We start from the raw sequence: 288,358 nt of genomic DNA, 5'->3' as shown, positions 1-288,358 counted from the left end.
AATATAGCACGCCATAATAGCAAGTGCCGTATTTTCGTCAATGCACGCCCACCTTTCGGGGCATCGTAGACCCCGTCCCCCTTTTCTGTGCACCAATGTTCACCCCTAGATCGATGAACTGATTAATAAAGACCAATTTGGTTGATTTTCAAGAAATAAAATCCTGATTTCGATTAGCGGCGAATTTATTACCAGACCAAACCGGAATTGTTGGAATACACGTACATAATATAGCACGCCATAATAGCAAGTGCCGTATTTTCGTCAATGCACCCCCACCTTTCGGGGCATCGTAGACCCCGTTCCCTTTTTCTGTGCACCAATTAATGTTCACCCCTAGATCGATGAAGTGATTAATAAAGATCAATTTGGTTGATTTTCAAGACGTAAAATTGTGATTTCGATTAGCGGCGAATTTATTACCAGACCAAAGTGGAATTGTTGGAATACACGTATATAATACATATATAGCACGCGCTATATTTTCGTCCTTGCACCCCCTACCTTTCGGGGCATCGTAGACCCCGTCCCCCTTTTCTGTGCACCAATGTTCACCCCTAGATCGATGAAGTGATTAATAAAGATCAATTTGGTTGATTTTCAAGACATAAAATGGTGATTTCGATTAGCGGCGAATTTATTACCAGACCAAAGTGGAATTGTTGGAATATACACGTACATAATATATATAGCACGCCATAATAGCAGGCGCCGTATTTTCGTCAATGCACCCCCACCTTTCGGGGCATCGTAGACCCCGTCCCCCTTTTCTGTGCACCAATGTTCACCCCTAGATCGATGAAGTGATTGATAAAGATCAATTTGGTTGATTTTCAAGACGTAAAATTGTGATTTCGATTAGCGGCGAATTTATTACCAGACCAAAGTGGAATTGTTGGAATACACGTATATAATACATATATAGCACGCGCTATATTTTCGTCCTTGCACCCCCTACCTTTCGGGGCATCGTAGACCCCGTCCCCCTTTTCTGTGCACCAATGTTCACCCCTAGATCGATGAAGTGATTAATAAAGATCAATTTGGTTGATTTTCAAGACATAAAATGGTGATTTCGATTAGCGGCGAATTTATTACCAGACCAAAGTGGAATTGTTGGAATATACACGTACATAATATATATAGCACGCCATAATAGCAGGCGCCGTATTTTCGTCAATGCACCCCCACCTTTCGGGGCATCGTAGACCCCGTCCCCTTTTTCTGTGCACCAATGTTCACCCCTAGATCGATGAAGTGATTGATAAAGATCAATTTGGTTGATTTTCAAGACGTAAAATTGTGATTTCGATTAGCGGCGAATTTATTACCAGACCAAAGTGGAATTGTTGGAATACACGTATATAATACATATATAGCACGCGCTATATTTTCGTCCTTGCACCCCCTACCTTTCGGGGCATCGTAGACCCCGTCCCCCTTTTCTGTGCACCAATGTTCACCCCTAGATCGATGAAGTGATTAATAAAGATCAATTTGGTTGATTTTCAAGACATAAAATGGTGATTTCGATTAGCGGCGAATTTATTACCAGACCAAAGTGGAATTGTTGGAATATACACGTACATAATATATATAGCACGCCATAATAGCAGGCGCCGTATTTTCGTCAATGCACCCCCACCTTTCGGGGCATCGTAGACCCCGTCCCCTTTTTCTGTGCACCAATGTTCACCCCTAGATCGATGAAGTGATTGATAAAGATCAATTTGGTTGATTTTCAAGACGTAAAATTGTGATTTCGATTAGCGGCGAATTTATTACCAGACCAAAGTGGAATTGTTGGAATACACGTATATAATACATATATAGCACGCGCTATATTTTCGTCCTTGCACCCCCTACCTTTCGGGGCATCGTAGACCCCGTCCCCCTTTTCTGTGCACCAATGTTCACCCCTAGATCGATGAAGTGATTAATAAAGATCAATTTGGTTGATTTTCAAGACATAAAATGGTGATTTCGATTAGCGGCGAATTTATTACCAGACCAAAGTGGAATTGTTGGAATATACACGTACATAATATATATAGCACGCCATAATAGCAGGCGCCGTATTTTCGTCAATGCACCCCCACCTTTCGGGGCATCGTAGACCCCGTCCCCTTTTTCTGTGCACCAATGTTCACCCCTAGATCGATGAAGTGATTGATAAAGATCAATTTGGTTGATTTTCAAGACGTAAAATTGTGATTTCGATTAGCGGCGAATTTATTACCAGACCAAAGTGGAATTGTTGGAATACACGTATATAATACATATATAGCACGCGCTATATTTTCGTCCTTAATTGCACCCCCTACCTTTCGGGGCATCGTAGACCCCGTCCCCCTTTTCTGTGCACCAATGTTCACCCCTAGATCGATGAAGTGATTAATAAAGATCAATTTGGTTGATTTTCAAGACATAAAATGGTGATTTCGATTAGCGGCGAATTTATTACCAGACCAAAGTGGAATTGTTGGAATATACACGTACATAATATATATAGCACGCCATAATAGCAGGCGCCGTATTTTCGTCAATGCACCCCCACCTTTCGGGGCATCGTAGACCCCGTCCCCTTTTTCTGTGCACCAATGTTCACCCCTAGATCGATGAAGTGATTGATAAAGATCAATTTGGTTGATTTTCAAGACGTAAAATTGTGATTTCGATTAGCGGCGAATTTATTACCAGACCAAAGTGGAATTGTTGGAATACACGTATATAATACATATATAGCACGCGCTATATTTTCGTCCTTGCACCCCCTACCTTTCGGGGCATCGTAGACCCCGTCCCCCTTTTCTGTGCACCAATGTTCACCCCTAGATCGATGAAGTGATTAATAAAGATCAATTTGGTTGATTTTCAAGACATAAAATGGTGATTTCGATTAGCGGCGAATTTATTACCAGACCAAAGTGGAATTGTTGGAATATACACGTACATAATATATATAGCACGCCATAATAGCAGGCGCCGTATTTTCGTCAATGCACCCCCACCTTTCGGGGCATCGTAGACCCCGTCCCCTTTTTCTGTGCACCAATGTTCACCCCTAGATCGATGAAGTGATTGATAAAGATCAATTTGGTTGATTTTCAAGACGTAAAATTGTGATTTCGATTAGCGGCGAATTTATTACCAGACCAAAGTGGAATTGTTGGAATACACGTATATAATACATATATAGCACGCGCTATATTTTCGTCCTTGCACCCCCTACCTTTCGGGGCATCGTAGACCCCGTCCCCCTTTTCTGTGCACCAATGTTCACCCCTAGATCGATGAAGTGATTAATAAAGATCAATTTGGTTGATTTTCAAGACATAAAATGGTGATTTCGATTAGCGGCGAATTTATTACCAGACCAAAGTGGAATTGTTGGAATATACACGTACATAATATATATAGCACGCCATAATAGCAGGCGCCGTATTTTCGTCAATGCACCCCCACCTTTCGGGGCATCGTAGACCCCGTCCCCTTTTTCTGTGCACCAATGTTCACCCCTAGATCGATGAAGTGATTGATAAAGATCAATTTGGTTGATTTTCAAGACGTAAAATTGTGATTTCGATTAGCGGCGAATTTATTACCAGACCAAAGTGGAATTGTTGGAATACACGTATATAATACATATATAGCACGCGCTATATTTTCGTCCTTGCACCCCCTACCTTTCGGGGCATCGTAGACCCCGTCCCCCTTTTCTGTGCACCAATGTTCACCCCTAGATCGATGAAGTGATTAATAAAGATCAATTTGGTTGATTTTCAAGACATAAAATGGTGATTTCGATTAGCGGCGAATTTATTACCAGACCAAAGTGGAATTGTTGGAATATACACGTACATAATATATATAGCACGCCATAATAGCAGGCGCCGTATTTTCGTCAATGCACCCCCACCTTTCGGGGCATCGTAGACCCCGTCCCCTTTTTCTGTGCACCAATGTTCACCCCTAGATCGATGAAGTGATTGATAAAGATCAATTTGGTTGATTTTCAAGACGTAAAATTGTGATTTCGATTAGCGGCGAATTTATTACCAGACCAAAGTGGAATTGTTGGAATACACGTATATAATACATATATAGCACGCGCTATATTTTCGTCCTTGCACCCCCTACCTTTCGGGGCATCGTAGACCCCGTCCCCCTTTTCTGTGCACCAATGTTCACCCCTAGATCGATGAAGTGATTAATAAAGATCAATTTGGTTGATTTTCAAGACATAAAATGGTGATTTCGATTAGCGGCGAATTTATTACCAGACCAAAGTGGAATTGTTGGAATATACACGTACATAATATATATAGCACGCCATAATAGCAGGCGCCGTATTTTCGTCAATGCACCCCCACCTTTCGGGGCATCGTAGACCCCGTCCCCTTTTTCTGTGCACCAATGTTCACCCCTAGATCGATGAAGTGATTGATAAAGATCAATTTGGTTGATTTTCAAGACGTAAAATTGTGATTTCGATTAGCGGCGAATTTATTACCAGACCAAAGTGGAATTGTTGGAATACACGTATATAATACATATATAGCACGCGCTATATTTTCGTCCTTGCACCCCCTACCTTTCGGGGCATCGTAGACCCCGTCCCCCTTTTCTGTGCACCAATGTTCACCCCTAGATCGATGAAGTGATTAATAAAGATCAATTTGGTTGATTTTCAAGACATAAAATGGTGATTTCGATTAGCGGCGAATTTATTACCAGACCAAAGTGGAATTGTTGGAATATACACGTACATAATATATATAGCACGCCATAATAGCAGGCGCCGTATTTTCGTCAATGCACCCCCACCTTTCGGGGCATCGTAGACCCCGTCCCCTTTTTCTGTGCACCAATGTTCACCCCTAGATCGATGAAGTGATTGATAAAGATCAATTTGGTTGATTTTCAAGACGTAAAATTGTGATTTCGATTAGCGGCGAATTTATTACCAGACCAAAGTGGAATTGTTGGAATACACGTATATAATACATATATAGCACGCGCTATATTTTCGTCCTTAATTGCACCCCCTACCTTTCGGGGCATCGTAGACCCCGTCCCCCTTTTCTGTGCACCAATGTTCACCCCTAGATCGATGAAGTGATTAATAAAGATCAATTTGGTTGATTTTCAAGACATAAAATGGTGATTTCGATTAGCGGCGAATTTATTACCAGACCAAAGTGGAATTGTTGGAATATACACGTACATAATATATATAGCACGCCATAATAGCAGGCGCCGTATTTTCGTCAATGCACCCCCACCTTTCGGGGCATCGTAGACCCCGTCCCCTTTTTCTGTGCACCAATGTTCACCCCTAGATCGATGAAGTGATTGATAAAGATCAATTTGGTTGATTTTCAAGACGTAAAATTGTGATTTCGATTAGCGGCGAATTTATTACCAGACCAAAGTGGAATTGTTGGAATACACGTATATAATACATATATAGCACGCGCTATATTTTCGTCCTTGCACCCCCTACCTTTCGGGGCATCGTAGACCCCGTCCCCCTTTTCTGTGCACCAATGTTCACCCCTAGATCGATGAAGTGATTAATAAAGATCAATTTGGTTGATTTTCAAGACATAAAATGGTGATTTCGATTAGCGGCGAATTTATTACCAGACCAAAGTGGAATTGTTGGAATATACACGTACATAATATATATAGCACGCCATAATAGCAGGCGCCGTATTTTCGTCAATGCACCCCCACCTTTCGGGGCATCGTAGACCCCGTCCCCTTTTTCTGTGCACCAATGTTCACCCCTAGATCGATGAAGTGATTGATAAAGATCAATTTGGTTGATTTTCAAGACGTAAAATTGTGATTTCGATTAGCGGCGAATTTATTACCAGACCAAAGTGGAATTGTTGGAATACACGTATATAATACATATATAGCACGCGCTATATTTTCGTCCTTGCACCCCCTACCTTTCGGGGCATCGTAGACCCCGTCCCCCTTTTCTGTGCACCAATGTTCACCCCTAGATCGATGAAGTGATTAATAAAGATCAATTTGGTTGATTTTCAAGACATAAAATGGTGATTTCGATTAGCGGCGAATTTATTACCAGACCAAAGTGGAATTGTTGGAATATACACGTACATAATATATATAGCACGCCATAATAGCAGGCGCCGTATTTTCGTCAATGCACCCCCACCTTTCGGGGCATCGTAGACCCCGTCCCCTTTTTCTGTGCACCAATGTTCACCCCTAGATCGATGAAGTGATTGATAAAGATCAATTTGGTTGATTTTCAAGACGTAAAATTGTGATTTCGATTAGCGGCGAATTTATTACCAGACCAAAGTGGAATTGTTGGAATACACGTATATAATACATATATAGCACGCGCTATATTTTCGTCCTTGCACCCCCTACCTTTCGGGGCATCGTAGACCCCGTCCCCCTTTTCTGTGCACCAATGTTCACCCCTAGATCGATGAAGTGATTAATAAAGATCAATTTGGTTGATTTTCAAGACATAAAATGGTGATTTCGATTAGCGGCGAATTTATTACCAGACCAAAGTGGAATTGTTGGAATATACACGTACATAATATATATAGCACGCCATAATAGCAGGCGCCGTATTTTCGTCAATGCACCCCCACCTTTCGGGGCATCGTAGACCCCGTCCCCTTTTTCTGTGCACCAATGTTCACCCCTAGATCGATGAAGTGATTGATAAAGATCAATTTGGTTGATTTTCAAGACGTAAAATTGTGATTTCGATTAGCGGCGAATTTATTACCAGACCAAAGTGGAATTGTTGGAATACACGTATATAATACATATATAGCACGCGCTATATTTTCGTCCTTGCACCCCCTACCTTTCGGGGCATCGTAGACCCCGTCCCCCTTTTCTGTGCACCAATGTTCACCCCTAGATCGATGAAGTGATTAATAAAGATCAATTTGGTTGATTTTCAAGACATAAAATGGTGATTTCGATTAGCGGCGAATTTATTACCAGACCAAAGTGGAATTGTTGGAATATACACGTACATAATATATATAGCACGCCATAATAGCAGGCGCCGTATTTTCGTCAATGCACCCCCACCTTTCGGGGCATCGTAGACCCCGTCCCCTTTTTCTGTGCACCAATGTTCACCCCTAGATCGATGAAGTGATTGATAAAGATCAATTTGGTTGATTTTCAAGACGTAAAATTGTGATTTCGATTAGCGGCGAATTTATTACCAGACCAAAGTGGAATTGTTGGAATACACGTATATAATACATATATAGCACGCGCTATATTTTCGTCCTTGCACCCCCTACCTTTCGGGGCATCGTAGACCCCGTCCCCCTTTTCTGTGCACCAATGTTCACCCCTAGATCGATGAAGTGATTAATAAAGATCAATTTGGTTGATTTTCAAGACATAAAATGGTGATTTCGATTAGCGGCGAATTTATTACCAGACCAAAGTGGAATTGTTGGAATTCAACTATCAAATTCGTCAATTGAAACGGTAAAATAGCCCTAATTCTTCCGCCACAGTAAAAAAAATAGTTCCAAAGTCATTGATATATCTTCCCAATTCGGGCAAAGGAAGTTCAGTAGTTACCATTTTTAGAATCAGTGTTAGATTTTTAATCATATTCATGCACTTTTCAAGTTTTGTTAACCATCAATATCATATTATAGAAAAATCGAATGGGTTGGGTCGAATGAATATCTTTTGCATTCTTGCTGTAATTAGTATAATGGCATCCGTAGTGCGCTTAACATCGTTCCGATGTATGAATCGCTAAATAAATTGCATTATTGAATTTTAATTATTGTTACTATTATTATCATTCTTATAGATTTTCCTCCAATTTCGTCAATATATCAACCGACTTAATGATGTAATAATGCACTTCAACTAATTTAAGTGACCTATGAGATTAGCATTTCAATAGCCAAATTCAATTCCATTTTCTTGGCACGCGATTTTATGGTTATCTCGTTTAAACATGTATAAAGAATTAATGATCAAATTGAAATAGCTGAAGAAATGTTTTCAAATTAGCACCTGTACCCTCCTTGCAAACGTGTATGAATTTTTTTTTTTTAATCAAAAGATATGGACAATGTTTCGTGTTTTTTTTTTGTTACTTCTTTTGAATAGTTATGGAAATGGGTTTCACTTTGATATTGATCAATGTTTATACACGTATATAATACATAGCACGCGGCTATATTTACGTCAATGCACCCCCATCTTTCGGGGCATCGTAGACCCCGTCCCCCTTTTCTGTGCACCAATGTTCACCCCTAGATCGATGAAAAGATTAATGAAGATCAAATCAAATGATTTTCAAGACATGAAAAGGTGATTTCGATTAGCGGCGAATTTATTACCAGCGGCCGCCACCAAAGTAAAATAGTTGGAATCAGTGCCGAACTATGGGAGGGGGCGGGGTTTGCATGTGCCCCCCATCGGCTGCCCCCCCCCCAAAAAAAAAAAAAGGAAAAAAGGAAGAGGAACTCAGTTGGAAATAAGAAATCCTTGTTCATTATAAGGTTAAATTATATCATAATTATGGTATATTACATAAGAAACATTTTTTCATAACTTTATGTCTTTATTGTTCCTGGTGCTCCCATCGTCTGTTTAACGAGATATATAATCTTGTTGCACTTAAACCTTCCGTGTTCAAGTCAATATACACGGGCAATATACACCAAATATATTTCCTCGCACTTCGAGTTATTATTGTTTTATGTAGTGACATATGACTCTTTTTCATGACTATACTTAAAGTGATTGTCTCATTATAAGTTCTTCATATAAAACATTTCCTGTCCGTGCTTACGTTCGCATTAGTGGATTAGTGAAATATGTCTGCTCTTCATGAATTCCGCGAATCAGTCCGACCTTAAAATGTCCCTTTTTCTGATCTGAATATCAAACATTTTTAGCTCCCGCTTCGTGCTTGCATTCTTTGGTTAGTGAAACACGTATGATCTTCGTGAATTCCTGCAAACAAGCCTTAAATCCTCCCCGGGACGTCTGAATTTCCTAAATTTTCAGCTCGCGCTTCGCGCTCGCAATATTTGATTAGTTATATGCGTTTGTCATGATTACAATGACTACAAGTGCTTCTGTTTTGGATGTAATTTTAACAAAATCAGCAAGCACTTGGCACTCGCATTAGATGACTATGGTAAGACATGCATACCCTTAATGAATTACTAAAATGTCGTTTTAATTTGAAATATCTCTGTTTGGGGTTAATACAAAACTTTCAGCTCGCATTGATTTGTTTCATAGGGAGACAGGTACGTATCATGATTACAAAAATTGGCTTGTTATGTCCCTTTTTAGGTATGAATATAAAAAAAAATCAGCTCGCGCTTGGATTATTTGATCAGTGAGATATATATCCGTTTAATGGCACCTCTATTAGGTCAGTATATCTGGCAACTGAGCGCGCTTTGCGCGCTCACTATGTGACTCGAAATTTTTACGGGTGCCCCCCCCCCCCTAGTGCCGTGACCCACGGTGCGCCACTGACATATACATAGCACGTGCTATGTAGTTAGATGCAATCCCTACTTTTGGGGGCATCTTATAGACCCTGTCCCCCTTTCCTGTGCACCAATGTTCATCCCTAGATCGATAAAGAGATAAATGAAGATCAATTTACTTTAAGACGTTAAAAGTTGATTTCTATCAGCGGCGAATTTATTACCAGCCCCCACCAAAGTAAAATAGTTTCATGGCATTTATATACATAGAGCACGTGCTATATACGTCGATGCACCGATGAATCAATGTTCACCACTAGATCGATGAAGAAATTAATAAAGATCAATTTGCTTGATTTAGCGGCGAATTTATTACGAGCCCCCACCAAAGTAAAATACTTGGAATACATATAACATATAGCACGTGTAATATTATGTCGATGCAACGCATTATTTATCAACATCTTCTTCTTTTTCTTTTTTTTTTTTATAATTGTCATTATAAGAAACATGGTATTGACCACAGTCGATTCTATAGTTACGAAATTTAAACAAAACGGAGTTCGTCCGATAAACGTTTGTCAGATGGATGATCAATTGATCAGTAAAATGGTAAACATTGATCAATATCAAAGTGAAACCCATTTCCATAACTATTCAAAAGAAGTAAAAAATAAAAAACACGAAACATTGTCCATATCTTTTGATTAAAAAAAAAAATTCATACACGTTTGCAAGGAGGGTACAAGTGCTAATTTGAAAACATTTCTTCAGCTATTTCAATTTGATCATTAATTCTTTAAACATGTTTAAACGAGATAACCATAAAATCGCGTGCCAAGAAAATGGAATTGAATTTGGCTATTGAAATGCTAATCTCATAGGTCACTCAAAATAGTTGAAGTGCATTATTACATCATTAAGTCGGTTGATATATTGACGAAATTGGAGGGAAATCTATAAGAATGATAATAAAAGTAACAATAATTAAAATTCAGTAATCCAATTTATATAGCGATTCATACATCGGAACGATTATAAGCGCACTACGGATGCCATTAGACTAATTACAGCAAGAATACAAAAGATATTCGTTCGACCCAACCCATTCGATTTTTCTATAATATGATATTGATGATTAACAAAAGTGCATGAATATCAATAAAAATCTAACACTGATTCTAAAAATAGTAACTACTGAACTTCCTTTGCCCAAATTGGGAAGATATATCAATGACTTTGGAACTATTTTTTTACTGTGGCGGAAAAATTAGGGCTATTTTACTGTTTCAATTGACGAATTTAATAGTTGTATTCCAACAACTCCGGTTTGGTCTGGTAATAAATTCGCCGCTAATCGAAATCAGGATTTTATTTCTTGAAAATCAACCAAATTGATCTTTATTAATCAGTTCATCGATCTAGGGGTGAACATTGGTGCACAGAAAAGGGGGACGGGGTCTACGATGCCCCGAAAGGTGGGGGTGCATTGACGAAAATACGGCATTTGCTATTATGGCGTGCTATATTATGTACGTGTATTCAAACGATTCCGCTTTGGTCTGGAAATAAATTCGCCGCTATTCGAAATCAGGATTTTATTTCTTGAAAATCAACCAAATTGATCTTTATTAATCAGTTCATCGATCTAGGGGTGAACATTGGTGCACAGAAAAGGGGGACGGGGTCTACGATGCCCCGAAAGGTGGGGGTGCATTGACGAAAATACGGCACTTGCTATTATGGCGTGCTATATTATGTACGTGTATTCCAACAATTCCGCTTTGGTCTGGTAATAAATTCGCCGCTAATCGAAATCACGATTTTATTTCTTGAAAATCAACCAAATTGATCTTTATTAATCACTTCATCGATCTAGGGGTGAACATTGGTGCACAGAAAAGGGGGACGGGGTCTACGATGCCCCGAAAGGTGGGGGTGCATTGACGAAAATACGGCACTTGCTATTATGGCGTGCTATATTATGTACGTGTATTCAAACAATTCCGGTTTGGTCTGGTAATAAATTCGCCGCTAATCGAAATCACGATTTTATTTCTTGAAAATCAACCAAATTGATCTTTATTAATCACTTCATCGATCTAGGGGTGAACATTGGTGCACAGAAAAGGGGGACGGGGTCTACGATGCCCCGAAAGGTGGGGGTGCATTGACGAAAATACGGCACTTGCTATTATGGCGTGCTATATTATGTACGTGTATTCAAACAATTCCGGTTTGGTCTGGTAATAAATTCGCCGCTAATCGAAATCACGATTTTATTTCTTGAAAATCAACCAAATTGATCTTTATTAATCACTTCATCGATCTAGGGGTGAACATTGGTGCACAGAAAAGGGGGACGGGGTCTACGATGCCCCGAAAGGTGGGGGTGCATTGACGAAAATACGGCACTTGCTATTATGGCGTGCTATATTATGTACGTGTATTCCAACAATTCCGCTTTGGTCTGGTAATAAATTCGCCGCTAATCGAAATCACGATTTTATTTCTTGAAAATCAACCAAATTGATCTTTATTAATCACTTCATCGATCTAGGGGTGAACATTGGTGCACAGAAAAAGAGGACGGGGTCTACGATGCCCCGAAAGGTGGGGGTGCATTGACGAAAATACGGCGCTTGCTATTATGGCGTGCTATATTATGTACGTGTATTCCAACAATTCCGGTTTGGTCTGGTAATAAATTCGCCGCTAATCGAAATCAGGATTTTATTTCTTGAAAATCAACCAAATTGATCTTTATTAATCACTTCATCGATCTAGGGGTGAACATTGGTGCACAGAAAAGGGGGACGGGGTCTACGATGCCCCGAAAGGTGGGGGTGCATTGACGAAAATACGGCACTTGCTATTATGGCGTGCTATATTATGTACGTGTATTCAAACAATTCCGCTTTGGTCTGGTAATAAATTCGCCGCTAATCGAAATCAGGATTTTTTTTCTTGAAAATCAACCAAATTGATCTTTATTAATCACTTCATCGATCTAGGGGTGAACATTGGTGCACAGAAAAGGGGGACGGGGTCTACGATGCCCCGAAAGGTGGGGGTGCATTGACGAAAATACGGCACTTGCTATTATGGCGTGCTATATTATGTACGTGTATTCAAACAATTCCGGTTTGGTCTGGTAATAAATTCGCCGCTAATCGAAATCAGGATTTTATTTCTTGAAAATCAACCAAATTGATCTTTATTAATCACTTCATCGATCTAGGGGTGAACATTGGTGCACAGAAAAGGGGGACGGGGTCTACGATGCCCCGAAAGGTGGGGGTGCATTGACGAAAATACGGCACTTGCTATTATGCCGTGCTATATTATGTACGTGTATTCCAACAATTCCGCTTTGGTCTGGTAATAAATTCGCCGCTAATCGAAATCACGATTTTATTTCTTGAAAATCAACCAAATTGATCTTTATTAATCACTTCATCGATCTAGGGGTGAACATTGGTGCGCAGAAAAAGAGGACGGGGTCTACGATGCCCCGAAAGGTGGGGGTGCATTGACGAAAATACGGCGCTTGCTATTATGGCGTGCTATATTATGTACGTGTATTCCAACAATTCCGGTTTGGTCTGGTAATAAATTCGCCGCTAATCGAAATCAGGATTTTATTTCTTGAAAATCAACCAAATTGATCTTTATTAATCACTTCATCGATCTAGGGGTGAACATTGGTGCACAGAAAAGGGGGACGGGGTCTACGATGCCCCGAAAGGTGGGGGTGCATTGACGAAAATACGGCACTTGCTATTATGGCGTGCTATATTATGTACGTGTATTCAAACAATTCCGCTTTGGTCTGGTAATAAATTCGCCGCTAATCGAAATCACGATTTTATTTCTTGAAAATCAACCAAATTGATTTTTATTAATCACTTCATCGATCTAGGGGTGAACATTGGTGCACAGAAAAAGAGGACGGGGTCTACGATGCCCCGAAAGGTGGGGGTGCATTGACGAAAATACGGCGCTTGCTATTATGGCGTGCTATATTATGTACGTGTATTCCAACAATTCCGGTTTGGTCTGGTAATAAATTCGCCGCTAATCGAAATCAGGATTTTATTTCTTGAAAATCAACCAAATTGATCTTTATTAATCACTTCATCGATCTAGGGGTGAACATTGGTGCACAGAAAAGGGGGACGGGGTCTACGATGCCCCGAAAGGTGGGGGTGCATTGACGAAAATACGGCACTTGCTATTATGGCGTGCTATATTATGTACGTGTATTCAAACAATTCCGCTTTGGTCTGGTAATAAATTCGCCGCTAATCGAAATCAGGATTTTATTTCTTGAAAATCAACCAAATTGATCTTTATTAATCACTTCATCGATCTAGGGGTGAACATTGGTGCACAGAAAAGGGGGACGGGGTCTACGATGCCCCGAAAGGTGGGGGTGCATTGACGAAAATACGGCACTTGCTATTATGGCGTGCTATATTATGTACGTGTATTCAAACAATTCCGCTTTGGTCTGGTAATAAATTCGCCGCTAATCTAAATCAGGATTTTATTTCTTGAAAATCAACCAAATTGATCTTTATTAATCACTTCATCGATCTAGGGGTGAACATTGGTGCACAGAAAAGAGGGACGGGGTCTACGATGCCCCGAAAGGTGGGGGTGCATTGACGAAAATACGGCACTTGCTATTATGGCGTGCTATATTATGTACGTGTATTCAAACAATTCCGCTTTGGTCTGGTAATAAATTCGCCGCTAATCGAAATCAGGATTTTTTTTCTTGAAAATCAACCAAATTGATCTTTATTAATCAATTCATCGATCTAGGGGTGAACATTGGTGCACAGAAAAGGGGGACGGGGTCTACGATGCCCCGAAAGGTGGGGGTGCATTGACGAAAATACGGCACTTGCTATTATGGCGTGCTATATTATGTACGTGTATTCAAACAATTCCGCTTTGGTCTGGTAATAAATTCGCCGCTATTCGAAATCAGGATTTTATTTCTTGAAAATCAACCAAATTGATCTTTATTAATCAGTTCATCGATCTAGGGGTGAACATTGGTGCACAGAAAAGGGGGACGGGGTCTACGATGCCCCGAAAGGTGGGGGTGCATTGACGAAAATACGGCACTTGCTATTATGGCGTGCTATATTATGTACGTGTATTCCAACAATTCCGCTTTGGTCTGGTAATAAATTCGCCGCTAATCGAAATCAGGATTTTATTTCTTGAAAATCAACCAAATTGATCTTTATTAATCACTTCATCGATCTAGGGGTGAACATTGGTGCACAGAAAAGGGGGACGGGGTCTACGATGCCCCGAAAGGTGGGGGTGCATTGACGAAAATACGGCACTTGCTATTATGGCGTGCTATATTATGTACGTGTATTCAAACAATTCCGCTTTGGTCTGGTAATAAATTCGCCGCTAATCGAAATCAGGATTTTATTTCTTGAAAATCAACCAAATTGATCTTTATTAATCACTACATCGATCTAGGGGTGAACATTGGTGCACAGAAAAGGGGGACGGGGTCTACGATGCCCCGAAAGGTGGGGGTGCATTGACGAAAATACGGCACTTGCTATTATGGCGTGCTATATTATGTACGTGTATTCCAACAATTCCGCTTTGGTCTGGTAATAAATTCGCCGCTAATCGAAATCACGATTTTATTTCTTGAAAATCAACCAAATTGATCTTTATTAATCAGTTCATCGATCTAGGGGTGAACATTGGTGCACAGAAAAGGGGGACGGGGTCTACGATGCCCCGAAAGGTGGGGGTGCATTGACGAAAATACGGCGCTTGCTATTATGGCGTGCTATATTATGTACGTGTATTCCAACAATTCCGGTTTGGTCTGGTAATAAATTCGCCGCTAATCGAAATCACGATTTTATTTCTTGAAAATCAACCAAATTGATCTTTATTAATCACTTCATCGATCTAGGGGTGAACATTGGTGCACAGAAAAAGAGGACGGGGTCTACGATGCCCCGAAAGGTGGGGGTGCATTGACGAAAATACGGCGCTTGCTATTATGGCGTGCTATATTATGTACGTGTATTCCAACAATTCCGGTTTGGTCTGGTAATAAATTCGCCGCTAATCGAAATCAGGATTTTATTTCTTGAAAATCAACCAAATTGATCTTTATTAATCACTTCATCGATCTAGGGGTGAACATTGGTGCACAGAAAAGGGGGACGGGGTCTACGATGCCCCGAAAGGTGGGGGTGCATTGACGAAAATACGGCACTTGCTATTATGGCGTGCTATATTATGTACGTGTATTCCAACAATTCCGCTTTGGTCTGGTAATAAATTCGCCGCTAATCGAAATCACGATTTTATTTCTTGAAAATCAACCAAATTGATCTTTATTAATCAGTTCATCGATCTAGGGGTGAACATTGGTGCACAGAAAAGGGGGACGGGGTCTACGATGCCCCGAAAGGTGGGGGTGCATTGACGAAAATACGGCATTTGCTATTATGGCGTGCTATATTATGTACGTGTATTCAAACGATTCCGCTTTGGTCTGGAAATAAATTCGCCGCTATTCGAAATCAGGATTTTATTTCTTGAAAATCAACCAAATTGATCTTTATTAATCAGTTCATCGATCTAGGGGTGAACATTGGTGCACAGAAAAGGGGGACGGGGTCTACGATGCCCCGAAAGGTGGGGGTGCATTGACGAAAATACGGCACTTGCTATTATGGCGTGCTATATTATGTACGTGTATTCCAACAATTCCGCTTTGGTCTGGTAATAAATTCGCCGCTAATCGAAATCACGATTTTATTTCTTGAAAATCAACCAAATTGATCTTTATTAATCACTTCATCGATCTAGGGGTGAACATTGGTGCACAGAAAAGGGGGACGGGGTCTACGATGCCCCGAAAGGTGGGGGTGCATTGACGAAAATACGGCACTTGCTATTATGGCGTGCTATATTATGTACGTGTATTCCAACAATTCCGCTTTGGTCTGGTAATAAATTCGCCGCTAATCGAAATCACGATTTTATTTCTTGAAAATCAACCAAATTGATCTTTATTAATCACTTCATCGATCTAGGGGTGAACATTGGTGCACAGAAAAGGGGGACGGGGTCTACGATGCCCCGAAAGGTGGGGGTGCATTGACGAAAATACGGCACTTGCTATTATGGCGTGCTATATTATGTACGTGTATTCAAACAATTCCGGTTTGGTCTGGTAATAAATTCGCCGCTAATCGAAATCAGGATTTTATTTCTTGAAAATCAACCAAATTGATCTTTATTAATCACTTCATCGATCTAGGGGTGAACATTGGTGCACAGAAAAGGGGGACGGGGTCTACGATGCCCCGAAAGGTGGGGGTGCATTGACGAAAATACGGCACTTGCTATTATGGCGTGCTATATTATGTACGTGTATTCAAACAATTCCGCTTTGGTCTGGTAATAAATTCGCCGCTAATCGAAATCAGGATTTTTTTTCTTGAAAATCAACCAAATTGATCTTTATTAATCACTTCATCGATCTAGGGGTGAACATTGGTGCACAGAAAAGGGGGACGGGGTCTACGATGCCCCGAAAGGTGGGGGTGCATTGACGAAAATACGGCACTTGCTATTATGGCGTGCTATATTATGTACGTGTATTCCAACAATTCCGCTTTGGTCTGGTAATAAATTCGCCGCTAATCGAAATCAGGATTTTATTTCTTGAAAATCAACCAAATTGATCTTTATTAATCACTTCATCGATCTAGGGGTGAACATTGGTGCACAGAAAAAGAGGACGGGGTCTACGATGCCCCGAAAGGTGGGGGTGCATTGACGAAAATACGGCGCTTGCTATTATGGCGTGCTATATTATGTACGTGTATTCAAACAATTCCGCTTTGGTCTGGTAATAAATTCGCCGCTATTCGAAATCAGGATTTTATTTCTTGAAAATCAACCAAATTGATCTTTATTAATCAGTTCATCGATCTAGGGGTGAACATTGGTGCACAGAAAAGGGGGACGGGGTCTACGATGCCCCGAAAGGTGGGGGTGCATTGACGAAAATACGGCACTTGCTATTATGGCGTGCTATATTATGTACGTGTATTCAAACAATTCCGCTTTGGTCTGGTAATAAATTCGCCGCTATTCGAAATCAGGATTTTATTTCTTGAAAATCAACCAAATTGATCTTTATTAATCAGTTCATCGATCTAGGGGTGAACATTGGTGCACAGAAAAGGGGGACGGGGTCTACGATGCCCCGAAAGGTGGGGGTGCATTGACGAAAATACGGCACTTGCTATTATGGCGTGCTATATTATGTACGTGTATTCCAACAATTCCGCTTTGGTCTGGTAATAAATTCGCCGCTAATCGAAATCACGATTTTATTTCTTGAAAATCAACCAAATTGATCTTTATTAATCACTTCATCGATCTAGGGGTGAACATTGGTGCACAGAAAAAGAGGACGGGGTCTACGATGCCCCGAAAGGTGGGGGTGCATTGACGAAAATACGGCGCTTGCTATTATGGCGTGCTATATTATGTACGTGTATTCCAACAATTCCGGTTTGGTCTGGTAATAAATTCGCCGCTAATCGAAATCAGGATTTTATTTCTTGAAAATCAACCAAATTGATCTTTATTAATCACTCCATCGATCTAGGGGTGAACATTGGTGCACAGAAAAGGGGGACGGGGTCTACGATGCCCCGAAAGGTGGGGGTGCATTGACGAAAATACGGCACTTGCTATTATGGCGTGCTATATTATGTACGTGTATTCCAACAATTCCGCTTTGGTCTGGTAATAAATTCGCCGCTAATCGAAATCAGGATTTTATTTCTTGAAAATCAACCAAATTGATCTTTATTAATCACTACATCGATCTAGGGGTGAACATTGGTGCACAGAAAAGGGGGACGGGGTCTACGATGCCCCGAAAGGTGGGGGTGCATTGACGAAAATACGGCACTTGCTATTATGGCGTGCTATATTATGTACGTGTATTCCAACAATTCCGCTTTGGTCTGGTAATAAATTCGCCGCTAATCGAAATCACGATTTTATTTCTTGAAAATCAACCAAATTGATCTTTATTAATCAGTTCATCGATCTAGGGGTGAACATTGGTGCACAGAAAAAGAGGACGGGGTCTACGATGCCCCGAAAGGTGGGGGTGCATTGACGAAAATACGGCGCTTGCTATTATGGCGTGCTATATTATGTACGTGTATTCCAACAATTCCGGTTTGGTCTGGTAATAAATTCGCCGCTAATCGAAATCACGATTTTATTTCTTGAAAATCAACCAAATTGATCTTTATTAATCACTTCATCGATCTAGGGGTGAACATTGGTGCACAGAAAAAGAGGACGGGGTCTACGATGCCCCGAAAGGTGGGGGTGCATTGACGAAAATACGGCGCTTGCTATTATGGCGTGCTATATTATGTACGTGTATTCCAACAATTCCGGTTTGGTCTGGTAATAAATTCGCCGCTAATCGAAATCAGGATTTTATTTCTTGAAAATCAACCAAATTGATCTTTATTAATCACTTCATCGATCTAGGGGTGAACATTGGTGCACAGAAAAGCGGGACGGGGTCTACGATGCACCGAAAGGTGGGGGTGCATTGACGAAAATACGGCACTTGCTATTATGGCGTGCTATATTATGTACGTGTATTCCAACAATTCCGCTTTGGTCTGGTAATAAATTCGCCGCTAATCGAAATCACGATTTTATTTCTTGAAAATCAACCAAATTGATCTTTATTAATCACTTCATCGATCTAGGGGTGAACATTGGTGCACAGAAAAGGGGGACGGGGTCTACGATGCCCCGAAAGGTGGGGGTGCATTGACGAAAATACGGCACTTGCTATTATGGCGTGCTATATTATGTACGTGTATTCAAACAATTCCGGTTTGGTCTGGTAATAAATTCGCCGCTAATCGAAATCACGATTTTATTTCTTGAAAATCAACCAAATTGATCTTTATTAATCACTTCATCGATCTAGGGGTGAACATTGGTGCACAGAAAAGGGGGACGGGGTCTACGATGCCCCGAAAGGTGGGGGTGCATTGACGAAAATACGGCACTTGCTATTATGGCGTGCTATATTATGTACGTGTATTCAAACAATTCCGCTTTGGTCTGGTAATAAATTCGCCGCTAATCGAAATCAGGATTTTATTTCTTGAAAATCAACCAAATTGATCTTTATTAATCACTTCATCGATCTAGGGGTGAACATTGGTGCACAGAAAAGGGGGACGGGGTCTACGATGCCCCGAAAGGTGGGGGTGCATTGACGAAAATACGGCACTTGCTATTATGGCGTGCTATATTATGTACGTGTATTCAAACAATTCCGCTTTGGTCTGGTAATAAATTCGCCGCTAATCGAAATCACGATTTTATTTCTTGAAAATCAACCAAATTGATTTTTATTAATCACTTCATCGATCTAGGGGTGAACATTGGTGCACAGAAAAAGAGGACGGGGTCTACGATGCCCCGAAAGGTGGGGGTGCATTGACGAAAATACGGCGCTTGCTATTATGGCGTGCTATATTATGTACGTGTATTCCAACAATTCCGGTTTGGTCTGGTAATAAATTCGCCGCTAATCGAAATCAGGATTTTATTTCTTGAAAATCAACCAAATTGATCTTTATTAATCACTTCATCGATCTAGGGGTGAACATTGGTGCACAGAAAAGGGGGACGGGGTCTACGATGCCCCGAAAGATGGGGGTGCATTGACGAAAATACGGCACTTGCTATTATGGCGTGCTATATTATGTACGTGTATTCCAACAATTCCGCTTTGGTCTGGTAATAAATTCGCCGCTAATCGAAATCACGATTTTATTTCTTGAAAATCAACCAAATTGATCTTTATTAATCACTTCATCGATCTAGGGGTGAACATTGGTGCACAGAAAAAGAGGACGGGGTCTACGATGCCCCGAAAGGTGGGGGTGCATTGACGAAAATACGGCGCTTGCTATTATGGCGTGCTATATTATGTACGTGTATTCCAACAATTCCGGTTTGGTCTGGTAATAAATTCGCCGCTAATCGAAATCAGGATTTTATTTCTTGAAAATCAACCAAATTGATCTTTATTAATCACTTCATCGATCTAGGGGTGAACATTGGTGCACAGAAAAGGGGGACGGGGTCTACGATGCCCCGAAAGGTGGGGGTGCATTGACGAAAATACGGCACTTGCTATTATGGCGTGCTATATTATGTACGTGTATTCAAACAATTCCGCTTTGGTCTGGTAATAAATTCGCCGCTAATCGAAATCAGGATTTTTTTTCTTGAAAATCAACCAAATTGATCTTTATTAATCACTTCATCGATCTAGGGGTGAACATTGGTGCACAGAAAAGGGGGACGGGGTCTACGATGCCCCGAAAGGTGGGGGTGCATTGACGAAAATACGGCACTTGCTATTATGGCGTGCTATATTATGTACGTGTATTCCAACAATTCCGGTTTGGTCTGGTAATAAATTCGCCGCTAATCGAAATCAGGATTTTATTTCTTGAAAATCAACCAAATTGATCTTTATTAATCACTTCATCGATCTAGGGGTGAACATTGGTGCACAGAAAAGGGGGACGGGGTCTACGATGCCCCGAAAGATGGGGGTGCATTGACGAAAATACGGCACTTGCTATTATGGCGTGCTATATTATGTACGTGTATTCCAACAATTCCGCTTTGGTCTGGTAATAAATTCGCCGCTAATCGAAATCACGATTTTATTTCTTGAAAATCAACCAAATTGATCTTTATTAATCACTTCATCGATCTAGGGGTGAACATTGGTGCACAGAAAAAGAGGACGGGGTCTACGATGCCCCGAAAGGTGGGGGTGCATTGACGAAAATACGGCGCTTGCTATTATGGCGTGCTATATTATGTACGTGTATTCCAACAATTCCGGTTTGGTCTGGTAATAAATTCGCCGCTAATCGAAATCAGGATTTTATTTCTTGAAAATCAACCAAATTGATCTTTATTAATCACTTCATCGATCTAGGGGTGAACATTGGTGCACAGAAAAGGGGGACGGGGTCTACGATGCCCCGAAAGGTGGGGGTGCATTGACGAAAATACGGCACTTGCTATTATGGCGTGCTATATTATGTACGTGTATTCAAACAATTCCGCTTTGGTCTGGTAATAAATTCGCCGCTAATCGAAATCACGATTTTATTTCTTGAAAATCAACCAAATTGATTTTTATTAATCACTTCATCGATCTAGGGGTGAACATTGGTGCACAGAAAAAGAGGACGGGGTCTACGATGCCCCGAAAGGTGGGGGTGCATTGACGAAAATACGGCGCTTGCTATTATGGCGTGCTATATTATGTACGTGTATTCCAACAATTCCGGTTTGGTCTGGTAATAAATTCGCCGCTAATCGAAATCAGGATTTTATTTCTTGAAAATCAACCAAATTGATCTTTATTAATCACTCCATCGATCTAGGGGTGAACATTGGTGCACAGAAAAGGGGGACGGGGTCTACGATGCCCCGAAAGGTGGGGGTGCATTGACGAAAATACGGCACTTGCTATTATGGCGTGCTATATTATGTACGTGTATTCAAACAATTCCGCTTTGGTCTGGTAATAAATTCGCCGCTAATCGAAATCAGGATTTTATTTCTTGAAAATCAACCAAATTGATCTTTATTAATCACTTCATCGATCTAGGGGTGAACATTGGTGCACAGAAAAGGGGGACGGGGTCTACGATGCCCCGAAAGGTGGGGGTGCATTGACGAAAATACGGCACTTGCTATTATGGCGTGCTATATTATGTACGTGTATTCAAACAATTCCGGTTTGGTCTGGTAATAAATTCGCCGCTAATCGAAATCACGATTTTATTTCTTGAAAATCAACCAAATTGATCTTTATTAATCACTTCATCGATCTAGGGGTGAACATTGGTGCACAGAAAAGGGGGACGGGGTCTACGATGCCCCGAAAGGTGGGGGTGCATTGACGAAAATACGGCACTTGCTATTATGGCGTGCTATATTATGTACGTGTATTCCAACAATTCCGCTTTGGTCTGGTAATAAATTCGCCGCTAATCGAAATCAGGATTTTTTTTCTTGAAAATCAACCAAATTGATCTTTATTAATCACTTCATCGATCTAGGGGTGAACATTGGTGCACAGAAAAGGGGGACGGGGTCTACGATGCCCCGAAAGGTGGGGGTGCATTGACGAAAATACGGCACTTGCTATTATGGCGTGCTATATTATGTACGTGTATTCAAACAATTCCGCTTTGGTCTGGTAATAAATTCGCCGCTATTCGAAATCAGGATTTTATTTCTTGAAAATCAACCAAATTGATCTTTATTAATCAGTTCATCGATCTAGGGGTGAACATTGGTGCACAGAAAAGGGGGACGGGGTCTACGATGCCCCGAAAGGTGGGGGTGCATTGACGAAAATACGGCACTTGCTATTATGGCGTGCTATATTATGTACGTGTATTCCAACAATTCCGCTTTGGTCTGGTAATAAATTCGCCGCTAATCGAAATCACGATTTTATTTCTTGAAAATCAACCAAATTGATCTTTATTAATCACTTCATCGATCTAGGGGTGAACATTGGTGCACAGAAAAAGAGGACGGGGTCTACGATGCCCCGAAAGGTGGGGGTGCATTGACGAAAATACGGCGCTTGCTATTATGGCGTGCTATATTATGTACGTGTATTCCAACAATTCCGGTTTGGTCTGGTAATAAATTCGCCGCTAATCGAAATCAGGATTTTATTTCTTGAAAATCAACCAAATTGATCTTTATTAATCACTCCATCGATCTAGGGGTGAACATTGGTGCACAGAAAAGGGGGACGGGGTCTACGATGCCCCGAAAGGTGGGGGTGCATTGACGAAAATACGGCACTTGCTATTATGGCGTGCTATATTATGTACGTGTATTCAAACAATTCCGCTTTGGTCTGGTAATAAATTCGCCGCTATTCGAAATCAGGATTTTATTTCTTGAAAATCAACCAAATTGATCTTTATTAATCAGTTCATCGATCTAGGGGTGAACATTGGTGCACAGAAAAGGGGGACGGGGTCTACGATGCCCCGAAAGGTGGGGGTGCATTGACGAAAATACGGCACTTGCTATTATGGCGTGCTATATTATGTACGTGTATTCCAACAATTCCGCTTTGGTCTGGTAATAAATTCGCCGCTAATCGAAATCACGATTTTATTTCTTGAAAATCAACCAAATTGATCTTTATTAATCACTTCATCGATCTAGGGGTGAACATTGGTGCACAGAAAAAGAGGACGGGGTCTACGATGCCCCGAAAGGTGGGGGTGCATTGACGAAAATACGGCGCTTGCTATTATGGCGTGCTATATTATGTACGTGTATTCCAACAATTCCGGTTTGGTCTGGTAATAAATTCGCCGCTAATCGAAATCAGGATTTTATTTCTTGAAAATCAACCAAATTGATCTTTATTAATCACTCCATCGATCTAGGGGTGAACATTGGTGCACAGAAAAGGGGGACGGGGTCTACGATGCCCCGAAAGGTGGGGGTGCATTGACGAAAATACGGCACTTGCTATTATGGCGTGCTATATTATGTACGTGTATTCCAACAATTCCGCTTTGGTCTGGTAATAAATTCGCCGCTAATCGAAATCAGGATTTTATTTCTTGAAAATCAACCAAATTGATCTTTATTAATCACTACATCGATCTAGGGGTGAACATTGGTGCACAGAAAAGGGGGACGGGGTCTACGATGCCCCGAAAGGTGGGGGTGCATTGACGAAAATACGGCACTTGCTATTATGGCGTGCTATATTATGTACGTGTATTCCAACAATTCCGCTTTGGTCTGGTAATAAATTCGCCGCTAATCGAAATCACGATTTTATTTCTTGAAAATCAACCAAATTGATCTTTATTAATCAGTTCATCGATCTAGGGGTGAACATTGGTGCACAGAAAAAGAGGACGGGGTCTACGATGCCCCGAAAGGTGGGGGTGCATTGACGAAAATACGGCGCTTGCTATTATGGCGTGCTATATTATGTACGTGTATTCCAACAATTCCGGTTTGGTCTGGTAATAAATTCGCCGCTAATCGAAATCACGATTTTATTTCTTGAAAATCAACCAAATTGATCTTTATTAATCACTTCATCGATCTAGGGGTGAACATTGGTGCACAGAAAAAGAGGACGGGGTCTACGATGCCCCGAAAGGTGGGGGTGCATTGACGAAAATACGGCGCTTGCTATTATGGCGTGCTATATTATGTACGTGTATTCCAACAATTCCGGTTTGGTCTGGTAATAAATTCGCCGCTAATCGAAATCAGGATTTTATTTCTTGAAAATCAACCAAATTGATCTTTATTAATCACTTCATCGATCTAGGGGTGAACATTGGTGCACAGAAAAGCGGGACGGGGTCTACGATGCACCGAAAGGTGGGGGTGCATTGACGAAAATACGGCACTTGCTATTATGGCGTGCTATATTATGTACGTGTATTCCAACAATTCCGCTTTGGTCTGGTAATAAATTCGCCGCTAATCGAAATCACGATTTTATTTCTTGAAAATCAACCAAATTGATCTTTATTAATCACTTCATCGATCTAGGGGTGAACATTGGTGCACAGAAAAGGGGGACGGGGTCTACGATGCCCCGAAAGGTGGGGGTGCATTGACGAAAATACGGCACTTGCTATTATGGCGTGCTATATTATGTACGTGTATTCAAACAATTCCGGTTTGGTCTGGTAATAAATTCGCCGCTAATCGAAATCACGATTTTATTTCTTGAAAATCAACCAAATTGATCTTTATTAATCACTTCATCGATCTAGGGGTGAACATTGGTGCACAGAAAAGGGGGACGGGGTCTACGATGCCCCGAAAGGTGGGGGTGCATTGACGAAAATACGGCACTTGCTATTATGGCGTGCTATATTATGTACGTGTATTCAAACAATTCCGCTTTGGTCTGGTAATAAATTCGCCGCTAATCGAAATCAGGATTTTATTTCTTGAAAATCAACCAAATTGATCTTTATTAATCACTTCATCGATCTAGGGGTGAACATTGGTGCACAGAAAAGGGGGACGGGGTCTACGATGCCCCGAAAGGTGGGGGTGCATTGACGAAAATACGGCACTTGCTATTATGGCGTGCTATATTATGTACGTGTATTCAAACAATTCCGCTTTGGTCTGGTAATAAATTCGCCGCTAATCGAAATCAGGATTTTTTTTCTTGAAAATCAACCAAATTGATCTTTATTAATCACTTCATCGATCTAGGGGTGAACATTGGTGCACAGAAAAGGGGGACGGGGTCTACGATGCCCCGAAAGGTGGGGGTGCATTGACGAAAATACGGCACTTGCTATTATGGCGTGCTATATTATGTACGTGTATTCAAACAATTCCGGTTTGGTCTGGTAATAAATTCGCCGCTAATCGAAATCAGGATTTTATTTCTTGAAAATCAACCAAATTGATCTTTATTAATCACTTCATCGATCTAGGGGTGAACATTGGTGCACAGAAAAGGGGGACGGGGTCTACGATGCCCCGAAAGATGGGGGTGCATTGACGAAAATACGGCACTTGCTATTATGGCGTGCTATATTATGTACGTGTATTCCAACAATTCCGCTTTGGTCTGGTAATAAATTCGCCGCTAATCGAAATCACGATTTTATTTCTTGAAAATCAACCAAATTGATCTTTATTAATCACTTCATCGATCTAGGGGTGAACATTGGTGCACAGAAAAAGAGGACGGGGTCTACGATGCCCCGAAAGGTGGGGGTGCATTGACGAAAATACGGCGCTTGCTATTATGGCGTGCTATATTATGTACGTGTATTCCAACAATTCCGGTTTGGTCTGGTAATAAATTCGCCGCTAATCGAAATCAGGATTTTATTTCTTGAAAATCAACCAAATTGATCTTTATTAATCACTTCATCGATCTAGGGGTGAACATTGGTGCACAGAAAAGGGGGACGGGGTCTACGATGCCCCGAAAGGTGGGGGTGCATTGACGAAAATACGGCACTTGCTATTATGGCGTGCTATATTATGTACGTGTATTCAAACAATTCCGCTTTGGTCTGGTAATAAATTCGCCGCTAATCGAAATCACGATTTTATTTCTTGAAAATCAACCAAATTGATTTTTATTAATCACTTCATCGATCTAGGGGTGAACATTGGTGCACAGAAAAAGAGGACGGGGTCTACGATGCCCCGAAAGGTGGGGGTGCATTGACGAAAATACGGCGCTTGCTATTATGGCGTGCTATATTATGTACGTGTATTCCAACAATTCCGGTTTGGTCTGGTAATAAATTCGCCGCTAATCGAAATCAGGATTTTATTTCTTGAAAATCAACCAAATTGATCTTTATTAATCACTCCATCGATCTAGGGGTGAACATTGGTGCACAGAAAAGGGGGACGGGGTCTACGATGCCCCGAAAGGTGGGGGTGCATTGACGAAAATACGGCACTTGCTATTATGGCGTGCTATATTATGTACGTGTATTCAAACAATTCCGCTTTGGTCTGGTAATAAATTCGCCGCTAATCGAAATCAGGATTTTATTTCTTGAAAATCAACCAAATTGATCTTTATTAATCACTTCATCGATCTAGGGGTGAACATTGGTGCACAGAAAAGGGGGACGGGGTCTACGATGCCCCGAAAGGTGGGGGTGCATTGACGAAAATACGGCACTTGCTATTATGGCGTGCTATATTATGTACGTGTATTCAAACAATTCCGGTTTGGTCTGGTAATAAATTCGCCGCTAATCGAAATCACGATTTTATTTCTTGAAAATCAACCAAATTGATCTTTATTAATCACTTCATCGATCTAGGGGTGAACATTGGTGCACAGAAAAGGGGGACGGGGTCTACGATGCCCCGAAAGGTGGGGGTGCATTGACGAAAATACGGCACTTGCTATTATGGCGTGCTATATTATGTACGTGTATTCCAACAATTCCGCTTTGGTCTGGTAATAAATTCGCCGCTAATCGAAATCAGGATTTTTTTTCTTGAAAATCAACCAAATTGATCTTTATTAATCACTTCATCGATCTAGGGGTGAACATTGGTGCACAGAAAAGGGGGACGGGGTCTACGATGCCCCGAAAGGTGGGGGTGCATTGACGAAAATACGGCACTTGCTATTATGGCGTGCTATATTATGTACGTGTATTCAAACAATTCCGCTTTGGTCTGGTAATAAATTCGCCGCTATTCGAAATCAGGATTTTATTTCTTGAAAATCAACCAAATTGATCTTTATTAATCAGTTCATCGATCTAGGGGTGAACATTGGTGCACAGAAAAGGGGGACGGGGTCTACGATGCCCCGAAAGGTGGGGGTGCATTGACGAAAATACGGCACTTGCTATTATGGCGTGCTATATTATGTACGTGTATTCCAACAATTCCGCTTTGGTCTGGTAATAAATTCGCCGCTAATCGAAATCACGATTTTATTTCTTGAAAATCAACCAAATTGATCTTTATTAATCACTTCATCGATCTAGGGGTGAACATTGGTGCACAGAAAAAGAGGACGGGGTCTACGATGCCCCGAAAGGTGGGGGTGCATTGACGAAAATACGGCGCTTGCTATTATGGCGTGCTATATTATGTACGTGTATTCCAACAATTCCGGTTTGGTCTGGTAATAAATTCGCCGCTAATCGAAATCAGGATTTTATTTCTTGAAAATCAACCAAATTGATCTTTATTAATCACTCCATCGATCTAGGGGTGAACATTGGTGCACAGAAAAGGGGGACGGGGTCTACGATGCCCCGAAAGGTGGGGGTGCATTGACGAAAATACGGCACTTGCTATTATGGCGTGCTATATTATGTACGTGTATTCCAACAATTCCGCTTTGGTCTGGTAATAAATTCGCCGCTAATCGAAATCAGGATTTTATTTCTTGAAAATCAACCAAATTGATCTTTATTAATCACTACATCGATCTAGGGGTGAACATTGGTGCACAGAAAAGGGGGACGGGGTCTACGATGCCCCGAAAGGTGGGGGTGCATTGACGAAAATACGGCACTTGCTATTATGGCGTGCTATATTATGTACGTGTATTCCAACAATTCCGCTTTGGTCTGGTAATAAATTCGCCGCTAATCGAAATCACGATTTTATTTCTTGAAAATCAACCAAATTGATCTTTATTAATCAGTTCATCGATCTAGGGGTGAACATTGGTGCACAGAAAAAGAGGACGGGGTCTACGATGCCCCGAAAGGTGGGGGTGCATTGACGAAAATACGGCGCTTGCTATTATGGCGTGCTATATTATGTACGTGTATTCCAACAATTCCGGTTTGGTCTGGTAATAAATTCGCCGCTAATCGAAATCACGATTTTATTTCTTGAAAATCAACCAAATTGATCTTTATTAATCACTTCATCGATCTAGGGGTGAACATTGGTGCACAGAAAAAGAGGACGGGGTCTACGATGCCCCGAAAGGTGGGGGTGCATTGACGAAAATACGGCGCTTGCTATTATGGCGTGCTATATTATGTACGTGTATTCCAACAATTCCGGTTTGGTCTGGTAATAAATTCGCCGCTAATCGAAATCAGGATTTTATTTCTTGAAAATCAACCAAATTGATCTTTATTAATCACTTCATCGATCTAGGGGTGAACATTGGTGCACAGAAAAGCGGGACGGGGTCTACGATGCACCGAAAGGTGGGGGTGCATTGACGAAAATACGGCACTTGCTATTATGGCGTGCTATATTATGTACGTGTATTCCAACAATTCCGCTTTGGTCTGGTAATAAATTCGCCGCTAATCGAAATCACGATTTTATTTCTTGAAAATCAACCAAATTGATCTTTATTAATCACTTCATCGATCTAGGGGTGAACATTGGTGCACAGAAAAGGGGGACGGGGTCTACGATGCCCCGAAAGGTGGGGGTGCATTGACGAAAATACGGCACTTGCTATTATGGCGTGCTATATTATGTACGTGTATTCAAACAATTCCGGTTTGGTCTGGTAATAAATTCGCCGCTAATCGAAATCACGATTTTATTTCTTGAAAATCAACCAAATTGATCTTTATTAATCACTTCATCGATCTAGGGGTGAACATTGGTGCACAGAAAAGGGGGACGGGGTCTACGATGCCCCGAAAGGTGGGGGTGCATTGACGAAAATACGGCACTTGCTATTATGGCGTGCTATATTATGTACGTGTATTCAAACAATTCCGCTTTGGTCTGGTAATAAATTCGCCGCTAATCGAAATCAGGATTTTATTTCTTGAAAATCAACCAAATTGATCTTTATTAATCACTTCATCGATCTAGGGGTGAACATTGGTGCACAGAAAAGGGGGACGGGGTCTACGATGCCCCGAAAGGTGGGGGTGCATTGACGAAAATACGGCACTTGCTATTATGGCGTGCTATATTATGTACGTGTATTCAAACAATTCCGCTTTGGTCTGGTAATAAATTCGCCGCTATTCGAAATCAGGATTTTATTTCTTGAAAATCAACCAAATTGATCTTTATTAATCACTTCATCGATCTAGGGGTGAACATTGGTGCACAGAAAAGGGGGACGGGGTCTACGATGCCCCGAAAGGTGGGGGTGCATTGACGAAAATACGGCACTTGCTATTATGGCGTGCTATATTATGTACGTGTATTCCAACAATTCCGCTTTGGTCTGGTAATAAATTCGCCGCTAATCGAAATCAGGATTTTATTTCTTGAAAATCAACCAAATTGATCTTTATTAATCACTTCATCGATCTAGGGGTGAACATTGGTGCACAGAAAAAGAGGACGGGGTCTACGATGCCCCGAAAGGTGGGGGTGCATTGACGAAAATACGGCGCTTGCTATTATGGCGTGCTATATTATGTACGTGTATTCCAACAATTCCGGTTTGGTCTGGTAATAAATTCGCCGCTAATCGAAATCAGGATTTTATTTCTTGAAAATCAACCAAATTGATCTTTATTAATCACTTCATCGATCTAGGGGTGAACATTGGTGCACAGAAAAGGGGGACGGGGTCTACGATGCCCCGAAAGGTGGGGGTGCATTGACGAAAATACGGCACTTGCTATTATGGCGTGCTATATTATGTACGTGTATTCAAACAATTCCGCTTTGGTCTGGTAATAAATTCGCCGCTAATCGAAATCAGGATTTTATTTCTTGAAAATCAACCAAATTGATCTTTATTAATCACTACATCGATCTAGGGGTGAACATTGGTGCACAGAAAAGGGGGACGGGGTCTACGATGCCCCGAAAGGTGGGGGTGCATTGACGAAAATACGGCACTTGCTATTATGGCGTGCTATATTATGTACGTGTATTCCAACAATTCCGCTTTGGTCTGGTAATAAATTCGCCGCTAATCGAAATCACGATTTTATTTCTTGAAAATCAACCAAATTGATCTTTATTAATCAGTTCATCGATCTAGGGGTGAACATTGGTGCACAGAAAAGGGGGACGGGGTCTACGATGCCCCGAAAGGTGGGGGTGCATTGACGAAAATACGGCGCTTGCTATTATGGCGTGCTATATTATGTACGTGTATTCCAACAATTCCGGTTTGGTCTGGTAATAAATTCGCCGCTAATCGAAATCACGATTTTATTTCTTGAAAATCAACCAAATTGATCTTTATTAATCACTTCATCGATCTAGGGGTGAACATTGGTGCACAGAAAAAGAGGACGGGGTCTACGATGCCCCGAAAGGTGGGGGTGCATTGACGAAAATACGGCGCTTGCTATTATGGCGTGCTATATTATGTACGTGTATTCCAACAATTCCGGTTTGGTCTGGTAATAAATTCGCCGCTAATCGAAATCAGGATTTTATTTCTTGAAAATCAACCAAATTGATCTTTATTAATCACTTCATCGATCTAGGGGTGAACATTGGTGCACAGAAAAGGGGGACGGGGTCTACGATCAGTGGCGTAACAGGCGGGGGGGCAGGGGGGGCAAGCTGCCCCCCCCTGGCGGAGCTCACCGGGAAAATAAGAAAAAAACGGGAAAAAGAAAAAAAAGGGGGAAGAAAGGGAAAGGGAAAGGAAAGAAAAAAGGGGAAAGGGGAAGGGGAAAGGGAAAGGAAAAGGGAAAAGAAAACTAAGAAAAAACATAAAAAACGGAAACGGAAAGATAACGGGAAAAGGAAGGAAAAACGAACAAGTGAGAAAGAACAATTCGCCCCGATATACAATTACATTAGCATGATTAGTAAGACAGGGAAATAAATTAAAGATTACAAAAAGGCAAACAAAAGCGGGAAATAAATGCAGAATGGAATTAGCTAAAATCTAAATTGGAAATTAAGGAATAGGGACAAGATAACGTACACTACCGGGCTGCCGAGGATTGAGATAACTAGCGGGAAGAAAAATGGATGGTATATAGCATAATGTCGTATGAAAGTCTATCATAAACTTGCTAAATCTCCAAAGGCTCTGTCCAAGAGTCAAGACCCCGTGCAGTGGGGGCTCTTCATCTGTAACCTTTAATGGGTTCTATAACGGGCCCCTATATGGACCCTTCCTGCATTAAGCTTTCAAGGGGAAATAAAAGAAAATAAAGGAGGCAGCGAAATGAGATGAATGAAAAAAAATGTATGACATGATATTTACTATAATGATGTAAAAATCTATCACATAATTAGAATTTCATTTTAACAGGCCATTTTTTTCTGGCTCGCTTCGCTCGCTGGCGACTTTTTACAAATTTTCACACATTTGCTATGGTGTGCCCCTCACAATATTTGGATGATTACGATACACAACTGCATTGAATTTATGTGTTGTGTTAAAGCTATATAAATATACACGCAATTTGATTAAAATAAGTGGCCCTCTGTAAGGTTAAAAATGGCTTTGATATCAAGAGGTTCCGGGGCTCTGCCCTGGACCCCACCCATAAAGCACTGTTATATGGATGAGTTTGGACCATGGCCCCAAAAAGTTCTACAACCAAACAAAAAAAAATGAGGAAAGAAAGGAAAGTGTATTAATTTTTTCTGAATATCACGTTAAAATCTATCTTCATGTTAGATTCTCATGAAAAGGTGATTTTTTTATCTCGCTCGCTTCGCTCGCTCGGGACCTTCATTAAGCTACTTCTTGCCAGAAGCGCCATATTCGGCCCCCTCGAGCATATAGAGCTTCGCCCTGATGCTCACAATCATAACAAAAATCCTGTTCACCGTGGCGTACAAAAAAAAAGAGAAAAAAAGGAAAGAGGAGGGTGAAATATGATATCATCTTTTTAACATTATGTCAAAATCTATCACAAAATTTGATTTTTGCAATAAAAATGTCAAAAATTTTTGCTCGCTCGCTTTTATATATATATATATTTGCCCGATACGCCATATCGCCCCCTCAAAATTTTTGCCTTATGACGCCATTGCCTGTTCCATGATATGACCGGGAAATTTTTGGCTCTTGCCCCCCCTGGCCACCGACCCCTGTTACGCCGCTGCCTACGATGCCCCGAAAGGTGGGGGTGCATTGACGAAAATACGGCACTTGCTATTATGGCGTGCTATATTATGTACGTGTATTCAAGCAATTCCGCTTTGGTCTGGTAATAAATTCGCCGCTAATCGAAATCAGGATTTTATTTCTTGAAAATCAACCAAATTGATCTTTATTAATCAGTTCATCGATCTAGGGGTGAACATTGGTGCACAGAAAAGGGGGACGGGGTCTACGATGCCCCGAAAGGTGGGGGTGCATTGACGAAAATACGGCACTTGCTATTATGGCGTGCTATATTATGTACGTGTATTCCAACAATTCCGCTTTGGTCTGGTAATAAATTCGCCCCTAATCAAAATCACAATTTTATGTCTTGAAAATCAACCAAATTGATCTTTATTAATCACTTCATCGGTCTAGGGGTGAACATTGGTGCACAGCAAAAGGGGACGGGGTCTACGGTGCCCCGAAATGTCGGGGTGCGTTGACGAAAATATCGCGCGCGCTATGTGTGTACGTGTATTCCAACATTTTTGCTTTGGTGGCCGGGAGCTGGTAATAAATTAGCCGCTAATCGAAAATAACATTTTATGTCATGAAAATTAACCAGAGTTATCTTCATTAATCACTTCATCGATTTAGGGGTGAATTTTAAATGGCGCACAAAAAAGGGGACGGCGTCTAAGATGCCCCGAAACGCAGGTAGTGCTTCAAAGTTGTTATGTAATTTTTTCTGAGAATTTAATGTGGTCTACCCCCCCCCCCCTGTTCCAAGGCCCATGCGAGAGGGACTGATCTTTCATATGAAATTTATTAACTGATGCATTTTATTTAGGGAATAAGCAAAAACTATATTGATTCACATAGGAAACTCAGAACACATAAAATGGTTGCATACTCCGCGCTGGAAATAGGATGGGAGGTCGGGTGTCCGGACACTTTATATTTTTGAAGCCTTCTTTTTTGTCTTTGGATTACACTAAAAATATGAATTCAATAGCTGTAATCATCTTCTGTTGTGTTCTTTATATTGTTTCCTAACATTTTGTACTAAAAATTGATGAAACTTCGATCGCTTGTAAATTTTTCAAAATGACTTTCTAAAATTGATCGTCCGGACACACAACCTGTCCGGACACACAACAACTGGGTATAGTTATTAATAAGAGTTGAATTTACAAAAGAGAATCCGGAAGCAATCATCAAACTCTGATACTGAATTTTGAAGTAAGCAGTATTTTGTGAAAATAAAATGCACGCAGTCATAACTATCTATTTGAAGTGATCATGATGACGTGTTCCAACTTCGTTTTGCTTATAAAATGCTCTTGCATGAAATCATCTTTTAATCATGTGATGTCTCTTATTAAAATAATGTCCATAAATTAATGAGAAAATGCATTAAATAGTTTTAATACAATATTTGTAATTCTATAGGAGGAGGAAATTTGAATAATCATGAATTCATGTGATTAAAAAAGTGGGAATATACAGGAGAGATTACTTTTCTCCATTGAATGTTAAAGAAGAAATGCATATAGAACTGGCCGAAATGCGGATCTTTAAAATATCATAACTCTATTAACCTTGTCCGATATTGTTTACATTTTACCAACTTTGTTTGATTCTTCTTTATCTGTATTATTTTCAGCTGCACTCATGCCATATAGAAACATACTCCATTCAATTCTTAATGATTATATTCAAATCAGTCATATACTAATATTTGAAGCAATCATAATGTGGAATAGTGCATTATGGAAGTTCCATATTTTCAATCATCTGTAAGTTCCGGTAACTATGCCTTTTTACTATACCATTTCCGTGCGCATTATGACAATATTCGAGACGTTTGAGAATTTAAGCTGTATTTAGGGTCTGCGACTAATAGACTACGCACACGGTGTAGGGCGGTTTGTATCGCGATAGCTCTGTGCGCTGGGTTTGTGCGCTGGCTTGCTACAATATATTCTGTGCGCTGGGTTTGTGCGCTGGCTTCAGCCTGGTGACGTGTGTGTGTGTGTAAAAATAAAATACTGTACATAGTAGTAGTATGGTAGCTTCTAACGCGAGGCGAGGCTTTTCTATTTTTCTGGAAAGTGAAACCGAATCATGTTACGTTTAGCTTCGCAGTAAAGGCCTACAAAAATAATTTACTTTTATTACAATTACTGGTATATTATAATCCTATTTATAAATTTCATTTGATTTTGATGAACCCAAAAGTTAGAAACTCATCATCATCTTGTTTTGTGTATCATTAAAATAAGCAATCTGAATATCAGATCATAATCTTGAAGTTCCAGATATGATCCGATATTCAGATTGCCTGTTTTAATGAAAAGACTTTAGTTTACTAGACAAATATTTTTTTTTGTATTTATAGCTGTGCATACGTACTTGTGATATGATTTTACTATTTTTTATGTGGTTCATATTCTGGTTCAAGATTATCAACACATTACGTTAAACCCCGTTTGGAGAAAGACCGCAGTTCAGATTGCAAACTGCGGTATTGTACCCCATTTTCCATTTGGATCTCCCAAAAATCATTTCCAAGCCCTTATCAACCGTGCTTGGCCAGGTAATCCCGGGGTAATCCCCGCTGTCTCAATTTCACCTCCACGGGCCACTTATATGAGCGTTGAGCAAAGGACGAAAATATAAACAACAGCTGTGCTATTACGTAAGACTTTTCTGCCTGTAGTAGGACCTTCGGAATGAAATTATTGTATTCGATATTTAATCACGTTTTCAAAGGCATATTGTGTTCAGTAATCCAATGTTAGTCAATTTTCTATTTCGAACAAAGAAAATCGACCTCGAAATAAGGAAAGTAAGCGAATAAAAATGACGGCATGCTTTGCAGGGACCGCGCTCAGCGCTGCGCATGCATCCCATCGTGTGTGGCCCCCTGCTGTGACTGTATTGCCGAGCTGTTGTGTTATCTTCTGACCGACGTCAAGAAACAGGTGTCTTGATACTTTAAATTGCTTGATTGGGGCAGTTAGGGTTTGTCGTACTAGGAGAAGAGAATTGATGAGAAGGGAAACTGGGGTATAGTGTTCTCAAATGGAGGTTTTCGTCATGAGACATGATATGTATAATTATAATAAAACAGTATCTTCACACATTAGCAGACTGGTTGCAGCATATAGTCATCAGGATTTATGATAATTGAAATGTGAATGATTGTACAGCAACACCAGGATGAAGCCACATGTAAAACTCAGTACTTGCACACAAAACAGATCACACCTCACATCATACAGTTCATTACTTGATCAACTCATTTAACATCTCCATGCTCTCCTAAAAAATGAAATATCACACAAGACTCAACAATAACATGTCCAATACACATGGAATCTGCATTTTCCAGACATTCGTTTAATTCATATTATTATTGCAACATATACACCTAATGAAATCCTGAGTTTAATTGCTACATGATGGAAAATAAATATCTTCACTGAGCGCTACATTTTACATTACATTCGCCAATTTCTGCCTAATCAAAACTCAAATATATCAGAAAAATATAGCATCACTAATTGAGATGAAACATCACACTGAGTATAAGTGACCTCAAAATAAAAGCAATTATATTCCAATTCCCCACCCCACAATCAATATTTCAATCATTACAAATAATAAATGTCAATATCTTAACATTCAGTATCAAGGAAAAAGAATTTCAAGATAACCTATATGAGTATTCTATAACTTTAACCGAAGACTATTTTCCATTTTTAGACATGAATCAAACAAGCTTTATTATAAACATATATGCTCAAATGCTACAACATTTCACTTCTATAGAGAAACATTAATTACGAAGAGATATAGCAACGTATGGTATTTTCTTAGCCTATGCATGAAATACAATGGCAGCTGGAAAAGCTCAATAACAGATGCAATACAGCAATTATTACCATACTTGGTAGGCATTCAAATATAAAAGTGTATTGTTGTTTCTACAATCATTCAAGCAATAAAATCTTGTTTGAAATCCTGAAAAATATGTTCTTTTAATATTCTTCATTCAAGTCAAAACCATGTCATAAAGTACCTGCAATATTTCAGAAATCTATTACAATTGAAATAAAACAAAATACATTAACCGTATTTACATTCTTAAGTAAATAACATTGAACCAGTAGGTTTTGAATACAAAATAGAGTTGCTTACCATCTCCAGAAAGGACCAACACTACTTTTTCACTTTTAGAAAAGCGGGAACGTATAAACACACATTTGCTTTTTAAATACAAATCATTCACACTTAAAGTGGAGTCCAACCCAAATAAAAAGTTGTTTTTAGAGGAAAAAGAAAAAAATCAGACAAGTTGATGTGTGAAAGTTTGAGTATCGGACAAATAAGATATGAATTTTAAAAGTTGTAAAAACCGGTAATCACTATACCTATGAAGACTTCAAATTGGCCACATTTGTGATGTCATATTGATGTAAGGCAAGGAGGCTACTCTTCCACTAACTAGAATATATAAAATGGCTAAAAAGCCTTCTTTTTTTCATAAGTTTAACTTCAAATTGTATTTATCTTTCATGAGGATATAAAATACGCTACCTGGGTTATATTTTGATTACTGCCACAAGAGAATATGTACTTGAAGAAAGAAAAAATCATGATAATCATAAATGTCCAATGGGAAAATTGTCCTTGTCCCTTGTCATAATTTACTTACCCAGTTGCCAATTTGAAATTTACATATTCTTAGGGATCTCAATTTTAAAGCAGCCACAACTTTCTTATTGCTTATGCGACTTCTTTCAAACTTTCACAATTCTGTTTTTCTTATTTTTCTCTTTTCCAACACATTTTATGACAAAGGTTGGATTTGCCTTAAAATAATCTATATTCTGCCTTTATTAACATTACAGTTCCTGATGGACCCAGGGATCTTTGATACAACAAGCTTCGGGATGGAGGTACTTCAATTGAAGAGTGGACAGCATCCTTGAGAATCATCTTAGTGAAAAAAGCACCCTAACCCAGGATTAGGCCACTTGGGCACCCTAAACAAGGATTGTGTGCCGATGTCCTATATTTGCACACCAGGGGTTTCATTACTTATTTGGACATAAACCAGCATATTCCCAATTTTACACAAGCGCTATGCGCTGTGTATGCCTATATATTGATGGGGATTTGAAAAGGTTTAGGATTGAGATGTGGGGTTAGGGATTCCATTTTAAAGGAGAATGAAACTCTTGGAGCAAGTTAGCTTTTGTGAAAGCAGAAAAATCAAAGAATAAGATCAACAAAAGTTTGAGTAAAATAGGACTAGCAATAGAAGAGTTATGAGCATTTGAATGTCGAGATCACTAATGCTATGGAGATCCTCCCATTGGCAATGCGACCAAGATCGATGATGTCACAGATGAACAACTCTCCCCTTTTGGACACTGAAAATATACCCCAAAACATCTCTTTTTGCTCATTCTAATCATATGACAAACGATTCATCAATGATATAATGTTGTGAAACCTCTGTACTTGTGAAACCTCTGTACTCTCTCATAAAGAGAACACCTCACCTTGTGATAGACTCTGTAAAAGTGAGAATATAAGTGAAATAAGTACTAAAGTAATGAGGGAGTTGTACGTGTGTGACATCACAGATCTTGATCGCATTGCCAATGAGGGGATCTACATGGCATTAGTGATCTCAATATTCAAATGCTCATAACTTTCTTATTATTCATTCAATCTTCCTCAAACTTTCAACAATATGTTTCTTTGATTTTTCTCTTTGATATGGATTCAGCTGGTTTCAAGGGTTTCATTCTCCTTTAAATTTTAACTTTTGGGGGGCTTTTAATCGAGATGGCATAAAGTGTCTTGCTACAGTAGGCCCAACAGTCTGTGCAGATTACCTACCCTATTCACGTATCACGTAAGGAGTCATAATTTAGGGGGATTTTTCTCATTTTTGGCATTTTTATACTATTAGCATTCCATACCTACCCCTGAAAAACACCCCTTTTTCATGTTTTTTTGTGTGGATGGTGTCCACTCTTCAATGGAAGTTGAGCCCTAAGGTGAGATAACACTGTTTTCTCGGTTTACAGAATGTTCTTAGAAGTAAAAGAACATGAAGCATTGTAGATATAACACAAGGCTCGACATTAGCGGTGGCCCGGTGGCCCAGGGCCACCAGAAATTCACCTCGGGCAACCATTATTGATAAAATGTTAAGTTTTGGTGGCCCGAATCGGGCAACCAATAATTTTCGAAGTAGCGCAATTTTTCCCCCGATTTTGCACGCATTTATCAACTTTCTACAGTTCAAATTGCAACCCAGTTCGTCATGCGCCCTTTTTGTTGATCTACACACAAATACACACACACAAAGTTTGCATATTAGGCCTACAGCTATAGCATACAGTAGCTATTATCCAGCCAGCCGGCTGGCGTGAGCTTTGCATGAAGCCACTGCATACAGTTGTGCTCTAGATGGAGCTGCGATAAAAAAAGTGGCTGCTAAGAAATCTTCCACAGAACTTTGAAAATCTGAGTCAAAGTCACATTTTACACCAATGAAATGACATTCTACAGTCTATATTACAAAAATTTGGTGTACCCTGATTATTTGCAAGCATTAAGAAGAGGAATTATGACCTCTCTTTTGACTACAAAAGACCGATTTCCAAATGAATTAATACACATAAAAACACATAGGCAAGTACATCACAGTCCCACGTGTGCATTTGTATGTATGTTGATACTTGGTTTCTTTCGAAGCTGTGTCTTTTCTAGCCAAAAATAAACAGGCAGTTTCTTTCTTTCTTGTTTATAAATATGACTTCTTAAACCACTCTTGAGAAAGTAAATACTTTGGGAAGGCATTTCATTGATATGAAATGTGAATTTTTCCAACATTTTGGCAAATATAGGGAAGGACTTTTCTCACACTTTTTTTCCAGATATAACTTTTGCCGTTTTCTTCTTATTTTTTTTCTTTTATTTTTTTACAGTGGTTAAACCATTTATACCTCTTCCCATTGAATATGCCTGATTAAAAAATATGTTTCTACTGAAAATAAAATAATATAAACAAAAGGATATAAAAATAGAAATGTGCCATTTCCAGAAGGTAAGTGAAAATTATTTGCTTGGCTTTTAATTATATTCCAGTCAGAATAGACTGTTGCCACAGCTGTTAAAAAATATTCGTAATGGCTTTTTAATTTTACCCTTTTCCCCATGTTTATATTAATTTTCTTTTATTCATTTTTCTTTCACTTTCTTTTCTTTTTTTTCTCTCTAAATTTTTTTTTTTTTTCCCTGTTCTTTGTTTTTTCTTTCTTCATTTTCTTTCTTTTGTTTTATTTCACTTATTTCTTTTATTATTTTTGTTTTCTTTTGGTAATATACTTTTTGAAAATTATTTTCATTTGTTTCCCCCTTTTATGCATTGTTCTAATTTTGCAGCATATTTTTCTGTGATTTTCTCCTGCTATAATATGCTGCAAAAGAGAAAACAGAAATAAACTGGATTTGGGGCCTGCATAATCTAGGTTTTAGGATTCAAAGAGGAAGAAATGAAAAACCATTGTTTTGTACATCTATCTAAGTTTGCTATGCACTATTTATTTACTTTACCAATATGAGTGTGTGTCTATACGGAGATAAAAAAAAAGTCCACACAACCTGCGAACAATAAATTCATTTATTCTCTTTCAATCATTTAATTTTTACGATAGAAACAATTCATATTTTACCACAAGCCAATTAGCAAAGTAAAATAACAGCAAACAAGGTTTACATACAAGATGATAAAGTGAAAGTAACTTAGTGGTAGTGGCTGCAGAATTAATATTTCAGAAGCTTGTTTTATTACTTTTTAATGTGTTTCTTTATATTTTTCGGGCCACCAAACTTTAATATCGGGCCACCAAAAAAAATTATTTGATGGTTTTGGTGGCCCGAACGGGCCACCACCAAAAAAAGTTAATGTGGAGCCTTGTATAACATGAACCTTGCATTTCCAAAATTATTTCCACTAGAAAAACAGAAATAATTAAAGCTCAGCATGACTTGGATAAAAACAATATCCATCCATGTAAAATTCTGACATGCATTCTCGCATAATACTTCTTTACTAGTTTGCAGTATAATTTTGATTATCTAAGCTATGTGTCTTCTATTTGCCTGTTTATAATCAAGAAATATAATGCAAGAAAATGACATTAACAAAATGGGTAATTAAAAATGATGTTAACAAATGCATGTCATGCCAAGTAATAAAGACATCAAAATACATTTAATAAGAGATTGGTCATTAACCACTTACATTATAAAATGGAAAGATAAATTACACAGGAAATATTGTTATCCACACAAAATATAAACAAACTGAAATCGAATTTTTCAATAATTGAAATCATAAATACTAATTTTGATGGAAAATGTATTTGTAAGTGAAGAGCACCAAAAGAAAGATTACTGCATACATCTGATTTCACTATAATTATTAGTTATAGTCATTCTTTATTTTACAACAATGGTGGCATTTCTCCTATGAATATGCATGTGTACACCAAGCACTCCAAATTCATAGTAATGCATCCATACTCACAGAAATGAATTCAAGTTGAAGAACAAAAATAGGTAGATCTAAGCCCCACACCACCAATAAAAAATAGCTTCATTGATACCATATTCTTTGGGATTTTCACTTTAGGTAAAGGAAATGAATGATTAAAAATGTCTAAACCTGCTAGAGGATAACCAAACAGTTGAAGTACAGGTAAATTCATCAAAATGGTCAGTGGATTACTTCCCTAAATTGACAATAAACAAATTTGATAATACAGCTCACCTTTACTGACGTTAAGATTTTAAACAGAGAACACTTCATTAGAAACTTCCCTTTAACAGATGCACAGATTGTCAGCTGTTTTGTCACAGCGTACCGTTTCTCCCTTTGCAAATTACATCAATTAGTAATTGGTTGATTCATGAAAAATAGCATCAAACTGAGGGAATCTCACAGTACAAGTTGAAATAGAAGTAAAATATTTTCAGCTACTGTTTATCAAAAAGCAAGTACAGAAACAGATTTTGAACAGCTTGCACTACAATATCATGCCATCATAATATAACACTATTCAAATGCACCACATAATTGATAATCATAAAATTTCAATGTATATATTAATAAACTATACACAGCTTTAAGCTAGAAAAAACAATATACATCACACGGTGGAGAACTTTATAGCTATCTTTACTTAAGAGGCAGTTGTACTGTCACATGAATACTATTTCACATACACACACCTACAGGTAATAATATTATTAACAATAATATATTTACAATGAGAAATAAGAAATCCATACATACTAACTCAATGTTCCCATCATCAATAAGGGTGATTTTACAACCATGATTTAAACTATGAAGTGTACGTATCTCATTATGCATCAATTCATGCTTGATTCAGCAAATATCATTAAAAGAAGGTCCTATAATAAATGCACGCATTTGTCACAGTGCTGATTTCTTGATTGTTGCTTTGTTTTAAGCATCTGAGCCCAGTTTATTTATATTAATTTGTATTCCGCATAAATTAGACCCTTGCCATAAAATTGGTCAGACGCCATTCCCGTGATAAAGGGTAGTTTCCCCATCAATCATCACTCGCAGTGATGGAACTTTTGTGTTTCACCGATCTTTTCACCCAATATGGTCATAACACATAATAAATTAGTTTGAGTATGCGCGAAATGAAGAGGTCGTTGTCATTCTATTTTTTGTTCCATCATTCTCATTAATTCTCCATCCAAACAGTGACAATGTCGCAAGGTCTAGATGAGCATGCGCAGTATACATACGCGCTAGCAGTAAAACAAGCACAATAGTTTTTTTTTTTCCAAAGGAAATCATGATTTTTTTAAAATAAAACTTCTTCTTGTAGAGACGTATGAATATTGAAAAATTGAAAATCAAAAATCATCATTTTATCAGAAATCAGAAACAGAAATACTCAAAAATTTGTTTTGCCCAATTGATCATGGGCCCGACAGCCACTGTGCAGCCCTAGACAGGGTAGCAGCAACTCGCATCTTTTAACGTCTTTTTGGTCTGACGTGGCCTGGGTTTGATTTCACGACCTCCCGGTAAGACCGAGTCAACACACTGGTATCTGTTTCTTCACTATAGTGGTTCCAGATGTGGAATATAAAGCCTATAATCACCTCTTGATTTCAAGTGATGGCAAGCTGGATGTGGCTATCTTTCCTCAGCTTCGCTTCGCTACATCCAGCTCGCCTCGAAAGTGATGGTTTGCCCATCACCTTCACCAATGGTTATTATTTGCTTAATACTACACAAACAGTGGACTCAAAGTATAACAGCTCGCATGAATTAATTTCTGGATTATGATAGGTCTGGGACCTATATACTAAGACTTGTTACAATAAAAATTTTGAAACAACAGTCGCTTAATTCAATCAGCTGATAATAAACTTGTTTTTTAACTTGTGTACAAGTATTTGTTATAACAAGTCTTTTTGAAATGTCAAACTGGAACTCTTTTCATCTCTGATTTGTTTATTAATCATCTTGATCAGGAGAAAAATTGAAGGAACTTATTTTTGCCTTTTTCTTGCTACTCGCTAGCTAAAAACAAGAGACTAGGCAAAGTCGCTTATGAGATCTTACCAGAAATGGAAAGGGCTTCACCATCCTTGTACTTCTTACATAACATAACAAACTGTGTCTTCCCAATTATGTCAAAGAAGTTTCAGATCTCTCTAAATGTCATTGTTATACAAGATCTCCATATGCATTTTCCCTTAAGATTTGACTGCAGAGGAGAGCTGCCAAAGTAAAACATAAAATATCAAATAAATATAACATTGTCAAATTTCAATGTAACTTAATATTTCATGTCAAAAGTCAAGCAGTAATATCACACTATATCTAAACAGCATATAAATTATTCTTTTACACATATGAGGGATAAAACAGGTATTTCTCAAATCTAAGTACCCCAATTTCAAGAATATATGATTTGAAAATATACATTAGCTTCCAACATTTTAAGTACTTCACTTCATAAAGGTGATTGAAGATAATTAGAAGGAATGGCTAGCTATACTATAATAATACACTAAAGAGTATTCCATTCATTTACGAAAACTGAGGATACCAAACAAAAATTACAATATCTTTCAAAGTTTATTATTAAAATAATGGGAAAAGGGGAAGAATTAACCTTGTTTAAGGTTAAATTCAGCAATCTGAAATAATTGCACCTAGTATTTCAATGACAATTCAACGATCACGACAAATGTTACTAATGGCAAGTGACTGGTAAATGACATGATCCGCCAATGGATTCACATGCTTATCTAATTAGTTCATAGTTCCATTCTACATAATGATCAGAGGGTCATTTGAACTCAAATGGCATGGTGGTATAATATTCATTGAGATAAGCACCATCTTTGATGTCTTGATTGTTTATATATTCCCATTAATTGTGCTTTTCATGAGATCCACTGAAAAGCAACAATGCGTCCATTAGCCACTTGATTTAACAGTTGGCAAAATACAATTGACGTGCTATTCTGTTCACTTGGGCTATTGAATATCTGCATCCTGCTATGTCAAGCATGCATATATAATATTTTGCTTTGAAATTAGAAGAAATAGAAGAAAGGAAATATTTGAACAAACTTCTCCATGGGGTAAGTCAGAAATGGTCTATTGTTCTGATAAAATGAATAAAAGCAATTAGTTGAGATAGTGAATAGTTTTCAAGACATCTTTTGTATACTTTTATTTATCATAAAGCAAATTTATGTGCCATCACTTTAGGATTATAAGACTTACCGGTATTGGCCCGTATTCTGAAATCGGTTTTTACTTAGACCATGGCCTAACTCTGTGCTAAATTTATGGACAGCCAAAAATGTCAAAATTTTCCTGACATTGGATGTTTCTTATGTCTACTGTGCTCTTTCCTAGCTTGTGAATTAGAAGAAGGCTATCTCATTTATCATTCTGAAACAGTTAAGAATGATTTGGGAGAAAAGTGAGCTGATTTAGTGAAAATATAGGCCTACTGTTAGAAATTTATGCCACTATTGGCTATCCATAATTAAACCACAACTTTAAAATAAAGTTTATCTTAAACTTAACTTCAGAATACGGGCCACAGACTTTATAGACATTGGCCCCAATATAGAGCTAAAAAAATAAATAGCTGATAAAAAAAGAAAACACAATATTTTGTTAAATAAGTAAATTTCTGGCCTGAAAATGTGCCTCAATACTGAATTTTCTTCCTCTGTTTTCTTTTGCAAATTGTGCAAAACTTTTTATTTTGAGCCTCAATGATATCTATATCAACATAAAGCTGAACTTCTGTACTTTCTCACAATGCCACTCTTGATATGCGGCACCTTTTAATCGGGTCAAGATCACACTTTTCCTACCAAGGTACAAGACAAGATTTCTGAAATTTTGTACTTGCATGAAATCCAGAGTTCTGATTGGCTGGATAAGGTTCACAGAACAACAGGCGCGGGGTATTTGAGGAGATTACCACATGGGAAGTGTGACCTTCCCACGAACCCAGGCACTGGAACCGTTGGAATTTGCCATTGTGTGGTCTTTTTGACCAATCAGAGTGCAGTATTCTTGTTTTCAAGCTGCTTTATGTACTTGGCAAATGAAAAGTGTGATCTTGACCCGATTAAACCAATTCTTATTTTGAAACCTATATCATTTCAAAGCATACATATTCAGCTTTATCATGATATAAAAATCATTTGGGCTCAAACAAAAATAAAGTGTGAAAATAGCAGCTTTTGTCAGGTGAAAATATTTATTTTGTAGCATATTTTAGATCAAAATATTAACCTATATTACAAAATCTTTGAATAAATCCAAACACATGACCTGAAAGAATGATTCTTCTTCTTTACAATGGTACCAAATTCATGAAATTCGATGCACAATTAGAGCAGCAATGACCGAATGAAAAGAGGTGTTTTGGTCCGCATCAAGCTCATTAAATATGCAAAACATCTCAAGTCATGAATATCACTTGGATGAAACAAGCCACTTTCTTGGGACCTGCAGTCTGACTGTTACAAGGAATTCTTTTCTAAGAATTGCTAACAAATATATTTACTGAGATATTAAAATTGAATGTTGTACACATGTATGGAATATAATTACCATAGGTCTCAAAGAAGTATCACAACGGGAAATAATATAAGAAACTGAAATAGTGATGAATTTTTCATGACCCCTTTGATTATCCCTGTGACGTATTTGAAAACTTTGGTTTTCTCATTAGTACTGAAGCACAGATAGCATAGAACAAATCTTATTCACAGAATACGAAACAAAAAACAACTTTACATATCAGTTTGGGTAGTTTGCTATACTTCATCTGTAAGCAATGAAAGGACTGCATGATTAATGTCAAATTTAGCTATAAATTTCATTCTACATGCATATGGAAAACACAAAACATTACTACTGAAGAGCTCTGACACCATTACCAATTCGGTGGATTCTCATATGTCAGATTAAAATGTGTACATGTTGTAAAAGTAGAAGGATGCAAAGCAGAGGTTTTACAGAATGGCTAAATGGAAACAGATTTACAAAATAAAGAGAGACTCCAGAAAAGATATTAAGAATATTTCCTTCCAATTATCTCATTTTAACTCAATATAAAACTCAACATATTAATTTCAAATTTGATAATGACTGTCTTTGTTTAAGTGATCTATTCAGTCATTTGACTACATGTTAAATAAAAGTGTGTTGCACTATGGATTATCAACTATCAAATGTTAAGGGAGGAAGCCATAACAAATACTCAACAATGCTTTCCTAGGTTGATTTGATCATAATTATTATATTTGCTGTTAATGTCATACGGGGCAGTTAGGGAGGCTCCCTTTTCTCCCTTTATATAATAAGACAAATGATCCCCTTTCAGAGACATACTATCACTTGCTCAGCTATGGGCAGTTGACTTCATTCAGATTACCTAAGGCCTAAAGACAGTTGGTTTTATCACCTTGACAGAGGTTTATTATCTATTGAATTCATCAAAATATTAGACCAAGGTATATCATTAAACCTCAACATTACATATACATTCTCTAAGTCATTTGATAATCATGAAAACAGTTCTGATAAAAAAAGTGAATTTCAATTATTATGGTCATTATAAATCTTGTTGATAAGATTTCCGAACCGTTAATCATGCCTTGCTTAGAGTTCGACTTAAGACTTGATCAGATTTCTTAACAAGTTGGTTACTGTTAAATGTTAACTGTTCGATGAGTTGGTCAAATCACACGAAACATATCAGCGGGCAATGTGATTGGTTCCATTGCATCTACATTAATAAGACAGCCTATCAAGACAAGTTGGTGTCAATTCCATGATTGAGCAACTATAACACATCCTGTCCTGAAGTACTGCGGCCGATGGCACCTGCATAATATTTAAAACAAATGAAATAATAATCATTACTCTACACAGTATTTTAGGAAAAAGTCATATTTCACATGCCTCTTTTAATCCGAGACCAAGTTGTAAACATGAGCCACTTTGTCCTCTTCCTGGTTTTCCCATTGTTTACGTGTAAAAATTCTGCAGCGGGCAATATTCATAAAATGCATGATTTATTATGTGATTTACTTTCGATCAATTGGACAGCAATTATCATGTGGAATGCAATACAATGAGGTATATGTCCCAAATAGTGTGTTCCTTTCATTATGATCAATCAGAGAGTTGTTGGAAAAGGGTAGGGTCAAGTTGTTTTCCTTAGTTTAGATTCCATGCTCGGCACTGCTGATAAGTTATGCGCTTAAACCAGGTGGGTGTTTCATAAAGCTGTTATTCCATGCTCTGCACTGCTGATAAGTTATGCGCTTAAACCAGGTGGGTGTTTCATAAAGCTGTTATTCCATGCTCTGCACTGCTGATAAGTTATGCGCTTAAACCAGGTGGGTGTTTCATAAAGCTGTTTGTAAAGTTACGAAAGACTTTACGCACGACTGTGACCCTTTCTTGTGCCACACCATCCCTATGTAGCTCACTTTAGCACCTAAGATCATGTTCCAGTCGTACGTAAAGTTGTGCGTAAATTTACGAACAGCTTTATGAAACACCCAATATGGTGGGTGTTTCATAAAGCTGTTCGTAAAATACGATTGACTTAAGGCACCACTGGTGACCTCTTCTTGTGCTAGATGATACATCCCTATGTCATTCATTAAGGACATAAGAACATGTTCCAGTCGTTTGTAAAGTTGTGCGTAACTTTACAAGCAGCTTTATGAAACACCCACTAGAACACCATATCTCAGCAACTTTCATGGGCAATAGCAAACTTTTGTAGTTTCATACTCTTTTCAACTGCAAATTATAAAAAAACAAAACAAAATAAACATGCACAAACAAAGAACCTTATATCCAAGATTGTAAATCATGAATTAAATGACAGGACATTACAATGTGTCCAAACGATCCGAACATATTCAAATTTTAAATTTCTGCAAGAGTCTTAATTTTCTTTTTATTGACTCTGGTACACAAATTATGAGATGGGCAGAAAGCTAAATTTTAAAAACAGGTTTAGTGTCCTATTTCTAAAACAAACCATTCATAGTAGAGCGGATTAGCTCCAAAAATCACAACAATTGTGCAAATTTTGACTAAAGCATAAAACTTTCACAAGTATTAGTATATGCCATAAGATTTATTTTAAAGATGGGAGGTAAATTTATAAATGCCATTTTCGGCCGTTGCCATGGCAACGGATTAATTTCTCCAAAACAACATACATTCCCATATAAATGGTAAATAAACATGATATAGATGACCAAAATTATAATTTTCAGGCTCCCAATTGAATACATATGAAATTTAGAAATATTCAAGATCATCAAGATGGCCATGGCAACGGCTTGTTTTTCCCCAGAAAAATAAACATTTTGATTTAAAAAAGTTGTAGAATATGATATATCTTTAATTTCCCCTAATTTTACAGTGCTTAACAAAGATATTTTGGTTGCTAAATGTGTAAATTACATCTCAAGCCATTGCCATGGCAACCAAATAACATCTAATTTACAAAAATAACATGGTTGTCAAGACAATGGATAGGTGGAAAATACAATTGGAATTGATTTAATCTGTATGCTTAAGTTATGACCCCCTCGTTTGAACAAAAAATACAAAATTGTTCTCCAGGAGTTCTTTATAAAGATAAAATATTATGTTGCTTTGGAAATGCTTGAATTGAATTTAAAAAGGAACAATTTTACAAAGGGCTCGTTGCCATGGCAACAGCTTATTTCCCTCTAAAAAGGTAAAAATATTGATAAAAATGTAGAATACATGTACGGTATGATCATCATTCCATTTTCCCTAATTTCAAGGTACTAATCGAGATATGTTTGTGACTAAATTTTATAAATATAACATCTTAAGCCATTGCCATGGCAACCAAATAACATCTAATTTTTTTTTAAAGTGGATGATAAGGTTAAAAACAGGTGAAAGATACATTGAATATTAACTTAATGTGCATTCGTAAGGTCTGACCTACTCAACTAATTTAGGGGAAAATAATACAGTCAGTGTTCTGCATGAACTAATTAAAATAATAAACATTGACGTTGCCTTGGTAATACTTGAATTTAAAGATAAATATCAATGTTCCAAATGGCCTGTTGCCATAGCAACGGATCATTTACCCAAGAACAGTAGCAGTTTTGATTTTTAAAAAGGACTGTATAATCTGATTTTTCTTTCATTTCCCTTAACTTTAGGGTAAGAATAAATATGTTTGCTGTTAACATGCAAATAACAAATAAATCCATTGTCATGGCAACCAAGTAACATCTAATTTGAAAAAAAATATAACATGGTTGACATGATAATGGACAGGTGGAAAATGCAATTTATAACAATTAACTCAAGGTTTGACCCAGTCATTTAATTTTGAACAAAGATTACAATGTTTCGGGACATTTGAAACACTAATATTTATCATAAAATGTAAGTATTACCAAGGCAACATAATTTTATTTTTCTGATGAACTCATACAGAACTCTCACTGAAATTTTTGTTCGAAATTAAATGACTGGCCAAACCTTTCGCATATTGAGTTATTTGTATTTGTATTTTCCACCTGTCCAAAATCTTGTCATCCAAATCATTATTTTTTAGTATTAGATATTATCTGGTTGCCATGGCAATAGCTTCTGATGTTATTTATACATTTTGCATCAAACATATCGATGTTTAGCACACAAAGATTAGGGGAAATGCAAGAAAAATCAGATTCTACAGTCCCTTTTTTAATCAAAACTGATACTAAATGATATGTTGCTATGGCAACAGGCCATTTTGAATATTGATATTTATTGTTGAATTCAAGTATTACCAAGGCAACATCAATGTTTATCATTCTAATTTAGTTCATGCAGAACACTGACTGTATTATTTTCCCCTAAATTAATTGAGTAGGTCAGACCTTACGAATGCACATTAAGTTAATATTCATTGTATCTTTCACCTGTTTTTAACCTTATCATCCACTTTTTAAAAAAATTAGATGTTATTTGGTTGCCATGGCAATGGCTTAAGATGTTATATTTATAAAATTTAGTCACAAACATATCTCGATTAGTACCTTGAAATTAGGGAAAATGGAATGATGATCTTACTGTACATGTATTTTACATTTTTATCAATATTTTTACTTTTCTCGAGGGAAATAAGATGTTGCCATGGCAACGGGTCCTTTGCAAAATTGTTTATTTTTTAATTTAATTCAAGCTTTACCAAGGCAACATTAATTTTTATCTTTATAAAGAACTCCTGCAGAACACTTTCTGTATTTTTTGTTCAAATAAGGGGGTCAAATCTTAAGCATACAGATTAAGTTACTTCCACTTGTATTTTCCACCTGTCCATTGTCTTGTCAAACATGATATTTTTGTAAATTAGATGTTATTTGGTTGCCATGGCAATGGCTTGAGATGTAATTTACACATTTAGCAACCAAAATATCTTCGATAAGCACTGTAAAGTTAGGGGAAATTAAAGATAAATCATATTCTACAACGTATTTTAAATCAAATTTTTTACTTTTCTGGGGAAAAACAAGCCGTTGCCATGGCAACGGACCAATTGGAACTTTCTTGATGATCTTGAATATTTCTAAATTTCATATGTATTCAATTGGGAGCCTGAAAATTATCATTTTTGTCATCTATATCATGTTTATTTACCATTTACATGGGAATGCATGTTATTTTGGAGAATTTAATCCGTTGCCATGGCAACGGCCGAAAATGGCATTTATAAATTTACCTCCCATCTTTAAAATAAATCTTACGTTATATACTAATACTTGTGAAAGTTTCATGCTTTAGTCATAATTTGCACAATTGTTCGGCTAATCCGCTCTACTATCATGAGCTTTTTAATTTATATAGCAAATTTCACCATCAATTTTATAAAATCAAAACTGGTACTGGGCTTCTGAAAATCACATTAACAAAAGAACAGTGTGTCGAATGGAAACTCAAAGCCAAGTGGAATGTTATGAATCCCATTGTTACAACACGTCAATGCATTTGCCTAAATTAGAAGAGTTTCCGCTCCTTTCTAATAATTGCCTGGATTAACCCTGTACCATATTACCTTTCTATAAGCCATGAGCAGCAGCAAGCATATGATCAATATCCCTCTCCAAGTCTGGTGAAGGTTCTGGGTCAACTAGACATGAAGAGAAATATTATAATATATGAATATTATACCACTCAAATTTGATGTAAAAGCAATAGTATATCAATTAATGACAAAATCTCACAATGGGACTGCTAGCTTACACTGAATCTTTGAAACTCTGGATATGACTGGTACATTTGTCATAATCCTGCTCAATGCATGCATTTCAAAATACCTGTGCCATCAAATCTTATTTATTATGAGAGGCCTAACATTTCCTTGCAGGTCAACAACTTATTCCTAGATAGCACGCGATAGGAGTGATAACTGAAAAATTCAAGCTATATTTAACTGTATGATGAATCCCCAATACATGAATGAGGATTAATCAGGAGTACTACAAGTGAGATCCAATGAAACAAGTGGAGTGCCTCTGGCAGTCTCACCTGCATTTCACAATTCAATATAGCAGCAGTGCTGACTTTGAAAATGACTATAGAAAACTGTTCATGAAAAACACCATTCACATGATGATCAAATACTATGTTTATCGACCCTAAATGACATTAGACCTTGATCATGTGACCTAAGACTTGTGCAAGATTAACAGTAATACTAGATTACCCCTATGTCCACATTTCATGAATTATATCCATCAACTTTCAAATTATGATGGCCAAAGTTCATTGAAGTTAAATGACCTTTGGCCTTGGTCATGTGGATATTCACTGATACTTGATGAAACTTTTGACCCCTAGATGACCTTTGACCTTAACATCCTCAAGAACACACATGTGGATACCCAAGGATCATTTTGTACCAATTGTGAACATAACTGATGCAGAAATAAGGAAATAATAATAGCGCCGTTCTTGTATAGCACATATCACATTATGTCATAACGTTTCTATGCCCTTACAAAGGACTTGGATATTATTACCCTGGCTTAACCCTATCTAGGCCGGGGAGGGGGGGCCTCTGAGGCCCCCCCTCAACAAGTCGCGCGGTATTTTCGCAGCGCAAATTTTTTTGACCGCGCTGCTCGCTGACTTTTTACTTTCAAGTCTTGCGCAACTTTTGAGACCAATTTTGCGTCACCCGGGTACTCGGTTCTGAAATTACGCAACGTTATGTAAGTGCATGTCAGACCAAAAATTGCTCAAAAACATGATTTCGTGTACAAAGTCAATTTTAATTGTGTTTTCAACCTAAAATCATAAATGTATCATTATTTTTAGTTTTGCTGTCTTAGAAGAGTCCCCAACGAATTTCATTGAAAAAACAATGAAAAACAAAGGGTCCAAAAAACAAAGAAATACATAAGAAATTACAAAAAACAATATAATACATAAGAAATTGATCTGATATCACTATTTTTTTCATGTAAACTTGCTAAGAACACCACAAAGAGTTTCTATGCCAAAAATTAGAACATTTGGAGCTTTATTTATGGAGTTAGAGGATAAAGTATGATAAATTAGCATAATTACTTAATAACAATTCGCATGAAATAAATTACTATACAATTTTGTAGATTATATCCCAGACAACCTGCGTGCCAAATTTCAGCGCGATCGCGCGGTTGATGACCGAGATCTCAAGGGGGGGCCTGGGAGGCCCCCCCCCCCCCCCCGGCCATATGAACTCCAAGAATACCCAGGCCTAGATAGGGTTAAGCCCCGCAGACTTTTACAGCGCAGTGACATTTCAAGGAATAGATTCCTGCCAGGTACCCATTCATCTCACCTGGGTTGAGTGCAGCACAATGTGGATGAATTTCTTGCTGAAGGAAATTACACCATGGCTGGGATTAGAACCCACGACCCTCTGTTTCAAAGACTAATCCACTCAGCCACAACGCTCCATGAAAATGAGAGCAATTTGAACAAAAACTTAACCTTTTGAACCCATCTTCCTCAACATCACACATGTGGTATTACAAGGATCATTTGTACCAAGTGTGATCAAAATTAATGCAGAAATAAAGAAATAAGACCACGGGGGGGGGGGGGGGGGGGTCACTTTCCACATGGACTGCTACCCACCCGTGTCCGACAACCTCAGAAATGCACCTTAAACGGCGTAATGACATTATGTAAATTTGCAACCCTAAACGGCGTAACCCATGAGAAAAGCCACCCTAAGTGGCGTGAACAGGGAAATCCCCTAATTTGATACCTTAAGTGGCGTAAACATCAAAATCGATTAATGTGATACATGTGGACCGTGTGGGTAACGCATGCTGCCTAGTATAGAGCCAGGTGTAAGAGACTAGCTAGAACTGTACGGGGGTAACTCTCATCATGGACCTAATACATGTAGGTCCATGCTCTCATAAGTGCTGCGCTGGCCGCGCCGGCGTGTGGGAGGATTGTTTTGCAAATCGCCTTTCATGGTGTATATATATTAGGTCTGCTCCCGGGTCTCCTCAAATTTGCACCCCTAAATGGCGTAATTTTCATAACCAACCCTAAACGGCGTGATGGGAGAAAGAAAAGGCTACCCTTATTGGCGATTTACGAGCGAATGGTGATGAAATACAACCCTTTTTGCCAAAGACGTCGACGCCGCCAGAGTGCCTGAAACGGGACCCTTTTCGACGCTTTTTCTGGACGCTGGTGCATAGCAGGCCATGTGGAGAGTGACCCCCCCGGGATGAGAGCAAGTTGAACAAAAACTGCTAAAAAGGATTATGACCTCATCTCATTTGACCTTTTGACCCCTAGATGACATTTGATCCTATCATTATCAAGGGTTTACATGTGGTTTTACCCAAGGATCATATGTACCAAGTATGAACATAATTGATCCAAAAATAAAGAAATGAGAGCAAGTTGAACAAAAACTAATATTTTCGAAAAGACCAATGGACCAATAGACCAACAGGAAAAGTGATTACTAGGTCTCTCCTGCACAAATAAAGAAATGAGAGCAAGTTGAACAAAAACTTTTAAAAAGGATGAACATGCATGACCTCTTATCATTTGACCTTTTGACCCATAGATGACTTTTGACCCCATCATTCTCATGAGGTTATATGTGGTATTACCCAAGGATCATATGTACAAAATATGAACATAATTGATGCAAAAATAAAGAAATTAGAGAGTTTACAAAAACTTTAACATTTTTTAACAGACCAACAGGAAAAGTGGTTACTAGGTCTCTGCCCAACTTCGTTCAAGCGAAACAAAAATTAACCTCATTAAAGATTTTGTTTTGATTCCCCCAACATAATCTAAGTTCATTGACTCTAAATGAGCTTTGACCTTGGTCATGTGACCTGAAACTTGCCCGGGCTGGTTCATTATACTTGATTACTCTTTTGTCCAAGTTTGATGAATTAGATTCATAAACTTTCAAAGTTATGATGGCAATTCAACAAATACCCCTCCCCATTGCCTAAAGTTCATTGACCCTAAATGACCTTAGACCTTGGTCATGTGACCTGAAACTCGGGCAGGATGTTCAGTAATACTTGATTACCTTTTATGTCCAAGTTTCATGAACTAGTTCTAAATACTTTTTAAGTTATAATGACATTTCAAAAACTTAATCTTAGGTTAAGATTTTAATGTTGACAATGCCGCTGCCATCGGAAATGCATTGCCTCTGGTTTCGCTCTGCTATGCATGCAAAACTAGTGATTGAACATGGTTTCTTAATCACTTTGAAAGACAACATAGTTATTGATGCATGGTGTTGAGTAGACTTGGTCAACCAATTACTCAGAATTAATGCAAATGAGTGACAACAATGAACATGAATGGCGTGCTTTTGTACTAAAGATAGAAACCTTAAATGTTATTACACTCTTATCACGTTAAATGAATTACAGGTCTATGGGATGCAAAATATTTGCTGCCAATTGGTGACTGCAGCATGTTAAAGAGTTTTCAAAGTTATCCTTTTTTCTTGTAATTTTTCCTTTTTCTATATAATACTGACGGGTAAATAGTAACATTCCATCTCCAAGATAAGTGAACAAAATAATCTAATCACAAATATTTCATAAAAATGCATCATATACACTCATACATCAAAAAGATGAAAGTCACTATGAAACTATAATGTCACTCTATTCAATTCCACATTCTATAGAACAGAAAGCATCTTAAATGTGTACTATATCAGTATTATCATGACCACTAAATAAGGATTACTGTAATGTGATATCTGGATCACAAAGAACAAAATTGAATACAGCTTTACAGACTGTACACTGATTCTAATACTAACCATTAATCTTTCCAGATTGCACTGGTACAAATAGATTCTCAGTCATTCCAGCCATTAGTCTATTTCCGATCTTTCCATCTATATTCAATGGCACCCCTCTTCCGAACGGTTCTGTATCAGGACTCGGTACCTCTCCTGCTTCTCCGATCGCCCTCCCAACAACCGTCTTCACTCCTACTGATTGCCCCACTTGTTCTTCATTGACATCTGGGATTGCACTGGGAATATCCAATGGTTTCAAGTTCGTAGGAGATGTTGGAGATTCGACATCGATGCTGTCACTGTGAAGAAGTTTAGATTCGTCCTTGGGGATTTCAATTTTTGTAATACTTCCACTTCTCGAGCTATGAGCAAGCAACGGAATGACTGATGGTGAGTGATCAGAGTTGAAAAGATTCTCTCCTTCAGGAGCTGTTTGGGGTTGACTTGATGGTAAACTGGAAGCAGAGACTGTAGATAATGAAGATGATGATACTTCTGATGAAAGTTCTTGAGTTGATATTGATTCTCCTTCTGAATGACTCTGTAATGGTATTGCTGAAGTTACTAATAGCATAGACGATGGCAAAATTTCTTTTACTTCCCCGTTTTGTTCTAGACCACTCACAATGCTTGATCCTCCTACTTCTTGTGGTTTGACATCTTTGCTTGGTTTCTGGGTCTTTTGCCCACTTTTAGGTCTGCTTCCTAAGACCACAAGTGCCTCTTGAGCACTCTCAATGCCCATCAAAGGGTCCCTAGTATCTCTTACTACTTCCTGTCTACTCATTTCATTAACTTTGGGATCTGAAGTTGCATTAACTATTTCATTGTCTGTCTTTTCTGATTGTGCCTTTTGATTTGCATAGGCATTCTTTGCTCGCTCCTCCTCTTCTTTTTGATGATGTTCAAGGATAGTTCGATTCCGTGAGAGGTGACTGCATATTTCAGACAGGAGAGATTGTTGGAGTTCTTCATACCCTTTGAGCTATAATAAAAAAGAAAATGAATAAACATATTGCCTTCAATTAATCCCTCCTGGGTTTTATATACAGATTTTGAACAAAATATAGTAAACTTGTGTGTTTGCTTCAAGCAAATCAAGAAACATTATCAATGCTCATTAAAGACTAATACAGATTTATGCTTGATGGATGATTTAAAAATATTAGTAATATAACTCAATGTTTCTTTTGGGGGAATATTTGTAGGATTAATTTATCAATTGATCATTGTGCAACTGCTAAAACAGACAAATTCAGCAATCAACGGCTATGTTGTGCTACTCATGCCAAACTTTAAGGGGAATCCAGCCTTGGTAATAAAAGGTTGTGTTGGAAAGGGGAAAAATAAATAAAACAGAATGGTGAAAGTTTGAAAGAAATCGGACAAGCAATAAGAAAGTTATCGCTGCTTTAAAATTGAAATCCCTAAGACTGTAGATTTCAAATTGGCAACTGGGTAAGTAAACAAGGGGCAAGGACAACTTTCCCATAGTACTACTACTGCTATCCTCATTCGTGCCCTCTGGCACATAAGGCCTCCACGCTTTCTTTCCATTTTTGGTGGTCTCTTGCACAACCCCTAGCCTCATTCCAACTCTTCCATCCGTAGGTATTTCTTTCCTTCTCTACAATTCTCCTCCCTGTTGTTTTCAGTCTACCCCTTTTACGTTTTCCCCCTGGATTCCATGTTAGAGCAGTGTAACAATGATTCTCATCTTGCTTTTTGAGGACATGACCTATCCAATTCCAACATCTTCTTTTGACTTACTGACTCATTTTATTAAGTTGAGTGAAATCATTGAGCTCCTCCATGCCAATGTTTGGCCAGAATATTTGAAGTGCTCTTTTTGGCACTGATATTAAAACGAATCTAGCTTTTCTTCATCACTTTTGTTGATCTTCCATGTTTCACAATCATAGAAAACTACAGGTCTGACTAATGTCTTTCCGATAGGCCATGAGCTTAATTATCAGGGATTTGTGGTTTTCGCTGAAGTACCCGTTCCCTTGGGGCAGTAATTTCAATATAACACAGGTAGTATCTTGTTTTATGTCCCCATGAAAAAAAAAATAATTTGAAGTAAAACCTTTGAAAAAAAAAAACATTTTAGCTATTTCATGTATTGGAGTACAAGGAACTGAAGAGTAGTCCTTGCCTTACATCACTGTGACATCACATATGCGGCCAATTTGAAGTCTCCATGTGTATAGTGATTACCAATTTTACCTCTTTTAAATATTCATAACTTTCTTAATGTTTGTTCGATATTGCTAAAACTTTCACCTGTCAACAGACCTCTAAAAAGAAGTTTTTGTTCGGGTTGGATTCCCCTTTAACCTTATTCTGATTGGTAGTATCTGCCTATAAATCAGAACCAGATAAACTGAACAAGGCAGGGTTTTTATTTAAAAAAATCATCTCATTGTATGAAACACATCTCTGTGGCAACCGAGGCAAATCGGAACAACAAAAGATGAATAGAGCTTACTGATTCTTTCTTGACATCTTTATCAAGGTCTAGTCTAAGCAGAATAGTATTGACGTTTAACGAGAGTGATAGCGCCATCATGCCTCCGGTCCGTATGTCATTTTCTCTTAAATCAAGTCTCATCAGATAACAGTTGTCAGCTAGGTATTCAGCCAAGGCTACTGCACCTGCATGAGGAATAAATCAAACCACCATCCAGGTGTTTAAGGATGATCTACTATTAGAACACAATGTAATGAGGAAAATAGGGGAAACCTGGATTGATAGTAAAGCATAGAGAGCTACATTGTAGGTAGATATATTTTACACATTTTGTGATGAAGGTGGTAATAACAACTTATAGCATGATTTCAAAAAATAATATGGAGATATAAAGATTCCTTTTTTATATAAAGTTCAACTAGAATATGTACACACACACACATAGAAATTATCAAACACTCACCAAATATTATAAAAATTTATACGACTTATCCATGTGATGTATTAAAGGGATGGTCCGGGCTGAAAATATTTATATCTAAATATATAGAGTAAAATTCACAGAGAAAAATGCTGAAAATTTCATCAAAATCGGATAACAAATAACAAAGTTATTGAATTATAAAGTTTATCAATATTTTGTGAAAAAAGTTATATACACATGGTCATGAATATTCATTAGGTGGGCTGATGATGTCACATCTCCACTTTCCTTTTTCTTATGTTATTACACGAAATCATAAATGTTTCATTTTTTCATCCATGTGTAAATGATATGTTTCCATTATGATAAAATAAGATGCAGCAATAAATAACTAATGCACTCGATCAGTTGTCAATCCAATTGTTTTAGTTCTTGGTATAAAAATTTTGAATAAACCTAATTTCATATAATAAAATACAAAAGACCAAGTGGGAATATGACATCATCAGCCCACCTAATGAATATTCATAATGACATGCCTGGATCTGTTTCACCGGAATTATGCAAATCTTTAAAATTCAATATGCAAATCTTTAAAATTCAATAACTTCGTTATTTGTTACCCGATTTTGATCAAATTTTCAGCATTTTGCTTTGTGAATTGTACTATATTTATTGAGATATAAATATCTCCAGCCTGGACCATCCCTTTAATACAGTACAGTTTTATATATCGTGCACCATTAGAATAGGCAATAGTAAAAAAAATACAACTTATTATTATAATCATCATGAGAGCTCAAAGAAATATTATGAGCCTATATTAAAATATTGAAAGTGTATCTTATTTCAATTAAAGCAAAAGAGCAGGGTAAATTCATAGTTGTTTCTTTGAACTTTAACAGTCCTCCTACTAAAGATAGTCAAAAGACTTACATAATTCAATACCTAAATATCAATGACAATGTAATCTATTTGGGTATATTCATTACCTTCATCAGATATCTTGCATGCATATAAACCCAGTCTCATCAAAGCTTTATTCTTCATAAGACCATCCTTCAAGAAATGGATTCCATCGGTTCCAAGGTTGTTTTGACCAAGATTCAGAGTTTCAAGATTGGTAGACTTTATCTGTTAGAGAGAAAAGGATTAATTTCAGTTGACATGTGTTACAACACTCATTTGGATTGATATGTATTCAATTCAATGGAAATACAATACACTTGTGCATCAACATCAAGGAAAAAAACCCACATGTATACAAACATCCATGAATCAACATGATACAAAGATTCACAAGCAAAAATAAAAAAGAATACACATTTGTTTAGCAAGCAAGGAACAAACTTGTGATTACCAAATTCTTTAACATAAAATATTGACAAATTAATGGTAATTATTTTATTTTAATAAATTAGACTTTGTTGTCATTTGTGAGTAGATAACAAGATAAAAAGAAAACTAGAAATTAGACGTGTCCAAAGGGCACAGATGCCCCGCATAGACAATGAGCTGTGACCTTTGACATGCGGACTCCGAATTCGAAATTAGCCGGTATTTTGGTGTCATCTACCTACACACCCAAATTTTTTTTAATCTGTTAAATATATTTCATAAGTTATCATGCGGAAACCAACTCGCATATTTAATAAGCTGTGACCTTTGACCTGCAGACTCCAAATTCGGCCTGTATTTTGGTGTCATCTACCTACACAACAACATTTTTTTAAATACATTAAATATTTTTTGAATTATTGCATGGAAACCAAGTGGGGGGACGGACAGAAGGACGGACGGACAGGGGCAACACTTAATGCCCCCTCCGGACTTCGTCCCGCGGGGGCATGAAGATTCCGAACATAGATTATTAAAATATGGATCACGTCCTTTTCAACCCTACCCAGTTGGAGGGGTATATAAAGAATAGTTTAGACAATGCATTTGATTGGCACAAGCACAATAACTTTCATATTTTTTTATCCTTGACTTCAAAGGAGTATTTCAAAAAGCATCTTGCAAGTGATTTTACCTCTCTGCTCTCAGCCAATAAGATGCAAAGATTTCAAATAGTTTTCAGAAAAATCATTTACTAACTGCTTTATGAAAGGCTCTTCAGGTGCCTATTTGATATGAAAAAAAAAAGTTTTAAATGTAGTATAAATTCTTACCAATGCTTTACCAAGGTGAGCTACACCATTATGAGTGATGTGATTATTCCAGAGAACAAGAGTTGAGAGACCTCCCTTAGACTGAGCTGATAGACCATTGCTTATGTGGGATAGACCTGTATCCTATATATCAAGAACACAAGTAAAAGAACCTATACTGCCATATGCTCCTCTCATATTTATAAGTTGTCATGAAGATTTGAATTTATTAAGTTAATTTGTTAATCAATGGCTTCTTTTATGTCACCAGCTTTTCTGTCATGAAAGCATTAACCAGGATGAAAGCCAATTTGGTAGATTCACAATACGGTGTGCCATCTATCGGTTGCAGTGGACAGGCTGAAACTCGTAATGCCTCATGGGAAGTATTCAACATCTGTGCATGTGGCTGCATGCATGCGATTATGCTGGATGGCACACCATGCTAGATGGCACACCATACTGTGAATCCACCAAATTAATGATGAGTTGAAATTCAGTAGTAGACACATATGATGAATATATAATAACTGTTACTTTCTTATATTCATCATGACATATTTCTAACAATGAAGCTGAATGAGAAGGAAATTTAAACGGAGCCCATCTTTCTTAAAGTTGAAATACTAAATATCAAGTATTAAAATCTGTCCATGATCTTGCAGAGAGAGAAAGAGAGGGGGTGGAGTTTAAGAACTTTAGAGTTCTATTTCATTGAACTGGCTTATTGCAATATTTATCATATTTGCTGTCAGCCAATTAAAAGCAACAAGTATCTTTCAACAGTTAGAATAATTCAATTTACTTTAACAAGTTTTATGAAGGACACGGGTCTGTTATCCTCTACCTGTATATTGTTATTTCTAAGATCAAGGAGTTTGAGACCAGAGTTGTGTCGTAACATTCCACCAATATGGATTGCATCAGAGGGCATCAAACGATTGTCTGCGAGGAATATCTCCCTCAGGGTTGAGTTTGTACGTAAAGCTGACACTGAAATGAAACATATACACACATTTGATATAAATAGACTTAAATAAATAAAGCCATTAGCATTTTGATCAATACATGAATTAGTCAATCTATTGATGAGTTCAATGATAAACAACAACAAAGTGTGTCATTAGTTTCAAAGCGAATAGATAACAGAAGTTTGTAAGAACAGAATAGTTTGACAGGCTTGTTTTAACCAAAGAGTAAATCATTCACAATGGTGAATACATTGTTGCAAATTACAGTGTCAATTTTTCTATTGGCAAGCCATCAATGTCAAACAAGAGACATATTACAATATAATCTTTATAACATGAATGAAAGAGTAATAGGAAAAGTGTTGTGATTTAAAATAGTCAAATAAAAACAAATCAAATAAAATCTAAAATAAAGTGAATAATAATACAAAGATACAGCTACTAAACTTTGCACTGTTTACAAAAACGACATCGCTCTGGCCAAATCAATGTTTGTAATATTTATAGTCTATAATATTAAATAAAAAATAATAATTTTCTTCTCCCAGACTTGGATAGATTCCTTACAAAATGTTTCAAATTACCCTTAATTTTTTTCCATACAATGGAGACATCATTCATGTAAATCAATAAAAAAAAATGACTATGTCAAATAAAAAAGAAATGAAATACAAAAAAAAATTAGGATATAATTTTTATATATAGGACACTCTCTTGCATATCACTGTTTTGGCAAATAGAGCAAAGCTTTAAATTTTTCACCATTTTACTTAAATAATCATACTATCATGTATGTTTAGAACAACTTAATCTCATGATGGTTTACCCCTTTAATGTGAAATATAAAGTAGACTTGTATGTATATTTACTGAGTAGAAAGTGTGGTCTGCCAGAAAGGTTACAAGCCTCTAGGTGCAGTGCTGTGATGGAAGAATCAACTCTCATAGCCCTTGACATTGCAGGCATACTATGTTCTGTCCAACAGGTGTTTCTGGCATCAAACGTGTGCAGACAGGGTGTCTAAAACAACAACATGTAAAAGGACAATCATAGACAACATGCAAAGAAGATATTAAAGGAGAATGAAACTCTTGGAGCAAGTTAGCTTTTGTGAAAGCAGAAAAATCAAAGAATAAGATCAACAAAACTTTGAGTAAAATAGGACTAGCAATAAAAGAGTTATGAGCATTTGAATGTCGAGATCACTAATGCTATGGAGATCCTCCCATTGGCAATGCGACCAAGATCTGTGATGTCACACACGTACAACTCTCCCATTCGGACACTGAAAATATACCCCAAAACATCTCTTTTTGCTCATTCTAATCATATGACAAACGATTCATCAATGATATAATGTTGTGAAACCTCTGTACTTGTCATCTCATAAAGAAAACACCTAACCTTGTGATAGACTCTATAAAAGTGAGAATATAAGTGAAATAAGTACTAAAGTAATGAGGGAGTTGTACGTGTGTGATATCACAGATCTTGGTCGCATTGCCGATGGGAGGATCTACATGGCACTAGTGATCTCAATATTCAAATGCTCATAACTTTCTTATTATTCATTCAATCTTCCTCAAACTTTCAACAATATGTTTCTTTGATTTTTCTCTTTAATATGGATTCAGCTAGTTTCAAGGGTTTCATTCTCCTTTAAGTGAGGGTGTTGAATTTTTTTTGTTCATTTTGATTTCCACTTGCTACACAGGGTACAGTAGTTTGTATGGTACAACAGGGACATAAATACTCATCATATATTCAGTAAAAAATAAGATATCATGGTGAATTATTCATGTGAAATGATTATGTTTATTGTTCTATTGTACTATCAATAAAATGCAGTCTGCAATACTGACAGGAGCATACGGTAGTACTGAAAAATATTTCGCAGAATAGAAAATATCTTTGTGTGATATAATCATATAATGAAAGGGGGTAAAGAACCTTTTAAATTCATGTGGTGTCTCTAAACCAGATCCCACAATGATTACCACACAGTTGCTCTAAGTGAGTGGGTGAGATAAACATGAGGTGAAATGGAATGAGGATGCTAAATTATGTGCATCGGCAAGACATTAATAAAACCATATGATAACAGATAGTTATCTATATCTTCACTATGGATAGATGGAAAACTAAACATTTATATTTAAGGATTTGTTTACAGAAATGATCGGGCGGCACTTGTATGCTTGTTACATATTTCATAACAGGTTGATAACAGTTTGGACACCAATGATCAAAGATTAAAAAATGCAAAATTCATAAATTCATCAAAATGCTGACTAAAATATTTTTCTGTATTTGTAATAAAATATTACTGGCAGAATGATGCTTTATATGAAAACATTTTTATCATAAAAGTAGGCTTTCGACATAAATTTGTTTTAAAATTGCTAATCAGAGAAAAAAAAAAGAACATCACTCGGCCTTGGGGGATTCAAATTTGAGATACTTATACAATTTGCAAATCCATACTTCTTGAATGAGCTTCTAAATTCTATATTCTGTCAAATCGATGCTTAAAGATAAATTTTGAAAGTTGTTTGTTCCAAAAAAAAAAGTTATTACTAAAATATGGAATAAAAATAAGTAGGCAGCAAGGGCAAGTAAATTTATGACATATTATAATGGTGTTGATCAATGTACTCAAATTAAAGATGAAAACAATAAAAACAATCAACTCAATTCGATATAGCCTATGCCATCTTCGGTTCCATGAACACAGAAGTGCTTCCAGATCTCTCTTAATATCCCATATTCACCCTCATATAATTGAAAAATATTTGGAAATACAAACTTTACCCACATATATTTCCCTTATTTTTCTTTATGGAAATGAGAATAAACAAAAATATAGTAACTATAAAGAAAGAAAAATAGTCACTACTGTTTTTTACTATTTTTCATCATAATTTTACAATAAACCGAGGATTACTTACCCTTCTAAGAAGCCTTGAGGCTGCTTGCCAACCTCTGAACCCAATAGATCTATTACTTGCATAGATGAGCTTACATGTAGACTGATAAAACTCTATCATGTCACACATTGCCATGGTAGCCTTAATCATATAGGAGAAAGGGACAAAACAGGCAAGAAGATGAAGGGATATCATGTACTACACATGTGAGATTCTTAATCATATATTTCTTTCAAGAGAATAAAAACATTACCTTGTCATAAAAGAAATGCAACAAGTAGACAAAATTACCATGCTTTTTGATAAAGAAATGTGATTTAAAAATACGGTATATAATTACATGAATTCAACATTCAAATACTCAAAAATGGAAAAAATAGGTACATTGCTTTATAAAACTTAGATGAATCAATGAAAACATTAAAGTATATTATATATTTTTATAAACAAAATGATACTAAAGACTCGGTCACACCTTGTATTCAGCTGCAGATTGCCTGAATGCAGAAAAATGCAGTCAAATGCAATACCACCGAATGAAACAAGATGATACAATGTCAATGCACAGACTAACACAGAGGCCTAGCTTGGATGTTTGAAAATTTTTCAAACACCCACAACTGAATGCAACCAAAATTTCTATGAGCAAAGACGCACAAGAATGAGCGACAGCGAGTAGCTTACACAAGGATTAATGCAGCGTAAGTGCTTGATTTACCTTGAATTACCTCACTTCAGCCTGCATCACCTTGCTTTACTGCGTGCAACTCTGTATGAGCCCCGACAAGCTCGTACGCAAAAGTGTGATTGCAACCAAATATTTTGTTGCATAGTATGCTGCATTAAGTTGCACATTGCTTTTTCCGCAGGCAGCGATACACAGCTCAAAACTCAAAAGGTATGAACCAGGATTAAGAATTAAGCCACCACGTAAAAATATTTCTTCAACCTAAAGATTTTCTTTACCAATGTTTTTCTATTCTTCATTAAAATATGCACATAGAATTAAATCTTAACTGGATCTCAATAGAGACGAGAACTAAGCTTGTGTCCCACATCCCTGTTTTGATCCCCCTGTACACGTCAGAGGCTATCTGCAATTATTATCAGGATAGATATCTTTCCTTCAATGCCCAAGATGATCAATCATTCCAAAAGCTCATCAAATTATACTTTCATCTGTATTTCTTCACAAGAACCATATATTCATACCTCATCATCCATCGATGTGCCTTCCACATCTATAGTGTTGAACTGAACCCTTTTGAATACCTCCTCTAAGGTCTCCACAGCTTTTAGATCTAGCTTTTCACCTTTAAATATAAAGTTTGTGACAATAATGTAGAGGATATGACGCTTTATTAACTACAGAGTACTTTTGATATAAAAAAGTATGTTCAATAAGACTATTATTTTTTTAATCTTTAAAAGGGCAATTCTGATAAAAAATGTTAAAATAAAAAACCATGATGAAATGAAATCACAATTCTATCAAAGCAGGTATTGCATTCTCTTTCCACTAAATAATAAGAGTGCATGTTACTTTACTATGCCTACTTTTCAACTTTATGTCATTTACAACATGCATTCTCTTTACTGACGATTAAAACACACATTTACTAGAGCATAAATAATTTGATTTTTTTTATGATTTAAATATTACCAGGTTGGATTAATACATTGTTTGGTTTATTTCAATTATACACGGATACTCATAGGAATATAATTCAAGTTTAGATATTTCAAATTAAAGAACTGAGTCATAATTTTCACAAACTCAGAATATTCAAAGATAAATCACAAATTTGCCAACACAAAAAAAAACCTTCTATACACTGTATTTTCCAAATTGCTTCCAGCAAAGGACATTGGTATTTCATCTAATTATAAAAATTGAACTCATTCAGATGTATATAATTTGTACCTGAAAGAACTTGTGGAAAGAGATGTCTCAGAAAAGTAAGCTTTAAATTCATGTACATGTATATAAACTTCATTGATTATAAAACTTTGGATTAATTATGGTTTTAAGGTCACTTATCATATATTCTTAAAGCAATCATAAATGAAAACCAAACATTTCTATGAATGTGATATAGAACTAGTAGAAAACACAGATGCATTATCATCATCATCCCTATACATACTGTATCTGATTTGATTTGATATAGTTTGTTTTAATTGATCTGTGACAAAATGATGTTTAAAGCAAGGCTCTAGAAATCATACAAAAATACAAAAAAATCAAACAGAATAAAGTTTTTTTTTATGTAGATGCCGAGTCTGATTAATTTTTATGTACCTTTTCATGTTAAAGGAGAAGGATCATCAAACTTGACAGTGTGATGGAAACAATATAATTACTTTTCAATATAAATGGACAAATTTCTAACTTTCAAGCACATTTTGCAACAAATTTATTTTTTTTCTGAAATATATGTACTAAGTTTTGAATAATAAAGTTCAAATAAATCAATGACATAAATGGATCACTAACTTCTGTTTATCTTGATCATCAAGGAAGTATTTTATTTTGCTTTATTTTTTTTTGGGGGGGGATGTATTCGTCCTGGTGGGTTAAGTTTAGTATGATGTCCTCATAATTTATCACAATCATGATGTTATAAGTAAACAAATCAATCAATCAAGTTAAATGTTAATTTGCATCAAAATATTATTTTTAATAGATTGCAAACAGCAACAGTACCTTATTCATCCAATATCGATCGACTAAACCAAATGTATGAAAGAGAGAGTTGGTTAGACTGGCTTGCTAGAAATATGACCCTTAGGCAATAAGAAAGGCTTCATGCAGCATCATGCATGACCCTAAACCAAGTGTGTTATCCCAAAAGTATGGCTTCATATGAGCAATCAATATAGATACATGTATTGAATGGCAAAAAGAATTACCTTGAAGATTGAGACTTTCTGCTCGAACTGTGAAATCCTTCACCGTCTTTAGGAAGAGAGGAGAAAGGCATATGATTAAAGATTGCATCTTCTTGATGTGTTCTGTGATAGCATTACCACATGTACCAGTATTGGACAATCTGATATTCAATCCATCCATATTGCCTTGTTTCCAATCGATCATTCTCTTGTCTTTTGGCCTCAAAACAAATATTTAATTTATATATAAAATTGAATAATTGTGCATAAAAAAAAGTTGTATTGAAAATTTGAAAAAGAAATGGCCTTATTTTTGTACTTCTTTGCCCCCCCCCATAAAAAAGAAAAATGTGATTCCCAGTGTAATTACTGAAGATAATAAGACATACCCCACAAAGTTCAATTAGGTTAACAGTTTTTTGTAATGGCACATTTCACCAATAAAATGTCTATTGTGTGTACTGAATATATTCTGAGACAGGTTTGTTCTTAACATTTGACCCAACTACAATAGGATCTTATTCAAATTTTCATATTACTTTTCATTGTGGGACAAATGGTAGGTGATTTGACTTCAATATTGAAAAACTATTTCATCGCCGACTAAGTATCCAATTTCAAACAGGTTATGGTTACTAAACACTTGACGTGTAATTTATATCAATGTTTATAAGTACTGGTAATGAATAGTGCTTTAATATATTTTGCATGCAAATATTTCCACCACAAACTCTCAGGTGCATAGTGAGAGGGTAATACCATCATCATTGGTACTGCTCCTCTGGGGTGTGTGGACCTACATAATGTAATGCAAATATTTGCAGGATATTATTAATACAGAATACCTTCTAAGCATAGAGTTATCAAAATCTCCATGACATATACTATAGGTTGACAGACTTTACCAAAATGCAACAATGAAGGGTAGATTTTGTTAGTATTAGTAATCATTTATGTGCCCCTTTGAAATATACAAAAAATATGTAAGTTTATTATTTTTTGGTAAATTAATTGTAAATCTCAGGGAATTTAGATTGCATCTTTTCATGAAACATATGTTACATGATTTTTTTCCATTTTATCTTACCATGAATTCAAAACTTTGAAAATGAATAATTTTAATATTTAACATTAACAAAAATAATACTGGCTTTGAATAAAGCTCACAAGCACTGAACTGTAAAAGTGCTTTGAGACATTGTTCTGTGATAAGCATTATATTACAGTGGATTATAACTATAACAACACCCTTCAAAGATACAGCTATCTTTTAGTTTGGTAAAATCTAATCATTCACAACAACAAGTTCTCACTACTGCACTGTATAAGCTGTTATTTTCGTGTACGGAGTTTTTTGCGAATCGCGAGGGTCTCAACAATTTTTGCAGGTTGCCTGTGTGAGAACAATAAAGCCTGTACTTGCGCGTCTACAGGGTGGTTCCATATGAATGATCCTCATTACGTGACTGTAATAACAAGGAGAAGTTACAGTGTAAAAAATAATCATTTTTTTCGGGGGCTCTTTTTTCAATTTTTTGTAAAATTTCGGGGGCTCCATTTCTACCTTTCGGGGGCTACTTTTTGCATTTTGGGGGCTCTTTTCAAATGCTACTTTTTTGTATTTTGAGGAATACCTGTTCACTTATTCATGAATTATTACTTATCGTTTAATATTGTATGATTTTTTAAGTTATTTTTTTCATGCTTAGAATCTTGGATGTGGGTGTGTGTGTGTGACTGTGAGTTGAATTTTGATATACATGAATTCAATATCTAATTTCTACTCCATCTATTCCAGTACAATAACCTGTACTTGTCCATGTTATAATAAAAGGCCCACATACCCTAACTTTTCCTTAAGTTCTTTGAAAACGCAGATCTCAACGAAAATTGCATTTCTCTATGGGGGAGTCTAAATTTGGTGAGAATGAACTCATTAATAACTTAAATATACATGACAATGAAGAAATCATCAAACTTTATTGGCAGATTTTAATAATATACCCGAAATGTAGACTCTGTCTGAAACAGAAAATCACCATCATTGAGGCCTTTACTGATCGAATTGTCCCCCAGAGCTCTGGCAGAGAGACAGAGCTCAGACTGGCTAGCTAGTACAAGCGCCAATGCGGGTGTTCGTGAGCCTCCCGTGGCCTTGTAAAATAGATGGAGCTTTGTTTGATGATTTATTGTCTGATATTTACCTCATCCCCTAGAAAAATAAAACAAATGATTTTTAAGTAATAATCAACAAATAAGGTAAGTTTAAGATGTTAATAGGCCGTTTTGAAAAGCAAAGCCGAATGACAACTCACCAATGCGAGGTTACTAGACTCTGGGATTTATTTCCTGTGTAATTCGAATTATTTTATCACAGAATTGTGATATCTGTAGGGGAAAATGTGCATTAGAAATTGCACATGGTGGTAGTCATAATGGACCCCTATACATGCAACCGTTTCCTGACTGTTGCGTTGATATTTTTTTCATACCATGTGTATGGAAAAACGTGGTACAGAAAAAAAGACCCAACTTCGGGATTTCAAACTGTGCTCCTCGCTATTTTCAAGGCTTGTTCATGATTTTGAGTGCGGATTTTTGATGATTTTTAAATGGTAAGCGGAGCTCGAGCATATGGCGCTCGTGGGCTGCTGAGTTGTATTGCTCGGCAATAATTTCGGGGGCGACATTAAGATTTTATGTCGCCCCCAAAAGCATGATTTTGGGTGATTTCGAGGGCGACTTTAGGCATTTCCGGGGCAAATTCGCCCGCCGCCCTCGTGTATTTTTTTCGCTGAGAAGTTAGATGATTTTTTTTACCTGGAGTTGTCGAATGATACTCTGACTTGGTTTGACTTTCATCTGTGCACATCCAGCTTGGTAAGCGGCACAAAGCTCATCAGTGCATGTTTCCTTGGCTGTATAGAATCATTCAAGAGGAAAATCAAAGAGAGAGGGAAATACAGATTATGGCAGGTAGAAAAAGGAAAAAAAGAAAAGTGAAAAAGGGAGAAAAAGACAAAATTTGAAAATTGAAAATGAAACAGGATATTTACCAAAAACAATTATTACTACATAATAGGTCAAAAATATATGCCTACATATTTTGCAAATGATCTTGATATCAATTGCATTTAAATACAAGTAACGAGTCCCTTTCCAAACAATTACCCCCAAACATACAAAAAGCAGGCAAATATAAAATTTATTTTGCAGGTTTTATGTTCGCAATTACATACAGGGTCACATAACGCACGGGTTAGCAATTAATTTTATGCTTGATTTTCACGATTAATTGCACATTGTAGTCAATCTTCTACGATGAATTGTAAGCTTTGTGTTACGGGCCCCAGGTAATTTAGAACATAAGGAAATAACGCCTGCAGAATTCACAACATAAGGAAAAATAACCCATGTAAAGGGAATCTTATTTTTTTCCCCTGATTTTTTGTATGTTTTGGGGGGAATTAATGTACATGTACACCTTATAAACAAATAATCATCCTTCTACCTCAGAGTCCTACTCAGAGAGGTTTATTGAATACCCTAAACAAATATTTTTTCATGTTTATCCCACTGTAAATATTGCCTCAAATATTCTAAAATTGACATGGTTTAGGCCTACATTGTACATGTATACCATTTTGATATATCCAGGGTTGAAAAGTATGTACTGTACCCTTTTATCCGAGCATTTTGATACCATTTTTTAATGTACATGCATATGCCTACATCTCCTAGCAATGAAAAACAACCCTTCAATGCTTTTGTGTACAAGCATGGTGTCCAACTTGTAAATGCAATGCCTACATGTATGACTCCAAAATGAAGGTTCATTAATTACATGAAAACAATTGGGATCCATTCTTGTCTTTTGGTAAAGAATACACTATGAACAGGGAAGCACCTCCTGGAGCTTCTTCATGATTTTGTTGATAGCCAATAAGAGACAAGGAGTTCAGTAGCTTGTCACAGTATCTGATACTGAAGTGAAGAAATGCTTCCAAGGTCTTTCAAATAGGATCTACATGTATATCCATTGGTCTAGTTGGTTGCTTCATTTCATTTATATTAGGGTGCATTAATGCGCCACCTTTTTATCCTAGAATCATGATTAGGATCATGATTCAAATCACGATTGCATTGAGTCAAAAGTGAAAATAAACGCCTCTCAAATCACAAACATGACACACGGAAAAAGGTCGTATAAACGCAATCGTGATTTGAATCATGATTCTATGATGTCACTGTGTCGGGCTACTTTCAGTTTGATTCTTGCCAGCTCAAGGCACGCGCTATGCTCAGTGTGTGATATGCATGCATTTCTTGTCATATTCATGTTCTGTGTTGGTCATTGCATCGTCTACTGCTTTTCATTCTTTTGGTCATGTCTTCAAATTCAAGTTCTAGTAAATGAAATATTATTAAACTGGACAGACAATGATCTCAGTTGTTGTTGAGTTAACAGTGTCCATATCAAATTGGATCTATGCTGAAATTCACTTTCGAACACCATTTTCAATAAACCGACAAGATGAATAGAAGTACATTTAGAGTACAAAATGAGGTAGACCGATGTATAATAGACTGAATTCTGGAAGCAAACTGTTGATTTTTCTTGAGCCGAAACATGTGCGTAAAAGTTGCCCTATACTTGCTTCCTCTGTCAAACTGCGCACTAGTGATGCGCACTGGATTGGCCCGAATCCGAGGAGAAACAGCATTGGAATGAAGGTTGTGTAAATGCTGATTCTGTGGTATTGTGATTCATGTTTGTTTTTTTAATCAAGATTCAAATCATGATTCTGGCCTGAGGTCACATAAATGTAGCGTAGGCTATCTGTATACATTCAAGTTTGTTTTTAAAAATGGCAGTCAGGTAAACCAACCATCAAATAACGTACAGAACAATTACAATCATAATCAATCAGTATACATGGTACATTTACTGGCACAGATTACAATTTCCCATTTTAATATAATCACTTCACAGCAGTGAACCTCACCTGCAATATGGACCCTTGATACTACATACAGTACATGTTTGTACATGTCATGAGCTTCCTACACAGGCAAGGGATATCAACATACAGTATGTGAGTCAACAATCAGCAACAATGCTATACACATTCCATCAAATCCCTGCTTTTTAGCAGAAAATGTACTGGCAAAAAAGGCAATACCACACCTATGCATGATACAACAGAAAACATAGTATTTCTGTTTCTCATTAATGGGCAAATATATACATTACATGCACATAAATAATGTACTTTTTTTCAATAACATGCATGATAAACAATATTCTTTACATGTACAGTGTAATCAAAAGAAATGTGAACCAAAAGAAAAAGTTCGATCATCCTGACATTGTGTTTACCGGTAATCACCACTATATAAATGTATCAATGAAAAATTATGTTATACATGTATGTAAGTATGACATGGTCACTCAGATGGAAAGGTTACACACACAAAATTAAAAAAAACACAGGGATGTCACAGCTGATGGACTTCATAACAAGATAGTTCCATCATTCCCCAATTACAGGTGTGCTATAGCTTTACCAGACTGTATTGAGGCATGCAAGTCACCTAGGTACATACATGTAGCCTACATGTATTGGAACCTACAGTATATGTACATCAAACCATTAATCCTCCAAAAAATCATGATAGAGTACAGTGCCAGCGGACTGGTTGGCTGGCTATATGTTAATACATGTAAATGGGATCAGGTGATTGCATACATACTGTACAGCTTTTAAGTGATTAAAAAAAAAGCTGATAGGGGCATCAAATTGAGCTACATACCTTGGGAAATCTTCCACATCAACATACAATACACCTAATCACAACCCTCTATGCACCAGGTCAAGTGAGAGTAAAAGCTCTATATACAAAAGACCAGCTGGGGACAAATTTGTACGGCTCAGTTTCACCTTCATATTAAAAAAAAAGGCTGAAACATTATAGCCCTGGGGGATGCAGAAGCATACTAAAATGAAAGTACAATCCTTCAAATAGTAAGGAACCTCCCAGACATCAAAATGGTTATATTTAAAAAAAATTAAATACAAAATTACAATGAACCTTTGGTGTCAACCCATCAAAAGATAAGATGGACATGATATTTTTTTGATTAAGTTTTAATACTCAAGATTGTGATGTCACATGTGATAGAGCATCTTCCCCCATGTACAGTATAAATTCTATACATTTCCCTTTTCATAATTCAAGACAATATTTTTTTTTCTTACAAATAAATGAGCTACATGTACATGTAGGTCACAAGCAAAGTTTCCAATGATATGTCTGATAAAAGCACAGGTATGTAAGATCATTTTTTTTTTTCATTTTTTAAAACGAATTTAACTGTATACATACTAATCGACCAAAAGTGCTATGTCAGGAATACCTAACTTCCATATGATGATGATAATGATGTATATGTACTGTACATTGTATAAGGGAGCTGCTCACATGTGACGCCACAGAATAAAAAAACTGAAACACTTATCATCTGAAAATCTTAATGAAATTTCTGAAATCATGCTTCCTTTCATTTTCTGTTTTTAAAATATATCAGGTGAACTTGCCCTTTAAATCTGTGAAAGAGCCCCAATTTTATGAGACTGGGATTTTTCTCACTTACTTTTGCCAAGCATTCCTGGTACATTGTAGTCAATGATGTCATAGATGTATTGATATTTATAAAAGCAAATATGATAGCTCTATTAAGAAAACAGGGCTTTGAAAGTTCCCTGCATAAAAAAATTTACATTTGAGGCCTGTACCCAATACTAAACATAACACCTAGTCCTTTCAAAATCATCTAGCCATTTCTCTGGCAGTGCAGCTCTGTATATCACCATACACATAAAGGTAGATTTACATTCAATACAAAACCTCATGAGTACATGACTGTAATATGATTATTTCCTGAAGCCACAATCCCAAAACAAAAGCAACAAGAGTGTCACTATGGCCAGCACATAATACGCCCGCCTGTAACATGGAAAATGGAGCTATTGGTCAAGCAAGTGGAAGGTGGCGACTTCACCTTTGACCTTCTAACCTCAAAATCAATAGAATTGTTGAGATCTATGCTAGTATCATACACACCAAATTATATGAGCCTAGGTTAAGTTCAACTAAAGTTATTGTGTTAACAAGGACTGCAGCAGGGTAAGGTGAAAACATGTCACTGTGATCTTGACCTTTTGACCTCAAAATCAATAGGCTTCCTGGGATCCATGCTAGTATCATACACACCAAATTATATGAGCCTAGGTTAAGTTCAACTAAAGTTATTGTGTTAACAAGGACTTCAGAAAGGTAAGATGAAAACATGTCACTGTGATCTTGACCTTTTGACCTCAAAATCAATAGGCTTCCTGGGATCCATGCTAATATCATACATACCAAATTGTATGAGCCTAGGTTAAGTTAAACTGAAGCTATCGCATTTACAAGGACTGCAGAAGGGCAAGACGAAAATATGTCACTGTGACCTTGACCTATGACCTTTTGACCTCAAAATCAATAGGCTTCCTGGGATCATACAAAACAAATTATATGAGCCTACATGTAGGTACTGAAGTTCATGTTTACAAGGACTGCAGAAGGGTAAGATGAAAACATGTCACTGTGACCTTGACGTTTGACCTTTTGACCTCAAAATCAATAGGCTTCCTGGGATACATGCTTGTATCATACACAACAAATTATATGAGCCTAGGTTACATTAAACTGAAGTTATCATGTTTACAAGGACTGCAGAAGGGTAAGATGAAAACATGTCACTGTGACCTTGACCTTTGACCTTTAGACCTCAAAATCAATAGGCTTCCTGGGATCCATGCTAGTATCATACACACCAAATTATATGAGCCGAGGTTAAGTCAAACACTCTAGGACGGGCATATTAATAAAAGAAGACTGGTAAACATTACAACTTTGATCATTTCTGATAATGATCCTCCATCACAATAATATACCCAAGGGAAATTCACAAAAGATAATGAAGATTGAAGATCTACATTCATAATATGGATATATATGCAGTACATACAAACACATGTAGTTGATAGACCTGCTACTCCCCTTGAAATTTGTCTTGATTCAGGAGGGGATGACTCATGGTGTCCACTTAAATAATGGTTTATCTTGAGTTTGTTCATTCTTCATTGGCCTGCTGCCTTTCCATATTGCAACACCATTGTATGTGTTATTATTCTTTTATTAAAGAAAATTTCATTTGTCAAAAAAAAAATATCAATAGCAATTCCAATACCTACATGTACATGTACATGTATTCATAGACAATTAAACTGACTCATCATGTAGACATGGAGTCATGGACACAACCATTTTCTATTTCAGATAAACTTCTTGCCCTAAAAAAATAATTATACAAATGTGGTAATCAGCACTATGGACTTAAAAAGGACTTTGTTGAACAAGTGGTGATGCAGGTACATGTGCATAGGTAGCTGTTATGAATGCCTAATGTACATACATGGGGTTGCAATTGATTTTAGTCTTATTGGCGATGGAGTAGGTCTCTAATTCCTCATGATCATTCTTTTTTTTACTTTATGTTTATTACTTTCCACCTGTTTGAACTAAAATGCAGAATCAGCCTACACTACAAGCCTAGATAAGCCAAATGCATGTTGCTGAAACTGCATTCCTTCCACAATCTCAATGTTTTAAAAGTTGGTGGTTGTCATTCATTACAAAATTGAAAGTTGATATTTTGTTAAAATGTATGTTCTTTGTGATGTGATGAGAAATGATACACGCCTGTGTCCATGCATGTGGGGTTAATCTAGATGGCCATTAGCCTATATACATGTAGGGCAGAAATGAAGTAACATTGGCAGGATACAGTAATACACAGTGCTAATAATGCAATCAATTGAAGGATAGGCTTATACTGCAATTGGAACTATACATATTCAAGTTCATAATTAGAACTGGAAACCATAGAGGCATACATGCACATGTATGAATTTTAAAGGAAAAACAAAATCACAAACAAAGTTATTCATTTCATGATGTAGGCCTACATGTACATCATGTACATGGGAAATGCATACATTATTAATTTACATTGTCAGGGTGTACATAATGCCATAAATGTACATTTTCAAAATATATGAACTACATGACCCCTATAAGAGTCTACATGCAAATGTACACCATGTGCAGTGCAATCATCTACACATATGTATACAACTATGCCGTTTTCTATCTTTCAGAAGAAATTTGTAATGAGTACATGTAAATTCTGGGTTTGAAAAAATAGAAAATATAACAAACATTCAAGGTGTGGGATACAAATGATGATATTACTCAGTTACTGACAGCTAAGTATACAGTGGTTGATATATGATCCACTCTGTCAAACCCATTAGGGCTAAGGTGGTTACTTCACTTGATCTGTCACTTCGTATCAGGTAACTGCTTGAACATGTAAATTTGGTCACTATATAATAAGACATGCTTCTGGCTATCTCTCACACCATTCCCATGCCAAAGGGGTCTTTGATTATCACAATGTAATTTTAATGCAACATGGAAGACCAAAACTTCATCTCGAGTATTATAATCCGGCAATTATAGGCCTACATGTACATGTATAATGTATTGTAGTCATGATTCATTTTTGTCTCGCCCACCAGAGGTGAATGCGAGACTTAAGGCGACCGCACACCTTACGACTGGTCTGCGACCCGATTTTGGAACAAATCGCATTTTGCTCATTTTCTGAAGATGTGAATGGAACATATCATTTTATTTGAGGTTGAAATTAATTGAAATAATAATATTATAACAATTTTGAAAGATTGCAAGCCCTTATTTCGGAGTAAAGTCCCAATTAGTTTCAAATCGTAGCTAATCGTACGACTGCTATGACGTCATTACGACTAGATATTAAATTCGCTTTTATTCTAAGAAGGATGATAGCATAGTCACAAATTTGATCATAGGTATTCGTACGATGATTTAGAACATTACACAGTAAGATATTCCAAGTCTCAATATTAGCATCAAATTCTACAACAATTTATTCTAAAATCGGGTCGGAGACCAGTCGTAAGGTGTGCGGTCGCCTTTAGGGATCCAAATGTCGTCCGTCACAAACCTTATGACACATACATGTGTAACTCCACAACCGTAAGTCGCTTTTCAACCAAACTTGAATGGTAGATGGACTTGGGGGATCTGCATCTTATGCTGCAGTCGGAGGTCACATGGTAAGGTCAAAGGTAATTTTCAGGTCAACGTTAAAGTTCACATGCAAGACTCTCTTATGACACCTAACTCCGCAACCGTAAGTCACTTTTCAACCAAACTTGGATGGTAGATGGACTTGGGGGACCTGCATGTTATGCTGCAGTCCAGCGAAAAAAATACAAGGGGGCGCTGAGTGATATCGCTCCCGTAAGCTTTGAAATCGTGCTCGCAAACCCATTAGAGAGAGCGATCAGGGGAAAAAAAATCGCTCCTTGAAAAAAACTGGCTCGTAGGTCCGCTGTCTTCCCTTGTGCAGCGTACATAGAGGTGGATAAGAACCGCGCGTGTTGTATTGCGCTATGTGCAATATAATGCAATCGCCGTACTCTAACGTCAGCTTCATGTACGGCGCCATATTGGCAGTTCGGGACTGGGCGCGCTGCTGCTGCTGCTGCGAACCAGCTTTAGCTCGAACGCCATTTATCCTTAGTCCCAAAGTAATTACTGTTGGTAAGAACCCTGTCTAATCTTTGCAAAAGTTTCGATGAATTACCAGTGGATATTTTTCCGTTATTCGAATATCGATATTCATTTTCATAGTCCTGGAATTGCATTGCTATTTTTATTTTAATCACAATGTCAGTCCGAACTCGGGTCCTTTTTTGTTTACCCTCGTTGTTTGTGTAGGCCCACGTATAGCGATACATGTAGTGAAATAGACACCGCGTGCATGTGCGTAGCTGCATAGGCGAATGCATTTGAGTTGCACATCGCATCGGTCACCGGATATTTCTCGGAGTTGCTTCGTGATTTCTGAATTGTTTGCTTGAACAATTCTGTGAAAAAATAATGAACCATGAGTAAAAAACTGTCAGCTAGACGAACACATAAGTTCAGGTAGGAATATGAGGAACAATTTCCCTGTTAATTGGGACTGTACTATAATTAGTATAGATGTAGACTAGACACTTTTAATAGTAAAAGAAATAGTACAGATGGCACATTAAACAAATGGCATTATGGCAATCTTTACTTTTGTTGGTTAAAGAAATAGTACGGATGGCAAGTTAAAACACAACAAACAATACTTCAGATTCAACATGTGTAAAATGTGATTTATTTTTTTTTTAATGGCTCTAGCAAATTCAAAAATTGCTCTCGGAAATTGAAAAACGGCTCCCATAAATTTGTGACCAGTTAGAAAAATGGCTCCTGCAAAAAAAAAAAAGTATTTTTTTCTCTGCTGCAGTCAGAGGTCACATGGTGAGGTCAAATGTCATTTTCAGGTCAACGTTAAAGTTTACATGCAAGACTCTTTTATGACACCTAACTCTGCAACTGTAAGTCACTTTTCAACCAAACTTGGATGGTACATGTAGATGGACTTAGGCGACCTGCATGTTATGCTGCAGTCGGAGGTCACATGGTAAGGTCAAAGATCATTTTCAGGTCAACATTAAAGTTTACGTGCAAGGCTCTTATGACAAGTGTTATTCCATCCCAGTCAGTTCACAATGAAGTTTCGATACAATTCTGTTGCGTGCCCTCGCAAATCACGATATTTCTGGTTATTTTCATAAGTGGGCGAGACACAAAAACATGTAGGTTCAAGTACATGGCTAATTAATCTGAGGTGGACATTTTATAGAAATGGATAATCAAGCACCTCATGAATGCAGTCTTTTATGCATCATTCTCTACACAATTCATTTTTAAAAAATCGTATTTGAAGTTTGAACCATGAAACCCAAAAAATTAAAATACAATGCATTAGACATAGCTGGGTTGTACTTCTTGATGAAATTATACAGTACACATTCATACACCTACATGCTACATGTACATGTACATGGGGTTACCTTTTTCAGTATAATTATTATCTATATAGAGCGTTTTAGCCATACTTTAAATCCGACGAATATCCCATAGGCTCCTGTACAAAATTTACCGTTGAGTTTGAGACCATATTCAACAGTCTAGTGCGCATGCACGAATGCATGAAATATACAACGCGTACAACAATGAATGTAATGCCATGCGCAGCATAGATCACAATGACGTCATCATGAACTACATGTACATGTAAGTCGCATGTCACTGACCAAAATTGATCCTAAAGTGATGACATAATGTGATAAGTGATATGACTTGTTAAATTTCTCCCTCTTTTTTTTGGGGGGGGGGGGGGTTGTATAGATGATATTGGATGGCTTTATTTCATGAAATACCAGAAATATTCCACTTGTTAGAGCCAATCTGCAATTTGTGGAATATTTTCCCACATTCTTGGAAATATTTATGGTATTCCATTCTGAGCCATCCAATATAATGTAATTGTTACAATGCCTATCTCTAATGGTGATTTTGTTATGTTCAGCACTTCCACTTCCAAACTAGAATTCACTGAAGGTGATTAACATAATAAAAAATAAATCTTGTATGTTTTTACTCCAAGTTGAATATTTATACAGACTTTCATGAGCACTGGCTAAAAACTGAAAAATACAGAATGTCTTAAACATCTTTGCCTCAAACCAATTTTATCTAGCTACATGTATCTATCTACATGTACATGTATCTATCCATCCATCCATCTAGACATGTATCTATCTATCTCTATCTATCTATCTATCTATCTCTCTATCTATCTATAGATCTATCTACAGTGTATCTATCTATCTATAGATCTATCTCATAATTTTATGAGAATTGGCTGAAATCTGATGTTCTAGTTTGAACTGCAAGATTTTTACCTTAGTTTTGCGAATAAAACTGTTACCATGGTGACACACTTTCTGACAAACACCCAAAAAAAATGCCCCCCACATCTTTTCATGTACCTCCAGACCAATGTATGAACCAGATTCCATGAGAATTGGTTGAAAACTGAGGAATTCAAACTGCAAGATTTTTACATAATTTTCGCCATATAATACATGTATGTTGCTCCATGGCAACATGATTTCCGACAAACACAAAATATATGTCTTGCACATCTTTACTCCAAGATCAATTTTTGTGCCAAAATTTCATGAGAATTGGTTATCTAATATAAACTGAGGAAGCAGTCCAATGCACAAGATTTGCAATGGACTGACTGCCCGCTGATTCTTTTATACCCTTCAAAGTTTCAAAATTCATTTGGCGTGAGTATAAAAAGCAACAAATGTACAATACATTTCGCCCCTGCAATAAATTTTTCGCAGCTGCAATAAATTTTTCTCTATTTTGAGTATTTTCCCCTATATGTTTAATTTTCTAAATATGTGTATTTTAGTTTCTAGCTTTCTTAGAAACAGTATCCATAATCAAATTTCATCAAAATCTGGTGCAAAAAAAAGAAATTAGATTTTTAAGTTTCGCTCATTTTCAAAAGACAGTTATTTGTACATACATGTATATGTATATGTAACATTGTATGTGCACATGATCACATCCTGGTCGGTATGCAAATGAGGGAACTGATGATGTCACTCACTGTTTCTTTTTATTATTAGATGAAATATCTTAATTTTTCCCTCAACATCATGGTAAAAAAGGTTTGATTCCTCATTTGAAAGACGAGTCCACCCCAACAAACAGTTAATCTGAATAAAAGGAGAAAAATCCAACAAGCGTATCACTGAAAATTTCATCAAATCGAATGCAAAATAAGGTTACTTTTGCTTAATATCACAAAACAGTAATATATGCACATCAAGGCCGGCATGCAAATAAGCAGACTGATGTAGTCACTCACTCACAATTTCTTTGGTATTTTATTATATGAAATATGAAAAATTGTAATTTTCTCCTCACTGTCATGTGAAACAAAATTGAATCCCTCCCTGAACATGTGGAATTACCATTATTTTAACACTTTATGGAATTAAAGTCAAGTTGGTCCTTATTGTCAAATCTGTAAAAATCGAAATATTGTATAATTCAAACAATAAAGACAAAAGAAATAGTGAGTGACATCATAGACTCTCTCATTTGCATATCATGGAGTTGTGCATATAACAGTTTTGTGAAAAATAAGCGAAAATTTAAAATGACATAACTTTTTTATTCTACATCTGATTTTGATGAAATTTGCAGCATTATGCTGGTTTGATTTTACTCTACTGATTTATTAAAATCAACAAATTTCTGGGGTGAACTTGACCTTATGTGGGATTGCCTTAGATTGTGATACAAGAATAAAGGTGAGACTTCCATATTGTCATGTTTATCTTTAAATAATAAAAATAAAGAAATAGTGTTCTAACACCATTGACTCTCACTCTCTCATTTGCATTATAATCAAAGTTGTGCATATTTATAACTGTGTTTGTGAAAATAAGCAAAAATTTAGAACGTCATAACTAGTCCCAGTCATAACTTTCTTATTTCACTTAGGAATTTGATAATTTGTATTTGCTTTATGCTCGATTATTTTTTATGTTGGGGTAGGCTTGCCCTTTATGGAATAGCCAACGTTCTGCTGGCCATTGGGAGGAGGGAAAACCTTTTGTCTACAAATGATAATAAGTTGGCAACAGCTACATCCACCACTGTATTAAGTCATTTTGCCTCCGACGAAGATTCTGCTAGGATCGAAAGCTTAGGCCCCTTTTGACTCTCTAATTTACTCCATTGGCTCTTTTTTTAGATAAGCAGTTTTCAGCAGCTTCTTTTTGCCACTGTATTAAGTACTCTGCCATGTGTGTTCTGTAAAAATCTGTGAAGATAGCACTAGCAGACTATACTGAAGAAGATTACCTCTCAGGGGAATATAACCCAAATAAAATTTGATTTTAGAGGAAAAGAATAGACCTAAATTTGTAAATCATTTCCATTCCCTGAAAGGACATGATGTATGACATATGTTACAAGACTAAAAAAAAAGGAAAAAATCTCACCATTAATCCATGGATTAGGTGGCTCATACTCGCTTGTAACAAGACTCCCTTCAGGAAATCGGACTCTTCGTCCTGATCCCTTTTTTCCTGGGGCTGGACTCACTGTTGTACCATCTTGCAAACCTTCCCTATCTGACTGGCAAGCGTCTCCTTTAACAGTCTTGTCACATGTCTCTGCTGCATGATCCATTCTTGCAGGAGGCATCTCTGTCTCTGATAAAGGATGTTCACTTGTGACTCTACCTGCACTGCTCCCTTCTTTAAACGGAAGTGGTACGACTGTCTGTGCATCAGAACCCCCTGCTAACTCCTCAGAAGACACAATACTGTCCATTTTACTAGTCTTTTGGCAGCAGGCAACCGGCCACTGGTTCAAAAGCTTGATATCTTAGAAATAAGTATTTCCTTTCATTTCAATCAAACATAGTTCTAGAGGTATGAATCCTTAATTACAGCTGTAATTGATTGGTGTTTGAAACTTCATGAACCTGGTATTGTCTGAAACTTAGTCAGCGACTCAGCAGACAACTGTCAAGACTGTTGGAGTATTGACGTTGTTGTGTACCGTGTCACCAGCTAATGTACTCCGTAACATAGACGCAGATGGGTTAAACTCTTTCATTCACATTCAGCAAGCCACTCAGAAGTCAGAGTCAAAGCATACAGTGTACAAATAGTGAGTCAGCAAGCAAAATTTCCGAAGACTTCACTAGGGCCCTACGTCAAAATAAGTTAGATCCAATCTAGTCTAACTATTTGCATCACGTACATGTCTATAATTTACAATTGCCATAAATCGGCTTTCTTAAATTGATTTCCTTTTCTGTAATTAAATAAAATTAGCTTTGTTAGTTTGCTCAGATTCAGATCCTGTCTTGCGAATATTTTCTGACTGAATTCCCTAAATCTAATTAAATTCTGAGCTATAGTATAAACGTTATTTGTTAGAGCAGTGAACAAGATTATCAATTGTCGACATGATGAACATGCCTAACGCCAACAGTAATTTAAAACAGAGAGTCAGAGTAACGACAACGAGTGACGTTTTTAAGTTAGAAAAGGTGCTAAGTGATATTATTATTAAGTCTAGAATTCCGGCAGTCTAGTACATGTATCTACAATAGTACAAGTTGAAACACGGCCAGTCAAGCTTAGGCTTAGCTGATTTTTTTGTGGCAGTGTCACTGTGTCAGTGATTGGAGTTGGAACTTTGGCCCTGGCTTACTTAATCAATGTTGTTGATCAGCGGCAGACACAATCCGGCCACACGCACGGGGAACACATACAGTACAAATAATACGGTACCGGTACAATGTCAATACAGTGAGTAATACAGCCTGAAATAAGCAATGAGCCGGACCTGCGCCAACAACAAGTTGAACAACGACATGCATTCAGGGGCAGGGCCAGGGCATCGGCAGTGCAGCAGGTGATCGTAAGGCCGAGGTCCTCGGGAAGCAGGCGGCGTCTACGGTCTGGGGTGTCCGCTGCTGAGTGTCACTCCCAGCCCAGTGCAGGCGCAGGCCCAGGCAGCAGAGCAGAGTTGAATTCAGGCTGGCGTTCGGAAGCTAACTCGGACATGCACTCGCTACGCCTACGGCTACGGCTACGCCGCCGTTAGAAAGTCTAGCATTGAATGAAGGGACCTCTATCTACGCTAGTTAAAGTTTAACATAAATTTTCTGTAAATGCCAGGTAGGCCTACGCCTAAAACTGCTGCCTAAGCCAGACTTAAGTCTAGACATGTCAGACTATTCTCTATAATGCTTCCAATTCCTCTTCTCGATCGAGTCTCGACGTTAACAAACGCAGTTAATTACGATAAATGGAGATACCGGTATTTGTCCGGTTACCTATTTGTCCCGGTCTAGACTCTTTTTCCGAAACTTTTGTTCGGTCTCATGATTTTTCAAAGTGGATAAGCCTGCTACGACTTATTATATTTGAGTAAGAACGACTGCAACAGCTTTCAAGACTAAGCCATATTTTCGCTGAGTTAACTCTGTGATATAATACCGGGGTACCTACATTATTTACAAAATTTTGTTGAACCCGGAACCAGCAAATCAAGTGGCGCGCTCGCCGTTTTTGAAAGTACGAGTGTCTTACGATAACGGCCGTAGATTTGCCCCGAAACTCTGGCGACGTTTACCTTCGAGCCGCGCTGGAGAAGTACAACGGTACGATACTCGTGCGGCGCGGCAAACAAAAAGATCAAGGCCTAAAGGCTAAAGCAGAAACAACCAGCTAGCGGCATATTATTATTAACGTTAGATTCTTTTGATGAGCGAGCATAAGTCGAGGTGATATAGCCTTTACTTAATAATAGGGTACAACCTGAAGTCTGAACCAGGCCACGATCAACGCCACGCCACGGTACCGGTAAGATATCGACCATTGTAATAATGTAAGACAAAAATATTAAAACTTAAATTTTAAAAGTAAACCATGTAGGGGCCTATGTATTTTATGACTTATTATATGTAAACCTTGATTTGAAGTTGATTGAAGAATTATTGATTTTGCAGGTCAAATCAGAGTAGGCATCAAAGAGCCTTTAGTTTAGACTTTGTACATGTGATCAAACTCTCATTCAGATAATGTATGTTACTATGTAAGTCACCCTACTTCAGTATTTATTCTCCAAACCTGAGATTTTCAACCTATGCACTAACATGATGGCAATGCAGATGCTACTTACGAGATTGTGATAGTGGAATTTTACTGCGAATTACTTTACATTTAGCTTAATTTTGGTCGAGTTTTGAGAATGAGACATATCCTTTGAAGCTTGAGTTTGATGTGTGGGACATTTACAGGCTTAACTTGTTACAGTTAAAATATTTCCAGGCCTTACTTTAATAGGAGTGAAGCTGATTAAGTAATTTTGTCTGAGATATTCAGTTGCTAATAATAGTAACCAGCTTTACAATATAGTCTCAGAGATGGAGGATAGACTTAAATTGATAATGATAGAGGAAGGGTGAAGTCAGCGAAGTAGTGGTCAGTGGTGGCAGCCCTGAGAAACTTTCCCAGAGTGCTCCTTTGACAGGATCAATAATTCAATAGTTCCTAGTATCAGTAGTTTGGACACAAAATCTGAAAGAATAAGAAAGGAACTCTATCAGCATGATCAGTATCAGGACTTGAAAAGAGCAAAACTAGGAAAAACTCAACTAAAACAAATGACGTTTCTCATCAAAGTGAATCAGCCTCTTTCTGTATGTAGTAAAATTACCATTCATAGATACCAACTCTGACTGTATAGAATGTGAACGTTGTGAAGGATGGTTTTGCATGAATTGTAGCGGATTATCATCTTCTGATTTCTGATTATTTCAAGAAGTTAGAGCTGCACACTGGTTTTGTGCTCAATGCGAATCAAGAGCAATTGAACTGAAGCCGTTAAAACCGATCAAGTTGTTTAAGAAAAATACTGTAGCAAATTCTTAGGCGAAGCAAATGACAGAATTTCAAAACTGGAGTTAGAAAGTGTAAAGTGGAGCTCAGTGCAGGATCACTGTTATGAATTAGACCATAAACTCCAGATTTTGACTGAATCGGTCAGTGAAGTACAAGCTGATCTCTCTCAAGGTTTGATGTCAGCTTCAGCCAGTGCTAAGAGATATAGTCCAGATGATCTGAAACTGTCGCAATCTGATGTTGTGTCTATTTGTAAAGGCTGCATGGAGGAAGAGAGAGAAAAGGCTCGGAGGCGAAATAATGTGATACTACAGGGGATACCAGAAGTAGATTCGGATGATTCGTCTACAAGAAAGGATCAAGATACTGGTTTTGTAAATGACATTCTAAAGCAGCTTGACATACTGTCTAATGCTCAGTATGTAGGCTATGTCACACCCTAGATGCTTATTTCAGAGGAAGATACAATGATAGATGAGAAACTTTGTTCAGGACCATCAGATTTTCGACTTTAAAGAGGATCAAGATGTGAAGACAAATATAACTTGTTTAAGGACATTATTGACAAATTAACCGAGGAGTTTGTACCCAAGTCAACTGCATCTTCAACTACTATTTAAAGCAGAACCATTATGGATGAACTCTGAAATCAAATCTGCAATCAAGAGGAAGCACAAGGCATGGAATGTTCATCAAAGTCAAAGGTCGGCTCAATCTAGATGGGTTTTCAATCGTATCAGAAATGAGACTACAAGAGTTATCAGTCAAGCCAAAAGGAAGTTTGAGTCCAAGTTGATCTCAGAATTGAAGACTAATTCCAAGAGTTTCTGGAAATATGTTCAAAGTAAACTCAAAATAAAGCACGACATCAGTCTTCTTTCCAGACCTGATGGATCTTTGACGTCTGATGATGAGGAGAAGGCAGTACTTTTGAACAATTTTTTCAGCTCTGTGTTTACGAAGGAGGATTTGATGACCATGCCAGATATTTCTGACAGAAGTTATGCCGAACCTTTGACATCTATCAACATTGACACTGAAAATGTCCTTTAAGTGTTACAATCATTGGACCAATCCAAATCTCCAGGCCCAGATAGGGTACACATCAAAGTACTCAAGGAACTCGGTGAACATGTCACCCCAATACTCTCAAATATGTTCAATGCATCTCTGGATGAAGGAAAAGTTCCATCTAAGTGGAAGCTAGCAGATGTAGTTCCATTGCACAAGAAGGGAGACAAGACAGCTCCAGGAAATTACCGTCCAGTTAGTTTGACAAGTGTGGTGAGCAAAATAATGGAAACCATGGTGAGGGAAGAAATAGTGCAGCATATGGATGAAAATAGTCTGTGGTCAGAGCACCAACATGGTTTTCGCAAAGGAAGATCTTGTTCATCTCAACTTCTAGAAGTGATTGAAGATTGGAATAACATTCTGGATAATGGTGGTAACGTGGACTGCATTTACCTCGACTACCAAAAGGCTTTCGACAGTGTTCCCCATGATAGACTGCTGAAGAAACTGCATGCTTATTAAGCCTGAGTCATATCGATTATTTTGAAAAACGGTGTTCGACAGCTTTAATTCGATCGAACATCGATGCATCGAATTTTAAAGGCGGGAAAATCGAGTCAATTTTTTTTGTTCCGGCCGTCGCGTCGATGCGCTAAGCACGCACTGCATGCGCTAGCGCTGGCATGGCCGGGTGAGCGTTGCACAAGCAGATGACAGAGCAAAGTTTGTTTGTATTTTCCATGATCACAAAACACAAAAAAAGGCCGGGGACCAATGCAGAATTCTTCCCAAAATATCTTCAACAATGATATTTGCAGATGACAACATATAAGTTTAAAATGAAACAATATTAAAGCCATGAATCACGCAGAGTCGATCCGAATGATTTTTGGTCAACTAACATTTGCAGTCCAGACTCGCATCGCACACACCTAGCCCCGTCCGCAGCCCCGTACACTCACTCTCCCGAAACGACAGGCGTGCTTGCCAGCAACCAGCAGAGAGCACTGTAACTTGCCTGAGATCGTGTAGTTGGATCCAAAATGAGCTACAAATTGATGGGAATAATTATAATACGTAATTTTCTCTGGATGGTCATTTGAATTGGTATTCAATGCTGATATAACGAATGTGAGGAAAGATTGTAGAATATGAGTTCTGACGATGTTCCAGAATTAATCCTGATATGATAATCCATTTTTATTTCACAGACACAAGAGCATGCGATCGAAATAAATACAAATGACTCGGATAGAGCTCTAAATTCATTTAAATTATTATTGGATGTTAAATAATTACGATTTACATGTAGGCAATAAGATTTGATGGCCATACTAAAAATATTAACGATGTCAGCGAAGTATGTTATGTTCATATGGAAGTATTAATATTGGCATTATTTTTATTTTATTCCATCTAGACGTCTCCGAGAAAAGAAGCACAATGCGCATGCGCGTTCGATGACGTATGACACATTTTCCATTCATGAAATCAGAGCCCAAAGTTGGGCACAAACTAACTTCAAATTGATGGAAAAAAATAACAAACGCAATTTTCTCTGTTTTGTCATGTACATGTATAATGTTATTATATGGTGATATTACGATCTTGAAAAGAGTTTCTGCATGTTGACAATGTGCGAGAATCAATCCTGACGTGATAATTTTTTTTTTAGACAAGTGCACTCACTCAAGTCGATCGTCATGTGATGTCCGTCATTGAAAATTAAAACGAAATACAAAGTTTCACATCAAGCTCTAAATGCATATTAATGATTATCATATATAAATTATTGTTAAATATTACGATTAAATAATATTCTATGGTCATGATATTAATATTGTTCATGAGTGCAAGGTATATTTTATGTTGGTCTCGGCAACTTTCTGGTTTGATTAAAGCACAGTACTGCGCATGCACGATCGATGGCGATGACTTCCATTCATGAATTCATTGTGCATAAATTATCTCGGCACAAGCAGACGAGTAAGAATAGGCATCATAATTGCACAATCGGTTTCATTTTGGGGGAATATAAATCAAGTAAGTAGTAGTCAAGTTGGACATTACTGTTTATTTTAATGATTGTGTGAACCAAACGAATCGGCCGGCCGACGTTTTTTTTTTTTTTTTTTTTTTTTTTCCGATGCACCGATTTTGCAAAATCTGCACCGGCGCTCGATGACATCGATCGAACACCGATTTTAAAATCGATTCAACTCGGGCTTAATGCTTATGGTATCCAAGGGAAGATTCTGAATTGGATTAAAGCATTTATCAAATAGGAGCCAGAGAGTAAATGTCAATGGATCCTTTTCACATCATGTACCTGTTACCAGTGGAATTCCTCAAGGGAGCGTGCTCAGCCCCGTTCTCTTCATTATTTTTATTAATGATCTCCCCGAGGTTATATCTGGTAAATCATCGACAGTTAAAATGTTTGCAGATGATACCAAACTCTACTCTTCTGTCAACAATAATAATGATGGTGAGATGTTGCAGCAAGACTTGGACAGTCTTTCAAATTGGTCCAAAACATGGCAACTCCCCTTTAATACATCAAAATGTAAAGTGATGCACCTAGGTAGGAAAAGTTCAGACAGGATTTATAAAGTGCAGAAAGATGGTATGATTTCCGACATTGCATCAGTATCAGAGGAGAAGGACTTGGGAGTTACTTTCGATGATAAGCTCAAGTTTAATCAGCAAGTCGGAAGAGTTGTTGCTGCAGAAAATAGGAAACTAGGAATGATCAGACGCACCTTCTCATCTTTTGATAAAGAAGGATTCCTACTTCTGTACAAGTCACTAATAAGGCCTGTCTTAGAATATTCCTCATGTGTATGGCATCCTATCTACAAAAAAGATATTGAGAAGCTTGAAAAGGTGCAACGAAGAGCCACCAAACTTCTGGCTTCATTAAGGGACCTCAGCTACCCTGCACGCCTCCAAAGCATGAAACTGCCTTCTTTTGCCTATAGTAGACACCGATCAGACATGTTGCAGATCTTCAAATTAGTGACTGGTATTGAAGACTTTTGTGCAGACCAATTCTTTACACTGTCTAGATAGTAGATCAAAGAGAACACATGGACACAATTTGAAAATTCTGAAGAATCGGGTTTGTTCAAAGCTGAGACAAGGTGTATTCTCTCAGAGAGTTGTCACACAATGGAACAATCTACCAGATGAAGTTGTGAACAGTCGAACTGTCAACATGTTCAAATCACGTTTGGAAAAGGTGTTTAAAAGGTCCCTGAACATGTACAATCCAGATGAAAATTTTCTTTGTCCATGCTCTACCCATGCCACTCAACGCCAAATAAGTTTTAGGTACCAACGTTTGGATACAGAGGGGCAAATAAGTTGTGTATAACTTTATGCCTACTTCCAAGGTAAATAGATTATATCATAACCTTGTTCATATAATGAGTGGCCTAGATCTAGATCTGGGGCCCGTTTCTCAACACCTGGACAAGTTAGTCATATCATTATCCACCAACCAATTAACCACGGAGTTGGTTCCATCCAATCTTACTAAACCCGTTTCACAAAAGGCTTCCTAACTAACGTTAGAATGCCTTGACTTGATATCGATACTATCGCTAAAAAGAGCAGACGAGACGTAGATCTAGCCTTAGTCACAAAATAGCATAATTTTCAAAAAGAAAAATTATGACAAAATTGCAAATACTGTGTCTGTGATGAATTGTAAAATACACCTTTTCAAAATAATAGCACAGGTAAATTATGCATCATAATACCGGTACTTACACCATGAAGACTGGAGCATTGAATTGCTGAGAAAATTGAATTATGAACAATTCATTTCATTACTAAAGTAAAAAATCACATGTGGACGTTGAGATGGGTACCCCCGGCATATCCAATTTTAATAGTTTACAAAAGTAAACCATAACGGTTTTCTTTGTAAAATGATGATAATTATATTAGTTCTTCTTCAAGTTCTCCAAGCAACACTGACTGCCTCCTTCAATCCTGAAGATTCTTGCAGTATGACTAGTACCGGGTACTGGCAGGTTCAATACACTGGGTGAACAACCTACTCTTTTTTTTTGACTGACGAATAGTGTATTGGTTTTAACGTGCATAGGTTGTGACTTTCCTATACACAGGACCAACATTTGCATCCTTTCTGATGGACAGAGTGTTTTCCAACTGCATTCACACCCGCACTGTACACAGCGATGAGGCATGCTGACACACAACGCTAGCATCAGTTTTTGTCTCACCTGCAAAGCAGAGTGAGACTATAGGCTCCGCTTTTCCGACGGCGGCGGCGTCAATATCAAATCTTAACCGAAGGTTAAGTTTTTGAAATGACAGTATAACTTGGAAATTATATGGACCTAGTTCATGAAACTTAGCCATAAGGTTAATCAAGTATTACTGAACATCCTGCCTGAGTTTCAAGTCACATGACCAAGGTCAAAGGTCATTTAGGGTCAATGAACTTTGGCCAAGTTAGGGGTATCTGTTGAATTACCATTATAACTTTGAAAGTTTATGGATCTGATTCATGGAACTTGGACATAAGAGTAATCAAGTATCACTGAACATCCCATGCGAGTTTTAGGTCACATGACCAAAGTCAAAGGTTATTTAAGGTCATTGAACTTTGGCCATTATGGAGGTAATTATTAGATTGCTGTAAATAACTTTCAAAGTTTATAGATATAGTTCATAAAATGTGGATATAGGGGTAATCAAGTATTACTGACAAGTCTTAGATCGCATTATCAAGGTCAAATGTCATTTACATGAATGGTGTTTTTTGTGAATAAATATTGTATAGTAGTTTTCAAACCAGCACTGCTGCTATATTGAATCGTGCGATGCAGGTGAGACTGCCAGAGGCGCTTCACTTGTTTTATTAGACGTCTTCTGGCATGCTGCGGGACTCGAACCCACGCAAGTTGAGATCTACGATCTTATCCGGAACAGGCGCTCTAACCGACTGAGCTACACTGCCTCGCTCCAAACATCATGAAAATGTAGTTGAACATAAACTTTTTAAATCTTTGATACTGAAACATACAATTTGACAAATTCTGTGCATAAATTAGAGAAAGAATTTATCCAAATGTTAATAGGGGTCTGAAAAATACAAATACAAGTCCAATTATGGATGGCATGATGTGGTAGAATCTTTATCGATTAAATTATTTTACTATTTCAAAATGAATCGTTATGTGGTGTTTTACAGACAGTTTTTAAAGTTTCTTTGTATTGCAATTATCATTGAATGCATTATCCCACTTGTTCTGTGATGTAATTTCAATTTCTATGATTGATTACGTAGGATTGTCATTTTCAAATTTCTAGGCACTTTTGCATATCATAGTCTACCCACGTGATGCCACTACGTCATTAAGAAAGAAGTTATGACAGGTTCGGAGGTGTCATAAATATTTAGTGAGGTTGTTGTACCCGATCTTGGCAAAGAGGGCTTAGTGAAACGGTCAGCGGACAAGTAGCTCACTATCTCCGATTTAGTCAAGAAGTTAGACTTATGATGGTGTTGAGCGACGGGCCCCTAGACTCTAGTCTAGTCTGAACGTCTTCGCCTCCTGAAATTGCCATCACTCAGTCTCAGTCACACTCACAGAAGAAAAAGAGGTGACATGATCGATGTACTGTGTACAAATATCTGCATGATTACTATGATACAAGTTCTGAGCTTTTCTGTCTGAGAAATGGTGATAAAACAGGTGGTCATTCCTTAAAGCTAGAGAAAAGATATTCACCTCTTGATGTGTGTAAGTTTTTCTTTGCTCATACTCCCATTCCACAGAGAGCAAGACCTCTGAACATGCTGAAAGACTGCTGTAAGACCATGAAACTTCCTTGATCTTTCACGAACTTTCAAAGATCTCCGAGGTCTTTCACGATTCCTGATGGATATTTCAGTGGTCTTCGTGGTCTCCATGATATCCAAAACTTTTTGAAACGGTTCAAAACAGTCTTTCAGCGGTCTTACAGGAAAGTGGTCTTTTGATGATGGTCTTTCAGCAGTCTTTCAGTGGTCTTTCAATGAACTTTCAAAGTTCTTATTAGTCTTTCCATGATCTTTCGGCAGTCTCTCAAGATTTTTGTGGAGATTACTGTAGTAAGACTCATGAGAGATCATTGAAAGATCACTTGTTGCATAAAAGATCTCAGAAACACCATTGAAAGATCTCTATAGGACAAGTCCAAGACCAGTAAGACAAGAAATATCCATCAGTCTCTCAGAGTTCTTTGAGGGGTCTTTCTGAGCTATTCCACAGAGATGACAAATTTCAATGATCTTGGAGACTGCTAAGACCTTGCCAATTTTTGGTCTTTTGGTCTTTTTGGTCCTTCAAAGGTTTCCTCTCTGGAATGGGGGCCTAACAGAGTGATAGATGTGTGGAACAGTCTCCCAGAAGATGTAGTTACTGCTTGTTCAGTGATTGCATTTAAGAATAGACTAGACAAGCATTGGGAGAAGGTTGCCTACGATTTTGAGTGATTTTCGATTTTTGTGTGTTTTTCATGGAATTTTTTGCTGTCTATAGCTATGATACTACCCCTGCCACCCCTCCCTACCAACACAGGTCGTGCATCTAATTTTGTCTGAAGGAGAGCAGCAATAGACATTCTGCTTTGATCGATGAACAGGCTTAGTCCTACAACATCGTTGGAGTAAACTAAACTATGTTGGCTCCACTCAATGCATGGCATGGGGATGACAGAAAAGTGTCAGAACATTGATCTAGATATTCTAAGTTAGATCTAATGTTAGACTCTAAAGACAAAGTCAAGTAAAAACAAAGATGGGTTGGGACCTGGGGTGGGGCCACTTCCATTGACGTGTGGATACCATGCGTGACCGCGCGTCCATGGGGTTTCGAAAAGCATCCTGAAGAAGTAGACCTAGAATCTACAGTGCGTTTCAGAAAAAAAGGTAATCCAATTCTAGAGGGATGGTATTCGAATTATATTTAATTTTGGGGAATTATTCTGCATGGGTGTGAAAGAGATTAGCTTTCCATTGATACCCTATTTGTGCCATGCATGACCAAATTAAGTGATGATCATGTTGAAGAAAACAGGTGCAGATACCACTTTTTCCAAGTTTTTTTAAACTTGATGAAAGGGCAGATGCAGATGTACACGTAAATGCTTTCATCGATGCCTGAGCTGGCAAAAATCTTGACTGGACCCTTTTCTTCCAAAGGAGTGTAAGTGGGCAAATGTAATTGCAAATGATTAACGAGGAGATCGTACCACAGTCGTTGGACCAACATTTTGAGAGGCAGGTTCGAGGAGTGTACCTGCATCTTTGATGGATTCAGGACTAGCACTCCTGTCCTTCGTTCCACCATCAATCGAGATAGACCCAAAGAAATCTTTGGACATCAAGTTGTTGCCCTCAACCATGAAGTAGAATGGCCACCAAGATCCCCATGTAGTTTTTCTACTGAAATATATATTCTATACCCTTTTTTCATTATTTTAGTGTTTTTGACACCCTTATTATGTTACGTACGTAACAACCAAAAAATTACACGGGGGCGGCGGGCGAATTCGCCCCCGAAAGTCCAAAAAGAGCCCCGGAAAAGGGCTAAAAACATTCACACGAGGGCGACTGCAAAACTCATAATCGCCCCCGTCAACACTGTATATTTCACAGTGGCAAATTGTCCATAGACTGTTTACAACGAATAGACGTCTCGGCTCAGCGAATCGGAGACCGCTGATTGGCCAATCGCGCAGATCACGTCATCACTACGTGGTCGCCAAAATAATTCCTTCGGACTGCGTGCGAATGTATCGATAGCGATAACGATATCCGGTCACATTGTCTACGCGGGAAATGGTCTTGGTTCGTGATCGGATCGCTCCAGTATCGATCGAAAATTATCGAGACTCGGCAATTTCATGCATATTCACGCGACGCTCCGAAACCCGGAAATCAATTGACTTTGTACACGTTGCGATAGACTCTACAGACTCCAACGAACACGATGCTATATCAACGCTAATTCGTAAGATTTTGACCGAAAATCAAGAAGTAATCGAAATTCGCTTACCTGTTCGGTATCGGTGAGAAAATAGATCCTCCGAGAATACCTTTCATAATTCATATAAATTATAGGAAAGTGAAATTCTAGGTCGATTTTGGTACGAGGTGATAGAGTATTGCACACTTGTTTTGGTGGAATACTGTGTGGGGCTACGGAAGGCTTGCACTGCGCATGCTTACTATATTTTCATTCATAAATTGGCTCTCGGCAGTGGCTGGATGACGTCATGTAATAAGCAAAATATACACGCCCGCTAGTGTTGAACGCACCGCATGTACAGTACATCTTGTTAAAGCAGAGCCTGCAGCAGAGCAGCCCTGCACTGCTGACCAGCATCCCTTCAATGTGGCACACACACACACCCCCCCACACACACAGACACACACACACACAAACGCAAAAAAGCCGCGAAATAGCTCCAGAAATTGTAGCCCTGGAAAGTGGAAAAAGAGCCCTGGAAAATGAAAAAGTAGCCCTGGAAAATTTTTAAGTTTCTCCAAAAAGAGCCCTGGAAAGAAAAAAAGTAATTTTTTGGTTGGTACGTAACCACCACCCCCCCCCCCCCCCCCCCCCCGGGTTGGGATCACTCACACTAGTGCGAGGTTAGTACTAACCTCGCACACAGAACTGCATTTGGCAGTGGATTTCTAACTAAACTTAGTGGGTCTCGCGTGCTGCGATGCCACTTCTAGCGTCCAAAACACACAACTTCTAATGGCTTGATTTTTCTGTGCGTGGCGGCATGTAATGAACCCTTGACTCGAGTGGGTTGAGATAGCCAGGATGCTCCTAGAGAGTAAAAATCATACACTAACGTGTGCTTACTCTCCACAGAGCCAGGAATTGCGTCCCATTCATGTGCCCCCCCCCCCCCCCCCCCGAGATTTCTACTTTCCATTTAAAAGATCTAGCCCTTATCATGTAAATCTGATACAACTTCATTTCCGAAATTTACTTTAAAAACAAGAAAAATACTTAAGATGGTGACAAACCTTGCCGATGTTTACATCGCCAAGCTAAGAGACGCCTATCAGAGGATGTGCGTCTCGTAGCTTGGCGAAGGATAAAGAGAACAAGACGGCGACGTAAACATCGGCAAGTTTTTTCCCCGTCTTCTCAAAACTTTTTTTTTCTTGTTTTTTTAATGAGTTTTTGTTTAAAAATGAAATCAGTATCGTAAAAATGTCGGAAATGAAGTTGTATCCCATTACATGATTTAGGGCTAGATCTTTTAGAAGGAAGGTAGAAATTTTGGCGGCGAAAATTTCATTTTTTTTTTAGTGGTACACACACATGAATGGGACGCAATCCCTGGCTCTGTAGAGAGTAAGCACACGTTAGTGAATGATTTTTACTCTCTAGGAGCCTCCTGGCTAGCTCACCCCTTCGATTTCTCTTTAAAACACACTTTTATTCGGAGGTTGACAAGCAAAAAAAAGGGAGGTCATTGCTCCAAAATGACAGATTTTGGAACAATAACCTTCTTTTTTTTTGCTTGTTAATTTTTCTGACAACATCCCCCTGAACAAGCCCCCAGCAGCCCCTATGTAAAAATTGTTTCCGGGGACAGTGAGGAATCTGTTTGTGTCGATCTAGATACAGTTGGAAAAAAACTTGGTCCATTGGAAAGGGAGCAAATGTTAGTCCCAATAGGAGAGCCCCAATCTCCAGTATACATGTTCTATTCTTCAAAAGAATGATTTTGTGTAGATTGTCTCAAACATTTGGCTGAATTTAGTTTTGTATAATTTTCCCATTCTTAAAGACATATTCAATTTAGGTAGTTTGCTTTATCCATTGTTGCCTTTTGTCTTACTGCTATCTACACAGTATCAGCATTCACAACCTGCATGGCATAGGTTTAACCTCTGTTGATATATTCATCTACTACATCCAAGAAAATGCCTCCCAAAGGTATGAGTGAATCATGTACATTGTATATCTTCTTGTATATATGGGCATTGGTTTTTAAAAGACAGTGTGAACATCATTTATTCTTTGATAACTTGGCAATTGACTGCTTTCTTTTTTTTAATCAAACTTGGATAATTGGATTGTAGTTAAGGACTTCAAAGACTCGATATTGTAATTTTGTCAGGTGATCAAATGCTAGAATTTACTCTCAAGTTAAAAAAAAAAAACATTTTTTCCTAAAACCAATAGTAAGAAATCAATGGGAATAGTACTCATTGACCTGTTCATGGTTAGCTAGTTCTGTTCTACGTGAGCGCTGAAAGGCAGCTTGCGCCAAAGTCAGGGTAATGATAAAAATGATAATAACAATGGGCCTCGGAATAGTTTGTTTCTAGATAGATGGCGCTATAAAAATTACTATTATTATTACTATTACACAAGCCTCTCGCTACTGGTTGCAATCAATTTCAATGGCCAACCAAGATCACTGTCATATATACACTGTACTGTGCATATTTTTACCTGGGAATCCTCAAAATGTTAATCTTGAGTTCAGTGACACTAACTCATTACTATATTGATGATGTTGCAGTAATTAAGATCTTGAGAATTCATTATTTTCTTTGTGTGTTCAGGTCGCAAGAGAGCTTACAAATTTCCTGAGACTCTTCCAGAGGGCGAGGTCTTGAGAGATATACGAAAAAAAGAATGGAAACTTGGAAAACCCATTGGACAAGGAGGATTTGGAATGATTTACAGAGGTTAAATTGTGACTTGGTTTACACTCACTTTGTTGTTTACTTTGATTTTTATCATTATTATTATCATCATCATCATTTAATGATCAATCAAACAATGATTGATCATTCTGCTATTAGAAGTTTCCAAGAGTAGGGGAGACTGGGGTTAGTTGAAACATTGTAATTTTCTTTAACGTCTATAAATAAATTTCTGCAATACTGCCCTTAATTTATTGCCATTATCAACAGCCATCCACCATATTACAGACACCACATGTGCAACAAGCCTGGTGAAGTTAGAAAGGAATTTTTGTTTTTTCACCTTCTGAGTAATTTTTTTCTCTTTCAGAAATGTTTTATTATCTCAGAGAAGTTTATAGATCAAGTTGGCCAGTTTGGGGGTATAATAGACACTTGTACCAAGCTACAAAATGAGGTTATTAATATGCCATGGTGAAGTCCCTTTTTTGTGCTGTAAGCTTATAAATGTCAAATGGGCCTCCGGGGTTAGTCGGAACAAAATTGAAGGGGCTAGTTGGAACATGTTCCAACGTACCCCAAACATAATTATGAATAAAAACATTGGATATGAGAAAATATGTATGAAGTATTTCACACTCTTCTGAACATGTATTGTATACAATGCTTGTTTTGTTTCCCAGTTAGGTCTGAGTGTGCATTTAAGGCCTAATGCAATATTAACCCTTATCAAACGGGAGGGGGGTCAATTTGAGCCCCCCCCCCCCCCCCCTCAAGAAATTTTGTCACTACGCCATCGCGCAAATTTTTTTACTACACTGCTCGCTGACTTTTTACTTTCAAGTCTTGCGCATCATTTGATACCAAATTTGCGATGCCTTGGTGCTCGGTTTCGAAATTACGCAACGATTTGTACGTGCATGTCGGACCCAAAATTGCTCAAAACATGATTCCATGTACAAGGTCAATGCAAATTGTGTTTTTCAACCAAAAATCATAAATGTATGATTATTTTTTACTTTTGTTGGTTCAAATGGATTTATTTTATGCTATTTATGATCGCAAAAGAGTCCCCGACAAAGTTCATTGGAAAAAACAATTAAAAAAAAAAAAGTTAGAAAAAACAAAGAAATACAAATAAAATAAAAAAATGCATAAGAAATTATATTTTTGCAATTTTTGGTGGATATTTCTTATAAATGTGAAAATTGATACTCTCACCAAAACTTGGCATTCTAATAGCTTAATAAATAGAGTAAAAGGCAAAAACATACAAAAAAATTTAGGGCAAATTTCATATGCTTATTTGCATAATTCTTTAATTGAAAAAATGTAAACAATTAATTTTTGTCTTGTAAATTTAAAGGTCAAGTCCATCTCAGAAAAATTTTGATTTGAATCAATAGAGAAAAATCAGACGAGCACAATGCTGAAAATTTCATCAAAATCGGATGTAAAATAAGAAAGTTATGACATTTCAAAATTTCGCTTATTTTTAACAAAAGAGTTATATGAACGAGCCAGTAACATCCAAATGAGAGAGTTGATGATGTCACTCACTATTTCTTTTGTTTTTTATTGTTTGAATTATACAATATTTCAATTTTTATGAATTTGACGAATAGGACCTCCTTGTCTGAACATGGACCTATTACGAATGGACAATCAACGAATCCCCTCCTTTGACCCAAAGACCGTCGCCGCTAATCCTTTTATAAACAGAGCGCTGGCAGCTGACACCCATCAAGCCGGTCGTAAAACACGCTCTCACTGATGGACAGCGGAAATCAATTGTACGCTGCTCCTACCCATTGCGATGTTGTTCGTTCACTTTATCAAAAGCAACGCACAGCAGCGCTATGAAAATGATAGCAGAAACAAGAAAACAGGCGTGCATAAACGTATTTTTTACGTACATCGCTAACAACCGGAAATGAAATGCATTGACATCACCTTGCAGATCCGTATATCTACGGCAAAAAAGCAGTTGAAATTTGACGAAAAAATCTGCGGAAAAACAGTATTGACAGTATTGATGTCGATAGTAGCGCTTACCTTCGGTCAGAAGTTGATTTTCATTTGGGCATAAAATTCCACAGGATTGATGAAATTTAACGGGATTTTTTTTGATGGACAGACGACAATCGCACATTATAGACAGCCTAAAATAATGTACTGAAAAAGCGGATATGAATTGCGCGTTGCATTCTAGGTAATGTAGGGACTTTCCCTATTGGCAATCGGGGCTACAACATGACCGTCTTTGGTCGAAAGAGGGCCAGTGATCGATCGGTGACGATCATCGGCCGAAAGAAGCTTGTGTAAACAATCGCCCCGGGCGGTCGTCGTAAAAACCGCGTAAAGAGAAAGTTAAGGGTTAGACAGCAATTTTGACAGCTGGAAACAGGTGGTGGTCATAAAATGCTCTCGTTGAATGTCCATTCGTAATAGGTCCATGGTCTGAAGCACATAATGTTAAAATAATGGAATTCCACGTGTTCAGGGAGGAATGAAACTTCATTTCACATGACGATGACGAGAAAATAAAAAATATTTCGTATTTCATATAATAAAATACAAAAGAAATAGTGAGTGAGTGATGTCATCAGTTCCCTCATTTGCATACCGACGGAGATGTGCATATAACTGTTTTGTGAAATGAAGCGAAACTTTAAAATGCCATAACTTTCTTATTTTACATCCGATTTTGATGAAATTTTCAGTGTCATGCTTGTTGAATTTTTCTCTTTTTATTAAAATCCAGTTTTTGTTGGGGTGGACTTGTCCTTTAATGCAGAAGTACATGAAATTGCTGATAGTACACTTAATTGCATGTAAAATCAAACACACACAAATACGCGGAATTCTACTACACAGTCTGCTTGCGTGAGTGGCTGTATAATAGAAAACATATAGTTTCAACAAATCCACACTTTAGATATTTTTAACTTGAAAAAAATAAAGCAAATAGGCTCAAACCATGTAATATTACAGTTTTAAGTAGTTTTAGTATAATTCTTAATTGACCATGCAGTGTTCCAACTTACCCTGATATGGGGTAAGTTGAAACGTTTGCGATGGTCTTGTTCAAGGTGGTTTTTTTAGTAACCATCATAGAGTTAAAAATGTTATGGGGTACATTTGAAGCCCTTAGATATATGCTTCAAGCTGATATATTGATTGTTTCTCGAATAAAATATATTTGGATTTTACAGCCATTTTTGTCAAAAATGTTCCAACTAACCCCGGTCTCCCCTACATTGTAAAAGTGATGAAGGCTCTATGCATTCTTTTGACTTGAAAGTTGGTCATGTGTGTACATTTGATCAGTATAATATTGTTATTTAAATTGAAATCTAAAATAAATATATAAATTTAAAGTGTATCTAAAGTGTATAAATCTAAAATGTTTATTTTTTCTGATAGCTTCTGAGAATACTCCTGGTAAATCCAAAGATGATGGAACCTTTGTAATTAAGATTGTAAGTCAATTTTCAATTTATTTTTATTTTCAGCACTTTCTTTAAATTAAAAAAAAATCATTATTTTTCTTGAATATATTTTCTTATTTGGTTTAATATTTCTTTGGAAAAGTGTATTACTGTATATCACACTCCACGGTATAAAAGCACCTCTAACTAGTTGTCCATGAGTCAGCTAAAACTTTCAAAAATTAAAGAATGAAATCTGATTTTGATTTCACCTCTCAGATTCACCCAACCAACATATATTGACATAAAATTTACAATTTAAAGATCGTTATCAATATGATGTGATCATGTTAAAAGTCAAACATTTCTGTATGAAGTTGGAAAGAGGCAGTTACCTTGTAGGCAATATTTATAACATATATTCTTTATTGTTTGTCAGGTTTAATTCTGATGTTTAATTTCTTTCTGATTAATGTTGAAATAGAGTGAAAGTTGTTATCAAGATATTCATAAAAGCCAAAGTTTGCCTTGAGATGAAGAGGGTAAGGGATGTTGAAAAGCACTGTAGTATAGATAACATTATTATATTTCAACCTTGCTTTTCTGAACTCCTCATTTAACTGACTGTGTTTCCTGGCCAGTTTCTCTTGTTAATGTCCATCAGAATCAAATAAAGGCCTAGAGTAAGCGAGGTCAAATTGAATAACTATTAAAAAGTAAAAAGGACCTTTTGACAAAATGCAATCATATTTCTTCCATTTTATTGATGCATGTAGGCTTGTTAACTATTATTTGAATTTAAAGTTTAACACAGTCACGGTATGATAATTGCCAATTGTATTGTCGTTGAAATTAATTGGGCATTAGGTAATATGAAGTGGAGTGGAAGTTCATGTTTTTTAAGAAAATCTTAAATCAAGATTTGTTTTTATCAATCACCATTCTAAATGTATGAATACTTTATTTAAATCAGATCTTCCAAAGAAATGGTTCTTTCCCTGTTTGCAGTTTTTATTTTATAATGTTGAATAAGATGTAATTTACATTTCATATAGGAACCCCATGAGAATGGACCCCTTTACACAGAACTCCATTTCTATCAGAGAGCTGCTCAATCAGAGGAAGGTAAGCATTCACACTGCTATGTCAGTCAAAACATATTTACTATAATTGTATAGCAAATTTAACAATGTAGTGTACCAACTAATTATCATGCGCAATAGCTGAATGATGAATTTTATCTTGTGCTCATTATATCAAATCTATCTAGCTTGGCAGTTGGCAATATATTCAAGATGGATCTAAACACTAACAGATCAACTGAGTAGAGTTCTAAATATTTAAAATAGGGTATATTTGACAATCTTTTTCTTGTACCCATGTAAAAATGCATCTCATTTTCACAAACAGTCACAAAGTGGCAGAAGCAACAGAAACTATCTCACCTAGGTGTACCTAAGCTGTGTGGATTTGGAAGCCATAACTGTCAAGAAATCAAATACAGATTCCTAGTGATGCCTTTGTTTGGTGAAGATATATGGAAGAAATATCTGGCATGCAACAAGAAATTCACACCAGGAGTAGTCTTTGCTTTAACAATTCAAGTCGTAAGTCATCTTTACACCACCATATATTATTCTTATCTAAATTTCTATTATTTTTTGTCTTTTTATACGCCCGTCCTATGGGACATATTATGGTATCACGCTCGGTGTTTCCGTCCGTCCGTTAACTTTTCCTTGTAAACGTGATAACTTCAGTTTGACTTAACCTAGGCTCATATAATTTGGTGTGTATGATACTAGCATGGATCACAGGAAGTCTATTGATTTTTAGGTTAAAGGTCAGGATCACAGTGACATGTTTTCATCTTGCCCTTTTGAAGTCCTTGTAAACACGATCACTTTAGTTTCACTTAAACCCAGGCTCATATAATTTGGTGTGTATGATACTATTATGGATCCCAGGAAGCCTATTGATTTTGAGGTCAAAAGGTAAAAGGTGAAGTCGCCACCTCCCACTTTTCTTGCTTGACCAATAACTCCATTTTCCATGTTACAGGCGGGCGTATTATGTGCTCGCACTCTTGTTGTTTATTAAGTAATGTTGCATTGGTAATCTGTGGCCATTTCATAAAGGACATGAGATTGTTATTACTTGGCGATTATGCTAACTATCATGAAAAGAGGACTTAGCCATTCAAAATTAAGATTCCATCGTAGCTAGTGACATAGTTAAAACTCAAGTCTTTATGAAATGTGCTCTGGTTTGCATCAGTTAGGTTTTGGAATGATGATTAAATATTAAGATAAAATAGATCTATCAACTTCAGTGATTTATGTAACTTTTATATATATCATGAAATGGAATAGGACAATTGCGGAATATATTATTTGTTGTTAACTTTTCTACAGCAAAATAATGTAGAATAGCCTCGGTAAATTCTTGAGAGATTCATATGATCTAATTTGTTCATAAGATTTTAATATATGTAGATGTGAATTACGTTTGCTTATTTCATAAAATCCTCTTTTTTATTACTTCTAGCTGGATGCATTAGAATACCTCCATGAAAAGGATTATGTTCATGCTGATATCAAGAGTGCCAATCTGCTACTGGGTTACTCACAAAAAGATAAGAATAAGGTAAAAAAAAAAGATAAATAAATAAATTGAGCATATATAGAAATCGGGAGTAAATTGATGAAACTTCTAAATTATGCAGGTATATTTGACTGCAGTGCAAGTGTTTGCAAATACAGGCACTTTAATGGTGGAAAAGTTTCCAATCATTGGAGATATTTGCACCATAAATGTTACGTCACCAATACAAGTATTAGACAGTTTACAAACTTGGAATTAAACTTCAATAATACAGTGGTATAATGAATGTGGAACTTTACCATTCAGAGCATTGTTGAACGTAATTGATTCTAAAAATAGTAATTGTTTGGTAAACTGCCAACTAGTGAATCAAACAAACGTTTATTTTGGTCGAGCCCATATCTTTCTGTTTTTACTGCTGCACTGCTGAACCCATAAGAAAGCTGTGACATTAAACTGATATATAAAATCCAGTATTTATCATTTTGCAGGTGTTCCTTGCTGACTATGGTTTAGTGAACAGATACAGGCCTGATGGTAAACATAGAGAGTACAAAGAATTTCCCAAGAAAGGACACAATGGCACTCCAGAATTCACAAGCATTGATGCTCACTTAGGAGTCTGTGAGTTATCATTAATTTTAATAGTGCTTCAGTTTGCTATTATTTTTATTAATGAAATAAAATTGATAGAACACACTTGGCCTGGGAATAATCAAATATTTGAATTCTTCAAGGGATGCTCCGGGCTGAAAATATTTATATCTGAATAAATACAGTAAAATTCACAGAGCAAAATGCCGTAAATTTCATCAAAATCGGATAGCAAGTTATTGAATTTTAAAGTATTGCAATATTTTGTAAAAACAGTTATATGCACGTCATCATGAATATTCATTAGGTGGGTGACTATGTCACATCCCCAGTTTCCCTTTTCTTATGTAATTACATGAAATCATAATTGTTTCATTATTTCATACATGTGTGAATAATATGTCTCCCTTAGAATGAAATAAGTTGCAGCAATTAATATCTAATGCACTAAATCAGTTGTCAATCAAATCTTTTTAGTTCTTGGACGAAAATTTTTGAATAAACCCAATTTCATGTAATAAAATACAAAAAAAAAACAAGTGGGGATATGACATCATAAATTTGCTCATTGAATATTCATGAAGACATGCCTAGAACTGTTTCACCGGAAAATGTAAAACTTTAAAATGTCATAACTTTGTTATTCCTTGTCCGATTTTGATCAAATTTTCAGTGTTTTGTTTGTCTGATTTTTCTTTATCTGTTTAAATCATATTTACTTCAGCCTGGAGTACCTTTCAATATGCCTGCCATAAACATGAGATAGTTCATCACTTTTTCCACTATTCACATATGATTGTAAATTTGATAAACATACATTGTTAATATGGGTGGTGTTAATAAAAAATAAAACCTAAAAATCACAGAAAATATATGAGACCAAATGTTACATTGAGATATGATTTTCTCTTGCTAGTTAGGTTTTTCATAGAAATCTGTGGGAGCATGTCAGTCATTGTCTTATAATTTATGTATCCAACCAGTAACCTTGGATATTTCAATTCATATTTACCTAAAATTAAAGTACTTGAAATATTTGAAGAAAAACAAATTATATCTTTTTCCATGATTGTTAAGAGTAATTTTGGTATTCATTCTTTGGCCTAGAATACACCTATATTGTTTTGGATTTACCAACCACTTCAACTGTAATAGATAAGGAGTGGATATTGTACAATGCATGATAGAGAAGAGACTATGATCGTTCAGTTCCATTAGGCTGTAGTAAATATGTCAATGTTTAATTAAAACACTTGCTTTCTGAGTAGAGAATCAACCAAAGTAGTAGTTTTTTTTGTTTTCTCCAAGTAAGAAATCTACGAACATTATTGCATTGTCTCAATGATAATGCGTATGAATCAGAATGTGGAATTTTCAGTGATTAGTGTTATTCTTGTAATTCATGTAACCAGTCATGTATGTCTTTAACATATTATTTGTAATTCTACAGGGAATATACCAGTAATATCTATTAGAAATAAGGGGACAAGGTGAAAGATCAAGCCGTGATTTCTCATGATGTAATTTTGTTTCTTTTGAATTGTCTGCCTGAGATAGCTCCATCACGTCGTGGTGACATACAGATCCTTGGCTATGTAATGCTTCAATGGCTATGTACAACGTTACCATGGGAAAACAAACTCACAGATCTAGACTACGTCATGAAACAAAAAATCAAGTAAGCTCATCTTTGTTTAAACTCAGTTATCAACATTAAGTAATGGCAACTATCTTGTCCTAGCACCTAAGAATACTGAATTAATGGGGCGTCTGAATAACTAGTAAAGTCAGCAGTTTATTGTTTAAACTTTAAGTATTAAATGATCTACTGCTCTAATAGCTCTATTAAGTTTATGTAAGATTATATAGTCCATTAAAACCTTTTGTTTTCCCCCTTTATTGGATGGAATTCATTGGTGACACTTTTTTAATCATAAAAAAACAAGAAAACGAATGAGGAAACATTGCAAATTTTGATTTATTTCAATTCATTTATTTCCCATATTCAAATTAAATAGGGGAAGGCGGGGTAAGTTGTGACACTTTTTGCATTTTGCTTTTAAGAATTGATATGACTAATAATATTGTCGAAATAAGTACCTAGCCTTTAGATTTGATTCTTGGGAAATATTTTTCACATAATTATATATAACTTTCTACCCCCACACTGATAGTCATTGTGACCTTTGAAAAAAACGATGTCAAATGGCTCAACTTGCCCCATCTGTGGGGTAAATTGTGCCAACGTCTGGGGTAAGTTGAGCCACAAAAACTATGTACAAAATGTAGGCGGGAAGAACCAGCATGTCAATTTTATATTTAAAGACTTTTCACTCGCTAATTCTCTATAAATACTAACATCCTCTAACAGTGAAAGAACTGTCATGTGAATTTGCTCCTTTCTGCCTGCATATCAATGGCGTTAAAGGTTTGTTTGTTTTTTATTATACATTACCATAAGAATTACTATGGCTCAACTTGCCCCATGTTGGCTGGCTCAAATTACCCCAGTCCGAACTTTTTGCGATATTTTCACATCCACACATTTCTTATGAATCCATCATGTCAAAGACTATGACAAGAATTGGAATCCATACCTGGACTAACAATATTGTTCTTATTTCTTTACTATATTTAAAGACGTGTGTGGGTAAAAAGCAATTACCTATTTCACACCCTTTTTACTTTTTTGGCTGAAATTTGTATTTTTCCCTCTAAAAAATTACTTTTTGTTTCAAAATTGAAAACAATGTGGTGGGGTTAAGGGTTATGTAATGGGTCATCAATACATGACACCACCATAATGTCTGACTCATTCATTATTGGCCTGGAGGTGGTGGCTCAACTTACCCCGCCTTCCCCTAATACTAATACAGCGTGTCTCTAAAAAAAGTAAACCCAACTTCAACAGCAAATTTTCAGAAAACTAAAATATATTTACACATTATTTTTTTATGGCTAGATAGTCCAATAAGTCCTCTGTCCAATTACATCACATAGGTTTTCTAACTCTCATGCATGACTGAGCATGATTCGACTTAGTGAACTGGTGTCAAATCATCACTGTGGCAAGTTATTTCTTGTTATTGTCATGCATTCAAGGCCTATTTGAAGTTAAATGTTTGTCACATGTTAGGCCTATGATTAAATCATCACTGTGGCAAGTTATTTCTTGCTATTGTCATGCATTCAAGGCCTATTTGAAGTTAAATTTTGGTCACATGTTAGGCCTACGATTACATAACAACTTCAGCAGAGGTTGTTCTTAACACAGGCACACTTCACATGCTTTCCAAACATGGTACAGTTGACAATTGAGCAGAGTATTCCTGGTAACTCGATACCAGGAAACAAGAAGTTTCGTGGAAGTTCAAGAGGCTTTTCGGGTGCAGTTCCCCGAGAGGCAGCCTCCAACAAAAGGGCCATCTGGTACAATGTGAGAAAGTATGTTGATCACAGAACCAGTTTAACTTCAAATAGGCCTTGAATGCATGAAAATAACAAGAAATAACTTGCCACAGTGATGATTTGACACCAGTTCACTCAGTTGATTCATGCTCAGTCATGCATGAGAGTTAGATAACCTAAGTGATGTAATTGGACAGAGGACTTATTGGACTATCTAACCATGAAAAAATAATGTGTAAATATTCTTTACTTTTCTGAAAATTTGCCGTTGAAGTTGGGTTTACTTTTTTTAGAGACACACTGTACAAACAAGAGTTCAGTAAAATAATGATTTTTTTTATTATACAAAGTATTGTGGGGGGTCTCTCAGCTGGGAAATAATGAAATTTATTTCTTACGATTTTATTTACTGTTTGATAAATGTCTTGCCTGTTTATTTCCCATCTGCAACCCCCCCCCCCCCTCTCAACCATCACATATGCATGGCTAAGACTAATTGCATATGACCTTACATTCATTCCCTCAATATCATTTTCTTACAGATATTCAAAGGATGTTCCAGGACTACTCAAGGCTTGTTTCAGTTCTTCATATCCAAGTATGTATTATTCATAGACAATGTTACTCTAATTTACCCCCCCTTATAATAATTTGGTAATTAGTCGTAGTAGTTTAAATTTGCATGAAGATATTGATATTATTTTTAAGCCAACAAATCTTACGTATAAGAGGATATGTTCTAAAGAACTGCATGTATATGAAAGCATTTGTGGAAATATATTTCTGGGTTTTTTTCTTGGTCACTTTAAAGATACACTACACAAACATATTGAATACTCATCTCTAGATGAAGGTGAGAAACAAAATACAAAGATGAGAACCCATAGTGCATCATTCCCCTTGCACAAGCTTCATCTTATATATCAAGGATCTTATAAAGAGATTGTGATTCTATTATTTGAATGCTTCAAATGATTTTCGTCATTTTAAGTTGTATTATTTATTTAAAGTTTTAAAATGCCTGGAAATGCATGCTAAGCTTGTACAAGGGGAATGAGATATTGTGGATCAACAATAGGCATGGTAATATTATACAGGGACTCAGGGCGTATTCACCCCTAAAATGCCGTACAGAGCCCTGGAAAGGTTTATGTTTATGGTAACTCCTGCAGGAACTCGGCAGGACAGCATTTTGCTGGTAAACGCCAAGCTGGTATATAACCAATTATCTAGGAAACATTTTACGTCTAGGTTAATCAGTCATAGTGGCTGACGTTATAGACGACAGATCTCACTCTTTGGCCTTTTTATCAAAGTGGCGACAATGGCAGAGTTGGGATATGAACTCACAACCTTGCGAGTATGAGTCCAATGCTCTAACCACTGGACCGCAGGACCCTCAGTAAATAAAGAGCCCCTGAAATTCACATAGGGTCTGATATAAACGGTAATACAATTTAGCAAAATTGGGTTGGTGTGCTCAAAATGTAGCACTGGAATTAAAATAAAGGAAAATCCCTACTTTGGCAGTATTCAGTCTTTTAGACTTATGTAACCTAAATAATGGATGTGCCTAGTGAGTAATGAATTTTTTTTTTCCTGCTTAGGTGAACTCAAGACTTTCCTGACCTATGCCTTTCAGATGGGATATGATGAGAAACCTGATTACAATAAACTAAGAACACTATGTAGAACTGTCATCAAGCGTGAAGGAATTAAAGAAGGATCTGTCTTTGACTTTGGCTCTCAATCATCTGCTGTTCCTGCTGGATCACCGGTCATATCTAAGAAGAGAAAAGCCTCCTCTAAGGAAAGAGAACCTTCTCAGGGGCGTAAGATGTCAAAGGATGATGAACCAGGCCCATCAGGAGCTGCCTCTAGAGCCCCTCCTAAGAAAAGAAGTGCATCAGCTAAAGAATCAGGTAAGGCTTTCCCAAAAGATTAAAGGAGCTTGAAATTACACCCTTTGGCCTTTTTATGCCTCTGCCTACCAAAGCGGGTGGGTGTTTCATATAGCTGTTTGAAAGTTATGAGCGACTTTATGAATGACTGGTGATCCTTTCTTATAGTGAACAATTTTCATTTGTGGTTAGGTAGTTCCTAAGAAGGATCACCAGTTGTTCATCAAGATGCTCTTAACGTATGAACAACTTTATGAAATGCCCATCTGGTTGCCAGAGGCATGTTTTCTAGCTGTCCATTTTTCCCTGATGTTGTTCACATGATAACCTGTTTGATGAAATTCAAACTCAGTCAAAGTATACATATTGGAGTGACAATTTGATCAGTTTGGGGGTCACAAGGTCAAAGGTCAGAGGTTTCCTACAGAGGTCCTTATTTGAAAATGTTATTATAATTATGTGTGTAATATATATTTGATCTGGAATTTGCAGTCTTGAATTTGGACTGTGCAGTTCAGAATTTATATAATTTTGGCACTGATATGTTAATGTTGCTTCATTGGGTTTTTTTTTTGGGGGGAGGGGGGTAGAACCAAACTGAATATTAATTTTTTTGACACAAAAATTGTAGTTGATATCAATTATATTGAAGTTTCAATTTAAATTTCCTGACTGATGAAGTTTAAATGTACAACATCAATATAAAATTTTACCCAGTGGCTTTATTGGGTAAATTTACATTTATTCCTGGCCTGTGTTACTGTGGGCCAGGTAGAATGTAAAAGTCTACTTTTCTCATTGTGAGTGCCTGGCATTACAAATGACTAGAATATTTCTAAGGAGTTGGAGAATTGGGGTAATCTGGAATGATTGAATCCAATTAATGAGGCTCTTACATAGAGATGCGTTGTTGATTTTTATTCCATAAAGGGTCATAGTCATTATCATTATTAACAACTATTGTTGCTGTGATGTTAAAGAATAAGCCTCGTTTTCTCTAAAAAATTTCAACCTTTTATTGTTAATCTCACACCCTGTAAATTTCTGAAAATGTAGGCATTGATCATCTAATAAGAAAGACACAAGATATATCCATTAAATCAAGGTCTGTATGAGACAGAAGTTTGTATTCATATGAAACTATTAACAGCATAAGCCAATATTAGTGGATGTAGGTAAAGTTCTGGGGGTTCTATCTCACATTGTTATCTGAATATTACATTCGTCTGTAGTTTTCTTTTGCTTCTTTTTTTTTATGCTATACTTGCTTCTTGCTCAATAGTTTTCCAGCAAAATTTATGGATTTTCTTTCTCATTTGAATACTAGTAAAAGCTTGATTTTACTACAAGTTCAAACACTTGTTAATTCTTGTTCAGAATCAATTTCTATTCTTCCTCCCCCCCCCCCCCTTTATCAAACTTATGTGGCATCACTTCTTATATTGTCATAAAGCAAGTCTCATTTGTCTGCTGTCCTGTTAGAAATTTCTGTCAATTTCTGTTACAATTTTGCAAAGAGCAAGTTTATAAGCTGTAGTCCAAACTCGCCAATTACCTATTTTTAACAATACATGTATTAACGCTTACAAATATGCATTAACATCATTTTTCATTTCCTAAAGCATGCAATGATTAACAGCAACATATCATTGATAATTGTTACAAGTAGCTCAAAATTTGATTGCAGGCTATTGAGTGAACAAGTTTAAATTCTATGAACAACAAAATCACACAACTTTCCACCATTTTTTTTAATCCAAACATTAATTAATGTTTTTATGATACCTAGGGCGTAGATAAGGCTTGCAATAGTCCTATATGCCGGGGCAAACACCCGGGCATTTTAAATCTCGAGCCCGAGCAACTGACCAGCCGATGAAAACAATGCACTAGTTAGCGACCCATACAGCAGCGCAGCATTTTGACATGCCTTCAATGCATCATACACAAACATCACATTAGTACTTTGTGCTGAACATAATGGTAATCGAGTTCACCAATTTTGTTATCTGGAAGTTTACGAATCTTTCTGAAATTTTCAGTGGTGTTTCTGACATTATTTCATTGTGTTACTTATACTTTGTTTTCATCGTACTAAGGTCAGTGTTGTCGTCGTTAAGTGGATGTGACGTCACTCCGCCCCCGCCTATTACCATCACATAGTTTCACCTAACTTTTCCAGCAATCATTCATCCAACTTTCTTCTTTTATTCTTCATCTTTTTCACCTTGAAACCTTATTGTGGAGTTGAGTTTTATTGTCTCGCCTGCATAACAGAGCGAGATTATAGGCGCCGGTTTTCCGACGGCGGCTTCAACATCAAATCTTAACCTAAGGTTAAGTTTTTGAAATGTTATCATATCTTAGAAAGTATATGGGCCTAGCTCATGAAACTTAAACATAAGAGTAATCAAGTATTACTAAACATCCTTTTTGAGTTTCAGGTCACATGACCTAGGTCAAATATCACTTCGGGTCAATGAATTTAGACCATATTGGGGGTATTTGTTGAATTACCATCGTAACTTTGTAGGTTAATGGAGCTCGTTCATGAAACTTGGACATAAGGGTAATGAAGTATAACTGATATCCTGCCGAGTTTCAGGTCACATGACCAAGGTCAAAGGTAATTTTGGGTCAATGAACTTTGGCCATGTTGGGGATTTTGTTGAATTACCATTGTTACTTTGAAAGTTTATGGAGCTAGCTCATAATACTTGGACATAAGAGTAATCAAGTATCACTGAATATCCCATGCGAGTTTCAGAACACATTACTAAGGTCAAAGGTCGCTTTAGTAGGGTCAATGAACTTTGGCCATGTTGGGGGTATTTGTTGAATTACCATTGTTACTTTGAAATTTTATGGATCTATTTCATAAAACTTGGACATATGAGTAATCAAATATCACTGAGCATCCTGTGCGTGTTATAAGTCACATGACCAAGGTCAAAGGTCACTTAAGGTCATTAAACATTGTCTCCGTTGGGGGTAATCATTGAGCTGCCATCATATAACTTAACTTTGAAAGTTTATGGATGTAGTTCATGAAATGTGGACATAGGGGTATCAAAAATATTACTGATCATCTCGCACAAGTCTTAGGTCACTTGATCAAGGTCAAATGAACATATACACTCGGCAAAAAAAGTTCTTGGACGCTTATAAAAGTTAAAATATTCCATATAGATATTTGATTAAGGGCAAATTACTGTATGTCAACATGACCAGACAACATTCCTCTTCCAGTATGACATGACATTTTCATGTGAACAGTCATGCATGGGTGGTTAAATGCTTTAAACAATAGCAATGTCAGTAAAAGAAAATTGCAAGAAATGGATCAGTCAGTGCATGGCTGGTTACAGGCATTGAACAATAGCAATGTCAGTAAAAGAAAATTGCAAGAAAACGATCAGTCATTCTTTCAGTTGTGAAAGTTTGTGTGTCATAAATATCCATTAAACGATAAAAGCAAACTTAAAGTCAAATACCACTCTAAAAGTAAAAAGAAAGTTATCCACCTTGGATGCATCACTATTCCACTGGAATTTTAAGTCAAAGTTAGTCGATGAAAAAAATGTCAAATTTCAGTATCTTGGCATAAGCAAAAGAAAATTATCCTTATCCTCCCATCTTCTGCAGGGGTGGTGGCCCTAGGTTGACCACTCCTAGGGCGGTCTCTAACTTCATCAGTATCCAAATACCGCTGGTTCAAATTTGAAATTGTTGTTGGGGAAACCTGGAAATATCGAGCCACTTGTCTATAAAATGACTGCCCAGACTGCAACATTCCTATTGCTCTTGCCCGCTATTGGTTGAAAAGCTTCATCTTGAAATTTAGTGTCCAAATGATCCATCTCATTATGCATCTCAATTGTTGAATGTATGCCTACAGGATGGCCATGATCATTAGCCATTTCTTGCAATTTTCTTTTACTGACATTGCCATTGTTTAAAGCATTTAACCACCCATGCATGACTGTTCACATAAAAATGTCATGTCATACTGGAAGAGGAATATTGTCTGGTCATGTTGACATACAATAATTTGCCTTTAATCAAATATCTATATTCAATTCAATTCAATTTATTTACACTCTCAATAAAAACATGAAAAACATACATAAGGTACATAAGTAAAACATTGTGACAACATACAAAAAACATATTTATGAGAATGAGGGGCCAACAAAAAAGAGCAGATAGCCTTATTGAGCGTTGACCCAACAACTATAAGACAAAATCAATAAATATTACAAAAAAAGATAACATAAATGAAAACATATATTAACTCATACATTCAAAATATATAGCGTAGTTATACAAGCAAATTAAGAATACAAACTTAAAAGATGTAATTTGTAATAACGTTTGAAAGAATTGAGGGTTCGGCATGTTTTAATAGAATGCGGTAAATTATTCCAAAGAATAGGTCCTTGAAAATAAATTGAGTTATGAGAAACCGAGGTACGTACTCGTGGTAAATGATAATTAAATAGACTGCGGGTATTGTGTTGATGAATCGAAAAATTAAGGCAAAATTTAGACATAATGGAATCAGGAATAAGTGATTTAGAACAAAGATACATAAATATTGTGATGTTAAATCTATTTAAATCAGACAAAGTAAGTAAATAAAGATCATGAAAAAGTGGCAAGGTATGGGCATTATAAGGGCTATTACAAATTATCCTCACTGCCTTTTTCTGAAGTATATATAATCTGTTTATAAAACAATCAGCGGAGTTAGACCAAACAATATTGCAGTAATTAATATGTGAGAAAATTAAAGCATAATATAACATAATCAAAATATATTGCGGAAAATTTTTTAATCTATATAAAATACCAACACCTTTAGAAACACGATTGCAAACGCCACCAATGTGTTCATGCCACGAGAGTTTATCATCTATATAAACTCCTAAAAATTTAAAAAATGAAACGCATTGTATAGTTGAATTGTTGAATCTTATTTCCACTCTATCTTTCTCAATTTTTTTCTTTGTAAATATCATAAATTTTGTCTTAGTTATGTTTAAAACTAATCGATTGTTAATCAACCAGTTATTTAGTTTTTCTAATTCATTATTAAAATTATCCTGCAAAGAAACAATATTGTGATGAGACATGAACACACTGGTGTCGTCAGCATATAAAATGAAATGTAATAGTTTAGATGAATTGCAAACATCATTAATATATAACAAAAAAAGTAAGGGGCCTAGAATAGATCCTTGGGGTACTCCGCATCGAATCGGTTTCAAACATGAATTATTATTACAAATTGATACAAACTGAAAACGATGTGATAAATAATTATTAAATAGTTCCCAGAGTAAACCGCGAATTCCATAAGCATATTGTTTTTTCATTAAAATATTATGATCTAACGTATCAAAAGCCTTGCTTAAATCGTGAAATAAACCAATCATATATTTTTTGGAATCAATAGAACCAGAAACTTTATGAATAAAATCAAGAAGAGCCATCGATGCGGAGTAATCCTTACGGAAGCCATACTGACCATTGTGTAAAATATTAGAAGAAGTGAGAAATTGGTATAGTCTTTTATATAGACATCGTTCAAAAATCTTAGAAAACAAAGGAAGAACTGAAATTGAACGATAATTTGAGACGTCATCTTCACGACTATTTTTAAAAACAGGAATGACCTTTGCTATTTTGAGCTCATCTGGAAAGAGACCTTTGGATATAGACAAATTAAAAATTGAACAAAGAGGTGAACAAATGATTGGAATTATTTTCTTAACAACATTAACATCAATTTCATCATACCCTGCACTCGTTCCGTTTTTAAAAGAAGATACAATATTTAATATTTCATTACAAGTTATTGGAGTAAAATAAGCAGAACGGATATTCCATGAAAAGTCTGGCTGTTGATAATTACCAGAATAATGTTCAGTATTAGTAAGATTATAACCGATATCAACAAAATAGTTATTAAAAATATCACACATATCAGCTTTATCAGTAATAATTGAGTTGTTAACATTTAAGTTTGATATATTAGAATATTTTTTACTAGATCGAGATCCGAGAGCTTGATTTACAATTTTCCATGTCACTTTTATATTATTCTTGTTACTGTTGAATTTATTTTTGTAGTAAGCATATTTTTTCTTTTTCATTTCATTTGTGACCATGTTCCTATATTCCTTATAAACCTTTTTTCTATAATCGGTTGGATTCTTTAAATATTTTCTATAGGCTTTCCACTTTTTCTTTATCTTTTTAATCAACTCTTTGTCAATCCTTGGTTTAGAAAAAGATTTATTTTTAATACGTACTTTATGCAAAGGAAAACATTTATTGTGTATTTCTAGAAATTTATCTATAAAAGAATTGTAAGCAAGATTTGGGTCTTTCTCATCTAAGTTCCAGGATATTTGCTCTAAACATTGATAAAACTTGCTAATACTAACTTCATTTATCGTCCTTTTCAAAATATCATTTGTCTTACCCTTAAAAATCAGATTATGACATATACAGAATATAGGAAGATGGTCACTAATGTCATCTAATATTACTCCACTCGACAGTTTTGTTCAATCATTTGTAAAAATGTTGTCAATTAATGTTGCCGAATAGATAATGTATCAATGGAAATAAGGAATTTGTCATCAAAATGTCTAAGAACTTATTAACATGTTGAGAAGAGGAAACCATTAATAAATCAATATTAAAATCACCAAGGAAATATAGGCTTTTATTTTCACTCCTCAAACTATGGAAAATATTATCAAGTGCATCTAAAAACAAAGAAACTGATTGATCTGGTGGCCTATAAAAAAACCCTAATATAATACTTTTATTTTGTGTGATTTCCACTTCAACAAAAATGCTTTCAATATATACATCATTAATTTCAATATCTTTTCTAGATTTAAAGAAAAGATCATCCCTAACATATATACCGACTCCTCCACCTCTCTTATTTTTTCTATTATTAGACAGAAAATTATAACCATCAATATTGCATTGCACACTATCGTCTTTTAACCAAGTTTCACTTACACCAATTATAGAAAACTTAATAGATAGGTAGTTAAATAATGCAATAATATCATCAAAATTCTTCAATATACTTCTGCAATTAAAATGAATCATCAAAAATTTCTCATTCACACTGGTAGTTTGATTATCATAGAAAGCATTTTTAAAAGCCTCATGTGTATAATATGACTGATTTTGCCGATATGAATTTTCATCTAAGATACTAGGAGACAACATACGCGATATTGCATTCATATTCAAATTGTTAACAGCACGCTGATATGTATTGTAAAAAGACATGTTATACTAGAAACACACAAATTGGTAAAACCATGTACAAAACATACAAAGGACACATATGGAATATACAAATTGTGTTTTTTGTGAATATTTATTTGATAGTTGTTTTCAAAGGTAGCACTGCTACTATATCAAATTGTGTAATGCAGGCAAGTTAGAGGCGCTCCACTTGTTTGACTTTATATCTATCTTGTTTCAATAGAAGACTAAACAATAATCCACAATGCCAAGGAGATGGGAACGAGGTACTCTACATCACTCTACCCTATGAATTTTCATATGAAATTTCCCATTCAGGGGAAAAATATTACATGGGGGATCGGAACAATTTCACCCCCCTCCCCCCCCCCCCAAAAAAAAAAAAAAAAAATGAATAAATAAATACCTGTTCGAACAAGGTCTGGAAAATCCTCATTCATTGCAATCTTAAAACTTATTTCGGAAACTAGATGTAGGTAGTTAGTTTTGAAAGGTGACATCTGATAAATATTGAAAAAAAAAAAAATTGTCACATTGCCTAATTACTCATCTATCTAACATTATCACCTTATTTGCCTATATTTATTTGTATGAGTTCCTACATAGACTTGTTCCTTTCAGTGTTTAGACACTAAAATAAATAGAATTAAATGCAATATTAACAGTTGCAAGTCTGCGATTTATTTACATTTAATAACATTGTTTACTATTGTTCTTGGAACACCTGTATATGCAGTACAAGATAATATTATAGGACTTGAATCTTCACTTGAAAGCAACAATTCCGTTTTTGGAGCAGTTTACTGTGAATTTCAAAACTCATTGTGAATCAATAAAATATTTTTCTAGAAATTGAAACAAAATCTTAAATTCAAGTATCAAAATCTCCTAAGACTTAAATAATAAAAAAATAATAGAGACCATATTTAGTTAGGTATACTGAGGATTTGCATCATAATACCTTTAAAGTAACCAGTAAAACTTTCTTTGAAATCTTTGGTAATTGTGTAAGATTTCAGTCAGTAGCTTATAACTTTACCTTGTTAATTATTTTTGAAAACAGGTAATTTGGTCTTAAAGTAGGATTAGTATTAAGAAAATAATAGATGAGAGAGGGGGGATTCTCATGGAAGGTTAGCTGAGATCCCTGTCTTACAAAGAGCTATGATTTAAGAGATTAATCACAATTCTTCAAGGCCAGTGACATGATCTAAAATGCACATCTCTTGATTTGATATTCCCTCATTCATGCATCATTGTTGTACCAATCAGTATACTCCTAATTGTTTACAGGGGAAATGCTCATGTTTTCTAGATAAGCATCATGACATTGTATAATGGAGATGGATTGGATCAGATGCAACTCTTTGAACGAAGGGTCCCCATATTGAGACAGACTTGTATGATGTTGATCATTTAACATGTGTTTCTTCTTGTGCATGTATTTTTCAGAAAAGTCTCCGACTCAGTCACCGCTCAAAAAGTCGCACCGTGTTACTTCACCCGCAGCACGAAAAAGAACAACAGCAGCTAAGAAAGCAGACCAAAGTAAGTATGGAGAATGCAGATTAATGGTATCTGAGAAACTGTGTAAGTTGAAAATTCTGGTGATTTCAACAGTGTTCAAAAGTCAATGCATTGCTGCTGGTACTCCTAGTTTCACTACTGCCACTTCACTAGTTTTTAGTCTGCTTTTGGAATTTAAGAGATTTAAAATGTATTTTAATTGTAATTGGTGCAACTTAACCATTATTTCAATTATTTCCACTACATCTGCTGCTAATTCTTCAAAGTGTCCTACTACTACTACTACTACTACTACTACTACTACTACTACTATTACTACTAGTTCTTTAAAGTCTACTCCTACTACTACCACCACCACCACTAGTGTATTACTGATATTACTGATACTCATACCTTAACATTCACATTTGCAAGTATTATTCTTATGAATATTGTGAATATATGAATTATTATAACTACTGCTACCTCTCCTTTGAATTTTTTTTACAGATTCTGTTTTTTATATTAGTGACTGAGTACTCCCATGTATTTTGGTAATTGTCCTTTTCCTGCTGTTCTAATAAAACTGTGATTTTATCTTTTTTACTAGATGGCGTATCCACTCCAAGCAGGAGAGTAAGGAAGATAAAGACAAAGCCAGGTAAGATGGTAGCTTCAAGTACACAAACAACTCCAGGACTTGAGAAAAGGGCAGCTAGAAGGTGAAACCAATCCACTTGTAAGACTACACTGACATATAATGTGCCTAAACAAATGATGTGCCCATCTCTGCATTTAGGATTTTAATCCAATCTGATCCAGAAGATATTTGATAGAGCTCCTTTTCTATGCATTGACACTACTCCCATCTCCTGTTGAATTGGGAGGATTACAATGAAAAGACACTGAATTTGACTCCTGTTAAGAGTACCCCAGTTAAGTTACCATGTACATAGATAAATAGGCCTACAGTGACATGAAATGGTGAGTTTGTAAAGGTAGACAACATAGAATATTTTGCTGGATAAAATTGTCAGATTAAATTAGGCTTAACACAAATTAAGGGAATACATTGTAGACTTATATTGAAACCAGATATTAAAATCGTCTTGATAACACAAAGTTAAACTGATTATTCATCATTATATTTATTTGTTTTTTTATTCAACTTGATTGCATCCAAACCTACTTTAGTGATCTAATGTCTATAGAAACTGTATTATTGTTTTTTAACTTAATGCCGTCACACATTGGTCAATTTGTTGAATAAACAGGTCAATATAGATCACCTGCCTATAATGAACAATCATCTTTTTTTCCCTAGAATAATCTCTTTACAAAGGTTTCATTAAAGAAAATATTTTTTAAAGCAACAATTTCAACATCCTAGGGACCACTGTCTAATCTTCTCATGTATTAATCTTGAATGTAGTAGAATGTGTAGTTGTTGTAGCTTATATTATCTGGAATCAGAGCTCATGTGATTATTGACAAATATAATGCAATGAGACTTTGATTTTACATTAACAAATTTCAGAATGAATAAACCCTATTCATTGTCATGTAGCTGTCATATGGCTCTTTGTTAGCTGTGTCGCTGCAATGGTGTGGTCCATAGCCCATCATTTATGGCTTGATGTACTAGTATATCATTTCTTGGGACCACAAAAATATATTCGACTTCACAGAAATTAGAACATGTGAATCAAACATGCTTTGTATGTATTGGTCTGAGAAATTGTATTGACTAGTAATATTTGATTTTGATTTAAAATCTGGACTTGTGCAGACTTCACTGTTTATTCTTTTAAATGTTGCATTTAGATATTAAATTTATGAATATCATTTGATTTTGAAAATAGATTTTACTCAATATGCCATATATGATGCAACTAAATTAAAGCAACAGTATAATGTCTAGCCTGCTATGTCGATGGGGATGTCAAAAAAAAATTCTTTCCAGATTCTGATGTCTTAGTGGTCAGAATCAGTTATTCCGATAGATGTCGGACAAGAACACTTTTTTAGATAATAAGAGTAACGAAAAAAAAATTGATTTTCATGTTCCCAACTTAAGTTCTATCTGTATTAAAGCATTAAGCAACACTGACGTCTATACAAATAATCATTGCCAAGAGGTTTGAATTTGAATATCAATAGTAAATGAGAAAGACAAGCTTCTGTATTTTTAGAATCCTCGATTAGACAAAGGCATAATGAAAATATATGTAGCATAATCAAGTTCTGATATGAAATACTTGTATATTATAAACTATCATAAATGTACATAATGAACTTGTCAAAACACTCAGATGGCATTTTGAAGTATTGTAAGCTGTTCAAGAAGTATAGTCTTCTTATTTCTACTGCAAGATATATAAGTTATTTATTGTCTTTTGTTGATCTGTGTTCTTAATTAAGAGACATGACAAATGACCCGGTTTAGGCTCTTGTAATTGCGTTCAAATTATATTCTGATTTTGTAGTGGCTGTTGTTTGTTCAGGGTTACAGTTGTTGGTCTCTGAACAGACTTTGTTACCTTTTATTTGTGTGAATGGATAAGTAAAAACACTGCTTTCATGCTTCACAAGATGTTAACAAATTAATTTGTCTGAAATAAAGTAAATAATATTTTTAGTTTGGCAACAGTAAAATGTTCAGAATCTCTTTAAGATTTTATTTTGTATTTTATCATTGATTTCCAATTATTGTTAAATTCTTGTGTCTATTTTTCTTAATTGCAAGTTTGTTGAATTTATTAAGGACTACTGAGATGATTTCCTCTTATAAAATGATATTAAGAAATATCCATGTACCTCTATTGTTCAATAGATGTGGTACATTATATTTCTGAAGGGGAACTGGGTTGATGTTATGTTTGAAATACATTCCATGGACTATAATTTGCTTATTGATTGATATATTCTGAAGAAAGAATTGTTACTTGCATCCCCTCTCTATGGGTTTTTTTTTTCCCCATGTATCTTCCTCTGTTCCTTGCCCTTACACATGCCTGCCCCGTCTCACTCTAAGCTTTTAGCCAGCTCATCCGGCCCGAAGGGCCAGATGAGCTTGTGGCGTGGTGTCCGTCGTCCGTCCACAATTTCAAAATGTTTGTTCTTCGTCATTTCAAGTCCGACTTCAATTCTGTTTGCTTTATATGATTGCACGAGGTTGGGGATTCAAAACTTATACACAGAATTGTAATACTTATTAAATATGCGGATTTATGCACTTTTTCAAAATTCACAAAAATTCTTTTTATTTATTGACTGATTTTGATTTTTTTCTTCCATCTGGTAGAGCTGCATGAGGTTTACCAAACTTGTGCACAGAATTTTGAAATTTTGACTAGAAAATTATTCATGCTAATTCATGCAAAATTTATTCATAATCACAAAAACTGCTTCTTCTTTATTGGTTGACCAATTTTGATTCTTTTTTTCATCCATCTGGTAGAGCTACATGAGGGTCACCAAATTTCCACACAGAATTTTTTAATTTTGACTAGAAAATTATTTATGCTAATTTATGCAAAATTTATTCATAAATCACAAAAAATGTTTTTTTTTCTCTGTCATTTGTTGATCAATTCCAATTTTGTTTGCTTTATATGATAGCTTGAGGTGGGGATACAAAATTTCAACACAGAGTTTTGACAATCATTAAATATGCTTATTTATGCATATTTTTCAAAAACTCACAAAAAATTACTTATTCATTTGTTGGCTGATTTAATTTGTTTTGGTTCCATCTGAGAGCTGCATGAGGTTCACCAAGGTTCTACACAGAATTAAAAAAATTTGACTAGAAAATTATTTATGCTAATTTATACAAAATTTATTCATAAATCATAAAAAAGGCTTCTTCTATGTTATTTCTTAATCAATTTCAATTCTGTTTCCTCAATTTATGTCACCAATATAATTCACTACAGTGTCAACTGGGCTGAAATTAAAAATTGTGTTAGATTTCATTGCGAGATGCCAGATGAGCTCCACATCATTGATGTGCTAGTTATTTCTCTTGCTGTTTTCAGCCACCGCAATTTGATAAATTTTTTTCTCTTGAAAAGAACGATGAGTTCAACAAAGTTGAATGAAGTGTACTACAAATGAAGTGTACTTGCCATTGTTTCCAAGATTTTGAAATGAATGAAAGATTTATTTTATTGGTGTTAAACAGCTTAGTATGTAACTGGTTATGAAAACGATATCAATTTATAGTATTATTTGATATGGATGTAGAATATTTTTGGATCAAGTTTATGTATGAAGTTGTGTTGTACTGTTTGATAATGAGAGATAAACTGTTCTTGCACTTTTAATGTAAATAAAGTTTTGTAAAAGTATACTTGTAACTTCGTCTTTCATGATTTGAAATGTATAAACTTAAGTAATTGTGAAGGTTCATCTATTGTCTAGATAAATAAATTCATACACAATGAGATGGAAGACAGTTTGTATTTGATTTGATGCTATTATAATACTACTATATCAAAAGAGAATTATATTCATTTGTGTATCTTCATTATTTTTTTTTTACTTTAGACTTTGTCTTTTTCTTTCATTTTTTGTATACCCACTCTTCTCTTATATATTTTTTCATTTTATAAAGTCAAAAAGGGGCCTAAGCTTTCGATCCTAGCAGAATCTTCGTCGGAGGCAAAATGACAAACATATAAAGTGGAACAACCATAATATAGACCACAAACAAGCTACAGCAACACTAGAAACAAGGAGACAAAAGGGGCATTAGTGAGTAGAGAAGACCAATCAGGTTAGTGAAGGGGATGAAAGAAAAGGAGTAGGCAGACACAAAGGGAAGTTAGTGTAAGTAAGGCCAAGAGGGATTAAGATAATGAGGCAGGCAACATCAAACAGGATCTGGAACAAAACAGTGATAGAGGGATGAATAACTAGAGAATTAGTGAGAGGTGGGTCAAACAGGTTACAAAGAAAGGCTTAATAAACTGGTGCATAAGAGGGGGGGGGGGAAAGAAGAAAAAGAATGGGGAACAACTGATAATGTGCAAAAGACATATGATAAAGCATTAAACAAACTAAGAGAAGAAGGTAAGTGTAAATATGTATCTATAAGTGATATGTATATAAATATATCCAAAAAAGAAATGTATATGAAAAAATATATAAATATATACACATATGGTGTAACTGATATGGTAATCCGCTAGGTGTGACGGGAAAAAACATAAGACTATATAGTAGGAAAGAAAAAAAATCTGTATATGTGAAAAAGAGGAAGCAAATTGCCTAAAAAGGTAAAAGCAAATATAGAAGAGAGGGGGTGTATTATGAAGAAACCATAGTATACATGTAAATAAGCAAATGTGGTAAATCTAAAAGAGGTGAGTGGAGAAAAAACAAATATATATTTATCACTTGATAAAGAGTTGCAGCGGCACTCGAAAGCTCGTGAACTTGTAAGCTAGTGAACACTTTTTGCGAGAGTGATCACGAATTTCCTAGAAAGCCAGTGAACACTTTTTGCGAGAGTGATCACGAATTTCCTTGTTGACCATAGTAGATTGCGAGACAAATGAATACCCTCTAGCGATTATATATATATATATATATAATAATTATTATATCGCCTGAATAAGGAAGGAAAAATTGGAGCTGAGCTTGTATGAGATATGGGAGGAAAGTAGAGTAAGAAACTATAATGTAACTATTCAAAAGAGCTAAGGGGAAAAATTATATGTATATATAAATTGAAAGTGGATAGGAAAGAAAAATCAGTCGTTCCCCTCTTGGATGTTCAGGCCATGAGGTTGGGTGGTGCGAAGTCGTCTCATCCAGAGCTTCTCCCTGCTAGTACGGACTGAGTCAGGACGGGTACCTAAAGATTCGATGCCCTGTAGCATCATGTCAGTGATGGAGTGGTTGGGGAGGTTAAAATGGCGGCCAACTGGAGTGTCCAGCTTTGCTGTGTTGACGGTGGATCTGTGCCCGTAGAATCGTTTCTTGAGTGTGGTCTTGGTTTCCCCTATGTATTGTACCCTACAAACTCTGCAAGTGATGAGATATACAACATTAGTGGTAGTGCATGTGATGTTGCCCTTGATTTGGTGAGACAGGCTGGTAGAGTTGCTGGTGAAAGTATCGCCCTCGTGAAGGTGTATTTCACATATGATGCACCTGTTGCTGGTGCATTTGAAGGTGCCATGCTGTATGGGAGAAGAATGGTTAGTGAGGGAGGGCACTTCAGCACGAACAATGAGGTCCCTGAGATTCGGTGGGCGTCGGTATGCTAGAAGGGGAGTATCGGGAACGGCCTGTTGGAGACGATCAGAAGTGTGTAAAATGTGGTGGTTATCAAACAGGATTTTGCGGAGAGGGGGTAGATTGGGATGGAAGGTGGTCACAAGCGGTATTCTGTCGGTGGTCTCCTTGTCACTTTTTGGTTTGAGAACTTCAGATCTGGGGAGAGAACGAACTTTGTTAATTGCCAGTTGGACTGCCCTGGCCCCGTGGCCCCTAGCACAGAGATGTTTCTGCAGATTCCTGGCATGGAAGGAAAAATCAGGGTCCTCGGAGCAGATACGGCGAAGTCTGAGGGCTTTACTGTAAGCGATGCCGGTTTTGCAGTGACGGGGGTGGCAGCTGGATGAGTGGAGGTACTGGTGGGTATCTGTGGGTTTAGAGTATAGGGTAGTGGTGATACCATTAGACTTTTTCTGGACTGTAACATCAAGGAAGTGGGTTTCCTGTTGGGAGAAATCAGAAGTGAATTGGATGGTCCTGTGGAAGGAATTGATGTGGTCAATGAATGTATGGAGGCTGTCTTCATCCCTGGTCCAGATGAAGAAAATGTCGTCTATGTAATGCCACCAAATCCATGGGCGACAGGGGGCTGAATCTAACATCTGCTGTTCCAGCTTCGTCATGAAGAGACAGGCGAATGAAGGAGCCATCCGGGTGCCCATTGCTGTACCGAATATCTGTAGGTAGTGCTTGCCCATGAATGTGAAGTTGTTTTTTGTTAGTACATGAGACATCAGAGATTTGATATCGGATATGGGGGGACTGGAATGGCCACTGGCGGCCAAGGCTTCACATGATGCTTGGATACCTTCGTCGTGGGGAATGCTGGTGTACAGTGAAGAAACATCGAAAGTGCCGATGATCGCAGTCTCGGGTATCTGGTCCTTGATGTCATTTAGTTTCCTGAGAAAGTCTGGAGTGTCGTGGATGTAAGAGGGTGCACGTGAGACAAGGGGCTTAATGTGGTAATCAACAAAAAGGGAGATGTTCTCTGTTGAGGAACCATTTCCTGAGAGGATGGGTCGACCGGGGTTGCCAGGTTTGTGGATCTTCGGGAGGAGATAGAAGCGGGCAGGTTTAGCATTAGTAGGGGAGAGAAATTTGTGGGCCTTCTCAGAGAGATACTCGCGTTCTTTCATGTCATTCAGTGTCGATTGGATCTGTAGGGAGAAATTACAAGTAGGGTCAGAATCGAGGAGTGCATAGTGAGATCGATTATTGAGATGTTTCATGGCTTCATCGATGTACTGCTGGCGGTCCATAACAACGACGGCTGATCCTTTGTCTGCAGGCTTGATGATGATGTCGGACCTGTTTTTGAGTGATGAGAGAGCCTGGCGTTCTTCTCGAGGAAGGTTGTCATGTGCTCTGGTGTCGAGGGTATCTGTGGAGCGAACTTGGGATGAGACAGCTTGGATGTAAGTTTCAAGGGAAGGAACTCTATTCTTAGGTGGAATCCATGTGCTTTTCTTGTAGAAGGGCTCGGGATCAGAAGGGGGTGCATCTAAAAAGAACTCTTTTTTCTCATTTCTCTAACTTAATCTTCTTCCTCTTCTACTATTTCTTCTTTTTCCTCTTTCTCTTCCTTTTTTCTTCTCCTACCTCTTTCTCTCCCTTTTTTTCTTCTCTTTCCTCTTTCTCTTCCTCTTTTTCTTCTCTTTCCTCTTTCTCTTCCTCTTTTTCTTCTCTTTCCTCTTTCTCTTCCTCTTTTTCTTCTCCTTTTTCTTCTTCTCTTTCCTCTTTCTCTTCCTCTTTTTCTTCTCCTTTTTCTTCTTCTCTTTCCTCTTTCTCTTCCTCTTCCTCTTCTTCTTCTTCTTCTTTGTCTTCTTTTTCTTCTTCTTCTTCTTCTCTTTCCTCTTCTCCTTCCTTTTCTTATACTTATACTTTTTCCTCTTCCTCCTCCACTTGTTTATATTTTCCTCTTCTACTACTTCTCTTCCTCCTAAGAATTGAAATAACCATGTAAAATCATACTTTATTTCAATGATAAAGATATATACCAAATACACTGTGATGTGATTTCATGGATAAACTTAAATCCCATTCCATCTAGATATTCATTGGCAAATTGTTTGGTATAAATATTGGTTTATCAAAATTATAATGAAATCTACATTGTTTCTGGCACCCATGACATTCATAAAAACCCATCGTAATTCAATGATATTATAAGTGCAACACTCGTGTGGTATTTCAGCTGAATTTTGTTCCAAGACCGTCAAAGTGCATACATTTTCATGCTTCCAATATAGGCTCGCTCAGAATCATCCTCATGAACAGTTTTAAAAGCCTATACGTGGTCTGTGACTAAAGAGAGAATTATCGACTCTGGTAATAATTAACCTAAAAAATATCAAGAAGTAGAAATCAACGAAAAATGTCGCTCAAATATTCTACATGTTTTGCATTTGTAGATAAAGAGTGATTCCCTAGCAGAGCTTTTGAAAATTATTCATTAATTAAAATTTTGGTCGAAAGATTATGACTAGAAAAAGAAAGAAGTTCAATTTAAATTTTGATGATTTAATCCTTTAAATGTCTCAATATATCCACTTCATTGTCGATAAAAATTATTTCCAGTGTATCCCTATACAATGAAAATACCATTTCAATCTTTCACTAATTTTGGGCGTTGTGAATAAACCTTAGAACTAGTCTTCGGAAAAGCACACCCTTTTAAAGTTCTTTGAAATGAACCACGCATTTAAATAAAGCCACAATGTGTTCAGATTTAAAAAAATCAAAGGACAAGTCCACCCCAACAAAAAGTTGATTTGAATAAAAAGAGAAAAATTCAACAAGCATAACACTGAAAACTCAAAATCGGATGTAAAATAAGAAAGTTGTGACATTTTAAAATTTCGCTTAATTTCACAAAACAGTTATATTCACATCCTGGTCTGTATGCAAATGAGGGGACTGATGACGTCAGCCACTCACTATTTCTTTTGTATTTTATTATGTGAAATATGATATATTCTAAATTTTTCCTCATTTTCATGTGAAAGAAAGTTTATTCCTCTCTGAACATGTGGAAGTACCATTTTTAAAACATTTTATGGTTCAGCCATGTTGGTCCTTATTGTCAAATTTGTGAAAAATGAAATATTGTATATTGTATAACAACAAAAGAAATAGTGATTGAGGGACATCATCGACTTTCTCATTTGCATGTCACTGACTTGTTCATATAATTATTATGTGAAAAATAAGCCGGCGAAACTTTAAAATGGCATAACCTTATTATTTTACATCGGATTTTGATGTAGTTTTCAGCGTTACATTTTGTTAGATTTTTCTCTATGGATTCAAATCAACATTAATTTATCTGGGGTGAATTTGACCTTTAAAAATTCTGATTAACGAACATCTGGTACTTACATGCAATTTTCGTGTTCCAGAATAACGATATGCCTACTTCAGATTATAAACCTTCAAAACGGTATCCGCATAATATAAGATCATTGCCAGAAAAGCAAATATATACCCGAAGGCATGTAAATAACACATCAATCTTTCATGAATCTGATTTCAGGAATTCCATCGAGCTTTCTAACAATGACCTCAGTGCCTGAGGTCATAGTTGGAAAAATTTTACAGGGAAAATGTTTTTTTTTTTATATCACAGGCGTTTAAACTCGAAGAGCTTTATATGCCTCTTCAAGAAAAGTGTTCAATTCGAATTCTTTTTATTAATCGAATACCCCGGGGGCCACTTCCATTGACGAGTGGATACCAGGCGCGACCATGGGGTTTCGAAAAGTACCCTAAACAAGTATATTTTCCATATTCTGAAAATGCACCCCTTAACAAGTATTGGCGTGTGAAACTCTACCCTTATCAAGTAATGGAAACAAAACGATACCCTTGACCAGTGGCGTACCGTGTGTCACGGCATGGGGGGGGGGGGGCACCAGTAAAACAATCGAGTCACTTAGTGAGCGCGCTTCATAGAGACATTTTAAAGACAGTGCCATTCAAGTTTGGAATCCAGTAAGAGTATACTTAATATCTCACCATAGTCATCTATACGAGTGCCAAGCGCTTGCTGATTTTGTTACAATTACATCTAAACACACGAAGCACTAATGGTCATTTTAATCATGATTAACATTTTTTCTCTCTTTAATCCTCATAAGAGGGACTTTATTTGTTCATATGATATTTACAATCGTTTTATACAAAGTCACATACAAAAATATACATAGATAAAATAACGATCCAGGAACTAAAGGATTGAAAAAACCTTTGAGACCTGTTTTAAATCAAGTCTCTTCTTATTACATTTTCTTCTTAACTTCGAATTTATACCTTTAGATATTTCATAAAATAAAAAGCATGAGTCATATGCTTGTCGTTTCCAAAACATTTTCTACAGTGTTAAAAAAAACGGATTTTATAGAAAAAAGAAAGAAGATTTTGCAGAAAGCAATAACAGAATCATTCTGTAAATTCATAAAACAGGAATTTTTCTGCAATTTAATAGAGCAGGTCTGTATAAAAAGGGGAAAAGGGTGTTTTCTTCAAGAAAATTTGTAAGGTTCCATACACCAAATACCAATTTCCTGTAAGATTACGTAATCTGGAAAGATTACAGGTGTTCTAGAGACTCTGCTGCAGAAACTTCTTTTATTTTAATTAAGGATAAATTTTCTAACGGTGTACTCGTACGACTGCATTTCCCGACAATGGATCTCGGCAATGCATGTGATGAAATGAGCTTTGAAAAACGAAGCATTTTTTTGTATATATATGCCATGAAATTTAGAGCTGAAAGTTAGAAATTTTAACGATTCCTAAAGTAATCATGAACATGATTTGTATCTAATTATAATGTAAATAAAATCAGAAATTTTCAATATTCTGACATGAAAACGGAGCATTTAATTTTTTTTAAATAAATGCTATGTATCTGTTAAAAAGGGTCAGTACAAGCGCCAGCTTTATGGCTCAATCAGCAGTGAGGGGGTTTCGGATTCCCACTTGGTGCGCTAGTGCCAAGTAATGCATTTAAATGCCATACTAGTAATGCTAGTAAGGCATTTAAATCCTCATTATAGGTCCTTCGAAGAGTACCTTAAGCCGTCGGTCCTCTGGTTGCTTGCTTTGAAGCATTCATGCTTTCTTAGCATATTAATGAGGTAAAATAAAAATCACCAAATCATGAACAATATCAGTATAGGATTGATGCGAGCGCGAAGCGTTAGCTGAAAATTTCGAATTAACAAAGCATTTTAAACATGTTTTAATGTAGTAAGTAAAGCGCGAGCTAATATTGGATAAATTTATTTATCCAATTTATGTAGTAATGGACTGGATACGTATTTAACTAAACAATGTCAGCGCGAAGGGCGAGCTAAAATTTTTGATTTTCTAAGAAGTTGACACTTCAAGCAATTTTTTTTAAACAGATAGCAAGTTGTTTATCTCGTTTAGTACAAAAAAAATGACAGCGCGACGCTCGAGTCGAGAATGTATTTGGCATATTTTTGTAATCTTGAGCAGGGTGCCTATCTCGCTAAACCAAAATAAAATAAACACTCGAATCGCGAGCAGAATACTTTGGGTATATCATGGACCTATGGGTATATTATCTTGAAAAAGCGATATTTTCAGTCCCATGTAATCCTTTCGGGCACTACAAATGACCTTAGGCAGCGGGGGGGGGGGGGTGGGGTAGGGGCAGTTGCGGCCAGAAATGTTGTAACTCGTTTTAAGTATGCACTTATTCATGAAATTTTGTTTTTAATGTACGATGTATTCAATTTTACATTCAAAATGCCCCCTAGCTCCCCCCCCCCCCCGATAAATTATGCATGTCCCCTTTCGGATAATATATATGTTCCATCTTACTTGAACATTCTTTTAATATTTGTGACGTTAGAACGATTGATATAGACAGGGCCCCTTGGCAGAACAATACTCGATATTGAAAGGGCTACCCTGTATAAAGAAGACCTAATAAATAAATAAATAAATAAATATTCAATAGATAAACCCATTTAAATCGAATAATTTAAGTTGCAAAAAAACTATTTATAGTGTTCACAAACTTTTATTTCGAGTAAATCACGGTTTATGTTTCATAGTGCCATATAAATATGTGTGTAAGATTCCAATTTGAAATGTGTATTTAATAGACTTATAATTTGAAACTCCAAATCAAAATGATCGCATATCAAAGGTAATCAAAATTCTTTACAAATTCCGTCAAAATATCAAAATGCGTGATTTTTGACATTCTATCAGATTTTACGCCAAAAATGATACTTTCACGCAAAAGTGTGACATCTGCCCGTACGTTATTCCTCAGTATTTCCGCACGACTTTAAGCTGGGGTGCCAAGAATTGACAAATTTTGCTATCCAAAGTATAAAAACTCGTTTTAGTATGTACTTATACAATGAAATTATGTACATACTGTACGGTATTTTCAATTTTCTTTCAAAATGCGCACATGGTAAAGTACACATCGACTCCTTTCGGATAAAATAAAATGAGATATCTTCCATCTTACTTAAAAATTATTTTAATATTTGTGGTATTAGGATATTTACTATACATTCGGTGGATAAACATGATAAACGAATTTAAATCTAAGAATTTAAATTGCGTAAAAAACTTCAAACTATTGATAGTTTTCACAATTATTTTGAGGAAATCGCGGTTTTATGTTTCACTGTGCCATATACATGATATATGTGAGTGTAATATTCAAGTTTGAAATGTATAATTATGAGACTTATTATTTGTAACTATGAAATAAAAAGAATCGTAATCGAAAACTTTAAAATAATCCGTCAAAATATCAAAATGCGTGATTTTCGACATTTCAGATTTTACGCTAAAAATGACACTTTCACGCTAAAGTGCGCTTGGCATCCGGTCGTACGCTATTCCTGGGTATTTTTGCAAGACTTTTAGCTGGGATGCCAAGCATTAGCAAGTATTAACAAATTTTGCCGTCCAAAGTATGAAAAATAATTTTGGCCGGTCTACTATAACAAAATGTCATTTTTTTTTCTTTAAAAAATGAATACATAAATTCTACCCCATGCACCATATCTGGCCCCGTCAATTTTTATTTTTTTCCTCATTACGCCACTTTCCTTATTTATCGATATGACTGGGAAAATTGTTGCTCTTGCCCCCCCCCCCCCCCCCCCCGCCACCGACCCCTGTTATACGCCACTGTCGTCAATGGAAGTGGCCCCCTGGTATCGAATAAAGGAAATGGAGAGAAGTAGCAAAGGAAGGGAAAGTGAGACGGAAAGATAAGGAAATTAAGTGAACGGGGAGGAATAAGAAAAGGGAAGGGGGAAGAGAATGGAAAGAAGGAAACGGAGAGTGGAAAGAAAAGAAAGGGGCACACTAAGGAACTAAAGGGAGAGGGGGAAATGCAGTAAAATGAAGGGGGAAAAGGACAAAAGAGAAGGAAAAGGGAGAGGGAATGAAGGGGGAGGAATAAAAAAAAAGGAGAAGAGACTGATGAATGGAAAAGGAAAACAGAGAAAGGGAAACTGAGGAGGGAGAGATGATAGAGAAAAACAGGGTAAAGATAATTTTTTTTAAAGACGTACAGTCTCTGCTTTTGAACGTATAGCTTGATAATAGGGCGAGGTCCTTTAAAAAGCAGGGGTCATTTTAAAATCCTATTTTCCCACAAAGGAATGGAAAGTAAAAAAGGAGATGAAAAGTGAATTTCGGGTACGAAAATACCTTGCATGGAATAGAAAGGGAAATAAAAGGAAGAGGGGGAACAGATTGACGAGGAGAAGCAGCCCTAGCCCCCCCCCCCCCCCCCCCCCGACGTGGGATAACAAGCCGGGTAGAAAGAGTACAAATAAAATGAAGGGGTACAACCTGGCCGGTGTGACAACATTTCTTTAAAGTCCCGAGCGAGCAAACTTAGAGCAAAAATTCATCTTTTCAAAATGAAAGGCCAGGGGGAACAGATTGAAGAGGAGAAGCAGCCCTACCCCCCCCCCCCCGACGTGGGATAACAAGCCGGGTATATAGAAAGAGTACAAATAAAATGAAGGGGTACAACCTGGCCGGTGTGACAACATTTCTTTAAAGTCCCGAGCGAGCAAACTTAGAGCAAAAATTCATCTTTTCAAAATGAAAGGCCAGGGGGAACAGATTGAAGAGGAGAAGCAGCCCTACCCCCCCCCCCCCCGACGTGGGATAACAAGCCGGGTAGAAAGAGTACAAATAAAATGAAGGGGTACAACCTGGCCGGTGTGACAACATTTCTTTAAAGTCCCGAGCGAGCAAACTTAGAGCAAAAATTCATCTTTTCAAAATGAAAGCCCAATTGGTGATACTGTAGGCCTATATATATTTTGACATGATATTCAGAAAGTAACATCAGAATTATATTTATCTTATGCCTTTCTTTACTGTATTTCCTTTTCTTTCCCTTTCTCTCTTTTCATTTTGCTCATGATCGTGGATCGTAAGTCTGCACCCCCATCCCTGTTAGTTTTATACCTATTCATTATTTTGTAGGTTCTGCTTGTTAATGTCATTAATTGTTAGTCTTATATACTTTATTTGCACATTATAATATGCATGTTGGCCTATACAATCTGAGGATTTATTTATCAATTTCACTATCTGCCTATGTTGTGGTGGTTACTTTTTATTCACTTACAATTTATTTATTTTTTTATGATGACATGTATGTGTTTCGGTACAGTTTGATTCTTTTTTTTCTTCCGTCTACCTATTTGTTTCGTGCCTGACTTCCATTTTTATATAATTTATGTCCCTAACTGTTTCTATATTATGATTACCTATGCTATTTATATTAGTCATTTAAATCTTGGTTTTATAGTCTCTATTTTGATGGGCACAGGCCTATGATCAAATACCATTACATTGCAATCAATGACGGTTTGTTTTCAATCCAAAAGAGAATTACAATATAAAAAAAAAAAGGATGGAAATGAAAACAATGTGGAAAGTGAATATCTTAATAAGTCTAAAATAAATATTTAAAAAACCTCTGTACACTTTTTTAGGTATAAAATTGTCATTATCTGAAATAATAATATTCAGTCAGATAATTCTTTGATGATCGTCTAACCATGGTGGCTATTAAACCCACTCCATTCGTTGAGTCCAACCATCACCTGATTTCCACTTTGGCTACAATTTGTTTTTAACAGTTTATAGGCTTAAGACTTATGTAATACCATTAAAGCGAGTGACTGTACCAAATGGACTTGGAAAATTACGGAGCTGTTGGGGGGCGCGGCTCTATAGGGTGCACCATACGACGGTACGACCACACCCACCTAGATTAACTCCTCCCCTCTGCCAGTTCCCCGTCAAATACATCTGTACGAATATAATCGAGATATTTCATATGAAAGTAATTGATTAAGTTGAGCCGAGCGGCAGTTTTAAACGCAATTAAATTCAAACGTGAACTGATATGATTCTTGTCAAAGGAAGAGTAATAAATAGTAAAATCAGATCAGCAGCAAGTACAATCGCATCGGTTTTATAGCGAGCACTGACTACATCATCATCATCACCGGTCCCGTGCATGTGACTGCGTTCATCGCTAGCAGCAGTTGTGTTTCGATTTCTCTCCTGGATGGACGTCCCTGACCCCCATACCAGACATGTTGCGGAATTTCTGTGTGTAATTTAACATCATCGTCAAGATCTTGCTTGGCGATGAAAGCAATCTACATGTAGCTGCGTTTGTTTGATTGAGGAATGCAAGCATTGTTTCGAGCATCATTGTTTGAGGAGCCATATTACTTTAACGGTCAGTAGTTTTTCAATCTTTATTATAATTGTCGTCCAACTTCGCAAGACACCACTACTAGTCTACTCCTAGTCCTAACTTTTCTTTCTTGGCAGTGTGAATTTTTAATTCTTAATCATGTGAATGCCTCGGTTGTATAACAGCTGTAAGGAGGCGTTTCTCTTCTCTCTACTACTGTACTAGCTTACACGATGTAGCCAGAATAACGTTAATAACGTTGCATGATCTGCATTCCCATTTAAACGAGTAGTATTTATTAGTCTACAATGAATGATAATTTTGTTGAATTGATGATCATACAAAGTCCAGTTTTAGATGAATGGGTTTTCAGGGATTTTCACTTATAAAAACCATGCAGTGGTTGGTTCCAACAGCAACACGGGCTTACAATTTTATGTCTGTTGTGGCCATGGGCAGTATCAAATGACTTGGAAAACTCTTATTCTCCCTTTGAGGCATATATAATGGGCATCGTAAATGTTGATTAGGCTCTCACACTATTTTATTACAGCTAAATGAAATAAGATCCTTTTGTAATTTTGCAGATGTTGCTTGGTGTGAACCCAAGATGCTAGGTTGACAAAGAAGTGGGGACTTGGGAAGTGTGGGGGAGGGGTGCACTTTCTTCTTTTATTAAAATCATGGGGGGAGGGAAAACTAGAAGGTCAGTTTCAACAAGGAGAGAATCATAAATATATCTTATAGATTTGTTTAAGTCTGCTTTGATTTTTGTTTTGATAGGTCAGATATATACTGGTAGTTAATGTTTGGATAATTAAAATGCATTGGCCATGATTTGATATTTTTTTCTACTCCTACCAGTAGGCCTATATTGTTGTATTGATTTTTCTTATGAAAAATGTTTAGCAACATAACAGTAGACCATAGATGGTACATTTTTTTTATTTCTCCACTCGATGAGCGATTGTTATTTGGGAAATGTTGGTCTATGACTGTATAATGTATGACCTTCAAAGACACAGCGAGAAGGAAACCTCTCAATTTTGCACTGTTTACTTTGTAGGATGTACATTGTAAATGTTGTTTTAAGCTTTTTAATTGTTGTACGTGAATTTTATAGTAGTTTTCAGAGTCACCACTGCTGCTATAAATCGCGTAACGCAGGCGAGACTGCCAGAGGTGCTCCACTTGTGTTTTTTTAATGATGAACACTATTCTGGGTATGCATTACTTAAAAGGCTCATATATTTGCAGTGTTAGTAATATGCAACAGATTAATATACACATGAAAATAGCTAGATATCAAAGATGCAGGTATCCTAGAGAATGAAATAATTTGTGCAAAAGGAGAGATAGTAATATTATTAAGTGATATGGCTGTTTGAAGAAAAAATATCTTACATGTATATCTCACAAAATGGAATTTGGTAAGAAGATTGTAAAAAATATTTACAACATTTCAATATGTCATTTAAGTCTTCTTAATAATGTTTTTATTTCCTTTAGCTTCTATACATAATAGGTTACATAACTTTTCTCCTGATAAAAATGTTATTTTCTCCATTAATCAGATTCATTCCATCTCCTCGTTTAAATTAAGGGTTTTTTTAACGAGTTTATCTGAAATATATAGAGATTTGGCCTGTAGCAGAAATCTATCCTGAAATTTTCACCCCATTCCATGTTTGAGTTGTAATGCAGGAAAAAACGAAAACATTTTAAATATTTTGAGAGGTGGCAATTGTAGAAAAAATACTGATCAATTTTGATTCTCCAAAACATGACTTGTCACAAATGTAAGATTGGTATTTTTTTTGGGGTGATAAGGCATCAAGAAGAAACCTTTAATTCTACTGGACTTTTAAAACTACTTGGTCTGTACATACACCCCATATGTAAAAGAAAATACACATTTTTAATGCCTTAACATATAAAAATGACATGAAAGAGTGCACATTGTGTAGATGTTGAGTTGAAATTTCACATCATATTTTCTATATAACGGTAATTGTCATTAGATACCATCCATTTCATAATTGAAAATGAAATGGATACCTCCTTTTGTTGTTTGTTTTTTAAACTACTTTTTTGTCTGTAACTCAAGTCAAGAGCACAGATTCATAATTCTCGTCACATTTTTTTTCTTCCTCAGCTGGATTGATATCTGACAATATTCCTTGATGATAATTTTGAGAAATCTCCATGAGCTACATCATGTATACCTTCTTGATCCTACTCCTGACCAGTGCATCTGCATGTTATTGTGATATTGTCATCAATGAAGTATGGCTGAGCCATAAATCAAACAACAGTTTGTATGTTGAACTCTACAATGATGGCACCAGTAACTTTTCAATATCAAACTTTTCCCTGGTAATATTCAATTCATCCTCTGGGATCGCAGTGAAAAGACTTCCAGAAGTTGTATTACCAACAGGAGGATATTATACTGTTGGTTCAAGTGATCTTTTTTCAGATGTTGATTTGGAGTGGACAGATGCTGCCCATGGAGATGGATATATTGGAGCTATTGCATTGTATGATGGAGAGGCTGGAACCATTCAAATTGGAATGGAACCAACAACAGGGTATCTGGAAGATGCTCTTGTCTTTTCAACTTCGGCATCTTCTAATGATTCAGTTTTGCTAGAGAACTTAAACATTGCCAAGGTTATCATCCAAGATCAGCTTTATCTTCAGCAGGTGAACTTATCAATTAATAGATGTTTAGATGGCAATGATACTGAGTTCTTGTTTGCTCTCATTACACCTAAAGAGAAGAATGACTGTAAGAATAGAATAGTTCCTTCACCAATTATCATAAATGAACTGAATGCTCTCAATCGAGGAGAAGATACCACAGAGTATGTAGAGCTGTATAACAAAGCTAATGTTTCAGTATCACTGGATGAATACACCCTAGTGTTATACAGTGGCACAACTGATAGAATGTATGGTGTCCTTGCCCTGGCAAATCTTTCCATCGAACCTTTAGGATATTTTCTTATTGGTTCAGAAAATGTAGTACCAAGACCTCAAAAAGTGATAGGACATGCTCTTGATGTGAACATATTGCAAAATGGTGTAGCTGCTGTTGCTTTGTACAATGGAAACAATAGTCACTTATCAGCTGGCAGCAATGTCACAAATTCATCGCTTGTTGATGCAGTTGTGTACGATAAGAGAGGAAGGTATGACCAAGAATTATTAGATGTTCTCACACCTGGACAGATGACGATCCATGAAGATTCTGGCTTTATCTCAGAAGATGAGTCAATCAGTCGATGTTCTGGATATGATCGCTTGGATGCATCACAATTTAGTCTAGCACATCTCACCCCTGGCAGAGTAAATGATTGCACAAGATTAGAGCCCAGCATTCCAACACAGGCTCTTCCTAGTTTTCCTCCAATCAATCCTGAAGCATTGCCATATATTGTAATAAACGAATTTAAAGTTGACCAGTCTCAACCCTTTGTTGAACTATTTGATGGTGGGCTTGGAAACGTGGCTTTGGACAACATACTCATTGCTCTGTACAGTGGAAGAAGTCTTGCAGTATTTGGAGATCCTCTGTCACTAAATGGACATTTCACTAATGAGAATGGCTTATTCCTGATTGGAAGTGCAGATATGGAACCTGCTCCAGATTATGTGATTCCAAACCTACCTCAGTTGGTAGGTTGCAATGCCATTGCCATACACCTTTCTGAGCTTTCCAACATACTTGTAGCTGGTTCTCCTGTTTCAAAGAATGCTCTCCTTGATGTTGTTTTGTTTGGTGAGGTAACATTCCCTCAGGATCAAGATCTGATAGATATCCTTACACCGGGTCAGGAGCCAGTTTCAGTAAGTACCACAAACCAATCATGGAGTCGGTGTAAAGGATGGGATCGTTTTATGCATAAAAGCTTTTCTTTAGGTGATGTGACTCCGAAGGCAATCAACCTTTGTACACCACCTCCTATTGTAATCAATGAAATCAATGTCCTTGCAAATGGGACCAACCAGTTTATAGAGATATATGATGGCGGTTTAGGGTCACAGGCTTTGGATGGTCTGGTGGTAGCGCTTTATGACGACACAAGCAACAGTGCCTTCAGGGTCATGGATTTGACTGGATACTCCACAGATGAAGCAGGATTTTTTGTGATAGGACCAAGTGAAAGGACCAATGTAGATTATGTTGCAGATATGATAGATGGCTCTTTTTTAGAGGAGGGACCTGATGCTGTGGCGATCCATGTTGGTCCTGCCAAGTACTACAGAGGCAGACAGGCATCTGACCTTAATCTGGTAGATGCTGTGGTGTATGGAACAGGTAAGTAAAATTTCAGTTATTTTTAATGTCAATCTTCTTCACTTACATACGTATATCTTCTCTGTGGCACTGGAACATTCTGAGTACACAAATGAATGCTGTGGCTAGCTATTATGAATCCACATTAGTTTGGACCACCAATCTTTGATGTGCCCTAAAGTACTCTGGCACTGCTGGATCTATTTTGCCAAATTATCTGATTGTATTTCTTTTTTTTTAAAGTTCATTGTTGCATCATTGCCCTTTTCACCTTTTATATTAAGTAGATATGGTACATCCTACATGCATTCATGTAGCAGATCAGTGTATCTCTTCTTTATAACATATTAGTAAGGTATATTCTTGATTGATCTAAATTAGTTTTATCCGTTTTATAATTGAAAGTTGTATATTTGTTCTCTTTCATCAGTTATCTCTGAAATATGTAATTCCTCAATATACTAATTGGTAAGTTCTCATCTTCATTAGATGACAGGCCAGATCTAAACCTCCTTCACTTGTTAATGCCAAATCAACATCATCTCAATGAACTTCCATCAACCGCATCGTCATCAGTAGACCAGTCCATCAGCAGATGCTACTGCTGTCTTCAGCGCAACCATTCTTCCTTTGGTCTCGCTCCGGTGAGCCCTGGTGCTATTAACATTGACTGCTTCATAGACAACAGGACATTCACAGAAACCATCAGGATGTATCATAAACAGCTTAGGATCAGTGAAGTCAAGTTTGACAATGACACATCGGGTGGTGGCTTCATAGAAATCTATGATGGTGGACTAGGAGGAGTTGATCTGTTCAATATCCTGGTTGATTGGTACACTGTAAACTCCAAAGGTGAAAGGTGAGATGGGGCTTGGAATTGTGGGGGTATGATATAAGATACTATTATGAATAGAGATACTCATTTGATAGAAAACTTGGTTAAAGAAATCCATTGTTAAATCTTGGTAGTACATTGATCTTCAATTTTATTCTGTATACCCTTTAGAATAATATTTCACCATGAAGATTTCAGTTACCCGTTAATGGGGTTGTGTCTCCCAGTACCCATGAAGCTTTTACACCAAATACTAACTAAGTGATAATACAATGAAACAGCTTCGACTATTAGTTGGAAACATTGAGATATGAGGTTTTTAAACAATGAAAACCAAATGTTATATTTATGTAATTTATATTTATATTTTGTTGATTTATAATTATAAAATGCAGAGAAAACTACACCAGGTGTTGTGCACTTAAAAATTATACTCCGGTATTATTATTAACCATCCTTTAAAATTACCAGTATGATTTTAGCTGATTCCTCTACTACTTATGGGACCATCTTTGACATATATTCTAGTATGAAGTTGAATATGTGTATCATCATTATATTGACTTTTACTTTTGCTATATGAACTTCTGTTGTATATATGAGAAATAGCTTAAACTAAATCCCCAGAAATGAACCTTTTCCTTGTTATTCCCTTCATTGTAAAAGTAGCTATTACCTTAGGTTTAGCCTGGATGACTTCAAAACCAATTCTGAGGGATATTTCATCATTGAGTCTCCATCTCCCAGTGTTCTACCAATCATTGTCATCAATGGTTCTAATAGTACAGAGGAGCTAACATTTTACCACACATCACCTCTTATGATACAAGTAAGATATATTTTATAGTAGCCATGAAGAGCATTTTGATTTACTTAGTGAGAGCATTATATTGAATTCATCAGGTTTATTGGTGATATGCCATTTAAGGTTCATAAGGTCTAGGTCATAGAGGACATGGTTTGTATGAATAAATAACCTCTATCTAATAAATAAAGCAAAAGTATACTTGGTTTATGAATTTATAGGACCTAGTGAAATCATGAAAGTTTATAATTTTAGAAGTGAGGTGTTCAATATATTTCACATCAGTCAATGCTAGAGGCCTAAATTTTTGACAACGCAGTGAGGAATTCATCTAGTTTTTAATTTTATTGATATTCTCTTGGGACTTGCCCACCATTGTGCCCAGGAAATATGGCTCATCATTATTCAGGGGTGTGAGCGTTCAGATTTTTTTCGTTTTGATTTTCAGCTTAATTTCAGCTTATTTTTGGCTTTCCTCTGTACAAAAAGTATGGGAGCTCTTTCAACTTCAGACTTTTTCTACAAGTTTCAGCTTTTGTCAGATCTTTTTATTTGTGACCACTCACACCCCTGATTATTGGATCTTCAACTTGGGTCTAAAATCAACCAAAATAAATTTGAAACTTTAAATTGTAAACATCAATGGATACAATGTTCTTTTGAACAAGTCCTGCAAGTCCTGCAACCTCTTACAATGAACAATCAGGTGTTGGCTGGTAAGTTTGTATTGCTTTCATCATGGTTTATCTTTTCTTCTCAGAGTGATGCAGGCCATGTTCAACTGGTTTCAGTTACATTAGAAAAGGTTCTAGATGCTGTGACGTTTGGAAGGAATGGTACAGATGATTTCTCATTACTCGGGTCTTTGGACATTTCTCAACCTCTTATTATAATGAACAATCAGGTGTTGGCTGGTAAGTCAACATTCACTATTGCTGGTAAAATAGCAGTAACATCCTTAGTATTAAAAAAAAGTTCATCATTTGTTAAACAAAATTAGTTGACAAATGATCTTGTACAGTTTTGTGATTGCTTAAGTTTTCAGGGAAAGAATAATGATAATGTACAAACTCATGAATTTATGACAATTTTATAAAATCAATTCAATTCAGAAGATATATGAAATCATTCTTGCAGTTGCAGTTATTAAGTTTTGCATACTCAGCTAAAACTGTTAATGCTATTGTGCTATAACACATGCTTTCCATAGATTTTCTGCATACTCGGCTCAAACTATTAATGCTATTGTGCTATAACACATGTTTTCCATAGATTTTCTGCATACTCGGCTCAAACTATTAATGCTATTGTGCTATAACACATGTTTTCCATAGATTTCATCCTGCATATCAGTCTCCAATAGGTTAAGATGAGAATTTCCTTTTTTTTGTTAAATAGATAATAGAAAAGTTTGTGGTATATCTCCATGTAATAGACCCGAAAATGACTGTAATCATTTCTGATCTTGATGTTAACTTTTACATTTATCTGTTTTCCTTTCCATATATTGCTCTTCAGGTTTAAATTCTATACAGCGCTGTTACTCACCCAAACCAAAACAACAACTAGCCTTTGCAACCTCCACCCCTACACCAGCAATGGCAAACTCCTGCCCGAAGATACCTATTGTGATTAATGAGATCAATACAGACAGTCCCATTATAGAATTAGGGGAGTATGTAGAGCTTTCCAGTCTTGGAATACCACATTTCCCCATCAATAATGTATCTTTGGTAAGAAGAATGTGATACTTTCACTTTTTTCATAATCAGTAATAACTTCCTAGTCTCATTTGATACTTATTCTCAATAGAGGGAAGTCCCCATTGGAAATATCTTTCTTGAATATGAGTAGAAAGTGAGAGAAATGTGTTTAGTTTGAAATAAGGAATTTTATCACTATTTTTGAAGTTCTGATCAGAATGGTCTCATTTTGTCTTTTATCTATGAAAATAGCTATGCAGGAGATCATTTGATATTCCCCATATGTTTGAAAATTTTGTTCCCTTTTTAATTGCACATTTGCACTGTCAATAAACAAATGTGCGAGATGAAAAATTTGATTTTGTCCTAAATGTATAACACCTAAATTATTTAGGCCTACATTTATTGATTATGTGGCATTGTCTAAACATGCATTGTGATGAATTAAATTTTGCTGGAACATTTATGGTTCACTTTCCTTTTACTTCAGGTGAGCATCAATGGGGAAAATGGGACAGTACACCGGTCCCTCACTCTCAACGGATACCAGACAGATGTGAACGGCCTCTTGCTGATTGGCTATAGAAGCCTTTCAGTCCCTCGCCCTGATGTCCCACGGTTCCGTCAGCCAGTAGGCTGGGTACTTGATGGACCTGATGCTATAGCCATCTACCAGGGCAAGAAGTTTATGTATATGGAGGGAACCATTCCTAACAACCAATACCTCATCCAGAAAGTAGAATATTCCTTTGAGAATACAACAGGAAACATGGATATGTCTATCAACAGATGTAGAAACTCCAGTGGAAATATTGTTTATGAGAAAGCTAATGTGTCTCCTAAGGCTGTCAATAAATGCCCTGCTTCAGAGGATATTGTGTTAGTCATCAATGAAATGAGTCTGATAGAAGGCAAGCAATTTATTGAAATATGGGATCTAGGAAATGGCTTCACTCTTCTGGGTAAGTATCTAATCTGACATACTACTGATATGTAATTTTATGTAATTAGGCAACAACAGTTATTTCTGTTGTATCTCTCTGTATTTTAAACGTGACATATTCTCATGTTATTGCTTAAGAACTACTAGTACTTAGAATTGATGGATCACAAAAAATATATATATGATATTTGTGTTAAGAAGGTTTATCAGTATTGATTGTGATTGGTATATTTCAAATATGATTTTTTTTTTAAATATTTTAGATGACTTTGTGGTAGTGCTTTATGGTGAAGGTGATATTGCCTATCTGACCATCCCTCTTACTGGATATCAAACCAATCAAGCTGGTTATCTTGTCATGGGAGAAGCAGTGGTAGATCCAAACCCTCATTATATACTCAATGATGGTAAGTATTTTAATTAATTTACTTGTGTTATGTTTTTGGGAATGAGATTTTGCAGGAGTTAACCAGTTTAAATGTGTCATACCATATATTGCATCCTCAATAATTGCAAGATGACTTCAGATTCTAAAAGAGAGATGATTGAATGTATGCTTGTATTTCTTTTCAAAAGATACAGGAAAGATATGTGGGAAAGCCTGTTGATTCTAAACAGTGATGAAACCTGACTAACATTCCATCCTTGATATATATCTGTAGCCATGATTCATGAATGTAAACTTCAAAATTGTTATTCCATTTTTAAAACAGGATTCATGAAGACAAACTATGGAGCAATTTCCTTGTACAGGGCACAAGGAAATGTAACTTTAGTCATTGGATCTGAACTAGTAACAGAGGGGTTAATGGATTCTATTGTGTACAGTAATTGGACCAATGGATCATCTACAAGATCAAGTCAAACTCTCACACCTAATTCACTGCCTGTAAGACATACAATTGATCTTGGATATGTAGCTTTAGAATATGTTGTGTTTAAATAAACCAAACATGAGAAAGTCAAATTTTGTACAATTTAAAAGCCGAATGATTCATTATTTTTGTGGTTAAGAATGATTTAAAGATTATAACACCTTATATGGAATTGAACTTTCTTGCTTAATAATAAGTACTAAACATTGTTCTGACAATGATGGTGATAACAGGCATTATTCTTTTCCATTTTATAAGTTGTTAAACTTCATACTCCTATAGTTATTGAAGTTAATGATTTAGAGATGGTATTATTCAATACTTACAAATTATAATTCTAATGCTTTAAAATTGCAAAACAATTATTAATCTGTTTTATATATCTTAAATGATGTAGCTACCATCAGACATGTTAGGAGGTTCCTCATCTCTTTGTCGATGCTTCTCCCTGGACCGTTTCATGATGTCACCATTCATTTTGTGCAACCCTTCTCCCGATGGTCTTAATCTCTGTCCATCTTTCATTACTGATATCATCATTAATGAGATCAACGTTGATCTACCCGGCATGGATGGATTAGAGTTCATTGAACTTTATGATGGAGGGCGGGGCAACGTTTCACTGAATTACACTACCCTGGTGCTGTATAATGGAGCTAGTAATATTGGCAGGTCGTATCTAGCTCTGGGACTTGATGGATATCAAACTAATTCTCATGGCTTCTTTGTAATTGGCTCACATCTCATGGGCAATAGTAAGAATATATGTTTGTGTTTACAATTATTATTTAGTCATCCGTTTGCAGAAAATAGTAATATGTTTATGTGTACCTGGAAATACATTTAGAATCAAAGTCGTTTATTAGATGCTGAGAAGTATTGTTAATGTTATAGGTTTATTTTCTTGAATTATATGGTGAATAAAAAACTGCTTTGTCCTATCCCAATATTTTATCATTAGGTTGATGATTTTTTGTTTTCATCTTTTTCATGCATCAGATTGAAATGAGAGCTCAATATTTTCTTGGAAATGTATTTAGTGAAATAGTTTTCTTATGTATTTGCATGTATTTTCAGCCGTGAGATTGATGGCTTTTAATAATTTCATTTTTGATATTTGCTAAGATGTTGTATAATTTTTTCCACAAATTTACACTGTACTTTTAATAATTTCATGCTGCCACCTGTAGATTAAACCATATAAACTCTTTCGCTTTCTTCTTTACCATGTATTCTTTTCTAATCTAATTTTTACAATATTATAATTTTTCATACTTATTAATCTCAAACTTTGTTAGATGCTGACTTGCTGGTTCATACTGCTACTAGAGGCTTCCTTCAAAATGGGCCTGATGCTATCGCCATTTACCGAGCTCATGTTGGTGCATTTCCATTTGGTACAAGTGTGACATCAGCTGGTCTGATAGATGCTGTGGTATATTCTACTAATAATAAGGAAGGTAGAAGACTTGTTGATGTTTTGGTGCCAGGTATGAAAATAACTCATTTTCTCTTTCTCTGACTGTTTAGAACTAGTTGTAAATGTATGTGAAACAATTTAGAATGATGTCTTGAAAATATTCTGAATGACTTGATAGATTGTGTAAACTGAACAGTTGCAAAGAATATTATATTAAAGAGATGCATACCATTCTCTGCATTTCATATGTAAGTAATGAATGGAAGGTACATGGGAAGTGGAAGAAAATGAAAATGAATTATAGTGACTTTAAAAACTGCATTGAAGAAAAAATAGAGTATGATTTGAAAAGAAATATATATCTAAGTGTTTCAATATTTGACAGATATGCATGTTAAAGGTTCTTTGTCATTATGATACATAATTAATTATGTTCAAATTAGAAACTATTTCCAAATAGAGGTAATATCTATTACATTCTCTCAAAAAAAATATATTGTGGTGCAGACAGTTTGTATGAGCACCTCAACAATTTTTCATGTGTTTCTTAATAGTTGACCATTAAAACAAAAAAGCACAGGATCAACTTTACTCTCAGCATCATATTTTATGTAATTTTAAATTATTTTCGCATTTTGTAATTTCTATTTCTTCTGTCATGTTCCTCTGTTTTGTTTTGCCTCCAGGATACTTCACAATCAAAGAAGACCGAACTCACTTACAGTATGATGAAAGTTTGAGTCGTTGTCATGGAACTCAGAAACGTGACCCAACAGTTTATGCCGTCACTGTCCCAACCATGGGTGGAGCCAACAACTGCACTGCATTCGTAGACTTTGATAGCAGTATGTACTGTCTGTATACATATCAAATCTATTTTGAGAATGTTGTAAAATTTATGTTGGCTATCATGTCTGTTCAGTTTTAGTCAGAGAACTAAGCTTTTGAAGATAAACTTTTGGAATGGACAAGTGATGTCATGTAATGACAGCACAAATCACAAGTATCCTGAGAATGATAAGAAAAGCAGAATTTATAATGTGCCATCTACTAGTATCTAGTAAACTATAGAAATATAGTTCAGAAAGGGGATGTTACAATATAATTTGTAGTCAGAGTAAAATATGTAAATCGAAATATAAGTAAAGCATAAGTATAGAGGATTCAGTTTATTTACTCTGGATGATTAATTTCAAATCCAAATTTATAAAAGTTATTATTAAGATTTGCCTGTGTTGATTGGGATTTTATTATTGATAATGCTGTTACAATAATAGTGATAATATATGATTTTATAATAATTGTGTGGTGCTTATTTTCATCATCATCAACATCAGTACTAACATTGTTTTATTGTTCAGTAGCTTTACTCATTTTTAAAAGAAAATTGTAATTTATATTATATCTGCTTTGTATGTGTACTCTTTATCTAAATACGAAATCTAAATTTTTGTATGCAATGTTTTTCTTCCCCAGCTCTTATTATCAATGAAGTATATGCTGCTGGAGATACAGTAGATCATCATGGAAAGTACATTGAACTATATGACCATGGAGTGGGTCATATATTACTGAATGGATTCTTACTTGTATTCTATGATGGCAGCAATGAAGATCGGTCATATTATGAATTAGATCTGTCTAATAGATTGTGAGTAAAACATCTTAGTTTAAAAGTGAGAGGCATATGTGTGTCTAAATGTGTAGGAGTGTTTGGTGTATTGGTTGTTAATTTGCAAGATGATCAAGCTCAAATAATTCTTTCAATGCTGCATTTTCAATGAAGTACAAATGTTACTTAATAACTCGTAGTGACACAGTGATAATCTGTCACCATGTTTGTGTGTTTACATACATGTAAGGTATATGCATTGGAAGTATATTGGAGTTAATTGCTCTTTATCAGTGTGCTCAGTGTTGAAATGACCACAATGTGTGTTTATCCAGAAAGTATCAAAGTGCAGTTTGCAAAAAAAAAATTGAATTATTATTTAACTTCAGTTGTGCAAATATTTTTGTGTTACAATGTTTCATATGAATTCACTAGGAGGTTATTACTTGGTACAAAATATCTTATTTTCTCTCATTCATAGTATTCACATTTCCATTATCTGTTATTTCATTGAGTCATTGATAATTGTAAATATTTGAATTGGGGAAGGTTTATTTTTGTAATGCTTGTTTTATCTTATCAATAATTTATTTATCGTTTAACTCTTTAATTCGTTAAGTGTTTATCATAACAATTACATGAAATCTGCTTGTATTTATAGCACTAACTCTGATGGTTTCCTGTTAATTGGTACAACCAGTGTGACACCTCTACCTGATATAGTCATCCCTGATGACATCCTACAGGAAGGATCAGATGCTGTAGTCCTGTACAGAGCATCCCCAGAGGACATACCTAGAGGATCCATCCTTATCCTAGAGAACATCCAGGATGCTGTCATATATGGATCATCCTTGGTAGCTGATAGCTCCCTTATGACGTCTCTAGCTCCTGGTCAGCTCCAGGTCATGATGGAGACAGGGAGTGCTGCTTCAAGGTGCCTATCAAACCGGACGATTTCCATGTCTGCATTTATATCAACAATGCCTACACCAGGTTTGTTGCAATGATACATCTCTGATATGTAATTTAGGTTTATCTTTATGAGATAAGGTCCTTATGTATATATTTATGTTAAAATCATATCAAATGTGAATATTTTACCACATTTGTGCTCTTTAAGGGCTGCTAAGATAATCAACCATCAATACTTTGTGTGTTAAAGCCCAAGTGTAATAAAATATATAAATTCTAGGATGAAACATTTTTATTTAGACAAACAATGAAGACAGAAAATATGACTTACTGTCTTTGCAAAGAATACTAGCCCAATTTTTGCCCATGTTAACTTTTCAGAGCAAATCAACAACTGCACTACTCCTGATGTGGTTATAAATGAAGTTTGCTTGGAAGATCAAGATGGTGGATCACAAGAGTTCATTGAACTTTATGATGGAGGTCAAGGGTCAACACCATTGGATTCCTTAGTCTTGGTACTCTTCACAGGGATCAATGGAGGAAGGGCATATAAGACCATTCCCTTACAAGGACAGAAGACTGATGAGTCAGTATATATTCATTTAAACTCTTCTATTTAATTGGATAAAAAATGTGTTAAGGAGACTTTGGCAGTAATTATTATTTGATATTGAAATATTCAGGTATGTACTTAGTGAGACTGGCCTTCATTTAGTTTGCTCTGTGAATAATGAATGAGGAGGTAACGTCTTTATTGAAAGTTGCATTTCAAAGTTGAAAGCTTATAAGACTTAATGGTAGCTGGGTTAAATTTAAGCCAATATAGGTGCTTTGACTGTCCCCTTAGTGTGCACAATCTAACGTACTTCTCATTAGATTTGCTTTATTTGGTAAATATGATAATTTACAAAAAATGCACCTGTGCGAATGTGTTAGTACTGATGCAGCATACTCGGGGACATTTACAATGTGGGACAAGTAGCGTCTTATGAATTACATTGTGAAAACCTGCAATGCCACTACCATTACAAATTGTAAAATTGAGAATAAGTTTTTTTAACGAGTCTGTAATATGAAATAGCAGTTGAAAGTTTCTTCAAATCCAACGATGTCCTTGATATTTGAAGACTAAACATGTGACTTGCATATGCACTCATTATTAACCACGTACTTGAACCTGTTTAAGTGTTATTCTTAGTATTGTTCATATGATCATTAGTAGTACATTCATATCTACTGAAGATATCGGAACAATGTTGGCCTAGTACATCCTCAAACTCAAGAACTTTATCAACTCCTACATGATCTTAGAATGTTATATCCATGTATTGTTTATGTACATAAAAAAAATCTAGAGGAAATTAATTACTAAACAATTACATTTTTTTCCATTGATAAGATTGCTAATTCTCTTATTTTCTTTTGATTTTATCCAAAGGAATGGATACCTTCTAATAGTCACATCTCAGCTCTCATTAAACGGTGACATGCTCGTTGGTGATCTGGGTCAGAGCTTCTTAAGGAATGGAGCCAATGCTATTGCTCTCTATAGAGGAGATCACCATGATTATAAAGCAGGGATGCCTGCTACATCATTAGGTCTTCTTGATGCTCTGGTATATGGAGATATGAATCGTCAAAGCATGACATTGATAAGACAGCTCTTACAAGGTTATATGATCAGTATATTTTACTTGAATAGGTTATTTTCTACAATTTGCTTGACATCAATATTATTAGAGAAATTTGACATATAGGTTCTAAAGCATCGAATGCAAATCATGTGAGGCCTGAATAGCCCTTTTTCTTTTTTTTTATAAACATGAAATTGGTCAAGGGCTTATTTTATAAATTATTATAATGGAATTGATACTGAGCAAATAGTTTATTTCTAATTTTCACCACAGGCCTGGGTTGAATCAAAAATTCTCATAAGATATTCTTGTTGTAGAAACTGAATGTTTAACTAGATATCCATTGCGTTTATCCCTTTTAGGTCAAGCTCAGGTAACAGTCGGTAGTAACTTCTACCAAGGATCAGAGAGCATAAGCCGCTGCAAATGCTGTCAACCTCTGCTTTCATCTGCTTACAAATTACTACAACCATCACCTAAGCAACCAAACTTCTGTTCATCAAATCCTCCAGTTACTCCAAGTCCTGATGTAGTAATTATCAATGAGATTAACCCATTTGATCCATTGACCGGTGGCAAGGAATTCATTGAGCTGAAAGGACCAGCAAATATCACTCTTGACAGATATTCAGTGTTGATTGTGATGGAAGATGATGATTCTGCTAAGGTGTCTTACGTGGTCGACTTGTCTGGACAGTCACTGGATGAAAAAGGTTTCTTGGTCATCGGAACTGATAGTCTGGTACCGCTACCAAAGGTTACACTTCCTTCTGTAACTGATGGAGTTTTGAAGACAGTAGGGGGCGCTGTAGCTCTCTGTAGAGGTAAACCTGTGGATTTCAGAGTGGGATCTATGGTTCCAATGGCCAGGATAGTGGATGTTTTGGTTTACAGAGGACATAATAGACCTGAGAGCAAGGCATTGAGTGAGCTTACATCAGATGGGAAAGTCATTGAGGAAGAATCAAGGTGAGACTGAAACTTCATAAACTCTTCACTCAAGTATTGCTTCATCTCAAACACCCCTCAAGTTATTTTATTTTAATTAAAGATATTACATATTTTGGGGATGTTAACTTTTATACCCCATATGCATATTTCATCTGTTAATAAATTTTATTTTTGTGAATGGAAAACGTTGAATTGTCACTTTTCTTTACAAGTATACATTTAACATGGTTATCCAAGGAGTTGTTTATTCATGATTTTTAGTTCAGATACATTCGGTTTTCTCCAGATTAATCATGACCTGCACAGTTTAGATTGTAATGGTACAGTTAATCTCTTTTCATTAATTTAATCTGATACTATTGTAGTTAAGGATATCCTCTTATAGTTTGCACTACTGATCTAAACAGCCTTCACAGGTTATAAATAACATTTATACTTTACGGATGCCAATTTATGATATGAAACTTTGTAATGAAGAGTTACCATAAAACTTTATGTATAAATGGTGAATTATCGCATGGTCTAATACCACTTGGTCTACTTATCAGTTCATCCAACTTCACAATCTAAACCCATTTCGTCTACAACCTGTTCGTCTAATATCCAATTTGTCTAATTCCCACTTGGTCTAATATACAATTTGTCTAATTTCCGTTTGGGCTACTAACCAGTTGGGCTAATTCTCACTTGGTCTATTATCCAATTCATCCCACTTGGTCTAATATCCAATTCGTCTAATGAGCAGTTGGGCTAAAACCATTTAGTTGAATTTCCAGTTGGTCTAACACCACTTGGTCTAATTTCCACTTGATCTAATTTTCATTTTGCCTAATTTTCATATGGTCTAATGACTGTTTGGTCTAATGACCACTTAGTCTAATATCCAATTGGTCTAATGACCACTTGGTCTAATGACCACTTGGTCTAATATCCAATTCGTCTAATTCCCACTTGGTCTAATATCCAATTTGTGTAATTTCCATTTGGGCTGATAACGAGTCGGGCTAATTCTCACTTGGTGTATTATCCAATTCGTCTAATTCCCACTTGGTCTAATATCCAATTCGTCTAATGAGCAGTTGGGCTGAAACCATTTAGTTGAATTTCCAGTTGGTCTAACACCACTTGGTCTAATTTCCACTTCGGCTAATTTCCACTTGGTCTAATTTTCATTTTGCCTAATTTTCAAATGATCTAATGACTGTTTGGTCTAATGACCACTTAGTCCAATATCCAATTGGTCTAATGAACACTTGGTCTAATATCCAATTGGTCTAATATCCAATTGGTCTAATATCCAATTGGTCTAATGCTCAGTTGGGATAATCGTCACTTTGTATAATTTTTATTTGATCTAGAATTAAGAAATATGGTAATGAATAGATAAATACACCATGAATCAGTTAATACATGTCGCCATGATCCGGAGGGGTAGAGCTGGGGTAAGGCTGGTGGGCACAATCTTTTACCTTTTTAAACTTGTTTCCTTGCCCAAAACACTTCAGAGAGTGCATTGAGCCCCATTCACTACCCCACACACCGAGGCCATCGTGACGATATTTGCCTTACACTGAGCTGCGATTTACATGAAATGGCTTAGGCTTGATTTTTATTTTGTTAATCATTGTCAAGTGTGGAGAAACAAGTATTACATTAAAAATGAAATGTAAACCCACTTTAAATGATAAAAACATAGCGAAAAATGCTGGATATGTCTGCAATTAACTTTTGTTCAGATTCAGTTATGTCCTCAGATCCAGCTGGCACAAAAAGGGTAAGGGTTGTGCTTACTAAGTGTTGAAAGTTCAATTTGGGTGGCAAAATTGTTACAAAATGCTTGAATGTATGATCCGTTTTATGTCAATCGTTTTATGTCAATCCGTTAAAAGTGCAAGGGAAATGTATGAGAAATGTTTCGCAGGGTAAGTTTGATTTTTGACATAGCTTGAAAACGAGCATTTCTGCGCAAACAGATTTCTGCGAGCTTTACAAAAATGGACAGTGCTTACTCAAGTGTAACATTCTGTCATAACTTCTACTTTCATTGGATAGATGAGAGCCAAACCCAAGAATATATGTGAAAAAATTACCCACATGTTGTATATTTTTTAATTCCCAGGGCTTTTTCAAAGTGTAAACTTCTTTTTGATACGCACTGTATAGATGATGAAAATTATATCATACTCAAAAGTCTCATAATCATTACATCATCGCATGCACATTTACAGATACTAAGTATTGGGTTAACAATAAGTTGGGGACTTTGTAGCTTATAATGGTCGAATGGCGAGGTTTCATCAGAATTTCATTATGAAGAAAGGAACAAAAATATAATGTAATTGAATGTGTGGTTACGTATCTGGTAAAAATGTTTATGCCTCTTTTATAATCATTGTTATGTACCATTACAGACGATACTTGAACTTGACGGAAAATGAGCAAATAGTATGCAGTTTGGGGGATTCCAAATGTTACAAAGCCATTAGATCATGTAATTGTGTTTTGAATATTTTGTTAAGTTATTTCAATAGTTAGTTTGGAGGCAAATAATAGACCAGTTAGATTCTGGGCCTTCTCACACGTGAATCTTGAATCATCATTGTATTGATGATTGCAATTCGTCTTCAGAATCATCGGACCTTTCACAAGTTCACTCGAAAACTGTGATTCGAATTCGAATTCCCAAGCAAAGGTGGTGTGTGTCCTCGGTGACTTGACAATCATAGCACTGCATCAGTACAATGAGTGCATGACAATTGTATTATCTACGGAAGTGCCTGAAATGACACGTAAGCTCCGCCCCCAAAAGATGTTTTGGAGGTCAAGCCTTTTACACGTAAAATTTGTACCGTAATTTGTATGAAACTTAACTGGAATTCACCTCTGGAGTAGAGTTTGAATTTGTGATTGTGATTAGCGTTCGTGATTCTAGTTTGGTTTCACACGTGCTAAAAATTTGTCATTGGACTTATTTTTCACTGGAATCATACCGGTAATTCAAATTACAAATTTTTTTACCTTGTGAAAGGGCGGATAGTTTGATCACTATACAGGTTTATTGGGTTAGCTGCGACACGTGAATCTTGAATCATTGTAATGATGATTGCAATTCATCTTTAGAATCATCGAACCTTTCACACGCACACTCGAAAACTGTGATTTTAGAGAAACTTAAGTGAAATTCACCTCTGGAGTAGAATTTGATTTCGTGATAGTGATTAGCATTTGTGATTTTATTCATGTTCAGGTTTGGTTTCACACGAGCTAAAAATTGGTCATTAGCCTTATTTTTTACTGGAATCATTATTCAAATTACAATTTTTTTTACCGTATGAAAGGGAGGAACATCACTGCGACCATCTTGGTAGCAGCCATGACTCATTCTTACCTTCTTCATAGAAGTGATCACATGTAATAACATAGTATAGTCTATGCTTGCAGACCTTTATCAGTTATAACCACAGTAGTCATTCGTCTTATCTTCTCATTCTGTTTTTTTATTCTACTTCTTTGCCTCCTCCCTGAAATGGATTGACAGTGTTCCCAGCCCTTTAGGGAAATCAGGAAAAAAAAATTTCCAGTCGGAAAAAATCAGGGAGTTTGATTTTTAAAATTATTCAAATCAGGGGAAATGCCTGAAATAAGGGCAAAATCAGAGAATTTTGATCGGCCTAAAAGTCGAAAGCACGATAGTCAGACTCTGTTATATTTTGTTGCATATCAAAACAACATCCATTAAATGACAGGTTATGGTGGTTTTTTAGTGCAGCCTCTTTAACTACAGTACAAGTAAAGGACAAGTCCACTCCAACAAAAAGATGATTTGAATAAAAAGAGAAAAATCCATCAAGCATAACACTGAAAATTTCATCAAAATCAGATGTAAAATAAGAAAGTTATTACATTTTGAAATTTTGCTTAATTTCACCCAGCAGTTATAGGCTCATCCTGGTTGGTATATGCAAATGAGGAAACTGATGATGTCACCTACTCACTATTGTATTGTATTCTATTCTATTATATGAAATATGTAGTATTCTGACTTTCTCCCCTTTGAAATCAAGTTTTATTCCTCCCTGAACATGTGGTAGTAACATTCTTTAACATTATGTGGTTCAGTTAAGTATTACTTTACTGTCAATTATGTAAATATTGAAATATTGTACAATTCAAACAATCAAAAACAAAAGAAATAGTGAGTGATTGACATCATTGACTCTCTCATTCGCATATTACTGAGTTGTGCATATAACTGTTTTGAGAAAAACTTTAAAATTTCATAACTTTCTTATTTTACATCAGATTTTGAAGAAATTTTCAGTGATTTGCTTGTTAGATTTTTCTCTAAGTTTATATCAACATTTTCTGGGGTGGACTTGACTTTAAAGATAATAATACATGTTATTCACCGCAACAACTTAGAAAACATGGGAACCTGAAAATGGGTTTGAATAATTTTCAGGGAATTTTTAAACTTCAGAGAAAAATCAGGGATTTTTGTTTTCTTAAAAAGCTGGGAACCCTGATTGGGTTAAGCCAGCCGTTAACTATCTACAGTAGATCGTATACATAGAGGTGGATAAATAAAAACTTATTTTTTCCACCTCTATGATCGTATATTAGTGTTATTTTACAGAAAATTTGCATATTTTATTGTTTTTCACCAAAACCTAAAAAATCTCCTTAAATAAGCAAAAAATACCCAAATTTTTTTTAATCCCCAAATATTTTTTTTCAGCCCCAAAGGCTTTTTTGAAAATTCAAAAAATTTCAAAATTTGGGAATGGAAATATACGTCCAGTCACTCAGACTGTACTCCAATATCGAGGGGTGCGTGTGTGAAGATTCGAAGCCGGCGCGCAGAAAGTAACTTAAATAATTTCACCAGAAAAATGAAAACGAGTCACCAAACTTTACAAATTAGACCAAGTGGCATGTAGACGAAATGAATGTTAGACTATCTGGAAATTAGACAAAGTGGAAATTAGACCAAGTGGAGATTAGCCGAAATGGAAATTAGACCAACTGCACATTAGACCAACTGCATTTTAGACCAACTGCTCATTAGACCACATAAATAATGGACCAAGTGAGGATTAGATCAACTGGTATTAGACCAACTAGTATTAGAAACCGACTATGGAACGAACTGTTATTAGACCAAATCAATTAGACCAATTAGTGACAATAAAATACATTAGATGAAATGGCAATTAGACCATATGTAAATTAGACCAAGTGACGATTAGACCAACGGGGCATTAGACCAATTGGCTATTAAACAAGTGGTCATTAGACCAATTGGCTATTAGACCAAGTGATCATTAGACCAATTGTCTATTAGACCAAGTGGACATTAGAGTAATTGGCTATTAGACCAAGTGGTCATTAGACCAAAAGAGAATGGGACTAATTGGGTTTAGCCCAAATGTTGTTAGCCCATCTGATGATTAGACCAAGTGATATTAGACCAACCATCAGTAAACCATATAAATTAACAAAATAAGCAAAGTATATTCTGCCATTAGATGTGTCTTTTCTCAAAGACTATAACATATGCCTCTGTGTGATTATTTGTCTTGTCTATTATGTCAGAACTTGCAATGATGATATGATAGTAATCACCTTAATTTGAAAGACTTACCTTGATGTTCTTGTGATTTCTTGAATTTGACTTTGATCTACAAACTCTTTGTCTTGTCTTAGCTACCTTCCTGGAGAGGAAACAATCTCACGATGTTCCTGCTGTGATATAAGAACCACTAGTGCATTCATGCTTTCCAGTCCAACACCAGGTAGTGATAATACATGCCCCAAGGTAGAGTATGGACAGACGATACAGCTACGATTAGAGGATGCCGACTTTGATCAGTGGCAGGGAAGGTTACTCTGGAAGGCTTCAGTCAGGGATGCTGTAGTCAGAGGTGTCAAGGAAGAATGCAAGTGCAGGTTCAATTCAAATTACCTAAAAGGTATGGCCTCAATCTCTATTGCATAACAGGATAGGAAGACAAATGCCATTTGAAACAATATCATTTGTAATATCTACTCTGCATGTTTCATTTTACAGTGATATTAATTACAATGTGTGTACTTGATTCAGAGAAGAGGAAATACCCCCATTGAAGCAGGAAGATGACATTTATTTAGGAAATAGATTCTCCATATTTGACAATTGAAATGATATAGAATGAAATGATGTGGAAATAGTGCTTATCAAGTATAGCAAGTGTCCAATCTTAGAATATTTTCAAACAAACAAAAGTATGCTATTTATAATGTAATAGATAAATGATGAGATTTTGTATGGTTTAGTGAAAAATAATATCTTGCATTGAATGTTCTGAATTAATTTATATTAGAATGAATGTAACAAAAATAGATGCCTGGCCTTCTATTGTTTTGTATTCTACAACTTTTATAATTTGATCATAATTAAGGTTCACAAGTATCCAAACAAAATACCACTGTAACCTTGAAAAGATTGAGATGAATATGATTTTGAACTACATGTTTCCATATTATAATTTGAATTGGAACAGTTTATTTAAATTCATATCCAGATGACAAACTTTTGAACGGAAGTGTTATATACCAAGCCAGTCTTGCAGGATTAACTACTGACCAGGCATCAGATCTCTTTGATGCCTACACTAGATTTGTGAAGAAGACTGAAAGCTTGGAGATCTATGGTGTCAGGTACCAAGTAGATAGAGACTGCTATATGGACTGCAAAGTTAAGGGAAAAAACATGGCTATTCTCCACCACCCAGGTGTGTTTATCTCTTGATTTTGTTAATATGCAAAATCAATCTTTACATACATTTATGGCAGCTCAAAGTTATAAGCAAGTAATAGATTAATATGAATCATTCCTGATTGTTTGATTTGTTCATGGCATGGTGATATGAATAATAAAAAAGATGTTGACAGATTCTTGATAATCAAATAAGTTCAAATCAGATTTAAATTAAAGTAAAAGAAGTTGCCTTAAAGTTCATTTTTCAAGCCTTAAAAGACATATTTGTACGTAGAAAATTGCTAATTCTAGATAGTTTTCTGTGTTTCTTACCAAAGTGTTCCTGATTTAAGTTACCTGTAGAAATATGTGTCACAAATTAAGGTCAAGTTATTATTAGGTGTTTTAAACAACTGTGATTGAAGACTTATTGACATGTATTGGACAGCTCTGCCAAGTCTGCTTGTAGCTATTGACTATCACCTTGTCTTTCCATGTAATTGAATTTCCTGTGTAAATCCAAATTCTTCCCTTTTTAATTTGCTGTTGTGGCCAGCCCCAGCTGTGATTGTTGGAGTCACTGTTACAGTCATCATAGCAGTCATATTTGTCCTAGCTTTCTTCACATATATGAAAAGAAAAAAAAGCAGTAATATCATGGGGTAAGTCAAGTGGATCATTATTATCTTTGTATGGTGTATTTTAGTATACTGTTTCATGCTGAAGTTAGTCATCAGATCAATTATTTTCTATGAAAATATGATATGTTTGAAAGATAAGCATGCAAAGTAGATTTAGATTATAGTATATTGTCATTTAAGATGCGTGTTTACATTGACTCTTATTCATTGAATTTTCTATAAAGTCATTATAAAGTATAGTGGAGATGGTAGGCTGTTTAATTAGTCTGTGATATAGACAAAAAGAACAAAGCTAATCTCTTTTGTAACTTTTTGTATGATTATTCCTCAAGTTCAAAAGGTATTTTAAGTATCAAGCTTCCAGTTTTTCAATTAGGAGATAAATAATTCCATTTTTACATAATGTAACATTTTGAGGATATGGGTCTATCAAAAATTATGACTACTAAATCTATTCTTTTGTCCTTTTCTTCACTTTCTTAGATCTTTTCGATGGTTCAAGAATAATTCTGAATTTGATGGTGAATTCCGGGTGACTGATGCCTGTCAGCTTGAAGATCTTGATGTACTCTCCCAGGTAGCTAATAGTGATAACTTTGTTAATCCAGTTCGCACCCTTCCATCAATGCTTCAGGCCAGTTACTCAGCTAGGAGGAAGGACCAAGGTCCAGATCTTGGGAATGAACCTATCAGTGTGGATCTTGAAGTCGATACAAGTATTAGCTACGCTTGAATCATGTGTGATGTGGCAGATGTTGATGATAATTTTGAGTTCTGGAAATAAGTGCTATTAACATCAGCAGCAGCAAATTTCCACACATTTGAAATCAAATCAAATTACCTAACGTTCAAAACTTTGTCAAGTCCCTCCAATGAATGATGATCTAAGGTGTTGCTCGAACAGTTAAACACAATTTCAGAAAGAAAAAACAATTAGGTACTTTCATTTTTTTTTTCATTACTTTTTTCACATTCAAACAAATAAAATATATGGCTCTATATCATACTTGTACATCTCAAAACAACAAGAAGGTAAGATTGTCATGATAATATACTGCAACTTTGTCAAAGTTTAAACACTGTTTAATCTGATTCTTTCAATTCTGTAGAGGATTACACCTAGCAAATGTTATATTCACCTCATTAATAAATGTTTTTCCTGTTCTGTGTTGTTGTTGATTTAATTTCAATTATTTATACCAGGGTTGAAGGTCATTGCAACAAATAAGATTAGCACATTATTTTGGTGCAGTGCCTTGTTTCTTCCTGTATGATTGCCTAGGAAAATGAATATTTCTCTCTATCATTACTGGCACAGATCGAGGGCTATGTCTGCTCCCATTATTATCTGACTTTAAAAGACTAGAGACAGCCAGGTATTTTTGCTTATTATCATGAAAAAAAAAGTGTTGGTACTGACTAGATGTTACCAGTACCCTTTTCCTTCATAATTTTACTCTCATTTTGTAAGATCCAAAAACATGAATTGCTTTATAATTGTTTGCTTGCATTTGTATTTTGTTTCCAGAATTCCAGATTAGCTTCATTGTATTGATATTGGATGATGGTCACAGGAAAAGATTCATATATCATATAAATTGAATGTGAAATCCTTTGTAACCATGAGGTTTTGAAAATAGTTACTGCATTCCTTATTTTTTATAAATTGATTAAAATATTGTAAATCTGTGTGTGATGGCTATTTGCAGTTTAGAAAACAATCAAATGTGGCCATTCTGTCCTTTTCTTGAAATAAAGAAATAAATGGTTATGTTTCTATAAAATTAATAGACTTGTTCAATGTCATGTAACATTAGGGATAGAGTATCTTAATTTCACAATTAAGCACAATTTTAGTTTCCTGGCTAACTGTGTACAATACATTATAATTGATTGTAAATTAATTGTATGTCTATATGTTACAGAAACCTGGTGTGCTAAATACCACACCTATTAGTGAATTGAAAAAAAAATCAACAGTTTAATGCCTAGCCGCTGTCCTTTGGCAAGATATTAGTAGGTTGCAGTTAGCTTGCTAGATGCATTTCTCATGAAGGGTTTCATTCACTTTGCCTAAGTAAGGGTGTTGAGTAGTCATATATAGATACATTTTGAGTATGATAGAAGAATTATAGTCATGTTGATGTCTCCTGTAATGGTACTATCCAAGTACAGTATTATGACATAATGAAGGGTGACCTTTTATTCTATTGTAAATACAGATGTAAATATTGCTTTTTATCTACCCCTCTTTCGTAGTGATGATCAAATCAAATTTAGTTTGATATTTGCTCGTAAGATGATATATCTATCAATTTGTAGAGGTACAGAGTATTGAGCATTGGAATTTATCTGATAGATTTCATTACTATATCCTTGTATGTATGATTAATAGACGAGGTATATTTGTAAAGTAATTACACCTGATTCATTCTATGTGACATTGCTCTTTATAAATTGGACATTGCAAACAAAGCAATGAAAGTTTAAATCTTTTTATAAACTTTGCACTGTTTTAAAAGCAAAAAGAAGAAAATATATATTATGCATGTTTTTTTCAATTGAAAATTTCTCTTGCATTGATTCATCACATGATTTGAGGTAAAAGTGCAAGCTCTTATGTGAAGGTCATACCTTTTATTTTCTAGAAAGTCAAAAAGGGGCCTAAGCTTTCGATCCTAGCAGAATCTTCGTCGGAGGCAAAATGACAATCATATAAAGTGGAACAACCATAATATAGACCACAAACAAGCTGTTTGTGGTCTATATTATGGTTGTTCCACTTTATATGATTGTCATTTTGCCTCCGACGAAGATTCTGCTAGGATCGAAAGCTTAGGCCCCTTTTTGACTTTCTAATTTACTCCATTGGCTCTCTTTTATTAGATAAGCAGTTTTCAGCAGCTTCTTTTTGCCTTTTATTTTCTAATGAGAGATTTCAAATTGATTTTGTTTGAAAATGAAATTAACTAGGAATTATATACAATTTACAAAAATACAAATTTAAACCAAAGTGCACGATGGTACTATCTTTTTAAATTAGTTTATGCATGCCAAAGTGAAAACAGATATATACTTGCAAATTATGTCTTCTTTGTTATATTGAGTACTCCATGAGCTTGAATATTGATTGAATAATGTACATTGATTGTTTAAAATACAATATCTACTTGAATGCTATCCATCATTAATTCATTGCCACATGAATGAAATAATGAGTGTATCCAGTACTCTTCTTTCTTGTTTTATCTTTGGTGCTCTTATAGACAGCAACTCTTAAATGTGTACATTACACTCCTCTAGCCTATCTTGCTTGAATAAGCTACTCACCTTGAAAAGCCCATTTCCTCTCTTTTGAATGTATTTGTATTCAATAATAAATTTACATTTCAAGTTTTTGTGAGTTTGATTTTCACTTTTACTTTGTTTTTTAAGGGATGTAGTCAAGACTGGCCTTGGCCTCTGGCCAAGTTTGGTGTAAAAAGGGTATGGGAGATGTTTTTTTTCAATGGCCTTGTGACTCAGAAATACTGGCCTTGACTGCATCCCTAATGATTGAGATATTTGAGTGATACATATAAATGCATTACTTATGAATAGCGTTATTTTGAATGAAGATATGTTTAAACTAAATTATTTCTCACTGCATTTTGGGAAATGTCACTGAAACCAGCTCAAAAATTATGTATGATAATAATAATAATAGTACTAAGTGTTTTATTCTTGGTAAGAACAAAGTAATCTTAGTAGAAAATGTTTTTATGATCAGGTCTAGACTGGCTTGAACACAAAGAATACCCCATCACCTCAAATTAATTATCACTATTAATTGTCATTTGCCCTACAGAGTTGGAATAAGGTAGGATGTGTTATAAATGGATTTTAACAGATTAGGAGTTGACTTGAGAGTCTTTTTAACAGACATTGTAAACTACCTATCAATTTGAACTGGCTGATGGATGGGTTGGATGTACTGAAGACCATTTATAAAGAAACTAGAATTGTATTCAGGGACAAAATGTTGCAAATTCTACCCCAACTGCAAACCTGATTTCCAATTTTGTAGGAACAATTAGTGATATAATATGGTACAGTAAATTGCCAATTCGTCTACTGCCAACTCGTCCACTCACCACATGGTCTACTTTCATTTAGTATAATGCCATTCGGTCCATCATCATTTCGTCCAATCATTACTTTGTCTAATCACCATTGTGTCTATGACCGTTTCGTCTCATAACCAGTCGGTTTAATAACCATTTCACTTTCATTCATTTTGCACAATTAACACTAAGTCCAATAAGACCAAAAGGTATATGGACTAAATGGCAATTGGACCAACTGGTTATTAGACAAAATGGTGAGTGGACGAATTGGTAATTAGACCATGTGGATAGTGGACGAACTGATGGTAGACCAAATGATAGTTGATACTTGTTTGATGTAAACACCTCATTATAAATGAATGAGTGGGAGTTTTTGGTTTGTTACAATCGATGTTTTAGAAAATTACTATTAATCCATTTTGCTTGTTATAATCTAGGTGTTACACTTGATTTTTTATTCCTCATATATATATATATATATATATATACTGTCCATTATTAGACCCCATTCCGCTCTAGAGTTCAATTTGAATATTGATGATAATTGTGAATGTTTAAAAAGGTGGTAAATTTTTTTATTAGATTATTAATTGTTAAAACTATACATTTTGTGTTTTATTGTAGGTTTTTCTTAGATTTTGGTCCAATCTTTGAATAGTTACAAAAAAATTTTACTTGAATTTCACACTGAACATTTGATGACTAAAATGATATAAAGCATATTAATTGTACTAATTTGCCCCTCACCTATTGCAACATCCTATTATCTGTTTTTTAATAGGATGATTGAAAGAACAAAAACAAAATATATTTATTACAGTTATCTTCCTTATACAATAGTCATACCAAAATGGGATCGATATATCATATACATGTATATTCCTTTGTGCCTTTCTGAGCATTGAAAATAGATGTTTGTACTCTATTCATGTGTACTCAAAGTTTGTTTTGATTATAAATGTCATCAGTTGAAGCAGTATGTATCATATGAAAATAATATAGAAGTGATTAACATATAACTAAAAAACAGTATATTCTGAGTGATTTTTTGCAGTACACTTGACAGTAATAATAAATGCTCTCTCTCTCTCTCTACCCCCCTCTTTACATTGATGATATCATGAATAGGTCCATGATGATATACACTTGTTATATTTCATAGAACAAATAAAACAAAGTCTTTCTTAAAGAGTTTAAGAATTGAAATTAAGTCAGTCACCAAATTTCACTATGATTTGTAGTGTACTCTGCTATTTTTCTTTGTAAATTCAATATTTAGTGGATATTAGGCGATTCCTTGTGATAAGTTGCTTGTTAATGTGAACAATGAAACTTTGTTTTGTAAATGTATTTGGTGTTTATGTTAAACTAATTGTTGCAAATCCATGGTAAATTTGCATGTAGTTTAAATACATTTGACCTTGGAAGTAATTCATAACACATTCAATGATTCAATAAGACTCATTTAGTTTAGATTAAGATTGTATACAGATTTTTATGTAGAGTAGAATTCTATCCAGGGCTCCTTGTATATATCTTTTTATCATAGATTATATTTTTTGCTTGACATTGATTACAATTTCAGAAAATAAAATTGTAGTAATACTTGAGTTTAAACATGATTGATTTGTTTGAATTAGTTATCTCTGTCCATTGACTTGATGTCATTGGCTTTATGTAATGAATGATGGGGTTAGTGTGTCAAAATAGGTAATGTGTCATTATGTCAACCACATCTGTCCATATTTTAGGATGATCTGTTGGTAGGGCCTCTGGCCTGTGGAATTTATCTTTACAAATTTTGAAAAAGACAAGTTTATAAAAAATATAGAAGTGGTGGAATATCCTACTCTTGAAGTTTTGAGCTGTTTTTGGAATACCTCTTCTTAGAATGGAAACACTCTTGTAGGTATAATAGTAAATTAATTTCCAATCATCGCGATAATGATTAGAAGATTTTTGCCTTTCTCAAACTTTAACCATAGGCGGGGGGACGGGGGTCCTGTCCCCCTCTAAATTTGAGGTAGGGGGATGGGGGGACGGACCCCCCCCTAAAATTTCTGTTGATAACTTTTTTTCTTTTTTTTTGCTTGTCAATTTTGTTTCCTGCGTCCCCCCCTAAATTCAGGTAGACCCCCATAAAATTTTGGTTGATAACTTTTTGTTTTGTTTTGCTTGTCCAATTTTTTACCTGTATCCATCCCAAAATTAAAGGTGGACCCCCCATTTCTTTTGGTTTCCACCGCCAATGTCTGTAACGCTTCCTAGTAATCAAATACTGATTAGCGAAAGTTATTCTGAATATTCAAAATTTATTTTTCAGTCAAAATCGGATCACAGTATATGGTAGTTAATTTTTGGATGATAAGGAATGAGGATTTATATTTCCATTCTTTTTTCTTTAAAGCAGGAAGATAAATATATAATTTCCCTTCAATGGAGGAAGATAAATATACAATTTTTCTCTTTCAATGGAGGAAGATGAATATTTTCTTTCTCGAAAGAAAAAACTAATATATTCTTTTTCTACAAAAAAAAACAATCAAAATATTTTATCTCCTTCAATATAGGAATATGAATATTTCTTTTATCTTTCAAAAGGATCAAGGAAGATGAATGTATTAATTTCTTGTTCAAAGTGGGAAGATAAATATAAATTATTTCTCCTTGAGGAAGATGAATATTTTCTTTCTCCTCCAAAGAGAGAAAACAAATATTTTCTTTTTTTTCTTCAAATGAGGAAGATGGATATGCATTCTTTCTTTTTCAAAGGAGGAAGATTGATATTTTTTCTCCTTAATTCAAGAAGGAAAATGAATATACATTCTTTCTCCTTCAAAAGGATTGAGGAAGATGAATGTAGGCCCCATTATTTTTCTCTGAAAGGGTGAAGATGGATAAGCATTTTTTTTCTTTTGCAAAGGAAGATTAAGACATTCTTTCTCCATCAAAATGATCGAAGAAAGTGAGTGTATGATTTCTCCCTTAAAACTGGTAGATTGATATTTTCTTTCTTCTTCAGAGGAGGAAAATTGATCATTTTCTCTCTTCAAAAAAGGAAGATTAATATTTTTTATACAGTCTTTCTCTTCCAAAAGAATCAGGGAAGATGAATGTATTATATTTTGATTTTCCTTTAAAGAGGAAAGATAAATATACATTAATTAAAACTCGACCAAAACTTAGGCCCTTGTAGATCAACAGATAAAACAAGAAATATAGACCATGAGAGTGACCAGTGGAGAGTTTCATGAATGGACTTATCCGATAAATCCCATTTTATCCGACAGTTACCATAGAAACACTGATTCATAGCCAATCAGCATCACAGAAAAGTTGTCAGATCGGACATCTTGTCGGACAAAAATGTTGATGAAACACTCCCCTGGAGTCCAAATGAATTATACACGCATACATTCACAGGTCAGATAGTAAGAATTTTGAAGAGACATAGAACAAAAAACATGTGTGGGTTGATTGTAGTTTAATTGCAATGAGATGCAGTCAGTTTTTCTTTCCCCTCGTATCTCTCCCCCTCTCTCTCTCTAGCTCTCTCCTTTTTTTATAAGGCCAAGGCCTCTGTTAATATGTTTTGGTTTTGATTGCAGAATAATTCTACCCAATATACCAATGCCAAACATTGAGAGCTGCGTTTATTCTTTAATATATACGTAGGCCTGTATGGCTATATCACAAAGTGTTCGTAAATATAAAACATTCCTCTTTTTCTAAGAGCTTATTATACTTTCAATAAAATGAAATAGAAATTATTGATTCAAAAGCAGTGATTTCTTCGAAAAGAGCAGCTGCTGAAAAATATCATCTGCAAAAGAACGCGGCGCCACGGCCACCCTTTCAGAATGCTGCATATTGCACGTAATTTTGCACAGCCATATCGCGATGCAAGTGTTTTTGTGTGTGTATGGCTTTGTTGTATGGTATACTCGTTGTGTGTGTGTATGTGTGTACGTGTGTACCGGTAATATATGATATTACCGATAATAAGATACCGTGAAGAAATATCAGCAGAAGATAACCCATGCCATGAACCCATGACTGAGCTACGTAATCACACCACAGGAGATAAGCCCTTAAATTTATCAATTTTTATAGAAGGGATTTTCGGAACTTCAACTTGAGGATAAAACCAGCAGATTTAATATTTAGGTATGTATTTTTCTTGCTAGCCGAATTTCAGATTTTTATTTGTCACTGAGACTAATTAACGTTAGTATTAAATTAGATCTAGCCTAATTAGCCGACAAGTATTTATGCGGTATACGGTACCGGAGGCGGAGGGCGCGGATTTAGAGAGGCAGGAGCCTGGGAGGTGGTACCGTATACCGGTACTTTTTTTTTTACGGCGGTAGACAGTTTTAACGTTAGTACCGGTACACGAATCTCAATATGAAAAATGAAAGTTCTCTTTTCTAAAGACTTTGACTCTGAATAGAATGTGCAAGCAAAAAATTGTGGTCTATGTGATATGCGATCCATAATTTCTGCAATCTTCTGTTCTAACTTCTAATTAGATCTAGAAATGTAGAATCTAGATAGATCTAATTCATGTTAAAATTGTTAGAATTATGCATGCCATGACCTTCGATCATTACTTGATAAAGTTTAGCATTGCTACCGTACTTGGTTTTATAATGTTATTCATCAATGACACTTGACAGTTTGCCATGGAGAAGTATGGTTGTTCCTATATGAAAAGGTCATATCTTGTGTGATTTCTTGTCTGAATCAATTTAATCTATCTTAGTTGCTTCAATTCATGATTCTTTTTCATTAAACCTCAACACAATTTTCAAAGATTTCTTGTTTTCTTTGACTTGGCCTTGGGTCTACATTTCATGTTCAAACTTCAAAGTCCATGTTCAGTTACAAATTACATGTACCGGTAGGCATATTTACATGTTGATGATAGTACCTTCTACTTAGATAGTTGTGTACATAGTGTTTCAAGTTTACATGACGCTTTGATACTGTACAAGTCTGTACATGTATCTACATTCATATTTTGCCAATGATTATGATGCACTAATATCTTTTTCAAATTGAAAAACAACAATTTTTCAATTATAAGTCTATGCATTTTGTAATGATGGCCTACGTATGTAAAATATGCAAAGTGGGTAATCCCCCAAAGCTGTGTGTGTTTTTTCTGAGTGTTTTTTAGGCAAAAACACTTTGCCGTAACTTTTCAGGAGCTATCATCTTATATTCTTAACAAAATCATGGAAGAGAACAGTATCAAATTGTTATGATGTGAAGGTATTTTGTGAAGGCTAATGATGTTTACTGTACAACTTTACAATACTAGAATTTACAGTCAAACCCTACTGTAGATACTAATAGGAATTTATGGAATGACATCCAACTAATTTCCAATGACATTTTAACAAATTGAACATTGTACTTCACTGATAAAATCATGCTGTTTTTACCTTGGTCATATTTGCTGCCCTCTGTGATCATGAAAGAGTTTGTTTTCATTTGGAAACCTTTGCTTTTGCTTTCATAGGACTTCATAAAGGAGTGAAAATGTGACAAGGATGTGGAGGGAAAATAAACCCCACTACCCACAGGAAATACATTTTGAAATATTAAATCGAGAAGTTAAAGCAATCCATGGAAAATCACCATTTTGATTATAATTCACATTATTGACCTTTTACCAGGCTTTTATAGGCTATATTAAACATTTCATCTGACATTTTGTTAAAGTATCTTATTTTAACAAAAGTACCCTCTTTTTAATTAATGTTTTTGGGGTAAAATAGTTTTGGAGGGATATTTATTAATTTATGAATATTAAATTTTGTCTAGCAAAATGTGATATTTTGTCATGATTTTTCCTTGGGACTTAACAAATTTTCACATATTTGTTTTGTCACTTTTATACCCTTTTGAAGTTTTGTGGATAGTACGTACTCCCTATATTTGAGGAGTGCTGGGAGCATACCATTATGATCTAGATCAATGGATTGAAGGAAATAGGTCCATGCACTGATAAACAGATTGTTGTAAAAATAGAAAAACAAATATTTGAGAACGTTTGAGGAAAATCCATCAAAGATTTATAAAGTTATTAGAATTTTCTTTTTATTTGAGACATCACATGAGAGCAGCTTCCCATGTATGGTGAAGGGTTTATTGTACCTTCATTTTGATCAACAATCTATTTCACAGGCACTCCTGAAAAAAGAAAATTTCTAGCCATCTCCCATTAAAAATTGAAATCGATACATTTTATATTACATGGCAATACATGTGAGACAGCTGCTTGTATATGATGTCACCATGGAGCTGTTCTCTGTAATAGCTCCATGATGTCACAAATTGAAAACTTGAAATTCTAATAACAATCTTTAAATTGATTTTCCTCAATCCTTCATAAATATATTTCTTATTATTTTTCCGGTATTTTTATAACAAACTTATATGTCAGAGGGAACTTCCCCTGTGAAAGAAATACCTGTACCTGGACATCATTTTTTTTTTTGTAAGTTGAAATATTAAGTAATTCTGTAATTCACAAGTCTATTTTCTTTGTTTGTAGTATATGTACTTTGTATCCTTTATTGTAAAGCGCATAGAGAAACTTTCAGTTTATTATGCGCTATATAAGAGAAGTATTATTATTATTATTATTTTTGTTTGTCTTTTAATGAATACTCTTATAAAATTCATTTTGATCAATGTGCATTTATAAACTCAAGATGAAATTTGAAAAAATAGGATAAAGTTTATTTTTGAAAAAATTAGTATAATGAATAAAATATTGAAGTAACTTTAATAGTCCTTTCAGATGAAAACAGATGTATACATTCTCATAGTAGGCAGGTCTAAAACATAATGCGATGATTTGATACCTTGTGGCAAGGAGGTCTTTGATATCTATCCTATCAACCCCTAAAGATATTGATTGGTTTATAATCCACCAAATTGCCCAATGCAGTGGGGCTTATTTTCTTGTACCTGCATATTGTATTTGTGTCCTATATCTCAATTTACCTTTTAAGAGCTGAGACTAGATTTATAGAGGGAACAATTCCTGTAAAAGAATGGTTTTAGGACTTCTAGCCTTTGATCTTTCCTAGAATGAACCTAATCCATTTGATGAATAGTGACAATCTGTTTGTAGAATTGAATATAACACACCCCCTCACCTGGCTTGTTGACTGCTCAGTGATTCAAAGAGGTAATAAATGTGTGTTTACACCAGGTTTATGCAGTGTTTCCCCCCAAAATGAAACATTTCCCTAAAACTCTTAAATATGGAGTTATGTGATTCCAGGAATGTGTTGAGGTAATCCCGTTAGAATAAACAATTTGAGACTGGATTGAACAGAAATTAGGTTTTAGTTTCATTCCAGTTTGGTATACATGTACATGTACATATAGAAATGATTGCATAGTTTTGAGATGCTTCATGGGGTAGGTTATGACCCCCATAGGGATGGTCCATTAGGAGTAGTAAATGCACATACCATTTTGTTTTAGGGGTGTTTCAGAGCCCTAAGCTTATGTGAAACTTAGCAACTGCTTAATTTGTGTTTATCCAAAGAGTGTATTGCTCGTGCACTCATTGAAGTGCAGTGTAATTATGAGTCACCTTCAAAATCAGAATGTTTCATGAAAGCAGAGCTTTTGTAGGATAAATGGCAGACAAGCATTGTTCTGTAGACCATACATCCCTCAATTTAGCTTAGTGTAGCTCACCATGCATACATACAAAACACAGACAGGCTTGGGTAATCCATTTGAAATGCTCCCCCACTGTTTGAATACTCTAATCTCAACCTAAGCACTCTGGTATGTGAGAAAGTTATTTGCATGGGTTTTGGGGGGTTACTGAAGCATCCTAAAACTTTGTATACACAAACTGCACTATTGGTCAGTCAGTATTGTATTAGCACAGGGAAGTACTACACATTGAGGATTCTCTCATTGGCTGTGTTTTGTTATACTACAACTACAAGTAGAATGAAGTATCTGTGCCACCTATGTCCTCGCCACCTTTACCTCTAAACATTGTGGAATATTCATTGGATATAAACAGTGGTCTTCTTCTCATGTATTATACTAGTTAACAACAGAGTAAAGTCATATCAGAAGAAATCAAGATGGGAAGACTCAAGTGAGTATAAAGTTAATATACTGTACATTGACCTATGTATTGTTACAGCCAGGTGTTTTCATTTGACCTTTTATTTATTGTAGATTTAAGTTTTAATTCGTTCTTTTAAAAACAATTTTGAGAACAGGAATCTTTCCTAATTGAGCAGCAGGCAAATCACATTTTACTCATTTTTATCATAAAAATGTAATTAAAATACTAGGTTTATTGCCTCCTTGGACATGTTGGAGTCCTGACTCTTCAGGCCATTTATATTATAATAATTAGGCTACACTGCTACATATATGTGTTAATAACATATTTTCCCTTACAATGTACATTGGGGATTCGTGAGGTGTCAAGTTTTTTTTGCTCACACTAGACTTTGTTGTTTGTATCGTGTTTAATGCATTTGTTGATTTTAGTTACAAGTTTGACTAAATTATTGAAGATTTTCCTTCATTTCAGAATTTTTTTGTTTTGAAAGTTTACACATACATTTTGTTTTTCTTGTTGGCTTTTGTGTAGACAACATCTACATATACATTGTAATTCAGTTCAAACATGAACTGAATCCAGGCAATTTAAGTAGCTACATTAGCTAATATGCCATGCACTCCTCAATTTAGCAAAAATCCTACATGTAAATGCTGGATATCCAAAAAGTGTGGAGCGAGGCGGAGGTACATGTATGAAAGTACAGAGTGAGGTGAAGGTATAATGTCTTCATAGAGCACATGATTATGCCATCAGTTAACTTGTGTGTGTATTGGTAATAGCATCAAGCCACACTCTATGCTAAGCCGACAATGTAGCACCTGTAGACACATTTAAATGCTGCTCTTGATAGCTACAGTGTAATTATTTGAAAAAAATATTTTTCCAGTTCTGAATTGATACAGCGTAAATTCTATTGATATGGGACCTAAGTAAATTTCGGCAATAAAGAAACAAACTAAATTTTCATAGGTCAAGTAGATTTGATGGCAAGTGGGCACTACTGTATATATCGAAAAGCTTGCACCTGAATATTATACTTGCTCAGATCAGAATTTTATTACTGTGTATTTTACTGGTAGGCCTCAGTAAACTGCAATGAAATAAATAGATGGGAGGACCATTGAATTGTAGCTCAACCCAAGAATAATGAGATAGAATAACAAATTTTGTCATTCTCCAAAAAATACCTGTCTTACTGGTGGTACTCCGGGCTGAAAATAATCTAAATAGAGTAAAATTAAGCAAACAAAACCCTGAAAGTTCCATCAAAATCTGATCACAAAAAATGAAATTAGTTGAATAATCTAGAATTTATGGCATCATGATGTCATGAAAATGCAATAGATGGGCGGATGTCATGTCCTTACTTTCTTAAAATCATAATTATTTCATATATGAGTATGGTACATGTATGTCTCCCAAGAGTCCCATGCAACAAAATAAGTTGCAGCAATAATTATCTTACACATTGAAATATTGAATCAATAGTCAATATTTTTTTTTCAATTCTTGGAGGACAAAATTTGAAGAAACGATTTCATAATGATAATAGAAAAAAGTGGGGATACATGTATGATATCAGCTTGCTCATTGCCAGGCATATACATGTACATTGTAGAACTGTTCCGCTATTAGAAACATGCAAAAGTTTGAATTGAAATAACTTTTTTGATGAAATTTTCAAATTATATTATTTTCATCCTGTAGTACCCCTTTAAAATTCATCACTATCTGAAAAGCATTCGAAGCTGATGCCTGATGGGGACTGGAAAATTCCTGGAGACCCTTTAAATATTGCTGATTTTTACATTTACATGTAAATGATGATTTCTATACAACCTTTCTTTTTAGTTTTCTGTATTCGATATAATTTTTCTTGATTTTTTCATATTTTTAGCCTCTTATTTTTCATGTTTTATAAGTTATTTAAGCCTATTCATTTACCATAATTTCTTTTATTTCATATATTTCAGGGATTTTATACACCTGTTCATTATTTCACTCTCTATTTTTTAACTGGATTATCTGCCCATTGGTGAAAAACAAACAGCTCTCAGCCCATGCAAGAAAGGACATTTCATGTTTTTTCTTTGGTTGAAATCAAAAGAAAAAGAATGAGATTAGAATAAATGTTGTTAATTTGCAATTTTGCTTAGTTTTCCTTTGGCAGATTTCTTTACAGAGCACATGTACATGTACATGTTACAGTGTACATGTACATGTTACAGTGTACATGTATTGCCAATCTGCATTATCTGAGTACAGGTTCATGCTGTAAATTATAATCCTAGGATACATGCCATTCTGATGAACTTTGCATGACAAATTTAGTTTATCAGCTTTATCTGCAGATAAGTGATGACCAAAGATAAGTGGATTAAATTGAAGCAGTGTAGTGGAAGTTTAATTAATGATGCTGGCTGCCTGTATTTCTTGAATTGAATACTGATTTGCTGCCCTAGAAAGAAATAGTTAAAACATGGAGCTACATGTATTACTCCATGGTTAAATTGTTGTACATAACATGTTGAAATAAGAAAGGAGCGGGGGGGGGGGGGGGGGTATTTGATAGGCCTATATATGTTCCTGTTCACTTTTTTTTCCCAAGTGAATCTCCTGTTGTTAAAGAGATGAAAGCATTATAGGGTAAGGGCTAATCCAAGTTAAAAGTAATGATAAAGTGTATCTGAATAAATGTAGGCTTCAATAGAAAAAAAAAGACTAATATGCAGAGAACAGGCTGGCTGAGAAATTCATCAAAATCATTAAATTTTATAGTTTGATATTTTGAAAAGAAAAATTATTCCATCATGTCATGTCCCTACTTTCCTTTTTATTGTATTTATTTAACATTTCATGCATGTGTGTGAAAGGCCCTATTTAGTTTCAGCAACTACATGTATTATCTTATACACCATTATTAAACACTAAAGCAATTTTTTTGCATTCTTGGATGACAAAATTTGAATAAATACAATATCTTGTAATAAAATACATGTAGTGTATGAAAGAATATGTTGGGAGATGATGATGACATCATCAACTTGCCCATTGCTTATTTATGAAGACATGCACAGAACTGTTTCACCTAAATATTGGTGAAGGTTTGATGAATATCTGGCAAAGAACAACAAATGCAACAAATTTACATGTATCAAACCTTCATTTTTGAGGAGCGCGATCGTCCCGGCGCTCCTACCGCGCTCCTAAATTAAAAAAAGGAGAACAGAATATCGCGCTCCTTAAAAAAAAAAAAAAAAACCTTCACATAAAGTTGCTAAAATTTCACATATTACATCTTCATGAAATAGGCATCTGTTTTCCATAATTCCTTGAAATTATTTTGATTTAGTTGGAAATTACTGAAAAAATTAAGAATATTCACCTCTTTCCCGACTCTGGTTTGATTTTAAACTTGGTAAATATTGTAGTCCCATATGTAGACCTTCATGTGTTGAAAAAAAAACACCATGGAAGTCTACATGGGACTACAATATTTACTGATTGTATCATCAATCAGAGTTAAGAAAGAGCTTCATTTCACTGATAGTTTTCAACTATAAAATCAAAGTAATTTCAAGGAATTATGGAAAATAGATGGCCATTTCATGGATTTAAAGATGTAAAAATAAAATGCGAAATTTTAGCAATTTTTTGTACAGTTTTTTTTTGTTTTTTTTAGCAGGAGCGCGATATTTTGTAAACGTATTGACCCAGGCCTAGTTTCTCCACAGATTAATTAATAGCTACATGTACACAGCTATTGCATTTACAATTTTTAGAAAAATCTATAATTTATCATACATGTATTGTATTGATTTGAGCTGCTCAAGTCAAGGAGAGCGATTTTGAGGAGCTCAATTGAGCTCCTCAAAAAAATAATGAGAGCGATTTATTGAGCTCCACAAAATTATAAACGTGAAGGACTGATGTATATTAATGAAACCCTTGAAACCAGTTGAATTCATATATATTCAAAGAAACAAATCACCAAAAGTTTGAGGAAGATTGCTGAAATACTATGAAAGTTATGAGCACTTGAATTAAACATAGAGATTATGAATGCGATAAATCTTCTTATTGGCTGGCAATGGGACCAAGCTCAGTTATTTTTTTATACATGTACATCTCACTTAATAGATTTTCTCTAGATCTAGTCTATCATAAGACAAAGTGCTCATTTTTATGAGAGGACATGTACATGAAATGCAGGTTTTACAACAAATATTATTCATTGACGAATTGCTTGACCTATCTCATTAAAATTAGCAAAAAAAGAGATGTTTTGGGGTAGATGTACATGTATGTGTCCAGAGGGGAAAGTTGTACGAGTTTGACATCACAAATCTTGTTTGCATTGTCAATGAGAGGATCTCCATTTGTAATAGTGATCTCAACATTCAAATGCTCATATTATAGAATGGATGAGAAAATCCCTGCAATCTGATTGGTTGAGAGCTATGCAAGAATTTTTACTGGGCTGCATGAACGATATCCCGATAATCAAAACGATATTCACTGTAAACAAGCTATCGCCCGAAGAGGTCATTGTGATGTCATCGCGCATGTACTGTTACGCTTGTTTACGTCAAAATTTTGAAGTTTCGATCAAGGCTAGGCAGAATGAATCAAATAAAGGATGCAAAATGATCTGTAAGTACAAATACGGTACCGTAATTGTCATAAGATTAAAACTGCCCGCATACTCATTAGTTGAGAAGTCCAGACATACGATCTAACGTTAGATCTACTGCACTGGACTGGCTGTGCACAGCCAAATCTCCACTGCAGGCCCAGGCAGCCGTAGGCGCTGGCCCCCGGCGCAGCCCGGGCATACAGATACACACACAGCTATTGGAGGTCTGAGGCTGCCTCATATCTACATGTAGTCAATGTAAAGCTGTATCTGGCATTTTGGGTATAATAATGCCTTTGCGCCAACATATTATCAAGTTAGGCATTACATATTTATGTTGTCCAGGGTTATCAAAGGGTCTGCATTACATTTTGGAATTTTCATGCATACGGTAAATAAATCATGCGTCCGGTAAAAAAAATCATGCGTCCGGTAAATTGAATTTACCGGACGCATGAAATTATCATGCATCCGGTAAATCATTAATTTTTGTGGTTTATTCAATAAATTTTTTCCATTCTATAAAACAGATGATGCATGGGTTTCTTTCGTGGGTCAGTGGAACTGTGTGCACAAGGTAACTTTGGCATTATGGTCTAAACCAGGGATTCTCAAATGGTGGCGCGCGCGCCACTTGTGGCGCACCGAGCATTGCGGAGTGGCGCTCGGGAGCAGGTATAAAAAAAGAGAGTAAAAATAAAGAAAAATTAGTGAGAAAAAATATATCTGCCAGTAACCTGGAAATAAGGATTTGGTGATCATTTTAATACAAAGAGAAAACAAAAACTCTTTACTTGACACTTAATTGCTAATTGATTTCCTCAAATTTTGTCCAATTTAGCACTCGATAACCCCTATTATATGGAGGGTCGATGGTGTTCTCCTTTTTATTTATTCTATGCTGTACAAAGTTAATGTGCCACACAAGTGATTTGAAAACCCCGTTTGTAGGATTTCTCTTTCAACGGCGAGAAATTTTCCATTTCCAGAGTATACGTTTTGGTTAAGAGTTAAACATCAAATAATATGATATTCAAAGTACATCCTGATCATAAAAGATTATGAATTTGGGACATAACAAGCAGAAACTTTGTTTCCGGAGCCGATTAAAATCTGAAGTTGTAAAAGTGAAATACATGTATGGTCAGATGTATTGCCTGCCGTGATTGCCTGCATGCACTCTTGCTTAACACGAGTTGTAGAGAGAGAGAGAGAGAGGGGCAGTTTGGGGCGTCAGTGCAGTGCAACGCCTAATTTTCAGCCCTTGCAAAATCGGGGAACGTAACTTCAGCCACTGGCGTACAGATGGGGGTGGGGATTGGGGGCCCCCAAGTGTTTCACGGCCAAGAAAAAAAGGAGAAAAGGAAAGAAAAGGAAAGAGTGGAACATTGTATTATTTTCTTAATATTATGTCAAAATATAGATTTTTGTATTGAAAAGTTCAATATTTTTGCTTCAGCTGCCATATCTTGCCCCCTCATTTTTTTTTACTCATTATACGCCACTTGCTTCAGCCAATAGATCTGGTGCAAAACAGTTTGAACTAGTGGTATCATTGGTATGTTGTGAAAAAGTCACTGGTAATTAGGTGGTCTGTCTATGACAGATCACCTATTGATTTCGCCAGAATTTTCTTTCTTTATTTATTTATTTATTTATTTTTATTTCTTCCGTACACTTTTTTGTACACACGTTCACTCGAAATCGACAGGGTCAATTTCCTTCAAATTTCTGTCAGTCATCAAGCCCTATGATTTCAAGAAAAATCAACTTTTTCAAGGTCATCAGGTCATGATGACGTCATCCAGGCGCCATTTTGTAAAATCACATTGTCGATCATATCTCCATTATTAATTATCAAAAATAAATCAAATTAACATCACATCAACTTCAGGTCAAGGGGCAACAGGTCATGTCATCAAAGGTCACCTGGAGGTCACGACGCGCGCGTACGCGCTCGTCAAATTTTTAAAATGCTCAAAATCACTTTTTGACCAAAGTAAAGTACGTTTCAGGTCATTTTAAGCATTTCAAAAATTTGCGCACGCACAGGTATGCGCGCGCGTTTCCGCGCGTAACGCCTTCAACGCAACGCAGGAACGCCGTTTTTTTTATATCGTTGCATTGATAATATAATTCTGAGCAATTTGATACCTTGATCAACCTTCTACGACCATTAATAACGAAATTAACACCCGTTAAAGTTTGCAGCACGTGTGCGCGCGAGCTCTTACTATAGGCCATATATGGGCAAAAACATGCCTATTAAAAATTCACTGTAGCTCTTTAAATAGTCCGTTGACCCCCAATTTTTTTTCATATATCGATAGAGTATGAGTTGTAGATTTGATTTCATGTCATCATTGTCCCTCAATTTGATCATGACGTCATCAAAAGTGCGCCTAAACTGAAAATTTTATTTTTTCAAAAATGACGTCATCAAATTTATGCAAATTTGATCATAACTCCGTGAATATTGATCATTTGTCGCCCAGATTTCGATAAGTTGTAGTTAAGAATGTACTCTTTCTCGTCAGTAACCATGAATTTTCATTTTGAAAAACGCATCATGGTGTAAAATTGCGATGAAAAGAGGCATGTCATTTTTCCTCATTTTACGTGTAATCTCTATGGGACATGACTTTTTCTCAAAACTAGATTCTACATTCCTCTAATTCGTGAGCTATATATCCATTTTCTTTTATCAATTATCTCTGAGCTTTGAATATGTTGTAGCTGAGATTCTCAGCTTTCGGAAATGTGCACTCCATTTTTCGATCAGATGCCAGGATCATGCCCGTTTTTCGCTTGCAAAATTGGATTTGCAATTCTCAAATTTGCTTACGTGTAATCTCTATGGGAACGTGTAATCTCTATGGGGAATATCGTGGCTCAATGGATAACGCACTTGACTTGAGTTCTCGGGGCGCAGGTTCGAGTCCTGGGGTGAACAACATGATTTTTTTTTTCTTTTTTTTTTTCTTTTTACCACCTCGTACATGATCCTTTTTGGTATTTAAAAGGTATGAAAGTTAAAATTTAGCAAGATTAAACAGATTATAATTACTATTTTCATATCACATGTATTTTCATATATCAAAGAGACCCTTTTCACAGTTCTTTATCATCTCCCGACTTTCACAAATATTCCATCCATAATGAACATTCCGTTGTCATCATGAAGATCACATTGATCTGCTTGAACATGGTAATAGTGATCATGATGGCGAGAATAAGGACAGACCACCTAATTCGTCCGCATGACGAATTAAAATCTAGTTTTTCTTTTAATATTAATATTGTGTAGTTTGTTGGCATTTGTATTTCTTCTGTTGATATTAATTAGAGCCCCTCTGGGCAATTTAAAAGGCCTAATATTCCAAAACTTCTGGGGGCTCTGCCCCCTCGACCCCCACCAGGGGCCTCTGGACCCCCTCCGCTGATACATTGCTGGTTTGCGTAATGGATAGTGGAGCATTACAGATTCTCAACAAGAAATGTGGCGCTTCAAAAAAAGTAATTGAGAATGGCTGGTCTAAACCATGCCAAAGTTACCTTGTGCACACACTTCCTACTGACCCACTCTAACCCATTCATCATTTGTATACAGGTACATGAATGTAACTCTCATAGTGCATGTCTAATTATTTCAAAACTCTCATTACCGGTAATCTACATGTAATTCTTTTATATTTCTGCTTTCACACAAGTTAACTTTTCCACAGGTTAAATTCTTCTTTATTAAAGTATTTGATTTTTTTTATGTCACAGACTTGCATGTTGTGTGAGATATTTTTAAATTTGATTTTCTAAACAAAAACAAAAAATGAAAGTGATTTTGTTTTTGCAGTTGATATATCATCAGACACATCTATTGAACCCCCAATATATATATTGTATTTTTATTCTACATGTTTCATTGAAAGAAATATCATTCATGGAATTTATATTACATGTGTATTATCTATGGGGAAGCTGCTGATATGACATCACAAATGAAAAATTCTTAATTTCATAACTCTTGTATTCTTTGATGAATTTTTTTCAACCTTCACCAATATTTTTTTTCTGTTGTTAACTGCAAGCTTAAAAAAAATGGTCACAATGAACTTCCCCTGTAAAAGTCAAGTACACCCCAGAGAAATTTGGATTCGAATCAATAGAGAAAAAATCAAACTAGCATAATGCTGAAAATTTCATGAAAATCGGATGTAAAATAAGAAAGTTATGACATTTTATTTAAAGTTTTGCTTATTTTTCACAAAACAGTTATATGCACATCTCATTGACATGCAAATGGAAGTCGATGTCCCTCACTCACTATTTTTTTATTATTTTTTTAATTATACAATATTTCATTTTTTACAGATTTGACAATAAGGGCCAACTTGACTGAATATGTAGTATTAAAATAATGCTAATTCAACATATTCAGGGAGGAATTAATCTCTGTTTCACTTGACAATGAGGAGAAAAATAGAATCAATACTTCATATTTCATATAACAAAATTAAAAAAAATAGTGAGTGGATGACATCATCAGTCTCCTCATTTGCATACCAACCAGGATGTGCATATAAACTGTTTTGTGAAATTAAAACAAAACTTTAAAATGTCATAACTTTGTTATTTTACATCAGATTTTTGATGAAATTTTCAGTGTTATGCTTGTTGGATTTTTCTCTTTTTTTTTTAAATCAACTTTTTGTTGGGGTTGACTTGTCCTTTAAACATGTTTTTTTTTTCAATACAAATGTGGATGCTGGCTCCCTATTTCTTTTTCAATGAGAAATTTGGAAATAATGAATGATGATAATACAGTAAGGTCTATTCAGTAGTTGGACCTTTGAATCTATTCAATCCTACGCAAGCCACTGCTGATAAACCATTGTTCAAATGTACATGTACATCTAGCTAATGTAAAGCTACATAATGTGCACTATTTTGCTTTAATATTTTTTTCTACAAATCTAAATGCACATAGCAATAAACTTGAATTAAATTTCATGCCTCGATGCACTACATACTGTAATATTGTAACATTTGCATGAACATTATGACCTGTACATGCCCCACCCCTCAATACATGTTTGTGAAAAACCTATTGAGCCATCATGCATTTGTTCATACATTTTGAGTGAACTTTTAGTGACTAAGTTTGTATACAGAATCTTCACAATATTTGTGTATATACCTCTAGTTCCTGAGACTCTTTGTGTTTAGCTATTTTCACAGGACTAGCTATTCTTGTCTGGTGTGAGGTACATGTAATAGGCCTACATGCTATGTTTGAAATCAGCTGATAAACTTTGCAGTTGAAGAGCAAACTTGTACTTTGATCCTGCATTGTATACTGCTTAACAATCAGCTTAATATAAATTATATCGTTCATGTAGTTGATTCACAGAGTGCAATAGCAAGTGAATTAAATTACACATAGAAGTTGCTGATTAATCGGACTGTCTATTAACTGTGTATTTGGATTTCCCGTATGCAGCGTGTTCCAGTAGAATTACCAGTCATGAATATTGGGTAAGCATGATTTACTCTGTTAAGGTTGACAAAATAGGCTTTAGTCATTACTTTTGACTATTGTGGAAATCTTTTCAATTTTTTGGTTGGTTATTTTTTTTAGGGTTGAATCTTTTACACGTAAGCCCTAGTATAGTCTTTTGCAGGGAGTTAAAAAATATATCTTCTAAAATAATATATATATGATGTTAACATGCATAGTGTGTTTCAATTAATATCCATGCTTATGGGGGATGAAAGCTGTACCCCCCCTAAAAAATGTCAAAAATATTGTAATTACAATGTAGCCCCTATTCAAATTACTTTCTGGTTCTAAATGTGAAAGGTAATTTGAAATGAACAGAAATAGGAAAAAATAAATAAATATTTTATTCCACTGTGCATGAAAATTACAGTGGATGGTTGCCCCCCCCCCCCCCCTCTGTAGCAAGCAATGCCCCTGCTTGCAGTGTACACAAGGAAGCCTACTATGCCCCATGATTTTACTTGTATGGGGGGGGGGGGGTGGGGAGGCTGCAGCCAATTCCGGCTCCAATATTTTTTGTGCTAGTATAAGGAATTAAAATGAAGCATAATACTACAAGCAGCTTCAAGTAAAGTACATGTACATGTAAGTGGGTAATAAAATACCCATGTTCTATGTATGTAATAAGAAAAATGGAAAATATGTAGAGCACAATCATGAAGTTGTATCACATTTGAATGTGCTTTATACATGCAATAGCCGATGGAAATGCTTGCATGAGAAAGAAAATGATGTGTGCTGGGCAAATTAGGATGAGCACTATCTATAGCCTATGCTATTGGCAGGCCGGCACATTATCTTGTGAACAGCAGTTCTGTATATGTGTACGTACATTAGGAACAGCTCACACAGAAGGGAAAGTGTCTTGGTCTATAGTATGAGTCTGGAACAAGAAATTAAACAGAACATCCCACAAAAAATAACTATCAATGATTTATCATGACTAAATCACAAAACAATTCCTCATTCACGCATGAGAGAATAAAAACAATTTGACGAAAAGAGACCTAAAAGAAAATTGCATGTCTGAAGTGCAATATTTAGGCTTACTCTTTAATTTGATACCTCAATCACAGGAAATGGGTTCTGTAAGGAGCTTCAAACACAGTTCCATAACAGTTGCTCTTAGTAATAACTCAGCCTCCAAAACTATATAAACCCCAATCCTAATCTTTACATTATTCTGAACCCCATAAACTGTTTTACAATCCTACATGTAACTCTAACCCTCTGCTCTAGGAAATATTAAGACAGGAGCAAATACCGGTATAGCAGGATAGCATACCGGTATAGCATGTATGCCGTGTCCCTCAAACACATGTTGATGATGGATACCGTGTTTACACGTGCACTGGCTTTTGGTTCAGAACCAAACGCCAATGTAGAATTGGCTTTTGGTTTATCTTGCACCGCGTTTACACGCTGTCACAGCATGCGGTGCAGAATCGGCTTGCGAGGCAAAAACCTGAAATGATTCACGCACCAACAGTATACGTCATATTAAAGGACAAGTCCACCCCAACAAAAACTTGATTCGAATAAAAAGAGAAAAATTCAACAAGCATAACACTGAAAATTTCATCAAAATCGGATGTAAAATAAGAAAGTTATGACATTTTAAAGTTTTGTTTCATTTCACAAAAGAGTTATTTGCACATCCCGGTCGGTATGCAAATGAGGGAACTGATGACATCACTCACTCACTATTTCTTTTGTATTTTATTATATGAATTATGAAATATTTTGATTTTCTCGTCATTGTCATGTGAAATGAAGTTTCATTCCTCCCTGAATACGTGGAATTCCATTATTTTAACATTTTGTGGTTCAGGCAAGGAGGTCAAATTCGTAAAAATTGAAATATTGTGTAATTCAAACAATAAAAAACAAAAGAAATAGTGAGTGAGTGACATCATCGACTCTCTAATTTCGATGTAACTGGCTCGTTCATATTACTATTTTGTTAAAAATAAGCGAAACTTTGAAATGTCATAACCTTCTTATTTTACATCCGATTTTGATGAAATTTTCAGCATTGTGCTTGTCTGATTTTTCTCTATTGATTCAAATCAACATTTTGTTGGGGTGGACTTGACCTTTAAAGACAACGCTGGATCCTTGTGCTTACAAGTACGTCATAATGGTAAAGTAAATGAAATGGCGCCAATTGTCGATTCTGCATCGGTTCGTGGTTCTGAACCTACTACTTTGGTGGTGCAAAATTGCAGATTCTGCACCGAGAGCCGATGCAAGTTTATCGCGTTTACACGCAACAAAAAAGCCGATGCAGCATGTAAACACGGTACATTGTAGGAGTTGTTAATTAATTTTATACCTTGAGGCTCCTCCATGTACATGTACATGTAGTTCATGTCATGTACATTGAGAAAACAGCATTCATATAAGTTATCTCCAATCTAATTTTATGATGGCTCTATTTGCTACCATGGACCTACTACTATTGCAAAGTGATCATATTAATAGATTATTTTCAACGAATGTGAAGCTGAGGTATAATGTAGATTGTATTAACATGACTGATTTGCTGCCAGGGAATGTTTGCTGGTACCATTAACAAGTGCATATGAGCTGTTTCTACTCAGTCATAAATTATGAATGCTTCACATGAATATTTCATGACCTAACTTACTATCATTGTTTACATGTACATGCTGTAGTTCATCATTTCCCTTGCTTACACCATAGAACTATCTGTCAGAGTAGTAGATCCATGCTTACGCACACACATATAAACCTACAGCATATTGAATAAATGTGTAATTGTAAACAGGGTGGTGCTGGAGCAATTTGATTGGAGGTGGCAAGACCAAAACATATCATTAAAGTCGATATTTTATTCTCGATTGAATGGGTAAATATATTACCCAGACCTCTGTTTTTGACGGACTTTTTCCTTCATTTCTCTTGTTCTTTTTTGTACTACTTGAAAGTCATAGCCCCTATCCCCCCATAGCACCACCATCTGATAATATACATGTACTTTCAATCTACTTGTACGTAAATGCCTAAATTGTTATGGATGAGAACTCATGTAATTGTTACAATGTTAATTGTTATTTCATGTTCTCTAGAAAATATGAAATTTAAAATATTACAAATTTATTTGATATGTCACTTTTTGAATGAATGCCATAATTATTCATATTGACAGCAAAATAGGTAACAAGGCATGAATTGCTTATGGACTGATCAAGGCTTGGTAATGATATGTGTCATTTGTAAAGACAAACATTCATGGGAAACCTTTCCAATATAAATCAGTTCCAATTTATTTCTTGCTGTGAAGGAATTGCAAGGACACCTTTTCCAGATATGTTTGTATTCCAAACACTTGCAATATGGAAGGCCAATTTGTGTTGGGTGTACTGCTGGCCAATCAATATTTCATTGTTTCATTGTGAACTCTCTCAATGCCTTGTATACAAAACAGAGAAGGCCTTTACAATGAGTCTCTCAGCCTCACTCTCTTTTCATTGACTACTCTGTAAATGTATGTATGGATACACCATCCATCCGTCGGTTCACTTATGGTATTTACATTATGGCACAGCACGCACAGAAGCAAGTTTTTGTCTCCTTGCACAAATGTGCGTGGCTGGTATGATGTGCAGGTTATTACAGTGAGGCGAAGGAACCAAGCGGATGTAGTCCAACCCATACAGATGCTACATCTGCTTTTCACTTTCAGTGGTATTGGTGTACATGGTATGTTGGCTTTCAGAGGAGGAGAGGATTATTTTTGGATGCTTGAATGCTTGGATTAAAGAAAACCAATTTTCAATCTTAGGTGTTGAAATAGGATTATCATTTACTCATCACTTGATTTGTTTGATCAATGAACCGTGTTTAATAGGAGGGTGAGTACTCCTCATTACTATCATTCATTCAGTCCTGACAGATTCAAAGATAAATATATATACAGTGTAAATGTATCAGACAACCTTTGCTATGTACCATGAATTTATTTCTAATATGCATATGATCATTTGTCCATGATGAAGGAGACAGATCAAACTAATGTTGATAAGAGCAAACTAGGATGGTGTGCGTTACCGTAGGCGTATCATAAATGAGTATTTCATGCTGATGTAGGCCTACATGTTTTTGTGACATTGGCATTTATACTGTTGTTTATTTTGCATCCATTTTAGTGCTCAAGAATTATGCCATAGGCTTAACTGTAGATTTTCATAACATAATTTCTCAACAATGTTTTTACTATGTCTTAGGTCTACCTCCATCATGCAGTATATAGAGAAATAATTATCGAATTACAAATTGATTGGAATGTTGATGTTTCTTAATGAAGACTTTTCATTTTCAATCTGTTGCTGAGTATGATTTTTGTCTCACCTGCATAGCAGAGCAAGACTAAAGGCTCCGTTTTTTTACGGCAGCAGCGGCGGCGGCGTCAACATCAAATCTTAACCTAAGGTTAAGTTTTTGAAATGACATAACTTAGAATTTAAGTATGGATGGACCTACATGTACATGTAGTTCATGAAACTTAGATATAAGGGTAATCAAGTATTACTGAACACCCTGCCTTGGTTTCAGGTTACATGACCAAGGTCAAAGGTCATTTACATTTTAGACCATGTTTGGGGAATCAGTATTGAAATCTTAACCTAAGGTTCAGTTTTTGAAATATCATCATACACTGTAACTTAGAAAGTATATGAACCTAATTCATGAAAATTTACACATAAAGTATCACTGAAGATCCTGCCTGAGTTTCAGGTCATATGACCAAGGTCAAAGGTCAGTAACTAATTTAGGGTCAATGAACTTTGGGCATGATAGGGGTATTTGTTCAACTTCCATTGTAACTTTAAATCTTTATGGAGCTACATGTAGTTCATAAAACTTGGACATAAGAGTAATCAAGTATCACTGAACACCCTGTGCGAGTTTCAGGTCACATGACTAAGGTCAAAAGTCATTTAGGGTCAATGAACTTTGGCCATGTTGGGTTTTTTTTAATGACCATTGTAATTTTGAAAGTTTATGGATCTAGTTCATGAAACAGACATAAGGGTAATCAAGTATAAATTATTGTTTTGCACACATTTTAGATCACATGATCATGTTAAAAGGTCATTTTGGGTCAGTGGACATAGTATTTTATTATCATATGTATGTTTTCTTTTGTGAATAATTATTCAATAGCCGTCTCAAAGTCAGCACTACTGCTATATATCGAATCACGTAATACAGGCAAGACTGCCAGAGGCATTTCACTTGTTTCTTTTTGTCTTCTTCTTGGGTTATGATCTTCATATTATTCAAAACAAATTTGAGATACATGTATATACATATAGATCTATAGAATTTTCAAGTTGTCATGTACATTGTAGCTTTTATACTGAATATGTGTCTGTTGTACAATGTAAGTGTACATAGACAGTGTAATCCCACACGTGATAAAGAAACTTTCAAAAGGAAATGCCAATTGATAGTACTTACAACATAGTAATTCAAATATTGTGTAGATATTGTAAGTATCAGTTTCTAGTCAAGTTCTATAAAGCCAGTAAGTGTCACCTAAAACTGTGAACTTAACATTGAACTTTGGTTTATTGTAAGATAATCTTACCCGGCCTTAAAGGGTCATTATAATTTATTGATGGTATTCATTTTATGATAGCTGATAATTAATGTCCTCTAAAACGATTGATAAAACTCATGATATTCATTATTTCTTCCTGAATTTGAAAGGTAATATTGTCCAAATTTAATCAATATACTCTTGTGAATTTTTCTCCTGTTCACCTTTGAATGTACCAGTACTAGTATTTATTTAAATAGATAGAAATAAAATGGGTACAACAGGCTGAAAATTATGCAATTTGAAATAGATAGCATAAAATCAAACAAAACACTGAACATTTCATTGAATATATTGGATGAGGAATATGTCACAAGGTAACAAAGTTAATACACTGTACATGTACATGTACATGCATGACAATTCAAGTTTTGCATCATTTCATTGAAACAGTTATATGGTAACTTCTAGCATGTCCTCATTAATATGCAATGAGCAAATGAGGATGCAATTTTTCACTTACTCTTTTGTATTTTCTTATAAGAATAATGTTTATTCAGTTTTTGTCCACCAAGAATGTTGAAATAGCACAAATGATCTATGCTCCTGGTATTGTCCAAGCAAGGTGATGAAGTAGCAATCAAACATTCTTTGAATATCATGACTCATAATGAATAATATAGTGTACACAAAGTAAACAGTATGGTAGTCCACCCAGTGAGTGATGGGAAAACCAGAATAATGCAATTTACCAAGGCCAGATGTCAGACTTGTAACTGTGTAAACATGAACAATACGTCAACTGTTTGCTTCAATAATGATCGATTCATTTTTTTTAAATAGATGATTATGTAATTTGTCATGTTAAACAGAGAATAAAGCAGCATGAGAAATATTTGAGGGCAACAGGCAAATTGCCCTCATGACAGCTCAAATCACCCCTAACCCCCCCCTAATTGAATGCTTGGGGCAACTTAAAGAGTTACCCCAAGCATTCAATTAGGGGGCTGAAGGCATATTCAAGAATATTTCAGTATTCTATATCCGCCATTATAGACCAAATATTTTCATTTATTGTTTCATTGCCTGCTGTTAAAAAAAGTAGCCCTTAAAGGTCAAGTCCACCTCAGGAAAATGCTAACCAGAATAAATAGAGAAAAATCAAACTAGCATACATGTAGTGCTGAAAATTTCATCAAAATCAGATGTATAATAAGAAAGTTAAGACATTTTAAAGTTTCGCTTATTTTTCACAAAACAGTGATATGCACAGCTCGGTGAGCCAGTCGATGATGTCCATCACTCACTATTTCTTTTGTTTTTTATTGTTTGAATTATACAATATTTCATTTTTTCTAGATTTGACAATACGGACCAACTTGACTGAACCATATAGTATTAAACAATGTTAATTCCACATGTTCAGGGAGGAATTAATCGTTGTATCACTTGACAATGAGGAGAAAATTAGAATATTTCATATAATAAAATACAAAAGAAATAGTGAGTGGATGACGTCATTGTCTCCTCATTTGCATACCAGCCAGGATGTGCATATAACTGTTTTGTGAAATTAAGCGAAACTTTAAAATGTCATAACTTTCTTATTTTACATCCGATTTTGATGAAATTTTCATTGTTATGCTTGTTGGATTTTTCTCTTTTTATTCAAATCAACTTTTTGTTGGGGTTGACTTGTCCTTTAAGAAATCGTCTCCAAATTCAACAATCAACCCAATGTGAAAGTAAAATAGCCCCTGAAAACAGACATTTCTTATTCTGGAAATAAAACATTCTTTTTTGCCAAACTAGGTCATTGTCATGATTTTGCTGCTGACTTTTTTTATATTCAATTCTTGTTTTACCATATTTTTGTCTCATCTGCATAGCAGAGTGAGACTAAAGGCGCCGCTTTTCCGACGGCGGCGGCGTCAACACCAAATTTTAACCAAAGGTTAAATTTTTTAAATGACAACATAACTTAAAAAGTATATGGACCTAATTCAAGAAACTTGGCCATAAGGTTAATCAAGTATTACTTAACATCCTGCCTGAGTTTCATGACACATGATTAAGGTCAAAGGTCATTTAGGGTCAATGAACTTAGACCATGTTGGGGGAATCAACATCAAAATCTTAACCTCAGGTTAAGTTTTTGAAATGTCATCATAACTTAGAAAAATATATGGACTTAGTTCATGAAACTTGGACATAAGGTTAATCAAGTATCACTGAACATCCTGCCTGAGTTTCATGTCACATGATTAAGGTCAAAGGTCATTTAGGGTCAATGAACTTAGACCATGTTGGGGGAATCAACATCAAAATCTTAACCTAAGGTTAAGTTTTTGAAATGTCATCATAAATTAGAAAGTATATGGACTTAGTTCATGAAGCTTGGACATAAGGTTAATCAAGTATCACTGAACATCCTGCACGAGTTTCACGTCACGTGACCAAGGTCAAAGGTCATTTAGGGTCAATGAACTTTGGACGAATTGGGGGTATTTGTTGAATTACCATCATAACTTTGAAAGTATATTGGTCTAGTTCATAAAACTTGGACATAAGAGTAATCAAGTATCACTGAACATCCTGTGCGAGTTTTAGGTCACATGTTCAAGGTCAAAGGTCATTGTAAGGTCAATGAACTTTGGCCATGTTGGTTGCATTTGTTGAATTACCATCATATCTCTGTAAACTGTGTATTGGTCTAGTTCATAAAACGTGTACATAAGAGTAACCAAGTATCACTGAACATCTTGTGCAAGTTATAGTAGTTTTCAAAGTCAGCACTGCTATACTGAATCGCGTGATGCAGGTGAGACCGCCAGAGGCATTCCACTTTTCATTAATTTTCACTCGACAGAAGACAAAATTTAGTTTAATTTTAAAGCTAGTACATTCTATGGAAAACAAAAAAAGTTATAAGAATGATGTAATTTTGGAAGCATGTATTTTAGGCCTACTGAGTATTGAGTTGTGTTCATGACTTTGTGTACATGTAGGCTTCAAACATACATGAACATACAGGCCTAAACTATACATGTATCTTTCCTGTAAACCACCCAGGGGGCCGTTTCATAAAGCTGTTTGTACTTTGAGAGTGACTTTTAGGCTGCGTTTATCCGACCTCAAGCCAGAATCGTGATTTGAATCATGATTGGAATCATGATTCAAATCACAAACATGAATCACAATTACTACAGAATCAGGGTTTAGACGACCTTCGTTCCAACGCTGTTTCTCCTCGGATTCGGACCGATCCAGTGCGCATCACAGTGCGCAGTTTGACCCAGGAAGTATAGGTCAACGTTGGACACTTAATTGGAGGTCGGCGACGTACATGTGATGTGACAACGTGGGGCGCGCGCCTTGGCAAGAACCGGAAATAGCTCGACACAATGACGTCATATAATCATGATTCAAATCACGATATCGTTTATCCGAACATTTTCGTACGTGATTCTGCAGAAACGTCTTTCCAAACGCCCTTTTTTTCGTAGTTCATGTTTGTGATTCTAATCATGATTATATTCAATTTCGACTAAACGCAATCGTGATTCTGCAGAATCGTGATTTGAATCATGATTGGAATCATGATTATAGGGTAAAAAAGTGGCGGATAAACGCACCCTAAGAAAGACTCTCTGTTTGCTACATGTAGGCATACATGTATGTACTATTTATGTAGGATGCAAGGCTGCAAGTTACCAGTAGACAGTTATACAGAAACATGTAGAAATTAGCATAACAAGCAGGACCCAATCTGATTATGAATTTGAGATCTGATTATGTAAATTGTAAATGCACATGTGTATGTGAATACTGTCTACACATCGTGGTTGCTGCTGGCTTGCTGCTGATGTTGAAAGGTCACCATATCCAGAGATTTTAATTCAATCTTCATGACATTTGGCATGTTATGGTAAGGCAGATCAGCTGGTGGACCAAACATGTATATTTAGGCTGCGTTTATGCGACCTCAATCCAGAATCATGATTTGAATCATGATTTGAATCATGATTCAAAACACAAACATGAATCACGATATCACAGAATCAGCGTTTAGACGACCTTCATTCCAATGCTGTTTCTCCTCAGATTCGGGCCAATCCAGTGCGCATCACTAGTGCGCAGTTTGACAGAGGAAGTTTTTCGCACGTGTTTCGGCTCTCGAAAAATCTGTTGCTTCCAGAATTCAGTCTATACCTAATTTTGTTTAATTCTATCATATAGGGTCCATATGCTTCTATTCATCTTGTTAGTTTATCCAAAATGGTGTTCGGAAGTGAATTTCAGCGTAGATCCAATTTAATATTGACACTCTATACTCAACAACAACTGAGATCATTGTCTGTCCAGTTAATTCATTTACTAGAACTTGAAGTTGAAGACATGACCAAAAAATGAAAAGTAGTGGACGATGCGATGACCAACACAGAACTTGAACATGACAAGAAATGCATGCAGAGTAATCATGTACATACAATGAGCATATAGAGAGCCTTGGAGCTTGGCAAGAGTCAAACCGAAAGTAGCCCGACACATGTGAGGTCATATATAATCATGATTCAAATCACGATATCGTTTATTCGAACATTTTCGTACGTGATTCTGCAGAAACGTCTTTCCAAACGCCCCTTTTTTCGTGTTTCATGTTTGTGATTCTAATCATGATTATATTCAATTTCGACTAAACGCAATCGTGATTCTGCAGAATCATGATTTGAATCATGATTCAGATCATGATTCTAGGGTAAAAAAGTGGCGGATAAACGCACCCTATGTGATGTACCTGTACCAGCTCACTACATAAAGTTGAATGTACTTCAGCTATAAAGGTTATATCATAATTTGGGGCATTTTGTTGGGCACTAGTTCAGTTAATTTACATGGATGTGATTAAATGAATAATTTGTGTCATTTATTAAAAAGTAGACCTGATCTCTAGTTTTATATGGATGTTTATCTTTTTATTTCATTTTTTTGCTCAAATACATGTATGTAAAAACTAGTGAGAAATATACTTGGTGTAATGCCTTTAATATTTCTCAATCAAATGACATGATATGTGATAATGTACGGATGATTAGACCATGATTGATACAATTGTTTTTATTGAAAGAGTCTACAAATGAACTTCCATGATATAAGAGCATTACCTTCTTTGATTATTTGCATCAGAGATGAAAGAAATGTCAGTCTGTTGAAACCACAATTTAGATTTAGTGTGATATGGTTCAAGTTATCTACTTTCATGTCCTTGATTATTACAGCTATAATTAAAATGTAGGCCTACATGTACATGTATGTACTTTTATTTGTGGATTCTTACTGGTAAAATTTTTTTAATTTAACAACTGTTATAATTGCCCTCTCCAGCCTCTAGCTAACCTCTTCATAATGGCAAATGGAAGGGATAGTCGACTTGTCTTCACAGCTTATTAGTTTGATTGCATGTATGCATAAAAGTTAATGGAAGTGGTTGTCAGATGTACATGTACATATACAGTACATCATTTCTTTTCCAATGTAGGAAATGGTCTGATATACCAGTAGGCCTGTAGGGCCTAATTATTTGTTGTCCAGATGAAAAAAATAATCTTTACCAATATCAACATAGTAGGCCTATTTTGCATTGAATTTATGTCATTTGAGCAAGTCAACTACATGTAGAAGTACATACTGTATACAATAAGCTCATTTGCACCAGCCCAAGTCTTCGAATTACCTTGCTATTGATAGTCAGACTACCTTGATCAAAATAATGTTGTACCCTGGTAATGGAGACAAATACCGTGTTTACACGCTGCATCGGCTCGCGGCGCAGACCCGAGAGCCGGTGCAGACTCTGCTCGCGGATTATACTGCATCGCGTTTTAAAATGCTGCCCCAGCTCGCGGGGCAAAAACACAGATCAGTGGATTAAATTTACATCATGAAACTCACGCTAATTGCCAGTGCAGAATCAGCTTTGTGTTTACACAGAGAAAAATCGCCATGTCTGCTCCAGCACGCGGTTCTGATCTTTCTATTTTGGCGAAGCAAAATTGCTTTGTCTGCATTGTGAGCCAGTGCAAGTTAATCGCATTTACAGGCATAAAATAGGCGAGTTTTCACTGGCTCTCGGGTCTGTACTGCAAGCCGATGCAGCATGTAAACACTGTAAAAATTAGCAGGACATTTTTCTGGCTTAAAGGTGAATAGTTCGGCCAGATTAATGTCTTTAAAAGGGGAATCCAACCCAAATAAAAACTTGCATTAGTTTTAGAGGAAACAGAAAAATCAGACAAGTTGATACGTGAAAGCTTGAACAATATCGGATCATTATTTGAATCATGATTCATAACACTAAACATAAATCACAATACCACAGAATCAGGGTTTAGACGACCTATATTCTAATGCTGTTTCTCCTCGGATTCGGGCCGATACAGTGCGCAGTTTGACATCCGAAGTATAGGTAAACTTTTTCGCGCATGTTTCTGCTCTCAAAAAATCAATCTTTTTTTCTTCCAAAATTCAGTCGATTATACCTCATCTTGTCTGTTTATCGTAAATGGTGTTTCAGCAATGACCCTGTTAACTCCTCAACAACTGAGATCATGGTCTGTCCAGTTAGTTACCAGGGTTAGTTCATTGACTAGAACTCGATGTTCAAGCCATGACAAAAAAAAATGAAAAGCAGTGGACGATGCGATGACCAACACAGAACTTGAAGTTAAATGCACGTGATAAGAAATGCATGCATAACAGCACACATAATAGCGCATGCCTTGAGCTTGGCAATAGTCAAACCGGAAGAAGCCCGACACAGTGACGTCATAGAATTATGATTCAAATCATGATTGCATTTATACAACCTTTTTCGTTCGTGATTCTACAGAAATGTCTTTCCAAACGACCCTTTTTCCGTGTTTCATGTTTGTGATTTGAAAGACGTTCATTTTCACTTTTTACTTAAAACGCAAACGTGATTCTGCAGAATCATGATTTAAACATGATTCAAATCATGATTCAAGGGTAAAAAAGTGGCGCATAAACACACCCTATATCTTGATAGATTATGCTTTACAAGTGCCTATTATTATCAAATTTGCAAACCCAATTCTAAATTTCTTTTTCTTTTAAAACAGCCAGCTATTTAATGAATGAATTAGCTGGTGGGGATGCACTCTTGTTTTGTCTCGGAATAATTTACACTGTAGTTGTCTACCATACCAACACATGCTATGAAAACATGCAGTCTTTCATGCTCTATAGCCCAAGGTCTCATTTCACACAAGAATCTCCACCTCCCCCCAATTCATGTAGGCTGGTGGAGAAGGGGTACAGTACTACCAGGGAAGTGTATCTTGAATCTCTAGATTTAAGATAAATACCAGTTGTGTTAACAATTTCAAATGAGTTCGAACAGAAACCAATGAAATAACCACCAAAGTGTTTGTACATGTATGTATTGTATATATAAAATATATGCCAAATAGCTCTGGAAGAAAATGTGTTATTGCTGAGAAATGAGCAAAATAAGCATAGAATTCCATCAAATGTCGGGTATTTTTCGAAGCAATATTAATACACTGTCCCACATATGCTTTTCTGTGTTAGTGATCATCAGAATTATCGACTTTGAGAATAAGATTTCATGATTTTTACAAAGATAAGTTTACATTACAGGGAATAATTTTCCTGGTATCGCATTGCAATTTGCTCCACATTTTTGAAAGACTGCTAAGCATAAAGTCTCTTGTATAGCATATTTTTACATCTAGGACTGTACATTACTACATGTAAGTTGAAAGCTTTTCTCTTATGACCAAAAATGCTATTCAAATCTGTAAATCTAAATTTCTTCCCTGCATTAATGTACCAGATCTAGATGTATGAATAGATTTTGACAATTAACCTTTATTTAAAAGACTTTCTCTAGTTTCTCATGAAATAATTGTTTGCTGCATAGGACCAGAATCTTGAGATTGAGGAAACTCAGACTAAATACATTTAGAAAGTGTACTACAGTTACTTTGTATTATAATCGAACTCTTGATGAATTTTGCATACTAATTGGATTATTTCAACCTTGTAAGCTGTATATTGGGACTCTGTGATACTTGTAAATGAGATTTCATATACAAAAAAAACATGTTTCAAATATTACAAAAAATTAGGATTCCTGGCTGAAAATCGTTGCTTTAAATCCTTGCATCCAACACAAGAAACCACAGTCTCACAGAAGATGGATTGTATGTCAGTTTTAATGAGATTTAGAGCCAAGCTGTGGGACTCATCTGAATTTGTAATGTGAAAATAATTGAGTTATTCTTCATTTATTATACATAAAAACCTAGACATGTCATTAGTATCCCTGAATAATTCATGAATCACCATACTGGTAGTATTGAGGAATTCAAGAAATGCAGGTTTAGTTTAATGCATGAAGGGGAAGTTCTCCCTGACTAAAGTTTTGCTAATAATATGAAACATTTATATTGCACTCAAACGGATGGTCCGGGCTGAAAATATTTATATCTTTATACATAGAGTAGAATTCACTGAGCAAAATGCCGAAAATTTTATCAAAATCGGATAACAAATAATAAAGTTATTGAAGTTTAAATATAGCAATATTTTGTGAAAACAGTCATGAATATTCATTAGGTGGGCTGATGATGTCAAATCCCCACTTTCCGTTTTCTTACGTTATTACATAAAATCATAATTTTTTCATTATTTCATACTTGTGTGAATAATGTCTCCCTTATAATGAAATAAATTGCAGCAATAAATATCTTATGCACTAAATCAGTTGTCAATCCAATTTTTCTAGTTCTTAGAGGAAAAAATTTGAATAAACCTTATTTCATATAATAAAATACAAAAGAACAAGTGGGGATGTGACATCATCAGCCCACCTAATCAATATTCATGACGACTCTTTTCACAAAATATTGTTTAACTTTAAAATTCAATAACTTTTTTATTTTTTATCCGATTTTTTGTGAAATTTTCGGCATTTTGCTCAGTGAATTCTATTTATTTAGCTATAAATACTTTCAGCCCGAACCATCCCTTTAATGCAGTGTTGCTACTATTACCCCGGCTTTAGCATGGAGCATACTCTGATTTAATGTAGATATTCATTGTTGCAACTCATCTTATTACAAGGGAGATATATCATTCACACATGTATGAAAAAAGGAAATAATTATGATCAACCCACCTAATGAATATTCATGACCACATTCGCTGTTTTCACAAAATATTGCTATATTTGAAATTTAATAACTTCATTACTTGTCAGATTTTGATGAAATTTTTAGCATATTGCTCGATGCATTTTACTCTATTTAAGGACGTTCCACAGTTAAAGTGAAATCCATGTCATTTTCACCAAACTTTGCACATAGATAATTAAGAACCTTAATATTCGAAATATGCAAAAATTAACATAGGTCCATGTGCTTGATTTTTTGCTATAGAGCTTCAAAGTTCACCCAAATTGATGTTCTTTAGAATTGCGCATTCAAAAGAATTTGGCATTTTTAGACCGCCCAAGTTTACTACAATGAGTTTAAACCTGTATTACTCAAAATACATGAAAAAGTCATCAAATTTCGCGAAAGAGTTAATAATTGTATCGTTAGAATAGAGAATCGATTTAAAGTGCTATTTGTTTGCAATTTTAAGTTTAACAGCACTGTCAGTTCTTTAAAATGGCGTAAAAGATAACAAAATCCCAATCTAAAAAATGTAAAATTTCAGCCACAAACTACAAACGTACAACAAATGCTGCACTTTATTTAAAATCCATGTCATTTTCACCAACATTTGCAGAGTTGTAGAGGAGGGTATACCTAAGAGGTACAAACATTAAAAAATAGGGGTTCATGTGCTTGTTTTTAAACTATCAGCATTTTTATTAGAGCAAATGTGCTTTTTAAAACACCAAAAATGCGCCGAATGCCTTGTATCTATGTGAAGAAAAAATCAAAACCACTCTACCATTTATTCAAACTCGGGGTAATATTCGTGATTCTTGGCAGCACTGCAGAGTAAAGTATTTTGAAATTGTAGAGAATTTTTTTTTGAATGGTCCATGGAATAATTCAATTTTTTAGCTTCATGAAATAACGTATCGGATCTGCAGTTAAAGTGCAGAAGATGAGAAAAATCAGCTCATACCCGCAGCTAATTAATCACCTGTTCATCCATTGTGACGTCAGCGCGCAGAGTGTAAACTATGCGCAGATCATAATGCGCACAAACATAACTGTGGAACGTCCTTAAATATAATCATTATCAGCCCAGAGCATCCCTTAAAGGAGAATGAAACCTTTAGAACAAGATAGGTTGTGTGAAAACAGAAAAATCAAAGAAACAGATCAACGAAAGTTTGAGAAAAATCGGACAAATAATGAGAAAGTTATGAGCATTTGAATATTGCGATCACTAATGCTATGGAGATCCTCAAATTGGCAATGCAACAAAGATGTGTGATGTCACTCTTGAACAACTTTCCCCATTACTTTAGTATATATTTCACTTAAATTGCATCTTTTATCACATCTATCAGTAGATCATGTGTTCTTTCTATAGGAGGGCATGTAATACAGATTTTTAAAGAATACATCATGGATAAAGAGTTTGTATCAACATTACAAAAAGCAAAAAGACATTTTGAGTGTATTTTATAGTCCATCAAAGGGAAAGTTGTTCATGTGTGACATCACACATCCTTGTCGCATTGCCAATGGGAGGATCTCCATAGCATTAGTTATTGCAATATTCAAATGCTCATAACTTTCTCATTATTTGTCAGATTTTTCTCAAACTTTCTTTGTTCTTATTCTTTGATTTTTCTGTTTCGAAACAAGCCTACTTGATCCAAAGGTTTCATTCCCCTTTAAACTTATATCGGGAAAGCCAGGATTGGGTCTCAAATTGTCTTGTCTGTATTCCTACCTGGCAAAATGAGTTTTAAGTATCTATCTAGTCCTCATCTATACCCTGTAACTTGAGAAAACACATATTTTTGTAGAATTTTTTTGGTACATTATGTAGTTCTGGAACTACATACATCATAGCAGAACATTTTGTGAAAAGTATTTAAAAAAAAATTGCCTGGCATGTAGCATGTACTGAAAGGGATGTAGTCAAGGTTAGTTCTTTTGATTCACTAGGCCTCTTGAGAAAACCCTTCTCCCCTTATATGCTTTTCACACTGCATTTCATTAACCCCATACTATCCTTAACCCCATACTATCTTTTTTTCGATTCACTGTCTTTCTTAACCCCGTACTATTGCTTAGCCGGGGTTAACGCCTTAACCCCGGGCAATCACACAGCTCATAAATATTGATGATTTTACCATGCAGAACGCGATTAACGTGCTATTTCGACTTCTGTGATTGGCTAATGCTTAGCCCCGCATTTGCTTAGCCCTGTTTCGTTTCACACTGCATCTCTTAGCACCGCAATTGTGGTGCTAGCACCACAATAAGCCGGCTAACCCTGCTCTTTTGCAGGGCCAGATAGTACCGTACTATTTACCGTGCTAGCCCACTTTGCTAAAACGTAGTGTGAAAACGAAGTGGGCTAAGCTTAACCCCGGGAAATTGGTGGGGCTAAGACCCCCCTTAGCCCCACCAATTTAGGACAAAAAGTGCAGTGTGAAAAGCATATTAGACTTTGTACACTTGGGCTGAGGCCGGCTAAGTGTGGCCTCAAGACCTGTCCGACTAAATATTTGCCTACAACATGCAAAGCCTGAGTTTTCAAATTAGCACGCTATTTCTGATCCGGCAAATTATCCCGATCTGAACAATCTCGAGATTATTTGTAATGGAGACGCAATTATCGCGCTAATTCGCAGGATTTATCTTGAGATTGCAATCCCAAGTCAACTTGGGATTATTTGCAAAATAGCGCACTATTTTACAAATTATCCCACTAATTCGCAGGTGCAGACGCACTCGGGATTATTTTATTCACGGCGTCAGACCATAATGCATCGCTCGAGCAGGGATCGCTCTTCTTGCGATGGTGGAGACGGGGATTCTTGAATCTTGAGATTAATTGCGGAGAGGGCCGATCGGGCTAAAATTTAGAGATTGAGCAAACTCGGGCTGGTGCAGCACCGCCTTACGAGTGGGTTTCATATCTCTGTAGACAGGCACTCTAGAAAACAAGCTTTGTGCTCTGTATCAATGAACTCCACTGGATCGTGGTGGACATCACAGATAATTGCCCATGCTTTGAAAATTTAACAGAAATAGATTAATTACCTGTTACTGCCATCTTGCAACATACAGGGCAAATTCAAGTGCTTAGTTATACAGTGTAGTTTGACTAGTATTTAGTGTATAGGCTTACAGTGTCTGTATCATATACTGTACAGTATGTAGGCAAACCTTGTAAAATGTAGTTTTATGAATAATCTGGAGTGAAAATAAAATATTGATACACAACATCATACAGTTGAGTTACATGTTTGTCTAATGACCTATGATGATCATTTATTTAAACATACTTTAGTCGTCCGTTGTAAAGTAACTTGGAATTTTTTTATGAACACAATTTCGGAATTTGTGTCATCGATTTTGAACATGAACTGTGTGTTTCATTTTGCACCAGTTCGGAGTTACCTCATGGGCAAATTTTGTTCAAATGACCTTTCCTTTGTTCTATTAGGATAGGCAAATTTCAAAGCAAGATATTATAATCATGCCTGATAAAGCAGGATGCAGAATTTTCAGAAATTGCAAGTACAACATACTTGGTCAACTGTTAAAACCAATGGATGCATTGTTGGTTTCCAGTGGATCTAACAAAAAACACTGAAAATCAAAAGAATAATCAAGACATCAGAGTTGGTGCATATCTCAGTGAATATTAAACCACATGCCATTTGAGTTCAAATAACCTACTGATCATGCACAGAATGGAACTACGAACTGGTCTGTTAATCAACATACAGTACAATACAAAAATTAGTGCTTGTAGTACTTTCTAAAAAATTAAAGAATATAAATATCTTGTTTGATTTGGTTTTAATAATAATGATAATAACTAGTTTTTACATAGCGCTTTTTCCATAATGGCTCAAAGTGCTTTACAGCATATCAAAGCAGATTTTCATATTCAATTGAATATTTTTGGATATATATATATACCAGCATTACCAGGACTTTTTGTTGTTAAAAACTTTGGCAAGTAATGTAATCTGGCACGGTATTCACTTTCTTTTACTTTCCTTTTCACAGAAAATTTTTCTTTGGCGGATCCAGCAGCAAGCACAAGCGGCGTAACAGTGCCGACGATTCCCACGCTGGACCGAGTACCCCTTCATCGTCATCAGTGGCATCACCTTCACCGTCACAAGGACCACAGCGTAAGAGTCGATTACGCCGCTCTCTGAGCATGAAGCGGTTACGGAGGAGTTTTCGTAGCAAGGATACGTCCTACGTGCCCCCAGCTAGCAAGCCACACCAATGGCAGCAAGATGAGAAGCTGGTCAGGGGAGGGACTTGTAACTTTACTGTCAAGGTAGGTAGTCTATAGTAAAGCTTATAAACCCAGAGCCCAGACACATTAAATATACAATCAATTGTATGTTTTTAACATGAATTATGATTGAAAACGAAATTACCAAAGATGGACATAATGAAAAACGAAGGGTGTGTTCAATGTCCTCCATTCCTGGTCATAAATTGAAACATCTTTCAAATCATGATTCGGAGGAAAATTTAAACAGAAATAAAAGATTGTTTGTAAGTGCGATCAGCTCAGATTTTATGACCTTTAGCATAGCGAATGTGCCATTAAACTAGTACTACATTAAACACAGTTGAGTTTTGAAACGTCTTTAAATTTGGTCTCGCAGTGGAAGCCTATACAAGCAGGTGCAAGAATTTACCTTTCTTGTGATGGGTCAAACTGTGCATTAAAGCTGCGCCAACGAAAGCGGGAAATTTAAAGATGATCTACAAATAATCAGCTTTATATTTTGGACACTGAACAGTGCATCGCTGATCGTGTTTGTGTTCTGTGATTTGTAATTGAGTTTTCAGTCATGATTTATGTTGCTATTTAAATTTTAAAATCGACATTGAACACACCCTTTGCCAGTCAATTAGCCGGGCAATTGTGGTGTATTTCCTGCATATTTGCATGGAAATGACATTCATCGGTTAGCTAATGAATTCACTAAAATGTGACTGTAATCAAAATGCAGTGATAACCATTGCATCAAAGGAATGCTTGTGTCCTATGACGTTGTAGGTCGATGATATTGGTCTGGATTTGTATTTTTATCTCACACTCCAACTTGGTGGTTTCAAAGTTCAGATGTTCCTTCATGTGTATGAACTGTCCAGACTCCAATTTAAATAGAGGAGGGGGGGCAGCATTAAGCATAGAAATGGACATGTACAGTATATGGAAAAAATATTTCCATGCTTTTTTTATCAGTCACTATTGCTTTAATAGCAAAGTAATGTTTCAAGTTCAAGTAGGCCTACACATGTAAACTGATTCCAGAAACATTGTCTGAATTTGGGTACTTCATTGGGGGGGGGGGGGGGGGGTCAATTTTGTGTTGGTATTAAGGTTTGTGGTTAGTTGTCTGACTTTCTTTTAGAGGTCAATTCTAAGGCTGAAGGGTAACCCCACACAGCACAAAGAGTTTCTTTTTCCTTTTTTGCTTTAAGAAGGAGTAATTGACGTAAATGAAATCATGGCTCAGATTGATGGGAGGCTTGAATTCAAGCCTTGAAGGCAGAGAGCCTGTTCAGATGTATTACCTTTATAACTAAACTTGAAAAGGAATTTACCCTGGACCATCAAGGCACATGACCTTGCAGAACAAACAATGTATACATGTATGTAGATGCACATTAGAAAACTGTTGGCCTATATACTATTGAGATTAGGTTAAGAATTTTTACCTCTACCATGCTTGATCTGAACTGAAGCACTGCCCAGTTATATCATTCTCTGGTTGCCATGTGTTCTGACAAATGATTTGTGTTAAAAAAAATTTTTTTTAGTTTAAAATATTGCTTGGATGCTAATTTTAGTTGTATGTATATGGTATACGACCATGGAATTTTTTTTTTTTTTTAACATACTGACCATAAAGGTTGGACGTACATTCGGACACATTTAAGAGCTGTATCTCCTTTGATTTAATAGCAGTGTTTTATTTTTTCCAGTATATCATAAAATGTGACCTAGGTTATCATTACACCATGACAGGACCAGGCTGCAATATGAAGAATAGAAAGTATGGGCAAAAATGTAAGGGGTCGGACGTACATCAGACAAAAGCCAGTTCTTGCACTTTCATACCCCTTTCATATTGCGCTTTTCACCGGCGAAGTTCGCCAGCGAAGGGGAAAGTGTCCAGTATGAAAGGTACAGTACACAGGAGAACTTCACCGGTGAAGTTCGCCGGCGAACTTCTCCACCTCTAGAGGTGGAGAACTTCGCCGGCGAAACTGTTTCACCCGCGAAGTTCGCCGGTGAAAAGGCCAGACTTATGAAAGCAAACCGGAGAACTTCTCCTCTTTAATGACGTCAGAGGTCAATTTTTTTCTCTCCCGAAGTCCCCTGTACCGAGATTCCACGCGCGATAGTTGCAAGCTCAGCTGAATGCTATGGCCAAGTAGATACCCTCGAACATAATTTTTTTTTATACTAACAATATTTATTGAAAAGCACTTTTTACATGTATAAAATGCGCTAAAATATAAAAACAAAGTGATATTGTTTGTTTTTCTCGTAATACTTCCAAAATATGTTGTAATTAATTTTTTAATACCTTTTTGTAATAGGTAAGAAGTAATGTTTACAATTTTCTTTTGTTTGTTCTGCACGTGCCGAGCACTGACTAAATCAAGGGAATACTGACACTGTTTACTAGATCTAGCCGTCATCTTGACAACTTTACTAACAAGTTAGATCTCCACAATTAAAGGAAATAAATAATCGTGGTGCCGCGGAAATGCCGAATGAGGCCAATCGCCCGTTGACTTTTGCCGGAGAAGAAATGTCAGTGCGAAAGGTACATTTTTTTCTTCGCCGGGGAAGTGAGGAATGTGAGGCAGAGAAGTTCGCCGGTGAAAAATGAAGCGGGCAGTATGAAAGGGGTAATCGAGTTCATGTCAAAATCTCTGTGATTTTTGTAATGCAGGTACTAAAATTCTAATATGAACTGTTAGCTAAAGGATGAATCTCTAAGAAATGAAGTAAAGAAATTGATCTAGACATTGCCTTGTTTTAGTTACAGGCTGATCTATTTGGGGTCGGAAGTACACTTTGAAGGGGTCGGACGTACATTGTGCAAAATATTTGCACACTGTACGTCCGACCCCCTTTGAAGATCAGTTACACAAAACATAGAAATTCTAAACTGGATTTTTTTTTATACATACTGTTTGGTTAGTTGTCTTTCACAAAAGACAGAATTAACAAATGAATCTGATGCTGGTGAAGAGTTATGCTGAATTAAAGTTGACATGCATTCAGACAGTGTACGTCCGACCCCCATACTGATTTTCTTACAGTTAAGCAAAATACTCCTCATATCTATTTCAAATGAGTCAGAGGGGTTAAACTGTTTTCATTTACATTTTTAGACCACATCACTAACAAAACAACACAACTATTTACACAATGCAGGATATTTTTTACTGTTAAACTTCAAGTAAAATGTATCTTTTTTAATGGTTTGCAAAAGACATGACAAAGAATTTCTTCAACATTAAAAAACTTATCCTGTTACAAACTTTTTTTAAACAAGGTGGGTTACGAACCATGAGTCTTCCCTGATGATGCAATCAATAAAACATGCAATATGACCTTTTGACCCCTTGACGACCTTTGATCTCTCCATCCTCATTAATAAATATGTGGTACTACCCACTGATAATTTGTTCAAAGTTTGAATACAATTGATGCACATAACTACCAGTAGCGAAAGTTAACTTTTGACCCTGAGAAAGCTAGAACTGACCTTGAAATAACAAAATGAGCAAAAGTGACCTTTAGACCCCTAATCAACCTTAGTAATTGCCATCTTCATCAACAAAAATTTTGTATTACCCACTGATTTTGTGTTTCAATTTTGAAAAAACTTGACGCACACACAAAAAAAAAATAAGAATTTAAACAAACTGTCAAAAAATGACTGAATGGCCTCTTATCTTTTGACTTTGAACCCCTAGATGACCTTTGACCCCATCAACACACACATGGTATTAACCAAGGATCATTTGACCAAGTGTGAACAAGGTTGATGCAGAAATAAGGAAATGAGAACAAGTCAAAATTAAATGAATAACCCTTCACATTTTCATAACTAATACCCTTTTTACACACGCTAAAATTTCCTTAACCCCGTACTATAGGTGGGGCTAAATTGCTATTTAGCCCCACCTATAGTACGGGGTTAAGCTTAGCCCACTTTCTTTTTACACAGCATTTTTGCAAAGTGGGCTAACCCCACCTTTAGTACGGGATTATTTGGCCCTGCAAAAAAGCAGGGTTATCCCAGCAATTGCGGTGCTAAGAGCGATAGTACGGGGTTAAGATCGCTAGTGTAAAACGTAAGTGGGCTAAGCGCTCCCATTCATGCCCCGCAACAGAGCCGGCCCTGTTGTCCAATCAGAGGTAAGCATAATGAATATTCATGAACAGCGAACACGGCGATGAGAAATTCCGAGTGAAGTACTTGTACTACGAATGATCGACAAATGTATTTAAAGCGCGCGCGATTTTGGATATGACCCGAATGACCCCTCAGTACGCTCGTGAATATTCATGAGCTACCACTAGTCCGGGGTTAGCGAGTTTCGTGTGTGAAAAGCAAGCATTCCTTATCCGGGTTTAGCAATAACAATTTGGCATGTGTGAAAAGGAAAAAAAATAGTACGGGGTTAGCGATAGTCCGGGGTTAAGAAAATCCTGTGTAAAAAGGGTATTACACCCCTATAGACAAAAGTAGAATAGTCTTGACACCCATGTATCATTACAGCAAATGGGCAGATTTATTTTCTATGGAGGGGCAATTGCTGTATCTGAGATTGAGGGTAAGGGGCAATTTCTTTTTTATATGGAACTTCTTTGTTTAAAATTTTTCATGTATTTGTATGTTTTTAATTTTGACTTTCTTTTTAATTTCCTGCTGGCTATTATTCAATCATAATTACCCCTAAATTCATTAAGTTGAGTGATAATTTGAGATGAAGGAAGACAGTTTTTATTGAATATGCACACAAAACACAAATAAATCATAATTTTTTTAAGATGATATCATCATATGAAAATCTACATTTTGTCAAAAATGCGTGGTATTTTTTTTTAAATTGGTCTCAAAACTTGTGCAAGACTTCAAAGAAAAAAATGATCAAACTATACAGCAATATCACCGTGTGTTAAGGTATTATCATGCAAAATGTTAAAGATGGAAGGTGATATTTGCCCCCAGTATTTGTTGGGTAAAAAATACAAAAGAGGTCATTGTTAAACTAGGTTGAAATTGAAATTTGTATTTAATTTTTGAAAGATTGATATGAGTAAAAGAAGTTAAGATATTTAAATTTTGCAAAAAAACATCTAAGCAGTGCAAGATGCAAAAAAGTTGCAAAGGGGTCGGACGTACAGGGGGTCGGATGTACAAAAAAGTTGTACGTCCGACCCCCATTTAACTTGAAATCCTGGACTAGTGGTGAGCTACCTTCTGGTGTGTATATTAAACAAACCAAGCTTGCTTTGCATCTGACTTTAGGGAAATTTGTCTGCTTTTGTTTTGCTTGTAAAAAAAAGTGTATGTGAAAAGGGGTCGGACGTACATTTGAAAGTGCCTGCTTTCAATATATTTGGTTTAAAAAATATAAGAAACATAGAAAAAACCTTACTTATTTTTTAGAAACCTGACATAATAACAATTTGGACAACATCCAACTTTGATCATTTCAAAGCTTATATAAGGTTTAAAATTTGTTGCAAACTTTAACTTTTAAAATTAGTAAAATTATAAGTTGTTGCTATGGTGACTTCAATGCCTTGCCAAAAGGAAACGATACACTGTTTAAAATTATTTCTTTCAGATTCATACATTTCAGTGTCTTACATGTAGCTTTCAAGTGATACCTAATTTGTTCTGTTTGTCGGATTTTTGAAATTTTGACCAAAAGGTTTACTATTTTATGGAACAGCCCCATGGTATTGTTCTTTTGGTTAATGGCTGATTTATTTTTGTAGCGATTTTGATTTCTACTTTAGTTTGTTGTGTTTTTTGCGTTCATACACAAGAATCCACTGTAATATGTAATTATATTGTCAAAACTCTTAAATGCTGTTTGAACGACAATTAAAATATAAATTTTTACCCATTTTGGCAACCGTTTCTGACAAATGTATATAGGCCTAGATCTAGGAGAAAAAATCTTCCCCAAATGTTGCTGAAATTTAACGTATTACATCTTTATATTCATCAAATGGCCATCTGTTCTCCATATTCCAACTAAATCAAAACATTTTCAAGGAAATATAGAAAATAGATGAGCATTGCCGTAAATCTGTGACGTCATACTATTCAAGTGGGAGATGACACAATAGATCATCCCTCCCCCTGAACAATAGGTTCACCGCTTGGATTTATGATGTATGCCAGACTACATGGGGTTAGGAAATATTTGCTAGTGTAAAAAACATAAAAGGAAAAAGAGAATTGAAAGAATTTAGTTTGAAAATGATTCCACTGGATATGATTGAGCACTCATTTGTGAAGTTATGTTGACATGTTATAACCACATGCAATGCTGATTTAGTTGTTTGAATTTAAAGGTCAGTCTTACCTGCTGTACTGTGCCAGAAAAATTATTTGATTTCTAATTCTGCATCTTTGTGTTTTATTTGGCCATAAAATGTTTGAATGGTATTTCTCTGAATTGCTGTTTCAATCATTTTGTTGGTTCTTTTTTAATAGTTAAATTGATGAATAAGATTTGTGAATTTGGTAGGCCTGGTAGTCATTTCATCATATAGACTTGTACAGGTAATAAGTTTTAGCTGTGACCTGTAAGCGAATATTGAGTTGTTTTGTTTATTTTTTATGATTGGCATTTTCCCAAACACCATATTTTGTTTCTTTACAGTATCTTGGTTCAGTAGAGGTAGGAGAGTCTAGAGGCATGCAAATATGCGAGGACGCTGCCAGACAATTGAGGATGGTAAGTCAACATGAACAAATATTCCCCTTTTGACAGTCCTTTAGCAAACTTGAAAACCCCACAGTCTAAATAATATTTGGTATGACATGAATGAATGCCCTTTGCTATAGTTGATGTCACACACATATTTAAAATATTTAATCATGTGCTGTCACTCGTGTGACCTTTTTTCCCCATAAATGTGTATTCATGTTTTTAGCCGTACATGTACTTTAATTGATTATGAAAAAAATGTACAATTATTCTACCAACAGGATATGACAGTTTGAACTTTAATACATAAATTAATAAAGAGTATTTTATTGTATTTTTCATATCTGCTACCTCTACATATATTATATATGTTTACATTGGTTATGATTTAACCACAAAAGCAGACATTTCAATTTTTATAAGCTGTCTTTTCACATTACAAGGGTTTAAAATCACTGGAAACTTGGCTAGTGCACCCATTAGGTATAGTTTAAAACTCCAGGAAATACATTGAGTCATATTTTCATGTAAATAGCACAAGCAGTTATTTGATGGCAGTTTTCTGCATCCATAATATGGCACAAATATTTTTATTATACGAATGGATGTTTTTCTCATATTAAATCCAGATGAAACTCCAAATTAAACATTTCACTCCACGCTTTTTGAAGGTTGAGCTTCATCTTATAAAATCCAATTTTCATGAAAAAGACAATGTACCCAAAAAAAAATCAAAGTTAACTGTATTCTCATTTTTTTAAATTTCATCCTAGAACTTGTTTTTTTTTCATGATGGAAATGAATATTTGATTAATAGTATGATAATACTATCTATTTTTTTTTTGGGGGGGGGGGGTGGGAAGAAAGTTGGTTTACTGTGTATGTACATGTAGAGTATTTGTTGTATTAAATTACCTTGTGAATGATAATTATATTATGTTTGAGTATATGTGCATATACATGTATATTAAAAGTAAATGCATGCCTATATTAGTCACCACAACGTTAGTTTGTATTTTTGTCTTGCCTGCATAGCAGAGCGAGGCTATAGGTGCTTCTTTTCCGATGGCGGCTGCGTTGTCAACATTGAAATCTTAACCAAGGTTAAGTTTTTGAAATGTCATCATAACTTAGAAAGTATATGGACCTAGTTCATGAAACTTGGACATAAGGGTAACCAAGTATTACTAAATATCCTGCCTGAGATTCAGGTCACATGACCAAGGTCAAAGGTCATTTAGGGTCAATGAACTTAGACCATGTTAGGGGAATCAATATCGAAATCTTAACCAAAGTTAAGCTTTTGAAATGTCATCATAAATTAGAAAGTATATGGACATAGTTCATGAAACATAAACATAAGGGTGATAGTGTATCACTGAAGATCCTGCCTGATTTTCAGGTCACATGACCTAGGTCAAAGTTCACTTATGGTCAATGAACTTTGACCATGTTGGGGGTATTCGTGGAATTTTCATGATAACTTTTAAAGTTTATGGAACTAGTTCATGAAACTTAGACATAAGAGTAAGTAAGTATTCCTGAACGAGTTTCAGGTCACATGACCAAGGTCAAAGGTCATTTAGGGTCAATGAACTTGGATGGGGTATTTGTGGAATTTCATCATCACTTAGAAAGTTTATGGGTCTACACATGTACATGTAGTTCATTACACATAAACATATTAAAGGGTAAGTATAAATGATTGTTTTTCACACGCCTTAGGTCACATGATCATTGTCGAAGGTCATGTTGGGTCAATGGACATAGTATTTTATTATCATTTGAGTGTTTTCTTTTGTGAATAATTGTTCAATACGTGTGGGTGTTTTCAAAGTCAGCACTGTTGCTATATCGAATCACATAATGCAGGTGAGACAGGCAGAGGCGTTCCACTTGTTACTCCCTAAAAATCAATGAATTCTTCATGAGGAATGGCAACACCCCTTTATGATATTAACTGAATCTGGTTTCACATGTTACATCAGAGGTGTACATGTATGGTGGATGAGTAATTACATCTCATCTGGTTTACATTTTCTGCTTGTCTTGTCATATTGATTGAATTCCTGGGTACTGACTGTACACATTATCCTGTGTCTATCCACTGTCAGCCATGGAACATACCTTCATCAATATGGGATCATTATTATTTGAATCAGATGTACATCTACAGTTTCCATACAGGTACTGCAGCAGTATTTGATAATATGAAGGCAGTGATCCCCTCGTTATGTACATTATTGTGGTATTTGAATTACTGACTGCCCTACATGTATTGAGGATTCTAACTGTCGTGTAAAAAAAAAGAAAAAATAGGCCTATTTTGTTCATGCAAGCTAACTTCAATAGATTCAACCAATTTTTTGAAGAGGTGACCAAATTAATTAATAGGAAAGCAAAATAATTCAGCTGTATGTGTAAATATTTGGAGTAAGCTTAGGTTGATGAGTATTTATCCTATACATGTACATGTATATACCTGTACTAGTATCATGAAAGACAATATTTATTTTATCAAATGTGTATTCTATAAGCTACAGCATACAGCTGTTTCATCAAATTAATGCAGAATTAAAACATTCAATATAATAAACTTTATTACTTTTTTATCCGAATTCGATAGGATATTTTTCTAATGTTTTGTATACAATTTTAATTCATTCGTTCAAGTTATATGATTTTTATTCTGGAGCTCCATTTGAAGTTCATTGCATCTCAAGTGTAAAATATCTTTGGAATTAGACATCAGACTGTGTTTCTTTCAGAGCAAGCACCTTGAGCACCTGATTTGTTGTAAACCAGCATTGTATACATGTATATCGTGTAGTTCCATGTGATATCTAGAGGCTACATATGTTTTCCTGTTGGTTATGACTATTAGATTTCAATATCTTGACACTGAACAACACCTTGGCAAATGAATGAATGTGACAATTATAACTCCTTCTTGTAATCCCATCATGACTGAAGCATCTATTGTAATGCTATCTAATAACAGAGTACCAATTTAGGGATAATCAAAAAAATATTTCATTTCCTGTTTGCCTCATCAACTTCACCACTGTCACTTGTGCCTCTAGTCAATTTAATTAGCCTCACTTTCACCCCTGCAATTTAGTTGTCACACAATATAGTTTTTATTATGCACTTTATTAAACTAAATTTCTGGACCAAACACATATCCACAAAAGAATATACGATGTACCATGAAGATTCTGTACTGATTCATTCTTCACCATGGAAACCTTCAGAATTAAATATGTATGATATTGTCAGAAAGATAATTAATTTCTTCATTTTCTTTACTACACAGAGTACAAGAAAAAAACTGCGGGCAGTTCTGTGGGTTTCATCAGATGGATTGAGAGTAGTTGAGGAAGAGAGTAAAGTAAGTTATTATGCAATGCTTTATATCCAGGTCCTGGGCCCCGTCTTACAAAGAGATGCGATTGATCCAATCAGCATTAAGTATAAGGAAATCTGTCAATGTCATTATTTTTCTTCAGGAAATTTGCACAATGTCCTTTGTCAAAAAGACAAGCACACTGAATTTTCAAGAAAAATATGATTGTATGAAAATTCATCATATCTAGAAAATATTTTGAACAAAACATGTATTTTAGATGTTGACGTTGCTGGCTTTCCATTGTTGTGGTTGATTTGATCAATCGTAACTCGTAAGACGGGGGGGGGGGGGGGGGCACTGTATCACTATATATATATATATTTTACAATTCACATAGGTTTTTTTTCTTGTTATGTACACTCCTTTTACTCCCATGTTTATCAATCCAATAAGTCACATGTTCATATGCCTGACTGTTGGTTAGGTATGTATGGTGGGTGTGGTGCATTGCAGGAATATTAAATGATACATATGCAAGGGTTATGGACGTGTTGAAATTACTGTTTGTATGTACTGTAGGCATATGTGTTGGTGAGGTGTTTGAATGGAATTGGGTGTGTTTTTGCATGACCTTTAAATCATTCATATGTAGGTCGTTAGCTTAAATAGAAAAATGCTAAATACCAGTATGCAGCAAAAAAAATGATATTGCCATTCTTGCTTGAATAGAGTCCTTTGTTGTAATATTTAATTTATGTAAGAAGTGATTGTCATTTTGTAGAGGAGTAGTAAATTAGATTCATTGACACTATTAAAAAAAGTGAGTCATTATTTGAGGCACCATGATTAGGTTCATTTCAGTTGTTCTAATTAGTGTTTGTTTTCCTGAAAAATAATTGATGTATGTGTCATGACTTTATTTCAAAGAAAAGTTTTCAAATATTAAGTAAATTAGCTCACAATGCTATCAAAACATTCAACTATATGTAGGCCTGCATTGTGGATTACTATTCACAATGAGCAGCTATTTTGTTATGGCTATTCATGTGACTAGATTTAGCATCAATTGGTTTTAGCATTAAAATTTGAGGTTAGGTGCCTGTCACATTAAAGATGTGAAAACAAAGGATCTGAAAAAAAAAAGATTTTCAGCTTTTAGGATATTGTCTGTATTTTATGTGATAAGACTTGCCTCAAGAATACTTAAATAGCCCAAGTCTAAAAAGATGTTTGATAGCTCTTCGAAAACAGGTCGGCCTATATGTTTTCCTCCCTTTTTCCCCTTTATGATTTTTAAACACGAAATCCAGCAATGCTGCAGTTTCCATTTGTTAGTGTAGTCAGCTGGAAATTGATATTTTGACCTTCATGATATTTTTATTTAGATTGATGTGAAAACAACTGACCTCAAGTTTGCAATCATTGTGGGTTTTTTTCAAGGCTTTTATATGCATGCTTATTTTATGTATTGTTAAATTTTGTTGTGTTTTAGCTTGAGAAAAGCAAGGTCTACAGATAGAAAGATACTTTACTTTGACCATGGACCTAATAGGACCATGCTTTGACACAAGTGTTGGCCGAAGTAAGGTTGGTCAGTTTAGGGATGTTGGTTGGCAGTATCTTGTTATGGTGAGAACATAAAGATTCACCATCGTGTTGTCTTCATGATTATATTTCGGGGAATATATTTGTGATGAGTAGTGGTAGTAATAAGAAATTAATCGCTATATAAAAACTAATGAAAATTATCTAATATTATCCCAACTCCATTAAAAAGTGCTGAACATTTGACAGTTCACCCATGTTATCTGATAACTTTTGATGAAATTATTATCAAACATTAACTTTCGGTTTTATGCAACTAAGGCTGAGTCCAACCAACTGGTCCGCCGATGGCAAAACAGCACTGCTGATCACTGTTGCAATTTCTTCCAGATAGATGAACTGCTAAATAATTTAAATTGAGACAAAGACTTTGACAATCAACCATTTTAAAACCTAATTTTTGTCTCGCCTGCATAGCAGCATTGCAAAGCGAGACTATAGGCGCCACTTTTCCGACGGCATCGTCAACATAAAAATCTTAACCAAGGTTAAGTTTTTGAAATGTCATCATAACTTAGAAGGTATATGGACCTACATGTAGTTCATTAAACTTGGATATAAGGGTATTTAAGTATTACCAAATGTCCTGCCTGAGTTTCAGGTCACATGACCAAGGTCAAATGTCACTGTGACCATGTTGGGGGTATATTTGTGAAATTGTCATCTTAACTTCATTTTATGGATCTAGTTCATGAAACTTGAACATTAGAGCAACCATGTATCCCTGAACATCCTGTGCGAGATTCAGGTCACATGACCAAGGTCAAAGGTCATTTAGGATCAGCAAACTTTGGTAATATTGCAGGTATTTGTGAAATTATCATAACTTAAAAGTTTATGGATCTAGTTGGATCTAGTTCTAGTTCAGTAATATTTTTTTTCTAATGCATCTCAAAGCCTATAATAATCTTTTTTTGCACCCATTTTAGTATTCCCTTTTTCAACGTGCAATATTTTTTGTGTAAGAGTATTTATATATTTGATTTATGTATTTTGAGCGGCATGTGTGGGGGTTCATGCCTTCGGGCAACAGTGATGAATTTCGCTTTTGTGCCCCCTGACCCACATGCCGTTCCCGCATTTCTTTGCATGTTCACGTACTGTAATTATTTTTTCTGATGTAATGTGTATGTACTTTTTATATTGGTCGAATATTAAAATAATAATAATAATAATAAACTTGGACATAAAGAGCAACCAAGTATCCCTAAATATCCTGTGCACGTTTCAGGAACATGACCAAGATCAAAGGTCATTTAAGGTCAATGAACTCTGTCCGTGTTGTTGGTATTTGTCGAACTTAATAGAAAGTTTATGGATCTATGTGTAGTTCATGAATAAGGGTATTCAAGTATAAATGATTGTTTTGCACACATCTTACATGTATGTCACATGATCATGGTCGAAGGTCATTTTGGGTCAATGGACATCATATGAATGTTTTCTTTTTTGAATAATTATTCAATAGCTGTTTTCAAAGTCGGCACTGCTGGTATATTAAATTGTGTAATGCAGGCGAGACTGCCAGAGGCATTCTGCTTAATTGCTTGAATATTGGACTTGTGAAATTATAATCCTATTGCGTTGGTTTATGCTGCCATTTTGTCTGTTTGGGACTTTAACTGCAATACTGCAGTGAGAACACTGCCGACGCACAAGACTCAATCTCAATGTGTACATGTATTTTAACCAAATTTGCTGGAAAAAAATGTATTTGAAATTCTGGATTTTACTTCAATTATATTTCATTTTAATTAACTGAGCAAGTAGTTAACCGGTATAATTTAATGTGCCAACTCTCTCACCATGAAACTATAACTGTATGATGTAGAAAGTATAGAATATAACAGTTCTGTAGATCTAATTTCACCTTGAATCTTTGAGAGTGTTTCAAGTATTAACTGTGTGGCCTATATCATGTGTAGTTAACAATATTGACATACTGTACAAAGGTTAAGTCCACCCTGGTTAATTTGAATAACACCAGTAAAAATTTACACACAATGACATTACATGTAGATGTTAAATTAAGAGCTTATTATCAATACTTCCAAACTGGAAATACATGTATATTCCAAATTATAATAAATAGAAGTAAAAAATGAGTTAGTGAGATCATTGGTTTTATTGATTATAATATGTAATTTGAATTTTGAATATTAGGGTACAAGCCTGTACTTTATTCCTAGAAAATGAGAAGTACATGTAGCCTGTAGTCATACATAATTAATGCGCATCTCTTGTACTCTGTGTAGGTAATTTTGGTCTGTAGATTGCATTATGAAGGTCACAAACAATAATTTGCTGAATTGCAATTTGCATCTTGCATGGCCGTCATACGCATTCCATGCATCAACTTGGTTTCTGTGATCAAGCTTGAATGATTATGAAATGAATATCGTCCATTTATACGAATCCCTGATGAATAAATGCAATCAATTTCCTTATTGTATATTAAACTCGTAAGTTAGGACTCTGAAAGTAAATGTGGCTACTGTCAAATGTCAGGTTTACAACATTCTCTCACAGTAATTATTCATTCTCTGTCTTGATTTCCTGTCACTGTAAAATTTACAACTTTTAAAACTGATTAAAGGTCAAGTCCAACCCAACAAAAAGTTGATTTGATTAAATAAAAAGAAAAAATCAAACAAGCATAAAAACAAAAATTATATCTAAATTAAGAAAGTTATGACAATTTAAAGTTTGGCTTCCACATCCTGGTTCAGTTTTTGGTACGGTATGCAAATGAGGGGACCCAAAAGAAGTTTTTTTTTCTCATTTTCACATGAAGTTTCTCCCTGAACATTTGGCATTACCATTGTTTGAACATTTGGAATTAACTTTTTTTTACATTCTTTTGTTTAATAAAGAGGGTCCTTTTGTCAAAAAGGTAAAAATTGACGTTTTGTATTTATTATTCAAATAGTGACATCAATATCATTGACTCTCTCATTTGCATATCACTGAGTTGTGCCTATGGGCTATTCCACGGTTACTCACGTTACATTTGGAGACACCTTGACTCATACTTGGAGCTGTAACTCCATTATTATTGATAGGAACTAAACATCTCTTTATCACAACATAGTATGCAGTCAGACTATCCTTTGTATAAAAACAAAACTTGGGAAATTTCATTATGCTCCTGGCAAATCTTTTAAATGTGTCGGTTACTCATGTTACATGATTTGGACATGCATAAAATGAAAAGTGGACATAAGTGAAAGTGTCCTCATGCAAGGCTTTTATGAAAGTTGATTATATCCATTTCAAAGAAGTATATTAGGGAGACAAATTTGTATATAATTAAAAAAATAAAGAACACATGGTTTTTACTAGGGGTGCAGATAAAGTGGTTACTCACGTTACGGTTCAGATGGGCTATATGTACAAAGACACATTGAGCTCATGTCCACCAACCTATGGAATTGCCCCTATAACAGTTTTGTGAAAAATAAGTATAAAAACTAACATAACTTATTATTTTATATCTGAGTTTGATGACATTTTCAGGGATATGCTTGTTTGATTTTTCTCTATTGATTCAAATCAACTTTTTTCTGAGGTGGACTTGACCTTTAAGTAAGTACATGTAGTTTAAAAAATTGTAAGTTTTACATTGACAGGAAATCGAGACAGAGAGTGACTTTAATTACTGTCAATGAAAGTGTAGAGGTCACGTTCAAATTGAAATTAAGAGCTCATGAGAAAATGAAACTTGTCCTAATTTCTTTTTGGTTATGCTGTAGGCCTACTTGTAGTTGTATTGGATACATGTACTGTACATGAAGGCCTGCATGTACAGTTGTCCTCAAAAGTTTAATCAGGGCGGGACAAACCCGCTTGCCCGGGGCAAGTGAAAATGACATGCGGGCAAGCATTTCTCAAAGTCAATTGCCCGATCAGGCAAGTGGATGTTTTGGAAATAAAATATCAGTAGACCCTCTAAATTTCAATATCTTTTGGATAATCACAACTATCTCTCAGATTATGTCAAACCAGTAAAAAAACAGTGTAAACTGATGTAAAATCAGCGCCAATTACCAATAATTTATCGCCAGGTACCTCGTTCGAAAAACCATGCCATCGCATCTTACGTTCTATGTGTGCAATGACTGTGCATGCGCTACTTGAGCAATTTGCCGATGCACACCAAAAGTGGCTAAAATTTCACATTTTGCAAAAATCCATGAAATGGCCATCTATTTTCCATATTACCTTGAAATTGTTTTGATTGAGTTGGAAACTACTGAAAAAATGAAGAATATTCAGCTCTTTCTTTACTCTAATTTATGATGTTACACTAGGTAAATGGTTTTTATTATAGACCTTATTGCAAAAAGATTCACGCAAAGGATCATGGGATCGAAAAGGGAGCAATAGCGCCGCTGTTGTCCGGATGCGACCATGCGAACGCAAGCAGCCGACAATAAAGTGTACGATTTCCATAGTGTATCAAAATACAATCGACGCCCGCAGCCAACATTTTGCAAACTTCCAGTAAATTTTTTCATCACTTGCCCAACAGGGCAAGTGACAAATTTTTTTTTGTAGAGGCCTGGTTTAATGAACCCCACCACAAAATACACTCCTTTATGCTGAGTGTTGAATGTAGACAACAATGCTCTCCAAGCCCAGAGAAATAAACTTTTGAATGTAATATTTTATCACCTGACTTCACAATTAAATATGGGAGAACACTTTGAATATGTCCATGTTCTGGTGGGGTCGGGGGGGGGGGGCTACTTCCATTGACGAGTGGATACCATGTGTGACAGTGGGCTCTCCCTGAGCACCCTTAACAAGTATTTTCCATATTCTGAAAATGCACCCCTTAAAGGACAAGTCCACCCCAACAAAAACTTGATTTGAATAAAAAGAGAAAAATTCAACAAGCATAACACTGAAAATTTCATCAAAATCGGATGTAAAATAAGAAAGTTATGACATTTTAAAGTTTCTCTTATTTTTAACAAAATAGATATATGAACGAGCCAGTTACATCCAGATGAGAGAGTCGATGATGTCACTCACTCACTATTTCTTTTGTATTTTATTGTATGAAATATGAAATATTTTGATTTTCTCGTCATTGCCATTTGAAATGAAGTTTCATTCCTCCCTGAACACGTGGAATTCCATTATTTTAACATTTTGTGCTTCAGGCAAGGAGGTCCTAATCATCAAATTCGTAAAAATTGAAATATTGTATAATTCAAACAATAAAAAACAAAAGAAATAATGAGTGAGTGACATCATCGACTCACTCATATGGATGTATCTGGCTCGTTCATATAACTATTTTGTTAAAAATAAGCGAAACTTTGAAATGTCATAACTTTCTTATTTTACATCCGATTTTGATGAAATTTTCAGCATTGTGCTTGTCTGATTTTTCTCTATTCATTCAAATCAACATTTTTCTGAGGTGGACTTGACCTTTAACAAGTATTGGCGTGTGAAACCCTACCCTTAACTAGTATTGGAAATAAAACAATACTCTTGGCAAGTATTTCCTGAATTGAACCCCTAAACAAGTACAGCAATATTTAATTGTTACATGTATGTCACGGACGCAAGTGGTCGGTTTTACCTTTACCTACATCATTGGGTTTAATACGGCTGCACCTCGCGCAAATCGTACTCTAAACATGTAACGTTAGCCTAGTGTTGACTGTTGGGGCAAAAAGTACATCCTTTATAAAACATTAGTCTTAAGTTTTTATACCTTCAGAAATTTGACCCTAAACACGTAGCTTTCTTAGTGAAATAGATACCCTTTTTTCATTATTTTAGTATTTATGTCACCCTTATTTCATTACGTGCCCTATCTTGAAAGAGACATCCTTTTTACATGTTTTTTGGTCGTACACGGTACCACTTGTCAATGTAAGCCCCCCCCCCCCCCAGGGGGATTCACTAATTTTTAGCACCAGTGTAATTGTGTTATTTTCTTTGTCATCAAATCTGTGAAGAACTAATACTTGGTCTGTACTGTATTTAAAAAAGATGTAGATATACCTGTAGCTTGGGTTTAATGAATTCTCTGATCAGTCATCAATCTGAAAGTTTCCTCAGCAGAATATTGCTACAGCCTTCACAAAACCCCTCAATTGAATAGTTGAATGGCTGATTATTGTTTGGATTCTGTCATAGTCCTTGATGTGCCCTTGCTATTTTTAATCTCCTCTTTGAAGAGATTAAAAATAGACTACATGTACCAGGGATGTCTGGTTGGAATACTTTATGTGTAATATAGACTTAATGTGCACGTAGATTTCAAAATCTCATTAGTGTGATGTATCTACCAGATAATTCAGAGCGAACAAATTGGATTTAAAAACCACATTCAGAAAATTGATTTCTCATCTGAGAAAAGGTAGGCCAAGTAGGGCCTTTATGAACTGTAATCCAACTATAAATGTGATGTACATGTTCACTCATTTTTCAAGATCATTTCTTGCATGTCTTGTCCAAGAAATTTGACATAAGATCGAGTACTTTGATACATTTTACTACTAATAGTAGTTGATCAAGTTTGACAGGTTACCGGTATGCCTCCTGTTTTTAAAAACTGCCAAACAACCTTTTCAAAATCATAGGAAAAAAAAATCTTGTGGTTGTATCAAATTATTTTCTAATCTGATGACTCAATACTTTTCTCTCTCTCTCTTTTCAGGGCCTTATTGTTGACCAGACTATAGAAAAAGTGTCCTTTTGTGCACCAGATCGCAACAATGACAAGGGGTTCTCCTATATCTGCAGAGATGGTACTACAAGGAGATGGCTATGCCATTGCTTTCACTCACTACGAGAACCTGTGAGTATTAGGATCCATGTTCAGATGAAAGTATAAATGTTCATGTGTAACAATGCATTCTTGAGATTGAACAGGGTGTCATTTAATCAATTAACAAAGAGTGTTGACATTGTCAGATGGAAGGATTTCAGCAACTTCTAAAGCCTGGCTCACACCTTTGCGCTTTAAGCTGCGTAATGCTATGTAATAGCAAAAAAAATCAAGATGCAGCATACTACGCAGCAAAATATTTGGTTTGAATCTGTGTTAGACTGCATATTGACCTCATCTCATTGTGTCGTGTTGCGTTTGCTAAACTCAGATTCTCTTTTCTAAACTCAAGCCAAAAACGCAAGCCCAAAATGCAAAGGGGTGAGCCAGGCTTTACAAATATTAATGAAATAATAAATAAATGTTCCCATGTAGTCAGGCCTTACCCTCCTCCATCTGATATGCAGTGAAAATATAAAAAAAATAATGAAAAATATTGGCAAAGTTTTGAGGGAAATCCATAAAGGAATGAAAAGTTATTGAAATTCTAATTATTTGATTTGTGACGTCATACGCGATCAACTTTCCTTTATATCTTATGGTAAAAATCAATGAAATATCCATTTCTCAGAAAAACGTAAACAGTTTTTATTGTACCTTCAGTATATCAATGCAAAATCATTTCACACCTGCTCCTAAAAAGAAAAAAAATTAGTCACCATGTACCGTCAAAAAAGGGATAAATCTATGCATAATATATTACATAACATATGGGGCAGCTGCTCGTTTATGACGTCACAAATCAAAAACTTGAAAGTCTAATAACTTCTATCTTTAATGGATTTTCCTCAAACCTTCACCATTATTTTCAAAAAAAATTTATCTGCTATTTTTACAACAAACTGTGCGTCAGGGTGAACTGCCCCTTAAATTTTGGAATTTATTTTCTTCTCAGTTGGAGACGCCAGAAACTACTCCTTCCTATTCAAAATTTTGGATCTGCTCATACCCTCAACACCCTTCGGTTTATTCTTAGAACTTGTTTTGGATCCCTCCCTGTCTGTTATATATATATCTTTTGTTGATCATCTCTCCTCCTTCCTGTAAGACACAAAATGCTAATACCAAGCAACATAATCCATATGAAAGATCCAAGGGATGAATAGAATGACCAGGGTCTAATGCTGAGCTTTAAAAAAGTGGAACAAGAGGATCATAGTTTGCATGTCAACCAGTGGCCTAATTTGCAGTCCAAGCTAGCTCAAGCAAGACACACTGACAGGACATGTCAAGGCTACTACTTCCTGTAAAGAATACCCATCCATATCCCCCAAAGGAAAGATAAATTGTGTTTGAAGTATTAGTAGGCTAGCTAGCTTCTAAATATATCTGGTGCTAGAGTGTAGAACAAAAGAAAATTAATATGGCTATAAATTCACTCATGGGGATATTTATAGATATTCAGTGATGGATGTGATATTTTGCTGTGTTTTTGTTCTATTTGTATGTTGTGGAAAAAAGCGAAAAGAGTGATAATGACTTTCACTTTGGAAACAAAACCCAATGGGTGTATTAAACAGGTCCATTAGGCAAAAAAAAAGAAAAAGAGAGAAAAAAAGTAAAAAAGGGTTTAGTCTTTATCTGGCATATGTTTTTATAGAGCTTTTAGGCTTTGAAAAATAAGTGATAATAACACTATTATGATAAAGCGAATCACCGAAGTAGTGATTTATCCTGTTCAGACATTGTAAGATGCGCTTTATAAATTTTTTGATAATTATCATAATATTCTGCTTATACATTATTTACAGTGGAATGTATTTGAACACTTTACTGATACATGTAGGCCTACACGTCTTTCTCTGATCATTGGATCTGGGCTTGCCCCCATACAATGCAAGTGTATATACTTTCTCCACTCCCTGGGGAGTGATGAAGCAAGAGCTTCCCAACCCTATTGCTCTGCATGCTGCATGAAATTTTGCATCTTACCAGATGTACCCATTTAACTTCTGGGTAGAGAGTGACAAGTGTGGATTTGACACTTCGCCAAACGATGTCAAGCTGTAATAGGATTTGAATACATGACCCTCTGATTACAAGTCAAAACCACTACACCACAATGCTTCTGCTTTTTGATACACAATATTTAACAGGGAAAAAAAATGAAAAGGAAGTGTGGGAAATCTACACTTGTGAAGTACTTGATGATATTCTGCACATTGAATAATGATGAGCAATCAACTGGCTTGGGAATTACCAATCCAGGAAATCATACGGTGATTGAATTTATGATAACAGTTCAAGTACATCTTGAGGCGTTCATCTCAACTGTCAAATTAACTATTCTCTAGTTGTTTTTCATGAATCCTATGCAATTACTTGTCAAGATTGGCTAAAAATAAGGGTCATGGAAATGGCTTTCTATACCATATCAATATAAAACATGAGGATGAAATTCTTTTTCCTAAGGCCATATTTTATCTTTGATGCAGATCTATTTTGTTTTTGTATTGTTTAAACCCACTTGATGGACTGGCAACAGTTTCTCACCTTTTCTCTTCTAGTGATGAAAATTTTGTAAAGGATTCAAAAGTTATTCACATCCTTTTTTGTAATTAGCTTGTGATAATAATACATATATTTTTTTAATAGTATTAAATAAATACTGAGAATAATCTACTTTATGTGTTGAAAATACTAATATCATTTTTTGGAGGAGGCAAAGTTTGTTTGTTTGTTTTTACAAATGTATTGGATGACCATTTTTATTTTTACGTAAATGTTATTGCTCCAACCATTGTTCATAAAATCTATATATTTGAATGAGGTTTCATTTCACCCTGATTGTTAATGGTTGGTTTGTATCTCAGGGTGAACGTCTGAGCCATGCCGTGGGTTGTGCATTCGCAGCATGTCTGGAACGCAAGCAACAGAGGGACAAGCTGTGTGGAGTCAAGGTAGAGTTTGATGTAAACAAGACAAGCTTTACCAGACAAGGATCCTTCAGAGTACCTACTATGACTGAGGCTATGGATGCAGCTGAAGCACGTAATGCTACAGAAGAGAAGGAAAATGAAGGTATGGGATTGTCATGTCACAGTGAAGGATAGGATAGAATCAAGCTGCATTCATTACACATAGGTTTCATGGTTAATGTTAAAGGGATACTCCGGGCTGATGATATTTATATCTCAATAAATAGAGTAAAATTCACAGAGCAAACTGCTGAAAATTTATCAAAATCGGATAACAAATAGCGAAGTTATTGAATTTTAAAGATTTGCATTATTCTGGTGAAACAGTTCTTGGCATGTCTTAATGATTATTCATGAGGTGGGCTGATGATGTCACATCCCCACTTTCCTCTTTCACATGATATTACTTGAAATCATAATTGTTTCATTTTTTTTCATAAATGTGTAAATGGTGCATCTCCCTTATGATGAAATTAGTTGCAGCAATGAATAATTAATGCACTTAATCAGTAGTCAATCCAATTGTTTTATTTCTTGGTAGAAAATTTTTGAACAAACCTAATTTCATATAATAAAATACAAAAGAACAAGTGGAGATATGACATCAGCAGCCCACCCAATGACTATTCATGAAGAAATGCCTAGAACTGTTTCACCGGAATAATGCAAATCTTTAAAATTTGATAACTTTGTTATTTGTTATCTGATTTTGATCAAATTTTCAGCATTTTGCTTGGTGAATTTTACTCTTTTATTGAGATATAAATGTCTTCAGCCTGGTGCATACCTTTTTTACAGAAAAATATGTAAAAATGGAGCAAAATCAAAATCATAAAATAAGGATTTGGTGTTATCCCCAAATCCAGACCTCAATGTAACCCTACCTGCAAACAACTCTTCAAGTCAAAATATTTCACTGATAGAAAAAAAAAAATCCCCTTTGGTTTGTTTTATTCATTTAATTATTCAGTTATCAGAATAATTTTGATTTGATGATGAATTCCATGAAAGATCATGGAGGGATAAAATATCAAAGTCAAAGTTAGGACAAATTCATCAAATTCATTTCTTAAAACTAAAATTGTATTTTGCCTCAAAGCCATTGTCACTGAGTGTTTTGAAATATTTTTTAAAGAGAAATGATAAACATCCTTTTTTCAGGGAAGCAAGATTGAACATTCCAAGCATGGTAATAAAAATGTTAGATTATGTTTCCCCAGAGTACCTCCAATGGGAGATTGAATGTTCACGTCTTAGGGCCATTTCAAATGAAGGCTGTAACATATATGCCACAAGAAGGGTGCATTTAATTTCAAGCAACTCTCTTCAGCTATAATCATGAATCAAGATGCAAACACAAGATACTGTTTCTATGGGATGTGTTCAAGGGTTTTATCCTCATTTTAGGTCACTTCATGTCAGGGTTTCATAAAGTATTTTTTCAGTGATTTTTATTGACTTATTTGTTTTAAGTCAATCAGATGCAAGGATTCACCATACAAAGTTCTGACATAGCAACAGCTAGCCAAACATTTTTAATAAATGAAAGACCTTGTCTGGCAGTTTATTTTGGCCTGAGTCATATCGATTATTTTGAAAACCGGTGTTCGACAGCTTTAATTCGATCGAACATCGATGAATCGAATTTTGAAGGCGCGGCGGGGAAAATCGAGTCAATCTTTTTTTTGCTCCGGCCGCGCCGTCGCGTCGATGCGCTATGCACGCATTGCATGCACTGACGGTATGCGCTGGCTGGGTGAGCGTTGCACAAGCAGATGACAGAGCAAAGTTCATTTGTATTTTCTATGATCACAAAACCCAAGAAAGCCTGGGACCAATGCAGAAATCTTCCCAAAATATCATCAACAATGATATTTGAAGATGACAATATATAAGTTTAAAATGAAACAATATCAAAGACATGAATCACGCAGAGTCGATCCGAACGATTTTCGGTCAACTAGCATTCGCGGTCCAGACTCGCACACACCAGCCCCGCCCGGCCCGCAGCCCAGGCCAGCGCCAGCAAAAAAGTGCAAACAGCGGGAGCACTGTAACTTGCCTGAGATTGTGTAGTTAGATCCAAAATGAGCTCCAAATTGACGGGAATAAATACGTAATTTTCTCTGGATGGTCATTTGAATTGGTATTCAATGCTGATATAACGATTGTGAGGAAAGATTGTGGAATATGAGTAATGACGATGTTCGAGAATTAATCCTGATATGATAATCCATATTTTTTAAATTTTAGACACAAGATTAAGACACGAGCATGCGATCGAAATAAATATGTCTCGGATCGAGCACTAAATTCATATAAATTATTATAGGATGTTAAATAATTACGATTTAATAAGATGTTATGGCCATATTAAAAATACTGACAATGTCAGCAAAGCATGTCATGTTCATATGGAAATATTTATAGTATTATACTGGCATTTTTTTTTTTTAATTCCATCTCTGGCCTGGACGTCTCCGGAGCTAGCTAGCTCCAAGAAAAAGAAGCACAATGCGCATGCGCGTTCGTTGACGTATCGTAGGACATATTTTCCATTCATGAAAATCAGAGCCCGAAGTTGGGCACAAATTAGCTTCAAATTGATGGAAAAAAAATATCACGCAATTTACTCTGTTTTCAGGCGCGGATCCAGGAGGGGGCCGAGCCGGCCCCGGCCCCCCCTATTTTTTGACAACCTGCAGAAAAAATGTACTCTTTAACTTGATAGAAACTATGAAAAACAGAAAGAAAAGTAAGAAAGAGGTATATCATGCCCATGATGTGTAATTTACAGCCTCGTAACGGCCGGCCCGACCCCGAAAAGAAACAAGAAAAAAGTGAGGAGAAGAATTGGAAAATAGACTTTATATAGTCTATTTTTCGCTCGCGCTTCGCGCTCGCATTGCCTGTGTAGTGAATCCCATTCAAGAGGATTAAATGGCACTTATATATCTAGTTCTGAAATCAATTTGCACACAATATTTTAGCTCGCACATCAAGCTTTCATCATTTTGTTTGATTTACAGAAATTGTTTATATATATCAAAATTTTCACCTCGCGCTGCGCGCTCGCATTGTTTGATTTGTGAGTTACCTATCCTCTTTGGAAATTCTTACCAAAATTTGTCAAAATGCTCCTTTATCATGTCAGTATATCAAAAATTAAGCTCGTGCTTCGCGCTCGCATTTAATTGTTTGAGACACACAGCTTGTTCATCTAAATAAAAACGCGCTTAGACTTTTCCAGTTTTCAGGTCGGAATATCAAAAATTTTGAGCTCGCGCTTCGCACTCTCATTTAATTGGTGATACTTGTATCCTCTCCATTAATCACTAAGAAAACAGTCCTAATTGAGTCCCTTTTCATGTTAATATCATAAAATTTCGGCTCGCACTTCGCGCTCGCATTGTTTAGTTGGATACTTATCTTTTTTTCATGATTATAAAATCTCCTCTGAATCTTCAGAAATATCAAAGAATTTGAGCTCGCGCTTCGCGCTCGCATTATATATTAAGACCACATGAGCTACCCTATCTTGTTTATAACAATAAAAACTAACATATACTTAAAACTTCAGTCTTTAGTTAGGACTACACCTTGAAAAAAAATCATATTATAGCGGCCAATCGAGAAAAATGTTAATGAAAATTTTTCGGCCCCCCCTATTGGCGAAAGCTGGATCCGCCCCTGGTTTTGTCATGTAAAATGTTATTATATGGAGATATTACGATCTTGAAAAAGTTTCTGCATGTTGACAATGTTCGAGAATCAATCCTAACGTGATAATTTTGTTTTAGACAAGTTCACTCGCTCAAGTCGATCGTCATGTGATGTCCGTCATTGAAAATTGAAACGAAATACAAACGTTTCACATCAAGCTCTAAATTCATATTAATGATTATCATATGCAAATTATTGTCAAATATTACGATTAAATAATGTTCTATGGTCATCATATTAATATTGTTCATGATAGCAAGGTTTATTTTATGTTGATTGCGTCAATTTTCCGGCCATTTTCTGTTTTGATTAAAGCACAGTACAGCGCATGCGCTGCACGATCGATGATTTCCATTCATGAATTCATCATGCAAAAATTATCTCGGCACGAGCAGACGAGTAAGACTCGATCTATGATCGAAATAAACTTCAAATTAATGGTGAATAGGCATCATAATTACACAATCGGTTTCATTTTGGGGGAAATACATGTAAAAATCAAGTAAGTAGTACTAGAAGTCAAGTTGGACATTTCTGTTTATTTTGATGATTGATTGTGTGAACCAAACGAATCGGCCGGCCGACGTATTTTTTTTTTTCTTCGATGCACCGATTTTGCAAAATCTGCACCGGCGCTCGATGACATCGATCGAACACCGATTTTAAAATCGATTCGACTCAGGCTTAAAATTTATTTTCTTTTATTGTAAGGTTCTTTAATTGTAAAAAAAAAAAAAAAAATCTAAATGCTACTAACCATAATACCCAAAGCTGTTGATATAAAAGTTACAATAGAAGTTTAGCCCAATAAATTTGTGCAGGTTCATACTTTATTCATCACAGTGATCATATGATACACATTTGACCATACCCTTTAATTGTCTCATTTAAACAAGCCATACTTACTTCAAGTGATTATTGTATGGAAAATCATATTTGACAGGTAGAAAAGGAATCTCCCTCTAGCTATATAATACTGTCATAACAGATGAATAACACCTGCTTAATAATTAAAGGGCATTACAGTATATTGTTAGGATATTGTTGGCTGATACATTATGTTAGGTAAATGAAACTTTTATCCATGTTGCAATATAATTATCTATCTTTTTTATTAATTTGTCCATTCTTTCTCCTTTTTTCATAATGAAGAACAAAATAGCCAACACAAGTATGAAACAACATTGATAACTATATTTTATAATGGACAATATTGACATGTTCTCTAATTGTTAGATTTCTTTGGAAATATTTCTGCCAGGAACATGTAGGCCTACATGTATTTTGAAATAGAAATTGGGGAAGGAAAATGATTATTTGGAATCTAATACACCCAAGTGACCTTAAATCTTCAGAAATTATGTATACCATCTTTAATACTGCTAAATTATGTTTTAATGAGGCACTCCATTGTATCTTACCTTTAAAAAAAAATAATGTAACTGGGAATGATTTTCAGGATTTCCTTTAAGGGGTTATTGTCATTGTTAGTTATTCTTAATTGTTGAGGTTTTTTTGTGTATAAACTCACATCAGACTGCATGGTTTAATAACTGCAATCTTTAATCACAGATTTTCAATCGAACATTTATTTTGTTTGTTTTGATTGATTGAGTAACTGGTTTATTTTCAAAATCTGAAAAGGTCCAAATAAACTGAACTACATCATGAAACATGTAGCCTATATAACATACAAAAACTCACCACATGTTGATATATTATTATCAGTTGCTATACATGTAACATAAATTATTCAATGATGAATGATGTGTAAAGTATGAAAGACAAGATAAGATAAGATATGATGGAAATAAGATTGATATGAAGGTGAAGTTGAAGTAAGCACATAAGAATCCTGTCTTTTAATTTCACAGAAATTCCTACAGAAAAGGACAAGGCTCCATTGCCTCATGCTATCCCAAGACGACATGCTAGCAGTGATATGTTGATCAGGCAAGGTTCTGTACGCCTTGGTAAAATCAATGAAGCTACACCATTTAAGCGTCAACTCTCCCTCAGGCTTAATGAATTGCCTTCTACGTTGCAGCGCCAACAGCAAGTTCTACAAACTCACCCAGAAGGTAATTTTGAAAATAGAAAGTGATGTGATGGTACACCGTGAAATAAAAAAGTGGTTTGAATATCATACATTGACTCGTTTTATGTAAATTATGTTTAAGTAGCTCTCTCAATTTTGTTGTCTTTGCTTATTCTAATTTGAACTATGTTTGAAGTAATTCTAGCCATAACTCTTACCATATACCTAGCTCAAACTTTGATTTTATCCACTCCTCTTTGTTTGTTCCTCCCATACACATTCCCTCTATTCCTCTTTTTATCTCTCTATGTCAGTCTGTATCTCCATCTTTCTCTGTCCCTCCTCCTCTTTCTCCATCTGTCTTTATTTCTCTCTAGTTGTTCGTTAATTATGGGTGAATTTATTAATTCATTTTCTACAGAGATGGGGGGGGGGGGAGCATTTGTATCTTTCCAGTACTCCGATGTTACTCTCTTCTGATTTAATGTACTACCCCATCCTAGCCTTGCCTCTCTTCTGGGAATGATGAATTTAAAAGCCCATAAAAAGTAAATAAATGGGAGTTAAGCCAAATCTACTTTCAGTCTTTGATATATTTTTCTCTTTGTAATGAGAGCTGGAAACAATTTTTCAGACCATATCCTGGATAGTATTTCAAGGAAGTCATTGATGGGCTACTACCCATTTCCCCTAATGGATTGCATTCCAGACATGACATCACACGCTGATGGAAAGAAAATATTCATCAATACCTCTTTTTTTTGCTATAAATGTATATAAATAGAAAAATACCACCTGTTTAAATAGTGACTCTGCTATGCACATATTACCAGTTGTATTCCTAAATATTTGCTTTTAGAGAAAATGTTTTCATAAATGATATTACCTAAATTTTGAGATTATAAGCTGCAGAAAATAGGAAGATAGGATGGTGCAAGACCTTTTTACTTGGAAATAAATTTTCAACAAACAGTAAAATCCAATTGACCCATTTCGAATATGACCTTGATTGCCCCATATGATGATTTTGGACTGAAGAATGTTCAGATTAACAGAGCAGCTTTCAGTATATTGTTTGCTGCTTCTATTTCATTTGACTATTGACAGTATTATTGTTTGTAGATTTGAGCATCGATTCTGTGATAATGTTATGTTTACAGCTAATTTGTTGGCTAGTATAAGATTGAAGGAAACCACATAAATTTATTTTGGTTGCAGGCCAATACTGTACTTTGGCTTTAATAATTCTCACATTGTTATTCAAAGCATGAATAGCCCCTTATATTTCTTAAAATGTATGATGATCAGAATAATGATATGAATGAGACATAGTAAGAGGTACCCAATTTAGGTTGATTTTTTTTCATGGGTCCCTACTTCAATTTGATGACAATAATTATATTTTGATTAAATAATTTGATGTAATACAATTTGAAATTGTAACCTGTTTATTTTTGATGAATAGATAGTAATGTAGACTGTTAAAAAAAAAAACAGGTACATGTGCACATAGCACATAACACGAGAAATGACTGCTTGTAGTTAATGATGCTTTCAAAAAAGGTTCTTTCGATGATGTTTCACACTTTTGTAAAAAAATATTTTAAAATACCAGTACCGGGATACTATGTCTTTGAAATAGCAATTGCATTATTATCTATTGAGTTTGCTATCTTTTCTTCATTTGTTTAGGATCCATGGCATTCACAAAATCTGTACATCAAACAAAACTTAAATTTAAACTCAAACTCCTTACCCTAATCTTAATCCTCACATTTTTCTTAAACTAAAAGTCCTCTCAAATCCCTTTCCCTGACTGTACCTGTATAGGCGAGATCAATTGTCCCAGGAACAAATTTAGTGTCGCCATTTGTAGTGCTCTGATGGATCTGGCAAAGCTACACAAAAAAAGCTACACAAAAAAAATTAAAATGATTATCTCACTTTAGCCTCAAATTAATATATATTTTTTAATGTTTAACCCTATATCGATCTTTTCCTTTTTTTAATGTGTTTATTTTAGTATCACCGCCCACATCACCACAAGAAACACCAACCAAAACACCAACAACCAATGGTCACTCTACTCTGATCAACGGTAGCCAAGTGGATCAGCAGAACCAAGAATCTATATCAACAGCATGTGCTCAGCTATCTGCTGGTCTATACCAACTCTCTGAACATGAGGAAGCTGCTGCTGCTGCTACTCCTCCACCAGTCCCTCAAAGACCTAATGTATCACAGAGGATACCCACAGAGAGCAGGACTCATCCTCTACCTCAACCTGGTAAATTGTCCTTGAGCCCCTGTTCCACTATGCTGCTCTTGACATGATTAGGGAATTTCTCATTTTGGATAGGATCCAGTAAAACATGTGTCTTTCATCTGTAAAAGAGTGACAAAAATTTATAGGAGAATAATTGTTGATGTCTAGTTTACTGTGGCCTGAAAAAAAAGAGTGGTTTGAATATTATACAGTGCGTCCTACAAAAAAAGGAATCCCGTTTTCAGAGATAGATTTCACAATTATTAAATATGTTTTTACTATAAATTTGATACTCTTGGCAATTTGAAACCAGCAGCTTAGCAAATTGTCCACACATGCAGACCTGCCAGCCATTACGTTTTTGGTATATTTAGTATGTTTTTGCAACCAAATTTTTTTTTTTTTTACAAAATCGTAATTTATTGAGAAAATTCATCTCTATATGTCTCTATTTCATAAAACTTACACAAATATGGTTATTAGATCAATGTAATTTCAGGTAACTTGTTTTTTTTCCAATCATTTTGTTAAAACCAGGGTGAGATAAACACATGTTTCAATGTTGGCAGTTTGAGCGCCGCGATGAGCGAGTGCGCCACGCATTTTATTATGAAATACACTTTTTTTGGGGAAAAATACATTTTTTTTTATCACAGAATACAATTTTTAATTCCCAGAGGTTGGCAGATTGCAAACAATAAATACTGAGGCATATCAGAAACAATTTGCGCAGAAATTCACGTATGAATCTGAATCCTTTCCCATTTCAGGGATCAGTGAGAAAATCTTAAAAAAGAATGCAAAAGAATTTCTCATTGTGGATAGGATCAAATAAAACATGTGCTTTTCATCTGGAAAAAAGTTACAAAAGTTTATAGGAGAATAATTGTTGATGTCTAGTTTACTTCCTGTTTTAGTGCTGCTTTGCATGTAAGTGTGACTTGAAAGACTTTGCAACTTTCATGCTGTATGGTGAACCTTCTGGTTTTTCTCCTTCTCACTTACCTTGGATTAAAAATTGGCATGTTTCTTATTGGGAAGGTCAGCAAGAATTTTTAACATGTTTACTCCATCTTCACTTTGTTGCTACTACCCTCCCTCACTTTCTACTCACTCTCTGATGGATAGTAGAACAGGGGTTTTCAGACATTATTTATAAAGATATCTGGCAATGAGTGTATGATGCCTTTTATTTATGAGTTCATTTTCTTTTGACATTTAAAGAAATCACATTGATTTCTTTTTTGTTGGCACAGTTTCCTTTCTTCAAATGCAGTATAAGAATTGAGTATGATTCTTTGAGAAACCAACCTCTGCTTGGACCAGCCACATAAAATGTTCTTTAATTTCTGTTAGTGCTTTTTGTTTTCCGTTGTGTTTTGTCAGATTAACATGAAAATGATTAATTCATATCTTTATCAAAACTCAGTCTCTTTTGATATTGTATTTTGAGCATTTAATAAAAATGGCTGATGGCATGATAGCAATTCATTATATTATCTCATGTATCAAAGAATCAACTTGATGAGTTGTGAGTCATTCAAAGACAAATTGAAACCAATCTCTTTTATGCTTACATTAGGTATACTTAGACCTGAACCAGGCCCTATCAAACAGAAGAACCCCTGGGAAGGATCACCAATGGCAAGCTCTACAGGACAACCAACCCCTCCACCCCGCCCCAAACCAGCACCAGGCCTCACCCAGATTGCACCAGTGCCAGGTACAGCCATCAACCCTTGGGCAGGAGTCACCCCTCCCTCACTCAATCCATCTAGTAAGCAGAATGACCAATGGTCATCATCACCCATGGTCAACCCTATTCCGTATGGAGGTGCTGCTGTCAATGGTCAACAGGTAGCATCTGTCCAGGTACATGGAGGAGCCATGCCTATCCAAAATGGAGTCGGTATGCAGCCTCAGCCAATGTCTGCTAACTTCAACAATGCCAACAACATGGCTATCCAGCAACAGCAGTATAACCAAGGAGCTGGAGGTATCGGTGGAACATGGACAGCCGATCTGTCAAGGACTTTACCACAAAATGTGTATTCTACAAATCAACAACCTTCTTCTTGGTCTGGCCCTCAACCCAACCAACCATCACAGCCGCCTGCAAATAATCCATTTAACAATGCTGTCAAAACCTTTGAAATCAACCTATGAGGATGTAGAAGAATAACATCCCACATAGCACATACAAGAAAGACCTGCTGCCTTACAGATGCATATGGACAGTGTGTCTTCATTGCTGGGCACAGTAGAAGTGAATTTTCTATTAAATCAATGCATTTGATGTTTAGCTTCTATTCCACCTTTATACCAACAACTGTTCAGTACTGTTTGTTATCAATGCTTGAAATACATCCCTTTGACCCATCTTTGGCTGGTGACAACCCTCATCACTGTGGTATTGCCATAGAATTCATAAATGAAAAATGGAAATTTTGAGAGATATTTAAATTATTAATTATAAGATAACAGAGCAGTACACTAAAAGCAAAGTAAGTCTTAACTATTCGGAATTCCTTTTATATTGTTGTATTGATATCAGATGTCTGCAATCAAACTTAAAGCACAAATTGCTCATTATATGCCCTGAATATCACTTTTCCATTGTGCATGATGAGGAGATAGGCAAATTCATGAAAGAGAAAATGTTCAAGTTTAATCCTAATTAGCTATTTCTGCATAGATGTTCTATTTATCATAGGAACTTCAAACGTCAAGAGAGCATAAAGTATGCTGTGTACAAATATTTACAATGCAAGGTTTTGCAGTTTATGAGAGCAATTTGTATTCATTCATATAAAGTACAAATACATTTTACTTTATCCCCCCTTTTAAACTGAAAAGTATGAAAAGGTGATTATTGGTGTTCTTCGAGTGTGGACTAATACCAAATTAAACAAAAATTTCGTTTGCATTTTTATAGAATGCTGGGCTTACATTCATTATCCATGACAAAGATAAATACTTCAGATAATTCTTTTGTTCTTATTTTTGCTCATTTTGGTACACCTTATTTCACACATTTCATACAGAGTATGTACCCTGTGAATTAGAAAAAACACTATTGAAAAGTTGAATGAAATAAAAAGAGAATACAAACAGTCTTGATTAAGTATAAATATTGGCCTTCTAAAAATTATCAATTATTTAATTTCATTAAATGGATAAAGAAAACTTCCAGTGTTTGGTGCAGTACCCAGTTGATATTGAATCGAAGAGATGTATTCAGTATGTCACATGTGAAATGCCAATGATAAAGGTAATCTTATTTATTTATAAGTTTATTGAAATCATCTTGTTTAAATCCATGGGTGGCAGTACTAATCGATTGTTATTGTTATTCTTAGCTCATGTATGGTATGAATGCTTCACTTCATGAAAATTACACTTTTTAGTTATACAACATCAGAGGAGTGTTTCATCAATATTTTTGTCTGACATGTTGTCGGATCTGACATCTTTCCTTGATTCTGATTGGCCGAGAGGCACTGTTATACCTCGGTCACATTTGCTCTACGGCGGCCGTACGGCAAATCGAAAACAGCCGTTTTATTCATTTTTATTCAAACCACCTATATGTAGCTGGTACAAAAAAAGAGGTATTACTGTGGTAACTGTCAGATAAAATGTCTGACAGTCCTTCATGAAACACTCCCCAGATGTCACATAGTAACAAAGATATAATACTGGGGGTCATATGATTGTGAACTGAGGGGTTCACTTGAATTCATTGTGAAAGGAAAAGTGCATAGATGCTTATGTAATTTATAGAAAAAAAAATGATGTATTCAATCTTGTTTTTAATGTATGGATATCGCTACAATACATGTCTACAAAGATCAGAATGTTTTAACCGTTTTTAATTTGTACGCTGCTTCATCTTAAAAATTGTATATGTTTTATTACCTTATAATTTATGTTATTGATTTGTGAATTAGTTTAAAGGGAGATTTAAGTTATGGAACTGATGGAAAATCTGGTATTATGGTGTTTTTCATAGGATTGTTCATGAAAGTAGGATTGTATTGTGATCTTTCACATTTAGCAGTTAACTTTGTCCTAACTGAGATCTTTGAGTTTTTGATGACTATTTGACATTTTTAAATAAGTAGAGGCTCATAGAATATCAAAGAGTTTGGTGTCTTGCAAGAAATATTTGTAAGATGCAGCCAATGACACATCATATTTACATATTGACCCTCTACTGTTGGTGTGTAGAAGTTCATCTTTAACAGATAAGATGTGGTTTACATATACTGTACAGTGTTATGTATGAAAAATATACATAGAAAGTATATATTAGATTTATTTTATGACCCACTTATACATATATATATATTCTTTTACTTTTCATTTGCTATGAAACATGAGCATGTATGTTTTAATGCTGGCGTATATAATTTCCCTTTAATTTAATGTGCAAGGATTTATTTGTTTTCAGTTGATGTGTGCAGTGTGATCTCCAGTTTTACATACTTTCATTCAGAAGAAATAGTGATCAATGTTGTGTCATGTACCTGTTAATAATTGGTTAGCATTTCTTGCAGATTGAAAGTATTCATTGGTCCCAGCATGCCCATGTTTATTGTATTCAGACTACTTGATCATTGTTATCATCACTGTTAAAAAAAAACATATCAGTTGAAACTTGGTTTCTATTCTTGTGGCTTTTTCAAATAATACAAAACCTTTCAAGCATTTAAGTGTACCTTTGATTATTTTCCTTAATTTTTCACCAAAAAGTACTATGAAGAATATGTTTTCTATCACAACATGTATTCAATTTGAATATGTATGCATAAGACAGTGATTTTATCTTGTGAAAAGTTTCAATCAAATGCATTATGTACATAATGTCATTCTGTGATGTAAACAAATGTTGAGAATGTAGTATACATGTATATTGTCCATACTGATCTCATAAAATGTCTTGATACCAATACATTATTGATTCATTACCCACATTGGCACAAGAGTTGTCATAGGTTATATTATGTGGTCTGATATCTGTAACATGAGAGCTTTCACAAGCATCAATGCTGACACATTTCAAAATGGCTTCTCATCTCCCTGGTTTAACCTTGAAATCTTGAGAAAGAAATAATGTTCAATCGGTTAGTGTAAAGACATGGTTTTATTTTTGCTCAAATCTCTACTTGACCCTCGAATAGTGTTTCATCTTTATTTTTTAGTAATACAAGTCCATGATGGGCTTCTTAGGTTCACAAAAAAGCAATTTTCTTGCAATTTGGTGGATTCACAATACGGTGCGCCATCTATCAGCTGCAGCGGACAGGCCAAAATTCACAATGCCTCATGGGAAAAAGTTGACATCTGTTGGGCACGCTAGTACTAAAATGCATGCTTTCATGCGATTTTCAGCGCTGGCCGATACAGGAGGTGGGATAGAAATTCGCCCATATATTTCTTTACAAAATTAAGACCGTGTTTTGTGAATTCTTGCCATATGGTTGTCATTTTTGAAGCATCACAGTCACAATACAGGACACTAGCACTGTGTGCTACTTGCGCCATGTCGACCCTGAAGTTTAAAATTTGGTATGTTTGCTGCAACTGATAGATGACGCACCATATTGCGTATCCACCGAATTGGAATAAATTAATTATTACTTTTCATAAGCCAGATGCGTGATTTTGCCAAGGTTGTTTGAAAAATATCAGTTCCCCTAAAATTACACTTAATCACTAAAAGAGTTAATAAGTAACAGATTCGATATACAACACTCTTTGTAAACAAAACAACTATTGTAGTTGAAATAACTGCGAAGGGAAACACTTAATATACATGTACAGTATGTATATAATGTCTTCAACTGCTTTAACTTGGTGAGCATGTTCACATATTGCTTTTTCTTCTGTGTAATACTGTTTTCCCTTCAGCTTATACAAAATCACATTCTAAATGTGTTTGAACTTCTCTCTTCTGGTGAGTTGTCATGAAAACTATGTATTGAGTGTTATGTGTGGTTTATATAGGGAAATTTTGATGGAAGAAGTATGATAGAATCCAAAGTACTAGAAAATTTGTTTCTAATCGTTAAGGAAGTAGTATTTAGATGAACCTTTCCCTTTATGGACAGGAAAATATTCCTCATTTTCTCTCTTTGAAAAATGTAAAGGGCACATTTGCAAGAATTTGTATTCATTAATCATTGTCACTCAGTTGTCAAGCAGTATTGACACATTTTCATAGGTTGATATGATTTATGCGATATTGATTTTGAGCTTTGTTTTATTTTTGTAGGTGTACAACATTTGATCTGCTTTGCTGAAATTGAACCTACATGTTAAAGAGACATAATTTGCAAATATGGATATAAGGATCAACTGAATGGCATTGTATTCAGTAACTTTTATTGATTTCTTTTCTTTTGTTCTGAATTATTAAGCACCATTCATTTTCTTTGAAACAGCATGTATATACACTGCTTTCTCTATTGATTTGACTATGCCCATTCATGTGATGTACTATTGTATGTTAAGTACCCCCTCCCTATAGTCAGTACCCATTGAATCCCCTTTCATTCTCTCCTCATTCAATGTAATATTCTCTCTTTCTCTTTTCCTGTAATGGAATTCCCCTTTTTTCTATTTACATTAACTAGTGATGATATGTAAATACATAAAAACAATGTATAAATAATCATGATAAAAGATCAATACTATTTGTTAAATAAATATATGAAAACAATTTCAATTTAAATATGTTTTTGTTTTTGTGTCTTACATTAGAAACAAGGAAGGGGAGCCAGATCCATGGTAGCACCAAAATAACAATAGTATATAACAGGGGTAATGACAAAAAGATTTGCATTTAACTTTTTTGTCACATTTCTGAAGTAATAATATAAGTTTCATTTGATTTGCGTGGTTACATGTATGGGATGCAATTCTTTTCCCAACAACCCCCAAGTTTACCCCCCCCCCTCCCCGAAAAAAGTGTGTTGCAAACAAAAAGATTGACTACATTGAATTGAAAAAAAAAAATCAGACCGAGTGTGACAGCTTTAAGATAGAAGTCTTTATCTGAAATTACCATGATAGCACATGCCTGTAGTATCAGTCAGAGATCAGGGGAGCGTTTTATGAAAGGACTTGTCAAACGTTTTATCCGACAAGTACTGTTTTATCCGACAATTACTATGGTAACAGTGCCTCTCATCCAATCATTATGAAGGAAAGTTGTCAGACCTGACAACTTGTCGGACGAAAATGTTGATGAAACGCTCCCCAGGCTTCTTAGTCAATCTAATCAACAGTATTGACAAATTCAATTAATTAAATAGTGTCCAGTTCGTTTCCAGATAACGATCATCATAATTGTATTATTTTAACAAGTTTAATCAAATGGGACTATTGATTCAAATCTTTATTTTATAATCTTGTCAAAATAAAAATAAAATAAAATCAGTGGGAGATATGTTATACAATAATATCAAGGCATACAGGTAATCATCACAAAATGGACAGGTCAAATACAATTTCCTCCTTTCTCTTTATTTTTTTAACAATTGTAGTTTCCCTCTTCTTGTATTGGAACATCACACTGAATACACATGTGAAAATCACATTTGATATTTCAACTGGGCAAGACTATTCAGCATATATGTTGGACATAAAATAAAAGAAATAACTGATATTGTATTCATTACTCTTTGGTGATTCACACACAGGTTTAATACAGAGATAAAGTTTTAAATTAATGGGCATTGCAATCAATTCTAAGTCTCTATTTCATACTTGTGTGCTTATTGGGGATATCTGACAATCATCCAGTCTTTACAGATATCATACAATGGTACAATTTATGGAGTCCCCCCCTCTACCCAAAATCATACCATTACGACATTGTCTACCTACATGTATCATCACAGCCTACAGTGCATGTACAATGATCATGCAGTGCCATCTGCTATAGGCAATTGGCTACAGACTTGTAATTTTTGTAAATTTATCAAACTTCAAACCTTAAAAAAAATCATGTCATGCGATTCCCTTTTAAGGAGCCTGTAAAGATATACAATAATCATACAGTCAGAACTTGTCTCGGAAGTTATACAATATATGGAAGATATGAGTTTACCTGTAGGCTCTGATCGGTGGGCGTCGTCATTAGCCAAATGTGTGTTAATTATTAGTCTTGCAATTAAATGCAAATTTGTGTTTTATGGCAGGTATTCATCTTTTATTTATTTTATCACTTGCAGATTTGAAATTTGCAATCAAGTGCAAAGAAGTATCTTGCAACATCTCCTAAGACTATATAACAGATGAAATCACTGATAATGCATAATGTATTCAAAAGGCACTTACAATATGGAAGAATATCTTCTTCACTTTAAAGCATAATACACTGTACTTGTCTTTGATACAAAAGCTGGTATTAAGTACTAGTTTTTAACTTTTTACCACCACCACAATCATTATTGAAATAAAAACATCTTCATAGCAATCTACACACAAATTGATACATACATAAGTGTGAGAGACGATACACCCCCCCCCCAAAAAAAAAAAAAGTAATTTAAATCAGGAAATATCTGAAAATGCAAACTTAACCTATATATGCGCTCAGAACAATTGTTGATTATTAAATGATCATCTGGGGCCCCGTTTCATAAAGGACTTGCAACTGTTGTAACTTTGCCATAACGGCAACTACCATGGAAACCTTGATTATGATTGGCTGCTGAGTCCTGTTACCATGGTAGATGCAATAATGGCAAAGTTAAAACAGTTGCAAGTACTTTATGAAACGGGCCCCTGATTTTCCCCATTCAAAATAGAATTCTTTGCTGATGTAATGGTTTACAGATGCTTCTCATTGTATTACAAGGAATTACTAGATGTTTATTTAACTCTGTATTAGAACAGGAACCTGGTTTAACATGTAAGAGTACAACATGAAGAAAGGAGGAAACTAGAGATACATATAACATTGAAATTATTTATACAATGTAATTAAAATCATAAAAGATGATCAAATGCACATTATAACTGAAGCAAAAAGAAAAATGCTTCACTTGTAAAGAAAAGATACAGATATTCATTAAATAAAATAAACTCTATTAAGCACTTTTAAACTTGAAAGGCACCTCTTATATAAATGTTCATATACCGGTACTGTTAGCTTTACTATCAAAACACATATCAATGCCCTATACATGACTCTTCAATATTTGATACAAGTCACTGAAAATTGGGAATTGCTATTGAAAATATGTGACCTTAAAAAAAAAAACTTAAGAATGGTACAAATACAATATCCTGTTGAATGAAATATCTTGCTTTTGACTTACATTATTGCAATGTATGATATATCTTCATTCCCTGTCTATTCTGGCATTAATCAATTCTAAATTGTTCAAAAATTTAACCAGTAATATCATATCTTAACAAAGGCAAAATACTGAATAGTGATTAATATATTGGTAAAAGAAGACAAGAAAAGAATGTATCCATCTTGTAATAATGCGTAATGCTATCACAAAGCCTTAATTGTTCATCATTAAAGCATGTCTTTAGCTTTTTTTAATAGTAAATCGTCAGTAATGTGAACTATACTTGATTATCATCAACCAAATAACAAGAGCTTGGTAGTCAATGGATACATATTATATCCATTAGAACTTAAGTATGGCATTTTCCAGCTGTTATGATGTGACTTATGTCTATGATTTTAATTCAAATCTAGCATCCTCTCTAAGTAATGTTTATAATTTTATATGGAATGTCATTTTGAGTGTACACTTTACATATTTTGTAATTGGATATTAGAAAGCAACCAACTAAGATTATATCCTGAAATTTCAGCCCATTCCATGCTTGATGAGGTATTTTATATAAACATGACAAAATACAGATATTCTTTTGATTGGGCACCAAATCAAATTAACTCTGATGTAAATTTGGTAAATTTATCCAATAAAAAAACATTTTTAGTTTATATCCATCACATCACAACTGTTTTAGGACACATGCATTAATATGATCTAGTAATGAAATGGAATAGTGGCATGTACTCATAGGGGGATTTACCAAAACTAAAGATAAATGTAGGCTATAAAAAAAAAAATAATAATTGAGTTCACCAACCAAAAATAGCACCATACATTAAGTATAATCAATAACATATACATATTCCAATTAATATCTACCCACATAAAAATAAATATAACTATGGTTATCAAATTCGAAAAGCTTTGTGTTGGATACGTTTAGAATGATTATTCTTTTTAGAAATAAAAGACTACATTTTCAGGTGCCAAAAATATACCATACCACAAAAAATGTTAGATTCTACATATACATGTAGACCCGTATTCTCAAGAGGCTTCAATTGTTTCATGGTACAAAATCATGGAATATGCAGATTTGAGACTTTTGAGTACATACAATGTAATACGCTCATTTCATCACATACACTATAAAGAAGAGTCAAATTATAAATGCCTACTTCTGGCAAATGGTACATAATTGAAGCACAATAATACAAGATATCTGCAGTCCATGGCTCGGTACCCTGGTACAATTGAAACCACTTTTGAGAATAGGGGCCATTATTTCCCTAATTCTAATTCAGCTTATTACATGTCATTGACAAATACCAATAAAAGTAAGCCCAGCCATGAAAAGGAATGATATTTAATCAAAAGTTTTGAACCTAAAATAAAATTTGTCTCTTTCCTGATTATTGTCATCATTAAAGGTAAATGCTAGTTTTGGTAACGATATCAAAATGAGTTCGTACAGAATCCAATGAAATGACCACCAAAGTGTCTGTTTGTATAAATAAAACGCATGTGCCAAAGAATTCTGGAAGAAATTGAGTAATTGCTGAGAAATCAGCAAATAAGCACAGGATTCGCTCAAAGCAATAATTATACACTGTCCCACGTGCGCTTATCTGTGTTGGGGAAGTTCAGTCTGAACATTTTTCAGCGTAGATTTCAAGATTTCACAAAGTTCAGTTTATGTAACTGTACCAGATCTAGATCCTCGATGATATACTGACAATGAAGCCTGGTTTTACAGACTTTCTCATGAAATCAGTGTTTACTGCAACTACTGGAATTTCTCTTTAAGACTGTGTCGCAGCATATTCTATATAGTCAATATACCCATCTTTATTCTTGTCATCATCTCTCAAAATAGGGTCAATCAGGTTCATAAGGTCATCTTCCTTAAGTGGCTCGGCATTGGGGGCGCCGTCATGGTGATAATGTGTCATAGCATTGAGGAGCTCTAGACCATCAAGTCTGTTATTATGATCATAGTCATGGAGTTTGAAGTAGTGAAGTTGGAGTTGTTTCTCTGTCATCTCACTCTCTTGGATGCCATCAATGTCTATTATACCATCAAGATGCTCTCGTATGTGGCTACATTAAAAGGACACGGAGACAAAGAAAACATGCAATTGCAGCCTTAATATTCTTGACTCACAACTTAAAGAACCTTAAATCTACATAGTGGGAAACATATGAAGGAAATATTATTCTTGATATTTATTAGAGAAAAGTTCAATGTTCAGGGTTTCAGATAGTGAATTACAGAATCTCAACTTGTTGGAAAAACAAGTCAAGTGCACTGTCCACTACACCTAAAGTCAGAGCCATGTCTTTCGAATGGGGTTCTTGAAAGCATATTTTCTTCATCACTAATTCTTACTTTCAATCGTAGACAAACATGGGATTCCTAAAAGCATACTTCATCATCAGTGCTTAAATTTCATTATAGACAAACAATGATAAATGCAGGAAAGATGCTTTTACGAAATGGAGAGAGTCTGAAAGAAGTCAGACAATGAATGAGAAAGTTGGATACTAGATCATCACGACAGCAGGATTCCTGATAAAAACGCATCACAGACTTTGGTAACATGCTTTACAAACCCAATATACATGTACACCAAACATTTGAAGATAAATATTACATTTACACTGTACATACAAATTTTACATTCAAAGGGAAAGGTGTTACTTTTTGTATTCAGGTAATGTTTTGAGTACTATATTTTGACTATTTTGGACACATTCAGTATATATGATTTTAATGATTCTGGTGTTATTTTCATGTGTAAAATGGCAATATATACATGTATGCAGAAGTGGAAATTTGATATTGGTAGATCCAAATATGTGAAAATAAATTCACCATTAAAATTAAGCTTTTACAGTATTTACATCTATGATCTACATGTATATACATGTAATTATTAGAGTAAATGTAGCAATATGTATGATGTATAAATAACAATACAATTAAAATACATAAAGGCATTCTATACATAAGAAAATTGAAATATGAAAGTTATAAGAGTACAGTATTGGTAGATTGATACATGTATATAAGGCTGGATTTTTTATGTCCCTAAAACCAAATTCACTCGACAAAACACAATATCTTCTTATTTACAAAGGAAAAATACAATACTGGTTTTTGTGATATCTACTGTCAAAAGGATTTTCAGTACATTTCACACAATAAGCACACATTATCTACATATCAATATCATTCATGTATGAATCCTAAATTCTTCATTAGTTACATTTTTTTCTGGATTGTGGTAATCTTCACAAAATATTGAATCCAGGAGTATTCTCATGTTTATTTCTATAACTTTAGGATCTTGCTACTATATCCATCTTTGCATCTCCTTCAGTTCTCCCACATGATGCTGAATTTTGAGTCCTGTGTGATAAAGACCGCCAAGGAAGACGAGAAAGGTGGTATACATGTATATAGGGCCTACAGGCAAGTACCGAACTCCCTGCTTTCTATGGTCAGGTTTCTTCATCACATGCTCCAATGAGAAAACCATTGTCAGGGAAACCAGCAAATGTGGCCTATTTGCTTGCAGTTTCCGCACTCAATAATTAATATATTCATCCTAACTAATCCTCATCATTGTAGTAATCCTGTTCCTCATCATAATCATCCTCCTCTTCATCTGTTGATCCATCATCAAGTCCTCTAGAAAATTCTATATAATCCACATAACCATCCTGGTCGATATCATCATCCTCCAAGATTACATCAACTATCTCAATGATCCTCTCCTCTGACATCACCCCACCATGATGTCCTCCTCCTCCTCTGGTATTCTTCCATCCCTCATCCACATGTAGAATGGACTGCATCAATTCCAGACCATCTAGTTTCCTGTTGTGGTCCATGTCATGGGAGTGGAAGTAATGAAACTGCAGTCTTTGAGGAGACATGTCAATGGCATCAACGTCTAATGTACCTTGAAGATGGGATCTGATGTGACTGTATGGTGGAATGATGAATGAAAGAAAGGATTCCTCACTCATCATTGTACACCATCATCCAAGTTCTTAATTCATAATGAGCACATCCTATTAACAAGTTACAAATAAACTTGATGTGTCATTCAAATACATTCCAAATACCGTACTAAAAACTGCAGTCTTTTTAAAATCACATGCTCGTAATCATATCAAACTTTTATTTGGGCAACAGCAAAAAAAGGAAAGATGATTGGTTCAATAATCCACACGTTTAAAACTTGAAATGATCGGATAACGTCTTTCCACTTATATTTTCTCTCCTAAACTAAAGAGGCCCATTCCTTGGATGTGATTAGTTGGGGAAAATCTTAGTTGAACAGAGCTGTCACAGTCAGTCAGTAAAGTGTACTTTCATATATTGTTCTGATTTGGTCAATAATAATTACCTATAGTATGCTAGAGAATGATAACTTTTACCAAATAAGGACTTCTTCATCTACATGTTTCTCAGTCTGCTTCCAGAATTCCTCAAATTGCTATTTAAGATAAATTACTCTCTCTATTATATCTTTAAATGTTTTTCTTTTGGCCAACAAACAGAAATCTCACTTCACGTAGATCTAACCTTCCAACAAATGAGACAATTTTAACTTATTTTCCAAAACTAGTTTACATACAACATACCCATTATCTTCTATGAAAAATATCTGCTAAATTGATTGTATTGATTTTCAAACACCTGCTAGACATTAAAGGTTAATTCAACTTGACATTAAAAGCAAAATATGAAGAGAAACTGAGTATTAAAGGTTCGACAGAAATTCATCAAAGAATAACAAAGTTATGGATTTTATTCACACAGGAGCCGCTCATTGCATCATGAGAATAAAAATCCATACAGTCCGTAAATACTTTATTTCTCAGAAAATTCAATAAATTAGTCACATTATTTCAGACAAGCTTCAAACTTCAAAGGGAAAGTACTTTTACTCACCAGGAACCATCCCAAATGGGAATTTCTTGAAATTAAAGATGTATCACATGACATGTGGACAGCTGGTCAAATGTGACCTCACAAATTTGTTAAGTTCATATCTTTGGTGGAGTTTTATCAAAACATTCATTGTTTTTAAGCAACTTGATATCAGGGTGATCTTTTTAATCAAACCCTTGCTGATTTGTGGAAGTTGGGAACATATTTTGTTTCAGTTAATTTCTGCAAAATTGATCAATACCTTGATCTAAAATTCTCCTTTTCTAACACTAGTGTATATTCACAAATTTTATTTTAATTTACTGTACTTGCAAAATATCCTCTGTTTTTTTTTACTGATTGACATATTTTCAAAAGGTCCTCCTGAAGTATCCAACTGAAGGATAGTGTAAAAAAGGGGGAAGCTCTATTAAGAACATGCATGTAGTTTGTATGACAATAAACATGATAAAAGCAAGCCAAACATATACAGTATGTAAAACTAGATTTAAACAATCAAGTACCATAAGTGGAAATGCATATACCACTGATAAGTGTTTCGTGACAAAGTTACTTGCGTATTTATGATAATTACTGAGAAGCCGTTATTTACTTTTTACAAGAGTTGTGCATACTGTACATGTAACACCAGTCATGCTTGGAAGTCATCTTTGTTGCATTTTGTTAGAAATCCCTTTGTGTTTTTTTACCACAACTGAGGTTTACATGTATGTTAAAATATGTTTCATGCACCATGCTGTATTAACATGCAATAATCATCAATCAAGGTTCTTATATGAAAATCCATTATTTATAACCCTCCACTTCAAGCCCACAGTAAGTTGCCCAATATTAATATAGGTGAGATTTTTATCAAGTTTTAAAAATTCTTGAGCTTTAAAACAAAGTTAGCTTGTAAAAATTGATCTACAATACAGTACAAAAGTACATGTACTTGATTTCCAATATTTAGGAGAATTTCAGAGTTCTTTAAAGAATATGAAAGAGGAACAAGTTTGAATATTGGGTTTACCCAAAATGGCACATTTATACTTACAAGCTGGGATAAATGCCCAGCAGTGTGGAAAAAGTGGTGTTAAAGAAACTCTTGTACATGTACAGTTTTAACTTTTAACCATGTCAAATAATGACAGAATGGAGAAAAAAGTTATTCTTTAAACCCCCATTCCACAGACAGCAAGACCTCTGAAAGACTGCTGTAAGACAATGAAACTTGCTTGAACTTTCAAGGGTCTTTCTTTTGAAACGGTTCAAAACAGTCTTTCAGTGGTGTTACAGGAAAATTTTCTTTTGATGGTCTTTCAGCAGACTTAAAGTGGTCTTTCAATGAACTTTCAAAGTTCTCTAGTCTTTCCATGATCTTTCGGCAGTCTCTCAAGATTTTTGTGGAGATCACTATAAGACTCATGAGAGATCATTGAAAGACCAGGTAAAGTCCATGGAAAAAATTCTGAAAGATCACTCGTCGCATAAAAGATCTCTGAAAGACCATTGAGATATCTCTATAGGACTACTCTAAGACCAGTAAGACAAGAAATATCCATCAGTCTTTCAGAGTTCTTTGAGGGGTCTTTCTGAGCCATTCCACACAGATGACAGATTTAAGTGATCTTGGAGACTGCTGTAAGACCTTGCCAGTCTTTGGTCTTTGAATTGTCCTTCAAAGGTCTCCCCTCTGTGGAATGGGGGCCTTAGGATTAGCTAATTTCCAAATATGGAGTTTTGGAGACCGACTTAATAGTTTGGTTTAAACAGAAAACCTACATGTTACACATTGTGACTTATTGTAGGTTTTGAAGTAGAGCATCATACATGTACACTTAAAATCAAGCAATAGTTATTTCTATCAACAGTCCTTTTTAAAAATAGATCTTCAGTACATATAGTACATCTACTCCAATGTTACGTTGTGATGATCACACTATTTACAGCACACTGAGATCCTGGATAGTGGTTATAAAGCATACACTAGATAAAACGCTTATATGATGAAGCATTCAATGAACAGGAATGCCACTCAGATTTGATTAAAAGTAGAAATCCATCTTGAATGATATTTTTTTCCAGAAAAAAGGGTGTTTTTTACAGGCAAAATTATGTGGAAAAAGTAGTACTAGTTCCTTCTTTTGAACGTAAAGTTGCATCCTTGATCAGATACATGTATGTACACTTTGTTCAACAATTCCACATTTTGGCACTTTTTTGTGATTTGGTATTTCAAAACAATTCACAATTTCATTTTTTCCTTCATGGTTTTATCAAAATTTTGCTAGAATGGTTCTGCTTATACTGTTCTGTTAACCTTTCATCCAAATAAACTTTTATCAACATAGGATGGATTAATTGGCCCCTACATTTACAGGGTTTACAAATAAAGAGACATCTTATTTTTATGTAAATCATGGTAAATTAATGCTATAAAATACATTTTATTTTTGTATCATTCACATCATAATCATTTTAGGGCACACACATTCATATAATCTAGTATGAAATTGGAATTGGAATAGTGACTTGCAGTTTGGGGGGATTAACCAAAACTAAAGATAAGCTTAGTTAGACATGCTTGCATTCTGTAAAATATTGTTTGATAATATACTTTTGAATGGTTTTTATGCAAATAAAGAGAACATTGAATTGAATTGAGTATGTATTATTTCAAATCAGTCATAAAATCATTCATACCTAAAAAAAAAATAAACTGAAATGAAAATTGAAAAAAAAAATCAAACTTATTATTTTTTTTAAATAAAAATGTACACAAAAAAATATATACACAAATGTAGGTATATCATATTGATTAGTAGCATTGTTTACCAAATGTAACTTACTCTCTGTCTTGAATATGAGTCCTGTCCCTGATGAGGCTAGCAGGTGGACCAACTTTGATATGGTGTTCCTCTTCTGTAAAAACTGGTTGGAATAACATCACCATAGAGATGGCTAAACAGAGACCATGTAATGATGCTTGGTGAAAATTCATCATACTTTTTATAATTCTGGATATCAAAAGGGAAAGAAAATAAAGTAAAAATTCTCACTATAGAGAATGATGTTGTACATCTCTTTTAATAGGTGATGGCAAATCTGGATTTGTAATGCATAATACAGATATGATAAATCCATCGAGGAGGTCCAATTTACTCCAGGCTTCAAGCTTAGCATTTTCGTATAGTAAACTTAAATGCAATATTTTTTGACAGCTGGTGAAGCAAGACAATGAAACAATGTAAGGTTTCATTATTTTTCCCAGTCATCACTGTCAACACATACACAAAAGAAAAGATGGCGATATACATCTGAAACTTTGAGGGAGGAGAAGACGACAGAGGAGAAAAAAAGGACATGATGAAGTAAAAGAACATGAAGAAAGAGAAGAAGTAAAAGATGACAAAGAAAAAGAAGACAAAGGAAAAGAAGGGAAAAAGGAATAACTTGGGAATGGGGGAGGGGGTAGAGGGAAGGATGAACTAGGACTTTGAGAGGGGTGAGGAGAAAAAAATAATGAGTGGTTTGTGGAAAAGTACACAGATATATTAGAAAATATACCCACACTTACCCACACAAGCCTCAAACTGGAAAGAATCTTACCAAGGATATTGAAAAAATATAGAGCACTAGATAGATTGTCTATAATGAGTGGAGGTAGAAAAACTAGAACACTCGATTCTGCCGTAAATTGCTCATGGTCAAATGGTCTAAAATAGGTAAAGGTTAGTCCTCTAGATAACTGACTAGATCTCCTGTCTACAGTTACACTTCACTATCATGGATGGGTGTGAATTTAATCCTGAAATCAGATTTAAAATAGTCAATAGTGAATCTTGACAATAACAAGTGGAACGCCTCTGGCAGTCTCGCCTGTATTACGCAATTTAAAATAGCAGCAGTGCTAACTTTGAAAACTACTATAAAATAATCATTCACAAAAACATCATTCATATAATGACATAATACCACGTTCATTGACCATGAATGACATTTGAACGGAGACTTAAGACTGTCAACTACACCCATGTCCACATTTCATACACTCTATCCATAAACTTTCAGAGTTACGATGGTAATTCAACAAATACCCCCCAACACGGCCAAAGTTCATTGACCTTTAATGACCTTTGACCATGGTCATGTGACCTGAAACTCGTACAGGATGTTCAGTGATACTTGATTACTCTTATGTCTAAGTTTTATGAACTAGATCCATAAACTTTCAGAGTTAGGATGGTAATTTAACAAATACCCAAAACACGGCCAAAGTTCATTGACCTTACATTGTAAATGACCATTGACCATGGTCATGTGACCTGAAACTCACAGGGGATGTTCAGTCATACTTGATTACTCTTATATCCCAAGTTTTATGAACTAGATCCATAAACTTTCAGAGTTACGATGGTAATTCAACAAATACCCCCCAACACGGCCAAAGTTCATTGACCTTTAATGACCTTTGACCATGGTCATGTGACCTGAAACTCGTACAGGATGTTCGGTGATACTTGATTACTCTTATGTCCAAGTTTTATGAACTAGATCGGTAAACTTTCAGAGTTAGGATGGTAATTTAACAAATACCCCCAACACGGCCAAAGTTCATTGACCTTAAATGACCATTGACCATGGTCATGTGACCTGAAACTCGCACAGGATATTCAGTGGGACTTAATTAACCTAATGTCCAAGTTTCATGAACTACATCTATAAATTTTCAAAGTTATGATGGTAATTCAACAAATACCCCCAACTTGGCCAAAGTTCATTGACCCTTAATGACCTTTGATCTTGGTCATGTGACCTGAAACTCAGGCAGGATGTTCACTAATACTTGATTAACCTTATGTCCAAGTTTCATGAACTAGATCCATAAATTATCAAAGTTATGATAGTAATTCAACAAATACCCCCAACTTGACCAAAGTTCATTGACCCTAAATGACCTTTGACATTGGTCACGTGACCTGAAACTCGAGCAGGATGTTCACTTATACTTGCTTAACCTTATGCCCAAGTTTCATGAACTAGGTCCATATACTTTCTAAGTTATGATGTCATTTCTAAAACTTAACCTTTGGTTAAGATTTTGAAAATAATTCTCCCAACATGGTCAAAGTTCATTGACCCTAAATGACCTTTGACCTTGGTCATGTGACCTGAAACTCAGGCAGGATGTTCAGTAATACTTGATTAACCTTATGTCCAAGTTTCATGAACTAGGTCCATAGACTTTCTAAGTTATAATGTCATTTCAAAAACTTAACCTTAGGTTAGATTTGATGTTGACGCCGCCGCCGTCGGAAAAACGGCGCCTATAGTCTCGCTCTGCTATGCAGGCGAGACAAAAACAAGAAACTCTACTATTTAATTGGGAAAACTTGATTTACTTCACTCCGATGATGTTGGAGGACTAAGCCTGTTCATCAATCAAAGTACAGGTGGGTTTAAGCAGCTGGCATGGCATTGTTGGCTGAATTAGTAGTAGAGGCACTTGTCAAAAATAATGACTGTCCCAGAAAACAAAGATATCCTCATGAACCAAAACAAATCACGTCTTAATAAATTTCTGTCCTTGCTAAGGAGGATCAGGTACAGTTTTTTTTCACTTCCCCTGCAGGACATAGATGGCAATCATAGAAATTTAGAGTGCTACATGTAGGCCTATAAGTATAGATTCTGTGACAATTTGCACCTTTTCCATTTTTTTTCTGACTTTCCTTCTTCCTCTTAGGCTGTTGTTAAGAATCTGATATGTTTACATGACTAGTAATACTAGCACATTTGATTGGTGTCGGTAGAAAATAGAGCTTGGTATCATAATAATAATAATAATAATGGTTATCTATATATGCCCTAGACACACAAGTATCACAGCGCTTAAAATTGTCAGACATAGAATAAAAGAAATAAAAATAAAAGAAATAAAAAATTAAAAAATAATACAAAAATATCATCTAACTCTATCTAGTTCTCTCAGTCATAGTTTCATATGACTGACATAAAAAAATCATAGAATATTGAACTTGGTCCTGGAAGACCCTCTTACACTACAGGCAAGAGAGAGCTGGTCTAAAAACTGGGAGTGTACCAGAAAACAAGGATATCCCAATCTTTACTCTTTATCCAAGATTCTGGAAGAGTGCAGATGATACCAGCATCCTTACTTCCAGTTCAAGGCCTTCATCCTTCTCATTAGATGGTATCTTCACGGCAGTCTACCGGTAGCTTGGAATCTACAACGTCCTCTTCATTAGTAGGGTTTATTTATCACATGGTTAGCAGTACCGGTACCGCTAGTCCGCCCACACCTTGTCTAGCCTTGTCTTGAAACTGTTCACTGTCTGAGCTGTGAGTGACTACCTCTTCTGGGAGCGAATTCCAGTCATTGATGACATGCTGGCTGAATACATCTTATCTGATCTCTGTCAAGCATCTGTCATTTAGTGTCATCGGCATATATCTTGACTTTCCCCTGTAGGCTGTCTGGTGGGTCATTGATGCGAAGTACAAACATTGTTGGGCCACAGATACTGCCTTGCAGCACTCCACTCCTTACCCTTGTCCAGTCAGATAATTCATTATTGACTTGCTGTCTTTCTTGGAGAAATTATCCAGGCTTTGATTTCACCACCTATACCGTAAGCCTCAAGTTTGGAGAGGAGACGCAGATGAGGAACACTATCAAAGCTTTTATGAAATCCAGGTAGATCACATCAATAGGATTTCCTACATCCATCATCTCTGTCCATTCCTCCATAACCATAAAGAGCTCTGTCACACATGAGCGTCCAGGGAAAAAGCCATGCTGTTCATCACACAGAAGATCATTTTCTATAAGGTGGCTAACTATTTCATCCCGAATAAGTGATTCTAGGATTTTGCAAGGTACAGAGGTCAAACTGATTAGTCTGTAATTTCTAACATCCACCTTGCTGCCTGTATTTGTGCACAGGTACTACATGACTGACCTTCCAGACACTTGGTAGTTTGCCCTCTTTTAGTGATGCATTGTAGAATTGTAGATCAAGGCAAGGGGCCTTGCGATAGAAACAGCAGTTACCTTCAAAACACATGGGTGGATGCCATCCAGTCCTGCACTCTTATACTTTGACAAACTTTGTGAGACAAATTATGTCTTGAGCCATCTTCCAATAATCTTGCTATGAAACCTGATATGTTTACACTGACTAGAATTGAAATATTGTACAATTTAAGGACATTCCACAGTTATGTTTGTGCGCATCATGATCTGTGCATATTTAACACTCTGCACGCTGACCTCACACTGGATGAACAGGTGATTAGGTAATCAGCTGTAGGTATAAGCATTTTTCTCCTTATCTGCACTTACTGCAGATCCGATGTGTTATTTCATGAAGCTTTTGGCGCATTTGGGGGCATTTCAAAAAGCACATTTACTCTAATAAAAGTACTGATAGTTTGAAAACAAGCACATGAACACATATATTTTTATGTTTGCACCTCTTAGGTATACCAGGGCTCGACACTAGCGCCGGTCCGACGGTCCCAGACCGGTAAAAATCACTGTCGGGCCGGTAGATTTTCAGAAATAGCAAGATTTACTGGTCCGACAAGACCAGTAAGAAAATATCATTGTCGGGCCGGTAATTTTTCCAAAAATAGCAAGATTTATGGGTCCGACATAAACAGTAATAAAAACCATTGTTGGGCCAGTAACTTTTCCAGAAATGGTCAAATTCACTAGTCCAACATAAACATAAAAAATATTCCATGACTCAAATTGCAAACCATTTTCCTCCCGTTAAATTTGGTCATTCACACACAGAATACACACAGAATGAATCGCATGCAATTTTTACTACGGTAACATACAGTGTACATATGGCTAGCCAGCCACACAGCCCACATGGTGAATTTTCTACTGGCTGCACGAACGAAGCTTGGCGAAGCTTGGCAAACCTCTGGCAGAAATCTCTCACAGAACGGTCAAAATTCACATTTCACACTAATGAAAAGCTCTTATAATGTCCATATTTCCTAAAAATTGGGGTAACTGTCATTTGTAAGCAGTAAAAGGAGAAATTTTCACTTCTGTTTTAGTTCAAAGAGATCGGGTTTCGAGTGATATCGTCTGAATACATGATAGCCCCACATATGCATTTGTGTGTGTGTTGATACACTTGGTTTCTTTCGTAGCTATATCTTAATTGAGCCAAAAAGAAACTGATAATTTATTTATGATAGTTTTAGCTTTCTTCCTCTGTTTTCTTTCTTTCTTTCTTTCTTTTCAATCTTTCTTTGTTTCTTCCCTCTCTTCTTTAATTTTTTTTGTTACTGTCTTTCTTTTTTAATTATTCTTTGTCTTTCGTTCTTTCATTCTTTCTGTCCTTTTAACATTTTTCTCTATTTCTTTTTCTCTTTCTTTTTTGATTTCTTTCTTTCTTTAATTCTTGAGTCCATCCATCCTATATTTATCTCTTCTTTCTTTCTTTCTTCCTTTCCTTCTTTTTACCCTTTCTTTCCTTCATTCTTTGTTTCTTTCTTCATTCCATCCATCCTTTCTTTACCATTTCTTGTTTTTTATTTCTTCCTTCTTTCAGCCCTTTCTCTCTTTCTTTCATTCATTCCTTCCTTTCTGTTCTTTCTTTTTTCCCTTCATTCCATCTATCCTTTTACCTTTTTTTTTTTTTTTTTTACTGCTTGCTTCCTTTCCTTTCTTCTTTCGTTCTTTTTTTTCCCTCATTCCTTCCTTTCTTTGTCTTTTGGACTTTCTTTTTTTTCTTACTTTCATCTATTTTACATTTTCTTTCTTTTTTCTATTGCTTGCTTGCTTCCTTCCTTCTTTCCTTCATTCTTTTTTCCTTCTATCTATCATTTTACCTTTCTTTATTTCTTCCTTCTTTCAATACTTTCTTTCTTTTTTCCTTCTTTCCATCTCTCCTTTTACCCTTTCTTTCTTTTTTTATTGCTTCTTTCCTTCTTTCTGTCTTTTGTTCTTTCTTTCTATATTGCTTGCTTCATTTCTTTCCTTCTTTCTTTCTTTCCTTCATTCCTTTATTTCTTCTTTTTCTTTTGTTCTTTCTTTCTTATTTTTGTTCTTTCTTTCCTTCCTTCCTTTCCCTCTTCAGTTCTTTCTTTTTTTCCTTCCTTCACATTTATCCTTTCTTTACCCTTTTCTTCCTTTCTTTCTTTCTTTCTTTCTATCTTTTTTCCTTCTTTCCATCTTTCCTTATACCCTTTCTTTCTTATTTTATTGCTTCTTTCCTTTTTTCATTACTTTCTGTCTTTTGTTTTTTCTTTCTTTCCTTTTTTTTCTTTTGTTCTTTCTTTTTTTCTTTATTTTTTCCTTCCTTCACATCTATCCTTTCTTTACCTTTTATTTGTTCTTCCTTCCTTTCTTTTATTATTTCTTCCTTTGTTTCTTTTTGTCTTGCTTTCTTTTTGTCTTTCATTCCTTCATTTTTTTTTGGGGGGGGGGGTAACAAGAAAGGACAGCAAAATAAACTCACGCCTTTTTTTAATGTTTTCTTTATTTTGGGGACCAGTAGATTTTAGGTTCGGACCAGTAAAAAATGGAAAAACTGGGTATCTACTGGTCCGACATGAATAGGTTGGACCAGTAGAAAAAAAGGGTAAGTGTGGAGCCCTGGGTATACTGTACCTTCCTCTACAACTTTGCAAAGTTTGGTGAAACTGACATGGATTTTAAATAAAGTGCAGTATTTCTTGTACTTCTCAAGTTTGTTTTTGAAATTTTACATTTTGAGGTTGAGTTTTTGTTATCTTTCGCGCAATTTCGAGCTAAAGCCGGGGTAATAATAGCAGCGCTTTATATCCTCAGGCAAAAAAGGCATTATAAATCCAGCTACTATTACTTCTAAGAACTGAGAGTGCTGTTAGACATAAAATAGCAAACGATTAATATAAAAATAAATAGATTATCCATCTTAAGGATACAATTATTAATTATATTGAAAAAGTTGATGAAACTTTCATGGATTTTGACTGAGTAATAGAGCTTTAAACTCATTGGTGTTAACAATTTCTCAACGCACGTAAAGTCTCACAAGTTTAAACTGTCAAGATAATCGTCAATTACCAGAAGTAAAGACCGGAAAACCTACAGGAGAAGTCCTTCATTTCCGTACCTGGTGTGATGTGATGTGATCTCGCGAGGTCTAAAAATGTCAATTTCTTTTGAATACGCAATTCTTAATAACATCCATTTGGGTAAACTTTGAAGCTCTAGCAAAAAATCAAGCACATGAACCTGTTAATTTTTGCATATTTGGGATATTCATGTGCTAAAGTATCTATGTGCAAAGTAGGATGAAAATGACATGGATTTCGGGAGCAAGACTACGAAACCATTCGCATTTTAGACAGTATTATCAGACTTTTGCTTGTTTTCGGTGCATTTTTATGGCTGTTTAAAGCCAACTCGCAATACTTTGGACACTGATAATTTGAAAAACAGCACATGGACCCCATATTTTGAATGTTTTAATGTCTTCAGAATATATTCCTCTACAAATCTAGAGAGTATGATGAAAATGACATGGATTTTAAACGTTTAGGAGCAAAACTAAGGAACCATTTGTATTTTAGACATTTTGGACGGTATCAGAATTTTGCCCGTTTTAGGAGCATTTTAGACTGTTTCAAGCCAACTCGCAACACTTTGGACACTAATAGTTTAAAAACGAGCACATGGACCCCATATTTTTAATGTTTTAACGTCTTCAGAAAATATTCCTCTACATATCTTGTGAGTATGATGAAAATTACATAGGTTTTGAATGTTTAGGAGCAGAACTAAAGAACCATTCGTATTTTAGACATTTTTGGACAGAATTTTTAGACTGTTTCAAGCCAACTCGCAACACTTTGGATAGTTTAAAAAACCAGCACATGGACCCCATATTTTCAATATTTTAATGTCTTCAGAATATACACTGTATTCCTCTACAAATCTAGAGAGTATGATGAAAATGACATGTATTTTGAATGTTTGGGAGCAGAACTACGGAACCATTTAGATGGCGATGTAAACATCGTGGGAATTTTTCAGTCTTTTCATATTTTTCTCTTTTTTTTAATGAATTCTTGTTGAAATATGAATTCAATATTGTAGAAATGTCGAAATGAAGTTGTAGGCCTATCCCATTTACTATGATGATTTATGGCTAGATCTAATAGAAGGAAAGTAGAAATCTCGGGGGCAAAAATTTCAGCTTTTTTCGAGGTTTCAACAACGCAGCTGAGTCAATGCACTTTTGTGTACGATCGGTGCGTGTGTGTGCGCATGCGCGATATGTCTGTGTAGTAAATGTATTGGATTTTTCGAATCGGTGACTCAAATTTACCCATCATTGACATTGTGTCGCCGTTCAGGAAGTCCGTAATTCATGACGTTCTTACTTAAAAATGTAGCAATTTCAGGAGAAAAGTTTTTCATATATTTAAAAGGATTTGTGGATACTTTCATCTCATTCAAAGATTTGGGTAAGAATTTTTATTTTTTGCAAAATTGAAGGTTGAAGACCGCCTAAACGCGTCTAACAAAAAATCTGATGCTACAGCGTTGTGTGTTAGCGTGCCTCACCACGGTATTCAGTGCAGGTGTGTATGCTGTTGGAAAACACTCCGTCCATCGGAAAGGACGCAAATGTTGGTCCCGTGTATAGGAGAGTCACAACCTATGCACGTTAAAACCAATACACTATTCGTCAAAGAGTAGGGTGTTCACCCGGTGTATTGCACCTGCCGGCCCCCGGTACTACAATACTGCAAGAATCTTCAGGATTGAAGGAGGCAGTCAGTGTAGGTTGGAAGAAGAAGGATGGCAACTCACTGCACATGGTCATGGATGTTAACCGTCCGACCGTACCTTGATTAAAGTTTCATTTGAATTTCATGATTTTAATTTTTTTTTGGAACTCCTGTTCTACTAGACCAAAAGCTTCGGTCTCTGTTATGTTGTTTGTTCCGCTGAACTCCGTTGGCTCCACTCACCAAATATAGAGACCGAAGTTCTAGCTCGATCTGTACAGCCTTTCTACAGGGACTCAATGGCCATATGTTTATGTATTAAGTTCTGATAAAACAGGTGAAGTTGCGCTTCAACCGAAGTAAGTCACTGTTTTTTCCCCGTTTTGGTGCATTTCAGGCCAAATCAAAACGATAATCTTTTTTTTGGTACAGATCTTTTTGTATATTTTTATGAAATAAAGACAAAAATCGATGAGCCCCGTCAGGGGGATTTTGCATTTTTAACCCCTAATGGTGGCTGCACGATAGCGAGCCGTCTGTGTACGAGGAAAAATTAAAAAAAATAAAAAAATGTTAAAAAACTCCTCGAAACAGACGGCTGCCAGCTGTCTGTTCTACGACTCCGAGCTACGAAAAGAAGTAAAGTAAAGACTAAATTAAAATGAAGCGTTATTCCAACAACGGCGAAAGGATTATAAAACAGAATAAAAGTCACAAACATCTCTGATGAGCTGCTCGCTGAGGCAAGCTTAGCTTAGCTACCGCAGTGCCTCGCCCGAGCCGAATCTCAGCCCGAGCTGACCCGAGCCGGCCCGGGCCAGGCCGAACGCGACGTCTCGATGACATTGACAGGCTGGAGCCTGAGCAGGCCGAGGGTTGGTTGCCTTGCTCTTTACACATTGCACTAATGGCAATGCATCTGACGTTTCCAAGTTATTATGATTGATAACTAAATGCTGCTTTTGGCTTTTTAGTGAAGGTAAAGAACATTTCTAAACAAAAGAAAAGTTTAGAAAACAATACTAAAATTTGGAAAGGATCTTACCTGACAGTGGTCAGTGCCAGTAATCCCATATGTACACGTATAAATGTTGAGTTTAGCCAAGATTTACATGTAGCTTATCTAAACTTTCAGGAACCAATTTAGATCAACACGATTTAGAGGTGTATTATCCCCATCGTTGTAAAATTTGGTAATAGAATTTTTTCTATATTCCTTTTTAAGTAAAAAATTGAATTATTGCAAATAATTTTCTGTCATATTTTTTAACAGTGATATATTTTATTTGAAATTTGATTTTTAAAGACAGTTTTGAGCGTAGAGGTGGATTATGGTTTTTACTTAGTAACTAGTTTACGGTCTCTGATTACGCATCATATGTATTCAGTAATTTCAGTCACTTTGACTAGTCTTGCTTCACATACTTTTGAAACTCTAACCGGTAAAATTTATGGATAATTTTCAATTATTCAATTCAGTTCAATTTATTTGTTTGACCATCAAATACGAAAACAATACGATCAAACTGACAAAAGAAATTCATACAAAATACAATGGTGGTAATATGACCTGGAGAAAGCAAATTAAAGGACAAGTCCACCCCCTCAAAAAAAAAGTTGAAGTTTAACAAAAAGAGAACAATCCAACAAGCATAACACTAAAAATTTCATCAAAATCGGATGAAAATAAGAAAGTTATGGCATTTTAAAGTTTCGCTTAATTTCACAAAACAGATATGTACATCCTGGTCGGTATTTATAAATGAGGAGACCGATGATGTTATCCACTCACTATTTCTTTTGTACTTTATCATATGAAATATGAAATATTCTAATTTTCTTCTCATTTTCAAGTGAAACAACGATAAATTCCTCCCTGAACATGTGGAATTAGTATTGTTTTATAATAAATGGTTCAGTCAAGTTGGTCATTGTAACATCTATAATAAAAAAAATGAAATATTGTATAATTCAAACAATAAAAAACAAAAGAATAGTGACGGTGAGGGACATCATTGACTGTCTCATCTGCATGTCACTGAGTTGTGAATATATCACTGATTTTTTTTGTCTTTTTAAATAAGCGAAAATTTAAAATGTCATAAAAAATAACTTTCTATTTTACATCCGATTCATGAAATTTTCAGCATGCTAGTTTGACTTTTACATCCGATTCATGACATTTTCAGCATGCTAGTTTGACTTTATTTATTCAAATCAACATTTTTTTTTTGGGGGGGGTGGATTTGACCTTTAAGTTTAAAGTTCAAGGTAAAAAAAAGGTAAAGTGGGCAACCAACAATCAACACTATATAAAAAAAAAATAGATAAAAAAAAAGAAAATAACACACTCATGTTATTATTCCCCGCAGTAATTTAGGGTCGAACATCACGATATTTATGATTATGACAAGTATGATTATGATGATAAAGAGGAAATAGGCCTACATGATGATCATGATCATAACAGTACATGTTGATTGTCGTATATATAAGCATTGGTGATCCCTTCCCCCCCCCCCCCCTCATAATTTCCTTATGTATATTATTGAATGGAACCATCCTTTCAGATAACGGTTAGAATGGATAAAGAAGGATGAAATAGAATACATAATCATATTGTTTTTCTTATCATCCTCCCCTCAACCATGACATCTCGTTTATTTTAATTACCACCCTTTTGAAACGGTCACTCATTCTTTAAAAGTATTCTTGTCCCGGTTTATGATGCAAAATAAATGTAGAACATACAAAAGAAATGATAATAATATTGAAATAGGCCTACCCCTGAACCCGACAAGAAATTCCTCAGTTTCTGTGTGTGTGTTTTTTTTTTATTCAGCTCGCGTTTTTCGTGACTCGCATAGATCTATATACCCAGGGCTGGCGATTTTTTTAAAAATTTTTATTGAAAAAATATGATTTATTTCATTTAAATCATATTTTTCTTTTAATCTGAATTTTTTAAACAATTTTTTTTTAAATAATGCCCCCCAAAAATATATAATCCTTTACGCTGGCATAAACTTTGAATTCATACATTTCATTCTAAGCTTTTTATTTTTATAATTGAATAAAGATTATAAAAAATATATTAACGACGTTTCATGAAGATGCTGACAATTTCTGTGGTGTCTGCGTCATATAGGGAGCTCCTATTACTGACTGGTTCAATCCAAGTTGATGGATATATACTAATGCTGCATATAGTTGCTGTTAACATGAAATGAGGATCAGTGGAAGAATTCCATGACTCTGAGACTCACATTCTCCAAAGAGAAACCGGTTTTTTTTTTTTCAAGCCAAGGACTGCATATTTAAAGAAAACTGCATTTGTTTTTTATATGTTTAAACCTCCTTTGTCTTTGAGCCATAATAGTCGGAACTCTTTGAACAGCCGCGCGTCCGTAGGAGGGGGTGGGGTTCACCCCCTCAGATTTTTTTGAAAACCCTTTTTTTTTTTGCTTGTCAATTTCTTTTGTTTACGAAAAGACCTATTTTGGGGGGTGAACACCTTTTTTTTGCTTGTAAAATTTTCATTCAACTCGAACCCCCCCCCCCCCCCCCCCCCTTCAAAAATCCTGCGTACGCTACTGTCTTTCACGATTTAAGGCATTCGGACTTGCAAAGCTCTGACCCGCGATTGGGAAAAAGTTGCAAGTTCATCTAAATTATTTCTTTTACAATAAACCTGAATATTTGGCAGTTTTAAATTAGAAAATTGGTTCTATAGAACCAATTTTCTGTATACATGCAGCTGTATATATTAGCTACAAAATAACTCGAGTGTAGCCAGCTATGTAGTACGTACGTGCCATGCAACCGCGTAGCCAGGATTTCATTTTGGAGGGGGCGGTAAATGCACGCGAAGCGTGCCAACACTTACAGAGCTCGTGAAGCGCGCTCCCTAGGGGGTGGGTGCAGGGAGGGGGAGTTTCCCCCTCCCGCGCGAAGCTTTTGGTGTTTCATAAATTAAAATGAAAAGGAGCCGTCTCTCTTGACTCTAGTACCTATATCAGCTCCAATTCAGTTGACTATATTGTGATTTTGAACGTTGTTTTCAAAGGTGATTGTGAACGCACAAAAAGGAATACAATGGAGGAAATTAAAATCATAACCCCGCGCGAAGCGCGGAAGCTAAAGCGTTTTATATTTTTTTTTGCCATGAAAAGGGTCCCGAGAAAAGGGTATTCTCAAAGATATATTGAATACTTCCCTTGGAAAGATCAGATTTGAATACAAACAATTTAGCGACAGTGCATTATATCTTTAACTTGCAAAACAGAGGAGAAGAAGTGTATATGCCGGGAGGAAGATATTCCTCCCCGCGCAGAGCAATAAAACTCTGAAATTTCAAAGGGCGGACGTTTCATCAAATGCAGATATCTCTAATACCCCATCGGCTCTAATTCAATTGATTTCCTAAGATTATTGAACTTCTTGAACTGGCAAGAAACACATATAGCTGAGGTGGAAAGCAGGGTTAGAGAAAGGGTGGGGGAAACAATGGAGAACTTCAATATTGTCAATTAACCGCGCGCAGCGCGGAAGCAAAATTCATATATAAATTTAGAGCAAGAGTGAAGGAGTTTTTCTTTTGAGAAAAAAAATAAAGAATAAAAAGAAAAAAAACCCGACAAAGCTGCCTTTCTTCCCTTTCCTCCCTTCCCTTTTCCTTTTTTCCCTTCTTTTTTTTCTTTTTGGGGATGTTTTGGGGGGGTGACCGCCCCCACCGCCCCCCCCTGGCTACGCGCCTGGTGCCATGTCAAAATAATATAATGTTATACATGGGTTACCAGGGGCTAATGCAGATTTTTATTGCACTCAATTCAACATATTCACTGAGAAATGTACAAAAATAAATGCTCACTTTTGACACAGGGCACTAAAATATATGGTTGTTGTCATGGTCTATATATAGTGTCATGAGCATTTTTTATGCATGTAAATGGATTTACTTAATCTTTTCTCATGCAGTGTACCTGCATGCTGCATGAAGCAAATCTGAACAGGTGGTAATTCAAACAGATCCTGGTAAAATTCTTTGATGGAATTCAGCCAATTTTATAAGTTCAGGATTTCTTTTTTAAATTCTCTTACATATATTTTTTTTTTGTTCTGAAATGCTATGACAAATTGTTAGTGCTGGAGAGCAGGATTTTTTTTTTAAATTCTCTTACATATATATATTTTTTTCTGAAATGCTATGACAAATTGTTAGTGCTGGAGAGCAATGTATAGGCCTACAGTTTATGTGAATGATCAGAATAGAAGAACTGCGAATAACTTATATTTTACTTAAAGGGGAATCCAGCCTTGGCCATAAAATGTTGTGTTGGGAAGGAGAAAAATAAATTAAACAGAATGGTGAAAGTTTGAAAGAAATCGGACAAGCAATAAAAAAGTTATAGCTGCTTTAATATTGAGATCACTAATACTATGTAGATTTCAAATTGGCAACTGAGTAAGTAAATTATGACAAGGGCCAAGGACAATTTTCCCATAGGCCATGTACTTTATTATCAGGGATTTGTGGTTTTCTTTTAAGTAACCATTCCCCTGGGGCAGTAATCTAAATATAATCCAGGTAGTATATTGTTTTATGTCCTCATGAAAGAAAAATATAATTTGAAATAAAACTTTCTGGGAAAATGACATTTTAGCCATAATATGTATTGGAGTACATGGAAGAGTAGTCCTTGCCTTACACCACTATGACATCCCATATGCGGCCAATTTGAAGTCTCCATGGATATAGTGATTACCAATATTTACAACTTTTAAAAATTCATAACTTTCTTTTTGTTTGTCCAATATTGTTCAAACTTTCACCTATCAGCTTGTCTGGTTTTTCTTTTCCTTATAAAAACAAGTTTTTATTTGGGTTGGATTCCCCTTTAAAAACATTTTTTTTGGATTTTGACATAAACGAGGACTAATAGGGCCTACCTCAGTCACAATTATTCTACGGCGGCCGTACGGCGAATCGAAAACAGTCGTTTTCAACATTTTTTTTGTACCAGCTAAAGGGTGATTTGAACAAACATGAATAAAACGGCTGTTTTCGACTCGCCGTACGGCCGCCGTAGAGCAAATGTGACCGAGGTATAATTGTCTACTATAAAAGAAAATTTCCACAGGGAAAATTTTGTAACGGTCCACTTACAAAAGTGGAGTAAGTGTATAACCGCTACATAGGCCTATAGGCTACATGTAGTCACATCTATTTTGGTTTTTCAAGATTAACTTGATCCTGAGTATAGCCCGATATGAAGGTTTTATTCATGTTTGGATGATATAAACAGGGGCCGCGGAAGCGGGGGGGCTGGGGGGGCTTCAGCCCCCCACTTTTTTCGAAAACCGTGTACAAAAACGTAAAAATGACCCAATGATTATGATTTTCTGCATGGTCAGCCCCCCCACTTTTGGCTCAGCCCCCCCCCCCCCCACTTTGAAAACCGTTCCGCGGCCCCTGATAAAGTTAATTGACAAAATCTTCTTTTGATTTTGAATAAAAAAAACTGCCACAAAACAAAAATCATCAATCTTTGTAAATGTTGTTGTTTGTTGTTGTTATTTTGTAGGCAAATTAGTCAGTTTTGACTATTGTTGCCTTGTTAATTTAGAGTAGTTTAGTTTAGTTTATTCCAACGATGTTGTAGGACTAAGCCTGTTCATCGATCAAAGTAGAATGTCTATTGCTGCTCTCCTTCAGACAAAATTAGGTGTGCTACTTATTTGCTTTCCTTTTTTTTCAAAACAGAATAATTTCTTTGTTAAATGCATATCAGTTATAGAAAAGTAAAGGAAAGAGAGGAAAGAAAATTTATTAGTAAATACTTTAGTGGAAATGATTTAAATCAATGATTTTTTTTAAATCATAGTGATTTACGCGATTACGAATTAAATCAACGTGATATAAATAAGCCAACCATGCAGTACGGTATGTACCTATGCTTGTTAAAGCTACCATATATTAATTATACTTGCGCCCCTAAAACGACCCATATGTAAACCTGTCAACTCTCAGTAACCTGCCTGCCTTTCAATCCCCCTGGACTTGACATTTACCAGACTCATTGACTCAACTTTTGCAGTGATACCTGCCGATCTCCGAACAGCGGAGGAACTGAAACGAGAGAGAGATATGGCGTTGACGCCTCTGACACCCCCCCCCCTCGCCCCTATAATTGAACTATTAAAAAAAAAACTACCTCGCACAGAAAATCCATCGATTCCCGTGAATCACACAATCATCAGCATTCTTCCAGAATCTCGGGTAAAAGTAATGATAGCTGTTTCGGAGGAGTTTTTTTTCGGTTTTTTTTTTCAAAAACATTTTCTGATTTTTCTCAGATTATGGACGAGGTAGGAGAAACGATCGGCTGAAATGCAAAGGCTAGGCTAGCGGCGCGCTAGCGCTAGCCTCGGGCGAAAGTCTATTCATGCATGTACGATAGCTTATAGATAGAAAAGCTAGTATACAACGTAATACTAGATAGGCGCAACGCAGATCCCGAAAGGTGAGAACATATTTGAATGGCTTAAATTACTTGTAAAATTTCAGGTTTGCTGCAATTAGCTTTATGAGTATATAGAATCTACTACAGAGGTTATGTGATAAAATTTTGGGATCTTAAATCACCAAAATTTACAGAGAATAACACTCGTTTCGTAATACTTTTTATACTAATTTATAGTCGCCAAGTCGGCTAGTTTACTATTTCACTACGTCTAACGTTACACACTACAGCGCAGGGGTCGGACTCGGAGGAAACTCTGGCAGCTCCTCCGCCGAAACAACAACAACAACTTCGAAGCGAAATTGGCGGAGCTCAGCTCAGCCAGTCAGGGGTCTGGATTCGGACAAGTCTGGAGCTGGAGGTTAACAATATGAGGTCAAAAAATATCCAACAGCCCCCACCCTCCTACCCCAAAAAACTTTCCACTTACAAAGTTAGGCTTAACTGCAGAATACCCCGACACTGCTCACTACCCAATCGTTGGTCAGCCAACACAACGATGTCAAGACCTATAGCTATATACTAATTCAATGGTATATAGCTAGGCACGGCCGTAGTCACTAGATGGCGCTGTCGCGGAAGTGCTCAAAATTTGTACGCAAGCTTCGTTCGCATGTCAATCATTGCAATCGCATAGCGATGCGATATCGTCAAAATTAAGCCCCTGTTATCGCGGATGAACATGATATTTTCTCTTTGTGCTTGTCCGATCCCGTGCGATGAAAAATATGTCATCATATTGCACAGGACTTTCGCGAGCTACCGATGTCATTTTCGTGCCCCAAATTCCATGAAATCTTCCGAAAATAAACATGAAAGTGTCGGTAAGTCGAAAATGTCTTGAGTTGCTTTCAATTCTTACCTTATTTAGTTGTATTTCTTGTAAAATGGGTCTCGAAGGGTTCCGGATTTTCCGTTGATTGTGAAACTTGAGTTGATTTCCTTTCTGTGTATTGCAGTGAAATTGCAGCGCGGGGAATCGCAAGGGCTGGGGAAGCCCTTCTCAGTGAGGTTTGCAAGCTGAGCTGCCCTTGAATTTGGTCGAATTTCGAGCCATTTTAATCGCGCGCGGGATGATTAATTTACATCATAATAGAGATTAAGATTACGTCACGTACGTGCGTACCTGTGATACACACAGAAATGAAATTGAACTTGAATCACACGGAATCACAGTCAAGAAATGCTTTGTTTTCTTCGTTTGCTGAATGATTTCCTGAATTTAAAATCATGAATAAACACCAGAGTAATGACATGAATAAGATAATCATGGTCATATTTGAGAAATAACTAAATATTTTCTGAAAACGAGTGAAGATGATGGGGCAGTGATGTGCATGCACTGGAAAATGAACATTCACTGTCAGTGTCAGTGCCGTGGTGTCAGTGTTTTACTGCCAATACTGGCTTTACTTTTGCACTGGTTTTTCTTTTGCCAACTAGATTAAAAACTCATTTATTGATATGTTTATTGCAATTTTTGAATAAATGGTAATACAAAGTGGGAAAAAAAAGATAAATGAAGATAAAAATACTTTTGACTAAAAACTTGTCATGCCATCACCCCCCCCCCCCCAGAAAAAAAATACCCACTATCTTGAATGACTCGGGTAATTTAATTTGTATTGAAAAAAATAAACAATTGTATTTATGCATTTGATATTTCTGATTCTTTCTGCCAGAATACCAGATGCCATCATGAATAACCTCACCACCAGGTTGAACTCCTAAACATCTTGATGATGACTATCTCCCGAGATATATCTTGCCTTCTTGAGATTGGAAGTTTTAAGTTCAAGTCAGAGCGACCTAAGGCCCTACTACCAAGAAGAATCCAGATTTACATAAAAACAAATCCCACGAAAGATACAAACTGATTTTACTATTAATGTGTAGTGTGTGTGTGAGACACTGTGTTTGTGTTTATTTTGATGAGGATCTCCTGTCTCTTTTTATTATTTCATTGACTGAATGAATGATCAATACCTAAAAGTGAGAACTGATTTTTGAGGAGAGTAGATAAGTGTATGGTTTTGAGTGAATTTGAGTAACTTTTGTTTTTATTACCGGTATTTTTTTCATCATTATCATTATTTTGCCTTTTATTACATATTTTCAGTTTATTTAACATTAAGTTTAAGTAACCAAACTTGATCAAAGTGTTCAATTTTTGGGATAGAATTTTGTAATTTCATTTATCAGGTAATAAAACTGAGTTTGGTAAATCTAAAAAAGGACACTAAAAATATGAACACTTGGAGATGCTCACTAAGATGAGGAAAAAACATGAAAGGAACTGGAACTTAAGTGGATGTTATAGCATGCCTTTCGAAGATCTCCAAGCACCTGGAATCATAGGCGGTGGAAGTGGGGGGGGGGACGTATCCCCCTAAATTTTAGGTGGGGAGGGGACGACCCCCCCCCTCAATTTTTTGTTGATAACCTTTTTTTTTTTTTTTTTTTTTTTTGCTTGTCAATTTTCACTTTTGTTTCCTGTGTCCCCCCCCCCCTAAGATTTTTTGTCACTATTTTTTTTTTTTTTGTCAAAAAGTTTTGGCGGTTCCCCCCTAAAATTTTTGGCTTCCGCCGCCAATGCCAGGAATGATGATGTTCAACTGAGAGTCGCTGAAGTGGAACTTGTTGCAGAGAATGATTATTCCAGGACAAGTTAGATGATATTACCCAGCCCATACATCACAACAATGGAAGGGAGACAATATACCCCTGTACTACGTGAAGTATCATATTATCTTCAGGTTGGTTTGGAAAGTAATAATAGTCCTCTAGTCAATATTAACGTCTGTCCAACATAATGGTACTATCGAGCAATTTGGGGGTTCAATCACAAACAGCAAAAGTTTAGTAAATTGACACTAGTAAGATAATTAAACAAATATAATACAGCCAAACTGTCTGACCCCTTACTTGACTACTGACTTAACTACTTATTAAAAAATGACAAGTGATGCTTAGGCCCTTTGTAACCATTGTATTGGGCAGACTTTGAAGCAGATGACTAGAATTCATACTTTCATGAAGATGAAGGAAGATCAAAAGAATTATTACAATTTAGCAAATATGAAATTAGAACACTGTCATGGTTATAAAAAATAATGAATTTCTATCAAGTAAAATGACAATACAATGTAAGAAATAATTGCAATCAAGTAATTTCATTTGCAAAAGATATTTTCCATAATTTAATAACCAAATTTCTCAAGATAATATTCTTCTGCACAGAAGTGTATGACACGCTCAGTGTAAATCATGCTGTTTATAAATCTCTAGGAAACCTTTTTTTTTCAAAATGAAAATACATTTAAACTTAATGGAAACCAGGGGTGGATCCAGGATTTATCCTGGGGGGGGGCACATTTTCATGATGAAAATTTGTCAAGCAAAAAAAGGGCCTTGCTTTCCGGGGGGGGGGCATACTTTGGTGAAAATGGCATATTTTCATTACAAATCTCGACTGAGGCTCTCTAAGGGGGGGGGGGTGAGCCAGATGTGCCCTCCCCCAGATCCACCAGTGATAAAAGTCAACATTTGTGAAAGATGGCATACGTACCTTATACTGAATTGGTAAATTCAATGCATATGTCTACAAAATGAAACTGACATGTTTGAATAAATTGCTTATTTTTGTTTCTAGAAAGAATTCATTAATAACAGCTTAGAGTTATTGAGAAAACATCAGGCAAACATAACATTCTGATATGCAATAACTAAATCTGTTTTAAATATGCTTTGTTTATGTCAAAGGCTTTATCGAAATAAGATTATGCTATAATTTATAAATTACTGCATTTTGGAGCCCATTAAAATTCAAAATGAATCATATAGGGCAGTGCCACACCTTATTCACTAAAATAAAGGAAGGGTGCAGCTGAAAAATCTCATCAGCAGGGGCAATAATTTTCACCGCCATTTCAATAGTACTATTAGAAATCCTGAAAACACATGATTAAAATAAAATTAACTTTCTCTCAGGAAGTGCCCCTGTATACTATTACAGCCCTTGACCAGTATATTCTCTCAAGAGGTTCAATAATTCCTTCTCTTCCCTTAATTGTAGAGTCGGTTCGGGTGCGAATGTGTCTGAAAAAAATGATAAGCCAAAAAAAAAAGATCATTAGTAAAAATTGTAGAGTGAACAGAACATATCATTAAAAAAAAATGACAAGCAAAAACAAAGATTGATCTGGCATTGGAAAATAAAAGGAAATTAATGAACACCGCCCCCCCCCCCCCCCCCCCCGCTTCAACATTTTTTGTTGTTTGCTTCTCCTGCTTACAACTTTATAACTTTACCTGATACACCATATATGGACCTTTCAAAACTTTTGGCTCCATTATCATGACTTTGCCACTGTTCAAGTATTATTTATTTGAAACCAATGCTAAGACTATAAGGTGAAATGAAATTATATAAAGAAAAATAAAATTTCACAAAGTATAAAATCATAATGATGTAGGTCATGTTGAAATTAGACCCTGGACTGGACTCAAAATTAGATCAAGTGTAGTGTAGACCAAATGTAAATTACACAAAGTGTAGACCAAATGGCAATTAAAAAAAATTTATAGACCAAATGGTCAAGCCCATTTGGTATAAAGACTAAAAAAATATATATAAGTAAAAAAAATATAATTAAGTAGGTCATGCTGAAATTAGACCAACTGGACATTTCGCAAAATGAGGATTAGACCAAGTGTAGACCAAATGGGTTTAGCCCATTTGGCATTAGACTAAATGAGAAGTGGGCAAACTGCATGTAGACCAAACGAATATATACATATTTCACACTGTGGAACTGCATGATATAAAGCCAATTTTATGTACCGGTATTTGACAAAGTAAAAAAATTGTAATTATGTAGGTTATGCTGAAATTAGACCAACTGGACATTTCGCTAAATGAGAATTAGACCAAGTGTAGTGTAGACCAAATGGCAATTCAGTAGACCAAATGGGTTTAGCCCATTTGGCATTAGACTAAATGACAAGTGGGCAAACTGCATGTAGACCAAATGAACATACACCATGTACACTTGGGACTGATAAAGAGAGCCGTAGCAGACGACGGAGATGCGTACATTATCTGCGTCCGCAAATAACGTGCACGCATGTATGTACTAACATGAAAAACAGCATATGGGACGATCTTACAAAAAATTGCACATGCGGGGCTATTGGAGAGTCACAGCAGATGACGGCTAGCAGACGCCGATGGGCGCGCGCATTTAGCGAGCACATCGTGATCGTTTTAACTATCGATAGTACGTACAGTGTATTAAAAAGGTACCGCGATGTCTATGGCTTTTTCGGACCATGTTGGTGCTATGAATTTGCTTTTTTTTACAGTTTAAATGAATTTTACGTAAGTTTTAAGTGGTTTCACATGATAAATTAGATATTAAGGAATATTTTGATATCATTCTCTCGACAACAAACACATTTTGAAATTCTTGTTGTCCTGCCTAATATAGCCTAGATATATCCATACTATTATATACGTACATGCATTACTGGTACTACTACTACTACTATACTACGTACGTATGTACGTATGACGGTACGTACGAGCAATGCATCCAGGCCATACGTAATGACCTTTGCCCTTTGACTACTACTATACTAGAGCTATAAGTATAATTAAACATCGTTGGGTGCGCTGCTAGCCAACGACCCACGTTGTGACGGTACGGACGGTGCAATATAATATTCAAAACATCGCTAGCCAACGACCAACGATGTGACGGTGCCATGTAACATTTAAAACATCGTTGGCTAACCAACGACCCACGATGTGAAGGTGCAATAGTACAAGATTAATACACTCTTTTAAATTACCTACTACTACTAGCTATTGCTATACATCGTTGGGTGCGCCGCTAGCCAACGACCAACGATGTGACCGTGCAATGCAACATTCAAAACATCGTTGGCAAGCGTTTCAAAGTATGGTTTCACAAAACAGTTTAATATATGCATATCCTGGTTAGTGAGGTGATCGATGTCATTCACTCTCTATTTCTTTTGTATTTTTTATACATGAAATATTTTCATTTTTTCTTCATTAAAATATGAAATAAAGTTTTAATTCCCATTGAAGGAATTCAATGGGAATTGAATTCAATGGGAATTGAATTCAATTAGGGTTAGGGTTAGGGTTAGGGTTAGGGTTAGGGTTTAGGGTTAGGGTTAGGGTTAGGGTTAGGGTTAGGGTTAGGGTTTAGGGTTAGGGTTAGGGTTAGGGTTAGGGTTTAGGGTTAGGGTTAGGGTTAGGGTTAGGGTTTAGGGTTAGGGTTAGGGTTTAGGGTTAGGGTTATATTCACATCGTTGGCATCGCCGGCAATGTTGGCCTCTACAACAGGCATATTCACATCGTTGGCATCGCCGGCAATGTTGGCCTATGTAAGATACATTCACATCGTTGGCACTGTTGGCATCTACTACAGGCACCAACACATCGTTGGCATCGCGGGCGCTGTTGGTATATACATACTAAACATACATTCACATCGTTGGCATCGCCGGCAAAGTTGGCCTATACTTACTAAAGATACATTCACATCGTTGGCATCGCCGGCAATGTTGGCCTCTACTACAGGCATATTCACATCGTTGGCATCGCCGGCAATGTTGGCCTCTACTACAGGCATATTCACATCGTTGGCATCGCCGGCAATGTTGGCCTATGTAAGATACATTCACATCGTTGGCACTGTTGGCATCTACTACAGGCACCAACACATCGTTGGCATCGCGGGCGCTGTTGGTATATACATACTAAACATACGTTCACATCGTTGGCATCGCCGGCAAAGTTGGCCTATACTTACTAAAGATACATTCACATCGTTGGCATCGATGGCAAGGTTGGCCTGTACTACAGACACCAACACATCGTTGGCATCCTGGCCGGCGCTGTTGGCCTATACGTACTAAAGATACATTTACATTGTTGGCATCGTTGGCACTGTTGGCATCTACTACAGGCACCAACACATCGTTGGCATCGCGGGCGCTGTTGGCCTATACATACAAAAGATACATTCACATCGTTGGCATCGCGGGCAAGGTTGGCCTATACTACAGACACCAACACATCGTTGGCATCCTGGCCGGCGCTGTTGGCCTATACGTACTAAAGATACATTTACATTGTTGGCATCGTTGGCACTGTTGGCATCTACTACAGGCACCAACACATCGTTGGCATCGCGGGCGCTGTTGGCCTATATATACCTACTAAAGATACATTCACATCGTTGGCATCGAGGGCAATGTTAGCCTGTACTCTACAGTACAGACACCAACACATCGTTGGCATCGCGGGCAATGTTGGTCTACATAGGAAACTACAGATATGATCGCATCGTTGGCATCGCGGGCACTGTTGGCATGTACTACAGACACCAACACATCGTTGCCATGGCGGGCAATGTTGGTTTACATAGGCAACTACAGATATGATCGCATCGTTGGCATCGAGGGCAATGTTGGCCTGTACTACAGACACCAACACATCGTTGGCATCGCGGGCAATGTTGGTCTACACATACTACGGAAATATACACATCGTTGGCATCGCGGACACTGTTGGTCTACATACTACAGAACACAGATATAGATCGTTGGCATCGAGGGCAGTGTTGGCCTGTACCGACTACAGACACCAACACACCGCTACCATCGCGGACTGTGTTGGCCTACACGTACTACGAAAATATACACATCGTTGGCATCGCGGGCAATGTCGGCCTACATACTACAGATGCACACAGATATATATATAGATCGTTGGCATCGCGGGCAGTGTTGGCCTGTACTACGGACACCAACGCACCGCTAGCATCGCGGACTGTGTTGGCCTACACGTACTACGAAAATATACACATCGTTGGCATCGCGGACACTGTTGGTCTACATACTAATCGCGCGCGCTCGCATCGTTAGCGTTACAGTGCAGTCTGAACACTTAGAATCTATTCAAAAAATACTTGTAAGTTGTAAATCATTCAATTATTTATTATAGCTGATTTTCTGATTTGATAGCTTAAGTACATTGTTGTGCGTTGGCTCTCCAACGATAAGGTAACGCAGTGTCCGGGTATTCTGCAGTTGTTCCCAAAGTTACATGCTTCAAAATCAAAAAGATTATTTTAACTTAAGTTAGACTAGATCTAAGACTAAGTCTAAAGAGAGATATCCATACATACTCAAACAGACTAGTATAGTTATTCTCCTTAGCATAGCATAGGCCTAGCCGCAAAAACACCTATTCAAGGCTTGACTCCGTGATCATATTTTTTTTATGATTATGATATTGTCATTTGATCATAGAGCCTTGATTTTTTGAACCGCCTCCCATAAAGAGACACATGTAAACAAAGATGGATTTCCCGGCCATATCGTGATTGCTGATTCCAGAGTCATAAAGTATATGATGGGGGGACCTAGAGCTACGCACTTTGTTTTCAAACGATAAAAACTATGCCAATTTCAATATTTGAACAAATTATCATTCACCAATTTGTGGCAAATATTCTAAAGATCATTAACCCAGACGAAAATAACGCAAAACTCGCGTAATACGAAAATTCCGCCGTGTTTTCCGAACCCCTCTTTCGCCGCCCGATGTAGAAGGGGTCCTAAAGCTACGCACTTGATTTATCACGCAAAAAAATATTATCTCCTGTGCCTCAACTTCTAAAATATGTTCACATTATTATAGGATATATGAAATTAAAGTGAATATAACTCTGAAATTCCAAACAGTTGTTGGTTTTCTCTGCATTTAGAGATTTATTGCAGCCTCTGTTGAAAAAAAAAATGAATAGGAATTGTTCGTCACTCTGCAGTCACAGTTCCACAGAGTGCGCATTTGCCATTGAAAACTGCATGCGCGATAAGTGGTGCGTAGCTTTAGGACCCCCTACCATACATTATAGTGAGTGATTGTATTACCGACCGGCCTTGTATTACCGAACGCGCGCATCATACGCATCAGAAATAAAAATTCATACATTCAAAATTTCGCAACATCCTTCCAAAGAGAACTTGAATAGAAAGATGATGAAAAATGGTCAAAAACACATTTTCAAAGTCTTAATATTCTAAAAACAATAAAATATGGTCAAAATAGCTCATCAGTGATTTTGTTGTTTTCTCAACTTTTCCCATAGAAAACACACGTTCGGTAATACGATACCTTTTTCAAGTGACCAAAATATTTGACATGCGAAGGGGGGTCCGATTGGAAGCAAAAATCGTAAAAAGGAAAAACGATTTCGGCAAAAATTGTACATATTTATATTTTGTAGGTAATTGTGTATTTATGGTGAAAGTTTGGTGAATTTTACGAGAATAACGTGCTTGATATGATTGAATTCATGAAAAGTGTTCGGTAATACGATCCACTACCATTACTGCTAAGGCTAAGCACTACCAGTCTTGCCTTGACCTTGTTGATTTTCAATAGATGATGAGAGAAATTCAGCTAGCTCTCTCACTGGACAAGACTCGCACATGGGACAATTTCTGCGTTGACATGACATTGCGCAGCAACTTAACTGTGGCATCATCACACTCCCCCCAATCATAATGGATCATTCTAGATGATATCATATCACACACAGTCACTTTATCTTCCTTTTTGACTCCAGAGCATGTTATCTCGTCAAAACCCATTGACGGAGCCAAAAAGGAGGATAAAACCTAGAATCTTAACTTTATCGTTCTTTTTGGCTCCGTCTTTGGGTTTTGGCAACGCGATAACACGCACTGGAGTCAAAAAGGAAGATAAATAATAAGCTTATTGAAATTGTATTGGATGGATAGCTAACTGTCTAAAAGTGGCAGAGTGGTTTTGAAGAGAAGGGAAAAGAGGGGTTGATGGAATATACAGGTTAATTACCATGCGTAATTCGTTGGAAACGTGGAGTAAAAAAGACTGATAAAGATATAGACAGTTTGAATTGATTTATTTAGTGGATATCCTACTGTTTTAAAGTGGCAGAGTGGTTTTGAAGATAAGGGAAAAGAGGGGTTGATGGAATATACAGGTTAATTACCGTGCGTAATTTCGTTGGAAAAGTGGAGTAAAAAAGAACGATAAATATATAGAGTTTGAATTGATTTATTTAGTGGATATCCTACTGTCTAAAAGTGGCAGAGTGGTTTTGAAGAGAAGGGAAAAGAGGGGTTGATGGAATATACAGGTTAATTACCGTACGTAATTTTGTTGCAAAAGTGGAGTAAAACAGAACGATAAATATATAGACAGTTGATACTGTGACTAATTTTGTGGACAGTAAAAAGTTGCAGAGTGAAGAAGAGACAAACGATGGGTTACTTAAACGACAGTGAAATTTCTTTGAAAACAGTTGAGTAAAAAAATGTAAACGTGGCTGAATTATCGCTGACTAAATAACATGTAAGATTCATATATGACATTACAGGGTATTTTGTAATTTTTTTCCTTTGTGACATTTATTAAAGAGAGATTGTTATTAGGTTAACAAAATTTGTGGCACTGACTAAATAAATAGGCCGATCATTATTTTTATTCAGATTTCGTCAGTTAAGTCAGTCAGTCATGAGAGGCCTTTATAGATTTCCACTTGGCTGACAAAATAAGACAGAACTTTGAATTGGGAAGATCATCAATCTGATTGTCGACCACTGACTAAATAAAGAAGACAGATGCAAATTCTGTTTTCTGTCAATCAACAGGGGTGGTATTCTGAAAACGTTCTTATCTTTGTTCTTATCTCATTGAGATAAGAAGACGCTAAAATCATTGCAAATCGGTATTCTGAAAATCTTCTTAACGTGTTCTTATCTCTGTAAGGACTGCCTCCTTCTTATCTTCAACACGCCCATTTTTATGATTACCAATCAAAATGCGCTTTATATTGGCAGTTTAACCAATAGAAGCGTTCCTTATGTCAAGAGAATATCATGGACACTGCGCGTACACTGATTCTGGCGCATTGCGCGAAATAGGCATTTTATACGCAACAACGACTGATTATTATTTCGAGACACGTGCACAAAATAAAGAAAGAAAGTAAAGAAAAAGGTAAAGAAAGCAATTATGAATAAAGAATAAAACAGGAAGAAAGACAGTAAGTAGGTAAGTAAGAAGACAGAAAAGGGTCAGAATGAAGCAGAAATTAAAAAAATAAAAGGAACAGAGCGGAAAACAATGAAAGAAAGAAAAGGTAAACGAAAGAAAGCAAGCAAAAAGAACTTAAAAGAAAATATAAAAAAGGAAAGAATACAAGAAAGAAAAAGGAGGAATGAATAGAATTATAATCAATGATAAAAAGAGGAATAAAAAATTGAAGGAAAAATAAAGAAGGAAAAGGAAAGACACTTGAAGAATAAAGAAAAAGATTTTTAAAACTTAATAGAAAAAATAGTAAAGAACAAACGAAATAAGAATGAGCGAAAAATAGAATAAAGAAAGAAATAAAGAAAAAAGAAAGTAGGCCTAAATGAGGCACACATTTAGTGTGATAAAGCAGAAATAAAAAAAATGAAAGAAAGAGCAAACGAACGAGCGAATAAAAAGAACCAAAAAATAAAATGAAAGAAATTAGAAGAGAAAGAAAACAGAAAAAGAATGAGGGTAAAATTTAAAAAAATTGAGTGAAAGAGGAAAGAAAGAAAAAAAGGAACAAAGAAAATTAACAAAAAAATATATAAAAACGAAAGAATGAAAGAAAGAAAAAGAATGAAGAAATAAAAAGATTGCAAAAAATAAAGTGAAGGGAGAAAGGAAAAGAAAGAAAGAGAGAAAAGGAAAAGAAAGAAAGAGAGAAAAGGGGAAAGAAAAAAAAAGGGAAAAATTTAAAAGGGAAAATAAAAAAAGGAAGAAAAGTAAAGAATAAATAAAATAACGCAAAAAATAAGGAAGAAGTTAAAAGATTTAAATGAAGAATGAAAGAAAGGAAGAAAGACAAACAGATAAAAATAAAGAAAAAGAGAAAATAAATAAATGAAATAAAGAAAGACAGAACGAAAGGAAGAATGAAGAAAGAAAGAAAGAAAGAAAGAAAGAAAGACAAAAAAGAAAGAAAGAAAAAAGGGATAGAAAAAAGAGATGGGCAAAATAAAGGGTGAATGAAAGAAAGGGTGGGAGGAATACTTGTTACTACCAGTGGCCATCGATTTTTAGCAAGAAAGAATGCGGACATCGTAAGATGTGATAACCCTCTAGCTATCTTAAATATTATCATAAATATCGTAAAAATATAAGAAAGATAAAAGATAAGAACGTTTTCAGAATACCACTTATCTTTATTTTGTTCTTATCTTTTAGCGCGCTTTTGTATCATATGCGCGAATTATAAATTTACGCGCTCAGCATCGATGGAAAGCAAGATAAGAAAAAGATAAGAACAAAAGATAAGAAAAAGATAAGAACGTTTTCAGAATACCAATTTGAGAACGTGACGTAGATAAGAACAAAATTAAGATAAGAACGTTTTCAGAATACCACCCCAGGTGTGAGAAATTAACAAGCATGTGGCACACACACATAACGAGCCATGAAATTAACATGTCTATTGAATTAGGCATTCCTGCACACTTGTAATAATTACTAGTATCATGTAGATATCATTTTGGGGAAAGTAATTAGTTTGTGAAAGCTGTGTATCGAGCTGCAGGGATTATTGATATTCATTTAGTTTGTTGAATGTTGGAGTTCAAGAATAATTTGACAAAGTGTGAGGCATTTACCTCATATACATGAATTTTATTTTTTAGTCAGTTATCCCGTCAATGATAACAACGTTCTAGAAAAAAAAAGAGCAGAATCAAACAAACTAGTTTCCAATAGGTTTTTCTTTATTTTAGTCCAAGCCAACACTCGAAAAGCGAAAAAGCAAATGAGAGAGATTTGAGGGAGAGAGAGAGGATAAGAAAGTATAGCCTCGTGCGCACACACTGGAAGATTTTGATCGTGAGCCAACTCGAGCGCGGATGGAACTTCAGACCCAGTGTCGAGACTAAGCGTTGTAAGAAATTTTGTCCCCCAGATCTTTTTTGTCTCCAGAGTCAGAAAGCACGATAATACCGATTTCCCTAGGAAATCCATCTTTGAAGATAGAAATCACGTAAATGTTAGTGATGTTATTTATTTTTACACCTTCATACACCTAATGCGTATGAAGGTTTCAAATATTGGTTAATAAAAAGGTGAAAAATTGAAGGTTTCTTACCAGACCGATCTCGTGTAGATTCCTTGATCCGTTTGTCAACAAAGCAAATGCAATATGCTTGACCTTGAACCGCTTCGTTATGACGTACATGTACGTAGCTCCGATAAGCAATGTTAGAAAATGCAATTTTGAAGAACAATTTATAGATAAAAATTATTATTTAACAAATAATAAAATTTAAAACTTGATTATGAATAATCAGTATTGTAATAATAATTATTTATAATAATTAAGGAGTGGGCTATACGTGGGTCAAAAATACTTTTTTTGTCATTTTAATATGGTAACAGTTTTTATTTATTCCTTGTAATGTATCTCAACGTGAAATGACAATATTTTTTTGTCTCGGGTCCAAGAAAAAAGTGTGCCGGGCCAAAATCCAAAATGGCCGCCACAACCCCCAAAATCACAGTTTTGACCACAACTTCTTTATTTGGTGGTCTTTTTCTCTGGTTTTGGTTTCTATTCATATGTTTTTGGGGGCAGGCAATTTGTTTTACCTGAAATGAGTACTTAAAAACCATTATTTGTAGAGTTAAAATGTGATTTTACCTAAATTTACACATTTCAGACCCTTTTTTTCAGCCAAAAATTAGGTTTCATCGTCTTGTGGTTCTTGGATATTGGACGATACGAGTTTCACAATAGCAAGTAGTTTCATGTAGCTATACTGCTCTTATTCCTCTACTTTGGGTTTGACGGATATTTGCGAAAAATATAATATTAAATAAAAAAATGTTATTCATCCATAGGGGCCATACAGTATACATTGTATTGTACATACTGCACTGCATACATGTATGTCCATGCATTGACCACCATGACAAGGTCTGTATATAAACTATAGTGTCATAGAAATGAGCTATTGAGAAATTGAAGATACTGTATGTTTTGTCTCAGAAATTGAAGACATGTTTTTTCAATTATGCTCATTCAGGGGGTGGAGAGAGGAAAATATTTTTAACAATATAGTCAACCCCGGCCAAATTATGACATTTACACTGTGGCTATTCTGATTACGGTAACTTTGCCATCCAATGGTAACTTGCATGGAATCCTTGATTCTGATTTGCCATTGATCAGCATTACCATGGTATTTACCTGACCACATAAACAGAGGGTTAGATCACCAGGTAAAAACAAGCCTCCAAATGAAGAAGATATGGCTTAAAATGTGATGTACGTACATGTACACATACATGATGCTTATGTGCAGTTTATGTTTATCATTGGGTTACATCATGTACATCACTAACATCAGCGAACAAGCAATCAAATTCACAAGTCACAATCTAATTCTAAACCTCAGGAGCTCACTACTATGACACTATAGACAGGACTTGTTATGTCATGGTGTTCAATGCATGGATATATGCAGTGTACAGTATTATGTACACTGCATGGATATATGCAGTGTACAGTAGTATGTACAGTACATTGTATACTGTACAGCCCCTATGGATAAATGACATTTTATTTTATTTGATAAGATGTATTTCGCAAATATCCGCCAACCCTTTTTAGAGGAATAAAAGCAATATAGCTATATAAAGCTGCTTACTACTGGTCAACTAGTATTGTCTGATATCCAAGAACCACGAGACGATGGAACATAATTTTGGGCTAAAAAAAAGGGTCTAAAAATTGGTAAATTTAAGTAAATTCACCTCTTAACTCTACAAAATATGGTTTAAAAGTACTAATTTTAGGAAAAACAAATTTCTTGCCCCCAAAAACATATGAATAGACCCCAAAACCCGAGAAAAAGACCACCAAATAAAGAAGTTGTGGCTTAAACTGTGATTTTGGGGGGTTTGGGCGGCCATTTTGGATTTTGGCCCGGCACACTTTTTTCTCGGACCCGAGACAAAAAATATTGTCATTTCATGTTGAGATAAGGTAAAAGGAATACAAAAAAACTGTTGCCACAGTAAAACAAAAAATCACCCATTTATAGCCCACTTATTATAATCAAGTTTTAAGTGCTATGTAAATGTTGCCTATTATTATTTTTCATAATAGGCTGCATGAAAAAGCTTGTCTGTTTGATTTAATCTAGCAGATAGATAGTAATTCGGGTTCTAACTATATGGATTGTTTTTTTGTTTTTTTAAATTTTTCCTCAATGAAATGTGCTAAAGTATTTACAGTGATAGATACCCAGATGCATGGTTTCTACATTGTCCTTTTTTTTTTATTTACAGGTATTTATTTGGCCTAGAATCCTAAACCATGGCTCGTACCAAGCAAACAGCTCGAAAGTCTACAGGAGGAAAAGCCCCTCGTAAGCAGCTTGCTACAAAGGCAGCCCGTAAGAGTGCACCTTCTACTGGTGGAGTCAAGAAACCTCATCGTTACAGGCCAGGTAATATTTTCTACTATTCACCATGCTCATCTATAGTGAAAGTGGGAATAGAGAGGGGAAAAATGGGAATTAAGGGGCAGTGGCGTAACAGGCGGGGGGGGACAGGAGGGGCAAGCTGCCCCCCCTGGCGGATTTCACCGGGAAAAAGAAAAGAAAAACGGGAAAAAGAAAAAAAGGAGGGAGAAAGAAAGGGAAAGGGGAAGAAAAGGGGAAAAGGAAAGGGAAAGGGAAAAGCGAAAAGAAAACGAAGAAAAAACATATTTTTTTTAATGGAAAAGGAAGGGAAGCGGGAAAATGTACGAAAGAAGAACATTTGAGAAAAAACAAATCATTCCGAAATAGGCCTATGTAATGCAATAACACGGTGGAAAATAAATTAAAAGATAACAAATTGGCAAACAATAGCGGGAAACGAATGTAGAATGGAATTAGTCGAAAGCTAAATTGGAAAACAAAGAAAAGGGACAAGAAAAATATTAATAACACAACCGGGCTGCCGATGATTGAAATTAAAGAGCGGGAAGAAAGAAGGACTGCATACAACATTGTGCTATAAGCTTGCTAAATTTTATGCAAATAAGTAGGGGCTCTTCATTTATAACCTTCAAATGGCTCTATAATGGCCCCGTTCAATCACGTTCAATTACTGACATACAGGCGTGGGGGAGGGGGGGGGGGGTCTTGGTTCCACACCCAAGAGGAAATTAAAAAAATTATTGGAGACAACGTATAATTAAATGAATGGAAACAATGAAATGTGCTATTTGCTGAATATAATGGGAAAATGTATTACATAATTAGAATTCAATTTCATTAGGCAATTTTTTTTTCAAGCTCGCTTTGCACGCTGGCGACTTTTTACAAATTTTTTTCACATTGCTATGTTTTGCCCCCTCAAAATATTTGATTATTACGCAACTGGGTTGAATAAATGTGTTGTGTAAAAGCTATATTATGTTTATTGCCCGCGATTTGATTAAAATAGCGGCAATCTGCGAGGTTTAAATGGCTTTGATATCAAGAATTTCCGGGGGCTCCGCCCCGGACCCCAACCGCACAGCACTGCGTATGGAAGGGTTGGGCCATGGCCCCAAAGAGTTTTACAAACAAGAACAAAAAATGGAGGAAAGAAAAGCAAAGGAAAAGTGTAGGATATGATTTTATTTACTGAATATATATATAATGTCAAAAAATAGCTCAAAGTTAGATTCTCATAAAAAGGTGGTTTTTCTCGCTCGCTTCGCTCGCTCGCTCGGGACTTATATAAAGCAGCTTTTTAGCACATGTGCTATACTGCGCCCCTCGTTTTTTTTTTACTCTTCACGCTACTGCCGCAATTAAAGGATCCTGTTCACAGTGGCGTACAGACCACAAAAAAGGAATCTCAAGAGAGAAGAGTGATATATTATTCTCTGGATATCATGTCAAAATCTATCACAAAATTGGATTTTTGTATAAAAAAGGTCAAAATTTTTGCTCGCTCGCTTTGCTCGCTCGCAACTTTTTTTAAAGATAAATTCTGCCCGATACGCAATATCTGGCCTTCTCAAAATAGTCGCCTCATTACACCATTACGCCTGTTCATACCATGATATGACCGGGAAATTTTTGGCTCTTGCCCCCCCTGGCCATCGACCCCTGTTACGCCGCTGTTAAGGGGATATAGGCCTACTTATTCAATTAAGAGCTCTACTATGATGTAATAAAATATCCACACTTGTGTTTATTTTAAAATCAGTATAACTTAACTTTGAATGAAAAAACTGTATCTATCTGAGTTAGTTAAATAATGTACATGAGTGCATCCATTTAGGGCCATGTTAAAAAAGAGTCAATTGATACTACAGTTAGGGCTGCAGGAGCAATGGTGGTATATCCAGTTTTTGTGTTTTTTTTTATCCAACTTCCCCATGGTGCATGAGCTGCTCCGAAATCTAAGTATAGGACCCTACTGGTAATTCTTTTCCAACCTTTCATGCTTTTCGAGCAGAATTAGGCAGTACGTTGTGAAAAGTAGCCCTTAAGAATACAAAATTAATTTTTTGCCTGATTACTATTATTACTATAATGTATTCATGTTGCAGGTACCGTTGCCCTTCGAGAGATCCGTCGCTACCAGAAGAGCACTGAACTGCTCATCCGCAAGTTACCATTCCAGCGTCTGGTCCGTGAAATTGCTCAGGATTTCAAGACGGAGTTGAGATTTCAGAGTGCTGCTATTGGTGCTCTCCAGGTACTGTATGTTCGGGGGTGCTACTTTTACTTTATAAAAACACTAACAGTCGAAAGGTAGCCCGTTTTCTGAACTCTGGTTTAATTCAAAATCTGGTCTACAATTGTGGTTTATCTATGGATGAAACCATGAAGGTGTCAAAAATTGGCAATTGCATAGCAACTTTAATATGATTTTATTTTAGTTAAATGATGAATGATTTTCTGCTGATGAAAGTATGCTATTAATATTAAATGAAGTAACATTGTTTCAGCATTGAGTAGTTAAGATATTTCAGAAACAGTACTTTATATGCATATTTCTTTAATAGTCTGGAATGTTGATAGTCCAGGGGGGTGTTTCACAAAGATTTAAGTATGACTTAGAGTCGCACTTAAATGTCTAGTTGCATGCGGTATAAAAGACATGACCGGATCGGTCAGATCATGCGAAGAGGACACGCACTACTGTGTATTGATCAATAAGATTGCCGCATTGCGCATTGCTTATCATGTACGTGTCTGCATTCAGGTGCAACTCTAAGTCATACTTAAATTTTTGTGAAACATCCCCCTGGATGATGTCTTACAAAGTATTAAGTCTGACTTACATTAAGTTCATTAAAGTCATATACCTGTTTGGTTAAATGAAGCAAAACTATTTTGAGAAAACATTTACATTTATATGAAATGTAGTTTATCATTTTACTTTTGTGATTTTTCTCTATTTATTCAAATCAGCTTGTAGTTGGTATTGATTTTTGGAGAAAGAGAAGGGAAGGAGGAATAATATTATACAGTTGCTGAAAAGTTGGTGGTTTTTTTTGCAACATTGTGGAGGTATAAAGTTGAAATACTAACAATATGGTTTGAATATTAATTTTAATGTAGATTTTTTTGTTTAATGTATAGAGAAGAATAAGTGCCACCATTGGTTATACATGTAAACAACCCGATTGTGTATTCTTTGTCCTTAAAGGACAAGTCCACCCCAACAAAAGTTGATTTTAATAAAAAGAGAAAAATCCAACAAGCATGACACTGAAAATTTCATCAAAATCTGATGTAAAATAAGAAAGTTAGGACATTTTAAAGTTTTGCTTAATTTCACGAAATAGTTATATGCACATCCTGGTCGGTATGCAAATGAGGAGACTGATGAGGTCATCCACTCACTTTTTCTTTTGTATTTTATTATATGAAATATTCTAATTTTCTCATTGTCAAGTGAAACAATCATTAATTACTCCCTGAACATGTGGAATTAGCATTGTTTAATACTAAATGGTTCAGTCAAGTTGGTCCTTATTGTCAAACCTGTTAAAATGAAATATTGTATAGTTCAAACAATTAAAAACAAAAGAAATAGTGAGTGATGGACATCATCGACTGACTCATTTGCGTGTCTCTGAGTTGTGCATATATCACTGTTATGTGAAAAATAGTGAAACTTTAAAATGCCATAACTTTCTTATTTTACCTCCGATTTTGATGAAATTTTCAGCGTTATGCTAGTTTGACTTTTCTCTGTTTATTCTAATCAACATTTTTCTGGGATGGACTTGACCTTCAAAGTTATTCTAACACTATTTTGCTCTCTCAAACATATTGCAGTCTTCAACTCATTTTAGTTTTTTTTTTAAATTAATGTCTGTCTGAAAAAGAATTTCTTTGTTTGCAATTCCATCTTCAACAGTAGTATTGTTTTTCATTTGATTTGTTTGTAGGAGGCAAGTGAAGCTTACCTGGTCGGTCTCTTTGAGGACACCAACCTGTGCGCCATCCATGCCAAGCGTGTTACTATCATGCCTAAGGATATTCAGTTGGCTCGTCGCATCCGTGGAGAGCGTGCTTAGATGCAACTTTATTTTCTTTTGTAGCATTATTATTCAAAATCATTGTCTGCACTTTCAATTTTGTCTTGTTCACCTTGTTGGTACTTGTTTCATATTCTAGAAACTTTCTTTCTTGTAAATACATTACATGAGAAATTAGTGTTTAGTCAAAGGAGAGTACAGTATAGTTATCATCTACTGAGTTGACATATAATCTGTTATCACTGAGATGCTATATTTAAAGCACCTAATGAATTATCAGATATATTATTACCACATTTCATACTTCAACCTGTACACTGATGTTAATTTTTGCATGTGGGAAATAGGAAAAAAAATGTTTTTCCATCTGTATGTAATTCTTGCTGGTGTACTTATACCATCAGTTTGCTATAAATGTTCATAAAATTGAAGTCATATGGAGGAAATTACCATAAACTACCAAATATCTAGATTCTGACCAAGACTGTTAACTTTTCCAGTCTCAGACATCCCTTATATGTGTAATCTTCAGTAGTTGGCTACTGGTGGTCCACATGGAGTTAATAGTTTTGGGGAAAATTACAATCCAATATGGATAGATAGTAATACAGAATGTTTTGAAGTAACCACAATATTGAAAACACCTACTCACCTGAAAGACATTAAGGTAAACATAGGGTTCCATTAACATCTACACAGTAATGACAAGGATATCTAATGCCTTAATGAAAAAACTTTTAACAATCACTGGTTACAAAAGAAGCAAACTACAAGACAAACTATGTGTTTGGAAGGTTGGAATCAATTGTACATACTGTATATCTCAAGTTGTAGAATAGTGTTTTTGTGAATATGTTTGTATGGATGTATAACCTAGATCAGGTAACATAATAGATGGTGTGTTTCATATTTGTTATTGAAATAAAATGTATTAATCAGATATTCTGGGTGCTGTGTTGACAATACAAATTTTCATAGGTTGGATCTGTAATAGTGTTCCATGTATATCTCGTTATCAAACATTCTTTTCTTTGTTGAGGCTTTTTTTTTGTGTGTACAGTAGTGTTTATTCATATATGGTACTGTATCTGTTCTTTCTCAGTCATTTCCAACAGGATTACTGGTGATTTTCATTTAACATTGAAACTCAATGATTTTAATTGCCTCTCTTATTTTTATTGTGTGATTGATAGTATAAGAAGTTAGTTGCAATCTTAATAAATTGTTAATAAACATTTGTTTTGCATTTTTATCATTGACATTAAACTTACTGTTTTCCCGAAATATTATACAGCAATGTAAAAAAAATAGACTGAGTGTACTTGGTTTGGAAAATAGCCTTGTTTTTAACTTGAGAGTTTTAAAAGTAATATATTATCAGATAGATGGTCTACATTCATAAATTGGTAATGAGAAAGAAGCAAAACTATTTATTTCCCAGATGTTTGTTTTGATTTAGTATTGTCTGTATTTCCTTAAATGTGTAGTATTCTGGTCACATTTATAAAATCAATCATGCATCAGCTATCATTTTGTTTTACACCCATATGTATATAAAATGAATGTTTCTATTATATGTGTTGGATGCTTGAGTAATCAACTGTGAGCTACTCTATATAGTATTGAATTCTTTATTATTATTATTATTTGTCATTAGCTATAGCATGTATTGTCAACTACACACACCACCAGTTGGCTTTACATTTATAGTTGGTGCTATATGGCTAATTACAAATAATAAAAAAAGAGTCTAGAACTAGACTAATAGAGAACTTGCACCCATGGCAGTTATATTTTGACTCCCCTTGGTACTTCATGTATGACCAATTCCAGATAAAATGTACTCACAAAGGACCAAATGATTTAATGCTGATGTTTAAGTATATACCATTCATGTATGCAAGTTTGGTCAGGTCATATTTGAAATGTGTGTAAATTGATTTAGGGGGTGAATTTTTACCCACCTCTCATTCTTCACTACCTCTATGAACTTCTCTGCTGCATAATGATATAATAGAAAGTGGAGTCTTTCAAATATGCAGACAAATATCCACAAGTATTATATTAAATATCCATTCAAGCAAAAGAATATATAGTTTCCAACTGTAAGTAAAGCAAGTAAATCAACTGGCCTGTCATCTATATTTCCTTCATACATGAACAAATTGTGTGTAAGTGGTAGTTTTACAATAAAGAAAGGTGAAGAAAAAAGTATGCTGGTCTTGGTGTATCCTATTGATTCATGGCAATTTCATTTTAACTCTGTTTTACGTTGAAAAAATAACACCCCTTTTTCAAAAGTGCATAAAGTTTTTATCAAAATATTTGAAAGGAGTCTTCCTCGTTTAACTTCTATGTGAAATGATAGTGATCTGTCAAGTCATGCATAAGCAAGTCTTGAGCACACATAAGAGCCCAAAATTGTCAATATTCAACATTTTGTTTTCTGCCAAAATAACAGTAAATCAGGGCTTGACATTAGCTGTTGCCTAGGGCAACCAAAAATGAGAGTTGGGCCACCAAAATTCTGTAAAAGTCAATACTTGGTGGCCTGGTTGGGCTACCAAAGTTTTGATAAATTGTAATATTTTCTATTGTTTTTAGGGCCACTTAATTTGCTTTACGAGTCACCAAAAATATGAAATTGATGATTTTGGTTGACTGATCGGGCCACCGAGAAAAGTTAGTGTGGAACCTTGAGTAAATAACAATGTTTTGCTTTATTCACATTGTGTAACCTTGACCTCATTCTTTTGGCTTTTGTACATTCATGAGTCATTTTAATGGATAAATCTCATTTTCACACAACTGATAAAAATTTGTCAATGAGTGAAAAAAATATCCTGTCAAATTAATTTAAGCAAAGCACATTCATTAGAGGAGAATGAAACCCTTGAAACCAGCTGAATCCATATCAAAGAGAAAAATCAAAGAAACATATTGTTGAAAGTTTGAGGAAGATTGAATGAATAATAAGAAAGTTATGAGCATTTGAATATTGAGATCACTAATGCCATGTAGATCCTCCAATTGGCAATGCGACCAAGATCTGTGATGTCACACGTACAACTCCCTCATTACTTTAGTACTTATTTCACTTATATTCTCACTTTTATAGAGTCTATCACAAGGTGAGGTGTTCTTTTTATGAGAGGACAAGTACAGAGGTTTCACAACATTATATCATTGATGAATCGTTTGTCATATGATTAGAATGAGCAAAAAGAGATGTTTTGGGGTATATTTTCAGTGTCCAAAAGGGGAGAGTTGTTCATCTGTGACATCATAGATCTTGGTCGCATTGCCAATAGGAGGATCTCCATAGCATTAGTGATCTCGACATTCAAATGCTCACAACTCTTCTATTGCTAGTCCTATTTTACTCAAACTTTTGTTGATCTTATTCTTTGATTTTTCTGCTTTCACAAAAGCTAACTTGCTCCAAGAGTTTCATTCTCCTTTAAGAAGTAATGTTATTTGCAAAAAGGTGAGTTAACTAAATTTTTGTTATTTTATATTTTTATGACAGGATTTTTAGCAAAATTATTTTCCACTTGTATATAATTTCAATTAGCTACATTATTTATATAAGTCATCTATATTTATGATGAAATAGAGACATGTACCCACGTTCCCTGTCAGTGATAATGGAGAAACTAATCCTGGGGCCCGTCTTACAAAGAGTTGCGATTGATCCGATCAATCGTAAATATGGAAAGCCAGCAAAGTCAACATATAAAATGCACGATTATTCAAAAAAAAATTCTAGATATGAATGCATCCATAAATTCATTGATTTCTTGACAATTTGGTGTGTTCTCCTTTGTTTACAAAGGACAGTTTGCAAATTTCCTGTAAAAAAATTATGACACTGATGGATCTCCATAGAGTTACGATTGATTGGATCAATCGTAACTCTTTGTAAGACGGGGACTTGATCTAGCAATAGAAAAGGTCATACAATACAAGTCTTCAGTAACCTAAAACAGGTACAGTATAGTGATAACAGGCAATTTGATAAACCACATGGTTTAACAGGATAGCATAGGAGGAGACAAAGTGGAACACAAATGAAAGGGAGGGGGAAAGACATGGATGAGAGCCTGGAAGAGGAAGATATGAAAGAGATTACTTAGTGATCAACCGCGTAGCCAGGATTTCATTTTGGAGGGGGTGGTAAATGCACGCGAAGCGTGCCAACGCTTACAGAGCGCGTTCCCTAGGGGGTGGGTGCAGGGAGGGGGAGTTTCCCCCTCCCGCGCGAAGCTTTTGGTGTTTCATAAATTAAAATGAAAAGGAGTTGTCTCTCTTGTCTCTAGTATCTATATCAGCTCGAATTCAGTTGACTATATTGTGATTTTGAACCTGGTTTTCATGAACCTTGTTTTAAAAAAAGATTGTGAACGCACAAAAAAGGAATACAATGGAGGAAATTAAAATGATAATAACCCCGCGCGAAGTGCGGCAGCTAAAGCGTTTTATCAATTTTTTGCCATGAAAAGGGTCCCGAGAAAAGGATATTCTCAAACATATATTGAATACTTCCCTTGGAAAGATCAGATTTGATTACAAACAATTTAGCGACAGTGCATATCTTTAACTCGCAAAACAGAGGAGAAGAAGTGTATATGCATGGAGGAAGAAATTCCTCCCCGCGCAGAGCAACGAAACTCTGAAATTTCAAAGGGCGGATGTTTCATCAAAATAATGCAGATACCTCCAATACCCCATCGGCTCTAATTCAATTAATTTTCTAAGATTATTGAACTTCATTTAAAGGAAAATAGTGCGCAAAAAGTTGAAACTTCTGTGATTTATTGAAATTATATAAAAAGGATGCCTAATTTCTTTGACTTATCCTGAAGCGCTTCATTTTGAATTATAAATAAACTTAAGAGTCATTCGAAATTTCAAACTGAGGGCGAAAAACAGGACAGGAGATGAATGTACAGGGAAATGACATGAAGTTGAATAGAATTTGATAAAAAATATTGTACTTTTTTATTTAATACCCTTATACGATACGAATTTTATACCTTCCTCTTTTTGGATTAGGAACCTGTTTGCCCCAAAAATTATGGTTGTTTAGTAATGAGCTGAAAAGCGGGAGAAGTTGACTTTATGGAGGTGACGGCAGAAATTGATATAAAGATTTTACCCGCCCGGAGCCGACCCGACCAGAAGTTGCGCGATCAATTTAAAAAAAAGATAACTTCATATACTTCGGCCTGACCTTACTCTAATTCCATGCCCTAATGTATACATTTGAACTTTAACTGGCAATAAACACATATAGCTGAGGTAGAAAAACAGGGTTAGAGAAAGGGTGGGGGAAACAATTGGAGATCTTCAATATTTTCATTTAACCGCGCGCAGCGCGGAAGCAAAATTCATAACCATAAATTTAGAGCAAGAGTGAAGGAGTTTCTCTTTTGAGAAAAAAAAAAGAATAAAAAGAAAAAAAAAACACAAAGCTACCTTTTTTCCCTTTCCTCCCTTCCCTTTTCCTTTTCTCCTCTCTTTTTTTCCTTCTTTTTGGGGACGTTTTGGGGGGGGCGACCGCCCCCACCGCCCCCCTGGCTACGCGCCTGTTAGTGATACAAGTACATACATATTTGACCTAAGATACCTACCATTAGACAGGACCTGTTGCATATTTATTGATTAAATACATGAGAGATTCATTACTTCCATTTTAAGCCAGCTTGAAAAATATGATGTATTTTATAAAATACAAATTTGTTGTGTTTACTTCAATTAAATTAGGTACATGATCATGATAGAATAGGTAAAGGAGATAGATAAAGAGAAA

The 288,358-nt window shown here is 35.6% G+C and overlaps 6 protein-coding genes across 24 annotated transcripts; 4 read left to right on the top strand and 2 right to left on the bottom strand.

Annotated features, from left to right (window-relative positions):
* Nucleotides 1–40,856: 40,856 nt before the first annotated feature.
* Nucleotides 40,857–70,895, bottom strand: LOC129265134 (protein phosphatase 1 regulatory subunit 37-like). 2 transcript variants are annotated; one of them, XM_054903125.2, is made up of 13 exons: nt 70,802–70,895; nt 68,003–68,048; nt 66,302–66,402; nt 65,111–65,230; nt 63,032–63,182; nt 62,039–62,184; nt 61,213–61,335; nt 60,034–60,175; nt 58,636–58,802; nt 56,163–57,129; nt 51,897–51,971; nt 45,988–47,665; nt 40,857–45,629 (listed from the first exon to the last, which is right to left on the bottom strand). In XM_054903125.2, exons 1-11 carry the CDS (start codon nt 70,841–70,843, stop codon nt 51,901–51,903), a joined length of 2,076 nt encoding a protein of 691 aa, XP_054759100.2. In that variant the 5' UTR covers nt 70,844–70,895; the 3' UTR covers nt 40,857–45,629; nt 45,988–47,665; nt 51,897–51,900. The 2 variants fall into 2 exon arrangements, with proteins under 2 accessions (XP_054759100.2, XP_063957767.1); XM_064101697.1 differs by lacking the exons at nt 40,857–45,629; nt 66,302–66,402; nt 68,003–68,048 and having other exon boundaries at nt 46,019–47,665.
* A 13,373-nt stretch (nt 70,896–84,268) lies between these two features.
* LOC129265135 (serine/threonine-protein kinase VRK1-like) lies at nt 84,269–123,351 on the top strand. Of its 4 annotated transcripts, none has more exons than XM_064101695.1 (13): nt 84,269–84,432; nt 97,449–97,532; nt 98,168–98,293; nt 101,678–101,733; nt 102,738–102,807; nt 103,093–103,289; nt 104,230–104,328; nt 104,778–104,910; nt 106,438–106,558; nt 108,831–108,886; nt 109,896–110,210; nt 118,944–119,039; nt 119,608–123,351. In XM_064101695.1, the coding sequence occupies exons 2-13, from the start codon at nt 97,520–97,522 to the stop codon at nt 119,721–119,723; spliced, it is 1,398 nt and encodes a 465-aa protein (XP_063957765.1). In that variant the 5' UTR covers nt 84,269–84,432; nt 97,449–97,519; the 3' UTR covers nt 119,724–123,351. The 4 variants fall into 4 exon arrangements, with proteins under 4 accessions (XP_063957765.1, XP_063957766.1, XP_063957763.1 ...); XM_064101696.1 differs by lacking the exon at nt 84,269–84,432 and adding an exon at nt 84,529–84,793; XM_064101693.1 differs by lacking the exon at nt 84,269–84,432 and adding an exon at nt 84,914–85,056.
* An 11,519-nt stretch (nt 123,352–134,870) lies between these two features.
* Nucleotides 134,871–160,926, top strand: LOC129265136 (uncharacterized). 2 transcript variants are annotated; one of them, XM_054903128.2, is made up of 21 exons: nt 134,871–135,069; nt 137,183–139,351; nt 139,820–140,192; nt 140,838–140,997; nt 141,734–141,887; nt 142,492–142,706; nt 143,167–143,638; nt 143,883–144,026; nt 144,333–144,508; nt 144,892–145,249; nt 145,793–145,984; nt 146,601–146,759; nt 147,391–147,565; nt 148,188–148,522; nt 148,823–149,030; nt 149,883–150,115; nt 150,441–151,047; nt 156,736–157,001; nt 157,593–157,802; nt 158,325–158,430; nt 158,893–160,926. In XM_054903128.2, the coding sequence occupies exons 2-21, from the start codon at nt 137,233–137,235 to the stop codon at nt 159,140–159,142; spliced, it is 6,912 nt and encodes a 2,303-aa protein (XP_054759103.2). In that variant the 5' UTR covers nt 134,871–135,069; nt 137,183–137,232; the 3' UTR covers nt 159,143–160,926. The 2 variants fall into 2 exon arrangements, with proteins under 2 accessions (XP_054759103.2, XP_063957762.1); XM_064101692.1 differs by having other exon boundaries at nt 134,987–135,069; nt 157,572–157,802.
* Nucleotides 160,927–170,173: 9,247 nt separating this feature from the next.
* On the top strand, nt 170,174–236,094 carry LOC129265137 (protein numb-like). The gene is made up of 9 exons (XM_064101677.1): nt 170,174–170,661; nt 199,668–199,950; nt 206,565–206,639; nt 209,929–210,003; nt 218,249–218,389; nt 221,233–221,440; nt 226,935–227,141; nt 229,122–229,385; nt 230,947–236,094. Exons 1-9 carry the CDS (start codon nt 170,648–170,650, stop codon nt 231,528–231,530), a joined length of 1,851 nt encoding a protein of 616 aa, XP_063957747.1. The 5' UTR covers nt 170,174–170,647; the 3' UTR covers nt 231,531–236,094.
* A 779-nt stretch (nt 236,095–236,873) lies between these two features.
* On the bottom strand, nt 236,874–263,444 carry LOC129265138 (multiple coagulation factor deficiency protein 2 homolog). 3 transcript variants are annotated; one of them, XM_064101678.1, is made up of 3 exons: nt 263,346–263,444; nt 246,473–246,640; nt 236,874–242,666 (listed from the first exon to the last, which is right to left on the bottom strand). In XM_064101678.1, the coding sequence occupies exons 2-3, from the start codon at nt 246,625–246,627 to the stop codon at nt 242,291–242,293; spliced, it is 531 nt and encodes a 176-aa protein (XP_063957748.1). In that variant the 5' UTR covers nt 246,628–246,640; nt 263,346–263,444; the 3' UTR covers nt 236,874–242,290. The 3 variants fall into 3 exon arrangements, with proteins under 3 accessions (XP_063957748.1, XP_054759106.2, XP_054759105.2); XM_054903131.2 differs by lacking the exon at nt 263,346–263,444 and adding an exon at nt 256,438–256,575 and having other exon boundaries at nt 236,874–240,775; XM_054903130.2 differs by lacking the exon at nt 263,346–263,444 and adding an exon at nt 256,438–256,540.
* Nucleotides 263,445–268,536: 5,092 nt separating this feature from the next.
* Nucleotides 268,537–284,760, top strand: LOC129265139 (histone H3.3A). Of its 12 annotated transcripts, none has more exons than XM_064101680.1 (5): nt 268,547–268,730; nt 269,461–270,923; nt 278,358–278,518; nt 280,603–280,751; nt 282,457–284,760. In XM_064101680.1, exons 3-5 carry the CDS (start codon nt 278,386–278,388, stop codon nt 282,583–282,585), a joined length of 411 nt encoding a protein of 136 aa, XP_063957750.1. In that variant the 5' UTR covers nt 268,547–268,730; nt 269,461–270,923; nt 278,358–278,385; the 3' UTR covers nt 282,586–284,760. The 12 variants fall into 12 exon arrangements, with proteins under 12 accessions (XP_063957759.1, XP_063957750.1, XP_063957757.1 ...); XM_064101687.1 differs by having other exon boundaries at nt 268,550–268,617; nt 269,746–270,923; XM_064101683.1 differs by having other exon boundaries at nt 268,553–268,617; nt 269,529–270,923.
* Nucleotides 284,761–288,358: the final 3,598 nt, after the last annotated feature.

Source organism: Lytechinus pictus, chromosome 7, assembly GCF_037042905.1.
Source record: "Lytechinus pictus isolate F3 Inbred chromosome 7, Lp3.0, whole genome shotgun sequence".
Lineage (NCBI taxonomy): Eukaryota > Metazoa > Echinodermata > Echinoidea > Temnopleuroida > Toxopneustidae > Lytechinus > Lytechinus pictus.
This window is presented reverse-complemented; position numbering and strand designations above follow the sequence as displayed.

Bases quoted from the DNA above. Each gene is read 5' to 3' on its own strand.
- LOC129265137 (XM_064101677.1), top strand. The intron at 218,390-221,232 runs GTGAGTATTAGG...TTTGTATCTCAG, and splicing joins TTCACTCACTACGAGAACCT to GGTGAACGTCTGAGCCATGC. The intron at 229,386-230,946 runs GTAAATTGTCCT...TGCTTACATTAG, and splicing joins TCATCCTCTACCTCAACCTG to GTATACTTAGACCTGAACCA.
- LOC129265139 (XM_064101689.1), top strand. From the start codon at position 278,386: ATGGCTCGTACCAAGCAAACAGCTCGAAAGTCTACAGGAGGAAAAGCC. The intron at 278,519-280,602 runs GTAATATTTTCT...TTCATGTTGCAG, and splicing joins ACCTCATCGTTACAGGCCAG to GTACCGTTGCCCTTCGAGAG. The intron at 280,752-282,456 runs GTACTGTATGTT...ATTTGTTTGTAG, and splicing joins CTGCTATTGGTGCTCTCCAG to GAGGCAAGTGAAGCTTACCT.
- LOC129265135 (XM_064101695.1), top strand. The intron at 101,734-102,737 runs GTAAGTCAATTT...CATTTCATATAG, and splicing joins GAACCTTTGTAATTAAGATT to GAACCCCATGAGAATGGACC. The intron at 102,808-103,092 runs GTAAGCATTCAC...TTTCACAAACAG, and splicing joins AGCTGCTCAATCAGAGGAAG to TCACAAAGTGGCAGAAGCAA.
- LOC129265138 (XM_054903130.2), bottom strand. From the start codon at position 256,466: ATGGGATTACTGGCACTGACCACTGTCAG. The intron at 246,641-256,437 runs GTAAGATCCTTT...TTTGATATCCAG, and splicing joins CTGGCACTGACCACTGTCAG to AATTATAAAAAGTATGATGA. The intron at 242,667-246,472 runs GTAAGTTACATT...TCCACCATACAG, and splicing joins ACTCATATTCAAGACAGAGA to TCACATCAGATCCCATCTTC.
- LOC129265134 (XM_054903125.2), bottom strand. From the start codon at position 70,843: ATGAAAGTCAAACCAAGTCAGAGTATCATTCGACAACTCCAG. The intron at 62,185-63,031 runs GTAAATATACAT...GTTTCATTTCAG, and splicing joins CAGACCACACTTTCTACTCA to TGTCAGCTTTACGTACAAAC. The intron at 61,336-62,038 runs GTAGAGGATAAC...CTTGATATATAG, and splicing joins TTAGAAATAACAATATACAG to GATACAGGTCTATCCCACAT.
- LOC129265136 (XM_064101692.1), top strand. From the start codon at position 137,233: ATGAGCTACATCATGTATACCTTCTTGATCCTACTCCTGACCAGTGCA. The intron at 147,566-148,187 runs GTGAGTAAAACA...TTGTATTTATAG, and splicing joins TTAGATCTGTCTAATAGATT to CACTAACTCTGATGGTTTCC. The intron at 150,116-150,440 runs GTTATATGATCA...TATCCCTTTTAG, and splicing joins GATAAGACAGCTCTTACAAG to GTCAAGCTCAGGTAACAGTC.